Here is a 288,358-nt window from a genome sequence, read left to right on the forward strand (position 1 = left end):
AAGCGGCGAGTTAGTGAGTTTCAGAGGTGTGTGTATTGGGCAATCAACGAATAACATCGCTGAGTATAGCGCGTTGATAGAACTCCTCTCTGATACCATCACCCATGGTATACGCCGACTAATCGTCAGGCTAGACTCACAACTTGTAATACTACAACTCAATGGTATATATTCGGTCCGCAATCCAGCTATTTATCGAATGTTTCTAAGGGTTAAGATTTTGGAAAGACAGTTTGATTCAATTCAATACCAGCATATTTCCAGGAACTTAAACACATTAACCGATTCGTTAGCAAACTATGTATTAGATAGACATTTACGACATTTATAAAAAGAAATGCATCAGTGCTGTGCAAGTGGATCACAAAATCAACCAGAATAAACCTCGAAAATCAAAATATATAAAGCTGTTTATAGTTTGTACATAATGTTCTGTAACCAAGACAAAAATTGGTCATATGACCCAAAAACTCAAAAGTGCTAGGGGGCACCCTAGCCTAATGGTGCTCATGATAGCACGTCACGGCCTGTGCAATCATGCGCAAGAGACGAGTCCATCGTCTAGGTACGCCAGTAGTATGCCGCTGCAACTGTAAAGGTAACTCATCGATCCGTACATCCGGAATACCGAGAGTAAGGCTCTCCACCTGCTCCTGCACAGCTGTAAGGGTCTCAGTGTCGTCAAGATCGTGAAGAATAACTCTCCTAGCAGGCTCCGCTGCCGGGGCAGCAACGGGCGATCGCGGACGAACTGCTGGACGAACAGGACCAACATCTGCATGCACCCGAGAGTTTGATTAAAAGTCTTGATAGAATAAAGCACAGCAACATTATGAATAAAAACAGTAAACGGTGATATGGTCAAAGATTTTACCAATAGCGCCCCACTGTTCTCCATCCGGTAACACCAAGTCCGGATCACCTCGGAAATCCATACCCACATATGGATACTCGGAGAAGACCATCTCCTGGCGCTCGAACCACATAAAGAAGGCATCAGTAAAAGTAATATGAGGTTGACCAGCGTGCCTAGACATGTGATCAACCCACCTCTGCATGTGTGGCTCGGTCGGAGAAGGCAAGTCGAGTATGATATACTGAGGCTGCATCAGTGGGATTTTCTCCAAGGCGAAGGCAGTCAGAATAGAACCAAATCCAAAGTTCTTCAGCTTCCCGTCCTTCACCTTGGTCAACTGACTTTTCATCTGAACAAGTACTGCATCACACCAGTTGAATACTTTCGGTTGGAGACACTCCAAGGCGTGCTGCACATAAGACCTGTTGGCAACATGTAGAGATGCGCTACCGGCCATCCTACCAATGGTATACAGAATGGACCTGAGAGCCCTATCAGTAATCTCACGGATAACAACCTTGCCGTCTCTGCTCGGCTGGGAACCTTCCCTACAGTACTGACGAACATAGTCTCTCACGGAGTCATTCCCCCGGGCCGAACCTGACAAAGAAATGGGGGCACCCCGCCTTGACAACCCAATCAAGAAGTAAATGTCTACTATGGTCAAGGGGATGATTTTTTCCCTAATCTGGAACACTTGGTTAATAGGATCCCAAGCATCAAGCATGTACTGCAGCAAAGTGATCTGTGCTCTCATGCTAGAGATACGGAAAAACTTCAGCAGGCCACAGTTCCGCAGCGCGTTCACCGTGACTGGGTCATGGAGAGCAATCATATCTTCTTCTTCATGTTCTCGTTCTCGCCATGTAAGGGACATTTTCTCAAAGGTTCCTGCAAAACAACCAAGAGAATGAGTAAGATCCTGAATTTGATGAGTAACTGGCGAAAATTCATCAAAAAATATGCCAAAAACACAGTTTTTTGAGATCAACGCAGGCAGAGAGTCTCCTACCTGCGTTGAAGGTCAGGCTGCCTTAAGGCAGCTTGACATTCAACGTAGGTTTCGAATGGGGAACCTGCGCTGAAGCTAGGGCGCCCTGGAAAAACCCCCGAGGCTCAGAAGAATGGGAAAACAAGCACAAAACAGGAAAAGGAAACCATGAAAAGAAAGAGCTAGTGTTTAGCTCCTACCTGGTCCAGACGGCGCCGAGAATTGTCCACAGAATCTCCCGAAATCAGCTGGTGAAAATCAAGGGGAAAGAGGCACCTCCAGAGCTCCAACAAACAAAATGCAAATGAAATGGTAAAATGAGAGGTAAAAACTCTTTTTCATGACTTTTTACGTAGTTCAAAGCAAAATATTAGGGTTTTCATCTCATGTTTATGTATTTCTAACTAATTTTGTTGCAGCAATTGAAAATGCAGTACTATATTTGAAAAGAGAAAAGCTAGTAATGGTAAAAAATCAAAATTTGACCATATAATCGAGCAGTTTTAGCATAAAGTTCATGCTCGTTAAAAAATAAACGCAAGATCCGAGCAGTTTTAACGCAGTCTTCATGCTCGTTAAAAAATAAATAAAAGCAGTGAGCAATGTTTCCCCCAGAGTTTAAGCTCATTTTTAAATAAAAAATGAACCTATTTTCGGTAAATAAACATTGTGATCGTAAATTCATCAGCCATAAAAAGCCTTGGTCGTGTTTGCACCTGTCACCTCCACCGTCGTTTGGCCGATCGTTCACCTCCATATGATTGTTTACCCATTTTGAGGAACAACTGCGAAGAGTGATTTCACCTAGCCATCCTTGTGACACTGCCATGATTGGAAAATTCCAACCTGTACCTGGAATCTGCTGCTATCCCTGTTTATCACTTGTTCCTCAAAAGACGAGTCTTCTTTGAGCTCTTTTCATCTGACTCGTAAAATATGAAAAGTTTGCCGAGTTTTGGCCTTCCAGCTCGTTAAACGACCGGAAGAGCTATCCCTCCTCTAGATTTTAATCTTTTTTGGACCTGAGGGATTATTGCACAAAAAGATCGAGTGCTTGTTTTGTTCGGCTCGTTAAAAGTACCGAAAACTCATCCCTTCTGTATTGTTTTATACTTTTTCGGACTTAAGGGATTAGATGACGAAAAAGGAATTTTGGAGTTAACTTTCTGTACCTTTTCAGACTCTCTAAAAATGAAAAGGACCGAGTTTTCCTTGTCGTTAGACTCGTTAAAATGATTAAATAGCGACAAACTTGTCTTTAGACGAGAACGAGTTTCCCAATCGCTAGGCTCGTTAAAACATAGCGATGGGCTTGCCCGAAGGGCAGGTTATAGAACAAGCATATGTTATCCTCCTCAAGCTTGACAAAAATAAAGAGGTACTGGTCAGAAATGACTGGGGAAAAATTGGGAGAACCTCAAAGCTTTAATGGTAGCAAGTCACTCTTGAACATGACACTTTTCCTCCGTACCACATCGGGTTGGGTTGTTTCATTCACCGGTCTCATCACCATGGTCTTCGCCAAACCATCCACATTTGGGGTAATGCTACCGATCCATCACATCAGTGTCGTTATATGTTCAAGAGATGTCGTTCAGAAAGAGTCAACCGTGTCCCATCCACTGCCATACATTATCCTTCATCCATCCATGATCACCACCCTGAATCATACGTCACAGATTGTTTTCACCTCCACTAAAATCATTAGCTCCATTCCGTGTCACTGATGTGGGATTCATTAAGGCCCTCCTTTGACGCATCGCTTCTTGTCGACTTCAGCTCATTATCCAAGAAGTTGATCTAGGAACAACCCCCTCAGTACTTTGAAGCTTGCATGCCTCAATGGCAAGTTTCTCACTTTCGGCGACAGGTATACATCAATGACCTTCGACCAGAAGATTTTGCGTGGTGTTCGACGCCAAGTCCTTTATTCACACCATGTGAATTGTACTGCAGTACCTTGAGGGTCATTATCATTATCGGTGATTCCTCTCGCGCTTGTTAACGGTTTACATCATTGACCGGTAATCAAGCGATGTCTTTCCATGTTCGACTCCAGCGCAATTCTCACATGGATCGACTTGTACTTAGAGTGAAGATCGAACGAGTTTGAAGACCCCGGATCTAGTTTCATCCATCCGGGTTGCGATATATATTCAGGAAATATAAAGACATTTGTCATGTACATCATTACAGCAGATGATCATCCTATTCAAAGGATGATAATTTCAGCAGAGAATTATCAGTCTACCATCAGACGATCGTCTGTTCTATGTACCAAAATGAATTTATAAAGCTGAGCATGGGAATGCCCGCCTCAGCTAGATCATGAAAGCAGAATGAAAAATAATGTATTGTATTGTATTTTATTACAGGTCACCTCTCAGCGATTGAATGAACTTCGGATCCTCCGGATAAAGCATTTCACCCGATAAACTACCTCATACTTTAGGGGGCAACTGTTATAGACATTTTTGTGCCTTACAGCATGAAGCATGAAATGTCCATAATCTAAGGGATCCAAAGTCCCTAAACATGTTGTTCCTACCCCTAGAGGAACAAGGTCAGCAAACCACAGCACTGAAAATCAGTTCTCCACCTGAAAACACTCAAAAACAAGCAATTTCTGGATCATTTCAACTGCTCCACTGAGCATCTGTGCTGAATGTCAACTGCCCCTCTCTGTACCTGCGTTGAATGTCAAATCCAACAAAGGCTACCTGCGCTGAGCGAGATTGGACAAGTGGCACAGTCATTCTTCAAGGTGTCAATGCCCAGGAAGCTTCCAAAATGACACTTGGATCAGGGAATTCGCCTAGTGATGAGTAAGAGGTTCTTAAACTCCAAGTGGAAGCAAGGATCTCCAAGTGGACTCAAGAACTGAAGTATAACTGAAGTGGGAGAGGACACTACTCAGCTCTCAAGCTGACTCATCCTTTCTCCAAAACTCCTATATATAGAGCTCTCTCATGAGGTCTAAGGAGGCTGGAATTTTGTGAATGTAAGGAAGTGTTGTTGGTTTGAGTTTAGAGCTATTGGGTGATTGCTTTGAAGGAGGTGAAGAGGAGATTTCTTTCTGCTGGGAGGTGTTGCTGGATTGGGCCTCTTATGGTTGTAACACTCCTTGAACTTTACTTCTTCCATTAATAAAGCATTTGAGGTTCTTCTATATGCATGTGTCTCAATGGTGTATTGTTATACTTGTGTATTTGATTTATTCTAATCCTTGAATCAATTATGAATGTATGCTTCTTGTAGTTTCCCTCTCTTGCCTTTTTGCAGGATCTTTGTGTAGCTGGGCCAGTGAAAGAGCAAGGAGCTGGGAGCAAGCAGCAAGCAGCAAGGAGAGAAGATTGGATCAATCATTAGCGAAAGACATCGGTTAGCGGATCCCTTTCTCCCCTATTTTACTTTCATAAAGAAGAAATCTTAGATAGCTTTGCTTCGGTTGTTGCTGAGGTACTATCACCCTTAGAGTGGGATAGGTTCATTCCGTATTGGATACTTTTCCCTACAACAAGGTCGAGTTCGCAATGAATGAACCTGTAGTAGGCATGGCGCCAAACGCCCAAATAGGGTTATGGTAAAGTGATGAGGCACTAGGTGTACCTGAAACCAATTGTGCCAAGGATACATAATTAGGTGGTAATTCCTAATACACACTAATGGGAATACTTCCTGTATAGGGGAAACCTTCAGGAGGAAAAGGATGTTCTTCTTCCTCGACAGTTTGTGGAGTAGAAACTTCTTACTCATCCTAAGAGGTGACTGGAGCATCGCCTTCGGGTTCTATAGTTGGGAGCAAACGACTGTGAATGACTGAAGAGGTACGAGAGGATAATTCCAAAGGAACACCCAGATGATCGTACAAATTGTACGGATGCTGAAGTGATAACACAACAGGGACGAACAAAGGATTTAGAGGATAGATAACCAGTCCAAGCTGACCGTAAGTGGTCGGCGAACTCTCAGGAGTTTGAACGGGATTATTCGAAGATTCCAAGCCAAAATCAATAGATGACCTAGTATCTAAAGTATGTGGAGGACACGATAACAAGGGTTGAATGCTCAGAACGATTCTAAGTTCAAAACCTTGGTCCTTGAGTGACTCTGGTAATTTAGGAAAATGATCCTCAGACAATCTTTCAGACGGAGGAGTGGAAGAGGAACTAGGTGAACCAAATGATTCATCCACGATGACCTTGTCTTAGTTAATAGGAAAAGAGAGAGATAAACTTCAAGGCTTTAAAATGTTCTTTAGGGGAACTCACGATTTGGTCTAGAAAATACTAACAGGATGTTATAAGATCATGGGCAATCAATTTATTAAGACACATAAATAGACCAGTGCTCTTTCATGTTTTAAGAGTCGAGAAAGAAACAAAGAGGACTCTATCGCTTTCAATCGGAAATGAGCTCGAAAGGACAAGCACTTGAATGATATTTTAAATTTAATGAGTCAAAAAGATCAAATGACTACTCTGGATGATCTAGGTAAAAAGGATTACCAGGAAACCGTGAACTACAGAATACCTCCCGACGAACCGAGAAGTACGAGCAGGCAATCTCCCCGAATGTTGTGTTCGGTGTATCATGTTTGCAAGGCGACCGACTCAACTTCCTATGGATAAATGATTTCATCCTAGAGGGGTCACCCGTTATATACTCAATGGTACAGGGAGCACAAATCCATACTAGTGATGTCTAGTGTTGAAGCGAATGACAACTGCTAGGTTTAAAGACGCGGAACAAGTCTTTAGCCTAGACCTTCTAGATGTGATCGTTAGATTTCAAATGCGCCTTAGGTTAATTGAGTTCATTTTAAAGTTGATCTTGAGTTATGTCTCAGTTTTCAGGGCTTAGCGATGTGACTCAAAAAACCCTAAATTCAGCGAAATGAGACAAGACCCTTTCAATTCGATGAATTGTCTACACTAGAGAGGGTAGAAAACGCACAATCAAATGCAAACAACCAAGCAACTGAAGGCAAAATGTTTTTTCACTACTTCGCTTTTTGAGAAAATAAACTAATGAAAAATACATTCCAATTCCTAATTTCCTAACAAATACATTTCTAATAGTCCTTTCAAAGCAAACAGAGTTCTTCTTCTTTTCACATGCCAATGCAATCCTAGTCTTCAATGATGCTAACTACCATAGCATACTGATGCAACAAACTAGAATTTTATACTTTTCGTCAAATGGCGAAATGAATTTTCTTACAAAACACTTCAATGGAAAAGTTTTTGAAACAATTATCTCTCAAGCAAATGAAAAACATGAAAAAGAATCTCTTTCAAACTAATGAAACAACGAATTTACCAAAAACAAGACAAGAAATGTGATCCATGCCGAAAAATAAATGTTTGGACAAGCAAACGAAAACTTTTCAAACTTGTGTAATGGAGGTCAAAGTTTTAGAAGGACCGTAACGAAATGCGAGTAAATGCACCAACAACTCGACTCACTAAGTTTAGAACCAGCTGAATGGATGACAATCTAGATTCCCTAGTGCCACTAACCATCCAATGACCCAAGAAATCAAGCGGGAAAATGACAAATCAACAAGCAAACAAATCAAATGAAAAGCAACTTTCTAGTCAAGGAGAAGATGGTCTAAAAGGCTTACAGGGTCGAAATCATGAGAGAAAAACACACTGGCCAATATTTGGGGCAAACCCTAATCTTCACATACAGGCATCAGCGCCACTGCCTAACTGATAGCAAGCGCCAGAAGGGGGTCGGCGTGATTGTTTCTCAGCACATTGCGATGATCAGTGCAACTGTCAGCAAATTAAGCATGTTGAGCATGGATGCTAAGAAAAAAACAAAAATTTTAAAAGTTGGGACCAAACTTGCTACTATGAATTTCAAACCCAGACCAGTAATCAAAGGAAAACAAACAGAACTAAAAGGAAATGGCGAAACTAGAAAAGTTCACACAAAACCATGAAATTCCAAGAAAACAAACAGAAGGGTTAGATCCCCAGTGGAGTTGCCAATTTGTAGTGAAGTAAAATTATGAGTGCAACACAAACAATTCCTCTTGCGCAATAATGGGTCTAGCCACAACCGATACATTCTATGGAATATTTCCTTAGGTTAGAACCAATTAAGAGGGCATACCTCTTAGTACGCTTATCCCTTTTGATGATGAACTTGCTCGCTCACTCCAGCTATCTCTTGTTTCCTTCTTCAAACACCTAAAACAAGTAAACAACAGCAAACAACAACTGTGATAATAGACAAATTGTAATTCAACCTACTTAACAAGTCAAGAAGCATTAAGCCATAAACATGTAAGATGACACATTATGTAGGAAATCAATTGATAGTTGCATATATATTGAATCAAGAATAGATTACAACCATTGTCTTGATGTTGTTGTTCTCCTCCAACAAAACCAGGTTCCCACACACTTCCGTTAGCATTCCATGATGGCCTCAACAATGATAGTTTTAAGACTCTTCCCTTTAGGCTTCACACTAAACCAAATTCACACTTCTCCCTCACACAACTAGAGAGCTACAACTATGAATAGCTTGTTGTTTACTCCAAACTTAATTAGCACTAGCACGCCAACATTGACACTAGCTTGTGCTTGGGGAAAAATGGAGGTTTATATAGCATGAATGGATGGGAGATGGTTCCTCTTCTCATGGGAGAAGTTCTTATCTCTTGAGGTAGTTCCATCCTTATAGGGGAAAGGAGCCTAAACTGACATCCTCGACTCCATCTAGCTCAACCATTTACCAGAATTCCATTATGAAGCTTCTACAGTTGGAAGCTTCGGCTCCTTATTTAAAAAACTTCCCATAAGAGGATTGGCACGACTGGAACAAAGCTCAATCGCTCCGGTCGGCACCAGGGATAATGTTAATCCCTGCATATTGGCGCGAGGAGGACAAGGGTCATTAGCGCCGGTCTTATAAATTGGGAAAAACAGAAGATTTTGGGGAAATGGTGCAAAAGGGAATTGTTCTACTCATGAAGAGGGACATAATGGCAGTTTCTTCATGAAGGGAAAGCATGTAGGGTTCATTGTAGAGGTCCTCTGGGGAGTACAGGGACACTGACAAAATGTTGTGCAACAATATGATTTTCTTTTTATTACTTAGTTTCATTTTTTAGCCTGAAATGTATATATGTAAATATGCAAGAATATATAAATATACAAATATACAATATTATATTTATTAATAATATTTGGATTGTTTTAGTTTTTATTTTGTAGATATTAATGTATTCATTCTAAAATTTATATTCTTAAAAATATACATGGATACATATTTTACATTGGTATTTATATTTATATTATTATTATTATTTTATTTAATTTGGCCATTTTCTTTTACTATTCATTTATGTTGACCTAGGTTGTCATTGATGTCAATATGGAAATATTTTGGATACTAGAGGATGACATGAAGCCAAGGGGAAGCCGAGAAAATCCATGAAGAGACAAGAGGAACCATATATGCAAGGAGGTCTTTGAAAGACACTGCCAAGCCAGAGGAGCAGATGGATACAAGAGGAGCTAACAGAGCACAAAGCACCACCATCGGAGCCATATCGAAAGAGCGCTGCATGTAATACATGCCCACAAAGAACCTACAGGAGTAGCCATACACATATATATATATAATATATATGCCAAAACAGAGTTAGCGGAGCTACAGGAGAAAACAGAGCAAGCAGAACAGAGCATATATATATGCCATATATATGCCAAAGAAGAGGAGCAAACAGAGCATATCGAAGAAAGAGGAGCCATCGGAGGAGCAATGGATGCATTTACCACCAGCGGAGCCATACATATATATATATGCCATATATATGTCAATGAAGAGGAGCACACAGCTATCGGGAGCCTATCGGGAGCCATATATCCATGGGACGTAGCAATCATAGCTATCGAAGCAACAGTGCCAAAGGAATACTCTATCGGAGGGGTAAAGCTATCGCATATCGCATAGGGAAAGAGTAAGGTTCATAAGCGAGATATATATATATATATATATATATATATATATATATATATATATATATATATATATATATATATATATATATATATATATATATATAAAAAAAACAATGGAACAATATATATTTGCATGCAATAAACACTATTGGAGGCGGAGCAGTATATAATATCAGAGAAATCATATCGGTGGGCTTTATTAAGTGTCACCCCCGAAACCTTCGATTGCGATAATGTACGCGGACTCGATGCAGGATTGTGTTATGATTAAATGTTTATTGCATCCGCCCATCGCAAAGCTACACATAGGGTTTTCCAACTAGAAGCGCCGATAGCGATATGCATGCGGACCCGACTACACTAGTGCAATATAATTTAATATGCTATCGCATCCATGTAACTCCATCGCATCAGGCATGTGTGGTGTTCCCATATTGCATCACATTACAAAGGAAAGCAGACGCAAAGGATTATAAAGGTTGCTTTGAAGTGATATTGGGTCCGGCGGATATTGCATCGCTTACGGGAAGCGACGTCCAACCACTGCGACTGGCGATCGCCGATTGGCATCGCATCGGGCCATCGGAGCGGAACACATATATATATTAAAAAGGGACATTGCGAACTGCCGATAGCGATAGTGATATCGCATTGGGACTATGGAAAGCGCCGATAGTTGGAAGCCCGCATTGCCAACCGCCGATACCGCGATTAGATCATGACCGTCCGATCGGTTAGATCCTGATCTGCGTATATAACCCCATATATGCGTTAAAAGGCATAGAAAATGTTGTTTTCAACAGTAATGAAAGTTTTGGGTCTCGAAAGGGATTAAAGAGCCAATTTTCCAGTTTAAAAGGGTTTTCGGTCCCAATATTTAAGAGAGGTGATTGTGGGTCAAAGATCCCTTGTGGGCCTTATTTAAATCCATTGTTGCCCCCCTTAGCCTTTTGGACTATTTGTATCACATTCTCTGTGTAATTAAATACTTGTATATATTGCTTTGGCGGGGTTTGGAGACAGAGATGCGTTAAGGAATGCTCCCGATAGCTCAGAAGACGAGAATCAGCGATAGGATGTGGCAGGTCTGTTAAATGTAATAAGTATTTTCTGTGTATGCAGCCTCTCTTTCTCCTGAACGTGTCCTGTGAATATTGGAACGTTCGGATAAGATAGAGGAAATGTAAATTCGGGAAGCCAAAGAAGCAAGCAAGCGAGGAGGTAACTGACAGGATAAGCGAGCGTTGAGGAAGCCGAAGAACCTGCGGAGAAAGGAAGCCAAAGAGCCAGCGAGAAAGAGGAAACGAATGGATAGAGGCATGGAATGCACAAAAACAGCGAAAACAGAGGACTACGAAGACTGTTGGTGTTGTGAAGAACCAAAATGTGTGGTAGCAAAAGCAGCAGAGGTAGTTAAGCGTTGTATGAAGTTGTTGGTGATTGCTAGTGAAGGTTGTTGCAGCTGTTGAACACTGTTGAAATAGTTGGAGAAAACAAAAGAATAGAAAGAGGGTCCCGCAAAACAAAAAGAGGTTTGAAGGACCAACAGGACAGGAGACATTCGGAGGGTACCAACAGAGAATTAGTCTTGCTGAAAAATTCACCGTGACATTAGAACATATGCTTGAACTGAAAGCAGGTTCTTATGCAGAGTTTTAGTGCAGTTGTAGTGGACTCACTAAAGCAGTGTGGAGATATGATTAGAGGTCAGTTATCGGAGACTCTGTGTGAATGGTAGGAAGAGTTGTAAAAGACTCCTTTAAGAGAACATTGGTTTTCATTGATGTTGTAGCTTGGAGACTACAAAGAAACTATAACCAGACAGAACTCAGCAGAGAAGAGTTTTGAGAGTAGAACATTATCATCAAAAGTGCCTTGACAATATTGGGGTTGGTGCCTCAGCAGCAAAAAGGATAGGAGTCCTTGGGGCTAGTGCCTCAGAAGTGAGAAGGATTGGATTCCTTGGGGTTGATGCCTCAGAAGTGAGAAGGATTGGAGTCCTTGGGGTTGATGCCTCAGAAGTAGGAAGGATTGAAGTCCTTGGGAGTTTGTGTTCCTAAGTCCAAGATTGGTGTCTTGGTGAAATAGAGTTGGTGCTCTGGAGGTTGGAACCTCGCCAAAGTCCAAGTTGGAGCTTGGCAACTGATTGTAACCATCTATATATTGTATTTATTTTAATGCACCTTTTATATTAATAAAATCATTTATTCTTGTTGTTCATCCTGTGTTATGAATATATATGTTTTAACTGGTAAAACAATAGTGGGAAAAAAAATATGGATTCACCCCCCCCCCCCCTCAGTATTTCCAATAATTGGTATCAGAGCAGGTTCCTTCATGCAAAGCTTAACAAGCTTGAAGGTTTACCCTTAGAACACAAATGGCGAGGTCAAGGAAGAAAGTCTCCAATCCTCCTAAGGATGTGTCTCCCTCTACTACTAAAATATAAGACAATCAATTTGAGGAGGCTCCAAGGCTCAATGGGGAACTTTAATATATGGGAAGAAAGAATGAGGAATTTCCTACAGACTCAAGGCATTGAAATATGGAAATCAATGATTGCTGATAGCAGGATGGATAAGGAATCCAAGGAGTACAATGCAAAAGCAATGAAGGCAATCTTGAATGGGCTACCTGATTTTGTAAAGAACAATCTAGGAAAATATTCATCAGCAAAGGATATATGGGACAAACTTCATGACCTTCACTCAAAAGGAGCAATGACCATGGCCATCAATCTAGAAGGAAATCCAGAACCCATCATAGAAGCTGAAAATGAGAATGATGACATCAAGGCTAAAGCAGACCTAGAAGATGAAGAGAATGAAAAAGACTTTGTAGAAGAACTTCTCGCTCAACTGATTACTTCCATGGAAGAGATTAACAATATGAAAAAGGAAAATGAGGCACTTAAGAAGATAGCTCCAGTTGGTGACCAAGATCAAAAAAAAAAATTGACCTCATCAAGCTTCAAGTACAAGAAAGGAATGAAGAGCTTGCCAAGCTTAAGAAGGAATATCATCAAAGCAAAAGAAAGCATCATGAAGAAGTCATATCCATGACAAATCAATTGGATAAAGCAAAGAAGAAGGAAGATATCTTTTCAAGGCAACTTGAACAAAGGCACAAGAGCTTGAACAAACTTGAAGAAGAGATTGGTCAGTACAAGGTAGAGGTCTCCTCCCTTAAGTCTCAATTGCAAGAAGACAGGAAATAGGCACAAGGAGATGAGAAGAGAATGGAGAGAATTCAAGCAAAGAATGAAGAAATCTTCAAAATGAAATAAGATATCATCTCCCTTAAAATAGTAGCAGCTGAAGCTACTCGTAGCAAGGAAAAAACTGAGGAACAACTTGCAAAGAAGAATAGTGAGTGTGAAAGATTGGAAGAAGAGATTGTCCTCCTCAGAAAAAAGGTTGAAGGGATGAACAAAATCTTGAAAATCTCTCGAGCCTTGGATGACATGCTCAGTTATCACAGATGTCCATCTGATAAATCAGGTCTCGAGTATGCAGGTGAACCCTCAAACAAGAATGAAAATGCTTTAAACAAAAGAGATGTGAAGAAGTCAAAAAGAAATGGTGATGCTCCCAGCTCCAGCAAAGGCAAAGGGAAAAATCAAGGCTACAATAGAAGAAATCCTGCTCCAAGAAGAAAGGTAGATGATGTCAAAGATGCGAGAGGAAATGGTTATCATCAAAGCATCTCAAGACAGAAAGGCTTCAGAAGTACGTCCAGGAAACCTCCATCTCCCAGGTACTAAAGTTCATTTTTTGGTTATGGTTATTCTTGCTCAAACTTTGGTCACATGGCAAAAGACTGTAAAGCATATCATAAAGATAGATGTTATGGTCCCAACCATCTCATAGAGATAGATGTTGTAGTCTCTAACAACCTCCAAGAAACAATTTTGTAGGAAGAAATCATGAATTATTATTCATGAACAATGTAGAATGCTTCAAGTGTCATAACATTGGTAATATGGCACGTGATTGTAAATTAACATGGGCTCTTACACAAGCTAGAACCATGCAAAAGAAGAAAGTTACACAAGTATGGAGAAGGAAGGAAATACAATCCGAAAGTCCCTTGAGTTCTTCAGCCAACAGCATATGTCATTGGCCTAAATTTTTGAGAATCTAAGCATTTTATAAGAAGACTTTGCCAAAAGGAGACGATGCATACAGTTAGGGGGAGCCTGTAATTCTTGCTCATTATCGCTGAAGCTATTAGTAAAAGGGTCCTTATGAAATCCTTGCTAAACTATATTAACAGTCATTCTTTGATGAAGATCATGTCTCAGGAGCACTCCATTGAAGCATATGATCCTATAACCATTCTTTGGACTGTTGTTAAAGAAATAGGGCAAACAACCATGGTGTTGTTATCATAGAAGTTTATGTATTAACTCGGGAATTAAATGTGAGAACAGATAAATTCTAGACACTGATAGAGGTAGTCTTCAAACAAAAAGATACATCTGGAATGAAGTCTGAAGTAAGAGCAGCTGGCAGCATATAACAAACTGAAGCATTGCAAAAAGATGCAGATCATCAATTTTATTTAAAAGACAATCACAAATTAGATATTTGAATCTGTAGAGATATGTACAAGAACACAAGGAAAAGATGGCTCATAGGAAGGAGAATGTTGTGTAGTCAAGCATAACTTAAGCTGATACAGATCACTTAAGAAATATAGCAACAGTAAGGCACAACCCCTCACATTTTTGTCCAAATGTAATGATGATTGAATACTAGATGGCAGTAACTTAAGAAGAAGCACAGAGGCACAAAGGAACTTAGATCTAAAGAAAGATAGCAAGAAAGACAATCTCAAGGGAATTTTCTCTTGATTCGGACTATGAAGGTCTCTCAATTCTGCCTATGGAGACATCAATATGGATTGAAGCATGAAAGCCTGGACTTGGACACTTGGTGTATGGCCGTTTGCAATCTAAATGAAAGCATTAAAGTAGAGCATCCTTAAGCATTGTTGAAGCCATGATAAAGCAGTTCTGAGACATGAAGAGGGAATAATGTGCAAATTGATGATAAAACATCAATCCTTCTATCTTGAGTAAAAAGAAGAAGAGCACTATGACAGGGGGAGTCACAGACCCGTGAAGATCTACCATTCATGAAGAACAGAAGCAGTTTGATAGGGAAAGTCCCAGAGCACTCCTTTTCCATTGATGTCAAAGGGGGAGAGAAGAAGAATATTGCCATCAATAACAAAGGGGGAGATTGTTGACCTAGGTTGTCATTGATGTCAATATGGCAATATTCTGGATACTAGAGGATGACATGAAGCCAAGGGGAAGCCGAGAAAATCCATGAAGAGACAAGAGGAACCATATCTGCAAGGAGGTCTTTGAAAGACACTACCAAGCTAGAGGAGCAGACGGAGACGAGAGGAGCTAACAGAGCACGAAGCACCACCATCGAAGCCATATCAGAAGAGCGTTGTATGTAATACATGCCCACGAAGAACCTACAGGAGTAGCCACACGCACACACACACACACACACACACACACACACATATATATATATGTATATATATATATATATGTATGTATATATATATATGTATGTATGTATATATATATATATATATATATATATATATATATATATATATATATATATATATATATATATATATATATATATATGTATATGTATATGTATAATATATATGCCAAAACAGAGTTAGCGGAGCTATAGGAGCAAACAGAGCATATATATATGCCATATGTATGCCAAAGAAGAGGAGCAAACGGAGCATATCGGAGAAAGAGGAGCCATCAAGTGAGCAATGGATGCATTTATCACTAGCAGAGCCATACATATATATGTCAATGAAGAGGAGCACACAGCTATCGGGAGCCTATCGGGAGCCATATATCCATGGGACGCAGCAATCACAGCTATCGGAGCAACAATGCAAAATGAATACTCTATCGGAGGGGTAGAGCTATCGCATATCGCATAGGGCAAGAGTAAGGTTCATAAGCGGAGCAATATATATATATATATATATATATATATATATATATATATATATAAACAAAGAAATAAACAAAATAATGGAACAATATATATTTGCATGCAATAAACACTATCGGAGGCGGAGCAGTATATAATATCGGAGAAATCATATCGGCGGGCTTTATTAAGTGTCACCCCCGAAACCTCCAATTGCGATAATGTACGCGAACCCGATGCGGGATTGTGTTATGGTTGAATGTTTATTGCATCTGCCCATCGCAATGCTACACAGAGGGTTGTCCAACTAGAAGCGCCGATAGCGATATGCATACGGACCTGACTACACCAGTGCAATATAATTTAATATGCTATCGCATCCGTGTAACCCCATCACATCGGGCCTATGTGGTGTTCCCATTTGCATCATGTTACAAAGGAAAGCGGACGCGAAGGATTATAAAGGTTGCTTTGAAGTGATATCGGGTCCGGCGGATATTGCATCGCTTACGGGAAGCGACGTCCAACCACTTCGACTAGAGATCGCCGATTGGCATCGCATCGGGCCATCGAAGAGGAACACATATATATATTAAATAGGGACATTGCGAACTGCAGATAGTGATAACGATATCGCATCGGGATTGTGGAAAGCGCCGATAGTTGGAGCCCGCATTGCTGACCACTGATACCGCGATTGGATCATGACCGTCCGATCAATTAGATCCTGATCTGTGTATATAACCCCATATATGCGTTAAAAGGCATAGAAAACGTTGTTTTCAACAATAATGAAAGTTTTGGGTCCTGAAAGGGATTAAAGAGCTTATTTGCCAGTTTAAAAGGGTTTTTGGTCCCGATATTTAAAACAGGTGATTGTGGGTCAGAGATCCCTTGTGGGCCTTATTTAAATCCATTGCTGCCACCCCTTAGTCTTTTGGACTATTTGTATCACATTCTCTGTGTAATTAAATACTTGTATATATTTCTTGCGCAAGGTTTGGAGACAGAGATGCGTTAAGGAATGCTCCCGATAGCTTAGAAGACGAGAATCAGCAATAGGATGTGGCAGGTCTGTTAAATGTAATAAGTATTCTCTGTGTATGCAACCTCTCTTTCTCCTGAATGTGTCCTGTGAATATTGGAACGTTCGGATAAGACAGAGGAACTTAAATTCGGGAAGCCGAAGAAGTAAGCAAGCGAGGAGGTAACTGACAGGATAAGCGAGCGTTGAGGAAGCCGAAGAGCCTACGGAGAAAGGAAGCCAAAGAGCCAGCGAGAAAGAGGAAACGAATGGAAAGAGGCATGGAATGCATAAAAACATCAAAAACAGAGGACTGCAGAGACTATTAGTGTTGTGAAGAACCAGAATGTGTGGTAGCAGAAGCAGAAGAGGTGGTTAAGCGTTGTATGAAGTTGTTGGTGAACGCTGGTGAAGGCTGCTGCAGCTGTTGAACACTGTTGAAATAGTTGGAGAAAACAACAGAACAGAAAGAGGGTCCAGCAGAACAAAAAGAGGGCTGAAGGACCAATAGGACAGGAGACATTCGGAGGGTAGAAGTTGCTAGCAGAGAAGCAGTCTTGCTGAAACATTCACCGTGACATTAGAACATATGCTTGAACTGAAAGCAGGTTCTTATGCAAAGTTTTAGTGCAGTTGTAGTGGACTCACTAAAGCAGTGTGGAGATATGATCAAAGGTCAGCTATTGGAGACTCTGTGTGAATGGTAGGAAGAGTTGTAAATGACTCCTTTAAGAGAACAATGGTTGTCATTGATGCTGTAGCTTGGAGGCTACAGAGAAACTATAACCAGACAGAACTCAGCAGAGAAGAGTTTTTAGAGTAGAAAATTATCATCAAAAGTGCCTTGACAATATTGGGGTTGGTGCCTCAATAGCAAAAAGGATATGAGTCCTTGGGGCTGGTGCCTCAGAAGTGAGAAGGATTGGAGTCCTTGGGGTTGATGCCTCAGAAGTGAGAAGGATTGGAGTCCTTGGGGTTGATGCCTCAGAAGTAGGAAGGATTGAAGTCCTTGGGAGTTTGTGTTCCTAAGTCCAAGATTGGTGTCTTGGCGAAATAGAGTTGGTGCTCTGGAGGTTGGAGCCTCACCAAAGTCCAACTTGGAGCTTGGCAACTAATTGTAACCATCTGTATATTGTATTTATTTTACTGCACAGTTTATATTAATAAAAGCATTTATTCTTGTTGTTCATCATGTGTTCTGAATATATATGTTTTAACTAGTAAAACAATAGTGGGAAAAAGAAATATTGATTCCCCCCCCCCTCTCAGTATTTCCAACAATTTATTTTATTTGAAATTATATTTAATATATATAAATTTTGATAATTTTTATTCCTTTTCTTATATATTTCATTTAATAAAATAATTTGTAGGTATGTTATTAATTGATTCATTTTTTATAGTTAAAAATTGATCGTTGTAATTATTTTTCCACCCTTGCATCTCTACACTATTTAGTTGATGGCATACATTAGACTTTCCATATGAGTCCTGATGATGAACCACATTGGGTGGTTCAAAATTCATTGACCACACAACTATCTATGTAATATTAACATTTATACTCCAAATAATAAAGAAACATTACTAATTTAAATAATATGCTTCACAGGAATAATAAAAATAATATTGACCCCCCCTTAATAATACTAATATCGATATTTCTATTAAGAAATCTTCTCATCATAATAATATCAATAATTTGACTAATATTAATTACCACCCCCCCAATAATAATAATAATTGTAATATTTTTTATAACATTACCTCACCTACTAATAATAATTCCTTCTCTAATGCTTATCCTGAACCCTTAACTACACCCCCATCCTTTTCTTGGCCCTCTTCCATTGTCAATATTTCATCCCATAAACTTGATTCCTCAACTCTTCACCTCCTAGAACAAGGATTGATTTTTTCCCTTGCCCCTCATCAGATCCCTAAGGAAGACATTCTTCGCTCTATCGAATCAGTCCCTTAAAACCTCCCACTCACATTGTTGAAGAAATTAGGCAAGATTGTAGCATAATTCTCTGTCACGTTAAGCCCCCCAAGCCTAATTTATCTAAAGAAGAAACCCTGGCCATCAAACAACTTAATGATAACCTCCACATCCTTATCCTTAAGGAAATGCTACCATTGTAATGAACACTGAAGATTATGAATCCAAATTACTTGATCTTCTTTCCTCCTCCTCCTATAAAATCCTTCCCAAGAATCCCATTAACTCCATTACTCAACGTGTCACTAAGGCTATAAAATCCTCTTCTATTGATTCTAATATTCAACAACATCTCATCCCTCATACCCCCAAACCCATAAAATCTATGGTTAACCCAAAATTCACAAACCAGGGGTCCCCCTTAGGCCTATTGTCAGTGCCATTGGAGCCCCAACCCACGCGCTTGGTCAATATTTAGTGACAAACATTCAACAATTTGTGGGCTCCACCCCCTCTTATATCAAAGATTCTATTGATTTCATTTCTAAAACCAAAAACATCCATGTTGATGAACATGACATTTTGGTTAGTTTTGATGTGGTCTCCCTGTTCACAAAAATCTCTGGTCCCTGAAGCCTTAAATATTATCTCTAAGCTGGTTGACAATGAAACCATCAACCTAATCAATATTTTCCTCTCCTCCACTTTATTTTCTTTCAAATGTATCATCTATGAGCAGATCGAAGGGACAACCATGGGTTCTTCCCTATCTCCGGTCATGGCTAATATCTTCATGGAAATTTTCGAAACCAAAGCCCTTAACTCGTGGCATCACAAGCCTAAGTCTCGGTATATATATTTTTATGACACTTTTGTTGTCTGACAACATGACCTGTTAACCCTTAATTCCTTTCTTCCCCATCTGAATAACATTTCCCTCCATATTCAATTCAGTATCGAAATTGAATCTAATAAGTCCCTTGATTTTCTTGTTGTCCTTAGCACTCGACTTCCTAATGACTCTATTTCCCACCAAGTTTACAAAAAAAAGACCCACGCTTTCCATTATCTTCATGCCCATTCTCACCACTACCCTTCTCAAAATTTGGTGTCCTAAAAACTGTTATCTCATGGGCCCTTAAAATCTCTGCTCCTTAGTTCCTTTCCTTGAAAAACTCCCACCTAATCCAAGCTTTCAAAGCCAATGGATACTCTACCTCTCAAATTGGTAAATCATTCCAGGGAACCTCTCACCAAAATCCAACCTCTCTAATCCCTACCCTCCCATTGGCCAAATCTCGCTCCCTTACATAAAAGGAATCACCGATATCAATGCCAATATTTTGACCAAGAACAATATAAAGACAGTTTTCAAATCCCATAAAACCCTCAAACAATTATTCTAGTCAACCAAAGATAAGTTTCATCCCTTGCAAGGATCAAGTGTCTACCAAATTCCTTGTTCACGTAGAAAGTCTTACATTGGACAAACAACCCGACCGATCACAACCCGCATTAGGGAGCACATTGCAGATTAAAACGATCATTGAGTGACCAAATATGCCATCACTAGCACTCCTTCAACACCAAGCACCTTATCTATTTTGACCACACCCAAATCCTTGCTTGCATTCCTTTTCATAATACTCGAATCATTAGGGAATCTTTAGATAACGAAAAGCACCCCAATAACTTCAACAGGGAAGATGAATATAAACTCAACCATTCATGGAAACCAATAATCCATCAACTTACTCTATAATATTCCACTAACAATGCCTCCTCCCCCTTCCGCCCCCTCCTTTTTTCATTTCCTTTTACCCTCCCTTACCCTTTTGTATCCCTCCTCCCTCTTGGTTTCATTATTCTTTTTTATCATCTCTCTTCTCTGTTAGTTTTCTTTTTTGTCCTCTTCTACCCTTCCCCCACTTTATGTTCCCCCCTTTTAAAATGCTCTTTAATTGCATCAAGAGGCGCTCTACAACCTAGTATAGGGGTGACGTGTAGGTGTAATGTAAGAAAGTTTGTCAACATTTTTACATGTCGGCTTAATTTGTTGAATTAATATTAATATGTATAATTTATAATACGTAAATTAAAGATTTACATGTTGGTTAAAAGTGATATAGAGCCCAGTATGGGAGATGTTGTAGTGTCCATAAAAAGTTAAAAGTAATGAAAATAATAAAATTCAATCTGTTACATTGTATAAAAATATATTTTCCGGAAGCAATCACATACAAATTTTTAAGTTAACGAGTTTCAAACCACTTACTGTGTCATCAGGACATTGTTGGATAGTTGAACTAGAGAATAAACATATACTAGAGATGCAACTTATATTTTATTATTTTATATATTATTTAATCATAAATATGCAATGGTTAACCACAATAGTCACAATATTTTAATAAATTATTTATTCATTTATCTATAAATTATCAAAGAAACGTTAGAACTAAAAGATAAAAATAAAAGAAAAGCCCTTAAAAATAGGGACATATTGAAAACTAAGGACAATAAATAAAAGAAATTAAACAAAAGTCAAGTTTTGCACTCAGAAAAGAGGTAAGCGCTTTGAGGGATTTTCCAAAGTTAAGATGGATCTACGCTGGTAATTTTTGAATATATTATAAATTCATTTATTGTATAATATAATATTATTACAATATTAAAAATTACAAATCACCTATGATTAATTCATTTAATATATACTATAACATATTACAATAATAATAATTAAAAAATCATGAATTTTAAATCATGTATGATTAAGTCATTTAATATATAATATAATATATAACAATATGATAGATTATCTATCATATAATAATATTTAATATAACATATCTAATATGTATGAATTAATAATATAATATACAATATATATGCATACATCTATTAATAATATAATATAATATATCATATATATTTTCCTCTCGAAAAATCGTAATTTTCTATTATAAATGGAAAATTACATGTTGTAGATGTTGGTGGCATATGTTGTATGTGTGACCGTAGCCATCAAAATATATAGGTTTGTACATAAGTACCCACTAAGGGTATACCTTCAAAGTTCAGTAAATATTTATACAAAAATTTCAAAATTTCTTTGCAAAATTTCTGAGATATGTTAAGGATCATAAAAACTATGTAATTAGGGCATGTCAGCCCTCTGTTGTATTCGGTCTATATATGGCCTGTGATAAAATTGGAAGATCTCTTCCTCCCTTTGTTCCTGGATCAACCATTCACCCCTAGGGTGATGTGCTACCTCTTTTGAAAGTTGATCTACAACCTAGTTGTTCTCCCTGTAAATGTGGAGACATGTAATCTATTCAAATTGTGATTTTAAATGCAATGCATCATCCAAAATGTTCATAAGAGAATGTACATGACAAGCAGATGTGCAATTGAACCAATTGATGACAATCTCTGGATCAACCATTCACCCCTAGGTTGATGTGCTACCTCTTTTGAAAGTTGATCTACAACCTAGTTGTTCTCCCTGTAAATGTGGAGACATGTAATCTATTCAAATTGTGATTTTAAATGCAATGCATCATCCAAAATGTTCATAAGAGAATGTACATGACAAGCAGATGTGCAATTGAACCAATTGATGACAATCTTAGAATCCCCAAAGATTTGAATGTGTCTACAGTTATGATACAATGCAAAGTATAATAAATGGCGAAGTGTGATGAGCTCGACAAAGTTGTTAGTGCCAGCACCAAGCCCCATGCGGATTTGGAAGGAGTGACTGTCGGATCCCAGAGATTTGAATGTGTCTACAGTTATGACACAATGCAAAGTATAATAAATGGCGAAGTGTGATGAACTCGACAAAGTTGTTAGTGCCAGCACCAAGCCCCATGCGGATTTGGAAGGAGTGACTGTCGGATAGGTGTAGCAGGATACCCCCCACACTTCTAGTCTTGGGGAGAACCGTCAAAATAAGCCCATGGATGGTCGTGGTCAGTAACTAATATATATATATATATATATATATATATATATATCATTTCTTTATTCATCTAACAAACCCTCCCTTTCTTATTAATTTCCTCCCTCTTCTTTTGACCATTTTAATTCAATTAATATTGTAATAATCCTTTTGAGTGCTTAGTAACTATTTATTAATTTAATAATCTTTTGATTTTTTAACCTTTGTTTTTTAATGTTACTTCGATGCCTTGCCCAATCTCTCTATTTAAGGTCTGATCAACATCACTATTATCATAGGTTTGCTTTGTAGTCTCTAATGATGGGTGGAGTTTCCACGCGAAACATCAGGCATGGTAAACATCTACATAGTTTTTTTCGAAACGTTTTGACAATATGAACCACTGTGGAAATCTCCACTCTCAAATTACTAGCCTCTACGGAGAGGCTTACCTTAAGGATATATGGTTTTTCGAAAAGTTATGCTCAAAATTGCAAAAACATGTTGCCAATATGATCTTTCTCAAACATTGCCAAGACTCCAAAATTCTGCCTTCATTTATCAAGAACAATTTTCCTCAGATGTGCAAACATTTATCATGAATCCTCAACAAAATTAGTACAATGATCCTTCGTGCCAAGATCCATTTTTCTAGGTTTAAGCTAAATAAATGATCTTGCCAAGTATATTCATTACACCTCCAAATTTCTTCTCTCATTTGTTTTTTTCCCAAGGAAAAAAGCATAATTTTATTAGTGAAAACAAAATTACATGTTACATTTTACAAAAATCAAAGTAATATACACTTGGGAGGAAAATCTAGGCTTTTCTCCCTTTATTTTTTTCCACCTTGCGCCATTCCCCTTGGGATGGCGAAGAAGAGACAAGTGCAAGTTGATTGCCAAGTCCAAGTCCTGCATTGTCCTTGTCTAAATCTAAATTGTCTGATGTATGGGTACGTTTATACCCACTAGTTTCCATAGCATCTGGCATGTTTGTTGTTTGTACTTGATTGTCATAAATTCCATTGGGTTCCTAAGTGAAATCCCCCTATTTTTCTGGTACCTGTGATGTCTGGTTGATCTCGGTTTGTGTGGTTTCCTCCCCAGCTTCTTCTTCCTCCTCATCCTGTTGGGGTGGAGGGAAATTCCATCCTTTGGGTTGCTTCCCATTCTTCTTCCTTCTGCCGATGTCTTTTTTGGCTTCAGGGCATATATTTTGAAGATGCCCTGTTTGTCTGCAGATTCTACATCTGAAGGCTGTGTTTTCATAGTCTAGAGTCTGAGTCCAGTTCATCTGCTTATGGATTAGTTGTATGCGGTCTGGAAAACCTTTGCTTAGGTCTACTTCCACACATATCCGAGCATGTGTGTAGATCCTTTCTTCCAATCTTTGGGTATCTATCTTGATATATTTCCCAATGATGTTTTTGATCCCTGTATGTATTCTCTCCTCCCATAAATGAAGAGGGATATTGTGCAGTTGAATCCACACTGGCATTCTGGTGATGACCATGGTGTTTGCATCAAATTTTGGGAACCAAGGAGTGATGAACAGTCCTGTTGAACCCCAGAACCATGGTCCATCCTGTATAATAGTGTCTCTGGCCTCTGATGAAGTGAATTTTATGATGAAAAATTTGTTTGAGCATAGATGTATTTCACAATCCAGTGACCAATTGGTCAAAATCCAATGTAAAAGTTCCACAGGTTTTGGCAAGAAACAATTAAAATGACAAATAATAGCTTGTCATTTGAAATTGGCACAATGCTTATCTGCTTCTGTATCATCTATATTAAGTTCTGGGATTGAGTTCAGTAGCTTTAAGTTCTGGGATTGAGTTCAGTAGCTCCACTATGTATGGGCTGGAGGATGTGCCCTCCTGTTTTTTTTGTTTTGTCGCTGTTCTTTTCCCTTACAAGAGATTCTTAAAGGAATGTCCTCCATTCATTTGCTTCAGATTGACTTCCGGGTTTTTCGAAGTAGAGCTCCCGAAGCTATTACCTGCGTTGAAATGTTTTTTAGATGACCTAACCACCCCCCAAATCTCAGGTTTGAGGGTGATGCCTGACCCAACCACCCCCCAATCTCAGGTTGAGGGTGATGGTGGAGGCAGTCTGAATATGGTAACCCTGCAAAGATTGGATATCCTGCAATGCTCTGCCTCCATATATCAGATTTTGCATATGTGCAGGATATCCAACCTTATGCATGATGGACTGCTTCAGTCGATTCACACAGTCTGTTTGATTAACCCATATTAATAAGGAAAAAACAACTGGAGTTTTAATAAAAAATTGAAAGCGGGTGGAGGTTACCAGGTACCGAGAGCCAACCTCATGCTTGCCTAAATGTCGCACAGCAAAGGAAGGCGCAAGAGCCACAGAGGGACAGATGGAATGATTGATGGCGAATGGAATAAGCGGGTCCATCGCATCAGAGGCCAATAAACACGCTCTGGCTAGCTGAGACATGGGGGAGATTGAGATGGAGGGATACAACATCGATATGGGGTTGTAATACAGTCCATCTGCCGCCTCTGTTTTTTCTTAAGCTCTAGACGCCAGGATGTTGGTTTGTTCATCGCCCAAGTTGACTAAAAGCCATATAAACCAAAGTTGTCTATCTGCACCCTTCTTCGTGCCAATAGACCCACTGAGCTCCCATATCTTGACATTCGGGAGAGTGCCCTATTCGATAACTGATGCAAGCACTAGACAGAGATCATCGTAGGTCGCAACCCATGATTGTCTAGCACCCACAGTTCGATGCGGCGTGTATATAGTAGCCAACTCTAGCCGCAGGTACACCCACCTCGGCCACTTCAACGGATGCCAGAGAGCCCACAGCAACCCGAACGACCTGTGTGAACAAACCCCCAAGGGCCCATGGAGCAAACGAAGCCAAGGGAGACAGGGCGAGGTCGATAAAGACTCTCGCTGCAAAGCCCTCCAACGCCTAGATGAACCTTGTCTACCATTCGAGCCATCCAGCGAACAAAGCCAGGCAGCCACTCCCAAAAACTCGATTTTGCGTACAGTAACCCTAACTCCAGTTTGTTCCATTTTTTTCTCCAATTTCAATTAGCAATGCTCATCTCTCATTTGTTTTGATTTTTGAGATGTTATTGAACTCCGATCTTTTATTTCTTCTTCTGCTACATTTGAATCTGCATCTAAAACTCAAATTCATAAATTTTATAGAATATATTAAAAGTATATTAGGACTTCTACTCACTCGTTCTCACATTACAATGTTAATTCCCCAATTCCAACCAATTTATTTGCTAGCATTGAGACTTGCTCTCATCCTAGTTTCAATTGATTTCTTGATTTGATATCAAATTCCCCCCAAAACCCCCCCTCCCCCATCGCTAAGCATGTTCATGGTGCCTCAATCCCATGGCTATAAAACACTTCAAATTTTTCATTTACCTCATCCATTCACTCCCTCTATGGGACACCTTTCCAAGCCTAGACTAAAACTCAAAAATTCTCCTCTGAAATCTTACTTCAACACCTTTCATCTTTAAATTCTTATGTTAATGGTGCTAGACCCGCCAACATGTCAGGGGATCTCCCTGGTAAGAAGTCTCAACTAGACCTCGCACTGCTTAGTGTAGGAGTCACAGCAGTGGGTAGCACGGTATCGCCTTGACCGTGGTTGCGTGCTGAGGTGAGTAAGATTTCCTTGTTGGATAGCAAGGGTGTGACATATGTAGCAAGTCAAGGAAGGTGCATGTGAGGCTCTAACACACATAACATGGGGTATGAGTGCGCCCTTTAGAAACCTGTGACAGCACACAGCTTGAAAGGGAACACACAAGAGAGATATGTTGAAAATAGCAACAAGAAATGCTAAATATAAAAGTGCTAAATTTAGCACTGCTATAAATAACATTTCGGGATACCTTCCTATTTTAGTTAGTCCTTGAACTAAAATAGAGAAGTAAAAATTCGAATTTGATCCTAGCAATTGTTTGTAAAATAATTAATTCATTCATCTTCAGCTAGTTAGTTGTAGAAAATCAAACATGAAGTCTATGTGGGGACATGCAACAGTTTCTCCATTGATTGAGGAATTTATCCATCAGTTAAAGAGATAAGGATGAGTTGTAATTAGTTGGCTCAGTTAACTGAGTTAAGTCCAGTTAGATTAGTTCAAATAGTTTGTTGGAGTAATTGTGAGTTCAGTTAGTTAATGCATGCATGCATGTAACTGCGGCACTTCAGATAATTGAATATTCTCTCATAAATAACTCATACATGCAGTTCAGACAGAGGCCCAGTTGAAATCAAATGGAGAGACATTGTACTATCAGTTGCAGGAATATTCCATTATGAATATCTCTTGCATGCAGAAGGAATTCATTCCGTAGAGATTCCGCAATTACTTCTTCAATTTAGTGAGTGTATGATGAGGCCAATCACACAGGTGGCATCATTGGACCCCAAGAAAAATTGCGCAAGGAAATAGGAGGCTTGGAGGGATGAGGGAAGGCATATCTAGTGTCTATTCAATCTATGAGTTGTATTGTTTTGATTGCAGAGAGAGAAGAATAGCTTGTGAGCTGATTCTTTTTGTAATTTGAACATATTTCCACTTGTATGATAATACAAAGATTGGGGTTTTAGGCTGAAGCTTTCCCCAGGTTATTCTTCTGTGTTCATGTGTGATTGATTTCTCATTCTCAGTTATATGTGTTCTATTTGATCTTGCTCATATTCGATTAAGCTTCCGTAAATTTGTTGTAGAAGTAGATCTTGTATTTTGTTTTAGTATATTTCATAATCTGTTGATCTACAATGGAAATTTTTACATGGTATCGGAGCAAAGGTGATCAAAATGAAGAACAGTATACAAGAAGGGAGAAGTTCGAAGTTTGAGGTTCCTGAATATAAAAATCAAGTTCTTATCACATCTCAATTTCACCAATGGCGTTCAATGGTTTAAGACTAGAGTATGCCCTTGATGGCAGCTCGAATTATATAGCCTAGAAGGATCGCATGGAAGCAGTATTAGAGGATAACGGTCTAAAGGACTTCATTGATCAAGAAGTCCCCAAGCCGGCAGTGGTTGATGCTACAAAATTGGTGGAATGGAAGAAATGTGTGGCTAGAGCAAGGAGAATCCTCGTAGAGAGAGTTTGAGACCACATTGTCTCAAGCCTCCATAGGAAGGAGACAGTTTTCGATGTGGAAAACATTGAAAGATTTATATCAAAACAGCAGCAATCAGATGAAGCTAGCGCTGAAAGACAAGCTTAGGAAAATCAAGTGTGAAAAGGGCGACACGATCTCTACATATCTGAACAAGCTCACCACCTTCGGGGATGAGCTTGGAAGTGTAGGGATCATGAATACTGATGATGAAATGGTGAGTCTTGCACTCCTCGATCTTCCTAAGCGTTGGCATAGCTATCAAGACTCGGTTAATGGAAGATAAAAACTATCAGATTGGGAACGACTTTGGTCGGATCTGATGCAGGAGGAGATAAGAAGAAGCACCAGAGATGGATCCTCATCAAATCAAGATGATAAGGAAAATCTAGCCTTAGCGAGTAAGACGAGGAAAGGGAAAGGGAATGCATCCCATCCCAAATCCGGTTCTTCCCATGGTGGGAAGAAGTTTGACAAATAGAAAGTGTGATGCTTTCCTTGTCATGAAGTGGGCCATTATGCTACGAATTGTCCACAGAAGAAATCCAAGAAGGGATCCTCGAAGGGATCTGATGGTGAAGCACTGGCCTCATAGTTTGAGTTGGATTTCTCTCTTATCGCATGCATGGTTTCATCCATGGTGGGATGTGTGTGGTACCTAGACAGTGGAGCTTCATTCCACATGTCAGGTGACAAGAATCTTTTCAGTACCTTGGAGGAGAAGGATCTCCAGATGCGGATCGAGATGGACGATGATGGAAAGTATCGTGTTTCAAGTGAAGGTATGGTTGTGTTTCAGAGCGAGCATGGAGCTCCTCTCACCTTGACTGATGTAAAGTATGTACCAGGTCTGAAGAATAATCTTATATCCGTTGCTATGCTAGAAGATAAAGGCTATGATGTAGTCATTAATAAAGGAAAGGTATTCCTGAGGCATATCGGCACTGGACAGACCAAGCAAATTGGGATTCGAGTAAAGAATCTTTACAAGCTGGAGGTAGACAACTGTGTTACATTGAGTTCCAAAGCTGAGATGGTGCAGAGCCAAGATGTTGGTGAGCTATGGCATAGAAGACTGGGCCACTTGCACCATGGAGCCCTGAAGATCATGCAGCAAATTTCTACCGGACTTCCCAAGTGAAAACTGGAGCAGACGAATACATGCAAAGGTTGTACCTTGGGTAAGTATGTGAAATCTTCCTTTCCGGATCGAGACAACAGAGCTAGAGAAATCCTGGAGCGAGTTCACTCAGATGTTTGTGGACCCTTCTCTACAGCCTCCACCGCTAAACAAAGGTACTATGTTATTTTTATTGATGATTTTTCTTGTAGATGCTGGATCTACTTTATGCAAAAGAAGAACCAGACCTTTTTAAGGTTTTGTGAGTTTAAAGCCTTGGCAAATAAAGAATCTGGAAAGAAAATAAAAGCCTTGTGTAGCGACAATGGTGGAGATATGTCTCCCAACAGTTTAAAGACTTCTGTGTTGCAAAAGAAATTAAACGGGAATTGACGGCACCCCATAACCCACAGCAGAATGGGGTGGTCAAAAAGAAGAACAGATCGATTGTGGGAGCAACTCGATCGATGTCGCATGACCAAAGCCTACCACTGCATTTGTGGGTTGAGGCATGCAATACATCAGTATACTTGCAGAATAGAAGCCTGCACCATACACTGGGCATGAAGACACCTATGGAGGCCTTTTCCAAGAAGCGACCAAATGTGAGTCACTTCCAAAACTTTGGATCATCAGTTTACTATCATGTGACCAAAGATGCATGGAAGAAGCTAGATCCAACAGCTGAGTGGGGAATACTTGTGGGGTACATGGATACACCCCACAACTATCGGGTGTACCTGCCTACCAATCAGAGGACAGTGGTACACAGGGATCTGAAGTTCGACGAGCAGAAAGCCATGTGAGTATCACTTGAGTGGGAGCTCAAGTTGCATGCAGAAGAGGAACTTTTAGTTCCTAAGGAGGAGGAGCTTCATATTGATGCGGAGCAGCCGCATGCAGAGGATCCAGGAGTGGAGACATCCACTCATGCTGAGACTTCCAGAGATGGGCGGAAACGCTCAAGGGAAGCTGACAGGTTGATGTTGGATGCGCGGGAGAATGTGGGACAACCATCTTCTCAGCGCAGACAGAGGAGGTCGCCCGAGCGGTACACTAGGTACATGGCCCTGGTTGGGGAGTGTGTAGATACCGAACCTTCTTCATTCGAGGAGGCAGTGCAGCAACCAGTCTGGGTTGATGCAATGGTAGAGGAGTACGACTCTATCATTCGGAACAATGTGTGGGATGTTGTCCCAAGACCTCAGGGAAAGTGAGTGGTGAGTTCCAGATGGCTTTACAAAGTAAAGAAGGCAGCTGATGGTAGTGTTGAGAAACATAAGGCAAGGTTTGTTGCCCGAGGTTTCTCATAGGTTAAGGGGATCGACTACGATGAGACCTTTGCTCCAGTGGCAAGGTACTCATCTATCAGATCGATGTTGGCACTATCAGCGTAGATGGGCTGGAAGATCCATTAGATGGACGTGAAGACAACATTCCTCAATGGGAAGATTGAGGAGGAGGCGTACATTGAGCAGCCAGCGGTTTTTGAGACCTTCAATCGTGAGTCACATGTGTACCGACTCAAGAGGGTTTTGTATGGGCTGAAGCAAGCACCCCATGCTTGGTACACCAGGATCGACAGCTATTTCACTGGGTTGGGATTCACCAAGAGTGAAGCAGATGTGAATCTTTACCACATCATGGTAGAAGGTAAGCCATGATCATTGTTATTTATGTTGATGATCTGATTTTGACAGGTGATGATCAGCTCATCTAGTTTTGAAAGGATGACCTTGCAAGAGAGTTTGAAATGAAAGACATGGGTCTTATGCACTACTTTCTAGGCATGGAGGTGTGGCAGAAATAGTGGTGAAGTATTTGTGTCTCAAAGCAAGTATGTTAATGACATACTCAGGCGTTTTCACATGGAGAAGTGCAAGCCCATGCAAACTCCTCTAGCTGGGAACTGGAGGAAGGAGGATGCTACTTCAAGTGAGGTAGTAGTTGCTATTGTTTATTGACAACTGGTGGGTTCACTTATGTATCTAGTGAACACATAACCCGACTTATGCTTTGTGGTGAACCAGCTGAGTCAAGCTATGGTTCAGCCTACCAAGTTGTTTTGGAAGGCAGCGAAGCATGCGCTGAGATACCTCAGAGGCACATCTCAGTTTGGATTGTGGTACAGACGGACAGAGGGAGTGAAGCTTCAAGGCTTCACAGATGCAGATTGGGCAGGGAGTCCATCAGACCAAAAGAGCACTTCTGGAGGAATATTCAACCTTGGTTCAACTGCAGTTTCCTGGTACAACAGGAAACAGAGGTCAGTTGCACTTAGCTCAGCAGAGGCTGAATACATGCTACTAGTTAGGCTGCATGTGAGGCCATTTGGATGCGAAGATTCTAGTGGGATTATTTGGTCAGATGATGGATCCAACTGTGATCTACTGCGATAATCAGAGTTGTATCAAACTCTCTGAGAATCCAGTTTTTTATGACAAGTCCACGCACATTGATATCCGGTATCACCATCTTTGAGATTGCGTGGTCAAGAGGATCATGTTGTTGTTGTATGTTTCGACCGAGGAATAGGATGCAGATATTTTGACGAAGGCATTGTCAAAATGCAAGTTCGAGTTCCACATAGACAGGATTGGGGTCATTGATAATCCCTTTCTTGTTGAAAGGGAGTGATGAAAATAGCAAGAAGAAATGTTAAATATAGAAGTGTTAAATTTAGCACTGTTATAAATAGAATTTCGGGATACCTTCCTATTTTAGTTAGTCCCTGAACTAAAATAGAGAAGTAAATATTCAAATTTGATCTTAGCAACTATTTGTAAAATAATTAATTAATTCATCTTGAGTTAATTAGTTGTAGAAAATCAAACATTAATTTTATGTGGGGACATGCAATAGTTTCTCCATTGATTGAGGAATTTATCCATCAGTTAAAGAGATAAGGATGAGTTGTAATTAGTTGGCTCAGTTAACTGAGTCAAGTCCAATTAGATTAGTTCAAATAGTTTGTTGAACTAATTGTGAGTTCAATTAGTTAATGCATGCATGCATGTAACTGCTGCTTCAAATAACTAAATATTCTCTCATAAATAACTCATGCATGTCAATTCAAACAGAGACCCAGTTGAGATCAGATGGAGGGATAGTGTACTATTATTTGTAGGAATATTTCATTGTGAATATTTCTTGCATGTAGAAGGAATTCATTCCTTAGAAATTGCACAGTTACTTCTTCAATTTAGTGAGTGTGTGATGAGGCCAATCACACAGGGGGCATCATTGGACCCCAAGAAAAATTGTGCAAGGAAACAGGAGGCTTGGAGGGCTGAGGGAAGGCATACCTAGTGTTTATTCAGTCTATGAGATGTATTGTTTTGATCGCAGAGAGAGCAGGATAGCTTGTGAGCTTATTCTTTTTGTACTTCGAACATATTTCCACTTGTATGATTTATGATGAGTCTTTCCCCGAGTTATTCTTTTGTGTTCATGTGGTTGATTTCTCATTCTCAGTTATATGTGTTCTATTTGATCTTGCTCATATTCGATTAAGTTTCTGCAAGTTTGTTGTAGAAGTAGATCTTGTATTTTGCTTTAGTATATTGCATAATTTGTTGATCTACAGTGAGAATTTCTACAAGATACATCACAATCTGGAAATATGGTTAGTCAATAATCCAAAGTGATGGTTAAACCAACAACACATCTAGATAAGATTCATACAAACATATATAGAAAATTCCATACGTAGATGCGTAAACAACAACTACATATATCATTAGAGTAACCAAGCTAACTGAAATACAATAACAACATATGCATGAAATGTGTGGGCTTTGTTATATTAAGAAAGTGAAAGATCCAATCATACATACAACTATGACCAACCATTAGTCCTGACAATGGAATGTTACAGTAACTGTCACCTGCACCTCCAAAGAGATATACTAGCTCTGCATTGTGGAGAAGCCAAGGCTCGTTACAATACATTCTAAGCTTTCTCTAAGATACACCTATAGGAAGCTTGGCTCCCAAAATCCTGTACAATGAGTTATGAGGTTCTATAAATAGCAAAGCTTGGGGTGACCCTTGACATTCCCCTTTGTGAATCTTCACCTACCCGCATGACTCTTCAACTACTACATGATTGTTACATTCTACTATCGACACTTTGTCTTTCACTTTTACACGTTATATTACAATCTACACATGTACCCATGTGAGACAAAATAGGTTTGACCAAACCATGAAAGTTATCAATAAGACTCAGACAATTGTGGGAAGACCAACTCTTCGACATCCTCGCGATGATCAACAGTGGCGAACTGATGCCAAGCTTGGTAGTCTGTGATGGTGTCTGTGTGCTCAATGGTGACATCTTGCTGAAATCGAACTCTTGCCTCCGTTGCATCAAGGTACACTGATTTAGCACCTCTGTCCAACTCATCTGATAACACATGCACATCATAGTCTTGAGTGCAGTCGAACTAGCAACATACTTATGCATAGTGTCTGTGCTGATTTCCAAGTCTGTGTTGGTGGCTACGCGCATCAATTCATCAAAATACATGTCAAGCTCCAGTTAAACTTGGTTCATTGTATTCGCCTAGGTGAGTGTGCCAACTACCAAAATATAGACCATTCCCAAGGTGCATGGACTTATAACATGGTTTCAAAGCATCGGCTTGGAAAGAAGAGTAATTGAATCCAAGATATGCATAGGTGTCAGCTCTAGGAGGGAGTTGTGAGAATGTTGTAGGAAGCAACAATGTTGCCAAGATAGTTGGTTAAGTATGCCTTGTGAGAGGAGTTGTGGATTATTGCAGCTTGGGGTGGCGAGATGGGAGTTTTGGTGGATTGGTGGAGATCACAATGCACAGCAATATGTTGTGTCAGGTTGTCAATGTCATTGATAAAATTTTGTTGACTTGTCAAACTAAATTGCGACAACTCATGTTCCTCGGCAAGGAGTGCTTTGGCATGGACAAGGTAGCTTCATATGGATAGCAGTTTGATGAGTTTTGTAAGATAGTATGTTCATTGCCTTGTGGAGTTGTACATCTAGCAATGGAGAGATGTGCATATGAGGTGTTTGACCTAAGAAGATGAGGAAACTTCCATAGATGAGTTGCGATAGTCTAGAGTGGACTACGCCAAGTTTTCAGTCACAACTCAGGATTGACCTTGAAAGGGCACGAGTATAGCTACAACATGTGCATAGGTTTTCATGAGGTTACTTCCTGGGTTCAAGACGGATAGTCAGCTGCCCAGGGGAACTCTGACCTTCTGGTTCAAGCAAGAGAGTGGAGTCTTCTGGGCCAAGCAAGGAAAGTCACGGACAATGCAAGAAAGTCATGGTGAGTGGAAGGAAATTCATGGTGAGTGCAAGGAAGTCATGGTGCATGCAAGGAAATTCATGACCATGCAAGAAAATTCATGGCACATGCAAGGAAGTCATGGTCATGTAAAGAAAATTATAAATCATGGAGCTAGAGATTTCTAGGAACAAGGAAAGTCATGGTTAAGATGGCCATTCAAGATGCTCTGAAGCGGGAGACTTTTAGAAGCATGGTGTCTTCAAAGATCTAGGTCTTTCATAAGAATGTGGTTGCGGATCAGATTCGGAGGAAAGGTCAATTCTTGGTAGTGGTGGAAATAACTTCTTCACAAAGAGGCAGTGTTGAGATATGGTAGCTCGGAAAGTATTTCTAGTTATAAAATCCCTTGAGCTTTATGGTTTGGTTAATGGGCTTTGCACCCAAGGTGTGGATGTTTGATGGGGTTTTGCACCCAAGAAAAAGCATTTACTATTTTTTATATCAAGCTAGGATGAGTTACCTTAATAAATGGAAGGTCGACTGAAGCATATGAAGGGTTTGATGGGAGCCAAAGAGTCATGATAATTCAAGAGTCGCACCCCTTCGCGTGGCCTTGTAAAAACTATAAATACACCATTGTGTTGAACGAATCCAGTCGAGACTTAAGGTCTATTTCAGGGTTGTGGCAAGGTGAGCCACCAAGGAAAAGGTGTGGAGCTCTAAGGTAGGAGCATATCGTGGCCTAAAGGACAAGGTCGAAGGCGCGCAAGTCTGTGGCTAGCTGCAGGACTGCGTGAAGGGCCACAACGCTATTTAGAGGAGACCACAGTAAAGGTACAGGTCATAGGGACAAAGGACAATTATGTGGCAAATTGTTGGCCAACTACTAAGAATGAAAGGTTATAACAAGCTACAAAAACATAGGCCACAAGTTAAGGGTCGAAGGAGAAGCATGTTGTGGTATTTGGAAGGGCCATGAAAGCCCTAAGGTGATAGAAGAAAGTTGTTGGGTTGCTATAGGATTTTTGTGGTAAAGGATAGCCACAAGAAGATTGGTTATTGGATAGTGAGGACTTGAAGACTAACCCTCAACTGAAGGAAATTGATAAGGTACAAGTGTGGGTTGTGACAACCCTACTTTTGTGCACTGTAGGCATAAAGGGGTCTTGTAGGTGCAATCGCAGGCAAGAAGGGAGCCCACTAGGGTTGTTGTGTGTGTTGAAGGTTGCCAAATGGGCAGAGAGCTTATCATTGAGTTGATTGTGAACCTAAATGGTTAGGAGGTGGTTCTTAGCAGTTTAAGGCCTCGTTAGGGCCTGGTTAGGAACAACACTATAACAGGGAGTTGCAAGTTGGATTATGACCTGCTTGGATGTCCTAAGGTTGACTGTTGGAACTGCTAAAGGAATCACAGTCATTACATGTTTAAATGGAAGCCTAAAAGGAGCTAGGTAGCTAAGGAAGGAGGACCATTGGGCCTAGGTAAGGTGCCAAAGTGACCTAGCAAAGGGCTAACATGTGCAAGGTGTGCAAGGGGCCCTAAGACAACAATTTGAAGACAGGACAATTATAAGTTCTTTTTGTATTTGGCCTTTATGAAGGATTGTAAAGAGATACTTTCCCTGGTACGCAAGCCAAAAGTTTTCTTATTGAAGGACTAATAAGAAATGAGTTTTGGGCATTAATAATGTCTTGTGTTCATTGATCTAATTGTTGGTATATTCCATTGTGCAAAAGTTTTTGAAGTTAGGCATTTTCAATGTGTTTGTGTTTTCTGTTGTGTGAAACTACCAAAACATATATCCAATGAGGATGGATAAAGGTGAGTGATACAAGGTCTCTTAATTGGGGTATAGTATCGTCAAATCCTAGAAGGCCTAAATAATTTATGCCAAAGATTAGGCACTCTATTTCAGAAACAATTAACCATAGGTATCTTGAAAAAATAAAGGAGAAATTTAATAAAGAAGAACGTTGACTTTGTGACTAGTGTATTGTCCTCTATGAACGTGATGTAATCTTTTAGGGCAATGATCAATGAGAACAACCTTGTTGGAGTAAGAGGGGATGATTAGGACATCTACTTTAAACCCTAGTGATTTTCCTTGCGAGGGGAGATTTTAAATTTAAGGGATGCATACTCGAAGTTCCCTTAAAGGTTTCTAGGAAAATAATTTTGCATGTCATAGAGGAGCAAGATTTCATGATAAATTTAGCAATTATATCATGGGACAATTAGAAACCCTACTACACAAATACAATATGCAAAATATAGAAAATATGCATTAAACTTACTAAATTTTCTAACATAAATACTTCAAACAATCCTAGGAAAACATATCCAAGCAAAAACCATCTCCAAGAGAACTCACACCATGAGAAGATCACATTTCAGCACAAAATTGAGACGAGACTAATTCACACTCTTTAGTAAGAGAAGAGTGATGAACGTATGACAAAAATGGTTGTGGAGCGAAAAAGATTCCATAGCAAGTGACATAGCCATGTAACCAACTAATGGGGGTCCAACATCTTGAGTGTATAGATGTAAGGAGGGAGCAACTGTGGAGGCATGAGTTACCCTTTTCCTCAACGTACTTTTTCTACCCCTTAGGTGTGTCGTTTACTTTTTATGATTTGTCTGTATTAGGTGCATAGCTTGGGAGCACAAGCTTGTTTTCCAAATTTTCCATTTCCCATTTAAAATGAATCAATTTCTCACTCATCAAGGTTGAGACTTACAAGAATTTTTTCTTTAGATGAAGCATCAAATGCTCGAGGAACTAAGTGATCGCTAATTGGGGGGATAGAGTTCATGCTAGGCTTTTTCTCACGCACTAAATTACATCCCATCAATCTTTTGCATTTTACATTTGTCATTGTGCCTTTCTATGCTTTGACCTTTCTTTTAGTTGCATCATGTCCTAGGGCCAACTTTCCAAACCTAGACTCAAGAATGTGAATGAAAGGTGTCAATCCCAAAGACCAATGACCACTAGATGAATGGCGATGAATAATTGGGAGAAATTAAAAGTGATAAGTATGGATTCCTTTGGGCATGCTACATCAATTAGTGTCTCTCCATGTTGAAATATAGTACTAGGTTCGGCCTTCATAATGGCATATGTAATCATGATTTTATGTATTTAATGAAAAGAAATAAATTTATTATTGTTATTCTTGAAGCATGGGTTTCATGCTCAAGGGGAATTTATTTTTAGGTCAAGCACCCATTGAGTGCTTCTAGGTTTGTGATAAAGTCAATTAAGTCATTGTTATGTATTGAAGACCCATTTGGGCATGTTACATATTGTAAAGAAAAAATTTATTTGAGTCAAATAGAGTCAAAGACCCTCCAAGACCATGTCAAGTGTGTAAACTTCAAGTTGGTCTCATCAAACGACAAGTCAGCCTAGGGACAGTGACAAGTCAGCTCATAAGCCATGTCTGGAAGCCTATATATAGAAGAGCTTCACCTCATTTGTAGATACATCAATCAAGCTCGAACTAGAAGAAAGAAGCTTCGGTATATCAACAAAAGAAGCAAGTATCTAAGGAGAAGGAAACTAAAGGTCAGAAGGATTGTTTTTGGGTTATCATTTCACACATGTAAGACAATAAGGGCCACTTTCTGTGGCAACAAAAGTCAAAATTAGAGTCATCTCCGAAAGTCGAGGAATAAAGGTATCAAGATCAATTAATAGAGCCAAGTTGTTAAGGAAGGAAGATCATCCACAACGAAGTCAATCATCCACAACGAAGAAGTGGAGTCTTATAAATCAGTCCTATTCAATCCACACGTGTCGAATTTCATAGATCACAAGTAGACCAAAATTGCAAACCTGTGATAGGCGCTGAAAAAGTGAAGAGTTGAAGTCTATAGTGGTGCACTCAGTTTGACAATTGTCGACTATATGGAAGAAGTGCTAATTGGAATAAGTATTTTGACTTGGTCTTGGAGGGGTTCTTGGTCAAGGGTCTAGGCCTTGGAATTCGTCAATTGAAGATTCTATAAGAAGAAGAATTCTTGTGGGTTTTCCTCTCACTGGGAGAGGTTTTGGCCCCGGCTGATCGCCTCTATCTTGGATCCTCTTGTCTCATTGTTCTTTATGTTTTGGTAATTGTTTGATGAAAGGAACACAATAATAATCAAGTTGAAGATAAATCTAACAAAGAGAAGTTAAAAGTCATCACAAGCAATTATCAAGGAAAGAGAAATCACTCATATTGCCAACCCTAGATTTCTCAACACCCCAATAGTTTCCTTCTTAAACCCTAAGGCTTCAAAGGAGGTCCCATTTGACTAGAGTGAAAGACTAACCTCCCCAGTGAAGGGAACAATAATATAGTCAAGATCGGTCAATCAAGTTTGCCCCATGGTTCATATTAGTACGCCCATAAGATTAAGTGAGTGCATATGATTACAAAAATGGTCAAAATACTTGCCGATGGATGACCCATCTTCTGTCAAAAATGAATGCCAGATGGAAGAGAAAATCTGATTGAAGCAATAATTGGAAAAGCATGGCACAATGTTATGTGTCAATCAGATAGCTCGGATGGCTAGCTGGCTGCACAAAGAGGAGAAATTTTCTCTTATGGATTACCCTCTTTTTGGTGGGTAACAAGTACTTTTGATTTTTGTTTCTTACTGCTATAATGTAAATTTCTTTTACTCAACTTGTTTTATTAGTTACAATTCCATGTAGACAATTTATATTGTCTTTTTGCTGCTTAGCTATATTTCCATGTAGGCAGTTCCATAGTGTTTTCTGCTAAGCAAGGTAAATCCAAATTAGAAAGCAGAATCACAATGGTACAGATCATTATGAAAACGCTCGACCATCACCCAAAAATTTAAAATAGAAAAGCTGGTATAACTAATGAAAGATATTCTGTCCAAAATTTTACTATATGTTACGTCAGCTGTTCATAATTGTGAGCCAGAGATACATATTATACATTTAATAAGCTCAAAAAACAATGAAGAATGGTCTAAATGCCGTGATTGAAAAAAAAAAAACATGAGAATGACTCATTCATATAAATTTGAATTCAGCAGACTCCTATTAAAACTATTGATATTACAAAGGAATATGAAAGAACATGTTGCCCCCTTTTTTAACATGAATAGAATGGTACAGGATACACGACTTGAACCTGAAAAGAGAACAACAAATCATCCACTAAATAAACATAGACAACACTCTAGAATGGCATTAAATACGTTTTCTGAATTGAATGCCTCTACCACGCCTTTTATTTTACCATGCAGTAGGCTGCAATATGTCCCTAGAGTTCTAATTTCTCTATCAATGAATCTAGCCATTTGGATTGACATATGTAACTCTATCTACTAATGAGCTAACTCCCATAGGAATAGGACCTGTCATCTGGTTGGTGCAGAAAGAGAAGATAATTTGGATCATTCCCTGACTCACCAAGACCATCATTATTACACAAAGCTGCAACAGATGTCCCAAGCCCGGAGAATGTGGGCCCAAAATCTGACCCGCTTAAAATCGAGAAAAAAAATTACATTGTACATCAAGAATGACCAAATATATGGACATCAATACAATATAACCCATTGCACTTGCTTTTAGTTTTTCAGCTTTTGACACAACAATAAAGTCCCATACATCCAAGGTGCTTGATTTCAAACTTCTGGAACTGGATTCAAGCTGCTAAAAGATCTTTCAGATAGATGAACATGAAAAATGACATGGTCTCCCAGAGGGATCGATATGCATCAATGACTGAACTCAATTATAGGTAATTGTGGAGGCTCACAGGAAACACAATTTGCCCACAAATTTGCCAGAGGAAGGAAATAATACTGGCCACTCCAGTCTGCTATCTTAAAACCTGCTTCAATCACGCAAGATTGGAATTAATTCCATGTAGTTAAAACAAAATTTTGCAGTCAGATCCTGAATCTTCATGTAAAACAAATTATATTTAAAGGATTAAGAGAAAAAAAAAGGTTAAAACATAGAAAACCAGGCAAAACTTTTCTGAGAAAAGAGAAACTTCGATGATCTGAAAAAAGGCTGTTAACGTTATACCTACCTTCAAAAATATTTGATGGTAGTAATGATAGTCTACAAACGTGCTGATTCTCTCTACTAGCACTGAATAGTGCATTAGCAAGATGCATCTGTTCCATTGATTCAACTCCCTTCAATATGTCATCAATGTTTTTCAAGGCTGTTGAAGAAAGTGGATTCTCAACATTATAGTTAGCAAGACTGTTGCACACAGCTTCTTTTAAGCCAGATTCAACCCAAGTAGCCATGCAGTTTGTCAAATTGAGAGAAATATATTTTTCCTGGTCTGGATTTAACAACATCCATGGTCTGTAAAGCTTCACTGATGATCTAAGTATCTCTGAGACTCTGAAAACCTCTATTAGTGAAGCGAAGTAACTCTTTCCTGTGAAAATGGCAGGATTAAACTTTAAATACTTCTAAAACGCACATAAATTTGCATTAAGACAATAAAAGATGAAGAAAACAAGTGAATCCATGGCTGTAATCATCAGCAGTGTCTCAATAATAACTCTGCATAAAAATGAAAAACAGAACACCAGGATTGACCGATCATGATTCATAACCACTTTAAATGGATATTAAAATCTACACATTACTGACCTTGAGGATGAGTTAAAATATCCATGTTAACATTTGCATCTAAAGCTCGACTCCACACATTAAAACCATGTTGGAGCTCAGTGGCACAGACAGATATCATGGTAGCCCAGACATTTAAATAAGCAGACTGGTCTTTGACTGATGTGGAAATCAAAATGAGTACAAAAACTGTATGTATATAGAGATCTACCGCTGTTCTTAGATCCTCCTTTGCCTGAACCACAAGAATTTTCTCAAAAAAAGTCAACATTGTTATACAAATTTAAACGGCAAAATCTACTTTAGTGTTTTTAGATGCCCGCAATTGCTATAAAATATCATAGTTAATCACTGAAATGGACTTTAATGTGGCATCTAAACTTTAAAGTCTCTCCGAGACATTGGAATGTTACTATGCAATTATACTGATGAGGATTATGAAAGGCACTGAAAATTTTCAGACATATAATTATTCGACCTCTAGTTATGTTACTGTGAGTAATCCTTAGATTCCTAATCAAATTATTTGCTTAGAAAACTCCTTGCAAAACAGCAGATGCAGTAGATGTCAAATTATCCAGAATTGTCACATATCATATGCTTCTGTTTAAGTACATGATCATTTTTACCTCCAAGAAGGATAGAGAAAAAAGTGTAGTCCAGTCTAGGAATGTTAATATTGAATAATACTGTTGAGGATTATTCTAGGCACTGAAAATTTTCAGACTCAAATATAAATATTCAACCTCTAATTACGTTACTGTGAATAATCCTTTAAACTCCTAATCAAATTATTTGCTTGGATAACGATTTGCAGAGCAACATATGTGGTATATGTCAAATTATCCAAATTTGTCATATACTTATGTTTTCCTCAAGTCCATGATCCCTCTTACCTCCAAGACGGACAGAACAAAAGGCATAATTAACAGAAATAGAACAAACTCAGGCTGATAAGATGGCAATATGAGAATAACTGTATTCCCTATTTCATCTGTAAACCACCTTGGATATTCCATGCTCGAGCATGCAATTATTTTTCTTATATTTACTGATTTTACAACAAAAAAAGACACGCCATATGGATTCTCAAGCAACTACAGAATAAAAACAGAAAGTGGCAAAGACATATAATAGAAAAGCCATGAACACAATATTTACTTTGGAGAAACCTTGTACAGGTAAAAAGTTAAAACTCAAACTGAAGGATTGTTGTTATGAATAAAATATATAAAATTAATATAACTAAATAATAATTAATTAGTGAAGAGGCATGTCTCTAAAGGACATGATTGTTCGTGAAAGGGCACCTGCCTAGATATATAAGCGGGCACTCATTTGTAACAATTTCATCGTCTCATCTCTTTTGTATTCACACACACACACACACACACACACACACACACATATATATATATATATTATCCTATGATGGATACTTTTATATTTCAGATAGTTTGAATCTTTCTGTGTATACGAACTTTATTCGTTACATTGGTTTCAGAGCCACGTTCTCCGATCACCAGCCTTTGGCCATTAACCTATTGTCAACTTCGTTGTCATCGTGATTCAAGCGTTTCACTACACAAGTTTCGGAGTTTCTCCGTTTCGTCAGTTTCGTCTTTCAGGACCTTTGGCCATTAAAAAAAAAGAAAGAAAAAAAAATTATATAGAAAATAGGGAAAAAAAGAGTCAAAATATATATTTAAAATAATAATAATAAAGAAATAAAAAGTTAAAAGAAAAAGAAAGCAGCGGCGTGATGACCACACAGCCTCCATTTGCAGGACAGTGGCCGCATGCAACTCCCACATCGCCTACCGCATCACCACCATTGCCCAAGTTTGCCGCTGTTTGACACCAATGTAGTCGTTGTGCATACATTTCACCACCATAGTGTTGAAAAAAATGTGTAACTAGGTTTGATCTTCACAAGTATGAAATGTACTCTTGTAAATATAAAATGAAAAAGAAATTATTATTATTATTGGAGCATGGGTTTCATGCTCAAGTTCTTTTATTTTATAGGTCAAGCACCCATTGAGTGCTTCTACAGTTTTTCCTAGGTATACGAGTCATTGTCATTTATTGAAGACCCTATGGGCACATTGTAAATTGTAAAGAAAAAATTATTTTGTCTTTAAAGTGTCAAAATACCTCCAAGATCAAGTCAGCCTACATGAAGAGCTCGTCCACCCTTGAAGAAGCCTATATAAGAGGAACTCGTCCTCCATTTGGATCACTCAATCTCTCATCTCTTATGCGAAGAAGGAGAATTTGAAGAAGGAAGCGCGAAGAAGAAGTCAAAGTATTTATGGGCCTTATCTATTCTTCTAGAAGATCTAAGTTAGGGTTTCTGCGCTGGATCTTCTAGGGTTCGATTTTGGAAGCACAAGAGAAGGAAAGGCAAGCGAAGGTCTCTTAGGGAATCTTACTAGCCCTAGGACTCAATTCAAGGCAAGCGAAATCAAAAGGAACGTGATTAGAGGGAGATCGAAATATCCTAGAGAAGCAGCAGTTGTTGGGGAGCAGAATTTCGAATCTACATGGAGGTCGAAGATATTGTAGCAGGACATCGTGGTAGACTTGATCTTGGAGGGTATTTGTCTGAGTCCAAGTCATGGTATTCGTAAATTGAAATATCTAAAAGATAAGGAAGAGATTTACGGGTTTTCCCCTCAAGAGGAGGGGTTTTGGCTTTGGCTTGCAGCCTATATACTGTCACTGTTCTTACTGTTTTGGTAGTTGTTTGATGTATTGCACATTGGAATAATAGCGAACAAAGCTAATAAGTAAAAGGTATAACACAAACAGTTATCAAGTTAAGAGAATTAACATATTCATTGCCCTATTGAATTCTCAACATTGTATCAGAGCTTTGGTTCTCTAAGGGCATCATGAAGATCTCCTCAACAATGAAGAAGTTCATCAAGAAAATTGCAAGCCATCTCACGAAAGGTATCAAGGAAGCATGGAGTTTCTTATTCTCTGCAAAGAAGGTATCATTCAAAGAAAGGGATGAAGCTATCTTCTCGGCTTTCTCTAGTATATTCCAAGACAAAGACATTTAGATAATTGATAGTGGTGCATCAAGGCACATGACTGGCCACTCCCACCAATTGAAGACCTTATCAAAAGGAAAATCCGCTTGCTCTGTGGAACTTGGAGACAACAAGTGATATCCTGTGAAGGGCATTGGATCAACTTCCATAAAACTTGAAGATGGAAGCAACATCCACCTCAACAACATTCTATTTGTTCCAGGTTTGCACAAAAATTTACTTTCTATTTCAAGTTTAGAAGACAAAGGAGATAGAGTAGCCTTCATTGATGGAAAAGTAGTTGTTTGGGGAAAAGACTCAAGCATAGATCAAGCAAAAGTTATTGGTATCCGAGAAGGAAGGCTTTACAGATTAATATCTCTCGTAAACCAAGCCCTAGTTCACACTGAGATGAGTCCATGTGAACTTTGGCATCGAAGGTTTGGTCATCTAAATTTCAAAATACTTCCAACTTCAAATTCCATAGTAGATGGAATACCAAATTTGAAGGAGGATCATGAAGGTGTCTACAATGGATGTGCATTGGGCAACAATACCAAGAGACCATTTGGAAGCAGTGCTTTGCGGTCGAAAGAAATCTTGGATCTCATTCACTCTGACGTGTGTAGCCCTATGACTCCAAAATCTCTTGGAGGCCATCTATACTATGTCACGTCCATAGATGATCATTCAAGAAAAACCTGAGTTTACTTAATGAAAACCAAGGTTGAAGTATTTACAAAATTTCAAGAATTCAAGGCTGAAGTGGAGAACTTACAGAAAGAAGAATCAAGATACTGAGATCTGATTATAGCATTCTGTAAGGAGTCTGGGATTAAGAGGGAGATGATAGTCCCATACAATCCCGAACAAAATGGAGTCGCAGAAAGAAAGAACAGATCCATTGAAGTGTAAAAGAAATGTTACACGATCAAGATCTACCTAATTTTCTGTGGGGAGAGGCAACAAAGACAGCGGTCTACATTCAAAATCAATGTCCTCATAGATCTCTAGATAACAAGACTACGAAAGAAGCCATTTGTAGAACATCTCCGAATCTTTGGGTGTCCTGTGTATATTCATATACCAAAGAACAAAAGAAAGAAGTTGGATCCTTACAATATGAAGGGAATATTTGTTGGGTATAGTAACGCATCAAAGGCCTATAGAATCTATACAAAAGATGGACATCACATTGAAGTTAGTCATGATGTCATATTTGATGAGAGTATAGCATTCAAGAAGTCAAAAGAACTTTCCATAGATTCTGATGACAAAGAACTTCCGATATTTGAGGAGGAAGTTGACAAGGAAGGAGAAGGATCACACCATGAAGAAGAAGGGCCAAGTGAACCTGTTCAACCCGTGGTCATTCCAGAAACAAGGAAAAGACCTAATTGGTTGAAATCTACACTACTTGATGCAGAAGGTCATGGGGCAGCACAAGGATCATTTAGAGAAAGTAAGAGACCCAAGAAATATTTTGGGTATGTTGCATACATGACAAAATTAATAGAAGCAGAACCATCCACCTTTGAAGAAGTTGTAGAACATCGAGAATGGAAGGATGACATGAATGAAGAGTATCAATCTATAATGAAGAATGGGGTCTGGGAGATTGTATCTTAGGCCTGAAGACAAATCTGTGGTTACTTCCAAGTGGATCTATAAGATCAAGCATGTAGTTGATGGAAGTATAGATAACTATAAAGCAAGATTTGTGGCTAGAGGTTTCTCTCAACTTGAAGGCATCGACTATGAAGAAACATTTGCTCCAACAACAAGATATACAATGACGATCATTAGTCAGTCTCTCATCCAACATCGATAGAATGGAACATCCACCAAATGGATGTCAAGACTTCGTTTCTGAATGGCACCATAGATGAAGAAGTCTATATAGAACAACCATTGGGATTTGATATCAAAGATAGAAAGGCATATGTTTGCAGATTGAAGAAAGCATTATATGGCGTCAAGCAAGCACCAAGGTGATGGTATGCTAGAATGGATGCATATCTCCAAAGAATAGGCTTCACAAAATGTTATGCTGACTTGAACCTTTATATTAAGGTTGAAAATAATGAACCTGTAATTATTCTTCTGTATGTAGATGATCTTCTCTTGACAGGTGTAGAAGGTCGAATTGAAGAATGTAAGAAGCAACTACCAGTAGAATTTGACATGAAGGATCTTGGGCTGATGCATTACTATTTGGAACTAGAAGTCTGTAAAGGACCGAATGAAATCTATTTGGGTCAAGGAAAGTATGTGATTGAGATTCTAAAGATTTTCGACATGATGGACTATAAACCTATGACCACTTTGATGATCACAAACTTGAAAAGGCTGGGTTCTGAATCAAGCCTTGTGGATCCTTCCAGATATAGGCAACTTGTTGGCTCATTGATGTACTTGGTGAATACTCCACTAGATATGTTTCGCAGTAAATGTACTTAATCAATTCCAAGTGGAGCCGAAGCATGATCATTGGATAGTAGCAAAGCATATTCTGAGATATTTGCAAGAAACCATCAACTACTATCTGAAATATGATATGAGGAAAGATGTCCAATTGATTGGTTATACAAATTCTGACTGGGGAGGCAGTGAACAGGATGGAAGAAGTACTACAAGAGGATGTTTCAGTTTAGGATCCTCCACAATCTCATGGATGAGTAGAAAGCAAGACATTGTTGCTTTGAGTAGTGTTGAGGTTGAATATGTTGCACCATGTGAAGTAAGCAAAGAAGCAACATGGTTAAGGAAGTTGTTATCCGACTTGTTTGAAGGACCGATGTACCCTACAGTGATACTTTGTGATAACACCAATTGTATTCGTTTGTCTGAGAATCCAGTGTTTCATGGAAAGACAAAGCACATCAACAACAAGTATCACTATATTCGAGAGCTAGTACAAAATGGTGTGTTGCAACTACGATATGTCTCCACTGATGAACAGCTAGTTGACATATTGACGAAATCACTTCTGAAGAAGAAGCTTGTATACTTAAGGGACAAGCTTGGTTCGGTGGATATGTCCTCCCTAATTGAGAGGGAGAGATGGACACTACATTCTTGTCTTTAGTTGGGAAGAAAGAATGGAAGATTGGGTAACCATCTGGCATTCGATACTCTTTGAGAATGTGGTAGGGCATTCAAGACAAGAGTAGTCGTGGACCGATATTCTGAGGATTAGCTACCCAAGATAAGAATAGTTCAATGGGACGTCATACTCTGTGAACACCCGGGTGGAGTATGTACCTTGGGAAACAATGATGATGGTGTCTATACATCATTGGTCTCGCCAGCATTGTACTCTGATCTTGTGGAGAGATAAAGTTGTTAGTCAAGGCCTTGCTATGTGATAATCTTGGTTAATATGATGCTAGACAGATGGGTTACCAATCTAAGTCTTCTTACGAGATCTCTTCAGATTGAGAATGACCATGTGTAACTAGGTTCGGCCTTTATAGGTATGAAATATACTCTTGTAAATATAAAATGAAAAAGAAATTATTATTATTGGAGCATGGGTTTCATGTTGCAGTTCTTTTATTTTGTAGGTCAAGCACCCATTGACTGCTTTTAGGATTTGTCCTAGGTATAAGAGTCATTGTCATATATTGAAGACCCTATGGGCACATTGTAAATTGTAAAGAAAAATTTAGTTTGTCTTTAAAGTGTCAAAATACCTCCAAGATCAAGTCAGCCTAATAAGTTGTCAAGTCAACCTACATGAAGAGCGACATCCACCCTTGAAGAAGCATGTATATAAGAGGAACTCGTACTCCATTTGGATCACTCACTCTCTCATCTCTTATGCAAAGAAGTAGAAGAAGGAGAAGTCGAAGAAGGAAGTGTGAAGAAGTCGAAGTATTTCTGCGCCTTATCTATTCTTCTGGAAAATCGAAGATACAGTTTCTGCGCTGGATCTTCTGGGGTTCGATTTTGGAAGCACAACGAAAGGCAATCGAAGGCCTCTTAGGGCATCTTACTAGCCCTAGGACTCAAGTCAAGCAAACGAAGTCAAAAGGAAGACTATTAGAAGGAGATCGAAGTCTCCTAGAGAAGCAGCAGCAGTTATAGCAGTTGTTTGGGAGCAGAATTTCGGATCTACTGGGAGGTCAAAGATATTGCAACAGGAGGTCATGGTAAACTTGATCTTGGCGGGTATTTGTTTGAGTCTAGGTCATGGTATTCATCAATTGAAAGATTTGAAAGATAAAGAAGAGATTTATAGATTTTCCCCTCGAGGAGGGGTTTTGGCCCTTGCTTGCAGCCCATATACTGTGTCACTATTTTTATTGTTTTGGTAGTTGTTTGATGTATTGCACATTGGAAAAATAACAAACAAAGCTAATAAGTAAAAGGTAACACAAACAATTATCAAGTTAAGAGAATTAGCATATTCATTGCCCTAATGAATTCTCAACACATGATCCGATAGCAAAGCCACTACTCCTTGCCAGAGCCACCCTTGCTCAACTGCCATGTTTGTTGGTTGTTGCCTCCGTCCACACTGAACGACCCGTCGAAACCTCTGAAAGTTGTCGCGAGCCAAATAATCACAGTTTCTACATCGTTGTTACAGGCCACAATTGCCATCGTTGTCCATACAAATTCCTATACATTGTACACTGCAACAGTTCATGTGTCTGGTAACGGCCGCAATATAGTTCTCCACACAACCACCATCAGTTCGGGTCTGATGGTTTTATCCATTGTTCACTTTCATCAGAGTTAGTCGAGCAGATTTGTTGCCACTGTTCCTACCTATTGACACGACTCCTCATAACACATATCAAAAAAATTAGTTAATTAATCCAACCATTGGACAAAGAAAATTCACCAAGGTTAATCGATTTAAATTATATTGTTAAAGTGTATAAGAAAAGCACCCAACAAGCAAAAGCGTCCAAGAATAATATTGATATTTGAAAAACTATTAAAATATTAAGTGTGGGGAAGGTCTTATTATAAAAGAGGAGGTAATAATTGACCAAAGTGGAATAAAAAATTATTGGTATAAAACGAAACATAAAAATGTATATTCTTTGATAAAAGAATATATAAAAGAGTATAATAAGTATTTAATTGTTGGAAGTACAAAAATAATTATAAAAAAATATATTAAAAGGGTCAGTTATCGTCAATGTTAAAATATTGTTTGACATAAAATTATCGACAAGCAAAATCGAGTCTAATTTGAAAATGAATGAAAGAACTATGGATTCCAAATATCATTCTACATTTTGGATTAGATGTTTGCCTTGTCAAACAGAATTTGAGGATTTGTTGGTATTTAAAAATAGCACAATCTTTTGCCCAATATGTCAGAAACTATTTACTTTGGAAGAATATCAAGGTAATCCACATACACAAATTAAAAGATTAAAAGAACAACTCGTAGAACTTCAACAAAAAAATGAGGCATCAGAAAAGAAATATAAAGATCTCAAAGATCAGTGATACGAAGCATCAATGGAAAATAACGGAGGAATCTTGCGTCTAAGGGACCATAATCAAAAATTACTTATAAAGATTAAGAAGGCCAAAGCTACAAAGCAAAAATTAGAACAAGAAAATGAATGTCTCGAGAAGAAATTCAATGAGAATCTATCGGAGAAGGAAGAAGAAAATTTGTACTTAAAAACCCTTAATCAAAGGTTAATAGAACAAATCAAAGATTTAAAAAATGAAAAGTTTGAATGTCAAAACTATGAAAAAAAGGTTGATGAATCAGAAACTAAAGAACTTGTATGTCTTAGAAATCACAATCAAAATCTACTCACTTAAATTAAGAAACTTAAGGATGATACAAAGTCACTAAAAGTGTTATGTAAAAATTATTTATTATTTAAATTTTAGGTTTATTATTTAATTTTAGGTTAATTATACGAAAGGGCACAATCATAAGATCATGCCCTTTTCCCAAAGGGTGCCCATGGCGGTATATAAGCCAAGAACCCCCACTGTAAACAATCATCATCGGTCAATTAATTATTATATATATATATATATATATATATATATATATATATATATATATATATATATCTACGTATCAAAGAAGTTTTCACTTCATTTGGTATCAGAGCTCGTCCGCTCCTCGGACTCTATTGATCCACTGTCTTCTGCGCTACCTGCCCACTTTGTTGCGGTCGTCCGATTGCCAATTCTGTCACCCCTATCCGTGCCCATTCGTTCATCTGTGTCCATCCATAGTCCGTTGTCCACAGCCGTCAGCTGTGCGTCTGCTGTCCAGCCATTCGCTTGCCCAGTCCTCCGCCCTCCTTCACGTTCACACCGCAATGCCATTCCACTGTGGGTTGCATCACTGCCAACTACCTGCACCGGTTTTTCGCCCTTCCCCACTCGTCATTCTGCTTGTCGGTCGTCCGCTGTACGCTAGCCTCTGCACGTTCATTTAAATTCGGTCGTGTCGTTTCACTTCATTTGGCTCTCGATCGTACCATTTCAGTCCGATTAATATTCTAATTTTTTATTATATAAGTTATAACATATATAACTAAACTATATTAAATAGTATATTATATAGCATATATTATTTATAAAATATATATAATTTAGTTATATATAAAAATATTATATATTATATATGATATATATAATTTATTTATATATATAAATATTATATAGTTTAAACTATATATATATAATTAAATTAATTTAATAAAGAAAAAAAATAAAAATAAAAATAAAATTTAAGCTGGCAGATAAATACACACCCCCACAAACTCGCTCAATGTCGACAATGACAATGGCTAATTTCAATAAAAGATTCGTTGACGCGGAAAATAAGATGAATAACAACACCGATGAGGTCAATAAAAAATTAGCTGATTTCCAGAACAAGTTCAATGGGCAGGCTGACGATATCAAGAGGCTTCAGGATACCACAAATCGAATAGAAATATAGATGGAGCATCACCATGTCCAATCAAACGTGAATCAAAAAGAGACATTAACATTGCTGAACCTCGTGCATAAAAAGATGAATATTACACCCGCACAACTACTACAAGAAAATGAAGAAAATCAAGAGCACAGCTCATCAGATTCGACAAAATCAACAGACTTTCAAGAAAAAGCTGAATCCCCAAAAAAATCAGCGACACCCCACCAAGAAATGAGTAATGCAACTCTTACAAATAAGCAACTCTGGGATACCTTTACCAATCAACACCCCTTTTCGCTCAAACATTAGCAACATACCAGCGAAGGGCAAAAGTCGAGATGCCTAAATTCGATGGAAATGAAAAAAACAATGTTGCATGGATAAATAAAGCAGAAGAATACTTTGAGATATATGACATCAATGATGATGACGAAAAGCTCAGGCACGCATCCATGAAAATGGAAGGGGAAGCATATAATTGGTATATGTGGTGGAAAAAGACAACACACGTCATTAGTTGGAGAAAATTTAAGGATGCATTCTTTAAAAGATTCCAAGGTGTAAAGGAAGAAGAGTTCTTTTCAAAACTCATCAAATTACGACAAAAAGGAAGTGTGGACGAATACACTCAAGAATGGGAGACCTTAGTAACACGAGTACCTGGGTTATCAGAGTCTCGTCTAATTCAATCATATGTCTCAGGGCTTAAAACCCATTTACAAGTAAAACTTGAGATGCATGACATTACATCAATAGAAGTAGCAAGACGAAAAGCAAAAACGGCCAAAAAGAAATTCGAACAAATATTTTGGTCAAAATCGGAAAAAAAACATATTCAAGACGAAGAATACCCCAGTATGTGGACTCAAACAATACATGTTCCACCACATCGTAGTGAAGATGAAAAATCTAATGTGGAAATGCAAAGGATAAAAGAAGGTAAATGCAAACACTATGGTGAGAAGTGGGACCCCAAACATAGATGTGCTAAAGGAAAACAACCAAAGAACCTATATAATTGCGAAGCAACTAATGATTCAAACAGTGAAGATTCTGACATAGAAGAAACAGAAGATGCCCTAGAATTCTCACCAGAATTAGATGACAGAGTATTCCGCAAGTGTCGCTATCAGCTATGACAGGTATATCACAACCTCAGACGTTAAAGTTGAAAGGACATATAAAGAAGAACAACGTAGTGGTTCTCATTGAGTTTGGCAACGCACAATTTTTTAGATGCAACTGTGGCAAAGAGACTCAATTATTTTTCATTTCCCTTACCAAACATGAAAGTGATGGTAGCTGATAGTAAGAAGATTGAAAAGGTAGGGAAATTCCATAAGGTTAAATTGCAGATTCAAGACTTTAATTTAGAGTCTTTGTTCTTCACGGTACCATAAGGAAGAGTCGATGTAGTCTTAGGTATCCAATGGCTACGAACTTTAGGTACTTATGCTGCTAATCATCAAGTACAATTTATAAAATTCAAATGGGGAGGTTAAAAGTACAAATTACATGGATTCCAAGCACCAAAGAATCAAATTGTATCATCATCTCAGATGATGAAGATGATTCGAAAAGGAGCACCTGCTTATGTAGTACAATGTCACCAATTGGAAATGTTAGTTGCAAATATGTCCAACGAAGAGTCACCAGAGATACAAAATCTAATTCAGAAACATGAAAAGTATTTCAAGACATACCTATGAAGATGCCACCTAATAGGGAAATTGAGCATATAATAGAAGTCAAGGCAGGGTTAGACCCCGTCAACATCAATCCATATCGATATCCACATCACCAAAAGACGAAAATTGAGAGATTAATCCAAGACCTTTTAAAGTGTGGGATCATCTCGAAAAGTAAAAGTCCTTATGCTGCTCTAGTGGTATTGGTAAGGAAGAAGGATGGTTCATTCAAATCAGAATCAGATTGGAAGACATACCAAAAACAGCATTCCGAACACACAAAGGTCACTATGAATTTAAAGTAATGTCGTTTGGATTAACCAATGCACCAGCAACGTTTCAAGCAACTATGAACGAATTATTTCATCCACATCTTAGGAAGTTTGTATTAGTATTCTTTGACGATATTTTAATTTACAGTAAAACTTGGAAAGAGCACTTGCAACATCAGGACAAAGTTCTTACACTACTAAAAGAGCATCAATTTTATGCAAAAAAATCCAAATGCACCTTCAGAAAGGAAGAAGTAGAATACCTTGGACACATTATATCCCATGAAGGCGTAAAGGTGGACCCTAATAAAATCAAAGCTATAAAAGAATGGACCAAACCTGTTAATGTATCCAAGCTAAGAGGATTCTTAGGTTTGACTTGATACTACCGAAGGTTTATTAAAAACTATGCACATATAACTGCGCCTCTGACAAACCTTTTAAAAAAGAATTCATTTCTATGGGATGAGGAAGCAAGTGTTTTGAAAAATTAAAGGAAGTTATGTCTAATGCCCCCGTATTGGCAACACCAGATTTTTCTAAACCATTTATCATTGAGTGTGATGCTTCCGGATTCGATATAGGTGCAGTATTAATGCAAGAAGGGCATCCAATAGCTTTTGAAAGTAGGAAGCTCAACAAAAGAGAATGCCTCAAATCCACATACAACAAAGAGATGCTTGCTATTATGCATCCACTAGCTAAGTGGAGGCAATATCTTTTGGGAAGTAAGTTTTCCATTCGAACAGACCATAACAATGTCCAACACCTCCTTCAACAAAAAACACTTTCCGAAGAACAACAAAAATGGATTGAAAAAATTGTCGCCTTTGACTTGGAAGTACTACATAAAAGAGGAAAAGACAATGTAGTAGCAGATGCCTTATCCAGGAAAGACGAAGAATCAACACTACTTGCAATCTCGGTTGTTGTTTCTGAATGGCTTAACGAAATTCGGAGTGAATATGCCAAGGATCCAGAAATAACGGCAATAATCAATAATCTTCCCAACAACCCAAAATTTGAGTGGAAGAATGATATTCTATGGTACAAGGAAAGAATCTATCTAAATGCAAATGCCAAGTTTAAATTTAAGATACTCAAGGAGTCACACGACTCACCATCAACTCGACATGTAGGATTCTTTAAGACTTACTACAATGCACGTCAATCCTTCTTTTGGAAGGGAATGAGTCGCAATATTCAGAAGTATGTAGCAGAATGTGACACATGTCAAAGGAATAAAAGTGAAAATATTACGACACCGGAATTACTTCACCCTTTAAACATTCCAAATCAGAAATGGGAAGAAATTTCGATGGACTTTATCGAAGGATTACCAGAATCTAAAGTCAAGGAAAAGAATTTTGTAGTAGTCGACAGACTCACCAAATATGCTCACTTTATGGCAATAAAGAAATCATACTCAGCAAAAGAAATCGCTGAAATATTTTGCAAAAATATATATAAGTTACACGGTTTTCCGAAAGTCATTGTGAGTGATAGAGATGCCAAATTCAAGGGTAATTTCTGGAAGGAGTTGTTCAACCACATAGGAACCTACCTAAATATGAGTTCTGCTTATCACCCTCAAACAGATGGCCAAACAGAGGTTCTCAATAAATGTTTGGAGGCCTACCTACATTGCTACGCTACAGAAAAACAAAATAAGTGGGCTCAATGGTCACATCTCGCTCAGTGGTGGTATAATTCTACTTATCATACGTCAGCAAAAATGACGCCATTTCAAACTTTATATGGGTATGAACCCCCAAAATGGAAGGATCTAGCTGTTGTCCAGACAAATCTACCTGCCTTTAAAGATCAACTAGAAGAAACCCAAAAAATCGTCCAAATATTAAAAGAAAACTTGAATAATGCAAGGAATCGTATGAAGCAACAAGTAGACCGAAACAGAACCGAAAGAGAGTTTGAAGTCGAAGAATGGGTGTTTGTCAAGCTCCAACCATACAAACAATTATCCTTAAAACAGAAAGGAAAAAACAAATTGGCACCAAAGTTTTATGGGGCTTATCAGATCAACAAAAAGATTAGCCAAGCTGCGTATGGTTTAAGCCTTCTAGACACAAGTCGTGTTCACAACGTCTTCCATGTATCCTGCCTTAAAAGGGCACTAGGCAACAATCAATCAGCCCAAACAACGCTTCCATCTCTGGATGATGAGGGAAGGGTCATTCTAGAACCAGAAGGTATTTTATCTACTAAAGAAAGAAAGCTTCGACATCGTACAATCAAGGGATATCTGATCAAGTGGAAGGACTTACCCGAAGAAGATGCTTCCTGGGAGAATGAATCATTTTGTCAACAACATCCGTCGTTACGTATGCTTTGAGGACAAAGCTCGTCCGACGCTAGGAATTAGACAATGGATTTGGTATAGGGAGAATGAAGCTAGTTTGTGGGAGGTTTTGATAATCATGGTAACCTTATGGCCAGCCCTAATGGTGATCAAACCCGAAATGAATGCAAACTTATCTGTAAGGCAGGAGACAAAAGTTAGAATTATGGTTTTGCATGGGAATGTCGCCACCTTGAGCAATATGGACACAAGATAGGACAATACCAAAAATTTGAACCTTTTTTGAAGCATTTTAAGAACAAACAGAGCCAATCTCTAGATTTACCTAGTCAATTGCATTCTCAATGATGATACTAAGTCTTACCTGATCTTTGTCCTCCTTTATGGCATTTCTCTATTTGTAGCGCCAAAACCACTACCTCATAAACACTTTGTTAGCTAGGAGAGATCTACATTTTAAATTGGAATTGGGGTGGCGAAGATTGGTAGACTTTGAGGGCTCCCACCAAGATTCAACGAGTGGCAGCAAGCTACTGTTTTTGTGTGCTTCGTCTAGGGCTCAACCATCAGCATTTAAGTCTCTTGTATCTTTGTTTTGGGCATTGTAACTCTCTTGTTTTTGGTTTGGATAGTAGTTGGTCTAGTCTTATTATTTAAACTCAGTGTTGGCCCTCTCGAGGGATTTCTCGCTCCTCTGTGTCAACTTGTCCTAATGATCTAGACCCTATGTTGTGTCTCTCTACTAGGCCATATCAATTTCTTTTAGTGATTAGGGAATTCTCTCTTGGCTTGATATACACAACTCTCCAAAGCTTTCACCTGGGAATAATCTTTGGACTTGCATATTTCAAACCATTATGTTAAGGGTAGCGGTGGACTTATTATGTGATCAAGGTGAAAACAACAAAGGAGTCTTTGGCAACATCCAATTTCTTTGTGTTAATAGTAGTAAAGAGGCACTCAAGAGCCAGTGGAACCAAAAAAACCGAACTGGCCAAATCTCAATGAACCGGTTTTTAAAAAAATACATGAAATAATTAATTTTTATTGATAAATAAATAATAAATAAAAAACTATTTTTTAAATTTAAGACCATGATTCCAAACCAATAGAGACAAAATATGCAAAGTTTGCTCATCTATATACTATGTCAAGGTGAATATATCAAAATGGCACCAAGTGCAATACATATCAGCAACAAAGTACATAATCAATGAGGCTTTAAATGGCCTCTATAGTCCAAAAGCAATGCTACAAGCTATGGGGCCACTGGCCTACTACAAGTCTACATATCAGTTATCAACATGACCACTCCTCATTACCATATTCGCCAAAATTTTGAGAAGAGTAATATAAAATCATTAGAAATTTGAATATTTTAACCAAAAAATCACCAAATATTTCATAGTTTGCATATTAATGACTAGTAAGATTCAACAAGGTTTCTAAACTTTAAGATAAATTTCCCCAGAACCTCATATCAATGAGGACAATGAGGACACCAAGGACCACCCCCACTTCTACAAGACCCTAATGACATGGCCAATCCTGGTCCCATCTCCAATAATGTTAAGTGGAGGCACAAGGAATGAAGGCACCAGTAAAAAAATCAATTTAAAATGATATCTCATGTATTTTATGTAAAAATATCATCCACTGTCACTTATTGACCCTTTCAAATTATCCATTTCATTACTTCAAAAATATTCATCTTACCTTTAACATTTTATGGTAGGAATTCCAAGTTAATGCAATGTTTTTCATTTATACTAATATTATATAGACTTGGTTATTCCTTATTTAAATCAATTTAAGACTCATATAATGGTGTATATGATCAATTCCTAACTTAAAAAAAACTTCACCAATCCTTCCACAATCACAATGCACTTGTTCCTTAGAATGGTAGCACTCAACCAACAACCTATGACCATTGATGAATTTTAATAAACTTATTCTAATTTCTTAGCAAGCATTCAAGGATTGATTAAATAGTTCATTGTCGTTGATTTTCTAATTATTGTTACGAATGATGGTCAATAAGAACAAGCAAACATGCATGAGCAAACCATCAAATGTGACCCATCCCATCAACCTTTGAATCCCTTTTCCTCGACAATTCCCAACATGCCCTTCAACCCAAGTCAACCAGGGCTACATATACTTATCCCTTCTCAAGAGATAGTGTTTCAAAAACAATTTTAGGACATGTCATCTAAGATGTCTCTCATGGACATCCTTATTAGACCCACATTTCTTTATGATTCAAAGGGTTTGGAGACATTGTTTGCTAAACTTTGATCCGGCCTGAACAAAGATTGTAGAAATCCTCCTCCTTCAACACATCATCAAATACAAACAAGCAATCCCTCAGCACATTGTCCTTGCATAATTTACCACCCAACCCTTTGAGCCTGAGACTGTGTTCAACCATCTCTCACCCCTGCATCACATTCAAAGTTTCATTGACTCAATGAAAGAACGAAAGCAATATCATACTTAGCATGCCATTAATTGAAGTCAATTGTCTTAGCTAGCCCTCCAAGACACACTAGTTCATGATATGTAGGGGTCTTAGACCTTTTGGAGATTGTAGGTGTTGAATGGACCAACTTCATGTTGATGTTTGTAGCTCAAGAAGGTACTTTTGCATAGGCTTAGGTGTCTAGGCGTGCCTAAGTTGCCCATGATCTCCTTAGCACATTTACTCTAGTGTGAACAAGTTCTTTTGTAACTTAGCCTAAGCTGTTTTTAAGAAAACCACATGAGTATTATGTTGGCTTATTGAGCTAAAGTAAACTTGGGAAAAGTAAAGTAAACTACTTTAGTGAGTTTGTTTTAAACTTAGTTGTTGATCTCAAGTGAAGTGGGATCTACTCTTGGTTGTTAATCACTTTGGAGATTAGGTTATGGATTTAACTCAATGTAAAGTTAAAAAAGCAAGACTAGGGAGAGGGAGAAGACATACAACAATAACACAAGATTGAGAGAGGCATCTCAGTGACTAGTGTGTTAGATCTGAGGAAGGGAAAAGAAGCTAGAGATCTAGATCTGCAGAGAAGATCGAGGACTGATCCAAGGCAAATTTGTTGGATCAAATCCAGGTTTATTTTGTATTTTGTATTTTCTCAATGGGAGCCATTATCCCCGGACAAAAGCCCAAGCAAGTTTAGATTCTTAATGAAAAAATGTGATTGGGCGGGATATGTTGTGTCATTGTGATTGAGATCAATATATTTGCTTCCACAAGTCATACAATGCAGTGTGGAAAAAGTATACAAAAAATCGGGATTAAATCCTAAAATTGCGATTTTTTCAACAAAAAGATTTAATCCTTCGATTTTTTGCAGACTTTTTTCAGAAACGAAAAAATCGCGATTTATTCGTTATATGCCCGATTTTATCGGGAGTCGACCCAAAAAGTCTGTTGTCTTGAGAGTTGAGACTCAGACAAGACTCAAGATTCAGGAGTTGATTCACTATTTTGTTATGTGATGTAGCACTAGACTTCATATACATATTATATATTAGCTTTATTTACATGTTTATGTGGAAATGCATTTATTTGATGTTGTGGATACTCTAGATGTTAAAGAAATTAAAAAATATGAATATTTTTGTGTTTTTTTTTTTAATTTTGTCGACTTTTTACCGACTCTTTCAAAAAACTCTCGACTTTAACGAGTTTTTCAACTTTTGGACCCTTGTCAAATTAATCCCGACTTCAACTTTTTCCACATTGATACAATGTACAACACGATCGGCTAAAGAAAAAATAAAGGGGAAAGGAATTGTGGTCAAGGCCGACAAGGCTATTAGGCCACAGCTGCTAGAGTATAGCCACACAAGGAAGGGGTGGCAAGGGTAGCCGACAAGACTGCCATCCACTCAATCATTGGTCAGCAAGGTTGGATTTGTCGCTGCAAGCAGCTGCCAACGCCACCTAGAAAAAGGTTGTGAAGCAGCCCGCAACCACTAGACAGCCATCAATAGAGATTTCTATCAGGTTGTGTGTGTAAGAAAAGTCACAGGATGCAGAGTTGAAGCCACTGAGATCACAATCCATAATCACCAGCCAATAGCCCTATTAGAGAATCTAGGACAAAATAGTGTTGTGATGATTCTCCGTGACTTGATAACAATTTGTGAAGTCATTTTACTTTTTCTTAGTTAGCTTATACTTCTTCTTCTTATCATTAGTACACATGTGTGTGCTTCATCAAACTGCTACCAAAACAAAATAATAAGTACACAAAATTTGGCTCTCTGCCAAGGACAAACCCTCTCCACTCTTGACAGGATAACACTTTGTAAGGTTTCTCTTATTGAAGCTTCTTATTTGAACAGCTATCAAACCCTAGACCCTTAACTAGGATGTCTTCCAAGGATGAGTCAAATCCTTCCTCTTTTTGCACTGTCACTTCTGGCACTTCTTCCGGCACTTTGTCTTTCAAGTTGGAAACCCTAGAATATTAGGGCTCTTCTACTTCGCTATAAGGAGGACCTTCTTGCTGATCTTGGAGACCTTGTAGACCTTTTTCTATATCCAAATGATGACCCTCAATATGTTGCCTTTAAACTGATGTCAATCTGCAACAACCCACCTCTGAAATCCTCGCACTTGTGGACAGCAAAACCCTAAAATAGTCCTATTTGTTGTCTTATCCTTCTTTCCTCATTGATAGAGAGGCCTTGTAGGCCTAATTTGCACCAAAAACCGTGAGATATAAGGACCCGCACCTTATTGTTGTTGTAGCCACAGTCAACCCTCTGTTGACCTCACACGTGTGACTAGTTTTACCTTAGAAACAGTCCCTTCTTCCTTCACTTGTGAGGCTCCTTCAACGCTGGAGTGGGATACCTTTGTTGACCGAATAGCTAGCCCAAACAATAAAGAATATACCCCTGTTGATCTGGCTGCAGACAGTCCTTAGTTTCTTTGCACGTGTGGCTGCAGAAACCCTAGAAAGCGGCCCCTTAACTTCGTTGTTCTTCCTTCTTGTAACATTGTCCTTGTAGACCCTCTTTCTTGTCTTTTCTTCATCCTTTTTGGCTTCCTCTTCTATGCGGATTTTAGAGTGATTGTTGTGTCCAAATGAGGAGTGGACAAACTCTATAGATAGAGGTTTGTCCCTCCTCTATCAAGCTGACATGACTGTCCATTAGGCCGACTTGACAGTTGCATTATATTTCATATCTATTCATCGTTTTTGTTGCTTGAAGGCTTCATTGGTGCTAGGAGAGGATTTGACCATGCTTGGAGTTATTTCCTTGACCTTGTATGATGACTTACATGATGTGGCATGCCCTCAAAGGGTCTTTTCATAATTATATTTTGACTTTGACATTGATGTATATTCAGAATGGGATATGTACTTGATAGATTTTGAGATTTGATGGATTTGCTTCCTCCTTCAAAGCTTGACGGCTTGTCTTCCCTGGATCTTGATGTCCTTCAAGTTGTCTTCTCCAAGTGGACTTGCTTGGTGATGAGGTGTGCTTGAGGACTTGTAGCTTGACGTAGATTTGTTTCTTCTTTTATATAAGGATCTCCTTCTAGCTTGGTAGCCCTCCTTGATGAATGATGGATTGTAGACCCTTCTTGTCCTTGAAGTGGTTGAGACTTCTAGGCTTGATGCGCAACTTTGTAGATGCTTGAGTGTTCTTGAGTTGCCCTTTCCTTGATGTGTCACCTATCCCTCTAATACCATGTTAGAGAATCTAGGGCAAAGTAGTGTTGTTACGATTCTTTGAGACTTGATAACAATTTGTGAAGTCTTTTTACTTTTTCTTAGTTAGCTTATACTTCTTCTTATTAGTGCATATGTGTGTGCTTCGTCAAACCACTGCCAAAACAAAATAACAAGAACACAAAATTTGGCTCTCAACAAGGGACAAACCCTCTCCACTCTCGAGAGGGAAACCCTTTGTAAGATTTCTCTTATTGAATCTTCTTGAACAACTATCAAACCCTAGACCCTTGACTAGGATGTCTTCCAAGCACGAGTCAAATCCTTCCTCTTTTTGCATTGTCACTTCCGGCACTTTGTCTTTCAAGTTGGGAAACCCTAGAATATTAGGGATCTTCTACTTCGCTATAAGGAGGACCTTCTTGCTGATCTTGGAGACCTTGTAGACCTTTTCTATATCGAAATGATGCCCCTCAATATGATGCCTTTAAACTGTTGTCATCCTGCAACAACTAACCTCTGAAATCCTCACACGTGTGGACAACAAAACCCTAAAACAGTCCTTTTATTCGTTGTCTTATCCTTCTTTCCTTTCTGATGAGAGAGGCCTTGTAGGCCTAATTTGCACCCAAAACCGTGAAATATAAGGAGCTGCACCTTACTATTGTTGTAACCGCAGTCAACCCTCCGTTGACCTTACATGTGTGACTGGGTTTACCTTAAAAACAATCCCTTCTTCCTTCGCTTGTGAGGCTGCCTTCAACGCTGGAGTGGGAGACCTTTGTTGACTGAATAGCTAGCCCAAACCATAAAGAATATACCCTGTTGATCTGGCAATAGACTATCCTTAGTTTCTTTGCACGTGTGACTGCAAAAACCCTAGAAAGCAACCCCTTAACTTTGTTGTTCTTCCTTCTTGTAACGTTGTCCTTGTAGACTCTCTTTCTTGTCTTTTCTTCATCCTTTTTGGCTTCCTCTTCTATGCAGATTTCAGAGTGATTGTTGTGTGTCTAAATGAGGAGTGGACAACCTCTATAAATAGAGGTATGTCCCTCCTCTCTCAAGCCTACATGACTGTCCATTAGGCCAACTTGACTATCTTCTAGGCCGACTTGACAGTTGCATTATATTTCACATTTATTCATCATTTTTGTTGCTTGAAGGCTTCGTTGGTGCTAGGCGAGGATTTGACCATGCTTGGAGTTATTTCCTTGACCTTGTATGATGACTTACATGATGTAACATGCCCTCAAAGGGTCTTTTCATAATTACATTTTGACTTTGACTCTTTAGAAGCACTTTAAAATGTGCTTAACCTATTTTCAATGAGCAAGAAACTCACTGAAAAATAATACAAAAATAATCTCTTTTTCTTGAATAAGTACAAATATCAAAATTACAATTATGAAGACCAAACCTAGTTACATTTTCTCCAACAAACCCATCTAGGAAATCACAGGATTTGTCCCAGAGATCATGAAAATATTTGATGGAGCCAAGCCGCCATGGGAACCTGCTATCATTCGCAGGTGCATGGAGACTAGTTGAAAAACACACAAGGTGGGTCGCAAGGATTAGCAGTTGAGCAGCTATTAAGAAGAAGCCAATTGCAATCCTGTCAAAGCAGCCAACAACAGGTGAGCCTTGCACAAGAGTCGGGAACATTGCCAAGATCCAACAACTGCAGGAAGATATGTCAATGGAATAAGCACGCAGATAGGATGCAGCGAGGCGGGAGGTTTTGATGCCTAGTGGCCAATAGCCACCCAGTCTCCAACCAGCAACGGTGTGAAAGACTATCAGTAGGGTCAAGGGACCATGACAGATCCAACAACCAAAGGCACAGGTGACAAAGGTCAGTCGCAATAGAGGCCACAAGGCGAGGGGGCCATGTGAGGAGGAGCAAGTGCAAGGAGGCGCCGTGTGAAAAAATCAACTATAGGGCACAACGTGAAGAAAAGCGGCTAGCATAGCCACCAATGAATGTGGCACAGTGGGTGATGTAGTTGGGTAGATTGGCCAACAATGCCAAAATTCCAAGGCAAACAAACCACGACAGTAAGCCGATAGTCACAGCAGCTGAAGGGAATCAAGATGGGCAAGGGATGTTGGTTGAGAGCGTGGTGCTACGCGTGGTGCATGGCCAGTAGCCACGCACCAGCCAAACAACTGCAAGAAGTGGAAAAATTGGAAAGATCAAGAATGGACGCAAGTAGGCATGGTCGAGTGGAAGTCAAGTTGGATGTCAACGAGTGTTAGAGTCACTAGAGGAACTAGTCAAGTTGTGGGTAAAGCATAGCACACATACTGCAGTGTGCAGAAGCAACTGGGCGTGTGGGTGCATCTACATATAGTCGCCAAATGTCTAGGCAGGTAGAAGAGAATAGTCCACAAACAACCAAGGAGCAATTATAGCAAGTGGTGCCACAAAGCAGTGTGGAGGATCGTGCTACAGCAAAGTGTTGCATTGGGCATGATCGAGTAGCTGTAGAATGTTGAGGCCAGTAAGAGGTCATTGGCTACGAGATCTGTCACGACAAGCATGAGCCAGCAATTGCTGACAGAGCTGGTAGTAGTTAGCAACATGTAGGAAGGACAGTGCCAATAGCCAACAGGATTGGTGGAGGTTAGTCCTCAATGGGAGAGGGAGACTGTAACAGTAAGGGGATTAGCAACAGATTTTGTGGGTGTCTCAAAGGACCGAAACAAACTACAGCAATGCTAGAAGGACTTAGCATTGTGGCTATGGCAACAAACTAGAGGGTTGGGAGAAAAGGCATGGTGTTATGAGTGTCGAAACTCAGGGGAGTTTTCTCTCAATCTCAATGATCGAGAAGAAAGGGTCTGGTGTAGCATTCCATGATGATTAGGCATTGATCATACCAAGGGGATCTAACCCAAATAGTGGCCACGTCATTGGAGTTAGAGAGAACAAGTTGTTAGGCCAAAGGGATAACCTATACAAGCGATGGCACCAAGCAGAGTAGTGACAGTGAACAAGGAGCAAGCAACTTGGAAGGTTGAGCAACTCAAAGGGAGTCAGCCTTCGTGTTCAAGAGGGTAGGAGCAGTCAACAAAGTCTTCCCAATTTATCAAGAAGGTTTCTTGGTACGAGATGACCTTACAGTATATTCAAGAGTATGCAGCTCCTAGGAACAAGTTCACAGTGAAGTCTTCCAATTTAGAGGGAGCAGCAATGGCAGCAGATGTCGATCCAGAATCAAAACCAGTTCCAGGTAGCAGAACTACCTCTCTTGCTACTTCTGCACAAGCCTAAGTGTGTAGGCGTGCAGAAGTCGCCCATGATCTCCTTAGCACACTTGCTCTAGTGTGAGCAAATTGTTTTGTAACTTAGCCTAAGTTAGACTTAGGAAAAGCACATAAGTATTATGTTGTCTTGTTGAGCTAAAGTAATCTATGAGTATCCAATTAAACATATTGTTTAATTCTTACACAGTATTGAAAATAACCTTGTTAGGATGTTGGGGAGACTGATATTCATCCCTGCCCTTCCCAATGTCCTACATTATCTCAAAGATATGTAGAAATAGGTAATGAAAATCATTGGAAAACTCTCACAAATACATAAATGTCGCATATATGGAAACCATAATCTTTTGATTATATTGAAGAAGAAAGTATTACAGCAGTATCACCCAAAAATATGCTCTAGGTATCAACCCTTCTTACTTCAAATTATCAAGTATATATAGAGTTCTTACAAAATATCTAATCTATTACAGATTTTACAATAAAATATAAGTCTTTATCCAAGATAATTTGGACAATCCTAATCAAATGACTCAAAATAGAGATCCTTGAACTAATTTAATGACTTTGCACTCTATTTGAGGTTTTAGTTTCCAACTTCTTGCTCGGAATTAGTTTCCTCCTTGATCTGTCTATTGCTATATCATGTAGTCTAAGCCGACTAATGGCAATTCATCTACATATGGGATAATAGGAGCCATAGGGTTTTCAGTCTGCAATTTTCCCTTCCTTTTTTGATTGCTCATTTTGAAATTTTAACAAATAGTGAAGGAAATTGGAATACCAGAGAAAGTTGAAGATGTTGAGTGGACTACTTTTGAACTCTGAAATTCCTCTGTCGATCAGTTTTCTCACAATGTCGTGGACACTGAGAATGTTCGGTCAAAAAATTGAGAACGAAATTTGTCTTTAGGAGAGATTTACTATTTGTTGGCAGCTTAAATGATCGGATCTCAAACAAGTATTTGAACGTTGACAGGAATTAAATGCAAGGATTTGGTGGTTAGCTAATTGACAATTGGTGAACAAGATAGTTGTGGATAAATTGGCGGCGGAATAATGGCGGGTTATTTTAACAGAACAATGGATATGTCGGAAGGAGGAGGGGGGGTGAGGCGATAAGTGGTTTCAAGCAAGGGGTGGTGCGCAATTAATGAGCATGTACCATATCATAGTCGATGGTTTTCCACAACGAAGTATTCCGGAACCCCCCCCCCCCCCCCCGGTTAAATGTCAAGAGTGCAGGGGGTCCTGCAATTGCATATTGCCCGTTGGTAGGGGCGGACACGATCACAACTGTTGAAAAGTGCACGAATGATATTGCGGTGTTGTAGAACCATTTATTTACATAAATAATAAAAATAAATAAATAAAAGCACATAAATAGAGCTAACGTGTTTTATTACAAAGAGCATGAATTAAAACATTTTTTCATTTTTTAAAATCAAAACTTCAAAATTTGGCTATAACAAGAAATTGTTACAACATGACCAGTATCCATATTCTAGCGTATTGTTCATCGAAGTCCATTTCCTCATCTAGTTCTTCAAGTCACACTCATTACTAGTATGCAAGAGTCTCAAATCTTTTGGGTCCTGTTGATATTGCGACGGAAAACCATCCTCTATTTAGATACTCCCTTGATGGCATAGCCCCCTGTTACTTACCAGACAAGAGATCCACAAGATCGTCAAAGATGATATTTCCAAGTAGTTTGTGTATATCACTTGTTTAAACACTCAAGGCAAGTTATGTCTGAAGATGGCCTTCTACATTAAGTACTCCAGGGATATGAGGGACAAACTCATTGTTCAGTTGCATTACACACTTCACCATTAGATGTATGCCCTTCATATCCTCCTATTTCAATTCAAAATACGCTCAAATAGACTTCAAGTCGAGATGAACCATTGTATTAATCAATCATACACGATCTAGCAAATTGCCATCTTCAAGAGTTTGAGATTGAGGAGCACTTTATTTGTTTCTCAATTTACTACAAGATCCAAGAATGATTTGACTATCTTTTCAGGAAACTCTAGACTCTTGCCAACTTCTTTCGGTGCCCTAGCGAGAGATGTTTGACCTTATATACACAAGGGGCCCTCCATCTCCACTTGTTCATCCTCCAATGATAGCCATATCCATATCTAGGATTAGCTTCCACCCAACAAATCACTTCCTTTTTTATAGTGCTCCCATCCACTAGGGGGATTGAGAGGCAAGAAGATAGTAGTCTCCTCCTCGACCCTAGATTAATGCGAACCAAGCCACAACAACACATTTTCTCTTCCAAGTAGCAACATAGTACATAGTACAACTCCTATACCAGTGCTTCCTCCAAACAAATATCTATTTTGAGCTTTATCCATTCAGCCTTGATGTTACGAGAAATTGTTCCACGAGACACGATAGGCTTGCTCCATTTTATCATAGATCCTAGACCCACTCACCTTGTACATCTCTCTACTGAACCATCTTTCCATCTTCGAAGTTGGATTTCCATAATTTAGATAAGATAAATTTATTAATGTCCAACAAATGACCACAACTCTAGGTCAACAAGATTGTTGGATACAATGACATAATTACAAAGGAGCATCAAAATGGCAATTATAAAAGCAAGAAGGCAAAAATAAAGTACCAATCTAAGCTAAGGACTGCAAACCCCTACAATTTGAAAGTAAGTTGCCACTTTAGGACAAGAACAGTGGGGATGGATGCAAGAACTAAATTTCTAATAACAATATAAGTGAGTCATAGTTCGCAAGATCCATTTCTCCTAACATCCAAGGTCAAAAGAAGAAAACTCAATATGAAGGGATGTCCAAACAAAGAGTTGGAGGATCTAGCGTATGCAAGATGTAGTTGTCTAAAGGAGGACAACTGCGTTGAGGCATAGACGATCTCACCTTGTTGGTGCATGATCTAGAATGGCAATGTCGCTAAAGTCTTTAGGAAATAGGGATGGTCCATAAAATCTGCATTGAACTAATATAAATGGTAATGCTATTATAAGTCGGTCTCTTCGTGCCCTTAACTGATGCAAGCACTATAAAAAAGGAAGCAATATTTTGTGCTAGAAAAAGTCTAGGAGGAGGTCGTAGATCTTGGGAGCGGAGTCTAAGGGCCTCCTACACATAGTCACCAAGTATTGCAAATTTCTAGGATGAAATTGATATCATTCAACTTCAAAGTTGTTGTTGTTTGAAACTCGGGCATGTGCTTTTGCACAAGCCTAAGTGTCTAAGCATGTAGAAGTCACCCAAAGTCTCTGTAGGACACTTGCTCAAGTGTAAGCAAGTTGCTATTGTAACTTAGCCTAATTCTAACTTAGAAAAAGCATATAATTAACTATGTTGATTAATTGAGCTAAAGAAACTGAGGAAAATTAAGTATTTACTTTAGTAATTATGTTTTAATCTCAACCATTGATCTCAAATTAGGCGAGATCTAATCTTGGCCATCCATCACTTGGAGAGTAGGACTATGAATTTAACTCGATGTAAAGTTATAAAAGCAAGGCTAAGGGAAGGAGAAAGACATGTTGTACAACAACACAAGGCATTGAAAGAGTCATCTCAATGGTGACTAGAGAAGGAATTCCACTCTAGAGTGTCGTGTCTATGGAAAGTGCAAAAGTACAACATTGGAGATCCAAATCAGCCAAGGAGATCTAGGACAGATCTAGGACAGATGTAAGATCAGATCCAAGGTATGTTGTATTTTGTTCGTTTGGGCCATTATCCCAAGATAGGAGTCCGTGTAGGTTATGAGTTATTAATGTACTATTGTGTTGTAAGTTTAATAGCTTTGGGTATAGTGGAAATAATTTTATTATTTAATTATGCAGTTGAAATTTGAAAGAAAAAAATTATTAAACAAGTGTATATTCTACCCTTTCTACTCGCAATTAACCCTTGTGAAACTTCAAGAGCACATCATTGAGGTCATTTTTTATTAATGGTTGAAAAGATATATCTGGGGGCCCTCAATGCTCGACAATTAATGGAGGGGGGCAAGGGGGTTTGAAATCATGCTCGAGCAGTATACCATTGGGACACACGTCACTCAATGATAAGAAGAAAACTGAACCAAATAGATGAAAATTGATGCCTTGGAGCAAAGTATTGTTAGACTGGGGATAGACCCAAAGGATTCTTCTTCCATATAGGCACTAATCAAGTCTAGGGACACAGGCATTCAAGTGTTAAGAAGAAAACTAAAATGCCAACTATTAAACATGTCCACACACCTAAAATGGAAGTTGCACAAAAAGATAAGGAACAATTATTGTCACGAATAATTGAGCAAAATAATTAGATTGAAAATTATGTGCAACAAATTGAAATCATGACAAAAGAAAACACTGAACATGTTTGTCCATCAACTTCCTTAGCACCATCAACCTAGTTGATCCTTCTGAGAAGTTGAATTACACAATCTCAGCATTTAGTATAAAAGATCTTGAATTTTAAAATCTCAAGAAAATAATTGTGGTGAATAATTCATAGATTAATAATTGCAAAGATGAAATCGCTAACAGAAATGCAACATTCTATACAGATCAGGACCTAAAAGCAAGATTACAGAAGGAATTGGATCAGTTGAGGAACCAACAAGTGGGAACACAGCCTTTGGTTGAAGCAACAAAAATTCTTTAGGTAGAAATAGCGACAAGAATTTCAAAAATGTGTGGATCGATCAAAGATCATTGGGGATGAATCAGACTTGGGCTACAACACTGAACAGGCATTGACAGAATTCAAGCAGAGTTAGGAGGCAAATGTTAGATTGCCTCCAAAATAGTGAAATTCCACAACTCTAGGAATCGAGAATAGCTAAGAACTTTGGGTGTTGAAGACAAAACTCATGTTATAATGGAGGTTAATAAAGTTTCAACTAAAAGAAATTTTGTTCAACAAGCACAAGACAAATGCAAACTAGTCAAAAAGGAGGTAGACTTATTCAGTTCAAGATTTAATGTTCTAAAAGAAATGGGTATGCCCTCTTATTGGGATCAAAATAGCAGGTTGACGTCTCTAGATGCATATAAAGAAGCTTTGTTAAGAACCATAGGAAATTCAAAAAAGTTTTCAGACATGAATGGAACATTGAAGAGACCAACTATAGTGGACAAATTGATGGATGATTTTTACATTCGCTATCAACTTAAAATTGTTAGGATATTCCGACACATAGGAAATAGTTAAGTACAACTTGGTCTAGTATAGAGTTAGGTATAGAGTTAGGTAGTGTGTTTCTTTACCTTGTACATTTTGTAACTTACAATCCGACGGTCACGATATGTAGTGATCCGACGGTTCATTCTCTCCTCAGTATTACCGACACTTGATCCGTGGCTTGACACCCGATTGGTCCATGATTTCTATTTAAAGCGCATGGAGGGTCATTTGTAGGGTAATCCGTCTATGAGAGAAGCTCATGTAAATTTTCATTCTTTTATTAATAAATTGCCTGAAGTGGCCGCGTTGGCTCAGGCCGTGGACTGTTTCCCTCTTTGAGGGTTTTAACCGCGTCAAAAATACTAGTGTATTGATCTGCGATCTGGTTGTGAGCGGTGTCCTTTGGTGTTCTGTTTGAGGAACTTACCCTGTAAATTCCTACATGGTATCAGAGCTATTTGAGGGCCGCGTCTGTTGGTGATCCAAATCTGAAACCGGTAGAACTTCCGACACATAGGAAATAGTTAAGTATAACTTGGTCTCGTATAGAGTTAGGTAAAGTGTGTTTCTTTACTATGTACATTTTGTAACTTACAATCTGACGGTCACGATATGTAGTGATCTGACGGTTCATTCTCTCCTCGGTATTACCAACACTTGATCCGTGGCTTAACACCCGATTGGTACATGATCTCTATTTAAAGAGCATGGAGGGTCATTTGTAGGGTAACTGTTCATGAGAGAAGCTTATGTAAATTTTCATTCTTTTATTAATATATTGCCTGAAGTGGCCGCGTTGGCTCAGGCTGTGGACTGTTTCCCTCTTTGAGGGTTTTAACCACGTCAAAAACACTGGTGTATTGATCTGCGATCTGGTTGTGGGCGGTGCCCTTTGGTGTTCCGTCTGAGGAACTTACCCTTTAAATTCCTACAAAAATGTTATTCTCAACTACTTCAACTTATCAGAAGTATACAGATTTGGATAGCGCCTACATGAAGATGATATCGTACAGGTATCTGTTGATTTTTAAAGTGAAATTAAAAAAGCACAAATATTATGCCAGATAATTACTTCCAATGAGACAATTACTTCTTTAGCACATTTCAGACCATAACGCATTTACACTCAAGAAAATTTCAACCATAAATGCAGTAGGGCAGTAGAGATCACAGTAAAATAAAAATGCACAAGAGACACAAAAAAATTACCTTGGGAAAACCCAACAACCTTTTCTGAGGAGAAATTGTCCAATTAAATCAATATGTACATTTGATGTTTTCAGTCAAAATACCAAACCATTGACCAAACTAAATTCCAAGTCAAACCAATCAAAGGAGAGAGAAAAAGTCAAACTTTGCTCACAAGTCAAATTTGGTCAAGGAGGCCAAAATTCGGCCTGCAACTGCTTCTAGTCAACTGAGGTCAAGGGGCCGAAATTAGGCCCAACTGCTCCACAAAAAAATCAGTCAAACTGCCTAGTTTGACCTGCGATCAAAGCCAGTCAACAAGTGCAGCCAACATCCAGTCTTTTGCCTTCAAAGATTCAATCAATGTCAAGTCAAAGATGCCCAAAATATTTGTCCTTCAATCAGTCAAAGATTCCAAGTCCAAGCAGCCAGAAATTGCCATGGTCAAAGCTCGCTAGTCAAACTTCAGCTTCTACCTCCTTCGCACGTGTGAATAGAAGATCAGACTTGCTTGAGAGAAGTCAAATTGATGGTGCCAAATGAGGAAGTCTCTTTGTAATTTTATGTGTCTAATCAAGAGGGCTTTTGACCAAGGGCCAAACCCCTTCAGAACAATGTTTTAAAACTCCAACTCTAACTCCGACTCCAACTCGGCCGAGGGTTGACTCCAACTCCGACTCAACTCGGTCAACTCGATTTCAATGACTCGGTCGTTGTAAAAAATACATTAAATATTTATTTTTTAATAAAAAAACATAATTTTAAAGATTTTCATTCATATTTCTGAAGCGAACAAAGTTCCTTCTATAAATTAGTTACTCCAAAAGACTTGGAATATGAAATTATCCATTGAGGAAATAAATATTATATTAAACATGTGAATGAGAATAAGAATGATTTACAATGAGAACAAGAGGTTTGCTTATATATCAAGCAAGTATCTCTTCATGAAGAGTCATATCCTATTAGACATGCCTCTTCAGCCTAATTACTAGCTTAACTAATCATTATTTATGATTATTATTGTTTACAATTATTTTACATTATTTATATATATTTTATTCGTTACATTGCCTCCTTCCTCAAAAAGCTTTGTCCTCAAAGCTTGTCGATGACAGAAGGCTTGATCTCTTTTTCGGCTTTGAACGTCTTTCTGTCTTGCAACAATCATCTTCGTTGATACAAGCTGATATGATCTTCTTAGTGACAAACAAAATTGTCGCACTGAGAAGGAATCAGACCATCCCATATTTATCTTCTACATAGTATTTTGATCACCGGAATTTTGTAACGACTTGTCAGCATAAGGCTGGATTGAGATTACATCACTATTATCCGAAACATCAATTCGTTGTTTCGGTTCTGAATGGCAAATATGTAGCATGGTTGATTCGTCTGTTCTTATGATTGGGATGCCGATATGGAACTTTTTTGGTTTGATTTCTCCTTACTGGGCATGTGGCAATTTTTATGTTTTCTTCTGGCAAAGATGTTGTTGAGTTGGTTATGAAACATTCACTTGGGATGTTCATTGTCTGAACTGCAACATCTACGTGTGTCGTTTCTTCAACTGACTTGTCTTCTTGAGTTCTCATATTCACTGGATCGGTATTTGTTGTTTTGTCATCAACTTGAATTCCTACATTTGATACTTCTTTCTCGATAAATTGTTGTACCTTGTTTTCTAATGACTTTTTATCCATCTTAAGTTTCTTAATTTGCGTCAATAATTTTTCACTATGGTTTTTAAGACGAGAAACTTCTTCATTTTTGTCAATAGTGATTTTGTCAATTTCATTTTTCATATTTTGTAATACTTTTTTACCTTCTTGAGAAATTACTTTTGAAATATCCGATATAGCTTCTAGCGTTACTGAATTAGGTTTCAATGTAATATCTTGGAGTGTTATTTTCTTCTTCTTGTAAGAAAATGTTAAAAACTTTTTCTTAGTATTTAGAATAAAGGAACCTAGAGTTTTCATCCATGGTGATCCCAAAACAATGTCACTATCGTTAAAAGATAAGGTTTTCACGGTGAATTGTGAGGTAAAAGTATAATCTCCAATATTTAGGTGTAGATTGCTTATATCGTATTGTTTGCCAAAAATATTTGTTTCAACTATATTTGATTCAGGAATCACCAATTGATTAGCACATTTAGGACTAACATAATTACTTCTTTCAGTAAGACTGATAGAGATTATGATGTCTCTTCCTGCGAGTCATCCTTTAATTTTAAATAGTGTGTAAACAAATGTACTATGGGTTTCAAGAAACCTTTCTATTACTAGTCTCCATTTTTTCCTTGATGTTTTTACGTAAACAATATGTCAACTGGAGCTATTTTTATTATAAAATATCACTCATTTCTTCTATATATATTTTTCAAATATTCTCCTTTAATGTGGATTGTTAAAACTTGAATACCCTTTTATTTAAAAAAATACTCCTTTATATTGTTGCCCTATATATATGTATGTATTTCTTTATATTAAGACCCCTTTCCAAAATAACTTTATTATCTTATAATAATAATAGTTTCACTTCTTTTTTATAATAAATTGGTCCCTTTTTTTATGTACTTAATTACTTCCTTGATAAATTTTTAATGTCACCCCACTTAATAAATATAAAGGTCACGTCTTTTCATATGACACGGTCACGATGTTAAAATACCATGGGCTATTACCATAGGTTGTTTTTAAAACCACCGGCTTCTTCACATAAAAAGTTTTAACCCTCTTATCTTTATCATGCACTTATTTTATTTTATTTTGAATTTGATTTTTTTTCTATATTTTTTTAATCTCTTTTTTTTAAATAATCTTTATTATTATTTTTGTTATCTATATATATATAGCTAGCCAAAGGCCTGGTAGCGAGACGGAGAAACCCCAAATATTTAGCGAAACGCTTGAACTGCAACAGCAATAAATTTGACAAAGAGTCGATAGCCAAAGACTTGGATCGGAGAACGAGCTTTGTGCACCGGTTAAACAACCTAGAGGACCGAACTGCTCTGATACCAAATGAAGCGAACAAAGTTCCTTCTATAAATTAATTACTCCAAAAGACTTGGAATATGAAATTATTCATTGAGGATATAAATGTTATATTAAATATGTGAATAAGAATAAGAATGATTTACAATGAGAACGAGAGGCTTGCTTATATATTAGGAAAGTATCTCTTCATGAAGAGTCATGTCCTATTAGACATGCCTCTTCAGCTTAACTAATTATTATTTATGATTATTATTGTTTACAATTATTTTACATTATTTATATATATTTTATTCGTTACAGTTTCCAAACACACAGCATTAGCTTTGCTCAACATGTAAGCCCTAGCATCTTGTTATCAATGCTCAAATACTGCTATCAACAATTCCGTTGTTTTGCCTCATCATCTCAACCTGTAGAACAAATCCTACTCAAAGTTTAAACCGTAGTTGTAGCATAATATACCTTCACTGTCATATCCTTCAATGCAAACTTCAAGACAATCTAAGTATCCAACCATTGTTGATGTATCCTTAGATGTGCAATCAACTACCAAGTTGCTATAGTCATAAAATTTCAACAATCTAATTAGATACACCAAGGTGACTGTCATATAACAAGGTGACTGTCATATATGGGGTTATTGTTATCACTATCAAGTCAAAGGGACAAGCCATTCATTGTTGTCATATCATTTCAAGATTACATAGAGATGACTGTCATATACTAGGTCACTGCTATATGTCTAGGGCACTGTCATATCAAGAGCACAGCCATATATCAAGGCGACTACCATTACATTTCATTTTCAAGTCTAATCACACAATATTGTCATACTTGTCATTACATAGCATACAAATTACTGCCAAGATTACTGTCATATCACAAGGTTGTTGCTATATCACAAGATTTATGTTACATACAAGATTATTGCCCTATGTATCATTGTCAGGCCAACTCATGGATGACTGACCTACTACTAAGTTTCAAGGACACTCAATCATGTGTCAAGGTCATTGCTATGTCAACAAGGTCAATGTCATATCAATTTGTATGATGTATCATACCTCAAAAGAGAAACATGACTATCATACCTCAACCTTTGCATTACAGTCACTGCCCAAGCATCACTTCCATGGATCACTGACCATGCATCACTTTTATATTGCTGTCAAGCAATATTGTCATAAATATCACTTTTATACTGTTGTCTCCAACCCGGCCGAGTAGGCTGAGACTCGGTCGAGCCAGTCAGGTTATTACCGATCCGATAACCTGGCCGGCCGAACCGGTTCACAGGCCGAGTCGACCCGGTGAGGCCTTGACTCGGTCCAACTCGGCCGAGTCAGTTCCGAGCCGGCCGAATCTTAAAACAATGCTTCAGAAGCAAACTAATCAGGACCTGGTATACCCCCACAATTTCCTTTCAAGGCCTTAAGATAGTTTCGAAGGTGGGATCGACCTATCAAACTGGGGACGACTTGAATAGCAAATAATAATAATTTTTCTTTTGATTTGTTGACTTCAAATACCAACAGCAACTACATATTTTCAACACTATCTAGTCGGGTCAGATTGGGAGTGGTTGGCTAAATTTGCTTCATAAATCTTTTTTTATTCCAACAACATAATTTAGCTGGAGAACTAGAAAAGTGGACAAAGAATATTGATATTTGTAAATTATTTCTAATTTATTAGTTCTTAAAAAGTTCCTTTTGCAACAAAAATCTGTTGTAATAATTTTATATAAAAACTCAAGAAGAGGGTTTGGATTCTGAGTAAGAAATTGTATTATTGTTTATAAGGACAATTTTACTATAATTTTTAATCAAAAGATTCTTCTTTTAGTGATTGGCAGTGTATACTCTTTTGTTATAGCTTTCTCTCGTAAGTTATGCATCCCCATTTCATCTATGCAACTATTTAAAGTTATATGAGATATCTTAAGTGGTTAAATTGAGGATCAATTTCCCTATCTTCTAGCAATGTTATGTTATACATAGAGATTTATGATAGAATTTGCTTGCTATTATCATGCTTTCGATTAAATGGTTAGATTATTGTCCAATATTTCATATAATTAAAGTTTTTCTCTGTAATGGAACCATTGGAATATTATTCATGTGTGTTTTCTTCGGCGACAAACAAATAATCATTGAATGCTATAAAGTTTGTCACTCTTTCCTCTATTCTTCTATAAACACAATCAGCCAAATTAGTTGTCTACCATGCCTTGGATGGAAGCTAGCCTGTTGATCAGACATCTGAACGATATTGTCTTATAGTCCATTAGACAAAAATTAAATTAAATCAGGATAGAACCTTTCTTTAGAAAACTTTCATTGGTGCTTTGGCATTGTTTTCTAGCCAAAAACTATCTCAAGGATACATGTTGATTGGGCAGAATCTGTTTGTCACTTGTGATTGAGATTGGTGTAATTTTACTTTCGCTAATTGTGTTAAGAACCTAGGTGTGCATTTATTCAGTAGATCTGTAATTTGCTCGGTTAATAAAGTGTCGGTTGCTAGGTTCACAAAAATTTAACATGTTATCAAAGAGTAAAACTCTTAAGAAGCGATCTTTGAATCATGCAAGGTGCCAACTTCATATAGGTCTTGTAGGGGCCAATTCGGTCTCAACGTTATGTGGAAGCAAAAGGAAAAAATTTAGGTTTAAGGTCATATGTCATACAGCAACCAAGGTGAAAGGAACCAACAGAAAGTCATATGTCGTATGGATGCAAGTTGTTGCCTAGAAAGTATAATAATTTAATAAATAAAGTCAAGTGGGCCACCAACCAGTAGTGGCCGATAGCCAAGGGGCTACCAAACTCCGCCATTCAGGTTGCAATCACCACTAAGATCATAGCATGGAATGATGGTGTGGCCGCAACAAGGTGAAATCGGGTTGCCGCCATAGAAATCCAAAGCACATGGACCAACTACGAGTAGGTCGACTGATAGAAGACAAGGCCTAACGAGCCAATAGGTCACACGAGGCAGTGGTCACAAGTGGCAGCTCAAGGCTGAACCAGGACAGATCTTGTGAACAAAGCTATCGCGGGTCAATACCTTTGCAAAACAGCAGCACATGGAGTTGTGGTCGGCAGTAGCTCTACTAGCCGACCATGGTACAATTGTATCACGTAGGAAAACAAGTTGAAACAAGGACTAGGTTTTGTGACCAGTAGCAGGAGCGTCAGCCAAAGATTCAAAGCATAAGAGCCTCACAAATGTGGATGGAAAAATTATGAACAATTGACACCACCAACCAGCACAACAGGCTGTCACGAGGGCTACAGACACAAGTTGCTCGAGTTGTCGAGAACAGTGTCATCACACGAGTGGTGAAGTCCAATGGGGGTCAAGTGAAGCCTAGGGAATGTGCAACAACAGATACAATTGCAGCAAACAAGGTTTACAGACAACCAGGAAACGGTTAGTCAACAAAGTGAAGCAGCAACAAAGGAAGTCGTCAAAGGTCATAGCCAGTGACCAGAGAAAAGGAGCCAACAACCCATGAGAAGAAGCTACTACAATTGGGATAGCCACCAACCATCGAGCATGAGCACAATACGAGGAGTTAGGGGCGATGGAGGCAAATCCAAATAAACTAGAGACAAGAAAGCTATGGACAACAATAGCTATAGATCCGAGCAACTACCAAAGGTGTGGTCGGGGCCCACAAGAATTTGATAGGCTAGCAGAAGAAACAATAGTACTAGCACGATAGGTGGAGGTCAACGTTGAAAGGGAGATAGGGTGACCATACCAATCAGGGGTGTGATGGCAAATTTGGGTGCCTAAAGGATCACGCAGAACCTTCCAGTTAAGTTTCTAATTTGGAGATGGTTGCAACCAATTAGAGCTTTGATTGAGAACATGGTTTCACTAATTCTCATAAAGAGTTGCATATGAGAATTTGTTATCACCAAACTCACCCCAAGAACAGATGTTGCAAATACTTCCATCCACAATCAAAAGGATGTGAAATGCAAAAGAATTATCTCGGATGTGGTGAAGGGCCATGTGATTCCTCACCTATTCGAGAATAATATAGCAAGGGAGATGTGGGAGGCTCCAATGAAATTATACTAGAGCTATAATGCCAACAAGAAGATCGTGTTGAGAGAAAAGCTCAAGAAAACCAAGATGACCAAATCAGATACGATGAATACTTATCTCACTACATCACACAAGTTCGTCATGGGTTGGTTGTGGTTGGGAAGAAAGTGATAGATGTAGAGATGGTAAGGACGACCATGAATGGCTTCACCAAGCCATGGGTTCCTTTCATCAAGGGCATTGTGACACGAGAGAAACATTATGATTGGGATATACTGTGGGATGATTTCATCCAAGAGGAGATGCGAGAGGAATCTATATCAAGAGGCCAACACAAGAGTGATGATGAGAATATTGTTCTTGCCAATTAGGCAAGGAGGAGAAAAGGAAAAGGTTCGAGCATTAGAAGTGAGGAGTCAACCTCATAACTAAAGAAGAAGAACTTGACTAAGGTCAAGTGTTTTTCCTGTCATAAGATGGGACATTATGCTTCACAGTGTCCATAGAGGAAGAAAGGCGAAAAGGGTATGTCGTGAACTATAGTTGCATCGTCGGAAGCTTAGGAAGAGTTTTCCAAGAAGTTTGAAACTGAGTTCATAGTTGTTTACTACCTTCCTTAGGCATCTTAACAGTTGGTGTGTGGCTAATAGATAGTGGAGCCACACAACATATAACAAGGGAATGAGAGTTATTTGACATCCTAATAGAGTGGGACACAAAATTGCATGTGGAGTTTGGTGTTGATACCAAACTTGCAATGAAGGGGGTTGGAACAGTTACATTTTAGCTCAAGTTAGGAGGCATGTTGGAAGTGAAGGATGTGTTATGGGTATCAGAACTTAAGTGCAGTTTTTTCTCAGTCTCTATGATAGAGAAGGAGGGGTTTTGTGTAGCATTCTAGGATATACAACCATTAACTCTGACAAGGGCCATGTCATTGGAGTTAAGAGAGAGTAGGCTAAAGAACTAGCCTATTCGAGCAATGTCAAGAAGCAGAGAAATGATAGAGAACAAGGAGCGAATAGCTCTAAAGGTTGAGCAATTCAAAGGGAATCGACCCTCAGGTTTAGGTGGGGAGGAACAGTGAGCAGATCCTTCCAAATTTGTCAAGGACTCTTGGTGTGAGATGACCCAGGGTGTTCAAGAGTAGAAATCTTCAAGGATATTTCCAAACTAGGTGACAAGGAAGGCTTCCAGTTCAGAGGGAGTGGCCATGGCAGCAGATGTACTTCCAAGATTGAAACCAATTCGGGGGGTAGAAGTACCTCCCTCGCTAAGAGGGAGAGTGTTGATGTTTGTAGCTCGGGCATGGACTTTTGCACAGGCCTAAGTGTCTAGGCGTACAAAAGTCGCTCAAAGTCTCCTTGGGACACTCAATCAAGTGTGAACAAGTTATTATCAATATTCAACCAAGACTTCGATGTGGGAAAACACAAAAGGGGTACGTGTGGGAGTACCCTCAAATTTTAGGGAATTTTCGGGGGTGTGGGGGGATGTCAAGGTATATAATTTTTAGTTATATATATATATATATATATAATTCAAGTTCATATTCAATAATGAAGCATAAATAGACTAATAGTAATAGTAAATACATTGATCCACACATAAAATTTAAATTCATAATTTCAATTAAATAATGGCATACATTGATCCATCCTCGTCATTCATTTTGATACATACATCATTCATATGACATTCTCATCATTCATCCATACCATGATATTCGATAATAAAATTCAATTATGAAATATTCAAATACATTGATCCATATCATTCATCATTCTATAATCTACATTGATTTAAAAATTAAATTCATCATTCTAGAATCTAAATTAAAAGCAAAACAGACTAGTATATTACTATATACTATATACTAGATACTGAAGTTTGAACACTAAAATAGTAAATTACTAAATTCAAAATTCATATAACTCAAAGTATCAAACTCAAAAATAGTTAAGAGTGAGGAGTCAATAATCAATCTGAGGTCATCAATATCTAGTGTCACAACTCAAAAGTTAAAACTGAAAAGTAAAAATGGACATTGAGGAATTTTCAAATTAATACGTGAATTTTCAATTTTTTTATATTAAATGTTATTAGACAAATTCGAGGGGGGACGTGTCTCCCCTCAAAAGGAGATGCACAGAAGCACCCCTTTTAGGGAGTCGCGTCCCCCACACTGGGGAAACGCATCCCCTGCGTCTCCCCACACACCCCGAGAAGTCTCCCCGTCCCGAGTGAGTGGGGTGCGTGCACCCAACCCTAGGGGACACGCCCCCGTGGAACACTGGTTATTATTGTAACTTAGTCTAAGTCTAACTTAGGAAAAGCAAATAGTTAATTATGTTGGCTAATTCAACTAAAAAAACTTAGGAAAAGTAAAGTATTTACTTCAATGATTATGTTTTAATCTCTATTGTTGATCTCAAATGAGGCAAGATCTAATCTCAACCATCTATCATTTTGGAGATAGAGTTAGGGATTTAGCTCAATGTAAAGTTATAAAGGCAAGGCTAAGGAGAGGAAAAAGACACATACAATAGCACAAGACATTGAAAGAGGCATCTCATCGATGAGTGGAGAACTTCCACTCTAATGTGTCAGGTCCAAGGAAAGTGCAAAAGGGCGACACTGGAGATCCAAATCAGCCAAGGAGATTGAGGACATATTTAGGGCCTGGTCTACTAGATCAAATCCAAAGTATGTTGTCATTGTATTTTCTTCAGTTGGGTTACCATCTCAGGACAAGAGCCCAAGTAGGTTCTAAGTTAATAATGAAGAATTGTTGATTGGAAAGAAAATGTTTGTTAAGAACCTAATTGTGCATTTATTCAATAGATCTGTAATCTACTATGTTAATAAAGTGTCAGGTACTAGGTTCACGAAAATTTGATAAAAGAAAAGTTCCATAAAATCATTGAGATTCGATTAACTTCAAGCAAATTTAAAGTCCAATTTTAATTCAAATAAAGCCATAACCAAATTCACCTTAATTTGTTGAGGTTTGTTGACATTCGACTGAAGTTCATTTTTTAAGGGTTAATTTTTTTTAAAACATAGCATTCCTCCTCCCTACATGTAGCATTCCTCTATTGTGGCATCTTGTAGCACCCTTCATGTTAGAAAATCAGAAAGGCAAAAAGATTTTCTTATGTTGATAATTACTTGTGATATTCTTATAGTTTTATTATCTTTTCTTATGTTCTTTTATCTTAATTTCATCAAGCAATCATTAAAACAAAGCATGAAGATCAACAACACCATATGTAGGCACTCAGCGCTAAAACCCCTCTATAGGGGAAAACCCAGTCAAACTCTTCCACTAGTAAATCAAATTGAAATAGACCAAGACCTTAGACCCAAAAGACCTTCCTCCTCCACCAAGTCATCCTTCCAATATGATTCAGGAAACTTCAGTAGTCTCTTCTTGTCTAGCAGCTACAGTCCAGCAACAACCCAGAATTTCGACCCCCAGCAACTTCAACATTTCGGCCCAACCACAATCCAGAACTTCAACGCCAGCAACTTCAGAATTTTGGCCTAGCTACAATCCAGAAACTTCGCACGTGTGAGAGATAGATTGCCCAATAACATGATTTTGGTCTTCCAGTTTCTTTGATCCTTCTCCCACAACTTCGTTATCTTTTTCTACCTCCATCAACTACAGATCGAACTTGTTGAGTGTGTGTGCTCCAAATGAGTCGAATTGTTGCATTTATATAGTGTTTGTGTGAGGTCGAATTCCCTTGATGAGACAAACTTGCTGGAGGAGACCTAAAATACCTATTTTACATTAAAATAAATTTCTTTCTTGATAGATGAAGCCCAAGAAGGGTCTTTTACATTATGACATGGACAAGGACACTTGACATAAACCCTAAAAGCCTACAATGGAGGCTTTGACCTAAGAACCATTGACCCAAACATGAAACCCATGCTTTAATAAGTCAATTTCTTTTATAATAAAATTTATTTTTCTTTCTTTTGACAAATACATTACATTATGACTCAAATACAATTATGAAGACCAACACTAGTTACATTCTTCAACACTCCCTCTTAACTAGGGAGGTATTCATAATTACATATATACAAAGGTACATAGAATATCACAAATGATATATTCTATGAAGAGTCATTTCACACGCACTACTACAGATTAGACCCTTGACCAAAGTACTCTAATCGGGTGGGACTAAGGTGGACTCAAGCCTTAGCCACTATAGGTACCATCAGGCTTTTAAGCTCTACCACCATCCCAGGGATCTACGTGTGTATCCAAGATCGGAGCTCCATGACCAATGCCACCCTCCCTACATCGGGAATCTAGACATCAACACATATGTTGGCCAAATGCCCTCCCAAGCATATTGCCATAAGATGCTTCATCTCTCCTAATCAACTAAATCATATATATCCACCAATCCAAGCATGCTTCAAACATTCAACCTTTTATGGAGAGATCCTACATAATCACAACCTCAATCAATAATAAACCTTCAAATGTGTGTATAAGTAAACACAAACCTTTGGGGTCCTCAATCATTCTAATGCTACTTATATCAACATCAAGTCATCCAAATATAACTTGTCAAAAGCTTTCTTCTTTCATTTCTTTGGTAGCACCAAATACAACCTCAGTACTTCTCAAGTCTTTTCTTTAATACAACCTCAGTGCTTCTCAAGTCTTTTCTTTACAATTTCATGAACATTTATCTGTAGTACTTAGATTTCATTCTTTCTTCAAAGTATTCATTGTCATAATATGGCCTCCCTCTCAACTAAGGAGATATACCCTTTCTTCTATCCAGGCTCCCTCTCAACTAAGGAGATATACCCTTTCTTCTATCCAGGCTCCCTCTCAACTTAGGGAGTCCAATTGCTTCATAACATTGGAGAAAATTCTTTTATGGCATCAAGGTTATGTTAATCACCATCATTCTTATAGCTTCCTTCAGCATGCTCATCATTATTATTGTCTTCAATTACGAACATCTTCAACATCTTGAAGATTATGTACCTGCAAAATTTTAAGTAAAACCAAAATACATATACATAGGCATGAAGTTAACTATATCAAAGACATGTCATTATAATGTAAGTATCAAAACATTCAAACTTCAGACATCAAATACCTAACATAGTTAGGTTCATAATCAATAAGAGACACATCTTCTACATACTAGACTTCAACTTCTTGCTCGAGTTTTGTCATAAACCCTTGATTCCATCTTCGAGGCAAAGTCTTAGATATCAGCAATTAAATCAAATAACAATCCAACCATAATATTATACACCTAAGGTTTCAACGATATGCTTTTAGAATTTACATGTCAGACTCTACTAAGGTTTGTAGCAAACCATAGATTTTATAATCAAAACTAAATCATATCAACAATATCATCATGCCCTAGAATATCAATCTCCACTAGGGTTTTGTTCTATACCCTAGATACAACTAAAACATCAATATATATCTATCTAGGGTTTCCTAATCATTCCTAAGCATTTCACAACAATATCTACTAGGTAAACTCAAGACACAAACATCAATACATCAAAGTTAGATATACAATAATTTCATTCAGACTAGGGTTTTGATCATACGGACGAATATACACCTAGGGTTTTATTCCTAGGATCTTACTATAGTTTTTATAAGGGTTTTGTTTATAAACCCTAATTTACCAAACCCTAAAAATTAGGGTTTCGACTTATAACATATACATTAATAGCAAACCCTCAAGCACAAGGGTTTTTATCATAACATTATCAAAACCCTAAAATCAAAAGAATAGGACTTATAGACTTTATCAACAACCCCTAAGTAGACTAGGGTTTCATTATTTAACATTGACATACCCTTAGCAACAAGAGGCTAGGGTTTTATAGTGAACCCTAAAGGTTAGGGTTTCACATGAATGATCAAATAATAGTATAACAAAGGTAGATTCAATCTAATGATTAGTCAGCCTAACAAGAATCTTTAAGATTCAAAACCCTAGATATAACGATGTCAATAATGTAAAACAAATTTCTAAAGAGAATGAACATACCTTTTTGTCTAAAGAGAATCTTGTGACAAAACTTGTAGTTTAAGACATACCTTGAGTTGTTCTTTAACAAACCTTGTAGGACATCAATTCTTGAAAGGCTTCCTTTGCAACAAAACTTTTTCCATGCTTCAAGTCTATCCTTTGAAGTCTCCTCCATAACCTTTGTGTATTAGGCAATCTTTCCTTCCAAGGAAAACACAAAGAAAAGGTTATTAGCATATAATACAAACAGATCTTTATATGAGAGGGAAGCCAAACATAAAAGAGGAAACAAAAAACAAGATATTTATCTTTTAATAAAATTGTGAAGGCTCCCTCTTAATTTAATCTTGAGGGATACCTACAACTTATCAAAATAGTTCAAAAATGTTCTAACAAGACATGTTAGACCTACAAACTCTAGAAATAAAAACATAAAGGAAAACAATACAAGAATTAAGAAGGATATGTAAAAGAGGACTTAGTAGTATAATTTTTTGACTTCTGATTCTTTAGCCTTGTTCTTCTTAGGTGGAGCTTCATCGGTAACATTTACTTGTTCACTATCTCTCTTCTTATTCCTTGGATTCTCAAGACATTGATTTTTGTAATGACCCATCTTATGACAATTGTAACATTCAAGCTTGGATAGGTCAACTTTCTTCTTTGGTCCTTTAAACTTCTTGAAGGTTCCCTTCTTCTTGTGATGAGCAGAATAGGCATTAGAGGTGTTTTCAACTTCATCCTCCTTGTTGTTTACTAATGATATTTGGGCTTCTTCTTGACTGCCCACATTCCACATTTGTTCGAATGGTGGAGTATCCTTCCAACTGCTAATTCTTGATGCAAAAGCACTCCAAGATTTTGGCAGTCTTAAAAGAGCAGCAATTACAAGCTCCTTTTCTAGTACAACTTCATCTACTGCTTGGAGTTCATATCTTACTCTAGATATCCTTACAAAGTATGATAATACAGTATCGTCTTGTGTCATCCTTATTGTCCTTAGTTCATTCTCGAGGCTTGCTATTTGACCAATGTTCTTGATGGTGAATAATTTGGAGAGAGCCTCATCCATTGCTTTAGCAGATTCTATATTAGAAATGTAAGGGATGAGATTGTCCTTCACTCCAACTACAATTAAATTCATGGCCAAGATATTGGTTTCCTTGTATTTTTCTTTTCCTGCTTCATTTGTTGGTTCCTTGACTTTTCCTTGAACAAAATCCAACACTTTATACCTTGCGAGAATAAGATCCATTCTCTTCTTCCATGCCCTATAGTTGGAGACTCCTTCTAGCTTGTTTTTTGACTTCATTGAGTTTGTCATACTGTTATCTTCTACTCCTTGTGACCTTTCTTGAAACCCTTTTCTTATATCTCTCCTTCCAATATATCTTCAATCTGCCTTTTTCCTTCTTCACCTTAGCTCTGATACCATGTTAGAAAATCAGAAAGGCAAAAAGATTTTTTTATATTGATAATTAGTTGTGATATTCTTATAGTTTTATTATCTTTTCTTATGTTCTTCTTTTATCTTAGTTCCATCAAGCAATCATCAAAACAAAGCATGAAGATCAACAACACCATATGTAGGCACTCAACCAAGGCTAAAACCCCTCTAATGGGGAAAACCCAGTCAAACTCTTCCAATTGTAAATCAAATTGAGATAGAACAAGACCTTAGACCCAAAATACCTTCCTCCTCCACCAAGTCAGCCTTCTAATATGATTCAGCAAACTTCAATATTATGTTCTTGTCTAGCAGCTAAAATCCAACAACAACCCAGAATTTTGACCCCCGGCAACTTCATTGCCCAAGAACTTGATTTTGGTCTTTCAGCTTCTTTGATCCTTCTCCAGCGACTTCGCTATCTTTTTTTGCCTCCAGCAACTGCAGATCGAACTTTTTGAGTGTGTGTGCTCCAAATGAGTCGAATTGTTGCCTTTATATAGTGTTTGTGTGAGGTTGAATTCCCTCAATAAGGCTGACTTGTCCTTCTTGAGGCCGACTTGGTGGAGGAGACCTAAAATACCTATTTTACAATAAAATAAATTTCTTTCTTGATAGATGAAGCCCAAGAAGGGTATTTTACATTATGACATGGGCAAGGACACTTGACATAAACCCTAGAAGCGTACAATGGAAGCTTTAACCTAAGAACCATTGAGCCAAGTATGAAACACATGCTTTAATAAGTCAATTTCTTTCATAATAAAATTTATTTTTCTTTCTTTTGACAAATACATTACATTATGACTCAAATATAATTATGAAGACCGACACTAGTTACATCCTTCAACACTCCATACCATTCTCCGAGGTGAGTAGTTCCTCAAGGCTCACACAAATACAATCATCTCGTCCCCTTCACAGGCTCAATGTCGAGGGTATATATCTATAGGGTTAGGGTTCAATGGTGGCATACACTAACACCTACACGTTAGTCATCATTGGTATCGGGTGGAGGGAAATAGGTGCATTGATGTTTGTCCAACCACACACTCCAGCATTTTGATCCATTAACACTTTTCGAAAATGGTTCTCAAACAATATTTGAAGTATATTGGAACTTGTTATCAACTCTTGGGAATCGAAGACAAGCATTGAGTACCGGGATTAACACCTGGCAATGACTACCGGCATTGAGTACCAGAATCGGGTGCATCACTACCTGGGATCAACTCTTGGATCTCCTATCAACTATCGGCATCAATGATTGTCTCCAGCTAGCAATGCCACCTCCCCTTCTAGGAATGAGGGCTCTCGTCGACCACAGGCTATTGATCAACTCAGCTATGTGAGGTGCTTCCGTCGACAGGGCTATGTTTGACTGTCATATGAACTTCAACCAGTGTTGAATTCATTTTTGGATTCACTTTTGTTTCCATAACAAACCACACTCCATTTGTGTGGAAGTTAAGAAAACTAGTCAAATGGGAAATTGAGACAAGAGGCATCATGTTATTTTCATTATTACATATATGTGAAATCAGCCTTTTAATTTGATTACTTACATCTTTTTGAATTTTTTAATTTTATACTCCCTCGAACTTAATGTCAAATTTTATCACCTATATTTACATTGTTGAATTTTGTCAAACTTCAAGGTCATTGAATTCAAACCAGGTGACTTAGCTCCTACATATACAAGGCCAAGCATCTCTAGTTAAGGTACCTGAAGGTGGAGAGGGTCTATGGACCTCTAAAAAGACAATGGAACTTCCCTTGGATCTCATATTATATGGAATAACAGAAGATAAAGTGTTCATCTCAATCTCTCGAAGATGGCACAACTGGAAAATCCTATCTACCCAATGAATTTGGTAATCCGCCTCCACAGAAACTCTGTGAGAACTCACTCAAAAATTGCCAAAGGGGAATATTAAAGGCATGTGCCCAATGGTAGAGAGTGTACAAGGTTTTAACAAGTCCATCTTGCACCTCCATGAAGTGCTTAGCATGGAAAGCCATGTTTGGATGTACTCCACTGTATGGATTGGTCAAAGTTATCTACATGAACTATCTGTAAATGGCATCAAAGATAATTTTGTTTAGCTCCTGCCTAGTAGGTAAGAGATGTCTCGGAGCACCCAGATGTTGAAAATTGGTAACTCTGGTCAATATTTCCATTGGCAAATCAAAGGAGGAAATTCAGATTTTTCATGTTGACCATGTCGACCTAAATTGCACAAATCAGCCCCATATGATGAATGGGTTTGACCCCAAGGTCAAAACCCTCATCTTAAACCACATAAATAGAAGTTTGTTGGAGCTCATTTGGCATTAACACACATGGCATCATTCGATATGAAATAGCAAGGAGAAGTTCACATGTGCGAAGGAGACAAGGAGAATTTATGTTCTGCGTTGACCAGCCTTATATTCTTTTGTTTGACCAGCGTTGACTTGAGATAGTTTGCTTCTATTTGACCAAGACTTTGACTAATCTGAAATGCTAAGTTTGACTGTGGTTTTTTGACTCTTGTTTGACCAAATTTTTGTTTTGTTTCTAGGTCGTTTACCGCAGGTCAACTCTGTGTTTTCACTGAGACTTTTGATTGGTTCGTTAACTGGGGTTTTGACCGAATTTTGGCTCTCCTGTTCTGAGCTACCTCGATCTGAAATTCAGTCCTTCTGTTGCAGATGTGACTTTGACCAACATTGACTGTATTCTCTCCTTTGACTGGTTTGACTTGGCATTTGTTGAGTTTAAGAAAATTAGAATCTTGTTGGAATATTCTTATGTACATTTTGATGAATTGAATTCTCTCATAAGGAAATATTGTTGGGTTTTCCCCTTGTGGGTTTTGCCTTGGCTGCTAGCTTAAATATTGGTGTCTCTTATCTCTTGTTTCATTGTTTACTGTGATCTCCATTGCTTTATTGAAGAAAGTGCATGGTTGAAATTTTTCATGTATAGCTACTTAATGATTGAAATGCTATAAGAGGACTATTTGTATCATTGGAAGTAGTTATCAATTTTAAAAATTGTATTAGTCTTGATTGCACTAGAAAATCAACATGGAATCAGAGCTTTGGTGAAGGGAAAGAGCATTGAGATCTCCTTGAAGAGCATTAAGAAGCACTTTGAAGAGTTTTAGGATTCTACTTTATGTTTTGGTTAGACATCTTCATCATGAATTCCTTCATGAAGACCGAGAACAAGCTTGAAGAAGCTACAAATTATAGGGCATGGAAGGCTAAGATTGACCTAATGCTTGCAAGGCACAAGGTCTTGGGTATTGTGTTGGGAAAAGCCTTTGAACCAGCGAACCAAGCAAGAAAAGACAAATTTCAAGAAGATGACATCTTGGCAAGGAGCATCACTGTGGAGTCTGTTAGGGATCATCTAATTCCCTATATTGATGATCACCAAACTTCCAAGGAGATGTATGATGCCCTCACTGGATTGGACACTATCCACAACATCAACCAATCTATAAGTCTAAGGGGTCAACTTTGTAATATCAAGAATACAAATAATGATATTATGGCATTGTACTTCATATGAGTTTCACAAATAAGAGATCAACTCAAGGCTATTAATGAAGTATCTGACAAAGAATTGGTATCCTTTTGCAACAAGTATTAGTAGCAAAGAAATGGGTGGTTTGCCTAAATCTTGGTATCCTTTTTGCAGCAAGTATTAGTGGCAAAGAAAATGCACCTTCTTTTGACAAGCTTTGGGCTACTTGCACTCAAGAAGAATCAAGGCTCCTACCCAGAGGCAAGATTTCAAATCCAGGTGAAGACTCTCAACCTTTTGCAGCCCACTCAAAGAGTAACAAAAGAAGGCCTAATTTTGGAAGTTTTGAAAGAAGTTCAAGAAGAAGACCTAACTCAAGACCTGCTCCAAGAAGGGAACCTACTCCTCAAAGAAGACCTCCTCCTCCCTCTCGTGATAGAAGAGATAGAAGAGCTATAACAAATGTTAAATGCTTTCGTTGCAAAGCATATGGTCACTATCAAAATAATTGCCCTCAAAGGAATGATTCTCGAAGGGATGATTATCAAAGGAATGATGATCGAAAGAGGAAAGGGAAGCATCATGCCTCTGCAACTAACCTTGATGAATCTTCACATAAGAGGAGGCCTAGAAAGAGACATTATGATGATGAATACTCATTTTATTCTGCTTTTACAAGTTCCATTGCAGGTCATGATGAAATATGGTTGGTGGACAATGGTGCCTCTAGGCACATGACTGGAAGTCATGAACATCTCTCTGAATTGGTCGAAAAGAAGATAGCTCAAAGGGTTGAGCTTGGAGATAATGGCAAATACGAAGTCAAGGGCATTGGTTTGTCATCCTTCCAATTGGAATCAGGAGGTAATGTATCTATTAACAATATTCTATATGTTCCTAGTTTGAAGAAGAATTTGTTGTCCATTTCATCTCTTGAAGACAAAGGATATAGAATTGCTTTTGTGGATGGAAAACTTCTAGTATGGAAGTGTTGAGAAATCCATTAGGGCAGCATTAGGGCAACTTATTCTTGATTTCTCTTACTTGACATTTACCTGTGATATATATTTTTCTTGTGTTGATTATATTAGTGCTATTAACATCAAATAAATGCCAAAAACATGAAGATCACAACCATACAAGATGAACACAAGATGTAGGCACTCAGTCAGGGCAAAACCCCTCTTTATGGGCAAAACCCGGAAATTCTTCTTCTCTTCTTTAGAATCAAATCAAATGAGACAACCTAGACCTTTTGATAAAAAAACATAAACTCCCTCCATCCACCAAGTTAGCCCTCAACATAAATCATTTGAAGTCATCTAGAATCTTGGCTCTTCTTCCCTGCAACTTCTACAACTCGGCCAGTGCCTTCAGTCTCTGCAATTAGCTTCAAATCCCTCACACGTGTGGCAGGAAATACAGAAATTTCGGTCCCTTTTTTACTGATAAGATTCTCTTCCTTCTTCACTTGATTTGTCTTCTCTTTCATTGGTCTTCGCACCCTTTTCTTGACACCTTCAATAGCAAATCAAGTTCTTCCTTGGATAATGGATGCAATAGGTCGAATACATGGGTATATATAGTCTTCTTTTGGATGGATGAATCCTTTCATGAGGCCGACTTGGTGGAGGAGGTATGAATGTCAGCTCTGACTTGACTACAAATTTCTTTTTTGACATACAAGGCCCAATAAGGGTCTAATACAAGACGACATGGACAAAGACTCAAGACATGAATCCTAGAAGCCTTCAATAGAGGCTTTGACCTAAAAACAAAATAAACAAAGCATAAAACCCATGCTTATAATATTTTTTTATTCTTTCCTTTCTATTTGACAAATACATTGCATCATGACTCTAGTACAATTATGAAGACCGATACTAGTTACATTCTTCAACACTCCCTCTTAACTAGGGAGGTATTCCTAATTGTTCAACCAGTACAAGGTTGACCTCAATTTGAAATGTTCCAAGAAGAATACAAAGGTATACCCTCACTGCCAAGGTATCCTCCCAACAGGGACTAAGGTGTCATCTAGGCATTTTCCACTATATGTACCATCAGGCTTTAGCCCTGGTACCCATCAAATAGGATATAGATACCATCTAAGCCTCCATGCCCTGACACCAACCTTTACAAGGATCCAGGTATCAGCACTAAATTGTAGCTCCAATCGATACCCTCCCTCTGGGATCGAGACATCAACTGAGATCTCAATGCAAACCAGGCCACGATGTCCTCCCAAGTACCATCATACAGGCAGTTTTATGGTACTTCATCTCTTCCTCTCAACCAAATCAGAGACATTTATCAATACACCAACTTTTCAGGAATAAATCAACACATTGACCAATTTGAGCATGCTCCTAAAACTAAATTCTTGATGGGAAGAGGATACCTTCACGACCCCAACCAGTATAAACTTCCAATGTATATGTTCTTGTATGCTAGCATGAAATTTCGTTGTCTTTAACTATTTTGACACTGCTTAGGTTATCACAATATCCAAACACATCTCGATGAAAGCTTCCTTCTTCAACTTCTCCAACAACACCAAACTCAACCTCAACACTTTTCTCAAAACATCTAAGTCTTCTTCACAACTTCATCAATCACGAATAACTATCTGTAGTGCTTTAGCCATTCTCCAATCACAATCTTTTCTTCAAGGTCTTCATTATAGTTGTCACAATATGTCCTCCCTCTCAACTAGGGAGATATACACTTTCCTTTATCCAAGCTTTTATTAGGGGACAAATCCATCACCAACTTCAACCACACAGGCTCTTTCTTTCGTATCATCATATCCTTGAAGAACTGGAACATCATTCATTATATATTGACATAGCATCAAGGTTATCTATTTAATCAACAATGTACTATTCAATACCACTAATATTCTTACAGCTCCCTTTTTCCATCATCCTCAACATCATCATAAAGTCATTATCAAGTATGAGGTACGTAAACAACTTGAAGACTATTTACCTGCAAATCTTCAACAAGCACAACCAAGCACAAGTATATATGTACAAGAGCACGAAATCAATTTTATCAATATATGTCATCATAATGGGAGCATAATAAATCAAACTTTAGATATCAAAACCTAGACCTAGTTAGGTTTACAATCAATAAGGGTTACACCTTTTATGTCTTAGATTTTCACAATAATTTTGCTATGGCTTTGTTACAAACCCTAGATTCCTTTATCAAAACTAAACTTTAGACATCAGTGACTAAAAGTATTTTACATCTAAGGTTTCTAAAAACAATTTCTACTAGGGTTTTGTCGTAAACCCTAGACACAAACATCAAACCTTCAATGTTAGATATACAACAGCTCGAACAAGCTAGGGTTTGAATCAAACGGAAGCATATACACATATGGTTCCATTCATAGGATCTTTCTTTAACTATTGCAAGGGTTTTGTCATAAACCCTAATTCATCAAACCTAAAAGTCTAGGATTTATTCTTATATTATCAACAACAAACCCTAAAAGGCTAGGGTTTCATTATCAAACCCCAAACATCAAAAGGTTAAGGATTTTATAGTGAACCCTAAAGATTAGTGTTTTACTAAATTGAACAAAGGATAGATAGTACAACAGAGGTTGATCAATCAACCTAACAAATAGGAATGATTTTATAGCACAAATCTAGACTTGAGAGAGTTAGTAATGTAAGACAATATGATCGTACCTTCTTGATGTAAATCTTTATACATACCTAGAATTTCTCTTACAAAACTTGTAGGGTTTCCTATTGAAGGACTCCTGAAACTTCTTACAAATCTTCTTTTGAAGACTCCCTCTGAATCCAGTCTTTACTCTTTAGAATATACCTGCAAGTTTTCTTTCAAACAAAAATACACGAAAGAAAAAGGATAACATTAATTAAGCTAAAGAAATCAAAAATATAATACTTATATTTTATGCTAAGGGTTTCCTTTTGCATAAGATCAACATAGTTTTATGTTCCTCCAATAATTTTCTTGACAAGTACCATAAAAAGTATACAAATACAAGACTATGATCTAGGGATTTTCACGAACATAATTCAATTCCATTCTAGCAAAGTTTTGCTATATACCTTGGACTACTCACAGACCTTAGATATTATGAGATAGGATTTCTAAAAGGAAACAAGTGAATGATGTTATATGTACTATCTAGGGTATACAATCCCTAGATATTAACAATCTTCATCACAATGAAAACTTGTTAACCCTAGAACATTTCAAGATAGACTCCTAAATGAATATGCTATACATATCTCAAGATTACGTACCTTAGACTCCTATGATTGAAAGATTAATGTTCCATTGAGCTTGTTGCTCTCCTAGCAAACTGAAGACATAATGTAAGATGACTAAAACATAAAGGGCAATAATAATACTTACTTGAATTTGATGAAGACTTAAAGTTGGTTTGCTTTCCAAAATATGTAGACTAGGTTCATTTTAACAATCTTCAAATTCTGAAGTTGACCCTTTGAATAGGGCTTCAGCAATCACTGATTATATAGGCTTGTTATATCTTCACAAATACTATGATTCTTAGTTTATAAGTGTGCTCAGAATGACTCAAAAGAACTGCTCTGGACGTTAAAGAATATCACTGAAGGGAGGCTTTGAATGTCCACCAAGAAGTCAGCTTTTACATCACTGTTCAGGTTTGGAATTCTTATATATGTAGTCCATAGGTTTGTGACCTCTATTCCAAGTGTCTCGACTTCTATATAGAGACTGTAGTTTGGTGAAATGCCTTCCCAAATAGGCCTAAAGCATCTTCAAGTAGTTCGATCTCAGTCTTTTAACAAGGGCTTATCAAACTTAATTCAAATACCCTGTCTTTATGCTCAGATTTTGAATTTCGAACCTTTTGATATGACACCAAATTTCGGATTTCTTGTGATGATTTCAGACCTTAATAATTGTACACATAACTCGATCTCTCTTTCAAAGGGCTCGGTTTTTTCTAGGCTAGATACCTACCCTTTTGGTACTCAAAAGTGGTGCCTTTTGACTCATAGATAGCTCATTCATCTAGCCCAGGCCTGCAGCCTAATTGCAGAAGTATCCAAAAAAGTGCTCTTTTTTATTTCAATTTTTCTTCCTAGAAACTCGGCCTTGAGGAATAATGCAAGTAGTCTCGTTGTGATCTTCTAGCTGCCTTTTTATACCTCTGTCCTAAGCTCTAATAACATCTTGAGAAATCCATCAGGGCAACTTATTCTTGAATTCTCTTACTTGACACTTACCCATGATCTTATATTTTTCTTTTGTTGATTATATCACTGTTCTTATCATCAAATAAATGCCACAAACATGAAGATCACAACCATACAAGATGAACACAAGATGTGGGCACTCAACCAAGGAAAAAACCTTCATCTAGGGGAAAACCCAAAATTATTCTTCTCTTCTTTAAAATCAAATCAAATGAGACAACCTGGACCTTTTGACCAAAAACATAGACTCCCTCCATCCACCAAGTTAGCCCTCAACATAAATCATTTGAAGTCATCTAGAATCTCGACTCTTCTTCCTGCAATTTTTTTTAGGCACTCAACTAGGGCAAAACCCCTCTTCTAGGGGAAAACCCACAAATTATTCTTCTCTTCTTTAGAATCAAATCAAATGAGACAACCTAGACCTTTTGACCAAAGCATAGACTCCCTCCATCCACCAAGTCAGCCTTCAACATAAATCATTTGAAGTCATCTAGAATTTTGGCTCTTCGTCCCTGCAACTTCTACAATTCGGCATGTACCTTCGGTCCCTACCATTAGCTTCAAATCCATCGCGCGTGTGGTAGAAAATATAGAAATTTCAGTCCCTTTTTTATTGATAAGATTCTCTTCCTTCTTCACTTGACTTGTGTTCTCTTTCATTAGCCTTCACACCCTTTTCTTGACACCTTCAATAGCAAATCGAGTTTTTCCTTGGATAATGGATGCAATACGTTGAATACATGACTATATATAGTCTTCTTCTAGATGGTCAAATCCTTTCATGAGGCTGACTTGATGGTTTCTTGAGGCCGACTTGGTGGAGAAGGTATGAATGACTCCTAGAAGCCTTTAATGGGGGCACTAACCTAAAAACAAAATAAACAAACCACGAAACTCATGCTTATAAATAATTTTTTCCTTTTATAAATAATTTTTCTTTTCCTTCTTTTTGACAAATACATTACATCATGACTCAAGTACAATTATGAAGACCGATACTAGTTACATTCTGTTGAGAAATCTAGGGAATCAAGATTAGGTGATTTCTCCATTAATGATAACTGCTTGTGAATGCTTTTTACTTCAATAGATTAGGATATTCTCTTTCGTTAGATTATTATAGTGTTGTTCTTCATCAAACAGCTACCAAATCATAAACAATAAAGAGACAAGAGACATAGAATGTAGGCTATCAGCCAAGGCCAAAACCTCTCCCACTTGAGAGGAAAACCCAAACGAATTCTTCTTATAGAGACTTCAATTGACGAATACCAAGACCAAGACCAAGACCCTTGACACAACAACCTCTCCAAGACCAAGTCACAAATCCCTTCTCCACTGCTTCTTCTTCTTGCCCAAGTCAAATAGCTTGCCTTCCTTGGTATTTTGGATACCCTTATCATTTCGGCCTTCCTCAACAGACCTGCAGTACTTGATTGCCTAAGATTTTTGCAAGATCACACGTGTGAGCAGAATCATGGACTTCTATGGTGTCTTCCTTCTTCGCTTAACTTGAGAACCTTCACTTGTAACTTCGGCTAACAAAAACGGATGGTAGAGAGACCTTTTACTTGTCTTTGTATGGGTTGATGTCAACCTGCAGAAACCTAGTTCCTACAACACGTGCAAGGAAATTCACCCAAGAAACAGTACCAAAACTCTTCGACATTCCCTTCCTTCTTCTCGCTGGTTAGAGGCTCCTCGTAATTTATTGCAGATTGTCTCTTGGCCGAAATTTTATCTCTCAAAAGAGGTCGAGTTGCCCTATTTATAGGGGTCTGCCCATCCAAAATAAGTCTACTTGAATAGGTGCCTAGGATGACATGTCATTTGGAGTAGCATCATTATTTCATTTAAGGCCAACTTGATGGAGATGCTTGAGCTTGATCTTGGAGGGTCTCTTTGACTCTTTCAATGACACATATATTTGTAATATGCCCAAGAATGGTCCTTCATAAATAACATTGACTCAATTTGACTTTATGACCAATCCTAACAGCTCACAGTGGGATCCATAACTAAAAATAGAATTCCATGCTCATGAAACCCATGAAACAAGCATTAATAATAATTTTATTTTCTTCTTTGCATCAATTGCATAAAATCATGTTTACATGTCTCATTCTGAAGATCGAACCTAGTTACACTTTTCAACACTCTCTCTTAACTAGGGAGGTATTCATAATCCATACAAGATACTTGGATATTCTCAATCTGAAGAATTCTCATAAGAAGAGTCAGATTGGTAACCCATCTGTATAGCATCATATCAACCAGCATTGTCACATAGCAAGGCCTTGATTAACAGCTCTATCTCTCCACAAGATCTAAGCTCAATGCTGGCGAGACCAATGATATATAGACACCCTCATCATTGTCTCCCTCAGAACATACCCCACGCGGGTTCTCTCAAGGTATGCTCCACCAAGACTATTCTTATCTTAGATTCCCAGTTCTCAAAGAATATCGTTCCTCTACGACTACTCCTATCTTGGATGCCCTAACTCATCGTCAAAGAGAATCAGATACCAGATGTTTACACAATCCTCCATTTTCCCAAGTGAAGATAAGAATGATGTGTCTATCTCTCCCTCTCAACTTAGGGAGGATATACCTATTCCAATGAAGGAATGTACTCATTCCTACGGAAGGAATGTACCTAAGCTCCCTCTTGGCTTAGGAATTTGATTCCAAGTTTCTACCAGGTTAGAAACTTGTTTTCAGGCTCCCTCTTAATTAGGGACCAACAACAGCTCTTTAGGTGGAAATGATGGGACAACCAGCTGCTTGAAGAACACCTCCTCACAATGCCATGAACTTATTTCCTTTGTTCAAGAGTCTTCATGTTTTGGGACTTCTTTGTAGGGCACAGACCATCCATCACTTCATCCATGAGTCAGTCATGTCATTATCCATTTCAACGGAAATTGATCCATCAGTTCCATATTTGATCGTCCTTCATGTCATGTTGCCCTCTTCATGCCATGTTTCCTTAAGGATCTTTCATCCTACTACATGGACATCAGTGGTGGAAGATATCCACAACTCTTCCCTTGGCATCCCTACATAAGCCCATCCAAATATTATTCAATAATAAGGAATGAACATTAAATCAAAATTACCTTTGTGATGGTCTTTCATCATGACATCTTCTTGTTCGCATCAATATCCTGCATACATATTAACACATCTCCAAAAGATATGTACTATCAAGGGTCTCTTTCTTTTTCAGACTTCATCAAAGTCTTGATATCTTTCATGGAGATATCCTAGTCAAATCTCTCAGTCCTCGGATGTTGATTGCCTTTTCCATAGTAGCATACTTCATTATTTCTTCCTTTCTTTCTTCACACATTTCCTTCTAGGAACTTTCAGTCATAGTTCCTCCAATTTTGTCAACCACCTCATATTTCATATGAGGACATATTATGTTGATTTCATCTAGACAACATGTGACCCATGGCTTCCTTTTGATCGTGCTTTCGAGATAGAGCATTTATCCATGTTACGTGCAACCATGTGACATGACTCTACAATATCGAATACGAGCATACATACCTCATTTTCCTTTAGGTCATCTAGACTTCCTTCAGCAGCTTCCTTGATTGAAAGAACTTCAATCCCTTGATCTGCTTCACCTCTTTTGTCATCATACCATCATCCCATGAATTCCACAAGTTGGAATTCTCGATGAAACCCTTGCTTCCTTTTGATTGACGAACCTTCCAACGAAGATTCTAATAGAGGATATCCTCATCCAACAAATGTTTCCTTTTCACTGATGTATGTTGAGCTTCGTACTAGATGACTTTTTCTTCTTTTTCCCATAAGTACCACTTATGGTTCTAATGAGATTACCAAGAGCTATATCATAGACTTCAACTATCTTTCATGCTTCTCTATGATGATGTCACAAGCTCTTGCTTTCAATGCCTCTATGATGCTATGATGCATCTTATCATTTTCCTTAGTGATTCATTATAGCCATATCTAACAACAAAAAACTTGAGAACTAGGTGAGGAACACTATCTCAATCATAGTAGAGATCTCTTACTTCCTCTTTCTTGAACTTCTTCTTTTTAGCGTCCTCCACTTCTTCAGTGATATGGGCTTCTTCTCTACCTCTTTTATTATTGTCCCTGAGCTTAGGGCAATCTCTTTTCTAATGCCCATATTCTTGACATCCATAGCATTGAATCTTAGCCATGTTCCTTTTCTTTTTCTGAGGACCGAATTTCCCAAATTTTCCTCCTCTTTGCCATAGAAGCATATGCTTGATTTTGTTCACTTGATCCCACATCAATTTTAGCCTTCATCCTGGTTTCTTCAATCTTGCATAATGACCATAGACCCTGGAATGGAGTAGCTTATTTCTTCCCATAGATGCTTGAAGTAAAGTTACCCCATTCATCTAGTAGTGCATTTAGTATTACAGTGGTCATCTCCTTTTCAGACATTACTTCTCCTAGATCTTGAAGTTGATCCCTTATTTCGGATATCCTCATAATGTATGAGGTTATTCCTTCTTTCGATATCATTAGGTTGTAGAGTTCTTGCCTTAGAGAGATAACTTCTCCTACAGCGCTTATAGAAAACAACTCTACCAATTTGACATATATTTCTTTTGAGGTGTCGAGTTTAGATACGTATGGAATGAGGGGATCCTTGATGGATTCTATGAGAATCCTTTGAGCCCTCACTTCCCCCTTCATAAACTTTGCAAGTGCTTGAGCATCTTCTTTCGTTGGTTTGGTGATAGATCCTTTGACATGATCTGTAACCTCATTTTCAATGAGATTCAAATTTGTCTTCTTCTTCCATGCAAGATAGTTTGAAGCCCCAACCAATTTGTTGCTTTCCTTGCAAAAAAGCATTTTGACATATTCAGACATAAATATACTTACTTGTGAAGATTCTTCTTCCACTTGCTACCTCCTTGAATTTGATGATAATATAGGTGATAGAGAACTCCTTGATGAAGATAGATCTCTTCAAGAGTGATCCTTGACTCCACAAAGAAGGAGATCACTTCAAATCCTTTGATGGTGATGTCCTTGTTGATGATGATCAATGATCACTTCTTGATGATATCTTCATGCTTCTTGGATGATCTTCTTCAAGGATGAAATCCTTACTTCAATAAGAGGAAATTGTCATAGAACTTCTGAAGCTGATAACAACGTCCTTGATCTTGCTTCTCTAGAAAAAAACTTGATTTTTATAAGTCCTTCAACTTGAATAGGGTTTTTGTGGACTCTTGAGATGACTTGAGGATTCCAAGACTTCTTGTTGGTGTAGACTTCTTCTTCGATCTAGGGTTTTGACACTTATTGACTTCACTTCGATATCCTACAAGATTTGATCCTTGAGTGTCCCTTGATAAGATGCCCTTCCTTGACTTTGTCACCTTAGCTTTGATACCACGTTGAGAAAACTAGGGCATCAAGATTAGGTGATTTCCCCATTAATTATAATTGTTTGTGAATGCTTTTTACTTCAATAGATTAGGATATTCTCTTTCGTTAGATTATTATAGTGTTCTTCTTCATCAAACAACTACCAAAGCATAAACAATAAAGAGACGAGACACAGAATGTAAGCTATCAGCCCAGGCCAAAACCTCTCCCACTTGAGAGGAAAACCCAAACGAATTCTTCTTCTTATAGAGACTTCAATTGATGAATACCAAGACCAAGACCAAGACCCTTGACACAACAACCTCTCTAAGACCAAGTCACAAATCCCTTCTCCACTGCTTCTTCTTCTTGCCTGAGTCAAACTACTTGCCTTCCTTGGTATGTTAGATACTCTTAAGATTTATGCCTTCCTCAACAGACCTGCAGTACTTGGTTGCCTGAGATTTCTACAAGATCACACGAGTGAGCAGAATCATGGACTTCTATGGTGTCTTTCTTCTTTGCTTGACTTGAGAACCTTCACTTGTAACTTTGGCTAGCAAAAACGGATGGTAGAGAGACCTTTTACTTGTCTTTTGTATTGGCTAATGTCACATTGCAGAAACCTAGTTTCTGCCACACGTGCGAGGAAATTCACCCAAGAAACAGTACCAAAACTCTTCAACCTTCCCTTCCTTCTTCTTGTTGGTTAGAGGCTCCTTCTCGTACTTTAACGCAGACTTGGCTCTTGACCGTTATTGCCTCTCAAATGAGGCCGAGTTGCCCTATTTATAGTGGTCTGCCCATCCAAAATAAGTAGACTTTTGTCAAACACATACATGGTGGAGGAAAAGTGTGAATGAGAAGCAATGAATTGCATTTCTATTGACAGAGATATACATTTATATTACATTCATATGACCCTTGGTTTTGTATTCCAAGGTCTCTTGGACTTCCTTAGACTATTCAGCTTTCACACCAACCCTTAGAGGATTAAGTGTCCAACATTCGCCCCCTTTAATCCGAAGGGGTATGTATGAGTCCAAGAAGAGAGTTGTAATACAAAATGTGCAAAAATGCATGGCAGCACTAGGTTGAATGTGCTCTCTGAAATAGTGGTATAAGGGAGGTGGTTTAAGGATGACCACCAACACTAGAACGCTTAGTGCAGTTCCCAGAACTCTTCCAAATCTAGCAAGAAGTTGAGGTCTTCTGCTAGAGGAAGTGCCCCTGATGTTTTGAAGAGGGAAACCTTCAACCTTGAAAGGGAGGTCTCGCCCCACATAAAAAGGGAGAACCTCAACCTGAAAAGGGAGGTCTCAACCTGTGATGGTTTAAGGATGACCAACAACTCTTGTACTTCCTTAGACTATTCAGCTTTCACACCAACCCTTAGAGGATTAAGTGTCCAACATTCCCCCCCCCCAATCCGAAGGGGTATGTACGAGTCCAATAAGAGAGTTGTAATACAAAATGTGTAAAAATGCATGGCAGCACTAGGTTGAATGTGCTCTCTGAAATAGTGGTATAAGGGAGGTGGTTTAAGGATGACCACCAACACTAGAACGCTTAGTGCAATTCCCAAAACTCTTCTAGGTCTGGCAAGAAGTTGAGGTCTTCTGCTAGAGGAAGTGCTCCTGATGTTTTGAAGAGGGAAACTTTCAACCTTGAAAGGGAGGTCTCACCCCACATAAAAAGGGAGAACCTCAACCTGAAAAGGGAGGTCTCACCCTGTGATGGTTTAAGGATGACCAACAACTCTGGAATGCTTAATGCAATTATTGGAACTCTTCCAAAATTGGCAAGAAGCTAAAGTCTTCTGCTAGAGGAAGTGTCCCCAATTCTTTGAAGAGGCATCACCAACTGAAGGCATGCTCAGGGGCATCTTTGTTTCTAGCTACAACTCTGAATCTGGTATGGCATGTTGTGGCTCAAGCTCACTTGATGTGGCTTTGAAGCTTGTAGATGACCATCACTTCCCCCCCTGTCAGATACAAAGTGAGATGATGGAGAAAACTCAACTGCAACACTGTTCAATACTCTAAAACAAGTTCAGACATATGCCTAAAATATCTTCTTGGTTGTTGATGCTCATTGCCAAGAAGTGATCCATCCAAGATGAATCTTTGTTCTTGCAGGAGGTTTGTTTTTTAAGCATCTGTTTGAAGCATGACTGGTTTTATGATAGTGCTTACATGGATGAAGATCAAAACAATGATCTTTCATATGGCCAACTCTGTCACAATGTTGGCATTTAACAATCTATTGTGGCAACTGTGGAAGAGGACCAGAATCTGAAAAAATTGAAGGTGAACTGTCATGAAGGAATCCAACACTTTGAAATTGAATGGGCTTGGAATAGTCTGGAATATGAAAAGACAATTCCTTGTCATATCCAAGACCAGTTTTATGCTTGTTATGGACAAGCTCTTCCCAAGGTCTGATGATTGGATTGGGAAATGTTGGATGGCTTTTTGCTTCTGCATGTAAATCTGTTGCTTCATTGGCCACTGGATTTGAATCAACTGTAACATTATTGACTTGCTGCTTATGGGAGTCTATTTCAATGTTCTGAACGGAAACAAGTTTAGAATGATGTCTTTTCTGTTGTAACTCCTCTTGTTGTAGCTTTGTCTCAAGCTGCAAAAACTCAATATTCTCCTGTGCATTTTGCAAACACATTTTATTATTGGAAAGAGAGGTTTTGTTGATCTTAACCATCTCATCAACAGTGGAATGTATTAAATTATTCAGTAATTTCAATACATCATCCATTCGATCCATTTCAAACCAATATAATCAAAAAAATGATATTATCTTCAACTACAAATTGACCTATAAAATGATAAATAGTTGCAACTAGTAGCACGATACCAATATCACCAAGTCACTATAACAGATAGCGCAGTAACAATTTCAACACAGCAAATGACCCGCTGCTTCAATGTACTTACTTCTCAAATTATTCAAACTACTCACACTATGAAAAAAGGAGATTCAATCTTCGACTTTCTTTGCAAATGAAATTTGTCGACAGTTCTAGAGCCTAGTTACAAAACATCTTTTCGTTCCAAATTCACAAATGGAATCATCTTCCAGAGTCTTGACATACAAATTGGTGAATTTTTTTTATCGACAGAAGATCTAATCCTATCATTCCTTTTAATGAACTTTCCCACATATACTTTCTTGCCCTCTAACAGCATCCCATTAAAATTCTCAATGGTTACGTTTGCAGCTTCCTCCATTTCAAAATGAAGATTATGGGGAGACAGTATTTTGCAGAGTATGCAGGTGGGACAAAAGTGGCTTTGAGAAGGGAGAACGACAACAAATTTTCATCGGTAGAGAATCATGAGATTGGCAAGGGTAAAGTGCATGCTCTGGAGAATGGGGTTTATGTTCAGAGTCCAAAGGTAGGTTTAGATGCTGAGAATAGGGATGAAGTCGCTAATGGACATGCCAAGTCTCAAAATAATGGTCAAGATTACGGGACCAAGGTAGAGCACTTGCAGCTGTGGAACAAGGGGTTTTGGTGTTCTAGAATCCTCCAAGGTTATGCTGCAAATATCAGGAGAAGCTTGTTTCATATGAAAGAGAGATTAATGGAAAAGTTGGTTGTCGTTCCCATACCAGCAAAAGCCTTAGATAATGCACGACAATCGATTGAGACGGTCATAAAAGACATGACCCATACAGCTCAGGGAACGACTAAGGATGTTATGCGACGAATTAAGGGTCGGCTTGTAGAAATATTACTATCTCTTTGCTTCATGACCCCAGCTGACATGGTTCAAAACCTTGCTAACAATTTAGCTCAGGACCATATAATCAAGTCCAGGGGCAGTGCAAATTTCAATCCACGCAATTCGATCAAATAAGGGAATCTTAAAATATTTTACCATAATACCATCTCATACCCCTTCCACATACGTTCTTGAATATTCTTGTATTTTTGTTGTCTATCCCGATCTTGGGCTCCGGCACGTGGTCGGTGACAAGGCACAGAAGAGAGTGTGAGAAGTTCTTGACCGGGTTGGTTGTAATTCTCAGGCTTTTCGTGGGGATTTGTTGTGCTATGAGTGCGACTCTTGCAAGGTCGGAGTTCTGGTGAGTCTAAAGAACGAATGGCGCAAGGTGGCGGCTCTCAATATCATCGCCTTGAGTTTCCTCGTTGTTGTCTATTCGGTGGGGTGTTGCGCTTTTAGAAACAACCGAAGTTCCCGCTCAATACCATCTTTCCCCTTATGCCTTGACAAACATGGAATATTTGCAAAGCTTGAATTTATTTTCTGAGACTTCCCCCAATTCTGAGAAATCAAGATACAGTAAAGATTCTGCTTCGGTCCAGAAGCTCTTCAACAAGAGCCACTACTTCGGCAGCAACAGCCTCGGTGTCGACTTCGGCTTTACCACTACAGGTATGGAGTCTGAGAATTTTTTGGTGAGTCCAAGGGCTGTGATTGAATCCCCGGACGACATTTCTTCTCTGCATAAATTCTTGCCCTCCAACAACGAAGAAGAGGCTTCTTGGCCTGTCGTGGACGCGTATTCTTGCGACGAATTCCGAATGTATGAGTTCAAAGTTCGCCGATGCATGCACGATCGGTCACATGACTGGACAAAGTGCCCGCTCACGCATCCCAGAGAAAAGGCTCGTCGCAGAGACCCTAAGCGTTTTCATTAATCTGACACTGGTTGTCCAGGTTTCAGAAAAGGAAGCTACAGGCATGGAGATGCCTGCGAACGTGCTCACGGAGTCTTCGAATATGCCAGCAGCATAAAGGTCAGCACGCAAAGAGGATTAGCTAAAGGACAATATGTTACAACAAGAATCGACGGAGGAGAGGCAACGAATTCTTGACCGTCAGTAAATTAATGGAGTGTTACAGACAGTGAGCAGAAATGACAATGCGTAGAATGACATAACTAACATGTGCATAACACACTATTTCAACGCTCCATCCCAGTAACGTTTAGCATGTAGAACACAATGCACATTCAACACAATTCTATGCATACATCCCACATATTATGCACAGACTTCGATCTATCCAACTTATGCAATATACATATCAAGAGCAACAACCCTTTCAATGAAGAAACAACCCATAGATGGCGCCATTGAAACCATAGTCAAGAAGCGCACAGCTAGATAGAGCATATAGAAAAGCCACAAAACCAGGTGGCTTAGATATGGGCAAGGCAAGATATTGCCCGCTCTGTTACCATGTCAAACACATACATGGCAGAGGCAAAGTGTGAATGATAAGCAATGAATTGCATTTCTATTGACAGAGATATACATTTATATTACATTCATATGACCCTTTGTTTCGTATTCCAAGGTCTCTTGGACTTCCTTAGACTATTCAACTTTCACACCAACCCTTAGAGGATTAGGTGTCCAACAACTTGAATAGCTGCCTAGGCCAACATGTCATTTGGAGTAGTATCATTATTTCATTTAAGGTCGACTTGATGGAGATGCTTGAGCTTGGTCTTGGAGGGTCTCTTTGACTCTTTGAATGACACATATATTTGTAACATGCCCAAGAAGGGTCCTTTATACATAACATTGACTCAATTTGACTTTATGACCAATCCTAAGGCCTCACAGTGGGAGACATAACTAGAAATAAAATTCCTTGTTCATGAAACCCATGAGACAAGCATTAATAATAATTTTATTTTCTTCTTTACATCAATTACATAAAATCATATTTACACATGTCATTATGAAGATTGGGCCTAGTTACACTTTTCAACACATTCTTCAACAGGGGGAAGTATGCCTCCTTTAAATTTACTAAAATCATTGGTGTATGAATTGGAGGCCTATATCATCTCCTTGGTCGCTCAATTCGAGCCCTAATTTAGAACACATCTAATCTTTGTGAACCATGGCATCGAAAGTACGCTCATGTTCATTATAAAGCATTGTCTAGAATAATAGATTTTGTTAAAGTTGTACCTGAAATTAAGATTTAGCATGATGGAGTTTGCAAGGGATGTGCCCTTGGGAAGAATGTTAAAGGAAGATGTACTAGCAATGATACTAGATCCAAAGGAATCTTGTGCACTCTGATGTTTGTGGGCCTATGTCTAATAAATCCTTGGGTGGTCATTTGCACTGTCTCTTTCATTGATAATATTCTCGGAAAACATGGATCTATTTCTTGAAATACAGAGATTAAGTATTTGAAAAGTTTTGAGCATACAAGGCAGAGGTTGAAAATGCTACAGGAAGAAGGATCAAGACTTTAAGTTCTAACAATGAAAGAGAATATGTATCCAAGGAATTGATTGCTTTCTGCAGGGATGCTGGAATTAAAACAGAGTTGATAGTCCCCTACTATCCTCAACAAAATGGAATTGTCAAAAGAAAGAATAGGATTGTAATGGAAGATGCCAAAGCCATGCTTCATGATCAAGAGTTGCCAATGTTTCTTTGGGTAGAAGCTACAAGGACAGTTGTTTATGTTCAAAATAGATGCCCTCACCGAATATTGGATTATAACAAACCTGAAGAAGTCTTCACAAGTGAGAGACCCAATGTTGAACATTTAAGAATCTTTGGTTGTCATGTTTATGTTCATCTGCCCAAGGAGAAGAGGACAAAGTTGGAACCTTCCAGAAGGGAAGGAGCTTTTATTGGCTACAATAAAAATTCAAATGCCTCCAGAGTCTATGTACCAGGACAACATTCTAATGAAACTTGCAAGGATGTTATATTTGATGAGGATGCTACTTTCTGGAAGTCCAATGGTTCACACTTGGACTCCAATGATGAGATGAAGGTGAATTGAAATCTAAAGAACTTGACCCGATGGAACAAGATCCTCATGAAGAAACTAATGAACTTGAACTTGTTGATTCTCCAAGATCCATTATAACTGAGACTAGAAAAAGATATGCCTGGCTTGAAAGAACATTAAAGGAAGTTGAAGGACATGTTGCACCTTGTGGGACCCTCAAGGAAAGCAAGAGGTCAATGAAGTATTTCAGTTATGCAGCAATGATGTGTAAGATCATTGAGCCTGAGCCATCCACATATGAAGAAGCAGTTGAGCATCAAGTTTGGAAAGATGCGATGATTGAAGAGTACCAGTCTATATTGAAGAATATTGTTTGGGAAATCTTGCCAAGCCCTGAAGGGAAATTTGTTGTGTCTTCCAAATGGATCTACAAAATCAAGCATGCAGTTGATGGAAGTGTATAAAAGTACAAGGCAAGATTTGTGGCTCGAGGATTCTCCTAGAAAGAGGGAAAGGATTATGAAGACATGTTTGCTCCAATTTCCAAGTATGCTTCTATTAGATTTGCCATTGCTCTTGCTTCTATTACAGGTTGGAAATTGCATCAAATCGATGTTAAGACTGCTTTTCTCAATAGAGCCATTGAAGAGGAAATCCATATTGATCAACCTCAAGGCTTTGAGATCCATGATAGAAAGTCACATGTTAGCAAATTGAAGAAAGCCTTGTTTGGGCTGAAGCAGGCTCCTCGTGCATGGTACTCCCATAATGATGCTTATTTGTTGAGTCTTGGTCTCAAGAAGAGTGATGTTGATCCAAATTTGCACTTTAAAGTTGTTGAAGGCGAGCTCTTGATTTTGTTGCTATATGTAGATGACTTGTTTCTGACAAGGGCTAAGGTTCTCATTATCCAGTGTAAGAGGAAATCGATTTCTAAATTTGAGATGAAGGATCTTGGTCTTATGCACTATTATCTGGGATTGGAAATTTGGCAAAAGCCTGATGGAATATTTGTTGGACAAGGCAAATACACTATTAAAATCCTTCAAAGATTTGACGTGATGAACTGCAAGTCCATGGACACTCCTATGGTGACGAATTTGAAGAAGATATGTGACTATGATTTTGATATGATTGATCCCTATATGTATCGCAAATTGATTGGCTAGTTAAACTATCTTGTGAACACTAGATCTAATATTTGTTATGTCGTGAACACATTGAGCCAATTCTTCGTTACGCCCCGACATATGCATTGGGTTACAACGAAACATCTATTGAGAAATTTGCACGGCACCATTAACTTTGCTCTGAGATAAGTTTCTAATGGAAAATAGCAGTTGCTTGGTTTCACTGATGTTGATTGGGCTAGAAAATATGAAGATAGAAAGAGCACTTCCGAGTTTTGTTTTAGCTTGGGCTCTGCTATGATTTCATTGTCTAGTAGAAAGCAAACCTTTGTTGCTCTGAGTACGGCTGAAGCTGAGTATATAGTTTCAAGTTCAACCTGTTGTGAAGTTGTGTGGCTTCGAAAGTTGTTTGTTGGTTTGTTTGATCAAGTGTTGGAATCGACCATTATATATTGTGATAATCAAAGTTGTGTAAAGCTTTCTAAGAACCCAATTTTTCATGACAGGTCGAAACACATTGAGATCAAGTATCATTACATTTGGAATATTGTCCAGATGGGAAGTTGTGAAGCTCGAATATGTCCCTACTGATGAGCAGGTTGTTGATGTTTTGACAAAGCCATTGTCCCAGATGAAGTTTGCTTATTTCAGAGAACAACTTGGAGTTGTTGAGAATCCCTCTCTGGGAGAGAGGGAGCATTGATTGTATAGCATCATGTGATTGACAATCTTCCTTGGGCTGTAGCTGAGAGGCCATAGATTATGGTCGAGAAGATTGTCCCTCCCTTTCAGTTGACCGAGAGGCCAGTGAGTTTGGTTGGGGAGCTAAGTTCTAAGGCATGTAGTGATCCCTTGGGTCATGATGACTGAGAGGCCAGTTTGGTTGGGGACACTAATACATCATGTTTGGAGTTTCGCTAATACAGCTAAGGGGCATAACCAATATCCATACTCAGCCTATCGTTCATCTAAGTCCATTGCAATAACTAGTCCTTTGACTTGATCTCAATGTTGGTATGCCATAGTCTTGGATCTCATTACTTCGATTGTTATTATGATGGACTAGCTTCTCCCATTGAGATACTCCATGTATGCGCCTAACCATCTCTTACCAACCAAACAGAAGATGAATCTACAAGAAATATGTACAAGTTACTTGGATAATCCATCAAGGTGGGTTATGTCCAAAGATGGCTTTCTATATTGAGCACTTCATGGTGATGAGGGATGGACTCATTGTTTGACCCCATTACACACTTCACCATTGGATGTATTCCCTTTGAATACCATTGGGACAATTCAAAGTCAGCTCTCATAGATCACGCATTGAAGACTGACCAATCAAACAAGATCTTCCAATTGTGTCATCTCTAAGAGATTGAGACTGAGCGCATTACATCTTTTGTTGCCCCATTTATTATGAGATTCATGAGAGATTTCATTACCTATTTAGGGGGATCCAGACCTTATCCGGTTTCTTTTGATACCTAGACTAGAGATGTTTATCCCTTAACATAAAAGAGGCTCTCAAAGTTTGTGCCCACATTATCCAGCCTCCTATTAGACTAGATCTTGTTTAGCGGACTACATCCCTTACGGTGTTCCCATTAACTAGGGACACCAAGAGACAAACTAATAGCAACATCACTTCAACCTCCAAATTGGTGGAAACCCAACGGTCTATTCCCCTTCCCCAAAGACCTCAAAGACATCGACAACCAAAATCTCTTACCAACAGGCAATCGAGGTCCCCTAGACATTAGTTGTGGATTATTTCTTCCCGAAAGCAACAAAGTAGAGGATTCATATCTTCCCCCCATCTCTCATTTGATGCATCATTCTATCTTGAGTTTTATTCATTCGACCTTGAGTGTTAGGAGAGATAGATCTAGCAAACCATGACCTAGTCCCTGAATCCTTTTTACGGCCACCCACCCTCAAATTCAAAGGTTTTCCATGTTTTAGCATTTAGACATATGTATTATTTTATCTCTTGTTCTTTATATAGCAAACTTTTTTTTTAGTCCTACTTGTATCAACATATCATTGTACTCAACAGTCCCACTGACCTACTTTTGTGGTCATTTGTTGGACAATAATATAATTATCTTATCTTACCTCATCTAGGAGCAACCTCTGTGCTCTCACTTTGTATTTCACATTGTCATACTTAGCAATCCCATTAACCTATTTGTGGTCATTTGTTGAATACAAATAAATTATCGTATCTTGTCTTATCTTATAGTCATACTTAGGGCATGGTTGCAACCTTTCATTACTCAAAGTTAAAAATTGGACAAGGTTCTCACAAAATTTCTTCAAAGAGCAAGTTACACTCATGCTTGTACACAATATGACAAAGTTCTTCAAATTAACAAGTTTCCCATGCTTTCATAAGACATCATGAATCTAAATTCCTCTTCTAACTTTACATCTCATCTCACTACTATCTTCCTCTAGATTGGTATATAGATCCTATAAGCCTTTAAAGTCTCATTGTAACATACAAATAAACCCTTCCTGCTAGAGGACTCCAACTTGGGTTAGCCCTCTAGGTGGGGTATGCCCAAAGATGGCCTTCTATGTTGAGCATTTTTAGGAACTATAAGACAGACTCACTTTTCAACTACAATACACCCTTTAGCATTGGATGCATGCTCTTTGCATCCCTCTAGGCTAGTGTCAGAGCAGACCCTCATAGGCTTCAAGTAGATAAGATAAGATATTATCAATGTCCAACATATGACCACTAAAGTAGGCCAAAGGGTTGTTGGGTACAATGATGTCAATACAAAGTGGGAGCACTGAAGCATCTCTTGTAGAAATAGAATGCAAAAAAAAAAAAAAGAGAGATCAGACAACTTATGCCAGCCCTGCCACCATCTGGAAGTAGAGATTGAGAATCACTTTACCTTTTGCTGCCCCATTTACTTATTCCATTGCTTATTCAAAGGGTCCCAGACTCTCTAATTTCTTCAAATTCCCAGATCGGAGATGTTTGGCCTTTTATACACAGGAGACCTTCTATCTCTGTTATAGTTCTATCCAATTTCCTTCCACACCATCCTCCACTTCTACTGAAGGCACCAAGAGACAAACAAGCAATGGCTTGGACCCCAACTGTAGATCAGTAGGTTCTAAGATGACTACCCACAATTCACAAAGGCCTTAGCAACTTATCCAGTCTAGACCTCACATCACCAGTGAACGACAATCATCCTAACTCCAAAGGCACACCTCCTCCAAACAACATAGCACATTATCCAACACTTCTATGCAATCCTCTATCATGAGCTTCCTCCATTTAGCCTCAAATGCCAGGAGAAATAATCCAGATCCAACAAATTGCGAGACACATTTCTCATTGCCTATTTAATTTTCATATCTCGAATTTACCTATATTGTACATCTTTCTCTCTGTGTGACCTCCAACTATGGATTTTGGATATTCTTTCCACATGCTTTAGATTAAATTTGCATTTTTGCTTTTGGTATTCCATTTTTATAGGAATTTCTTCAACGCTCCCACTTTAATTGACATCATTGTATACAACAACCCCTTTGACCTACTTTAGTGGTCATTTATTGGACATTAATAATATTATCTTATCTTATCTATCAGTACATGGATGTAAATTGGACAATCAAAGATGTGAACATAACTCACCTCTGGCTTCAGATTAATGAATGCTTCATCTGGGGTCTTTCCTCCAAGATCCTATGAGGACACCGATTCTGAAGGTAAATTGTTGTGTTGCATGCCTCTACCCAAAGAATCATCTACAAATTTTGGTCATGTATCATGGTCGTAGTAGCCCCCATGATGAATCAATTATTTCACTTTCCAACCCCATTCTATTGTAGGTTGTATGGAATAGCCAACGCCTTTTTGATTCATGCATCCTTGCAAAAACCCTCACACTCTTTGGAAGTATACTCTCCCCCATTGTCTGATCTAAAGACCTTGATCTTCTTCCCTATCTGATTTTCAACTAGAGCTTTGAACTCCAAAAATCCACTAAAAAACTCATCCTTGATCTTTAAGAAATAGATCTCAGTCTTGTAAGATCCAAAGATCTAAATCTTGTGAGATCCAACTCTAAATTGGCCTAGGGAGATTAGAAGAGCATGCATCCAGTGGCGAAGTGTATAATGGGGTCGAATAATGAGTCTATCCCTTATAATCATGAACTGCTCAGCATAGAAGGCCATCTTCGAACGCAACAAACACTAAGGGTTTATGCAAGTGACCCACACAAACTTTCTATAGATATCCTCTCTGATTATTTTGTTCATCTCCAATGTTGTAGGTAAGAGGTGGCCAAATGTGTTAAGGGAATATTTGAATGAATGGAGTCAATCACTCGCAATACCAACAAATGTTAATAGATCCAAGACCCCAATGTCCCAGCATTGAGAACTAACCAAAGAACTAGTGGATGTAATGCACTCCCATGAGCGGTAGGCCAAGTAGGAATACCAATCTTTTCCCTATGTTGCATCAGCAAAACTCTAAATGCAGTGCAGGAGTGACACAACAAAACATTGTCTCAGGACGAAAGGGTTAAGCACCATACTTTGCAAGAATGATGGCCTGAGGGCTATCTACTTGCACTGGATGTTGTAGGGAAGGACGACGATCTATACTCTCTATGTTGAAAACCAATCAAACTCTATTAGACCAAGTCCCCACACTTAAAAGCCATATAAAACTTCGGATCAAACAAGAGAATTCATTAGCAACATTTGAGATGATATGTCCTTAAAAAGGTTCTGAAAACACTACCACTCCAGAAGTGCTAGCGAACTGTAGCCCTTGTTGACTTGGGGTTAAAGTGCATGTTGCAAACTAAAGCAAAGCCTTGTGAAAAGTACTCAAATAAGTATATGGGCAAGTGATCTCAATCTCCTCTTCTTTGAAAAAGAATGGTGATCAAGGAGCATCTTCTTTGACCTATCGAAGATCATGATCTTGGTTTTACCCAAGTTGACTATCAATTGTCAAAGGTCATAAAAGAAGGCCAAGGTATCCAACTATCTCTGTAACCCTTTTGGGGTTGAGGCTAAAAGGATCACATCCTCTACAAAAAGCAGGATAGAAATTGGGACATGGCGGATAAGTGTTAAAATTGGCAATTAGGGCCGAACTCCATGTGGGTCACCTTATTTATGGCAGTTGATATTTTTCTTCGATTCCTCTAACGACCATCCGATTCCCACATGTATTAATGGAGATATGAATTTATTTGTATTCTTGACAATTTGTCAAGGTCAGCCAGTAAACAAAACAATGTTTTTCACCCCCAGCTTATCCTCAACATGGCATATAAAAGGTTGAGACCTTGTGGCATTATTCCACTCATCTCATCATCTCATTCTTCTCTTTCCTAGTCTAATTGGGTATGCGTAGGAGGAGCAAGTCTCTCACATGCGGGAAGGACACAGTTTTGTTTTGGCAGCGTTGACTTGGGTTGACCGAGGTGTAGGAAGACTGTTTCAGTAGAGTTGACCAGTGTGAGGGAATCTTTGACTACGGATTATTGTGGGGAGCCTCTTCCAAGCAAGCCGCATTTTTGGACAGCAAGTGCTGACCTCTGTTTGACCACCCAATGACTAGCGCTGACTGTCAACGGTTGACTGCAGACTTGCACTTTTGTTGACTGCTATTTGACCACCATTTTCGGATTGTTTTGGGTTGTCTATCATTGCTGTTGGAGGCCAAGTTGACTAAGGTTGACTTGAGGTCAATTCTGACCTGTTTGACCAACTTTGACTTTGTTGGTTAGGGTTTTGTTGCAATTGTCATAAAATTACAGATTGTGTAATTGTACTATCTCTCTCTCTCTGCTGAATTATTGAAGAATATAAGAAGAATTGATCAAGGGTTTCCCCACATTGGGGTTTGTCCCTGGCTGGTGCCACATCTTGTGTCTCTTGTCTTGGCTTGTCTTCTACTGTTTACATTTATGTTCTATCTGCATTTTACTATCATGCTGATGTGATTGTTATTCTGGAAATTGATATTGGGCTAATAAGAAAATTTGAAGTAAACTGCTCTTAAGCATAGAACATACCATAATTTAACATGGTTTCAGAGCTGAGGTTTAGACAAAGCCCAAGCATGAGTGAAAGAGCAATCACCAAAGACAATTGGAAAGGTCAAAAGGCTTCATGGGTTCCTCATACCACTTCCCGGCCAAAGACAAGCTCCGTGAGAAGTCTGACTATCACGGATGGAAGATGTCTCTTGATCTGACATCGGAAAAGCAAGAAGTGTTGAACTATGTGAGGGGTAAAATTCTAGAACCTCCATCAAATGCACCGGTTGCTACAAAGAACAAGTACACTAAGGGTGAAGTCAAAGCGAAGAAGATTATCCGAGACTCAATTGACAAGCTTCTGGTGGCCTACATTTCCGAGTTGAACACCTCCAAGTAGATCTACGACATATTAGTAAGCCTATTTAAAGTTAGTGATGCAAATCAAGTTTTGTTCCTCAAAAATAAGTTGAAGGATATTAAGAAGGGCAAGGACGAGGATATTCAATCCTACTTCTTAAGGATCACTGAGACCAAGAATGATCTCCGATCGATTGGAGAATTCATTCTTGACAGGGAACTAACTATCACTACCCTTGGAGGGCTCCCATCCGAATGGTATATATTTAGAACCATTCTTCTCAACAATGATCGAATTCCGGGATTTGAAGAATTGATGTTGAGATGCATTCAAGAAGAGACAAGGATAGTGGAGCAAGAAATACCTTCAAGCAAAGGCAACCCCACTGCTTTCTTCTCTCATGCCAAAAGGAGAAATAATTCTGGGTCTAAAGGTCATTCAAAGGAAAGCCCAGATCGAAGGGTGGAAGGAAGGGAAGATGCTTCATTTGCAATAAATTTGGCCACTATGCGAGGGTGTGTCCAAATAGAAAGGACACATCACATGATGATGATCAAAATCACTCCAAAGGCAACTCCAACAACAATCAAAGGAATGGCAAGTTCAATGGCATAGGAAAGAGGAATGCAGGAAATCAAGGAAATGGTCAACCCTCCAAAAAAGCAAGGAACTCCAGGGATGAATCAAATGTTGTTAATAATAAGCAAGATGATTATTATCTAATATCGGCCCTCTACACTACCTCTCCTCCGGACTCGTTGGGCAATTGGCTTATTGACAATGGTGCCTCAAGGCACTTCACAAGGAAGCTCTCTCTAATCTGATAGAGAAAGAGACAAACTTGGAGATTATTCTTGGAGACAATTCCACCTATCCCGTAAAGGGTGTAGGGAATGTTACTCTTCAATTAAATCAAGCTAACACGATCCATTTGCAAGAAGTCTTATATGTACCTGATCTCAAGAAGAACATGTGTCCATTTTGACAATGGAAGACAAAGGCTACAAAGTAGCATTCATCGATGGCAAGGTACATGTTTGGAAAAAGAATTTTAAAGATGCTTTCACTCTTGGGTTCCGAGTTGACTCTTTATATCAAGTTGGAGGAAGTTCATTGGGAGTCATGTCTTGCGACACATCTCTTCAGTCTGAACTATGGCACTTGAGGTTTGTCCACCTTCATTATAAGGCACTACCTGATGTGAGACGGATGGTGATAAGGATGCCCAAGCTTAAAGTAGAGCATGAAGGTGTATGTCCGGGATGTACCGAAGGAAAGTTCAAAAGGGGAACATTCCCCTCAAGCCATATCAACACCTCCGACATTTTGCAGTTGGTTCTGCATAAACTCTGGTATGATGCCCGAAACTCTTTGGGAGTATATCTATATTATCTCACTTTTATAGATGATTATTCTCACAAGACTTGGATATACTTCTTGAAAAAGAAGGATGAAGTGTTCACCTGGTTCCGTCACTCCAAAGCCTTGATTGAGAATCAAACCGAGAAGAGGATCAAGATTTTAAGGACTGATAATGGGACCGAGTATGAATCCAATGAGTTCCATGACTTTTGAATGGTGTGGCTGAAAGGAAGAATTGTACAATTGTGGAAGTTGTTCGTGCCATGCTCCATGATCAAAGGCTTCCGAAGTTTCTATGGGTCGAAGTTGCGAATACCGCCATATATGTTCAAAACCGATGCCATTATCAAGCATTAGATTCCAAGACTCTCGAAGAAATTTTCACTAGTAAGAAACCCGATGTCTCTCATTTTAGAATTTTTGAAAGTCTCGTATATTTTCATGTGTCGAAAGAGAAAAGAAGCAAATTGGGTGCATCTGGAAAGAAGGGAATCTTTGTGGGCTATAGCGAAAATTCTAAGGGCTATAGAATCTATGTGGCTAGTCAAAGGGAAGTCGAGATAAGTCATGATGTCACCTTTGATGAAGATATGGCTCTTAGCAAGGTTGACAATCTTACTATTCTAAGGAAAGATAAAGAAGCTGACACCAAGAAGCCGAATGAAAAGGAAGATGAATCAATGCCCGTTGTTGAAGAACCTATGGATCCTATTGATCCCCCTCCACAAGAGCCTTCCTCCTCTAGGAAGAGGCCCTCATGGCTTAGGGGGACTCTTGAAGATGCCGAGAGACATATTGCACCCAAAGGGACTTTCCATGAAAGCAAGAAGTCGACCATGTATCAAGGATACTTGACCATTATGAGCCACATCATTCAAAATGAGCCTACATCGTTCGAAGAAGTCGTAAAGCATCAAGTATGGAAGGATGCTATGAATGAAGAATACGATTCCATCATGAAGAATGATGTACGGGATGTGGTTCCCAGACCCCGGGACAAAACAATTGTCACCTCGAAATGTCTTTACAAAATCAAGCATGGAGTTGATGGGAGTGTTGAAAAGCACAAGGCTCACTTTGTTGTCCGAGACTTCTCTCAAAAGGAAGGTGTGGATTATGATGAGATATTTGCACCTGTTGCCCGATAAACCACCATCCCCTCGATCATAGACTTTGCTGCTTTGCAAGGATGGAACCTACATCAAATGGATGTCAAGGCTGTGTTCTTGCATGGTTCAATTAAAGAGGAAGTCTATGTGGAACAACCCGAGGGGTTTGAGATTCATAATAGGGAATCTCACGTATGCAGGTTGAACAAAGCTCTTTATGGGTTGAAGCAAGCACCCCGAGCTTGGTATGAGAGGATCGATAGCTCTTTGATGAAGTTGGGATTCAGTAAGAGTGAAGCCGATCCGAACCTTTACTTTAAGGTTGAAGATGATAAGCCTCTCATACTAGTGTTGTATGTTGATGACCTCTTTCTGACAGGTGCAAACCCTCTCATTCACAAAAGCAAGAGGGAGTTGGCTTCCGAATTTGAGATGAAGGACCTAGGACTGATGCACTATTTCCTAGGGCCGGAGGTCTAGCAAAAGCTAGGAGAAATTTTCCTATCTCAAGCAAAATACATAGTGAAGATATTGGAGAGACTTGGTATGGTGGACTGCAAACCCGTAACTACCCCGATGGAGCTTAACTTCAAGAAGTTATGTGGTAGCGTGCCAGACCTGTATTGGGAAATGCTTCTGAGTATCGTCAACTCATAGGAGCATTGATGTTATTGGTGAACTCCCGTCTGAATATATGTTTTGCAATCAACACGTTGAGCCAATATATGGTTGAGCCTCATCACTCTCATTGGATTGGTGCCAAGAATCTTCTGAGATATCTTTGGGGCACAATCACTCATGGACTGAGATACACTGACGAAGATGTGAGGTTGCATGGTTATTCCGATGTTGATTGGGCAAGCAGTGTGGTGGACCAAAAGAGCAGTTTGAGGTGTTGTTTCTCTTTGAGTTCTGCTTCGATATCCTAAATGAGCAGGAAGCGGAAGTCGGTGGCTGTGAGCACCGCTGAGGCCAAATACATTGCTGCGAGTATGGCCTCTTGTGAATCCATCTGGTTGCGGAAGCTCTTTAGTGAGTTGTTTGGTCATACGCTAGATACTACCGTGATCCTTTGTGACAACCAGAGTGTGATTCGTTTATCAGAGACTCTCGTATTTCATGATCACTCCAAGCACATTGATATCAGGTACCACTTTATCGAGGATATGGTACAACGAGGAGCAATAAGGCTCCATCATATTGGGACTAATGAGTAGGTCGCTGACATTTTGACGAAGCCCCTAGGAAAGGTCAAATCCTGACCTTCCGAGAACGACTAGAAGTCATGGAGAGACCCTCTTATGAGGGTCCTGTATGATATATACATTAAGCTCTGGGAGCTCCAGGGGGCTTGGGGTACTTCTTGGAGCGATGAGCAACCATAGGGTGAGTGGTTCAACCTTCCCCTAGTGGTTTACTATGTACAGGGTGAGTGGTTCAGCCTTCCCCTGTGATACCCCATGGCGACATGTAGGCAGGAAGAGCAGTTCATCCTTCTCCTACTAAGACATCCTACCCATGCAGGCTGGGACTCATGGGAAGTACCCTTGATATTGCCAATGAGTAGGGAAATGAGGATAGGGACCATAGTAGTACCGATGGACGCATCGTGTAACTACCATACTCCCTATGTTAGGATGATATTGATCTAGGATCAATTAGAACTGACTACAGGTCAGTAAGAGTGCCATTAGACACTCTCTTTTATCTGGGACTGACTTCAGGTCAGTAGATGATGGTATTATACATTCTCGATCACTTCTTCTTCTTCATAGTTCAGTAGTGCAGGGCAGTGTAGTGATGGCAGAGATAGTACTGAAAAATAGATGGATTAGCAGATGGAGTTCTCCCTAGTTAAGAGGGAGTGTTAAAATTGGCAACTAGGGCCAAACTCCATGTGGGTCACCTTATTTATGGCAACTGATACTTTTCTTCGATTCCTCTCATCGAGAGATGTAGGATTGATCTAACGATCATCCGATTCCGACATACATTCATGGAGATATGAATTTATTCGTATTCTTGACAATTTGTCAAGGTTGGCCAGCAAGCAAAATAGTGTTTTTCACCCCCAACTTGTCCTCAACATGGCATATAAAAGGAGGAGCCCTTGTGGCATTATTCCACTCATCTCATCATCTCATTCTCTCTCCTAGTCTGATTGGGTATGCGTAGGAGCAGGTCTCTCACACATGGGAAGGAGGAGGACGCAGTTTTGTTTTCGCAACGTTGACTTGGGTTGACCGAGGTGAAGGAGGACTGTTTCAGCAGCGTTGACCAGTGTGAGGGTATCTTTGACTACGAATTAGTGTGGGGAGCCTCTTCCAAGCAAGCCGCAGTTCTGGACAATAAGTGTTGACCTCTGTTTGCCCACCCTTTGACCAACTTTGACTTTGTTGGTTAGCGTTTTGTTGTAGTTGTCATAAAATTACAGATTTGTGTAATTGTACTATCTCTCTCTCTCTGTGCTGAATTAGTGAAAAATACAAGAAGAATTGATCAAGTGTTTCCCCGTATTGGGGTTTGTCCATGGCTGGTGCCACATCTTGTGTCTCTTGTCTTGCCTTGTCTTCTACTGTTTACATTTATGTTCTATCCGCCTTTTACTATCATGCTAATGTGATTGCTATTCTGGAAATTGATATTGGGCTAATAAGAAAATTTGATGTAAACTGCTCTTAAGCATAGAACATACCATAATTTAACAATAAGGTACCCATCTCCATCCTAGATGTCACCATGAAAGGACTCCAACTCATCCATGTAGGTCCCAAACAATGTAGGGGGAGGGGATGACCTTATTTAATCCCAATGGTACTCCTAATAAAATATGATATTCCCTAAGGTGTTAGTACACAACCAAGAACTAACCCATAAAGATGCATGATGGTAGTCAATAATGTACCAAAAATTTGAACATCTCTAAATCTCTAAAACAAATCCTCCTAGGGGACATAGCCAAAAACATTTCAAAAGCCCATTAAGCAATAGTAAACTTTTGAAAATCAATGTTGCTCCTCCTCAATGATGGCCCAAAGTGTAAGGATGTGGTAAATGAACTAGTTCTCAAGTTAAAATCCAACCTATCCTCTGGCTCTAAGTTTCCTCCTCTCAAGTTGTTGGTTTTTCGAGTGCAAAACATATGAGCACTTAAATCTGAAACTTGATAATTACTTCCAATGATGTAGATGATTATTTAGCACTTCAATGTATCATTAAGTAATTACACATTCAAAAATTCAACCATAAGAACAATGAAGCAATAGAGATCACAATGCACAAGAGAGATACATGATTTTTACCCTAGGAAAACCCAGCAACCTTCTTCTTAGAGAAATATTCAATTCAACAAGAGATACATCAAAGTCATAAGTAAACTTACTAGCATAGTAGCAAGATGACCATTCACCAAGTGCCAAGCCAACCCTCCAAGATCCAAGACAAAATACCCTTCAATTTTGTCCAAAAAAGGTCTGCAATAAGATATGTCATAGGTCTTCAAGAGGGCTAAAATTCGTCCTCTATCTCAGCCTCAGAATTCGGATGATGCCATAGAATTAGTGCCTCAGAACTTCATATCGACCACAAAAACCTGTGCCACAGACAGTTCATATTAACCACAAAAAATATGCCTCAAACCTCCGAACAAAACTCAGCTTCATTAGTTCATAAGAGCGAGGTATAGAAGATGAGATATATGCTTCTATTTTCGGCCTCCAAGTGTCCTTGACTTCTTTGCATAGAACAGAGATGATAATATGATTCGATGTGTTCCTTGAGGGATATGAATAGGCTACTTATAGCCTTCCAATCATGTGAATGGGTGTCTCTCATGGGCAGGCCAACATGTCCCTTGGAGGATCGACTTGGTCATCTTGGGGACACAAAATTTACTCTTTAAAAATTATATTTCCTTCTTTTGCAAAGGCTATGAAGAACATGCCTTTCATATTTTTCTTTTGACAAAACAATAAATAAATTTTCTTTTATCACAAGCATGAAGAACATGCTAAATATAATTTTTCTTTTGTCACAAAATATAATTTATATTTTACAAGTACAAATTATACATTATGAAGACCGACCATAGCTACAAAATTCAACACAAGCTCCCCGAAATGCTTCAAATGGAGGTTTGTAGCATAGAGCTTAGACAATGTGTGGCCCACCGTGATCATCCTGTAGTTGTTGGGATTTCTACTAGAGCTTGATTTGTGAATTGGATGAATAATGTGATGTAACCAAGATTATGAAAATCCCATGCAAACCACATGGTTGAACGAGTCAAGTAGGTGGTTATGCATCACATGAAACACTTGCTCATCTATTGTTTTACTAGTATTCATCATCCAAACAACCTCACGGTTATCTCGGTGTGAGAATAAATGGCAACAATAGAGAGGAGAGGTAACCTAGAGTGAGGGTTGTACATGACCATCACACAAGGAGGATGTATGGTTAAACATGGATTTTGGATCTAGAAGAAGAGGATAGTGGCGAGGGAAGAAAGTGTTCCAAAAATTTTTAAGGGAAAGAATAAGGGAAACACTCAACTCATGTCTCTATGGGAAATGAAAAGGTGCCTATTATGGTGAAGCAAGCGTCAGTAGTAATCTTTAGGATGGGTGTAGGATGTGTGAATATGGGTGAAGATAGGCCAAAGTTAACTACAATCATTGTCATACCACTTATTCATGAGATAAGATCTAGTTTTCAGGAAAGGTGAGGTGGATTTGGTGTAATGGGAGTAGGACCGAAGAGTAACTTCCCAAAAGGTGGATGAAAGATAGGTGTATTTAGCATCTCTAGAAATGAGGTGTGAAAATATGGAATAAAAAGAAAGCCTTTGGTGAAGATGGGAAGTAAAGATGTCGAAATCACCCTGATTAAAGAAAAAGGTGGTCCGAGGCTGGGTCGCTGGCCAACAAGGGGGTCTCGGCATGAAGGGAGAAAAATAAAAGAGCATAGTCAACTAACATCATGGGAGTCAACAAGAAGTGGTGGATGAAGAAGAGTAAAGTCTAATTGGACAAGACATAATCGGCTACATTTGTACCTCCATCGTGAGTTTGACAAGTGAAAAAAAAAAGATTATGGAAAGCAAGGAAGATCATTAAGGATCAATAGCATATGGGATCCACCAAAGCTGCAACAAGTGCCTGCCTGTTGATGCCTCAAAAATCGCTACAACATGGGGGATAACCACCCGGTCCAGACCTTAAAGCAACTCCTCTTCCGTTTGGGGTAGTGGCTCTGACTGGATATAATGTGACAAGTTTCCCAATGAAAGGTGATAAAATGAATAAGAAATGCTTATAATGGGATGGAAAAGATAGATTTGGAATGACTTATGACTAAAACATATGAAAATAATCTACTTATTACCCGAGCTATTTCTTAACAGTTTGATTGTGATCTATAATGATTTTCCTTAATAGATGAGTAAGAAATTAATCATTTACTTCAGAATTGAAGAATGATTTAAATTAATTCTTTTAATTAAGAAATTAATTAAAATAACTATAATAAGCTTATATCACAATCAAAATATTATTAACTGTATTTGATACATGTCGTTAAAATATTTCAGCACTTAAACATATTCAGAAATGAATTTATGCTAATGTTGTTTTACAAAAATGCATATAACACAAAACAGAGAGAAACTGCGAACAATAAAAGAAAAACAGAATCGTTTTAAAATATTGATAGAAATACGCGTATCCAAAAACGCTTCCTTTCAGAAATATTAGCAGTCTCAGCCTTTTCTCCTTTGCTCCAATGCTTTAAAGTAATACAGAAATGCAACAATACTCAAGCTTGTTTTTGCAAAAATAAAAGAGGCCATGATCTGAAAATTTTATTCAAGGAAATATTCAAGAAGAAATGCAGAAATGTGAATTCTTCCTAAGAATTTCTTTGTCAAATTCTGGACCTTTAAATCGATCCACCACGTCTGCTTAAATAATAATACAAATTGTCTAAAAATAGCAAGCCTACGCACAACACTGAAAAATTTAAATGAAGTTCCTTGAATCATGAAAAATAAAAACAGTATGCCATTTCTGGCTTATTATCCTTGACTTTCGATCACATTATCTTCGCCTTCTGTAGATTCTAAGGAACGAATCTGCCTTTTGCTCCGCGTAGTTATCTCTTCCTCGTTGTTGAGCTCTGTGTATACCTGGAAAGATAAGCCATGGATAAGTAAATCATAAATCAAGACTAGTATTTTCAGATAAAATTAAATAAACAAGCGGGCCGTTTTGATTAAATCGCAATCGCTTTGCAATCGGGAATTTATAATTGAAAAGGGGAGCGTTTTAATGCAATAAGCGAAATCCAAATCGCAATCGCTTGAGAATCGGGGCAAAACCCAAAATAATCGCAAACGCTTGGAGACCAAGAGGGGATGGATTATCTGTTGGAATTTCTAAGTCTAACCCATTAGAAACCCTTCATGTTCTTTCTTAATTAACAAGTTATTTACCATGTAAATACTGGAAATAAATACAAGTACATGCTCAACACATTACAGATCATCAATTGAAGGAAACAAAACAAGCACACAAGTGACACCATTGTTTTTGGACCAATGTCCCCCGAAAAACCCAATGTGGGAAAATCGGCGCAGCTATCTGAGGGCTTTATTATTATGCAGTTTTTGAATACAATCTAGGTGCCAAAAATGGCTCACCCAACAGAGAATAATCTCGCAGTAGTACCTCTCCTTCAGAGACAGATGCTCCGGCTGAAACCCCGTATAAACACTCCGACAGCTCCTCAACTCCAATCTGCCCCACGAAAAACACCAGTGTCAGCCTCTTATGCCCTTTGCGTCAACTTTCCCAACAGTTCCGAAAGTTCCCGGCAGTTCCGACTTCTGCCCTCTGCGTCAGCTTTCCCGACAGTTCCGACCTCTGCCCTCTGCATCAACTTTCCTGGCAATTCCAGTTGTTCCCAGCAATTCAAGCTTCTGCCCTCCGCATCAGCTTTCCCGGCTGTTGCGCTGATCCTCCCAGCACTATCTCTGCCTCTCTGCTTCTGTATTCACTACCCCTCAGCTGTAACTCTTGATCACTCTCTCAACTTTCTCAGCAAATCTAGCCCTAGAGAGTCAAAATCTTGATCTCTTCGTGTATTCTCCAAGTGACCTTCAAGCCTCCTCTTATACTTTTCTCATTAACAAACCAACGGCCGAGATTAAGTCCCTAATCAATAACTAAGATTAGATCTGGCTTGATCCATGACTTTTGGACCATTCTAACACAGTTTTATATTAATTCACATTAATATTTTAATTTCCCTAAGTTTAGACTCAGGGACTCCATTAAAAATATTAATTATTTTAATATCTCCCAAACTATTTAGAATCTGCCCAAACCCTTTCTGAGTATTGGAGATCTCATGTGTCTTAGCCTCTCCACCAAATTTCGTGGCTAGAGCACATCTGATGCTACCCCAAATCAACATTATCATCATATTTTGAGCAGGGAGAATCCCTATCGAAATAGACGAAAATCCGAATTATATCAATCGAGACTAGATCGCAATCAGAATGGAATGGGCAGAGGAGGAATGGCTTAAGTCCCGTGGCTTTTGTGGTTGTGATATCGCAATCACGATAACAGAGCGATTGGGTACCAATAATCCCGAAATATTTGCGATTTGCGATCTGGGGATGACATAAGGGATGACGTCATGGTGACGTGGAAATGACATGGAGGTGACATGGATTTGACGTCACTATTGACGTTAGATCACAATCGCATTTGGCATGTGTCAGGAGGCATGACCCTTGGAAACTTGTGATTGCGTGAACAAGGGGGATTTATGGACTGGCATGCATAATCTCGTCGGGTCTGGTTTATATCACATATTGCATTCGTTGGTGCGTAGGAGTATGGACTTAAGCCTTTGGAACTTTTGTGATCTGTGAATGCGAGGGATTTATAGACTTGTATTAATTATGTCGTCGGGTCCAGGGCTTATAATCGCAATCGCATAAGGGATAGGTCACGGGACTTGGGCTATGGTTTTTTGTGATCTTCGCGGATGCGATATTTTTATAGGGTGAAGTTCATGACCCTGTCGGGTCCTGCCTTATCAAACCACAATCGCATTTGGTCATAGGGCATCAACCATGGAACTTTTTATTATGTTGATTTGCGATGTGGGGGTATGGCAAAGTTATAAAGATTTTAACCTTTGGGAATTTGAAAAACTCCGATTATTTTGTTTTTAATTTAAATAACCCATGTTTTAATACTTAGGGATTAAAAAAGCCTAAGAATGAGTCTTGGTCTCAGGGGCTATTTGGAAATATTTTCAATAATCAAAGTTTAATACTTGGGTTTTAATTAAAAAAGCTAAGCATTAAACTTTGGTTATGGGATTTTATTAAAGGTTTTTTGTATTGATTTTCTATTTTTTTATTTTTTATTTTTTTATTTTTTTTTTTAAGAAATAAAATCAAAGGCTTTTTAAAACTAAAGGGTCCCTATTTTAATATAATAAATTTCATAGGAAATTTATAATATATTAAAATGGGGGTTGTTGAACAATAGAACACTGCCATAACCTATAAGAGGCCCAAAGACATCATTTGATTCCTATTAGAGTCCTATTAGATCTAGATTTGTTCCCTAAATGCAAAACACATCCTATCAACAATAATTGAGAGAGTTTTGAAGAGCTTAAGTATTGGCATTGAAATTGCCTAGTAAGATGGCATCCCCCGTCATCGAATATTGAATAGTGCTAAGGGTCTCCCTCTAAGTCACTGTGAATAGCACACTAGGATGACATTGGGGGGAAGTAACAAACTACCACATAGATTGTTGAAATTTGGTACCGGAGGACAGGTGGTTCCCTTAGGCTTTGATCTTTGGCCTAGGGAAAAGTGTCCAAAAGAATTTAATTTTTCTCCTAAAGTGACTTTATAATTTTATAAAGTTAAATCTAATTTAAAAGTGACTTTAAGTGATAAAGTTACTAAATCTAATTTTAAAGTAACTTTTATAAAGTAAATGAAAAATTAGAAAGGAAAAGTGACTTTGGAAATAAATGACTAAGTGGGTCTTTATTAAAGTGGGGTGAATTAAAAAATAGAAAGTGAGATTTAAATGAGCATTTAATCTCAGCCATTGATCTAAATCTATTTCAGCCATTAGATTTAGAGATCACCCAAAAGTCACTTGGAGTTATATTAAAGGAGGAAAATGAGGAAAAGGTCATTCATTCTTTCATGAGCAGATTGGGAGAAGGAGAGCAAGAGAGCAAGAGAGATTTCTGAGTAGGGAGGAGAAGGAGACAGCAACTTGGCACACATTCCAAGGCAGCAGTTGAGCAGATTTGTACAGCTGATTCAGCACATAGTGTAAGGCAGATTTTTGCACAAAAATCGAGGAGCAGTTTGCTGATTTTTCTGCACACAAAACGAAGACCGTACAGCATTTATTGCTGTCCTGTTTGCTGTAATTTCCAGATTGCTGTGAGGCACGGGAAAGGAGATAAGTTGTAAATTTGCTTGCTGATTTTTTGCTGAATAATTCTCACTGTAAAAAGGCAATTTTCAGAAATAAAGAAGAGCTCTCAAACTGGATTTCCCCAAGAGTTGTAGGGGGTTTTTCCAGGGTCAAGTTGACCAAAAATATCAGTGTTTTAATGTGTTTTAATGGCTGTTTTTATTGCTGATTTTTAATTCTGCAATTTCCAGCATTCTGAAAATTTTCCAGAATTTGTGTTTTCAGCAATATTTATTTTTTTCAGTCTGTTAAATGTATGGTTATGGGAATGGGCATTTAACTACATGGGAGAAATAAGGAGAGACTGAAAACCGGGGTGGGAAAACAGAAATTTCTACATGGTATCAGAGCTTGAGTGCTGAAGGGCAGTTTGGGACAGCAAAAGGAAAAATTACAGTTGCTGATTTTTCACTCAGAAAATTCCAGCACGCTGATTTTTTCATAAACAGCAGTTTTATCTTTACTACAGCAGTGCTATTTTTCAGTTTTAGGACAGCAGGATGTCATTGGGATTGAGGGTGGAGGATAGGTTGGATGGGCATACAAATTACAGTGTTTGGAAGGAGAGAATGCAGAGTATCTTTGAGGAGGCAGAAGTCTGGGATATCATGGTGCATACCGCACAGAACCCTGTTGTTGTGCCCACTGATGTTACTCAGTTGGCTGAGTATAAAAAGAAGAACAATAAGGGTAAGAGGCTGATTCTAGACGGAATCAAAGACCATTGCATTCCTCATGTGAGAGGAAAGAGCAATGCTCATGAGATGTGGACAGCATTGTCCAATCTCTACCAGAGTACCAATGAGAACCGGAAGATGGTCCTGAAAGAGAAGCTGAAGAACATTAAGATGGGTAATGATAGTGTAGCTGGATATCTCACGAAGATTACTAATGTGAGAGATGAGTTGGCAGCGATTGGAGAGGCCATTCCACCCACTGAGTTGGTGCAGATTGCAGTGAATGGCCTCCCCCGTTCATGGTTGAACTTTGCTGATGGGGTTTGTGCACGTGAGACCCTTCCCACATGGGAGAGGTTTTGGGATGATTGCATTTAGACAGAGATCAGGAAAGGTCAGCTTGGGGCAGCCAAGCCAGTTGAGCAGGATGAGGATGTAGCACTGGTGGCAAGAGGCAAGAAAGGCAAAGGGAAGAAGCAGGCCTCCACAAGCAGTGGTGGGGGCAAAGGCAAAGGTAAAGGTAAACAGAGTAACTCACAGAAGGACTATTCCAAAGTGAAGTGTTGGAATTGTCAGAAGATGGGACACTATGCAGTTGTGTGTCCGGAGAAGAAGAAGAAGAAGGGGAAGAACCAGGATGTGGCAGCTTCAGCTGAGATTGAGGACTTTACAGGTCGTTTTGACCGGGAGTTTGCATTCACTACATGTGAGTCCTCTAGTGCAGGATCACCTGCCACACAGGTTCAGAGGGAGCATGCTTTTCCCTCGATTAGCGAAGCATCTACAGGTATCTGGTATGTGGACAGTGGGGCTTCACGTCACATGACAGGAGTCCGGGAGTACTTCTCAGAGCTTTCAGAGAGTGGCACTAATATTGAGGTAGTACTCGGTGATGACAGAGTTGTTAGAGCAGTCGGGATGGGTACACTGACATTTCAGAGGGAGTCCAGACCTCCCTTGAAAGTGTCAGATGTTCTTTATGTGCCAGGGATGAGGAAGAACCTCATATCCGTCTCAGCTTTGGAGGACAGAGGATATGAGGTACTGTTCAGGGGAGGACAGGTGTTGATGTATCCCAGGGGCACTCCAGCTGATTCAGCTAGAGTGATAGGTGTACGCCATGCAAAGGTGTACAAGTTTGCATTCCAGCCCCTTTTGGGATTGAGCAGTAGTACCGACAGCAGAGCTAGCAGTTCTGAGCTGTGTGAGATTTGGCACCGCAGGATGGGACATATGTATCATGGAGCCTTGAGGACATTGCGGGAGATCACTACAGGTGTGCCAGATTTCAGTACTGATCACTTTGATACTTGCAGAGGTTGTGCGATGGGCAAGTTTGCCAAATCCCCTTTTCCCAGCAGTGACAGCAGAGCGACTGGGATACTTGATTTGATTCATTCCGATGTGAGCGGTCGGATGTCTCATGTTTCCTTGAGTGGATATGAGTACTATGTCTTATTCATTGATGATCACTCTAGGAGGACCTGGATTTATTTCTTGAAGACCAAGAGTGAGGTCTTCAAGCGGTTTCAGGAGTTCAGAGCTCTTGTGGAGACTCAAACAGGTCGAAAGATCAAGTCCCTGAGGTTGGACAATGGAGGAGAGTACACCCTTGGAGAGTTTGTTGACTATTATGCGGAGGCAGGCATTAGGAGGGAGTTCACTGTTCCTTACAACCCCCAGCAGAACGGGGTTGCGGAGAGGAAGAACAGATCCATCATAGAGGCTGCCAAAGCCATATTACATGATCAGGGGTTGCCATTGTTCTTGTGGGCAGAGGCCTGCAACACAGCTGTTTACTTGCAGAACAGGAGTCCGCATCGTGCCTTGGGGCACATGACTCCGGAGGAGGCTTTCTCTGGGAAGAAGCCTGATATTGGTCATCTTCATATCTTTGGATGCATTACATACTCCTATATACCCAAGGAGAAGAGGACCAAACTAGAGCCCACCGCAGAGAAGGGTATCTTTGTGGGCTACAATGAGACCTCAAAGGCCTTTCGGATTTACATTCCTGCACAGAGGAGAGTTGTTGTCAGACGGGATGTGAAGTTCGAGGAGGACAGGGCCTTTAGGAGGTCACGGGAGTTAGAGTATCTGGATCAGCCAGACCCTCAGCAGCAGTTGAGTCAGTCGCAGGGATCCAGTGGGCAGGGATCAGGAGGATCAGGAGGTACATCTATGAGGATGTCAGGTCCGTCAGTGAGCAGTGGCTCATCGAGCCAGAGGGGTGGTGCTCCGGGCAGCATGCAGAGCAGTTCACAGAGCGGTTCACTAGGGAGTCCACTGATGGACAGTTCACACGGTACCTCAGCTTCTACAGGTTCAGGTGCAGGAAGGAGGACAGCAGACAGACAGTCAGGAGTTCAGGTTACTGATGATGATGAGGAGGAGGAGTTTCATTCTCCGGTGGGAGAAGTGCGCTTAGGGAAGAGGAAGCCCAAGTGGCTTCAGGACACCTTGAGAGATGCCACATCTGTTGCTGAGCCAAAGAGGTCGGTCAGAGAGAGTAGACCACCGGAGAGGTTCTGTAGTTATATGGCGATGGTTACCAGCAACCTTGACTCTGAGCCTTCTAGCTATGAGGAGGCAGCTAGCCAGCAGGTCTGGAGAGAGGCCATGCAGGAGGAGTATTCTTCTATCATGAAGAATGATGTTTGGGAGGTGGTGCCGAGGCCTGAGGGCAAATCCGTGGTTACTTCCAGATGGCTTTACAAGGTAAAGCATGCTGCAGATGGCAGCATTGAGAAATTCAAAGCGAGGTTTGTGGCTAGAGGGTTCTTCCAGGTAGAGGGAGTTGATTATGAGGAGACCTTCGCTCCCGTGGCTCGATATACTTCGATCCGCTCCATTATATCGATAGCAGCAGAGATGGGTTGGAAGATCCACCAGATGGATGTGAAGACCGCATTTCTCAACGGCTTCATACAGGAGGAGGTGTACATTGAGCAGCCACAGGGCTTTGAGGTGCATGGGAAGGAGTCCCATGTGTGCAGACTGAAGAAGGCCCTTTATGGCCTGAAGCAAGCTCCCAGAGCTTGGTACTCCAGGATAGATACATATTTGCAGGGGATGGGTTTCACAAAGAGTGAGGCAGATCCGAACCTTTACTTTATTGTGATTGGTGAGGAGCCTCTCATTCCGGTGCTGTATGTGGATGACTTGATCATTACAGGTGCAGAGAGACTCATAGAGCACTGCAAGAGAGATCTTGCGGCGGAGTTTGAGATGAAGGACATCGGCTTGATGCATTACTTTTTGGGTTTGGAGGTGTGGCAAGAGGAGGGGCATTTCTTCCTGGGGCAGGGGAAGTATATTGTGGACATCCTTAGCAGATTCCACATGGAGGATTGTAGACCCATGTCGACACCGATGATCACCAACTGGAAGAAGCTTCATGCTTCGAATTTCGAATTGGTGGATCCCACATTGTACAGGCAGCTGATTGGTTCCTTGATGTATTTGGTCAACACTAGACCAGATATCTGTTTTGCAGTCAACACGATGAGTCAGTTTATGAGTGAGCCTAGGAAGGTTCACTGGGTGGCTGCAAAACACATTTTGCGGTACTTGCAGGGGACAGTGGATTATGGTCTAGACTACAGGCAGGGAGATGGAGTGAGATTGGCAAGATACACTGATTCTGATTGGGCAGGTTGTGCTTCTGATAGGAAGAGCACTTCAGGGTGCTGTTTTGGGTTGGGTTCAGCAGTAGTGTCATGGTTCAGCCGGAAGCAGCAGTCAGTAGCACTGAGTTCAGCGGAAGCAGAGTATATGGCAGCCAGTCTAGCCGTTGTGAGGCTATCTGGCTTCGCAAGATGTTGTTTGGCTTATTTGGTCAGCCGTTGAGACCTTCAGTGATTTACTGTGATAATCAGAGTTGCATTAAACTCACGGAGAATCCAGTAATTCATGACAGGTCAAAGCATATCGGGATCAGATATCATTTCATCAGAGACTATGTTCAGAAGGGAGCTGTGAAGCTTGAGTATATTTCCACTGATGAGCAGGTTGCAGATATCCTTACCAAAGCCTTACCACGGGGCAAGCATGTCTACTTCAGGGACAAGATGGGTGTGGTGAGGAACACCTTCCTCGGTAAGAGGGAGTGTTGAAATTTGGTACCGGAGGACAGGTGGTTCCCTTAGGCTTTGATCTTTGGCCTAGGGAAAAGTGTCCAAAAGAATTTAATTTTTCTCCTAAAGTGACTTTATAATTTTATAAAGTTAAATCTAATTTAAAAGTGACTTTAAGTGATAAAGTTACTAAGTCTAATTTTAAAGTAACTTTTATAAAGTAAATGAAAAATTAGAAAGGAAAAGTGACTTTGGAAATAAATGACTAAGTGGGTCTTTATTAAAGTGGGGTGAATTAAAAAATAGAAAGTGAGATTTAAATGAGCATTTAATCTCAACCATTGATCTAAATCTATTTCAGCCATTGGATTTAGAGATCACCCAAAAGTCACTTGGATCACCCAAAAGTCACTTGGAGTTATATTAAAGAAGGAAAAGGTCATTCATTCTTTCATGAGCAGATTGGGAGAAGGAGAGCAAGAGAGATTTCTGAGCAGGGAGGAGAAGGAGACAGCAGCTTGGCACACATTCCAAGGCAGCAGTTGAACAGATTTGTACAGCTGATTCAGCACATAGTGAAAGGCAGATTTTTGCACAAAAATCGAGGAGCAGTTTGCTGATTTTTCTGCACACAAAACGGAGGTCGTACAGCATTTATTGTTGTCCTGTTTGCTGTAATTTCCAGATTGCTGTGAAGCACGGGAAAGGAGATAAGTTGTAAATTTGCTTGCTGATTTTTTGCTGAATAATTCTCACTGTAAAAAGGCAATTTTCAGAAATAAAGAAGAGCTCTCAAACTGGTTTTCCCCAAGAGTTGTAGGGGGTTTTTCCAGGGTCAAGTTGACCAAAAATATCAGTGTTTTAATGTGTTTTAATGGTTGTTTTTTATTGCTGATTTTTAATTCTGCAATTTCCAGCATTCTGAAAAATTTCCAGAATTTGTGTTTTCAGCAATATTTATTTTTTTCAGTCTGTTACATGTATGGTTATGGGAATGGGCATTTAACTACATGGAAGAAATAAGGAGAAACTGAAAACCGGGGTGGGAAAATAGAAATTTCTACATAGATGTCTCTAGGGGGGGTTGAACCCACTAAGTCAAATCCAAATGAACCTAGCAAATTCGTTTGAAGCCGCGAGAGAAACTCCGCTTGAACCTGTAACCCCACCTAAAGATATGGTCTCCTATCAGCAAGTCGAAAACCAATGATACTATGCTATGTCTAGGAATGGTCAAGCAAGGCCCACATGAGTCTTGGTAATAAAAATAATATTGATTGTACCAAGAGTATCAAAGACCATGCCCGAAGATGACTACAAAGATTCGTTGTCGTTCTAGCAAACCTACTGAGATACCCAAGCTTTATCACCTCCCCCAATGAGACCTTCATTCAAAGACCCCTAGCCAAGAGTATCCGTGGGGAGGGGAATCTTGGATGATTGCCCTAAGGTTACGAATGACTTCCCAATTCCCTGCATGCCATACTAATGCATCCAACTCTCTCAAGTGTTTCAATTCTACAACTTGGGATTGGGTGAGATCCTCATCTAAAAATATCTTGTTATGAAGGGAGAATAGTTGACCTTAATCATATCAATAGAGTGGAATCAACTCCAAACCAAACACTCTCAAGATAAGATAAGATTATTTTATTGATGTCCAACTAATGACAACAAAATTAGGTTAAAGGGCTTGTTGAGTACAATGATGCCATTACGAAGTAGGAGAATCAAAAGATTTCATATAGAAGGCAAGATGCGAAAAGTAAAGCAAGGTAGAATAGAGAGTGAGATCTATGCTAAGGCACGAACAACCCTTTACCCCAAGCCCAAAAACTCGCTCTAAGGTGGAGATATATAGAGAGAGAAGATCCACGAACAAGAACCAAGGTCCAAAAGTAAGGAGGTAGGCCTATCATGGAGTAATCTCATCTCTCCCCTTGTCACCTAAAACAATGAAACGAGACACGGAGAAAGCAGAAATATGAGTGTTAGATACAAGACATAGCAATCACGAAAATAAGACATAGAGGACACTATATAGGTAACGAATTAACAGGTACTAAATAGATAACAAATTAGAGAACTACACATACAAAAATGAAATGTAGACAAAGATTCAAATTTGTTTAGAATTTAGAAACTAAAACATTTACATAATCATGATACAAATTCAATCATACAAATAGTACTACATCAATGATGATAAAATGACAAACACACAAGCAATTAGACCCATAAATATATTTTCTGCATTATGTCACTAGAATCAAAATGTATTACAAAGATATTGACTCATTGCTACTATAGGTGGGAACGCTAATGGAAAATACAAAATAGGGTAGATACTAGAACCATAGATGTCATAATATCAAAGCTTGTGACTATCAATAGTCTTCCATGTCGTCACCATCAAAATCACCATGACGACCATTTTTCTCTACATCTATTGGTGTGGAGGATGACCCCTCCAAAGGATCACCATCATCAAAAGTGACCAGCTCTAGCACTAGTTCATTAAGATCCAAGTTGGCCAATGGTAAGTCAACACTACTATCCAAACTCATATCATCGGGAAACACATAACACATGTGTCTTTCCCTTCAACCACTCCTACCCATAAATAAGCTAAAGGTTGGTGTGCACATACACCATTGTCTCTGCCCTGGGCTACTCAAGCCTACTCTTCATCAAACTATACAAATTCCCATAAGTGTTTCATTTCTTCTCACAACAAAACGATGAGGAACTTAAGAGAGGAAAGTCATGGCTAACTGTGTAGAAGAGGGTGTGTTGCCCCATGACTTGCCCACCAAGAATAAGGCTTCTTAGTCCCTGTGTCTCTAAGCACAAAAACTTCGCAATCTCCCAATGCCAATGAAAAACTCTACAAATCCCTCCTCCACTTCATCAAGGGATGCCCTATCTTGATATATCTATCTAAATGCATCTTTCATTCCCTATGAAACTTCACCATCCATTTGAGGAGGGAATTTGTGTGAAGGCCCACCATTGAGCCAATCATTGTTGCAGTATTTTGGATTTAATTAGTGAACCAAGCAATGCAAAGGTGTCTAATTCTTATCCCACTTGCTAACAAGAATATCCTATATGGTTGTGTAAAAGATCTCTACTGGTGTCCTATACCTAGGGCACTCACTTTATAAAATAATGGCCTTCATGGACTCAAACATGGAATCTATTATGAACCTTGCAACTTAAAAATGATAAGAAACCAATAATTACAATCCACTTTGAAGGGAAAACCTCCTTTTACAATGAATACAATGTATAAGACAAGATTTGATGATCCTAAGACTAGGTCTCCTTAGTGTATATATAGGAGACAAAGGGTACGATTATAATAAAATGGGACCATGAAAAGTTCTAGCCTACATAACAATATAACAATAGAAATGTAATCACTCAAAAACTAGGGCTTCATAAGGTGTTACATGGGGCTTATATAGGGTTTAATGGAACCCCACCCGTCACATCCCTCTTCTAGGATGGGCTAGTCCATGTTTACAAACAACAAGAAGATGATAAGGTCCACGATCTTAATGGTAAGACCTACCGTCTCCTGCGAACTATCCTCTTGTTGGAAAAATGCAGCATGGCACCTATTAATTCCAATTTTCCTTATCCTTAATAATTGCTTGGGAACTTTGTTTATCTTCTTAAGTTTCCTTATTAGATCTTCTTCATCAAACAACTATCAAGAGCAAAACAATAAAAACAACGGACACAAATATTAGGCTCTAGGCCAAAGCAAAACCCCTCCAAGGGGAAAACCCAACAAAACTCTTCTCTTCTCATAGAATCTACTTCAAAGGAGAGAATCAAGACCCAAACCCTAGACCAAGTCCTCCTCCAAGTACCAAGTCAACCCTTCAAATTATCACTGCTCAATCTTGCATCAACCAGCTTCTAGCTGCAACTTCGACCCTACAATTTTGTCCTACAACTTCATCCTTGAAGCTATTACAAAAACCCTAATCTAGCTTCTTCAAGAGACCTTTCTTGAGCAAGACAAATCCTCCCAAGGTCAAGACAAAATATTCTCTCTTCCAGCAAGTTGATATTACAACTCGCTCTCGTGTAATTTGGACTTGCAGTTTCGGCCTTCTTTGTAGTTTCAAAAACCCTAGAACTTCGCATGTGTGAGAGAGATAAAGCCCAAAAACAAGTTTATCTTTGATTTCTTGGATTCCTTTAGCTTGCTAGACCTCCGCTCCTCCTTTCTTGCCTTTCTTAACCTTAGATCGAACCTTTTCTTGGAAGAACGAACTTGTTGGTGATTGAGTGCCAAATGAGGTCGAATTTGCTCCTTTATAAAGCCTTTCCCAGGGGTCGAATTCCCTTCTTTAGGCCGACTTGAAGTTGTCAGGGCTAACCTGTACTTTGGAGGTTTCTAGGACTATCTAGACTCGAAATAAATTCTTTTACAATAAATATTTGCCCGGAAAGGTCTTATAAACATGATGTTGACTCTCTTGACTCATGACAATAAATCTTATGACCCAACAAACCCTAGAAGAATGAGGAACATGATTTTACCTAGAAGACCATCAATAAAGAGCATGAAACCCATGCTTTAAAATAATAACTTTTTCTTTTCTTCTTTTGTTTGTAACATAAGATACATTTTGAAATGAGTATTACAATTATGAAGATTGAAACTAGTTACATTTTCAAGACTCCTCTTAACTAGAGAGGTATTCTTAATTGCACAACCAGTACAACATCATTTTCAAACTAAAGAGTTATCGTAAGAAGAGTCGGATTGATAAGTCAGCTGTAAGCATCATCATTATGACCAGCACTGTCTTTGAGTGCCTAGCTAGACAAGGTCAACTTTATTCGAGAGCATTATGCTAGGAGGCTTTACGTGTGATACTGCACTACCTCTATCAAGCACATACCCCATCTGGGTGTTCACAAGGTATGTCCTTTTAGGACTATTCTTATCTTCGATTTCCATTCTTGAATCCTCAAAGAATATTGTCCTCTTCGACAACTCTTATATTGGATACTTTTCCCATCCTCAAACAGTGTCGGTGCCTTTCCTTTCTTGGATTCTTTATCCTCAAGGAGACCACAAATGCTTATCCAATCCTACACCATTCTCTCTCCATGACCTTCACTTAGACTTACGGTTGTTAGTCTTGGTCAAGTGTATGACACATGAAGAAGAGAATGCACATGTGGTGTCCAGCATCACTCACTTTCAACCAGAGAGGATAGCCCTATTCTCCTTTTGATTATAGAATAGATCCTTGCACCTATTTAAGGAGACTCCTTTGCTCCTCTCAAAACCAGAGGAGATTCCAAACTTCCTTCCAGTTTTGGAAGTCAACACCACAAGCCTTGTAGCTTGTCTTTATAAGAGTATCAGCGACTTGTTCTTCATAGCTACATGGCTTCCTCTTTTCTTCGCATCTCTTGTATTGAGCTTGCTTCCTTCCAAGGTAATCATGGACCATCTTCACTCTTCAATCTTGTGACAAGATACAGGTCACCTCTCTTGTTCATCACTTTCATCTTGTCATCATAGATGAAGGCATTATATTGAGCCTCTCCAAGCGCCTCTCCAAACTTCAAATTGATTATAGCTTCTGTGATAACGTAGGTACTGTCTTCTTTTGAGCAACTAAGATAAAACCATAGATTAGAGAGGAAACAGTTGCATTCATTATACTGTTTCAAATGACGGAAAACATAAATGAAATGAGATTACCGAGAGGAACAAGTTTCACATTAATCATGCTTGGAATCAACAGGGAAATGCCATTTATCTTAAAGGGTCCAAATAACCAGTCCATACATTCAGCGAGATATCAGTGAAGCCCCCATTAAAAACAAATTGAACCAAAATGGCTTGGTTCAATAAGCCTTCACTGAGGTAGTTTCAAGCCAACACATGGATCCAAGTACTGGGGGTATATTGGGGCAATCTCAAAGAGAAATGGCCTCTTCTTCTGGTGGCCGACACACAACAATGAGATAGCTTAAACTGAAGTTGTAGAAATGGTGGAGAGTTGGAAAGGAAGGAGGGAAAAAGTTGCATAGGGCTGTAACTACCTAAGCAGCAATGTTCTAGCAAAAATATGGAATTCATTGTATAGAGTTGTAAACAACACAAAATCCTAAGCAAAGATTTTCCAATAGAAATATGGAAGAGAGAGGTGGACTAGTAGAAACAGAGGGGTGCAAAAGAAGTTTTCAGACCAAACATGACATGGGTATCATTCTTTGAAAAAAGCTAACCTAGGTCTTACCGGTTAATCAAATATACAAGTAAATCCGCAATTTTACAGGTACTGCAATGCTAGTGAATAACACACGTAGGTCTGTGATAACACAGGCACTGTCTTCTATTGAGCAGCTAAGATAAATCCATAGATTAGAGTGGAACCCACTGCATTCATTATACTATTTCAAAAGAGGAAAAACATAAATGAAATGAGATTACCATTAATCATGCTTGGAATCAACAGGGCAATGCCATTTATCTCAAAGGGTCCAAATAACCAATCCATACATTCAGCACAATATCAGTGAAGCCCCCATGAAAAACAAATTGAACCAAAATGGCTTCATGTTCTTTCTTAATTAACAAGTTATTTACCATGTAAATACTGGAAATAAATACAAGTACATGCTCAACACATTACAGATCATCAATTGAAGGAAACAAAACAAGCACACAAGTGACACCATTGTTTTTGGACCAATGCCCTCCTTGTGTGATTTTGAATTTACTCAAAGATTTGAAAACCTACTCAAGGAAATTCTAGATCAATATAAACCAACTGATGACAAAATTCTTGATAGGTATGGGTGATCTTTCCCCGTGCATTTGACATATGCCCTTAGAGGCAAAGGGCCTAAATCCTTTATGGAGATAAAAGCCTTAGTTGTTGAAGTTGAGCCATACTTGAATGCTACCAAGATTGATTTGTTCACCTATCCTAGGGATCGAGTTGAACCTAAAGCTAAGTCTAGTGCCCAAGTGGATCCTGTCTTGCAAGCATTTGCCCGAAAATTTGACAAAGTTACCAACAAGTTGATGCAAGGACAGATTTCAATGAAGAACAAAATGGCTATGTTGTGAACAAAAAGGGGATCTCGTCAAACCATAATTTAACAAAGAGAGACCTCTCAAGAAGAAGTCCCATGAAGGAAACCGTGCTACCCAACAAAGTGTTCCAATTACCCTTGTCCCAACCAATTTGGTGGGACATGAAGAGTCTCCCTGGTGCCAGCCTTGTGATGAACATCACACCCAAGAAGAGTGTCCACACAATCAAGTAGAGAAGGAAGAAGCCCATGAGCACCTCATTGTCACCAATGATGATGCTTTGTTCAATATCTTTCTTGGTGATTCTTATTTCCATCCAAAGCCTAATCAAGTCCATACTAATGATACTAACGATCAAGTTGAGCCAATTATGGTTGTGGAAAACAATGGAAGGTTTAAAGGTTTGCAATATTCTAGAAGGAATGTTGATAAAGGCCAAGCAAATTCAAGCTTTGGTATGACATCCCAAAAGGACGAGTGTTAAAATTGGCAACTAGGGCCAAATTCCACCTTGGGACAGCTCATTTTATGGAGATGATGATTGCATTGGATTCCTCTTTTCGAGAGGTCCAAGATTGATATAAATATCATCTCATTCGGACAAGCAGAAGTGTGAATTTGAATTTATTCCCTCACATGTGCAAATTGTTCAGGTCGGCCTTAGCTTAATGTAGGCTCAAAAAGCCCAATGGATGTGTCTCTTCCCCCACAATGAAGTGTATAAATACAAGAGACGTCACACCTCATTTGGATATCATTCACTCACACATTCTTCTCTTTTCATCAAATTGGTTCATACAGCTTTGGCAACTTCTCTCTCTCTCACACGTGTGGCAAGGAGGACAATTTTCTAGGCAGAAAATTACAAGCCAAATGTCAGACTCCCGGAGCAAGTTTGACCAGCGTTGACCAAGGGGCATTTGACTAAATGACTTTGGTTTTTGGGCCAAAAACTCTATTTTCTCACGCTGCATTGTTGGGCACAAAAATCAAGGAATTATGGGTTGGTTAACTTGCGTTGACTTCAGGTTTCATTGTTTTTTGACCACAGAAAATTACAATAGTCTTCTCTCTCCATAAACCAAATTTGACCATGTTGTTTCAGGCTGAATTTATCCTCCTGATCAAGCCAAGTTTGACCAAGGAAGACTAAGCTACTTCAAGGAAGTATTTCTGTTGTTTTGACCAGTGTTGACTTTCGAGTTAGGGTTGAAGTTTGACTGCAATTGACTGCAGAATTAGACAGGGTTGATTTGACTTTGTATTAGGCTAATCTATTTGACTTTTGTACTCTCCCTCTCTCTGCTGAACTATTGAATAATAATAAGAAGATTTGATCAAAGGGTTTCCCCACATTGGGGTTTTTCCCTGGCATCCGCCAAATCTGGTGTCCTCTTGCCTTGGCTTGCCTTATGATCTTCTTTTTCTTGTTCTATTTGCATTTATTGTCAATGTGATTAATGGTTAATGCGATTATTACTAGAAATAATTGGAAATTGTTATTGGGTTGTTAAAAGAACATTGAAGTAAATTGTGCTAAGCATAGAACATAACATTGTTATCTAAAATTAACATGGTATCAGAGCTCAAGTGAAGACAAATCCCAAGCAAAAGTGAGAAAAGCAATCACTAAGGGAAGTTGTTGAACAAGAATTTGGAGCTAGCCTCAATGACGACTACATCATACTTCAAATCCGAGGACAAGCGTAAGGACAAATCCGACTATCATGCATGGAAGATGTCTCTAGATTTGACGTTGGAGGAATGATGCTATGGACTATGTCAAAGGAAGAGTGGTGGAGCTCCTTCAAATGCACCTGCTGCTGCAAAAACAAAATACAAGAAAGATGAGGTCAAAGCTAAGAAAATTATTGTTGATTCCATTCGCAAGCCTTTGGTTGTCTATATTTCTGATTTGGAAACATCTAAGGAGATGTATGATAAGTTGTTTGGGATGTTCAAAGTAAATAATGCAAATCAAGTCCTCTTTCTCAAGAAGTTGAAAAACATCAAGATGGAGAGAGGAGAGTACATTCAATCCTACTTCATGAGGATTACCAAAATCAAGAATGATCTCCTATCTATTGGAGAAGTTGTTGGTGACAGGGAGCTCACTCTTATTGCACTTGGAGGTCTTACAAGAGAATGGGATGTGTTTAACACCACCATCCTCAACAATGACAGGATTTCGGGTTTTGATGAATTATTGGCTAGATGCACTCAAGAAGAAATAAGGATGATGGAAAGAGATAAGCCCTCAAATGGAAATAATCCTACCGCTTTCTCCGCTCATGCTAAAAGGAAGAACAATGTTGGTCCAAGATAACAAGGTCAAGGGTTTAAGTCGGGATTCAAAAAAGGAAGAAAAGGAAGAAGCTTCAGTTGCAGCAGGGTTGGCCACTTTGCTAGAGAGTGTCCTCACAAGAAGGATACTCCAAGGGATGATGACAACAACAACCACAACAATTACAAAGGCAATGGCAATCAAAAGAACAACAAGTTCAACAACAAATGAAAGAGGAATGCTCCCGTTGCTCGATATGGAAATGGCCATCCTCCCAAAAGGTCGAGAAACTCCAGGTATCAAGGAACTAATGTTGTAGATAAGCAAAAAGAATTTTATCTTATTTCTACCCTCACCATTACCTCTCCTCCGGATACATTGGATCATCGATTAATTGATAGTGGTGCCTCAAGGCACTTCACTGGGTACAAGGAGGCCCTCTCAAACTCGGTTGAAAAGAAAACAAATTTGGAGATCATACTTGGGGACAATGCCACCTACCCCGTGAAAGGGATTGGGACTGTTACTCTTCACTTAAATCAAGGTCAAAACCTTCATTTACAAGAAGTATTATATGTACCTGATTTGAAAAAGAACTTGGTATCTATTTCCGCCAAGGTTGCACGAAACGGGGAAAAGGGTACGAGTTCCCGAAACAGGAAGCGATACGAAACGCGACCTCCCAAAATTTTGGAAACGGGGAAACGCGAATATATATATATATATATTAGGACATTTAAGAAATATGTGCAATCATAAAGCATATATGATACATTCTAATTTATTACATTATGATAAAACTGTCAATTGTCAATGCATAAACTATAAGTATCTAAATTTGCATCACATTTACTCATGAATAATCACATAATGAAAATAGAAATATCCAAAATCAGCCACGAGAAATTTCTAATTTCTTGTCTCGTGCTTGATTGGGAGTCTCTCTCTTCCTACATAGTCGAACGACCTTAATGCTCTTGATTAAATACAAGTTTCATACCCTAGTACCCTACATTCTCTTGATTATTGGGAGTCTCCCCTGCATAGAGGGCTTGGTTCTCTTGATTAAATACAAGTTCCATACCCTAGTACATGATAAAATCCAATGGAATCATTGCAATCCCCCAAATCCTGAAATCCTGAAAAACAAATAAGTCTGCTGGATTTTGAGTGAGATCTAAAATTCTACTTTCTCCATATGAAATCCAATGAGGGTGAAACCACTCCCAAACATCCTGAGTCATTTCATGGTAATGTTAAAAATTTAAGTAAAAGGATGAAAATGAAAAATAAAGGAGAATATCACTTTTACTTTAAGAATTTAACATTACCATGAACTGCATATCAACACTAGGGCAAAAGTTCACTTTTATAACTTTAGACAGGCATCTGGAAGCAACTAGAAGTCATTAGGCTAACGTAAGAATAGATTAGAAAACAAATAAAAAAAAAAATAAAAAATAAAAACACAAGTAAATGCTGAAACGTGGGTCGTACGGCCCTGAAACGCGTTTCAGGGCCGTACCAAACGCGTTTCAGCGTTTCGTACCCGTTTCCCTACGGAAACGCCCTTCTGCCCCACGTTTCCTGCAACATAGATTTCCGCAATCGAAGACAAAGGTTTCAAAGTGACATTCGTTGATGGGAAGGTTCGTGTTTGGCAAAGGAACCCAAAAGATGCATTCACACTTGGATTTAGGGTTGAAGGTCTCTATCAGATTGGAGGAATTCCTTTGGGAGCTATGACTTGTGATACTTCTTTTCAATCTGAATTATGGCACCGAATATTTGCTCACCTTCATTACAAAGCCTTACCTGATGTAAGGAAGATGGTCATAGGTATGCCTGAATTCAACATAGATCATGAAGGAGTTTGTCAAGGTTGTGCAGCTGGAAAACATACAAGGGGACCATTCCCTTCAAGTGAAAGTCAAACTACCGATATTCTTCAATTGGTCCATTCTGATCTATCAGGTATGTTGCTCGTAACATATTTAGGGGGATACTTGTACTATGCAATTTTTGTGGATGACTTCTCTCGCAAAACATGGATTTTCTTGAAGAAGGACGAAGTGTTCAAAAAGTTCCGCTCTTTCAAAGCCTTGTTCGAAAATCAAGCAGGGAAGAAGATCAAAATATTGAGGACCAATAATGGAACTGAATATGAGTCAAATGAATTCAATGACTATTGTAGAGAGTTGGCATTAAGAGGGAGACCACTTCTGCATATACTCTTGAGCAAAATAGAGTTGTCGAAAGGAAGAATCGAACAGTCATAGAAGCTACCCATGCTATGCTTCGTGACCAAGCCTACCGAAGTTCTCATGGGGAGAAGCTGCCAACACCGTTGTATATGTTCAAAATAGGTGCTTGCATCAAGCATTGGACTTCAACATACCCGAAGAAGTTTTCACCAGTAAGAAACCTGATGTTTCTCATTTTAGAATTTTTTATTGTCTCGTATATTTTCATGTGCCAAAAGAGAAAAGAAACAAGCTAGATGCATCCCAGAAGAAAGGAACTTTTGTGGGCTACAGTGAAACTTCGAAGGCATATAGAAGATTCTACCCTTGGGAAAGTCAGAGATCTTCCTATCCCTAGGAAGGACAATGATGATGATGCAAGAAATAAGGATGAATCTCCAATAGATGATTCGATGCCCGATGTTGAAGGCCTGATGGATCCCATTGATCCACCTCCTGGTAAGCTCTCTACCTCAAGGAAAAGACCTTTGTGGCTCAAAGATATTCTTGAAGATGTTGAAAGACATGTTGCAACAAGGGGAACATTTCGTGAAAGCAAGAAGTCGAACAAGTACCAAGGGTTACTTAGTTGCTATGAGTACCATTGTTCAATCTGAGCCATGTAGGTTCGAAGAAGCCATGAAGCACCAAGTTTGGAAGGGTGCGATGAATGAGGAATATGAATCGATCATGAAGAATGATGTCTGGGATGTGTTCCTAGACCCGAGGACAAGTCAGTGGTCACTTCAAAATGGCTTTACAAAATCAAACCTGGAGCTGATGGGAGTGCTGAAAAGTTCAAGGCTAGGTTCGTTGCTCGAGGCTTCTCTCAAAAGGAAGGAGTTGACTATGATGAGATATTTGCACGGTTGCTCGATACACCACTATTTGATCCCTCATTGCTCTTGTTGCCTCTCAAGGATGGAGCCTACACCAAATGGATGTCAAAACTACCTTCTTGCATGGCTCGCTTAAGGAGGAAGTCTATGTAGAGCAACCTGAGGGGTTTGAAGTTCAAGACCAAAAGACAGATGTATGCAGGCTAAAGAAAGACCTCTATGGGTTGAAGCAAGCTTCTAGGGCTTGGTATGAGAGGATTGATAGCTATCTTTTGAAGCTGGATTTTACAAGGGGTGACGCTGACCCGAAACTATACTTCAAAGTTGAAAAGGACAGGCCTCTCATTTGTGAAAATTCCTAGATCTAACAATCTCAGGAATCATACTGTAACCAGTTGAATCTACTTCATCTAGATTGTAAATTACATTACAAGCTTATTTCAGATTTCTTCTTGAAACATTGAAGTAAATTACTGAAGCAGCCTACACCAAATTAAATAAGATTATGAAACATAGAAATTGAGCAAGGAAAATAGAAACGCATAAGACACCGTTATTTTTGGACAATAGTCCCCGGAAAAATCCAATGTGGGAAAACCAATGTAGCAACATTGGAGTTTTATTATTATGCAGGAGAAAATCTGAGTATAATTCTAGGATGCTCAACTAGCAATCCAATACAGAGAGAATAGTGAACAAAACACTAGTGAAATGACCTCACCTTGTCACTGGGAGAATCAGTGACTGGTCCTACTAAACTGGAGGCTCTTTGTCACCCTCTGCGTGGCCTCTATGCAGAACTGCATCACTCCTAGCAGTTTTTGTGTCCCCCCTGCTGGGTATTACGTTTCCCCTCTTCTGAATCCTCTATTAGCTGAAAAAATCGATCTTTTGCCTCTCGGACTCACACCCCGGCTTCCGACAACTGAAACTCAACTTCCCTTAGCAGGAAACTCTACTTCCCCCCAGGGACTGTGTTGCCTTCGCGTCAGCACAAAGTGGGCCAACGTCAACATTCCTCTGGACATCTTTCTGTCCTCTCTCTGCCTCGTACTCTCCGGAAATTCCTTCTTCCGGATTCTCACTGCCCCTCTGCTGCAAGAAATCTCCTCAATCGATTTTTCCTCCTAAGAACTTCTCACTTCAGAAAATCAATTTTCTTGATCTCTCAGTATGTGTTTTCCAAATGACCCTCAAGCCCCTTCTTATATCTTCCTGTTGGACAACCAAAAGACTAGATTAACTCCAAACCAAAGGCTCAAATCGTTTTGACTTGATCTCCGTCTTTATCTAGAAGATTCACCAATAATTAGATTAATACCCATTAATATTTTAATTTTCCTAAGTTTAGACTTAGGAACCCCATTAAAAAAAATTTATTATAATCGTTTGTGAGTGGAATTTTCCAAAACGGTTTCTAGGTTCTTTGGAATGCATGTGCCCAAGCCTCCATGCAAAATTTGAGGCCTAGAGCACATTCGATGCTACCCCAAATCAACATCATTCTAGTCCTTTATGTGGATGATCTTTTTCCAACAGCTGCAAACCCTCTCATTTATGAATGCAAGAGGGAGTTGGCTTCTGAATTTGAAATGAAGGACCTAGGTTTGATGCATTACTTCCTAGGCTTGGAGGTCTGGCAAAAGCCAGGTGAGATCTTTCTTTCTCAAGGAAAATATATTGTGAAGCTACTCGAGAGATGTGGGATGGTGGAATGCAAGTTTGTGTCTACTCCGATGGAACTCAACTACAAGAAGCTATGTGGAAGTGTTGTTGGGCCCGCATTGGCAAATCATTCCGAGTATCGACAACTTGTGGGGACCCTGATGTTCTTGGTAAACTCGCTTCCTAACATATGATTCGTTGTGAATACGTTGAGTCAATTTATGGTTGAGCCTCATCACATTCATTGGATTGCTGCTAAGAATCTCTTGAGATATCTTCGGGGCACAATCCACCATGGTTTGAGATACAATGTCGGGAATTTGAGGTTACATGGATACACTGATGTTGACTGGGTTGGCAGTGTAGTGGATTGTAAGAGCACGTTTGGGTGTTGCTTCTCTTTGAGGTTTGCTTCAATATCTTGGATGAGCAAGAAGCAGAAATCGATTGCACTAAGCACCGCCAAGGCTGAATACATTACTGTTAGTATGGCCAATTGTGAAGTTGTTTAGTTGAGGAAGCTCTTCAATGAGCTATTTGAGCATGTGTTGGATACCACCATGATCTTCTGCAACAACCAGAGTGGGATTCTCCTTTCAGAAAATTTTGTGTTCCATGACCACTCCAAGCACATTGATATCAAGTACCACTTTATCCGGGATATGGTACAACGAGAAGCAATAAGGCTCCAACACATCAAGATGGATGAACAAGTCGCAGACATTCTCACAAAGCCCTTAGGGAAGGTCAAATTCTTAGCCTTCTGAGAGAGACTTGGAGTCATGAAAAGACCCTCCTATGAGGGTCCCGCATGAGTTGGACACTAAGCTCTTGGAGCTCCGGGGGGCTTCGGGTACTTCTTGGAGCTAAGAGCAACCATAGGGTGAGTGGTTCACCTTCCCCTAGTGGTGTGCTATGTACAAGGTGAGTGGTTCACCTTCCCCTAGTGGTGCGCTATGTACAGGGTGAGTGGTTCACCTTCCCCTGTGATACCCCATGATGGTTGACATCTGTGTAGGGTGACTGGTTCACCTTCCCTACGATTGCAGACACATGTATGCAAGGTGAGTGGTTCACCTTCCCCTACGATTGACATATGCATAGGATGAGTGGTTCACCTTCTCCTATGGCATATGAGCAGGATGAGTGGTTCACCTTCTGCTGTCAATGCTCCAGCATACATCCTACCCATGGAGTTTGAGACTCATGGGAAGTACCTCTCATCTGGCCAATGAGTTGGGAAAAGTGGTTAGGGATCATAGCACTACCAATGGACGCATCATGTACTGTCGTACTCCCTATGACTAAGATGCATGGTGTTCAACAACTTGATCTGGGATCATTTGAGGTTCTACCTCTGGACTGACTTCTATCAGTGGAGAGTGGTAAGGTCTTGTGACTCACTCTCGACCACTTTTTCATTATTACTTCATGGTTCAGCAGAGCAGAGCAAAGATGGCAGAGATGGTACATGACGACAAGATGGCATGATTATGACAAATGGATTGGCAAGTGGAATTCTCCCTAATTGAGAGGGAGTGTTAAAATTGGCAACTATGGCCAAATTCCACCTTGGGACATCTAATTTGATGGAGATGATGATTGCATTTGATTCCACTTTTCAAGAGGTCCAAGATTGATATAAAGATCATCTCATTCGGACAAGCAGAAGTGTGATTTTGAATTTATTCCCTCACATGTGTAAATTGTTTAAGTCAACCTAAGTTTGATGTAGGCTCAAGAAGCCCAATGGATGTGTCTCTTCACCCACAACGAAGTGTATAAATAGAAGAGACTTCACACCTCATTTGGATATCATTCACTCACACATTCTTCTCTTTTCATCAAATTGATTCGTACAGCTTTGGGCAACTTATCTCTCTCTCACACGTGTGGCAAGGAGGACGATTTTCTGGGCAGAAAATTACAAGCCGAATGTCAAACTCCAGGAGCAGGTTTGACCAGCGTTGACCAAGGGGCATTTGACTGAACGACTTTGGTTTTTGGGCCAAATTTCGATTTTCTCAAGCTGCATTGTTGGGCACAAAAATCAAGGAATTATGGGTTGGTTAACTTGTGTTGACTTCAGGTTTGACTATTTTTTTACCACAAAAAATTACAGCAATCTTTTCTTTCCTTTAACCAAATTTGACCAAGTTGTTTCAGGCTGAATTTATCCTCCTGATCAAGCCAAGTTTGACTAGGGAAGACTACGCTACTTCAAGGAAGTATTTTTATTGTTTTGACCAGTGTTGACTTTCGAGTTAGGGTTGAAGTTTGACTACAGAATTTGACAAGGCTAATATGAATTTGTATTAGGCTAATCTATTTGACTTTTATACTCTCTCTCTCTCTCTTTGGTGTCCTCTTGCCTTGGCCTGTCTTCTGCATTTGTTTTATGTTCTATCTGCATTTACTATCAATGTGATTAATGGTTAATGTGATTATTACTGGAAATAATTGGAAATTTTTATTGGGCTACTAAAAGCACATTGAAATAAATTGTGCTAAGCGTAGAACATACCATTGTTATCAAAAATTAACAACAAGCCGCAGGTACAATCTCAAATAGGCCTAAGCCAAAACCCGAAGACTCTGATGTTGCTTTGGATGTTGATATGACGAATGTTTTAGCTAAAGTAAATGTACAAGTCCCTCTTTTGCAAATGGCAAAGCTTGGGCCTCAAAGGAGGCAAACTTGGAAGGTTTTCATCTTTGAAGAAGAGCCTGAGGATCCTCAAGTCATCTTGCAAAACATGTATATCGATAAGAAGAATGGAGAACATGAACTATTTGTGTTGTCCTTAGCGACCAACAATCTCATTTTGCATAATTATATGCTTGATTTTGGTGCTTTTGCAAAAGTAATACCTTTGAGAGTCATGCATCAATTAAAGATGGATATTAATAGGCCTTACAAAAATATTTGTGGTTTTGATTCCAAATCCATACTTGTTTATGGCCTTATCAAAGATGTAAAGGTGTCTTTGGCAGTTAATAAGAATATATTTGTGCTAATGGATATTGTAGTCATTGATGTGCCTAATGCCTGGGCTATGTTGTTTCCAAGAAAGTGGTGTGCCTCAATTGGAAGGCAATTACAAATGGACTTATCATATGCCACCATATCCACTTGTGATGGAAAACCATTTATCTTGTATAGGGAACCACAAATCCCTGATCATGTAGAGGATATGGAACCTTTCCCGTTCCCTAGACCCATTGAAAAGGCCATAAAGAATCAAAATAGTGTGCAGTCAAGACCATTCCAAAATAGTTTGTAGTCAAGACCATTCCAAAGGGGCACCAACCTCCCCTTTCCCAAGATGTCTATCATGAACCATAAATGTCTGATCATGTAGAAGATATGGAACCTCTCTCGTTCCCTAGACCCATTGAAAAGGCCATAAAGAATCAAAAGAGTGTGAGTCAAGACCATTCCAAAGGGGCCCCAAAGTTGGGTAAGCCTTTCCTTTCCCACAATGTCTATCATATTAAAAGTTCCAACAAAAGGAAAACAACTGCCAAGAAACAATGGGCCCAAAGACAAAAAAGATAATACCAAGTAGGTGATCTTGTTTTGATTGATAAGGACCCCATCCCCGTTAGGATCCATGAAAAAGTGGGTATATACTTTTTATATATTGCTAGACTTGGTGGTAAACTTTTATCCTCGCCAGTAAAGGGGAGCCGCCTTACTTTGTTTGATGGAAACTAACTTAACAATGCATATTAGTTAATTGCATTGCATATTGTATGAGCATTCTAACATTCGTATTCTCATGTTGTTGTGTTTCATTATATATCATATTGCATTTAGATAGATTTTATTTTTTGTATGGATTTTATCTTTATCATCATATAAAATATGGGTGATAACCTACACCCAATGCACATGCTCCCAAAGAAGTTGACTTGGATGTGCACGTTACAGGTCTTCGAGCCCAGGGGTCACTGGAATTCTCATGAAATCCCCATTCAAGCATATGGATCATGTGCTCTACAGTGAGCTCATGTTCCCAAGCTAGAGCCAGATGTCTTCAATTGACAGCCAACCAACCAGCAGCTCCTAACACCCACTATCTGACAATGATGTGCCATATGCCTCCACCATTTGCAATACCCATGTGCCTCTCACCATCCAGCATTTACACTTCAATGAAGGTAGGTTGTTATTCAAAAGGTACTTTGATCATTTTGCAATCAAGTACTTATACTTGTTTATTTTGGGCATTTACTATGGATAAAGGGGTTACCTAGAAGATTAACCGATCTTGACTATAAATATGTTCTCTCACCTTACCAGGGTGGCTAATCTTTAGACCTAGTCCAATAAGACCTCCCTTAAGGCCTTAGGATCGTAGGAGGGGAACTACTTGGAAAACTCGTATTGAAATAACATGCTCATTTCCCCTACACCATACTTGACACACTACATGTCCCATATCTCACCTCCATTCTTCGAGTCTAACTTGTCATTGGTCCTTTGCGATTTGGCACCAATATGTTCATACTTCTTGAATAAGGCCGAAAAACTATCACCCTAGAGGTTGAAGCAACTAAAAGAATGGAAAAGCACATCATGGCCACAACAAAAGAAAAAGAAGAAAATCAAAAGGCAAAAGATGGTCGAGGCATAAGATTAGCACATGAGCAAAACACCGGCATGAGCTCTACCCTCCTCATTGGCCATCATCGAGTTCCTAAGCACATGATGCTCCTTCACATCAAAAGGAACCCTTGCATGTCCCAACCCTGATGAGTGATAAATTGTCTCATCTTAACGGGTAATAAAAATGCTACATCATAAAGAGAAAACCCTAACCCTTGAGTTATATGCGGTAATACAAAGCATTATCAAGAAGTAAAAGGTGCAGAAGACGGGTGGAAAAATCAGGCCAAGGAAGGTAACTCATGCCTCCATGATTGCTCCCTCCTTTTTACATTCACACTCAGGATATGGATACCCTATCAGCTAGTCCCTTTGACCATGGCACTTAGCCATGGAGCCTTTCCCATTCATTCTCATGCATTTACACTAACACCTATTAATTGATGGGTTGACCTTAGAACTGTCACTTCCCCTTGAGGGTTGGAAGCACCTAAAGCACATCATGGCCACAACAAAAGAAAAAGAAGAAAATCAAAAGGCAAAAGATGGTCGAAGCATAAGATTAGCACGTGAGCAAAACATTGGCATTAGCTCTACCCTCCTCATTGGCCATCATCGAGTTCCTAAGCACATGATGCTCCTTCACATCAAAAGGAACCCTTCCATGTCCCAACCCTGATGAATGATAAATTGTCTCATCTTAACGGGTAATAAAAATGCTACATCATAAAGAGAAAACTCTAACCGTTGGGTTATATGCAGTAATACAAAGCATTATGAAGAAATTAAAGGTGCAAAAGAGGGGTGGAAAAATCAGGCCAAGGAAGGTAACTCATGCCTCCACGATTGCTCCCTCCTTTTTACATTCACACTCAGGATATGGATACCCTATTAGCTAATCCCTTTGACCATGGCACTTAGCCATGAAGCCTTTCCCATTCATTCTCATGCATTTACACTAACACCTATTGATTGAGGGGTTGACCTTAGAACTGTCACTTCCCCTTGAGGGTTGGAAGCACCTAATAGGGTTGACCATTAGCCACCTCTAACAAGGTAGGAACACCTTTTGGGGACTTGTTCTAGTTTGATATCGAAAGGTGATCCTTGTCTGAAGTATTAACATGCCCTTCACATTCAAGTTTAGTCCACTGATATACATAGATGATCTTAGTCTTTGATAGATGGTTGCTTTCACTTGAATTCATGAATTATTTTTCAGGTGGTCCACAATAGCCCAAGCCTTGAGGGCACCCACTCCACAGTTACTCGAGCCTTTACAAAGAGATAGATGACTTAGCGGATGCAGCGTTGACAGAGTTGAGCCTCCTAACAGCACGAGTAGATGTTACATTTCCTCAAGAGGGCCCAAGACGTTGGTCTACTTTGGCCTAGCCCAAAGGATTCTTTATGATGACACCAGTGGACCCAATGTGCCCCCAAACTAGCTTTGACGCAACCTGATGGGCAAGACCTGATTCAAAGCTCAGATGAGGATGGTTTCCCATTAAGAGACTAGGAAGGGCTTGTTGCACCTCGAGAAGACCTAACACTGAAGAGAGGAGGCCTTATTTGAACAATTGGAGACCACATGATGGCACCCCATCTGCACTTAGGACCCCAGAGGAGGATTTGAGATGGATTTGAGACATTCCCTCAAATTTTGGATGATCCAAGCACTTTGACACTTGTTAACACCTCAACACACCTTGGCATGACATTTCAAGCCATAAAAGGGCATGATGTCAGCATTATTTGAGGCTATGGCTCACACGTGTGGGCATTTATGATCTATTTTTTCATTTAGCTAGTGGGTTGGCTTGTAAGCCAAGTTTATCTTGTGTCAAACTTGTTTCATTAGTCTAAAATTAATTGAGGTAGACATCATATAAATAGAGGTCACCTCATTTTCATTTTGATCATCACTTGTGGATCAATTCAACCTCCTTAGAGGATTTCGGCCTAGCTAAAATTGACTTGTATCTTGTGGAGATGTGATCTTTTGTGGAGTATTTGTTTATGGAGCTTTTCTCTTGCTTTGGAAATGTCATTTGGAACAATAAAGGATTGGTTCATACATTTTTCTTGTAAGTATTCTATGTATTTTAATATCGTTGTGGCTACTGCATGGAATGGATATTGTTAGGGTTTCTATGTGCTAGTTTTTATTGAAACTTTTTCTATGAAATCTTGGCAATGGTATTGAATGCATTACCCTTTTAAGATAGTGTGACAATCCCTTGAATGATCTTTCATGTTAAGCTCTCCTCAATGACTTTGTTCCCTTGTAAAATGGTAGCTAGGGTATGATTCTAGGGTTTTCATATTCCCTTACTCCATTCTAGGGTTGAATTTCTTCTAAGTAGATCTCCCTCTAGACTCCATCACCCAATATCAAGGACTAGGCTTCCCACATTGTTGATCACACCATTAATTTCGTATAAAATTAATTCTCTCCTCTTTCTAATTTTTCGACCATTTAAGAAAAGTTGCTAGGTTAGGGTTAGGGTTAAAATTCAACTAGGGTGCATGCGTTGGCTTGTGGAAGGATTCAACACGTGGTTGATAAGACATTGCCTTAAAATCATCCTTTTCCCATGGATAATTCTTCCATTTTAAGGTTGATATCATAAGCCCTAGCTAAACCCTAATATAGCCCTAAGCTTCAACTTGGGCTTGTTGAAGGCTTATTCTTCCTAACGCTAAGCATATTCATCTATTCAAGCCTTTTATTGGCCTTATGTACCTAGGTAAGCCTATTAACCTTTCCTATTCACAAACCCTAGGTCACTTGTGCCCTAAATAGGTCTTTTTGGACTGTACATTTTGCCTTGTCTAAGCTAGTATGAGCCTTGTCCTTGAGTACCTATCCTAAGCCTATCCTTGTCACCTCCAAGCCTTAGACTTGATATATCAATTAGGTGACCTAAGTAGGGAAGCCTCCCTTGCGTTAAGGGTCCACTTAAGAGCACAACGTAGTGGTTGTGGTGACAATGGACCACACCTCATAGTGTTGTCACTTGGTCTAACTCTTGCCTTGTAAGCTCCCCTCACAAGACCTGCTACATTTTGAGGCAACATGGCCAAGGTAGGATATTCTATATTTCTAATTTTGTGGCACAAAATTGAGCATGGAATGAAGTAATGGCATGCAAACAATTCACTATGGAAGGGGTCCTTAGAGTGTACATTGCCCCTATGAAGTATTCCTCGTGATTGGCATGTAGTTTAATTGTCATGCTTGGCCATCCCTTCTAAAAAAAAGGCTTTAAAAAGGGTTATATATGTTCACAAACCTAACATCATGCTTCAGCAAGAACTATGTCTGATGGGGGCAAAATTGTTGGTGACCTTAATTAGTTGTTTGGGGATTGGGAATTTAAATCTATTGATGTTAGAGGTAGATCTGGGGGCCTTACTACTAGTTGGAATTACAAAACCTTAGCTTACACCTATTGTTGGTCATTTGACTCAATTGTGGGGTGGTTGTTGAATTTTCTACAAGGTACACAGTAGAATTCTATCTTTTGCCAAATAATTACTTCCTAGTGATTTTACACACAGTATTATTATGCCATTGATATCATTAAGGAATTACACTTCAAAAAATATCAATAGTAAGTGCAATGGAAACAGTAAAGATCATAGAAAGATAGCCATACTCAATAGAGAAAATATTTTTACCTTGGGAAACCCAACCTTAGGAGAAAACTTTTTCTAAGGAGAAATTATTCTTCAACAATGTTTACAAATCCAATTTGTCTAGAAATATGTGCCAATGTCCAAGTCAAAATACTAATCAAACTTGGTCAAAATCAGCAACATTATAACATTTGTCAACTCTAGTCAAACTTTAGCCTGGTCAAATTCGACGATCAAAATCAACATTCAATGTCTTGCAGCCCTACGTCCTGCGGCCCTCTAACTCGGCCTCCTTCATTCTCGGCTCCTTACTGCCCTCTTCCATACAAGAATAGTCCTTGCTCTTCGTTCAGTTCTCCAAAAGACCTCAGAAAAATGAAGAAGAAACTCGCTTGATTGTCAAAATGAAATGTCACATCACATATATATACTTGTCAAATGGGGTAAAATTACCCAAGGGATGCACCCTTTCAGCCCCTAAGCCCACTTGACTTCCTGGGTTGACTTGGAGACCTCAAAAATAAATTTATTTAATCTTTTCTAAGCATACAAGAATACCTCCCCATGCTACAAAAAATCAACACTCCCTCTTAACGAGGGAGTTATTCTCCTTGGATACAAATTACAATAGATTTCCCCTTAGCTGAAATTTCTCCTCCACAAGAATAGCTCATGAGCTCGCTATGTTGGTGCATGTCTATATATCACTCCATCCGAGAGAAGGAAATGTGAGTATCATGGGCCATTTACTCCTGGCCAAAGCCCTTTATGGCTCTTCAAGTAAATATATCAATCTCCTCTAGTCAAATTAGCATGACCTAGCCAAGTCTGTATGGCTTCTCAGGAGAGAATTTTCCCTTTGACCATTCACTCGTGGGCAAATCAACATGGCCCAGCCAATTCTTTCAAGCTTCCTAGTTGAATTTGATCTATCTCCTCTAGTCAAATCAGCACGACCCAGCCAAGTCCTTCTAGCTTCTCAGGAAAAGATTTGTCCAATCTACAGTTGCCCTGGGCCATTCACCCTTGGTCAAATGACCCATCCAATACTTCTAGCTTCTTAGGTGAATGTATCCATCTCCCCTAGTCAAATCAATATGATCTAGAGAAGTCCTTCTAGCTTCCAAGGGATGGTCTTCCCAATCCTACTAAGACATCAACACTCCCTCTCAACGGGGGAGACATTTTGCATCATGCCAAGCTTGTCTTTGAAGCATACAAAATTTACTCTAGATAGAGGCTTGGTGACACTGTCTGCAATATGCTCATCTGTAGACGTACTAGAACTTCATTGCTCCCTTTTGCACCATGTCTTGGATGAATTGACTTGATCAGAGAGTCCTGCAAGAAGCTTCCAAACCCACACTATTTCACGACTTGCAACATTGGTTGTGATACTCCAACTTTGTTGTTCCGAGTGTGACAGAAGTCTACTTCTTGCTAAAGTAGGAAATCATGGCTAATCCCAACAGAAGCAACAACTCGAGGTGCTCATTTTTTCCTCGACACTCCTAGCCCAATCTGAATCAATATATCCCTGCAATCTTACTTCACCATCTGAGACATATCCAACTGTACCACGCAGTTACCTCAACACATGCTTTGCTACATGTCTTGGCTCAACCATAAGTTGACTAGCTTCCTTCACTGACTCATCACCACAATTGCTTTCTGGTCACCCTAACTGAGTGCTCCCTTTGACAATGAAGTAGATCCTCCTGCAGCAATCCTAACTACTCCCTTTGTCATGTAAACAAATCCTCCTGCCATAGTTTCTCCCTATATCACTGAAGCATACTCTGTTGTCTGGCACAGTCTCCTCATAGAAGGCATATTGCTCCTAGATATCTCCCATCTCTGAGCATCTAGTCTGACAATCTCAACCCATGACATCCTCTTGGAAGGTTGCTCCTTCCATTCTACCTGATTGTCTGCTTCCTTGGAACTGGAAGCTCTTTTGGTCATCTAACATAGTCCTAGATGTTTGTACAATCCTCCCTCTCAAACATCAATCACTCTTGCTGAGTCTATGCTCAAGCTCTTAGGCCATACAAGAACTTGACCATTTGGCAACTGGAGCAAAAATCTCCTCATAGTCCACTCCCTCTTTCTGGGAGAACTCTCTAGCCACAAACTTTGATTTGTACTTTTCGATGTTGCCATCTACTGCATGAATCATTACATTAGCAATCTCCACAATTTTTCCTTTCTGCAAAACTCCACTTAGGATGCCATGGAAGAAAAATTTGTAACCAAGAAAAATACAAGGACACGAGGCTAACCAAAAAACAAAAATTATAATAATCAATAATAATATGAAGTACTTATCACTTATTAAAGAAATAACTGTTAAGGATTGTCAACTCCCTCTTTGACAAATCTGTGAGAGAAACTTAGAAACCTGTCATGTGCCTAGAGGCACAACTATCCATAAACATTACTAGTGTAGATCCTAAAGGAAGAATTCCTTTGACTTCTTTTGAAGTGGATGCTCATCATCGCCATCATCAACATTGATTGTTGATGCATGTTTTTTTTCCTTCCTTTTCTCTTAGGACATTGGGAGGCAGTGTCCAAAATCATGACAAATGAAGCACTTGATCTTTGACGTATCCTTCTTCTTCTTTTCCTTGGGCACCAATGCCTGGGCTGGTTGTCCTAAAAATCTATATGGTCCTCCCTCTTAGTCAGATAGGTGAGAGAATTTTGAAAGCCCGTCATATGTCTAGAAGCACCATTGTCCACCAACCAAATATCACTAATTGTAATGAAATCTGAAAGAGAAAAAACAAGGACTTTCTCCTCAGCTCCCTCTAACTCTAGAATAACTTCCTTCTAAAGACTTGTAAGTTGTAACACAATCCAACCTGTCTTTCATTCTGAGACCTGGCACCATTTGGTAACAGATCTAAAATCCAGTCAAGCTATTGAACACTTGTCTCTTAGGCTGACTTCAACAAAGCTCTGATACCATGTTGAATTTTCTACAAGGTACACAATATTCTTATGCCACTGATATCATTAAGCAATTACTCTTCAGAAAATAACAACAGTAAATGCAGTGGAAGCAGCAAAGATTATAGTAAGACAGTCATGCACAATAGAGACTATTTTTACCCTGGGAAACCCAAACTTGGGAGAAAACCCAGCAACTTTTCTTTAGAAGAAATTATTCTTCAGCAAGGTTTACAAATCCAATTTGTCTAGAAATATGTAACAGTGTCCAAGTCAAAATATAAGTCAAACCTGGTCAAAATCAGCAACAAGATAACATTGGTGAAAACCAGTCAAACCAGTCAACTCTGGTCAAACTTTGGCCTTGTCAAAGTCAGCAGTCAATGTCCTGTGGCCCTGCCCTCTAACTCAGCCTCCTTCATGCTCAGCTTCTTGCTGCCCTCTTCCACACGAGAATAGTCCTTGCTCTTCATTCGGTTGTCCAAAAGACCTCAGAAAAATGAAGAAGAAACTCACTTGCTTGATCGTCAAAATGAAATGTCACAACACATATGTATACTTGTCGAATGGGGATAAAATTACCCAAGGGACACACCCTTTCACCCCCTGAGCCGACTTGACTCCCTAGGCCAACTTGGAGACCTCAAAAATAAATTTATTTAATTTTTTCTAGGCCATACGGGAATACCACCTGATGCTACAAAAAATCAACACTCATACTTCCAGGAGCTGAGGCTGGAAGTCCTAGGAGCTGAGGCTACTAATTTTGACTCTTGAGGAGAAAACTAAGGAAAGGGTGGATCATTTTAAATCCTGCTTCAAAGCAGATGATAAAGCCTCTATAGCGAAAGTGATTAATATGACATCATATTTTCCCTGATTTATGGAATTGGGGAACAACCTTAATTTGCTGGTGGAGGTTCCTCGGGAAGAGCTGTAGTGTGTCCACAATTTTCAAAAAAAAAAATCCTGGCCTAGATGGGTGGACACTTGAATTACATCTTAGGTTCTATAACATGTTGAAAGAGTTATTAAGGTTTATTGAGCAATCGAGGTCATCAGGGAGGATGCTCGCTGCATTTAATACAACCTTTATTGCTGTCATTCCAAGATCAGATAATCCTGTTTCTTTTAGGCAATACAGATCAATTTCTGTCTGCAATTGCATATACAAGATAATTGTCAAAAACATATCCAAGGGTTAAAAGTTTGTTCTGCAAGCCTACTTCTTGTGAGCAATTTGGGTCTTTGGAAGGGAGACAATTTCATGAGGCCATTGGGGTGACCCAAGAAGGCCTCCATCTCATCAAAACAAGAAATATTAGAGGTATGGTTTTAAAAGCTGGCCTCTCAAAGGCCATGACAGAGTTAATTGGTTGTACATTAGAATGATGCTTCTTTATTTGGGTTTCTGACATCTGTATACATTTGGTTAACTTAGTTGTGAGCTGCTTGACCTCTGTGCCTATCACAGTGTTGACCAATGGTTCTGCATCTCCTTTCCTTAGGCCTGAAACGGGGCTCAGGCAAGGTTGACCTCTCTCCCCACTTCTGTTCTTGATTGTTGCTGAAGGGCTTAGTAGGGCTATAATGGAGGCTAAGAGGCATGATTTATTTAAAGACATAAAAAATGGTGAGGGGTTATATCTTTCTACAATTTGTGGATGACGTTCTCATCTTCTGTAATATTGGTGGAGTTCATTATGAGGAATTCCATCTTACAGACTATTAGATGGACTGTTTAAGGATGATGTCATGCTGGCTCGTGGGGATTGGATTATTCAAGAACGTGCTGGATGGCATATTTATAGAATTTGCACATCCCCCATTTATATAGTTGGGTTTCTTTACTCATTGCAGGATTTCTTTACTCTGATTAAATTGGGAAGACTGTCCTTGTGGACTTTTCTGAGCACTTCTAGTGAGCAATTTGGGTCTTTGGATGGGAGGCAATTTCATGAGGCCAGTGGGGTGGCCCAAGAAGGCCTTCATCCCATCAAAACAAGAAATATTAGAGGTATGGTTTTAAAAGTTGACCTCTCAAAGGCATATGACAGATTTAATTGGTTGTACATTAGACTGATGCTTCTTTATTTGGGTTTCTGTATACATTTGGTTAACTCGGTTATGAGCCGCTTGACCTCTGTGTCTATCACAGTGTCAACCAACGGTTCTTCATCTCCTTTCCTTAGGACTCAAAGGAGGCTCAGGCAAGGTTGCCCTTTCTCCCCACTTCTGTTCTTGATTGTTGCTGAAGGGCTTAGTAGGGCTATAACGGAGGCTAAGAGGCATGATTTATTTAAAGACATAAAAACTGGAGAGGGGTTATATCTTTCTCACCTACAATTTGTGGATGACATTCTCATCTCCTGTAATATTGCAGGAGTTCATTATGAGGAATTTCATCTTACAGACTGTTAGATGGACTGTTTAAGGATGATGTCCTGCTGGCTCGTGGGAATTGGATTACTCAAGAACATGCTGGATGGCATATTTATAGAATTTGCACATCCCCCATTTAAATAGTTGGGTTTCTTTACTCATTACAGGATTTCTTTACTCTGATTAAATTGGGAAGACTGACCTTGTGGACTTTTGTGATGAACTGTTGATTCTGCTGTCAGCCTACATGGAACATATCTTTGCTTTCTGTTGGATCTCTTTGCGAAGTTTACGATGATGTAATTTGTCTTCTGATGATACACAATTGATGCTACTAAGGATACACTCTATTACAGAGGTGGACCTACTACAAATCCTTGATAAGGCTTTTGGAATGCTAGCAGCTATTCAGCATCTATGGAATGTAATTTTGTTTGTCTTTAATAAAATTACAATGTTTCTTGCATGGAAAAATAATAATAATAATAATAACAATTAATGACTTTTTATTCTAACAACCTAAGAAAAGGGGATCAGCTATGAAAGAATCATAGATCAGCAAAGCTGGAAAATGTATTATTTTTTGGGTATCTACAATTTTCAAAAAGAGTGATTAGCTGACTTACTGAAGATATCAGCACTGACAGGTTGAATACTGACTCAAAGGCATGCAACGATGAATGTGGAAGGTATTCAAGCATTGCCTCTATTGAAGCATATTTGAACTGATGCTCCTCTATCTTACACTGTTTCAATAAATCATTTGCCTCCCTGAGCTTTTTCTTGGCTGACTGAAACCAATAGGGAAAGAAATTAGTATAACCTTTCAGTATCAATTATTAACATCACAAAATAAAATGGATGCCCGCTCCTGCAGACTGCGACCAAGTAACATCATGTACCTATAACCATATTCTTTTATATATCTATGGTTTAACTCCATGTGCATAGATTAATGTTAAAGAATGCAATCCTGAGACTGCATGTTTTAGAATGATAGAAGTACAACATAAGCACATTATAACGAAATATTGTGTTTATCAAGATCCAACAATATTATAAAAATCAGGAATCTAGGAACATCAGATCATTGAAATGCCTTGGGCCTTTTTGAGAATATAAACTTTAATGGAGTTCAAACTTTGATTTTAAAGCCGATGTACAGGGCAGCGTATGAAAATATAGGATCTATAGAAAAACTTATATGTTGAACTACCAGCTGTAGCCAAGATACAAACAAAAAGTTAGAATTGCACCAGACTTACAGCCTGCTATTAACAAAATAAAGGATTTGAAAATATGTTAGATTATGAATGCAGCCCTGGTCCAAGAACATTGATGTAAAGGAAAAATGTTCCAGTTTCTGGTACTTTTGGTTCAACATTGCAAAGTCGTGTTTTCTGATTTCAGGACAAGAAATCTACCTAACTGAAAAGGATCTACAGTTGGAATTATGGCAATACTTTTTTGGCAAGTTCACAAGAAAAGAGGTATAGCAGAATGGAAACGTTAACAGAATAAAGACACCAATGCCTAACTTTAATAATGCAACGACAGAAGGAATGCTTTTCTCGTGCAGATTGTTTGTTCAAATTAAATTGGTTAGATACCAAATAATACTTTTAATTTTTCTAGAACGATTCTCCTATAACAAGCCGTCTGATTTTATAGCAACTCTCCCTTTTTGTCTTGCAATATGATCTGGAATTCTGATTAAATTTTAGTAGCCCTTTTTTATTTTGCAAATTGATGGAAGTCTGCAGAAAAAAAATCACATTTTAAATTTTGATTAATTTATCTGATATTTTGGATCTATATGGAAACAGAAAACTCATAATACATCAATATACTATCCATAATACTTTTGAGCGATTAGAAGGACAAAACTTTTCAACCATGTGTTCATTTATCTAGCAAATGAGGGAGTTCATTTGAATGCGGGGATGCCATGTATAAATGGTATACAATGTACACATCTAATCATTCATTCTATGATATATAGGCATTGACACTGCGAGCATATGAATTTAAAGGACAAGTGGTCCATTACATTATGGTTGACGAGACAATGATTTGTACTAGCATGCCCTCTCGTACTCTTCCTACACTCCATGGCATTTGGCAGAAGAGGAGGGCATTTAATCTTGATGAGATGGAGCTTGACTGTAAAGGTGGGATTAAAGCTTGGATGAGCTTCAGCAAATTTAGGTATGTTTTGGTGGAATTGTTGGGTTTCAGGGCCCTCCTTTGGCCACTAACTATTTATCTAGCTTAGGCTTAGCCCTTTGGCTCTGATCGACTATGCTCGGAGGATAGGGTTTTCATGTGTGAGTTATGGTGCAGAGATCAAAAAAATACCTGAATTTCATTTGTGATCGTTGCTGCCTCCCCAACATTGTTAGATTTTGATGCAGCTAGTAGGGATTCCTGCAATAAATCATCCGAAGAGTCCCGTGATTAGATCATGGCCTTAACAAGAAAAATTGCATTGCTTAAACAAATAACATTTGGACAAGAAACTACACCTCTAGTGAAGAAAGATGTGTGAGTGCAAATAGATGTGACTCTGCTCCTAGTTTAGTATAAAACACGGCCAGTTCTTTCAGTTTGTCATCACTTGCTTCTAAAGAAACAGTGAAATGATCTTATTGATCCAATACATGCCTACCGTTGATGCCAAAATCATGACCAGAGGGCTTAGAATTAGGTTCAGAAAACGCATCCTTGAACTCCCAACCAGAAGAACCGAAGTCGTCATCATTATTGCCAAATAGATTGGTATTTAATGGAACACTATCATAAGTCATCTCCGTTGCACTTAACATGTCACCTATGTTATTGCTATCAGCAACTGAACACTCTTGTCTGCAGGAAATCCTACTGACCTTTTTACCATGATGTTGCGAAAAGGCATCTTTGAATTCCCAAACAGATGACTCAAGGTCTTGGTCATCATTCCCAAATAACTCAGTATTCAACTGCACGCTATGGGAACTAATCCCCTTGACACTTAATGTGTCAACTAGGTTATTGGCATCAACAACTGGGGACTCTAATTTTCCCGAAGCTGTATTGACACATTCCCCAGTATCCTTAAGTATAGAACCTTTTTCGTTGCTACTTGGGATTGGAAAGTCATATTTTTCAGCTTGCTTGTATAGAGTTGCAATGAAATCATTGAACTGAAGACCAGTTGTAAAGGGTACAGGGGGGGGAACTACGGGAGCCCGACTGCTATCAAATTTCTGCCGAAATTTTGCGCGATTTGCAAACAGATCAACCTCACTATTTTGTTCAAAATCAGCTTTGTCATCACCAAACAATGACAATGGCAAGGGTTTTAATACATCATCTGGACGGGCTGCATGGTTTTGCCTGTGGGCATTTTTCTGGCCATTTGTACTTTGAAAGGCAACAGCAGAATCAGAATTAGAATTCGCCACTGGTACAGCAATACCAGGCACCCCATCAGATATCCTCTCATCGAAAACAGCAGTACCTGAGTCTTTCAGAGAATGCAAATTCCTAAAAGGATCGAAAACATCATTGTTGCCTTTGCCATTATATTTAACTTCACGTGTATTTCCGAAAGGGTCAAAAACATCATCGCTGTCGTTTTCATTAGCTCTAATCGCAGGAGTCGTATCAAACCAAAGATTCAACAAACCACTAAAGCCCCCGGAACCAATCGAGCTTTCTTCAAAGGCACGGAATCCATGTACTTGGACATTATTTTCCTGCCTGAATTCCTTAACTGGAGTTTGGACAAAGTCTCCCCATTCGTCATCGATACCAATTTCCGTTCCCGCATCTGCTCCGTTAGACTTAACGGAAGCCCCAATGTTCGCTGGGGATCGATCCAACGGCACAGAATTACTCTGACCCGGCGTTTCTACGGGCCGTGCAGAGGTGTTCCGATCCGTGGTTTGATCAGGCCGCTCGTCACCATGACGATCTAGGGTTTGTGTTTGACGGGTCGAAGAGAAAGGAAAATCCGTAACATCCTGAATACCAAACAAGCCAGAGGAGGCTTCAAAATTCATTTGGAAGTCTCGGGATCCAGCATAAGTAAAGGGAAACCCTCTTACTTGTTCAATAGGGGACGACGTGCTGCAAGCAGCAGAAGCACGAGAGAGTGGGGCGGACTGCAAATCAGACAGCCGGGCGGCGCCACTGTGAACATCCACTTCCACATGGGCGCTAGTATTGGGCAGTTGCGCAGGAACGGATTTGAAGTCTCCAAATTCATCACCGTCGCCATCACCATTTTGAATTTGAGTGGAAGGATTTGGTGGAAGATCGTCCAGCCTAAAATTACTTTTGATAGGCTGAGTACGCTGAAACGCTGTTGGACAAAAGTTGTGCGTAAAGATTGCATTGCTCTTACTGGTGACAGGGTCGGCTTCGATCTGGGGCACAACTTCCATTGACGAAGACGAATCAATTCATTCATTCCTTTAAGTTCGTTTTTGGCACATGGACCTGTACGCTCACACCTTGCATTGCTTTGCTGGTTTGTCTTATGAAACCAAAATGAATATCTCTGTGTAATCTCACGTGGAATATGAGCTGAACAGACAATTCACATTGGATAAGTCATGATTTGTACCTGCAGTGAGTTGCGTTGTGATATAGGATTTCGCGCAACTACGTTACAACAAAAATGGTGGAGCTTTGAAATAAGTTAATGTGTATTTTTATTTTTACAATAAAATATTAACAAAATCATTTTTATTTTCACAATAAAATATTAACAAAATCATTTTTATTTTCACAATAAAATATTAGCAAAATCATGGAGCTTTATTTTAAATAATTTGATTATATTTCTCTCACGCTTAATTTCACATTATTCCTTCGATTAAATTAATATGCAAAAAAAACTCAATAAAGTCACCATTCGAGCATACATCAAAGTGGGAGTTGAGAGTTAGGGTTTTAACGGTTTGCAGTGTTTATGGTGGCTTTTGACGTAGGGTGACCTTGGAATGAGGGTTTGTAGAGTGTGGGGTTCATTAACTTTTGTTTCATGATTTTCGAAGATATTGATGTCCTTGGGTTTTATGTCGCACTTTTGCCTCATTTGAACTTTTTTTTCAATTGTTTTGTATTTTTGTTAGGCTCCTTGTGGGGTTCATTTATACAGGGTGGTTCTATTTTCCATCCTTGCCACTTGTTCTTTTATGGGCATGCCTTGTCAGAAATCTCTATTGAATATTCTTCTCTCCAGTTTCTAATAGTTTCTGGTTCTGTCAGCTCCCTAAGTCACACTTTTCAATTGAGGGTCCTCGTTTATGACGCCTATTATGTCAGATTGATTTTCGGGTGGGGCTCCAAGTAGCCAACAAATGACATCTACATGTGATGAAGAGTTTTGTTTGGATTTGATGTCATATGCCTCCCTATCTTCACGGGAGTCCTTTCGGGGGTCAAAACATGCATCGAAAGCATTGGGGGTGTGAAATGCTAACCCATCTCTCACCTTGGGGGATGATTTTGATTTGAGTAGGGTTTTTAGTCTTTCGGCTCATGCCCTTATGGGTAAATTATTCTAAATCTCACTCAGCAAGGCATTGGATCCTTAAGCTCAGAGAGAGGATGATTTCCTTAAAAAAATGGCATAGTTATGGTCTCATGTATCAATCAATTGGAAACCCTTGTTGGGGTAAACGCTTACTATTAGTCTGCTCATGAACAACTCGTTACATTTTCACTTCTTCGTTGAAGGTGATCTTCACCTGATAAGGAAGAAATCCTAGGTTCTATGTCGTGGGTATTTGTGGCTACAGAGGTGGCATGTGGGCCTCAACCCTATATCAGAGAAACCCATGTCATGTTATTTATGGGTCAAGTTGAATGCCTTTCCCTTGGAGCTATGGGACCAAGATATTATCACGCAAGTAGCTAACAGTATTAGCACGTTTATTTACTTTGACAACAAATCTCTGGTGGCCTTTGACAAGAGAATATTGTGGGGTTTGGTGGAGCTGGACACATCTCAAGGTCTTCCAGTTAAGCTCGAGATTTCCCACAGTGGTCGTTCATTCTGCTAATGACTGGACTCCTGGAAAGTCCCATTCAGAAGCGTCCTTTGTTGCAACTTGAGACACCTAAAGGAGAATTGCGACACATCTGCAGAGTTAGGGTTCCTAACCCTCGATTGGTTGACAAAGGCACTCAATCTACTAGTTGCAATCTCTCTATTGTATGTGGCCTCTTGAAGCATGTGGCTCCTAGAATCCCATAGGAGCCCCACCCAAAAAGTATTTCCTCCTGTCTGTTGAGTTTTGAGGGTCTTGAACATTGCATGCCTCATGGGAACTCTAAGGATACATTGTTCTAGAATGAAGTATCTAAGAAGGTTACTTCTTCTGAGAGGGCTCCGACAACTGTTGATTTTTCTCAGACTTAGTTGGACTCTATTGGGGAAGGTTGCACTTTAGTCTGGATTATAGAGGGAGAGCAAAAGTTGATATCGGAAAGACAAAACAGACATTGGAGGTTGCAACTGGAGAGACTTGTCCTTTGATTGTTGTTGGAGCTTCCTCTTCACTTCTTGGTGCGCACTCTGGTAAGCCATATCAGTCCTTATCTGCATAAGACATTGTCTTACTTGACAATCTTGTCGTTAATGATCTTGTATATAACAATATTAATTCCACCCACCTGGGGGTTATAAACCTAGCCACAGATCACCAAACATAATCTCCCCTCTTAATGGTCCTTTTGCACAACACCAATCTATCTTCAAACCCTAACCTTTGTGTCAACGTTGTCCTATAGTCTGGCGGTTCCCCTTGTTCTTCTTTGTTCTTAGCTGGGTTTTGCAATAGCCTTGTTCCCTTTGCTTCTATAGATCCATGTCAGTCATATGGAACTCTACCCTTGTCTGGATCTCAACCGAGTTTGGATCCCCCGACGGGGGTTTCCTCTGGTTCTAACCCCCCTCATTGTACCCATCATATAAAGACTCACTCAATCTATCTCCCATCCCCTCTTTCCCCTCTTCTCAACCTGGTAATGAACTATTTGCGGAGCCCTCTTTTTCATTTCAAAATGTTATGGTTTGTTATAAGAAGCAGAATAAAAAAAGAGATGGCTCGTGAAGGAGCTGGCCTAGGTTGTACTTTTAAGGAGATCTCTAATGTTTCCTCTTCTCCAAGGTCCCTTAGAGTTGAGCATCCCTCCTTCAAAGGTTCTCCATCATCATATTGTCTTTAACCATTTGGGGAGTGGGAGGCCTCCTAAAATTCGTGCCCTTCACAAACTGATTGACACTCATAGTCCCCTTGTCCTTTGTATTCAAGAGAATATGGTATCAGGGGACAAGGCTAGGGAGGTTTTGCATAAAGTCTGTCTTGATTGGTATATCTGCACAACAAATGCAGTGGGTTGTTGGGGGGTCTCGCGATTATGTGTAACCCCCAGGATGTAGCTCTAAGACCTTGTAGCTCCAAAGTTGGGATTATTATGGATGATTTTCTCAGGGTTCTGGACTGCTCCATTTTTTTAGTCAATTGTTATGGCCCTTATGACAATAGAGAGGCCTTTTGGGAGCAACTCCACCTCGGTGACTTGCTTCGAGAACACTCCCTTATCCTTACAAGTGACTTAAACTTCATTGTTTCGGTTAGTGAGGTATGGGGGACCAATTCCAAAACTAATCCTTTCGCCCCTATCATCTCTCATATCCTATAGGACTCCAATCCCATTGATGTGTGTCCTATCCCACTTGCAACTACTTGGAGAAATGGGAGATCGGGTGATCCAGGTGGCTCTAGAGACACACAAGACAAAGAGGGTTATGGAAGCTCAAAAATCAAAGTGATTAGAATGCTTTCGAACCAAGACCAAAGCGTAGATCTTGTCATCCTTTTCACAATGATGCGAACGGTTCATGAATCCGAGCTCGTATGGCGGAGAATGAGCCAGTCAAAGTTTTGGTCAAAGTTGGACTGTGGGCTAGGTTTAAGTGTCCTACAATTTGACCGACTCCGGGGCCTGAAACCTAGCTCCCAAAAGTGGGTGAATTTGTTGGATCGTTAATTTATCTAATATCCACTATATTAGACAAATTCAAAAAAATATTTATTATTAATAAAATCAAAAAATATATATATATATATATATAAATGAGGTGGTGGGCCACCACCCCCGCCACCCCAAACTATATTACAAATTTGATTATTAAAAGGGCGATGATTCATGACCCCACCAACCCAACCGCATCAAATAACAAAAGGAACTGATGGGCCATGACCCCCGTCGGTCCACCCAACACCAAACAACACATTAAACGTAATGTATGGGGGTGGGCAAGCCACCTCCAGTGGACCTGACTCACACCCCAACCACCCACTATTAAAACATGCCATGAATTAAATGTGAGGTTGGTGTGGATTAAACCCGCCCGACCCATGTGGGTCAGCCCCATGAACCAATTAATACAACAAACCCAACACATCAACGCGCCCCCGTTTAGTTATCAAACGGTTATGTAATGTAAAAAGAGAGGGGCGGGATTTGATCCCCCAACCCCTCCTCAACCATTTACTTTCTTTACCAACGCGCCAACGGCCAATGTTGGTAACTCCGCCCGAAATTTTATATATAAACCTATCATTTGTTTAGTGCACTGGGGGAGGTCGGATGGGAACGGAACGGAGCCACGTGATGCAAAACGGAACGGAGGTCAAAGGTTGGCATGTTTTTTGAGACAACCATTTTTTAATTATTTTGCAAGTGGAACCATGATTCTAGAAAAAAAACACAGGCGGAACCATGATTGAGCGAAATTCTCAGGAGGGCGAAATTTTTTATGTGTCCAAATTGGACAAATTTTATGTCGATCTTACACCTCTCCACAACACAAATCTAATGGCGTAGTCAGAATTTCGATCTGAGCAACAAATCTTGAGACGACCCGGAGGAGGGAATCTTTGAGGAATCTAAGGGGAATCTAAAAGATTCCCTAAGCCCTAGATTTTCACTTTCTCTTAATTCATAAATTTGACAATCGATTTTGCAATTCAATGCCACAAATCTGATGGTGCAATCAAATTCTCCATTTGGTCATTCTATTTTTCGGCCACTTTTCAAAGTGGAGTGTAGGTGTCAGCATTCAATGTGCGAGCAGTGATTCCATGAGATTCGACGCCGCGAGATTGATGGAAAGACCAGCTACAACAGTTTGACATCCTTTTCTTCAGATGGCCCCAGGATGTGAGGTATATGCAGTATGTTCATGTACTTCTTTTTGTTATGAGATGCATGGTGCTACATAGATCCGTGTTTGATGTTTGATGTGGGATCTTGTTTTCTTACTTGTTTCATGATTCCTACTTGATGTGATGCGGCATCACATCAACATGATGTTCTTGTTGTCATGATTTGTCATGTTTTGTTTGAGATCCCTTTATTGTTATGTTGATGGGATACTCATGTGTCGCCATGTATGTTTGCATTGAGATCCCTTTTATGCCATGTTGGCGGGATGCTCATTATCATCATGCATGAGTTTAGGTCATAATGATAGGAGTCCTTTTTGAATGAGATTTCCTATAGCGGAACATCTCTTGGAGCCACTCCTGCGTGAGGGCATTTTCCTTGTATGATAGCGACTTCACCAGCGATGTACATCATCACTATTGACAACACTTAATGCAGCAGCCTACACCATCTTGACACCGGGGCTCGGAGATGTAGTCCCTCCTGGACAAACTCCGTTATCAACGTCTCATGTTTTATGTTGTTGATTCTTGTCATGTTCTTCTTCTTTACAGCATGCACATGTGTTCAATTATGCTATTTTAAATGCAATTCTAATCACATCACGAAAGTAAAAGATCTTGGTTAAATCCGGGAGCAGAGTCAACTCGGATCATCGGGTGAACAAGGAATCATGAAACATCTAGATCGGTTTTTTATTGTCAATTATTTGGCCACGTGTTTGGGTAGATATTGGTCCTAGATTTGTCATAATGTTATTTCCTACCAATTCCCCATCTTTCTTCAATTATACTTCTAGTCTACACCCTCCAAATTCCCTTTTAACTTTAATCACAACTAGATTAAGGAGGATTCCTTCACCGCCATGGTCCATTCATGTTGGAAATGCTTTCAGACGGATTCACCCATGTCCGCTATGGAAACCTGGGTGCATAAAATGTCTCTTTTCAAACAATATGTTAAACGATGCGCTAGGTCACATATACTTGATCAAAGGTGGGAACTGATTGAAATCGAATCGACCATAAATATAACTCAAAATTATTTTTTATCCTTAGGTTTTCTAGGCCCCATAAAGCAACAAATTGTTACTTTGGTAGAGAGGAAAGCTCAACTCCTTAAAGTTGAGGAAGAACGTTGGTGATTGAAGAGCAAGTCTATGTGGTTTAAAGAAGGACATGGTAACTCCAAGTTCTTTCACAACTTCACTAATCATCGAAGGATTAGAAACTTCATCTCGGACATTCAACACGATGTTGGTGATTTTGTTTGCTCTCAGAAGGATTTGGAAACGTTGCAAAGGGTCATTTTCACCAACTCTTCAAAGACCCTGGAAACAGCCATATTCAAGCTCAACTTAATGTTATAAAGCATTTTCCCATATTCTTCTTGGCAAACGACTTTGCGATGATGGGTGGTCCATTCACATTAGATGAAATTAAATCGGTCCTCAAATATTTTTCCAAGGAAAAAAGTTCTGGACCAGATGGATGGACTGTTGAACTCTATCTAGAATCTTTTGATTAAATGGGGAATGACATTCTTCAGGTTGTGGAGGAAGCCAAAACAAAGGGATCAATTTTTGGGGCAATTAATGCCACATTTAAAGCCCTTTTTTCCAAAATATTCAAGGCTTATCACTTTCAATGATTTCAAGTCGATATCCTTGTGCAACCTCATATACAAGGTTATAGCGAAGGTCATATCTAATCAGGTCAAGCAAAAACATTCTAGCTCGCTTACCTCCTAACAATTTTGTTTCCTTCCAGGATGTTTGATTCATGATATGATTGGAGTAGCATAAGAAGCTATGCATTCCATCAAGACAAAGAAGCTCAACTCTATGATCTCAAATTGGACTTGGTCAAAGCATATGACCGAGTCAATTGGGACTTCCACAAGTTGTTACTTCTGCAAATTGGGCTTGATTTGAAGATGAAAAGGCAAGGTTCCCTTGCTTTAGGGGTCTGAGGCAAGGTTGTCTCTTATCCCCTCTTATTTTCTTGCTTATCATTGAGGGTCTTAGTCTAATTATTAACCAGGCCAAGGAAGAAGACACATCAAAGGGATTAAGATTGCTAAGTCACTTATTGTAACACATGTACTATTTGTGGATGATGTGTTAATCTTTGGAAAAAGCTTTGTATATGAATGGGACTCTTATCATCGCATGTTTCTTTCCTTCTATTCTATGGTTGAGATGAAAATTAGCAATCATAAGTCCTCCTTTTTATAGTACAACGCTCTAGATCATATTATTTTAGAAGTTGTCGCATTCCTCCCATTTAAGGTGGCCTCCCTCAATAATGGCTTCACCTATTTGGGCTTTCCCCCCAAGTAGAATTGTTACCATCCACAATATTGGTCATCGCTCATAAAGAGGATTGAAAAAAGGATTAGTAATTGGTGTTATAGATGGCTCTCACTGGGGGGGCATAATGATCTTGGTTAAATACATAATAGAGAGCACATTGGTTTACTGGTTCATTCTCTCCAAAATTTCAAAATATATCATAAACAGAGTCTGTCAAGTTATGTTCAATTATCTTTAGATGGGGAAAAAGACAAGAGTTGGCATACACTTAGAAAAATGGGATTTGTTATCCCTTCCCAAGCATTCTGATGGAGTGGATGCATATACATAATAATGAGAAATATGTTGAAGAATGTAACTAGTGTTGGTCTTCATAACTATATCTGAGTCATGATGTTTTGTATTTATCAAAAGAAAATTGTATTGTTAAATAAATTGATTTATTAAATTGTGGGTTTCATGCTTGGGTCAATGGTTTATAGGTCAAGCATCCATTGAAGGTTTTTAGGTTTGTGTCATATGTCAAAGATCAACGCCATGATGTATAAGACCCTTGTTGGGTTCATTGTATTAAAGAAATAAAATTATTTAAGTCATGTTAACTCCTCCACCATCAAGTTGGCCTTAAGCTCGTTGAATTTGGCTCCAACTTCATCTTCTTCAAGTCGACTCCTTCTACTAGTCATGTCGGCTCAATTTATAGGCAGAAACAATTATATATACCCTAGTGAAGTTGACCCAATGAACAACAAGTTAAGAAGTTCAGTTGGATTACAGATAAAAAAGTTATTGCAAATAGAAAAGTTTGGGTTATTAAGATGATTTGGATCACATATAGAACAATGAAGTATTGGATAAATAAAGGATTGAAAAATGACATGAATACAGGACCGAAGTTCTCCACAATTACGGGGCCGAAGTTATATATCAATTACAAAGACAAAGTTATATATCAATTACAAAACCGAAGTTCTATATTATTACAAGGTTGAAGTCTTCTATATCATTACAACATTGAAGTTATCTATAATTGTAGGATCATAGTTTCTTTCTATAATTGCAAGAGCTAAAGTTGTTTTATGGTTGAAGAAGGATTGAAACTTGGAAGAAGACTACATCTACAAAGAGGCTGACTTGATGGATGGAGAGAGGTTTAGGTCAAGTGTCTAGGATGATCTCAATTTGATTTTGATTCTACCAAGGAAGATTTTGGCTGGTTTTCCCCTCCTTAGGGATTTTTCCCTGGCTGAACGCCTACATCTTGTTCCTAGGTTGTGATATTCATTGTTTGGCGTTTGTCTTGATGAAAAATACATAATAATTGAAAGGAGAACTAATAAAAGGAAAAGAACTATCACAAGAAAATGTCAAAGTCTAAGAGAAATCTACTTAAAGAATCTAATCTATATGATGCCCTTGATTTCTCAACCAAATCTTCATTTAGGTCCATATCATGGAGGGGTTTGATGGCATCCCTTCCATGGGTCATTAAATGGCTTACCTGGAAGGTTGGAAATGGTTAACAAAATATTATTAGGAAGAGTTATTTCGTGGGGGGGTCTACAAGCTTATTCTTCTCACTTGAACTCATCACTTCCCTGCATGTAAAAGCAGTTGTCAGACTTTGTCATGCCTCTATGTATTGCCCAAAGGCTTAGCGTACCTATGCCTAGAAAAATACCCTGGATTTGGGCCTACAGGGGTCTATGGCCACAAAATGGGACTCTTTTATCAAAGGTGTCACATCAAATGGGTTTTTCTTATCTAGCAATGAAGACACAATGGTTTGGTGCCAAAATTTGGTCTTTGGCCATATTATAGCCAAGTTGGCCTATGAATCCATCATCAATTTGTCTTCATCTCACACATATATATGGTGGTATAAAAAACTTTGGCATTGACCTCTTCTACACAAACTTAAGTGCTTTGTATGGCTTTTCCTAGAAAATCACATTCTCACATGGGACAACTTGTTATGTAGGGGCTTTCATGGCTTGAATATATGTATTTATGTCTAAAGGGGTTTGAGACAATTGATCACCTCTTCTTCCAGTGTACTTTCTCCAAGTCTTTATGGTTGGATGTTTTATCTTCTCTTCATTTGTTGTATTTTGGTCCCTTTTCCTCATTTTCTTCTTGTATGCAGTGGTGAGATCATATGATGGGACCTTACAAATCACAACATGTCTTCATTACTTGTGGCACATGAAAGGTAAGGAACAAAAGAATTTTTGATAATCTCTCCATTAATCCCCACTTCTTCCTTCCATAGGTTATTGGGTTCTTCTAAGATTATTTGAGAACCCCTTTGCACAAATATTCCTGTACATTTTATTTTCCTCAGAGTCACAGTTTTTATCTAGTTGGATTTTTAGATTTTGCATCCCAATATTACCATTACGGTGGAGGCGCTTATATTATTCAACAGGGGTCATCTTCTTTCCATATATAGACAAGCTTTGGTCACAGAACTAACACTAAGGCTGAGATCTTTGCATGGTGTTCCCTTCTTTATTTTGTAGCCTATATGCATCTTGCAACTCTAAGTTGACTAATGAGATAGGAGGATAAGAATAAGATACATAGTCTATTCATGACCAGGTTCTATAAGTGAAATCTTTTACGCGTTAGGCCATGATCATAAAGGTCAAAAATTCCCACTTGCTGCATGAGTCCCAGGCGCTATGCTTGTTCAGGATGCAGGCAAGGGCCTCTCAGAGGGGTAAACTATATAGAAGGGTATGGTCACATACATAAAAAAGCCAATTTCTCTTAACAATGAGGGAATGTGTTAGGCCCCTATAATACTAGTGATTCCCCCATTACTATTGTCATTGTATCCCTTATTGTTATTATTGTGCCCTTATGTTATTATTGTTATGTCGGCTTGATTATATTATGACCCTTTAGACTCCTATATATAGAAGGGAGGTTCAGTCATTTGTATCATCCAAGAATTGTTCATTTGTGTAATGTAAAGGAGGTTTCCCCTTCTAAGAGACTGAATTCTAAGGCGTTGATCTATCTTTTCTATCTTTTTGTGAGCTGGTTTCCTATCATTTGGTATTAAATCTTTGGATTCTAGGGTTTCGCTACTCCAAACAGGTCGGCGTGGAATTTTCGCTATAACTTTTTTCTGTGACGTTTCAGAAGCTACAAAAAAAACCCATTTGAGCCGAGATCATTCTGAACTTCGGGTCCGAATTTTAGAGCTTGTCTAACTATATTTGCGGAGATATGATCTGAGGAAGTTAGGGTTTTTGCAGACTCTCAACTTACATTCCAAATATGTGACCAGGGGAAAATTGTCATAACTTTTATTTTGAGCATCAGATTGAAATTTCGTAAGAAGTTTCAGAAATATGGTGGCCTGTAGTTTTCTTTGTATTAGTTTTAGGTACTAAGGTCGAAACAGTGACACGTGGCACGTCGTACAAGTTCGCTCTACTGAACTAGTCTATAATCAAGTCACCGTGGGAGATTTGGCATAACTCTTCCTTGGAGAATCTAATCTTGATCAGACTTGTGTTAGAAAGAGGACTCAAAGGGCTATCACAGGACGAGATTTCAGATATTCGAGATCTGCAGTTACAGAGATACAACAGATTCAATATCGAGCTCTTACAAAGTGAAAAAAAGGTGTGTAGTTTTTTTTTAAATTTTGCATAAGATTGGTTTGAAAATTTAGTTTGAAGGAATTCAAAGGGAATAGTGAAGAATTATTAGCATTAATTAACTCCTTGAAGAAAGAAAATGGAAACACCTAGTAAGCAACCTGAAAGCTCTAGCATGATTCGTGAAGAAGAGGAAGAAATGCAATATGATATATCAAAATTACAAGACCAAGTACAACAAATTTCACTCTCACTAAAGGTAAATGAAGCCAAGATGAATGGCATGGAAGCTAATATGAATGGCATGCAAGTTAAGATGGATGGCGTGGAAGCTAAGATGGTTGGCATGGAAGCTAAAATGATGGAAGCTAAGATGTTTGGCATGGAAGCTAAAATGAATGGCATGGATGCTAAGATGAATGGCTTGGATGATAAGATGGAAGAATTGAAGATAAATTTGAATAAGTTGATACAAGAAATGGTCACCAATGGTGAAAGGGTAGTAAAGGTAACTCACGATGAGAACAAAAGAAATTTTAACCATGATTTCATAGACTCTAATGTTGGATTGAAGACCCACCATGTTCCAAAAATCGATATGAGGAAGTTTGATGGCAAGGATCCCAGAACATGGATACTACAGATGGAGCAATTTTTCGATATCCATAATGTGAAAAACCCACAAAAGGTACGTATTGCAACTTTATATTTGGAACCAAATCAGTTTGTATGGTATCGATGGGTTTGCTCTGATAAACAAATTGTCACTTGGGTAATATTTTTTTTTTAACATAGTCGGTTGCTGATTATATTCCAAAAAGATTTTGGAGACTAAGCTCCTGAATTACATGATTGAGGCTCATAGGCTGAGCTTGGAGGAGGATTGAGTTACAAAATTCTCCTAAGCTATTGTCATTTCTGACTTGTAGGAAACAAATGCAAGTGTAGAGTTTGAAAAACTGAGATAAAAGAAGACAGAATTTGCAGTACATCCTAGTCTATATTGATGCGGTTAATCTGGCAAGCCATTGACTCATCCGATTTACTTTCCACTTCGGCGTTCTTGAAGCTGGATGAGCTATTGCTGGGTGCATTACGTTTCTCCAGCATGTATTTAAGTATTTCAATTGACTCTTGAGTGTGGGCGCACTGATTGGATAGATCGTTGAACTGCTCCTGGAGGGAAGAGACCCTATAGAGAAAAAGATTGAGATCAACTTAGCTGGATTTGGTTCTTCAACTTGTCATGACGATAAACCACACTAGTTGGTTCGAAACGCGTCGAAAAATGATAGATCTTGTGATTTACGCCGAAAAATCTCTCATAAACCTTCATATTTTCGCTGGTCATTCGAGCATTTGAGTCGATTTTCGCATCCAGGATTTTTTGGTGCGCTCTAATCTATTCCAACTCCGCCTGGAGGTCTGCACAATGTAAACAATCTTCACTTCGAGCCATCTTTGGTTCCTTAGAACTGTCTTGTTGCTGAGTGTAGAGCAGGGGCCTGCTACGATGAGAAGGGACTGCTCCTGCAGTTAAAACATAGATGGAACCGGGACTACAGTCAAGCAGAGAAACAGGGAAGAGGGAGAGGTAAACTTTCAGGGGAGAGAGAGGAGTGCTAGGAGGACTGTCACTGTAGGGGGCACGAATAGAGGGAGCTGAAGAGCAGCTGGAGAAAAGGGAGATAGCAAAGGCAATAGAGAACTTTCTACTGGACAGAAGACAAAAATTAAGCGCAGGAGTTCTGGACCTCAACTACTGATTTCTGAAATGCAAAAGGGGGAGCGGTATAATGAAAAGCGGATTGATGAATAGCAGAATAGAAAGAAGTGACCAACTACGTAAAGGAGGAGCAGAATTCACAATTAGAGCGTAGATGGGATCGAGACAAACAATGATCAGTAAAACAAGGAGGCAGAGGTAACCTTTCAGAGATGAAGAGTGAGAGCGAGGGGGTCTGGCGCTATAGGAGGCACTAAAAGGAAGAGCCGAGGAGTAGCTGTGGAAGAGAAAGATCGCAGGGGCGACATAGAATTTTCTATTGAACAAGAGAGCAGGGGAATGAGGCCTAAGCATCCAGATACTAAGATGCGAGAAGGGAAGAGGATTTATGGAGAGCGAGCCACAAAAGGGAAAGGACAAGATCACGCGAAGAAGGAGGGAAAGGTCACGGAGGTCACAAGGGCAACCAGAAATCGAGAGGGCAGAGGGGGCAGCAGGTTTAAGGGGCAAGAAATTTGATGGCAGAGAATTGACAACGTTGGGATTGTATTGGATCCTGTCAGGATACTCCTTGAGGTTGCTGCAGGGGTCAGATTTGGGAGGACTGTCACAAGTCATGAGAAAATTCAAGGAAGATGATGATGGTGTTCCACATTGTTGCAAAGGATATTCCCTTTGGATCTGTTGCACGCTTGGTTGGCAAATTTATCGGCTTCTTTGTTGAAGGCGTGGAGAACATGGAAGAATCGAAGGTCCCAATTTTGGCGGATTAAGGCTTGGCATCTGCTTATAGTTTGTTGGATGAAAATATTGGAAGCTTTACACTTGCTGATCATAAGGCTAATAATGGCAGCAGAATCTCCGAAAACCAACGTGTTCCTGATACCAAGTTCTTGGAGCTGGATAAGACCTTGATAAAGAGCAAGTGCTTCTGCTCTGTTATTAGATAGAATTCCCAGTCCCCACTCAAAGGATGCTATGAGATCTCCATTGGGGTTATAAATAACACCCCCTGCCCCTGCCACTCTCGGATTGGATTTGGAAGCTCCATCAAAGAAGAGGGAGTGGGAATTGCTGTTCCGAAGCCATTATGAGAATTCATCCTGTTTAACTCTGATTTTCCAACTGTGACTGGGAATGCTGAAATGGTGGTTGTAGATGTTTGTTGTTTGTAGGCCCCTGTTGTTGTCTATTAAGTTGCTGATAAAGTCTCTTTCTTCTACACAAAGGCTAGCTGTATCAATTTTCTTTGTGTTCTTAGCAGCAATGGTTTCTAATGCCAGACTTTTGGCTTTGCTGCATAATTGCCTAGTGATGGTCTCCTGATCTCTAAAAATCTTGCGATTCCTAGCGAGCCAAATTTTCCATAGGAGGGCATAGGGGAGAGCATCCCACACCCTTTTAGCTATGTTGTTTTTCTTATGCTGCCAGGGGTAGCTCTTCTTCCATTTGTTTAGGATCTCACCAATGGAATGCTGAGGGTTCCAAGTGAGGGGGCCAGAAGGGGAGATACCATTCCAACAAGAGATTGCAAAGGGGCATGAAATGAATAGGTGCTGGATAGTTTCTTCTGCCCCTTGGCAATTTGGGCATCGGGAGGGCCCAACGATACCCCTCTTTTGCAAATTGTCTGAGGTGAGGATTTTCCCTTTTAGGAGGGTCCATATGAAAAATTTTACTTTGGGGATGGCCTCAGATTTCCAGATGGTTTTCTAGTACATCCAAGGAGGAACAGGATAGTCCCTACTGCACAAATAGTGATGGCTAGCTTGAATTGTGTAACTAGAACCTGTGGGGTCCCATCGAAAGCCATCAATGCCATTTTTAATGATTGGAGCAATATTGTGAAGATGAACCTGAAGACTGTCAATGCTCTCTTTGAGGTTTCTAGGGATGGGAGGGAAGCTCCATCCCTTCCAGGCTTGTGTATTAATGTCCCATTGTGAAATTTGATCCAAATGATGTATTCCTTTGTTGTGAAGGAAAAGGAGAATTTGGTCCGTGCCTGGCTGACTGCTGATTGGCTGGCTTCCCATAATCTTGTCTGCTCCAATGTTGATTTTGCTGCCACCTTTGGGAACCTTAGAGATATTTTGTGCCATGAAGGGGATAAATTTTTTGCAAAGTTTCCAAACTTTCGTGCTGCTTCTGGCGGGTATTTCGCTTTCTAGAATTTGTTATCTTGGACAGTTGAGATATTTGGCTTCAAGAACCCTTTTCCAACAAGCTTGTTGTTCATCAATTAATCTCCATACTATCTTGCCTCCAAAGGCTAAGTTTGTAAGTTTAGGAGATCTGATTCCAAGTCCTCCGCTTTCCTGGCGTTGGATAACTTGCTTCCAGCTAACCAAGTTAAATTTTTTCTTTTCATTTTTCCCTCCTTGCCAGAGGAAATGCCTGAGGATACTTTCCATTTTGTGGTGAAAAGTGCTGGAGCCTGTATAAGAGTGAACTGATAAAGTGGGAGAGAAGAGAGACCAGATTTGAGGAGAACCAATCGACCTGCCGGATTAAGCCAAGTGGATCCCCATTGCTGAACTTTTCTTTTTAATTTATCAAGTGTTGTATCCCAGATTTCAACTCTTGTGGGTCCTATACTCACTGGCATTCCCAAATAGTTGAAATGATCCCAATTTAGTTTGCAAGGCACCCCAAAGATGTTGGCTATGTTTTGAAGAGTTTGGGCTGAGGCATGCCAGCCATATATGCAGCTTTTTAGATGATTTATCATGCCTCCAGAATATCTCATGTATTTATCCAGAAGAGCTTTGAATCTTCGAGCAATAATTGCAGACGCTCCTCCTATTAACAAGGTGTCATCAAAATTGGGAATGGTTGATGTTTTTGACTCCATCTTCATATTTTATGCCAGTAATGAGACCAGCCCGCCGCTTGTGGTCAAGGGCGCAACTAAAGGATTCAACCATCAGGATAAACAGGTAGGGGGAAAGAGGACAACCTTGCCTCAGTCCTCTTGAAGATTGAAAAGATGGTCCGGGCCTGCCATTAACAAGGGGGGCTATCCAAGGTCCAGTGATACAAGCTCTAATGAGATCAAGAAATGGAGTAGCAAAGCCCATTTTTTGAAGAACGACAATCAGAAATGAATGTCTAACCCTATTAAAGGCATTTGCCAAATCTAACTTTAGGATGAATCCCTTTTCATTTCTAGTATGGCTAGAGTGAATTGCTTCTTGCACAAGGAGGATGGAGTCTGAAATTTGCCTATTTGCCATGAAACCACCTTGATTTTCAGATATGACCATTGACAGCAAGGGCTTAAGGCGGGCTGCTAGGATTTTAGTAAAGATTTTATATGAGGAGTTGCAAAGGGATATGGGACAGAAACGGGAGAAGCTGGTGGGTCGGTTCTCCTTGGGTATGAGGGCTAGATGGGTTGAGTTTGTGTATCCTCCCATTTTTTTTTGCGTTGAATCCATTTCACTAATTTGATGAGGTCTTTTTTAACAGTTTCCCAATGCTCTCTATAGAAGCAAATTGGGAAGCCATCTGGTCCTGGTGCTTTGTCTGACTGAAGGGCCTAGATGGCTCCTTTGATTTCTTCTTCCTCTATCTCTTTGTTCAGGCTTTCATTTATTTCAGCAGTGATCTTTTTTGGCAGATGTTGTAAAAGGTTTGCATAATCTTCTTCTTCTCCTTTTTCAGTTAGGAGTTCTTTATAGTGTTTTGAAGCGGCTTGTTTGATGTTAGCTTGGTTGATTTGCTAGTTGCCTTTACTATCTGTAATGGATGTTATGCTATTTCTGATTTTTCGAACTGTGGCTTGCTTGTGGAAAAAAGCCGTGTTTCTGTCCCCGCCCTTCAACCATAGCTGTCTCGATTTAATCCGCCATTTCTGTTCCTCTTCTCTTCTGATGCTATAAAGCTGGTTGTAGAGGTTATCTTCCTGATTTTTGTCTACCTGTTGGTATTCTTGCTTTTCCATTGTGTTATGGAGTTCTTCTAGCTTAGCTTTTGCTTCTCTTTTCTTCGTTTCTGGTTCTTTGTAGTGGGTTTTTGCCCAATCCTTAAGAGCATGTTTTACATTTTTGAGTTTACTTTCCCAAATGAAACTTGGAGAACCTTCAATGTGCTATCGCCAGGTTTGCTAAATAAGATCTTTGGCTGCTGCATTGTCATTCCATAGAGAACTGTATTTGAAGGGAAGAGGGCCCAGAGGGCAATGGGATTCGAGGGTCAATGTGGTCGGGTAATGGTTAGAGGTTGCAAAAGGTAGAATGGAGGCATGAACAACAGAGAAGGTGGATAGAAGGGTTACATTCACCAGAATTCGATCTAATCTTTCCATGATATTATTTTTCCCCAACCTACGATTATTCCAGGTGAATTTGCGGTTCTTTGGAATTACATCTACAAGATCACCATACTGCATTATATTCTCCAGCTGATTTCTAGAAGGATCTGGGGAGAAGCTGCCTCCTCGATTTTCATTAGCATGCAAAATGAGGTTTAAATCTCCCCCCAGAATAATGTTGCTATTATCTTCTTCCGCTATATTTGTGCTGAGAGAATCCCAACATTGCTCCTTGTCTCTATAATGATTTGGAGCATAGACATTGTAAATAACTAGCTGTTGGTTGCTCGAGTTGTTCTTCAAGACAATCTTTATCCAATGCTGATTTACTATTTTTGCTGTGTTGCTCTAATTAGTTTGATGCCAGAGTGTAGAAATTCCCCCAAAGGCTCCTCTAGAATCACAAACACTTCCTTTATACTTCTTATGTTGTACGATAATTTTGTTTCTAGTTGCCCCTGCTTTGCTTCTTGAATTAAAACAATATCTTGTTTCTCTTGATTTGTTAGGTCTTTTAGGGCATTTGCTTTGGAGGGGTGCCCTAGTCCCCTAATATTCCATGAGAGGACTTTCATCATTTCAAATGAGGGTTGCGAGGAGTTGCTCTCCCTCCCTGGTCCTTATTTACTAATTCCTTGTCTATTTGTCCTAAGATATAGGACTCTATAGGGTTCTGGATACCCATTGCTATATCTTTCTGGGCATTTTCATCTTTGTGCTGTTTTGCTGACTTCCTTCCAGGCTTCTTTTGATTGTCAAGAGTAGCACCATGCTCCTTAGAATTGCTTCTGGTGATTCTAGGCAGAGGTGGATCAGGTGGGAAGGAGGAAGCGATGATCAGAGGGAGAGGGGATTTTGAAGGATTGGATTGGATCACGGGAGTAGGAGTATCTTCAGGAGGGGAGAGGATGTGGAAGGGGTTGGAGGAAGGAAAGGAGGGATGAGGATCAGGCTGGTGATTAGGGTTAAGAGAAGGGAGGGATGAGGAGGATGAAGTATTGGGGGGAGGACGAGAAGAAGGACCAGCTTTAGGATATGGATTGGGTTTGGGGTTAAGGGCAATTTTTTTTTTTTTTTTTTTTTTTTTTTTTTTTTTTTTTTTTACAGTTTCCCATTGCTATTCTTGCGGAGTGTTTTCTACATCAAGTAGTTTAGTACAACGACTAGCAAAATGGCCATATTCATGACATACCTTGGACTTGAATGGAATCTTCTCGTAATCTAGTAGCTAGATGTGAGTCCAATCGTCTACCTTGAGCTTGATGGCTTCTGACATTCCTTTGCCCAGATCTACTTCTACACAGATGCGAGCATAAGCCTGCATATTGTCCTTAGGTTCACTTTGATTAATGTATTTTCCTACAGCATTTCCAATAACACGAACTGATTCATCTCCCCAGTAGTGAAGGGGAAGGTGAGGTAGCCGAACCCAAACAGGAACAACACTGGGTATGTCCAACTCTGGATCAAAGTCCAGAGTCCATTTGTTGAGATATAATCCTCTTGAATCCATGAAATAGGGCCCATTTTGGAAGATTAAGTCCTTATCTTCTTTTGTTTCAAAATGAAAAGTGAAATACCCTTTCCCACAAAATCTAATGGAGATTTTCCCTTGTGTTTTGTTAGACCAGTTCCTTTCCACCCATCTCTGCACTGTTTTTGGTGATGGCCAAAGGCCAGTAAATTGCCCAATGAGTCCTCGTTCTGCTAATGCAAGGGCAGCCATGCGAGGCAAGGTTGGAGGTAAGTTTACTTCCTGCAAACCATCAAGTTTTTTCACAAATTTAGAGACTGAAGGGCGAGGTCTTTGAGGCGGCAATGATCGGACCAAGGCAGAAAAAGCATGCTGAAGAGCGGCCTCCTCCAGTGGAGCCTCAAGAGGGGCCATGCCAAGGGGCTGAAGGTCGTAGAGAAAACGCACTCAGAGGAAACCTAGTAGGGCACGTGTGCGGGGTCTTCTAGTGTCTTCACTTGGGCAATTTTTACGAAAGAAATGATATCACATTATGAGGATACAAAAAGTAACACCTTTTTTAGCCAATTGATAAATCTCAAACAAAAGGGTTCAATGATGGAGCACATTGAGGACTTCCAAAAATTGAACATAAGGTTAAAAGATATTCTAGAGGAGCATAGGATTGATGTGTTCATAGGGACTTTAAAGGATAATATCCAACATGAGGTTCGCCTTTGGGAACCTGATTCATTGGAGAAGGCATTCAGGTTAGCAAGAAAAATGGAAAGCAAAATTATGGAAACTAGGAAGCCTACCACTCACAACTATAAAGATGGAAGTGTTGTTGCCCCTAGCCTTCCACAACCTACAAGGTTGACACCACAACGATTGGAAGAAAAAAGAGCAAAAGGGCTTTGTTACAGTTGTGATAGCAAATACATTAAAGGTCATATGTGTGTTGAGAAGAAATTATTCTACATAGATTGTGAAGAGGAGGAAAAAAAGGAACAAGAAATGTCAAAAGAAGAGGATATACTCCAGGAACAAACCCTAGATAAAGAAGAAATGAATCCGACCATATCTTGTAATGCATTAGCTGAAATTACCACTCCTCAAACTATCAAGATAGAAGGACATATCAAGAAGAAATAGGTAATAATGTTGATTGATTCGAGAAGTACCCATAATTTTATTTATTGTAAGATAGCAAAGGAATTGAATCGCTTCTTGTATCCAACACCAGAGTTTCAAGTGATGGTTGCAAGTGGAGGAACCATAAATTGCTCTGGAAAGTGCCATAATATCAAGCTATCCATGGGAGAATATGTATTGAATAGCCCAATGCTTTCCATTCCAATGGGTGGTGCTGATGTTGTACTAGGAGTCCAATGGCTACAATCCTTGGGTACAATAGCTTTTAATTTTCAGGATCTTTTCATGAAATTTTGTACGGAAGGAAAGGAAGTTGAATTAAGGGGTATTGCAGGGAAACCGGGAAAGATAATCAGCTCTAACGGTATGACAAAGCTTCTAAAGAAGGAACAACAAGGTGTAATTGCACAATTATGTTTGCTAGAGGTTCCCACATCGAAATCATCTATTTCTCCAGATCTCCAAAAAGTCTTGGACAATCATTCCAAGGTATTTGAGACTCTCAAAGGTCTCCTACTTATTCGTGATCATAATCATGTTATTCATTTGATTCTAGGAAGTGTTCCTCCAAACATCAGGCCATACAGATATCCCTATGCCTAAAAGAGTGAAATTGAATGTATGGTTGCAGAATTGCTAGAGGCTAGTATAATTCAACCTTGTCAAAGTTCTTTCTCTGCCCCAGTAGTATTGGTGCACAAGAAGGATGGATCATGGTGCATGTGTCCAGATTATAGGGAGCTCAACAAGCTCACTATTAAATACAAATTTCCCATTCATGTCATTAATGAATTATTGGATGAATTGCATGGATCAATTTACTTCACCAAGTTGGATCTTCGTTCAGGATATCATCAAATCAGAATGAAGATTGAAGACATTCCGAAAATAACGTTTAGAACTCATGAGGTTCATTATGAATTTTTTGCCATGCCTTTTGGCCTTACCAATGCACCTTCTACATTTCAAGGTTTGATGATTTCCATTTTCAAACCCTTCCTTAGAAAATTTGTGTTAGTATTTTTTGATGATATACTAATCTACAACAAGTCTTGGAAGGATCATGTTGAACATGTTGACAGGGTGCTCAAACTATTGGAAGAGAAACAATTATATGCAAAAAGCTCCAAATGTTTCTTTGGAGTATTAGAGGTGGAATATCTGGGTCATATTGTATCTCATGAAGGTGTTAAGGTAGACCCTAGCAAAATTAAATCCATTAAGGAATGGAAAATTCCCACATCCATAAAGAATTTGCAAGGATTTCTCAGGTTGACAGGGTATTATCACAAGTTTGTTAAGAATTATGGGAGAATAGCAGCACCTCTAACAACATTATTGAAGAAAGATGCATTTTCATGGACTCCTGAAGCAACAAATGCCTTCGAACATCTTAAAGAGGAAATATGCCAAGCACCGGTCTTAGCTACGCTCGACTTCACAAAAAGCTTTATTATGGAATTTGATGGTTCAGGAAATGGAATTGGTGTTGTTTTAATGCAAGATGAAAGACCCATTACTTTCGAAAGTCATCCAATCAAGGGAAAGTATTTACACAAAGCTATTTATGAGAAGGAAATGTTGGCAATACTACGTGCACTTAAGAAATGATGACCCTACCTAATGGGAAGACACTTCAAGGTAAAAATGGATCATGATAGTCTTAAATACTTTTTAGAACAAAGATTATCCTCCTAAGAGCAACAAAAATGGGTCACAAAGATGTTGGGTTATGACTTTGAAATCATCTATAGAAAATGGAAGCAAAATGTTGTGGCAGATGCACTCTTAAGAAAGGATGAGTATGTGGAAGCATTGTTGTGCACCATTTCTATTATCCAAGCAGATTGGATAAACAAAGCAAGGGAGGAATGGAAGAACGACGAAGAAGTGTGGGCACTCATTCGAAAGATACAACAAGATCCCAGTACATCTGATACATGTAGCTGGAAAAATGATTCGTTACGGTACAAATATCGCTTATACCTATGTAAGAATTCCCTAACTCAGCGGCTCGTGTGTAGACCATCCGTGCGGTCAGGGTTTGGGTAGGGTTTTCATAACCTTACGGGCCCTGTTTTCATTCAGCACTTTCCATAGCTACATTTCGATGCTGGTCTCTCTCCGTTACAGCTGCCTGTACATCCGCCGTTCGATGCTGCCGTTCTGCTGCCGTTTGGTTCTTACCTTCAGGGCTGCCGATTACCTTGAGGTCGCTCGCAGTCAGGGAGCATAACACCATTGCAGATCAACTCTCCAAAGAGGCTGCGCACAGAATAGGAGAAGACTGGTGGATATAGGAGGATACAGACGGCACATATTACCAGTACTATCATCGCCCTTTTGAAGAACAACATGAGTGATGGGCTATATTGCCCATTTATATGCTGATAGTTTTTGATAGTTTTTGTTTATTTACAGTTTCTGTAGATAAAGACTTTACTGTACATCTTCTGATATATATAGTATATATATGCTCTCTGCGAAGAGCAGGACATCAAATTTTGCTACTTTTTTCACTGTTATAACATGCTCCCTGCGTGGAGATATAAACAGCAATAGTGAACTCGACAGGCATACTGCCTGCATTTGAATATGCCTCGGCATCTGCAGAATGTAATTTTCTTAAACACTAATGGAAATTACGACTTTTTCCCAGGGGAAAAAAAAAAAAGAATTCCCTAACTCAAACAAAAGATTCTTATGGAATTGCACACTTATCCCTTAGGAGGGCACTCAGTATTTTTAAAAACTTACCACAGGGTTAAGAAGGATTTTTTTTGGGATGGCCTTAAATCGGATATTCAAAAGTTTGTGGCAGAATATTTGGTTTGCCAACAAAATAAAGTTGAAACAATTAAGACCCTGTTGTGGCCAGCAACAACCCCCCTTCTTATTTAGTGTTATTCCTAATACTAAACAAGTGGGGACCCTTAGTTAAAAATTTAAAAAATCAAAGTAGTGCTTAAATTTCCTTTTCGAATAAGCTTACCATCATAAGTTTAGGAAGACCCCCTTGGAAAATCTAAAAATCTAAGTTTTATGATAAGGTAAGACAAAATCTTTCCTTAGGAAATATCGCATCGCAAAAAGATGACAACGTACCACCTTACAAACCAAATTCCAACATTGCGAGAACGTGATATGTGATAATAAACAAATATCGCATCGCATACATCAAGCACAATTTACATTGAAACACTTTAATTTGCCGATATGCGATGACGCCGATCACAAATCGCATTTCGCAGAAAATAGAATAACAAAGATTGCCATATATCACGTTCCTGTGATCTGTGATATTGCGATATTGCGATTTCGCGATACAATGACAATGCGATAATGCGATGTCACGAGCGATCAACTTTGTGATGTTACGATTCTGCGACGTTATCATTTCGCGATATTGCGATCTGCGATATTGCGAAGCAAATCGCAAAATCGCTTCATCGCAGATCTTTCGGGCTCGTTATTCAAAAAAGTATTTTCCATAAACTGACACCTGGTTATGCGCTTTAATGCTAATAAATGAATTAGTTGCCAGTTATTAATGGAATATGGTTTCGTGCTTATCGAAAAATCATCTCACGTAAGGTGGTATACTTTATGCATCTTCAGCATTTAAAACTTTCCCATCACCCTTCCTTGTCATTATTTTCACTTCACTTGTGAATTGCAGGAACGGAGAATAGAGAACGATACAAAGCAATACGCAGGATAAAATGGGAAAGAAAAGCAAAGCTTCGAGCTCTGAAGAAAATAAATGGCACCCTTATATACAGACATGGCCTGTAACAGAGACGCAGGAATTGCTACATGGGAAGGCATGTATAATCTGCTTGAAGAGGAGAATCCCAGAGTAATGGAAGTTGCCGCTACTGCGGGCTCAAATAGTTCTTTTGAGGCATCCATCACAGAGCTAGCTTGCTCATTCTTACACCGGATAGCAGAAAGACCCAAAATTCTCCCATACGTAGACATGGTCAAATGGATACTGGACAACATTGATATCAGAAATAGACAGTTTAAAAATCAGGGTCAAGGACTTATTGGCTCATTCGCTGTGCAGGATTTAAAGCTCATGTATCATCTACCGGAGCCACAGGCAACTTATAAGAAGTAATTTATGGAGAAATTTGCAAAAGAAAATCAAGATCTGGCAGAAACCACTAAGGACTGGTCAAGGAGGGACGAACCGCTCAAGAAAGATAAACATGGTATGTACAATACTGGTTCTCTCACCTCCCCATATTGCTTTGCTGCTGCCATGCTCTGTAGACTGTTTAGAATGCCAGATATTAACAAATTTTCATATGAATGGTTATCTTTATTGGATGCCGCCACGAATGCCACTATTGTAGATTGGGCTAAAATTTTGTCTGATAACCTAGTCACAACCATTGTAAATTACCGGTCCAAAAGAACTATTGCTCAGAGAATTTATCCCCCTTTTTACCTATCTGCGTATGTAATGGATGCGATATGTTATGTTTCTAAGTTTCTTGTTATGGGTTGGAAGTGGACAACTCAAGACCCCTTACCCATCCATGTCTATCATAAAGAATTGTGGGACTCTAAGTTCGCTCCACACTTCTACCAGATTTGTCATGGAATCATGCTGCCCTTGTACAGAATGTTGTATGATAAAGATGCTCCAAGATGTTCTCCTAAAGCAGAGGTGGACATACTCCCTGTCGTGAGATGGTTTGGAGAGGAATTGTTTACTTATGTCAGGGTATTTGGAAGTTCTGCTTCCCCTCACGTCCTACCTTTGTATGTCCCTGATAAACTCCTGGCTCGAGAGATTGCTTATCAAACCTGTGGAGAAGGTGGTTTGACTAAAGATTTGAAGGACAAAAAGAAGGCTATATGGCCACAGTTTCCTGTAGCCTGTGGGGCCTTTTCGCTATTTGATGTAGGCCATGCATTCACAGAAGTAAAAAATATAACGTGTTTACAGTTATTCAAATTTTCAGGAAGACCATTCGACCCTCATGATGTTGCTAAGAATTTCACTACTGCAGTCAAGATAAAGGTGTTTTCTGGAGAAGATGATTTATTCGATGACATATTCCAACAGAAAAGCACACTTGAAGAAATTCTGCATGCAGCCCAAATGCAATTCTCTCCAGAAGAATTTCAAAAGTTCAAAATATACAGGGAAAGAAGGTTAGCCAGTATTCCTTTGGAGAAACTACGCCTAAAACCCGCAAGGGAACCAACTCCAAGTGTTAGTCTTAGTGGAAGTTCAGGCACAAACGGATCTAAATCCAAGTCTGGAAAAGAAACATCTGAACATTCTAAAAGATCCGAAAGTGAACAGGATAAGAGTGAAGGGTCAGTAAAAGATATTGCCCAGTCAATGGAACTTCTACAACAATAGGTTTTTACCTCCCCGCAAAGAGATCCTCCCCCTCTCGTCGTTCAGCAGCCATCAGTCACAACCGAACTAGATAAAGAATGGGAAACCTTCAATGACTTGATCAATCTTGAAGGACAAACCATAAAAACACCTGTGAGCAATGCACAGGTAACAAAAGAAGTAGTCACAAGAACAGTTAGCAATGTCTCAGATATGGAGCATATTCCTATTGCCCCATCCTCTGAGCTTATGCTCAAAATAGAATAAATTCCTCCTCTTGATGTATTTTATAGCCCACAACACAAAGCAGTAGTGAGAAGACAGAGGAAGAAAAGGAAATTGGAAAACGTGCTCTCTCAAGACGCAGAACAATTAGACGTCCTGTGGCAAGATCCCACTAGCAATCCCACTGAGAATCTCACCAAACTATCTCAGATCGCAGGAGCATATGCCTCTGCGACTATTGATAAAGCATCTGAGGTACAACAACTGCTAAAAGAAAAGGAAGACCAAATACAAGTTTTGCAACAACAGTTGCAACAAGCCAACACCAACAATGAAGCACAGAAACAGCTTGAAAGGTTACAACAGGACTTCCAACAAATGCAGATAGGCTACCAGAAAAGTTTGGATGAGAAAGGAAAGCAGTTACAAGATCTACAGGAAATGCACAAGGACAATCCTAAACTCACAGAATTTATCACAAAATCCATTTCCTTGAATGAACAATTACTACAGCAGCAGGAAGCGTTGGGCCAAAAAATATCACAGTGGAACTATTATTGTGAAATAAGTGATAAAACCACTAATCAAGTTGTAGATTTACGAAGTGACTATGATTTAATTGATAAACGGGTGACTGAATATTTGGATTGGCAAGAAACAGACGAGGGAAAAAGAGCAGGTGCACCAAGGATCAATGAAAATCACAAAGAAATGCTCTTTAACAAATGGGACGAACAAAACAGGGAGGCAGAGCAAGCAGCAGAAGGAGCAACCATGGAAGCAAAAAGTATTATTGATTGTGTAAATGAAAATCTGCACAGGGAAAATTTGATCGCAGAGACCACTCCAGGGAATTTACCTAACGTACAGCAATTACAAACAGATTGGAAGTAGAAGGCCCAAGAAAAGGCACAAGCAATCCAAGGGTTAACCAAGTTGAACTGGGATTATTACTGGGCATACTTGGTAAAGCCACATAGCCAGTGGATGACTCTTAAGTGTATCATCAATTCGGCCGAAAAGATGGCGCCAGCTCTTGTCGATTCTATTTTCTCAGCTCAACTAAAATCGGAAGTCGGCGAGCCGACTCTTCTCAAACAGATGCTGCATGCATGCGATTTTAAGGAGTAGATACATAAGTAGTTTGAATTTTACATTCAATTTTAGTTTTAATTTTGTTTTATTTTCCTGAAATAAGGACGGTCATTTAAACCACATCCTACATTTTTGTAATAATTTATTTTTAGATTTAGTTAGTAGTATTTAAACCCTTCTCATGCATTTAGAGAAGGGTCCTGAAATTTATCAAAAACTTATCCCCAGAACATGCACTTCTGAACCCTCTGAGGAGGTTTTGATGAATGAATGGAACAAGATTTATTGATGTTTGCATTTGATATCTGCTACTGATGTTGCACTTTTGTACTCTTAGTGGATGTTAGATCAAGAAGAGATAAATCATTATCGCTTGAAGCTCATGAATAGGACTAGTTATAAATGGTATTTCTATCTCTTAACTATTTCTGCCCTTGTGTTAAAGTGATTTTCATGTTCAGTTATTTATATATTGATGTATGAATGTCTGTGTTATCATTTGGCACTTTTGTACGGTGATATCTATTTATTTATGCTTGATGTATGAGTAGCTTAGTTGATTTGTTGTACTTCAAGAAACAAAGGATTAATATAAATTTTAAAATTTCCTCTCGTTTGTAGAAGAGAAAAGGGATCCTTGGGATTAACTTCAAGCTGATCAATTTCAGAAGTTGATGGCTTGCTTTAAGAAGAATTTGTTGCTTTAGTTTCTGACTCGAGGATATGAAAAGATTCAAGATGCTTAACTAATAAAGCAGTTTGAAGATCTACTCCTTTTTTACTAAGATTTGATACTATTGGGGATAAACCAATAGTCTTAGGTTTTTCTTTAGAACTCTTTGGTTGAGAGGATGACTCTAGAGGAGCACATGATGTAGATTCAAGCCTATGCCTAATGAAAGCTTGTCTGATCAACTTTTCATGATTTGATAAAGCTGTTTCAAGATCTAGATTGGATCTAGTATATTTACGAGGAGCTAGATTTCTAACTAGTGGAGTACGTTGGGTGAATGATCTTAGCCGACAAACCTCTTGTTCACCATCGATGAGGTAAGCTCAATCATTGTCTGAGGGAAAAATAACTTCAAATTCTCATTCCTCGACAACAACACCAGTTTGATGTTGTCCTTTGTTGATAATTCCTGGCTAAAGAACTATGTTAAAGCATCTATGTAAAGGATGTGCTTTAAAAATTGTTGGTTCAAGGATAAAACCTGTGCTTATGCAAATAATCCTTATTCTTTTAAAGATCAATGAAAGTGTTGACTTCCAATAACAACAACATATAATCTTTTAAGAGTATTAATAGAAGAATGAAATATACATTAGATAACTGATAGGTACCCAAATTGAATACTTAATAATATGATGAGAACAAAAAGCGTATAGAAAGATATACCATAACTAACATTAATACATATAGGAATTGTACAAAAGGAAATAATCTACAAATTACAGAGTAACTAAAACAAACAAACAATTTGCTTAATTAACCTAGTATTGAACATAACTTTGCGGGGGGATGTTAAAGAGGCTAATACTCGTCCCAACATTTCCCAATTAATTATATTGAAGAAAAATATAATGTAACGGTAGAAACACTCACAAGTGGCATAATGTTGTTATAAGTTGAAAATAGGACTTCTTGTTAAGTATTAAAGAAATATCCAAAACTTTAGTCCATATATATATATGTGTGTGTGTGTGTGTGTGTGTGTGTGTGTATGTATATACACACATATAGACACACACACACACACACATATACACACACACACACACACACACATGTGTGTGTATATATATGTGTATATATATGTGTGTGTAGATATATATATATATGTGTGTGTGTGTGTGTGTGTGTATCCACATATATATATATATATACACACACACACACACATATATACATATATATATTTTACAAAATTATACCTTCTAAAGAGTACAATGAAAATAGTTTTTATCCAAAGTATAACTTGGATAATATCAATAAAACTTCGACCAAAATAGAAAATCTTCTACTTGATTGTCTTCAACTGCCCTTGATTTCTGAATTTGGTCCCAAAATATTTGAGTCTACTTTGATTTTTCTCTTTTGAATCTAGATCTTCCTTGATTATCTACCAAAACATAGCCTGCTTGCGAGATATTACCTTTGATTTTGAGAATTAAGATAAGAGTGTAACAATTTGTTCCCATTCATCTCCCACTGGATAAGTTAACACAATCATCTTTCTATAGGCTTCATCTATTTTAGTATATTTTTGAAAGGATGGTTTAACTATGAAAAAAAATTGATCTCATAACAAATAAATAAATAATCAGCTAATTTTCAAGAAGACTTTGACTACTCAAAGCCCCTTTTACTCTAGCAAACTTTGACTTATCCAATGCAACCATGTTAAGTAATCTTTGATATTCTTCTTTAACTACCATTTTCCCTTTAAATTTTTAAATGAAGGTAAACCTATTTTTTGTAGAGCAACGAACTTCCTAATGAACTTATTAATTTGAATCTGCATTAAATTACACTTCTCCTCCATTTGCATCATCAAGTTTTTCTTAGCCAAAACCTTTTTGGTTTGTATAATCGAATGAGTTATGTCAACAATATCCCTTTCTTCCAATTCTTGCTTTGTCTTTGAATTTGAAGACTTTGTGATTTCACTAGCTTGACTAGGTTTATTTCCAAGTTCATTCTTGATTTCATTTATGGATCTTTTTGCTCATTCCAACAACTCCTCTTGTTCTACTATAATCTCAATTAATGTCCAAACATCAGATACTACAGAGATGATCTTTGCCCAAATCCTTTCTTTAGCTTGAATAAGACATTGAAAATTGTTAGCTTGACCTTGATGACATTCAAGATATTTTTGTAACATGGAAATCCTTTTGAAGATCAAAAACCAAAGCGTTATCTGATCTAAGTTTCTCTTGCTCAATTTTTTCTAAAGCTTTATTTAGTTTATCAATTTCTTCATTCTTTAAACTTAAAGATGATAATGCTTTTATTAAATCCTCTATTGCATCATTTCTTACTTGGGATGTAGAAGACATTGTACCTCATGTTTCTTTTCTTTCCTTCAGTATATGTTCCATATGTGTTTCCATTCTCTGAATCTGCGAATTCTGCTCAATCATCATTAATAAGAGAAATTCCTTTTCTTTTTATAGCTCTCCAACTTCCCGTGTTTGTGGATGTTCAGTAGTTGGTAGCTTTAATCTCTTGCAAAGAGCTTGGATGTCTACATTTCTATTCTTTATGATTTTTTGAGTAACGTTAATATCATGAGGATATAGTCTGATTTTGATAATTATATCCTCCAATGATTTAATCCTGGTATCTTTAGCCAGAGAGGAAATTATATCCATCTTTAACTCGTAGATTGTATTATTCAATGAAATTTATAACTTTGAAAAATTAAATGAAAAACTAGTTAAAGTGGAATGAATCATCTCCCTTGTTTGGATATGGAGATCAATCTAATCAATTGGATGGATTTTTTTTGTGTTAAAAGAAAATACAAAGGTCTTAAACTCTTTTGCAGCTTTAGCCCTTGGGACTTTTGGTTCCAGAAAGGCTAATTAAAACTGTCCCGTCACAACATCCAACGCTGAGAGTAGCTTATTCTTTGTAGAAGAAGTTTGCTTCTAGAAATGAGTGTAGGCAATTGACTTCAAAGCTTCATTCTTATTTTTAATCTCCATGAATTTAGAATAGATACCATGATTGACATAAGGAGGAGTTGAAGAAGATTGTCCTGCTATTATTTCCATTTGCTATAAATTGAATACAGGCTTGCTTGAGAGAATGAGTATAGAAGGTGCAGATATATTTGTAGACCCAATCTTTGACATAAATTATTTTGTTTCCCTTACTTTATGCCTTTTGTAGACTCTCAATTCTATTCATTTTGATTTTGAAGTGGAATGTGGAACATTTTCAATTACTCTTTTTAGTTCTTTTTCCCTTTGCTAAGGAGTTGTTAAGACATTAAGTCTTGCCAGCTACTCTACCTCTTGTTCTTTTGATAACTCTATTAGGGTACCTTCTTCCCATATTTCTTTGTTGTCATATATTTCAATCTTTCGTTTTGGTGCATGGATATAGGAAGTAGAACCGTGTTGAACTCTAATAAATGTAATATTTCCAACTAGATCATAAGACCAACGATTCCCTTTATGGATTTCATTTGTGCTAACGAAAATTCAACTTCCTTATCATCTGCCCTAGTATTTACAACAAAGGGACCTGTGCTTTGAGTTTGAAGACAACCTCTTTCATTCTTGGTAGGAAATGCATGTGATCCACATTAAGAATCTATCTAATGAATTGAAGAGAAAAAATTCCGACTAGGAGAAAAACTAGGAAACGATATGGAGGGAGTTTACATCCATACATTCTTATATCAGTATTTTTTTTATACAAATACCAGTCACCTAACTTAGTTTGTTCGCTGAGATACAAATTACGCTTTACCTCTAGTAGAATTCTTGGAACTTTATCACTATTTAACAAACTGAAACATACTGATAGAAATTGGTCTATAAAAATTGCAAAAGAGAATTCTTCATAGTGTTTTCTAACTAAAGAAGTCCAATGGAAGACTAACCATTGAATCCCCAACAAATCTTGTTTTTGCAACTGTATTTGAAAGAACTTTTCTGACTGATGGGACAAGAATAGATAGACTAAAACTAATTGATGTTTAAATGACCTTTCAATTCCAAACTTCAAAAACTGCTCATGAATGATATCTGAGAGAAACTGACTGAAACCGAATAAAATTGAAGGCTTCTTTCTTGGTGAAAGAGTTGACAAAAAACCTAACACCACTTCATCACTTTCATACCCTTATAGACAACATAACATGGATATGATTTGTCTAGAGTTCTCAAGGAAGATGTTTGAAAGGTAAGGAGGGTTTTGTTGGGGAATCTTGGTTCGTTCTGGAAAAAAATATTGAAATATGGATGTCCTTTGCTGAGAGTTTAACTTCTCATAGATTTCCAACAAAAAATCATTGGAGAATGGATGAAGAGAATTGGTAACAACAACTTGTAGGGCATGTAGAATGGATTCATAGGTAATAAAAAGTAAAGGCTCTTCATTCTTGGCAATAATGGATCTTTCACTTGGTAAGTATGTATTTGAACACCATATAACAAACTCAGGAAAATAGGGGTCTATGGAAATAGAAATTGAGGAAGGAATGATTCCCAACGAGAGAACTCATCACAATTATCTTGGAACTTTTGAAATGGCCAATTTTGTAGTTCATAAAGGTCAAATTTGCACTTTGTTTCCATAATCTTAGTATCTAGATCAATTGACAACATTTCAATGAATTTTAAAGACACAAAAGGAGGTGGAATTTTAGAGTGAGTTTTTGATGACTTTATGCGTACTCACTCTTTCAATATGAAATGAGGATAAGAAATAGGATTATCATGAAAAAATAGTTCTCAGAGATGAGATAACTTGCAGATGATTTCTTTGAATGTCTCAGAGATAGCGTTGTTCCTAATTTGTTGTAACTTCTTTTGACAAAGGGTAAAAAGAAGCAATACCTTCGATAAAACAATTGGGAGTGATAACAGTAATATTCAACGACAATGGGAATTAATGAAAATAATGGCTGGAAACAATCAGATTTGGCGATAGATAAAATGGTGGCAATAAAAAAGATAATCGGCGACAATGATATTTTGGCGGAAACAAGAGTCGAATTTATGGGGGGAGGGTTTGTTATTAATCGTAGGCCGCAATGTAATTAAAGATGGTTTTAGGAAAATTGTCAATTGCGGACCCCCCTTCTGTTAAATGTTGAGTAAGCGGGTAGGGGGGATTTGTTATTGAATTACGACCATTGATATTTTCAGATTATATTGTCGCCGCACAAAATTGCAGGCACTTTATATGAGCACTTTATTCCAAAAATTTATTAAATTATAACCCAACACACACACACACACACACATGGCGTTTATATAAAATGCACACATATATTTATATACAAAGAGCATACAAACTAATTTTTTTTTGAATATTTTCTTTGAAAAATCTCATGACAAGAAAATGTTCGCGTTCCCTCCCTAAAATAAGAAATGTTCAATAAAGCGTGGTATCATTCAAGTATACATCAAAGTATAAGAAGATTGACATAATAGAAATTTCCATGTAATAGTAAACTATGGTTCCCTCCCCTTAAACAATATATATTCTATAAATCATTTTATATATTCAAAATAAGAAGTGTTAATTAAGCCGATAGGCTTTTTATGGCGAGGTTCCTCCTCACGACACTGTAGCAAATTCGTCGGCCTTCAAAGAAGATACCATTTCGACGTTGAGATTGATTGTGGGACTCTGATCTGTGATTTTCTTTGCCTGAGGTTCTTTGACATGGTTATGGAACCACAACACATGCATGGGACCACATCACACACAATTGGCCCTTTATAATATCACTGAATCACAATCAATGATTCCACTATGTAGCGCTTGGTTGTAGTCCCAAATATTGCGACCTCCGATGAGTGACATGGCTTGATCGATGTGGAGAGGAAATGAGTGAAGCCCCAAATCGGAGCACTCTCTACCGAAAATTTCCAATCGAAGGTGTAACCTTGGTGCACGACATGTCAATTCGCCGATTGCCGATCACCTTCTGCATTTGGGCCTTAGACCTCTGGCTCTTTCTGTGACTGCAGTATTTATCAGTACAATCACACTAATACAAAGACAGAGAGATAGATCTCTAGCTCATTATAATCGTTCGACTCAAAACTGTTTAGAGATGAAGCGCCAAACAATGCTTATTGGAGCCCTCCTATCAGCGATTTCCAATGGGAGGTGTAACCTTGGTCTACGCTATGTCAATTCGTCGATTGGTGATCACCGATCACCTTCTACGTTTGGGCCTTGGTCCTATGGCTCTTCACGTGACCGCAATCTAGCCCTCATATCGAAGCCCTCCCATCGGGGGTTATGAATCAGAGGTTTCACTTCGATTTTTCAAATCGCCTCAACCTCCAATCGCTGATCTCCCATACATGACAATGTTGGAAATGCAACAAGATGATGGAGCTTAGTGAAAAGAATTCACCTTCACTAAGTGAGCCCACAAGCTATTTTTGGCGCAAAGTCTATTTTTAGACATATGGATCATGGTCTATGAGTTGCAGGATGCTATTTATGGATGATTGGTCATGTTGGTAAAAATAGATGGACTTATATTTTTAGACATATGGGCGGAGTCTATTTTTAGACTGCCAGTCTAAAAATAGAACAATCAAATATTATTAGCTCTTAATAATATTTGGACTATAAACATTATCTTATCCTCTTGCAGCACTTCAGTTCGAGCTACGGATGTGGCACATGCAACTGCCAGAAGGAAATACACTTTTCCTATGGGTTAGTTGAGCTATTGCATGATAGACTTCAGTTAGAACTCAAGTGATTGAGTTTGGTGGAGTTGATTGAGGAGTTGATGGAGTTGTGTTCAGTTTGACTTAGTTGAACTAGTTGTAGTTAGTGTAACTGCCAAATACACTAGTGATGAGTGATGTGAATTAATTATTAATTAATTCACTAATTATTAACTCATAAATCAACTAAATAATACATCATTTAACTCAGTGCATGGAAATTTGAGTGGAGACAAGTGTTAGAGGTGGGTGAAAGGGTAAGATTACTATCATATGTGACTATAGTTGTGCATGAGATTTGCACAATCATTGATGGAGATTCCAAATGAGGATTGCGCGGTACAGGCCAAGGGAATTCAAGCTTGGATAGATCTATTCTCATTTTGGATTGCGCAATAGAGGCAGGCAAACAGCGGAGGAGATTTGAACCTGTGACTTGATTCAGATCTAAGCTAGTTTGTGTGTAGCAGGTGGAGATAGTACTGTGTACTTGTGAGGAGTATTGTACTGTGTATTGTTACATGTTCTATATCATTATCATATACAGATAGTTGGGGGTTTTTAGCTGTATGCCTTCCCCATTACACACTGTGTTGATATGTGTGATTGATGTTTCAATGTGTGCATGCGATTGTTTTTAATTCCGCAAATTGATGATCAATGGTAGAGGAGGTTATGTATTATGCATGCATTCCACAAATAGTGTATAATCAGGATAATCTCTGTGAATAAGTGTTATATTATTCAAAATTTCTACAGACAACATCACTACCACGTATCTACAACGTGTTATCTTTTGAATAATGTCACATGTCACCCTTTTTTGGCCTGTTGTGAGCCTTGAAATTGTCGAATCATCTTGCCATGTATCAGGTAGATTAATTACTGCTTGATGTCTATTTTTATTCATTAATTACACTGGTTAGCTGATTATGTGCATTTACTGTCTTTTTATTCTCCCTCATATGAATATTTAATGTTTTATGCCCTTGTACACAAGAAAAATAATATAATCAATCAGCCCTTTTTCCCCACAAATTTCCAAAATATTTCTTCTATTGTGAAGGTTTCAATGATCGAAAACTCCCATATATATTTAATTAATATGCCACGTTTTTTTAACGATTGCAGCTTAAAACCTCTACACGCGCCTTGGTCTCGACAGCTACTCTATTCATTAATCTAATTAATGGATCGAGCATGTGTGTTTACTTTCGCTTTATTCTCACTCGCATGAAATTGATATGTTTTATGGCCTAGACACTTTATTATATTTGTTTATTCAAATGAGAAACATGATATTCTAGAGCGGACTTTCGACTTGCAAGCTTTCGAAAAGGATTCTTCTCATGTCAAATTTTCAAAATCCCAAAACTCCCATGTATATCTAATCAATATGTGACATTTTCCTTTGATTAAGGTTTGAAACTTATCCACACATCTTGACATCGAGGACTGTTCTATTCAATAATCTAATTAATGGCCTGCCAATGTGAATTTATTCTCACTTTAATCTCTCTTAGACGAGCATCTATGTCATTGTCTCTGTCATTGGTAACCCCGCAACCTTTGCCACATGTCCTGACTCTAATTTATTGGTCCCTCTACTTAGTTGGTAGATGGGCGTGTGCTCTATTTAGCCTCTTCACATCGCACTATTCCACTGATTTTTCGAGTTGCCTTTTTTTGTTGTTGTTGTTGTGCTATTGCTGGTCTCTTTCTGTTTCTATTGCACGTTGTGCTGCTGTCTTCAACCGGATAACTACCCCGAAATTTCAATGACGAACAAGAGAGAATCGATAACCTGCTAACCATATCGCCTTCTGCACTCAAATGGAAAGTATCAATGTTTTCATACTATGTGTATAACTTAGAATACTATGTGCTTTGTCACGACGTGCAACACACCCACCTGTAGAGTTTCTAAACGCCATATATAGATGACCAACTTTCTATGTTTAAACATTTAATTTTTCCTTTACCTTTTCCTTTGAATATTAGCAACAATCTAAATTGTAAATCTTTCATCTTTTATTTGGCTCCAAGTATGCCAATCCTGTGAATGACCGCGCTTGCTGCTTTATTTTCGCTTCTCTTCCAATGTTCACAACATTTTACGGGCTTTCACCTTTTGGGACAACTCCTTTCTTCACCATCATGGAAGTTTCCTTGACAGTGAATGCCATCACTTTGTTGCTCTATGGCTCTATAGTGATCCAACCATCCCTCCAAATCATTGAACTTGACCTTCTTGCTTACACAAAGACACCGTCCCAATGCTACTGCTTTTCTCTCTCCGATGATACCTCTCAACACATAACTTTTCGTATGTCTACTTACAATGCCCATGTCGTCTCTGGTGCTGTGGTGAAGTAAAATTATAAGTACGGACACGAACGAATTCCTCTAGCTTGATAATGGGTCTAGTCACAACAGATACATTTTATGGAAGATTTCCTTAGGCTAGAATCAATCAAGAGGGCCTACCTCTTGGTCGCTCATCCTGTTTGATGATGTCCTCGCTTGCTCGCTCTAGCAATATCTCGCTTCCTCCTTCAAACTCCTGAAGCAAGTAAACAACAACAACAACACACAAACATAATAATAGACAAATTGCAATTCAACCTACTTAATGAGTCAAGAAGCATCAAGACACAAATATGTAATATTATAAAACATGTAGGAAATCAATCGATAGTTGCATATATTAATATTCAAAGAGAGATTACAACCATTCATCTTGATGTCATAGTCTTCCTCTGACAAGACCAGGTTCCCACACACTTCTGATAGCACTTCATGATGGATTCAAACAAAAATAGTTTAAAGACTCTTCCCTTTAGGATTCACTCCAAACCAAACAAACTTCTCCCTCACACAACTAGATGGCTACAACTAGTAATAGCTTGCCTGTCTAGTATATTCACACTCAACCAAAGCTCTAACTTTGATTTTCACACTAGTCTGTGCTTGGGAAGAAGGGAGGTTTATATAGGAAAGATGGATGGGAGATGGATCATCTTCTCATGGGAGAAGGACTTATCCCTTGAGGTAGTTCCATCATTATAGGGGAAAGGAGCCCAAACTATCATCCTCGACCCCATCCGACCAAACCATTTACCAGATTTCCATTACGGAGCTTCTAGAGATGGAAGCTTCAACTCTAATTTAAAAAACTTTCCATAACAAGACCGACATGACTGGAACATAGCTCAGTCGCACCGATCGGCGCAGGGAATAATGCTAATCTCTGCACATCGGCATGGGGGAGACAAAGGTCATTAGCGCCGGTCTTGTAAATTGGGAAAAAGAGAAGTTTCAGGGGAAATGTTGCAAAAGGGAAATGCTCTGCTCATGAAGAGGGACATAATGGGAGTTTCTCCATGAAGGCAAAGCATGCAGGGTTCACTGTAGAGGTCCACCAGGATCAAGGAACGGGGAGTATAGGGACAGTGACAAAATGATGTGTAACAGATGCCCCCTAAAGCGTGAAGGCCGAGCTGGAGTGAGGGATGAAATGCTTTATAAATCAGTGCAGGGAACCGGTCTGCCGTCGGAAAACCTGCAAGCAAGTATAGATACATATACATAAACTGAGATCTTTATCAAATGATACATGAATTGTGGCATGGATGCAACCATCCAGAGAATGATCATGTAAATGGATCTAGGTATGGGCGCAACCATCCTTCAAATAGGATCATAATGAAAGCAAGGTACTGTTGCAACCATCCAATAATGAGAAGGATCACATATGATAAGTCATGGTCTGGTCATAGCCAGCCATTTGAAGGAGACATGCATATCATCATAACCATGTCACATTGCTTCATAACCTGGACTTTTTGTAGTATGAATCCAGGGTATTGCGCTCCAACACGACCCGATAAAAGTACATATCCTAGCATGCGAATAGATGTGTTGACATCAAACATGCTAGAAAGTCACTTGATTACGAGTCAATGATGTAAACTGTTAACAAGCGTGAGAGAAACTGTCAATAATGACAATGGCCCTCAAGGTACTGTCAGCACAATTCATGGAATGTGAATACATGAACTGAAGTCGAACACCCGTGAAATCACTTGATCGAAAGCTAATGATGTGAACTTGTCATCAAGTGCAAAGAACTTGCCATTGAGGCATGCAAGCTCTAAGGTACTGGAAGGGAGTCTCGTGATCAACTTCCCAGATAATGAGTTGATGTCGATGGAAAGCGACCATGTTGAAGGAGGGCTATAATGAATCCCACATCATCAACGCGAGATGAGAGGATGAAAAATGATTTTGGATGATATAGAGAATCAGAGGTAAATGTAATTGCAGAAGGACAACTCTTGAACATATCGGCGGAACAACTGTAAGTTTGGCAGATTTTGGATCCATAGGATCGGTGGTCATGATGACGTGGCAGAGATAAAATGGAAGGAAAAAATGAAAGGCCCAAACCCAGGAAGGTCAATGACACAAAGGAGGATATCCCAACCTGACGCGAAGCAAAGAGTGTCATGTTCAAGAGTTAGCTACCGACACGACTCGATAGATTTCCAATTTTTCCCCCACCATTTCTAGCGAGTACCCCAATTATTTTTTAATCACAAGTTTGAAGGGGATAACATATGCTTGCACTGTAAGTTCATCTTCAGACGAATCCAACCTAGTAAGTTTAACGAGCCCTAGGAAGGAGAAGCTCATGTTCGTCAAGGTGACGAATCTGATGTCGTTTAATAGTTTAACGAGTCTAACAAAGGTGTAACTCGGTATCTTTTTCATGTTTAGAGAGTTTGAAAAAGACACGAAAAATAAAACCCCACATGGTCCCTTTTCGTACATTTGTGTCTCTCGAGCCTGTTAGCCTCCTGCTGTAGCAGGTATTCATCTTTCATGATTGACATTTTTACATGCCAAATATGTCATACTTTGCAAGCTGCAGTGTTCCATATTTCCACAAGAAGCAATGGAAGTGTGCTGGTCCAAATGCCACTGTTGTATTCCATTTTTGATGAGTTTTTCAGTTAAGGGAAGGCCAAACAGCTACATCTCGGCCTCCCTAGGTTTCAATTTCCTATTTTAGAATATAGAGAATGATATCTGTCCAAACAGTTTAATATTGGCAGATTTTCTAGATAGGTAGAGAATCAAAGGGACCCAACTGTTTAATCTGGGCCCTGGCAGAAATAAGTGTAGATTTAGATAGGAAATGTTCAAAAGAAAATTGTAAATCTGGGTTTGCAAGCTTAAGTGCACCCAATTAAAAAGAAGAAAAATGTTAGGAAAGTAGGCTGGGTAGGTAGCTGTAGTTGCAGAATGGTGATGCATGATCAATTTTGTGTTTCAAACTGTTTTATCTTTTCAGATCAGTGCAAGCAGTTTGATTCAGGAGAGCTCAGAACTGGACATTACTAACTTCCCCTTCTTCTAATTCCCCAAGTCACTTACTAACTCCCCAAGGAGGTCAAGATCTACTTGAGCCTCTTAGTCTCATCATCATCCATATCAGTTGCCTTGGTGAAGATTTGCTTCACTCAAGGAGTTCATTTCTCTACAAAGTTCTTTTCCCCAAATTCAGCCTAAGGTCCCTGACCTTAGCGCTTGATTATCACTTTCATATTAACTACTAACAATATTGTATAGCTCCCTATTAGTTTTCCCCTTTCCCCTATTAAAACTTTGTATATATAATTCCCCTATGTGAATAGTCCCTCCCTGGCAATATAGCCATATTTTTATAAGTCCGGGAAAAAGTGGTCCATCCGGGGCTGTTTTTAGCCTATCCGTGTCTTAGCAGGGATTAATCTGACACCTGGTCAGACTAATAACCTCTTCCCTAACCCACAAAAACCCACTTTTTGCCCCCAACCCAAAGTTTTGGCATCAAATATTAAACCCCGCCACATAAAACCCCCGTAAACCCGCATAAACCATTGTTTAAACCCACCCGCGCGCTATATTTAAATGGGAATATTCCCACGAATATCCCCGCCCACTAACCCGCCATCTCCTCGCGTCTACTGCCAACCGTTGGATCGCCCGCCCCACAGATCAACGGTGGGCGGGCCGTCCCATCCCTGAGCTGCCCGAGCTTTAGCGTCCGGGAGATGGGCGGTATTGCCGCCGTACTCCCGCCACGCGTCAGCCCCTGGGCTGTGGCGGAGGCCCCCCTCGCGAAACCACCATCCCCAAAAAGCGGTGCGCCACAATACCGCTTACCGCCCTCCCCTGTGATGTAAACCCCACATCACATGTACAGTCATTGCTCACGTCACCCCCCCTGCCCAGTCACATGTCGACTCACCAGTCTGCGTGGCCCCCTGCCACGTGTCATGCCACGTCACCGTCCATACATGATGATGTCATGCTGACATCATCTTGCCACATCATCATGCTGACGTCATCTCTGACGTCACCCACCGTACAACGTCACGTCATGCTGACGTCATCAGCACTTTTTTCGCGCGAAGGGCAAAAATCGCACTTCGGAGCCCCGGAATCCAATTCTGAGGCAGTTTCTCATCGCATGATTTTTTAGGCCGAAATGGAGAATCTTCGGGGAATCTTCAGGGAATCTTTTCATCATACGGCCCCAGGAAAACAACGGCCATTAAATTGTGAAAAAGACCCACAACACGCCAGAACAACATCAATTTATTGCCAAAGAGTATCGGCCGAAGATTTTTTGGAGGCTCGAAGCACCTGAACATTGATGAGCCCCCCAGAAAGTCAAATCAAGAAGAGTAAGCCCGTCCTAGCTCTCAAGTCACAGTCAGAAGCATTCAATGCCGCCGAACAGCAAGGGTGCAAAGACCAATGCACAATTATGAGAGATGAACAACACACAGCCACCAGGACAGACTTTAACTCATCTTGTTACAGCTGCCCCCAACATAGCTCAAAGATATTTTCTGGCATTTCTTTCTAGATAAGATTAGGTTAAAAGTAATCAGTTTTCTGTCAGACCTGTTAGGTCTGCTGTAAAAGATAAATTTTGGAAAAAATCTTCCCTATATATGCCACCCTCTGTATTGTTTAAAGGGTCGGTTGGTCGATAGTCTTCAGTGGAGACTCACACTGTATACCTGATATGTTTTCTGTAATCAAAGACTGCTGAAAGGCTTGGAGGAAAGACTGTCTGCTCTGTGTCTAATGGTTTTGAAGAAGTGAATTTGGAATTCTTGTGCTGCAACATGACTCAATAAGTTTTCCTACCTCTGTTTTTCCATTTGATATACCGTCTAAAATAGTAGAAAGAAAGAATAGTCTAGAATTGGTTTAAACACCCTCTATGCTCATTTTCTGCTATTTCTTTATGTTTTCATCTGGGTTAGTAATGAATATGAATTCCATATGGCTCATGTTTCCCCTAATCCCTTCATCTTTGACAGTTGTCTAGGAATTCTTAATTGCTCCTAGACAGAGCTCATTCGCTTTCCCCCTTTTAAGCCGAGTGAGAGATTCTTTATTGCCTCTCATTCCTTATCCCTCATTCCATCCTTTTAAGCTTTAAGTGTTGTTTCATGAGCAGCTACCTTGCTCCCTATTTCTCTTGTGACGAAGAAAACGCACCAGCAGTCCCACTCCTTGACTCCACGCCCAATGGTTTGAAACTTACCAGACTATGTTTTGCCTCTCTACTTGAGACATCTTCCTTCCCACCAAAAACAAAACAAAAACCCCTGAACTCAATAACTAGCCTAAAATCATTTTAAAACAAAGCTAAACTTGAAAGAGAGAGTCCTCTCTGATTGTAGGTTGGCTAGAACCTGCAGTCCAAAGTTGGTCTGTGGTTACCTTGGCCGTATCCTTTTCCGGAGCTTAAGGACAACCTGATTGATAACAGAGCCCGAAAAGATAGAAAACAATACTTGAGAGAACCGCTTGACCATTTCAATCAAGGAGTACCTTTTTTGTAAATAGTGCCTCCCAGCTCGAAAAAGGGGTAAATTTATACTGGGCACACGACGTTTCACATCCATTAACGAGTTCGAAATGACAAGGGCTTGGCCATCTTTTCGGTTTTAAAGGGTCAAAAAAGAGCTGAAAGTGGACCGCCCGTTTTTATTCTCTTTAACTAGTCAAAAAGGGAAAAAGTACTCGGCAATCTTTTCATATGAGTTTAACGAGTCGAGAAAAGAGCTAAAATGCGATTCATCGCCATCGTCGAACATCCATCGCATGTCGCTACACAAGTAAGGCAAAGTGTATTATCTAGTCCTCAAGGCAAAATAGGTCAAAAATATTTACAAAACCTGATATTTTCATGAAAAATGAATAAAAAGGGGAAAAGTAAATATATTTTTACCATTTACCATTTTACCTTTGCAATGAAGACTTTTTACCACTTTTGCCCTAGTTTTTCCAGAGTAGATTGCGGAAGATTTGGGAGGTCAATCGACGAGCCGTCAGTTCCAGGTATTAGCCGAAGCCCTGAGATCCATTTTCATGCTATTCATTTCTATTTTTAGCCATTTTTTTGGATTTTTGGGGAGGTTTTTGAGAAAAAAATTTGCCCTCAACCGGTGCGATTTCCAGGCACGAGACCATGCCGGCCGAGGGTGATTTACACACCTGGCTGCACCGACTAGTGTGACTATTTCTTAAACAAGCGTGTCGGCACCGTGAAAGGGGAAAAATCAATTTTCCTTGAGAACTGACCGTTGAAATTTGGATTTTATGTGCCAAAATCGATCACTAACTTAGATAAATGACCTTTGCATGAGAGAAATTGTCGAAAATGGTGGATTGGAAGGAAAGAGAACACGAAGACGTGAACACGCAGGCAATGAATGATCCAAATTGCCTGGAAGCTTTGAGGGCTTGTAGGCTCCTCAAATTTTTCCTTACACCAAGGATGCGGGCCCAACCCAAATTTCTTCGATACTTGATAAGCCTTTGGGACATCAATCATGAGATTTTTGTCATTAGGGACCAGGAGCTGGAGTTGACAACTTTAGACATCTACTTGATCACTGGGTTGTCCCGCAGAGGTGAAACAATGAACTTGTATGGGTCACGTCCGATCGAGGCAAGCATATCTTCCCCACTTTCCGAGTATTGTCTTGAGGCCCTGAAATCCAAAAGTGGGAAGATCGACATTTCCAGTATGCAGGATTTGAGACTAAGGGTGCTTCTATTGACCATCAACAGAGTGGCGGGGTCCCAGGCGAAACATGAGCCTAATAAGTCGAAGTTCCTTTAAGCTATTGACTGCACAACTCCTACGATCTTCAACTGGGAAGAGGCTATGAAGATGAACATCAAGTGCTAGTTGTCCAAGGCCAAGGCGGGAAATCCGAAACAATTTGGCTTCAGATCAGTACTTGTGACCTTTTTCCTAGAACGAGTGCCATTGTTCTAATATCATTTGACTGAGTTTGATCCTCCTGTGCCACGCGATCTGTGGATGGCCCGCTGGAGTCGTTTGATGCCCAGGACCACTAGGGGTCAGCAGATGTCCTACCGACCAGCATTCTTTTCATGGCTACGACGACATAAAATCGCCATGGAGGACAGGCCATATAGCGACACTGATTTCTATGGAGATCCAGATATGCCCTTGACAGATGGGGAGGAATTTGATGACGGAGGTAAAAACCAAGTCAAATTTTTGATTTTGATGTTTTTCAAATTGTTTTTGGTATATGCATGCTTATAACATTTCTCTTGTGTATGCAGATGTTGGACCAGAGTGGCCAGTCGGGATGTCCCCGATAGCCAGGCGTTATCCCCGTCCGATTGTTGTTGTCGCCCATTATGAGGAAGGGAGCGATAATGAGGAGGAGATTGTGAGGAACCTTGAGGGGTTGACTCATGGTATCCCAGAGTATGCTCGGAGAGGAGACATGCTTCAACGGTTCCAGAGGCACACAGTGGGAGTCTTAGATTGGATCCGTCGATTACTTAGTTATGTCGTACGAGCTGTCTCGTGCTATCATGACCACCACGCTAAGTAGTTCGTAGGTCTAGTACTTACATATTTTTTGAAGCTTGTGTGCCACAGATGTATGAGGCCTGCGAGTCGTCGATTTTATTATGGAAATACATATTATTTTTCGGAGTTTTGATGTATCAAACACACACACACACACACATATGTTGTATTTTCTTGTTTATTATGGTATAAATGGTTTGTCTTTATCTTTTACATGTTTTGCAAATGTCTATCCAACACGTAATTAGCTAATGCATCTGTTAATGTATTCATGCGTATAGGAATATGATGATATGTAATATAATAAAAATCTCTTTCCAACAAATGGATACGAAGATACATTCATAATATTTGAGGGTTCCTGACGGAATATTGCCCGTTGAGTTGAAGGACGACAAGCTATGAATCCAGGTCGAAAACCAATTCTCTGATGTCCAGAGCGATGGCTTTTGACAATAGTTCAATGACCGTACTGTATTCAACAATGTTGTTGGTTGTATGACCCAGGCAGATACTCTAAACATCAATCAACTCACCATTAGGGTTATAGATAGCCCATGCCGGATTATAGGTTCTGGGTACTTTGGCAAGCACCATCGGCGAAACCGACGTGAGGAGCTGCAGACATCTGTAAAGCAAGAAAAGCATAGTAAACAGGAGGGTTGTTTGAAAATTTCACACAAAACCATGCTATACAGAAATGAATCACACACTAATGTACATAAGTAACCATGCAAGATGACCTAAGCATAGTACTTTTTGAGGTGAGAATCCATGCTGGGACTCGGGTAATCAATCAACACAGAAGGACACTGGAGTGTTACCATTGTCATGACGAGTAAGCATCAAATCAGCCAAATAATGAGGTAGAACTCATATAAGGTTATGCCCCCATGCCCCCTGGGTGAAGGAGGGTTACGAGTCAGAGGACAATCGGTGAAAACTCGGGGGGGGGGGTGAAAAATCCTGAATTCATGAAGGGATAAAGGTGCCCTCAGTTTAAAGATATTGATTATGTCAGGATAAACTAACACATCAATGAACAACAACTAAGAGGACTCTTCAAAAGCGGTAGACATGACGTCGGGCGAGGCAGGAACGAGGAGCGATGATGAGTATCGATCCGGGGTGGTTCCTCGAGAGACATGATTTCCATGATACCTTCATCAGCGAGGAAGGTCTCGGCTAAGGGATCAGATAATTCCAAAGTGCCAAGCCAGGGGGATTGAGAGTACATATTGAGAGAAGTCTTTGACATATGAGAATCAAAGGATGCAGAGTGCACAGCCGGAACAATTTCCACGTAATTGAATTCGGTGGGACTAAACGGAATGACGTCGCCCCAAGCATCAACCAGATCTGGTGCAAGTATGACCCAAGGATTAGATTTGATCGAGATCATGTTGATGGAGGCAACTTGAGGAGGTGGGAGTGGAAAAATACCCATTAAGGCAGAAACTTTTAAGCTACCTTCCCCCCCACTCTCAAATGGAGCAAAAAAGTTCTTGACATGCAAAACATTGCCATCAGACGAGGAAGAGTCAAAGAAAGACAACTGATCAATGGTGACAATCCTCCCTTGATGGGGAAAATGGATCACATGAAAAAAAGAGGAGGCCATGACATGCATGGCATGGGTCCAACTTTGGTCAAGTAGAAGATTATAATTGAGATTGGTGTCAACAATCTCTACTTCGACTTGCACTATCTTGCCTCCCAAGGTGATGGAAAGGTTGGGTAAGAAACCAAAGGGTCATGAATCGTGCCAATCGAAAGCTTCCAATGTGTTCAGAGACTGGTTCAGTGCAGGGGAACCAATAGCCTTCCAGAACACAGTTGACATGATGTAGGTAGAAGCACCTTCATCGATGATAGTGTGGTGGATGGTCTTTTCATTAATGATTACCTGAATAAGAAAGGAAATCTGATGAGGGAGTCTCGAAACATGGTTCTCTAGATCGAAATAGATCAAATTAGAATCGGTGGGATCAATGCCCCCGATAACTGATAACAAAGATTTCCGCTGTGATGGGTAGCTTTGGAGTACCTCGAGAGCCGACATAGCCGAAGGCGCCTGAGCCAAATATTCAACAATGTTGTAATGCTGAGTGGCTCGGGCGTTGGGATTATACAGGGATTTCTGTAGCACACCTCGAGAGGGTGGCCATGTAGCGGAATTAGGATTAGGGCGCTCGATTTGCAAAGGGCCAGAACTCGGGGTAGAAGAAGAAGGTGGAGCTTCTTTTTCTTTCCCTACTGTGGGAGCTGGAGTTTGATAATCCTTCAATCGGGTAGCCACATTAATGGGCATGCTCATCATGAACACTTGAGATCCAGAGGAAGCAGATCGAGGTTGGTATACCATCTAAGTCTGTTGAGATGGAAAAGGCTCTTTGAAGACAGCAGGGGTCCCTTTGAGCAAACAAATAACTTTGGATCGTCGTGGACAATCCTTACTGTAGTGATCCTCTTCACAAATGAGATAGGGATACTTGGGTTTCCGTTGAGAGGATTTACCAGCAGACAATTTGGGAGGACCTTGTTTTAGGGCATCGACTTTAGCTTTGCCTTTGCCTTTCTTTTTTCCTTTTGAGGATTTGTCCGTTGCAGTAGACTGGACAACGTTTACCTTTGAGGTTTTACCAGGGCCTGAAGGGTTTTGAGATGAACTGTTGGGAGCAGTATTTGAGACCGACTTCTGTTTGGAAGAAGTTTTGGCAGGGGCCTGGGATAATGAACCAATAACTCCATCAACAAGAGGAACAATGAGCGACTTCGATGTTGTGGGATCAGATGATGGTCGCGGAGCATTGGGTAATAATTCGTATAAGGTGCCAGACTAAGAGTAGACTAGGTCCAAGTACTGGGCATGAGTGATGGCTTGCTCTTCTATGACGCATCGACCCATGGCTATATCATGAGCAATTGGGGCTACGAACGATTTGGTAAACCATTCAGTGAGCAACTGATCAGCTATCTCGAACTTGATCAATCGACGTCTACGTCTCCATTCATGGATATGATTAGAGATGTGCGTCACAGTGTCTTGCTTAAGCGATGTGAGAAGATAGGTGCCCATTTCATAACGAACCGACAGCTGAAAATGCATGAGAAAGGCCATGGCTAATGAATTGAAGTCATGAAAAGTACTTTGAGGTAGCTCGATGTACCATTTGCTGCGGCACCTGTGAGGGTTCGTTGGAAAAGACGAAGACGAATGGAATCGTCCACGTATGAGTTCGATGAGCACCAGAGGTGATATGTCATCACATGGGCTTGAGGATCTTCTTTAGCTTTTCCATCGAAGTTTGGGCAATCACTTGGTATCTTGGACGACACTGGAGGCTAGTACGACGAATGGAGAATCTGATCATTTGTAAGACTCGATACTTCTGGCAACTCAAGTGTAGCCAAGAAAGGTAATTGAGTGTTTAAAGGCATGGGAGGTCAATAAGTGGGCCCATAAGGAGGAGCCCATCCCTGCTGGTGTTTCAGGGAAAACTAGTGTCGATTCGAACTACTAGTCCCACTAAGACGGGTAGCTATCTTAGAAACAAACAATGAAAGCTTTTTAAGAGTTCCTTTAAGTGTAATAGATGGAAGAGAAGAAGAGAGGACCAACCTGGATCTTTCGCTTTGATCCTAGCTTGATTTCTCCTTTCCTTGATAGAATTTGCCACTCCTCTCCTACTTGTCTCGCTTCAAAGAGTACCTGTAGAGTCAAAGTAACAACAAACTATCAAAGCATCTCTATCTAAAACATCATAAACAATGCGGAATCAGAAGCACATTGACCATACAATTGCATTCATAAACAATAAGACTCACAAATACAAGATTATATGGAGGAAAACTCAAAGAACTTTATTAATAGTAATGTAAGAGAGAAATACAACCCAACTGTCTGATCCAGCATCATCCTCCCAGTTGTAGAAGCCCTCTTCACCTCATGAACAAGCAAATCACCCAACAATGCAATGTCTCTTCTCAAAAAACCAACAACAATTCCTTACAAAATACAAAATTCCAGCCTCTAGATCTCTTAGATGAGGGATCCATTTATAGATGTCTTGCAAGGGTGTGAGTCAGCTCCGAGTTTTTGATTAGTGTCATTCCACTGATAGTTCTTGGTTCCACTTGGAGATTTCATGATCTCTTACTCATCCCTGGGCGAATTCAGAGAGGCAAGTGTCACAGGAGAAGTTTTTGGAAGATTCCATGTTCATCCACCTTTGCAAACTATCTCTGCCATTTGTCTATTCTCGGTCATCGCACCCCATAGAAGGCCAATTGAGTATGCATCGCACATGGCTAGTTAGGCAGTCAGTATGCATTGCACCTTGCCCATGGTGCAGTCTGTATAGTCCAGTTTTGGCCAGTTCTGAGTAGTTTTTCAGGTGGAACTTATGGGAAATGATGTAATCAGTTGACCATGATCCTTTAGGCTATGTAACAACACTTTTAGGGACTTAAGGAGCCCTTAGTTTATGGACATATGAGTTTGGGGTTGCAGTTCTTAAATATGTCTATAACAGCTGCCCCCTAAAGCATGAGGTCGTAAATCTTTTGATGTCGGATGAAATGCTTTATTCATGAGGATCCGAGGTATTTGAACTGGAAGGTGACCTGTATAAGATACAATACAATACATCATCATCATATTATTATCATGATCTAGCTAAGGCGGGCATTCCCATGCTCAGCTTTATAAATTCATTCTCATGTACATAGGACAGACAATCGTCTGTTGTTGTAGACTGGTGATTCTTCGAATGAAGAGTCAGCTTCCCTGGTTTAGATGACTATCTGTGCAACTTATATGTACAATTGATGTCTTTATTTTCCTGAATATATCATAGGCTGGATGGATGAAACTAGATCTGGGGTCTTCAAAACTCGTCCAATCTTCGCCCGATGTACAAGTTGATCCATGTGAAAAGATGTTATGAAGTCAAACATGGAAAGACATCGCCTGATTACCAGCCAATGATGTAAGTTGTTAATAGACGTGAGAGGAGTCACCGATAATGATGATGGCCCTCAAGGTACTACAGTACAATTCACGTGGTGGGAATATATGAGCCGATGTCGAACACCACGCAAAGTCTTTCAGTCGAAGGTCATTTATATAAACCTGTCGCTGGAAGTGAGAAACTTGCCATTGAGGCATGCAAGCTTCAAAGTACTGAAAAGGTTGTTTCTAAGTCAACTTCTTGGATAATGAGCTGATGTCGACAAGAAGTGACCTGTTGTAGGAGGGCCTTGATGTATCCCACATCTACGACGCGAAACAGAGCAAATGATTTTTGTGGAGGTGAAAACGATCTGATGATATGAGGTTCAGGAATGGCGGTCATGAAAAATGAAGCGTGGATGTAATGTAGTGGATGAGGTGTTTGCTGGATGGTGAATTCTCTGAATGACTTCTCTTGAACATATTGGCGACATTGATATGGACTGGTAGCGTTAACCCCATGGATGGCACGGCGGACCAATGGTGATGGTGAACGGAAAAACCCAACCCAACTCAATCACGGTGATGGAGTGAAAGTGTCATGTTCAAGAGCGACTTGCTACTAATAGAGTTCTTCAAGTTTTCTTCCCATTTTTCCCTAGTTATTGCTGACCAGTACCTCTTTATTTTTGACAAGCTTGAGGAGGATAACATATGCTTGGTCTATAATTTGCCCTTCGAGCAAACCTGTCGCTTTGTGTTTAGCAAGCCTAGCGTCAGTGAGACTCGTTCTTGTCTGGGTGGAAAAGTTTGTCGCCATTGTTTTAACAAGTTTAACGACAAAGATAACTCGATCCTTTTCATGTTTAGAGAGTTTGAAAATGGACGAAAAGGAGACTCCAACAGTTCTTTTTCGTGGCATAATACCTTAAGTCCAAAAAAGTGTAAAATAATACGAAAGGGATGACTTTTTGATAATTTTAACGAGCCAATAAAGACAAGCACTCGATCTTTTTGTTTAATAATCCCTCAAATACAAAAAGATTAAAATATATGAGAGGGATAACATTCCCCTTACTTTAACAAGCTGGGAAGGCTAATAACTCCACAATCTTTTTATATTTAACGAGTCTAAAAAGAGTTTAAAAGAGGCTCGTTTTTTGAGGAATGAGTGATATTTTTGGGTAGTAGCTGGTGCCAGGTAAGTTTGGAACTTCTCAAAACATGGCAGTGTGAAGAGGGTGGCAATCAGAATCACTCGTCGCAGATGTTCCTCAAAAGGGTAAACAATCAAGTGGAAGTGTATGGTCGGCCGAATGAAATGGAGGTGACGGAAGGGACACAATCAAAGTTCACAAAGGGCAGACAACAAAGAGATCGCAAAGGTTATTTACCAAAAGCGAGTTTATTTTTTAATGAGCTTGAACCTTGTGCCAACATGTGCTCAGTGCAGGTTGATTTTTTTAACGAGCTTGAACCTTGCGGGAACATTGCTCTTACCAGTCTTTTGATAATGTCTATTGGTAGATTTATTTTTTAATGAGCTTGATCACTACTATAAGATGTGCTCGTGACCTTTTTATGTAAGCTAGAAATGACCGAGCTACGAGGTTAAAGGGTTAAGAACCTACAAACTAAGAAAATCAAAGGTCGCTTTTCACTTGCATGCAAAGGTTTGCATGCCCCCAGTTCTTTCAGTAAAAGGAGAGTTTCTAGGTTACTAAATGGAAGTTCCTATGGTTAGGCATGATTTTTTTGTCGACCAACAAAACTCTTCCTTTGCAATGTCCATCGAGATAGATGAAGGTGATTGTGGTGAGCCCCAATCACATAACGTACGAAGATGAATGCTCTGAGCTTCACAACCGTACAAAGGAAATAATCGCGTCAGACTGGTCACATAAACTATACGGGAATGTTATTCGGTCCAAGTATTATGACCTTTCAAGAAAATCTCTCTTTTCCTCTAGGTTCGCCTGCCGAAGCAGACTAGGGTGCATGCCCCCTAATCTTCATCACACTCACCGAACTACTTGCAGTAATTAGGTGGATGGGATGAAGATGGAAGAGACATTGTTGATGCAAAGAGACCATTTAGGGATGATGGTTGATTTATCGCTGTGTTTGAACCAGGAAATGAAAGCTGGTCGACAAGTTTCACCAATTTGCCTTCATGTGGAAAACACATCGCTCGAAAGAATGTGGAAACAATGGCTTCCATGCTATATATATAATCACGTCCAAGGAGTAGATTGTAATCTAGTGGACCTTGGACTACCACCACGTTCAAATAAACGGTTTTCTTTCTCAAAGTTATCGATAACTTTGGAAGGATCCCTAATGGTCGACTGGTTCATTTGTTGACGCCCGACAAATTTTGCTTTTGAGGCAAAAGCGATGGCGAACCAAGCGCTTTCCAAGCAGTTGAGGAAAGGATACTCACCGAAGCCCCTTCATCTATGATTGTGCCAGACACGATCATTTTGTAAACTTGTACTATGATTCAGAATGGTACATTAGATGGAAGGTGAGGTTTCGCTAGTTGATTCCAATCAAAGAAAATGACTAGACTGCTCGGAGGAGGTACCGAATAAATGTTTGGATAAGTTTCATGAACTGGGGGGGTCTCTTCCTGTCGTGAAGGAATGGGCGGATTTCCCCCAAGTTCCTTAGACTCTATATCGATAAAAATAATTCGAACGGTGTCGTTCTCATCCTCTTTGGAAACTATATCATCTGAAGGTGGATTTTCTGAAGGAAAGACTAGGTTGATTGCCATCTCGACCAGCTGACTTTGATCCGCTATGGACTCAGAAGGTTCACTTTCAATGATAGGTGATTTGATCGACAATTGAGTTATGTCAATCGGGTTTTCAACTAGCGAAGGATTTGGTAAGAGTTTCTTGTATCTAGGTGGAAGTTGCTGCGGTGAAGCAGGATGGTTATCCAAAATGCTTTTGGATTCGTCCAGAAAAGGACAACGATGAAGAACATGATCACCTTCACATAACCGACATGGAACTCTAACTTTTCCTTTTTGTCTGTTGACTTCGTTCTCACTAGTTGATGGTGTGTTGTCAACCTGACTGTCAGGGGTTGATGACACCGAATGGTGCAACCGGGGAGACCATTCCCTCAAGATCCGTGGGATGCAAGGGAAATCTCGATGGTAATGTCTCTCCTTGCAGATTACGCATGGAGTTTTTGGTTTGGAAACTTTAGTGTGCAGATTTTCGCCAGACGATGCATTGGTGTTCCCTTGTTTAGCTGGCTTCTTCTTCTTCTCCTTCCCTTTCTTTTTCTTCTTAGCTACTTGGTTTTTAGTGGCACTAGTTTCACCAAGCGAAGAGGACGAAGGGGAGGGAGAAACAAACGAAGTAGAAGGCGAAGGGGTAACTTCAGTATCATCTGGTTGCTGATTAGATTGTTGAGGAATTGCGGTGTTTTGAACAACAGAGGTTGAGAAAAGCCATATTGGTAGGCCGATTGTGATTCCTGGAAGGGACAATGTAGCCATATATGGAGAACCAATATCTCCCCAAGAGGATAAGGGAATAAGATTCCCTCCAAGGGGAATTCCTTGATTGGTAGACTCCATTATCTCAACCTCAGATCAACGTAGGAACAAGGATGTTATTTCGTTTAAAATAAATTTTAAGACGCTTTGACGCAACTTGCTTTTTCAATTTTTAAGAGTCAAGAAAAAGCTAAAGGTGACTCTAGTTGCCTTCGATTTTTAATGAGTCTGAAGTGACAAGTGCTCAGATGGACCTTTTCTTTTAAGGAGTCGAAAAGGAACGGAAGTGATTGCTCTGGAAGTCTAGACAGAGGGTTTACCAAATCGATCGTAAAACTGCAAAATACACCTTGGTGATAAATGATAGAGAAATTACCAAGGACTTATGTACGGTAGTCAATGTTCCTGAATGTCGTGTTTAGTGCATTACGATCGATAGGGTGGCAGACACAACTTCCTAAGGATAAGGATATCAACCTATTGTGGTCTCCCAATATATACTTGACGGTACGGGGAGCACAAGTCCGTGCTGGCACTTGTCGTATCAAAGAGGAGGAATGACCCAACCTTCAATGAAAATGATAGTTACCAAGTTTTACGACACCGGAACACATCTCGAGCCTAGTCTTCTAGATGTGTTGTGTTAGATTCCAAAGCGTTTTTATGTTCATTGAGGTTTATTTTAGAGTTGATCTTGCTTAGAAGTTTGTCTTTCAAGGTTCACCGCATGATGTAGATGTGAAATTCCTAAATATGCAATCTAAAATGATAAATAGTCGTTTATGTTCTTTTAGCAATGAAAATCCTAGCTACAAAGGAAAGAAGATAATGATTTTCTTTCAGTAGAGAGCATAGAGCACACACTAAATGCACTTTCCTAAATCAAATTTCAAAATGCAGATGCATATGCTTGTATTTTTTTTTATTTTTTTTTTGTTCGCTTTCTTAATGTGTGAATGACAAAAAGAAAGCTAAGTACAGATCTGAACTATTTTCTTTCAAAGCGACAGTACTAACAATTTTTCTTTTCAAAACGAAAGGAAGACTAAGATGACACTTTTCGATTTCGAATTGAAAACTGTTTTCGACACTTGAAATACTAATAATTTCAAAATCAAGTACAATGACAAAAGTACAATCAACTATCTAGAAGAGGAAGACTTTACGACACTCTTCTTTTGATTCAAAATGACAATTACAACACTTGCATAAAAAACGACAGTTCGATTAGGCTACTTTCGACAAAGGAAGATTGCAAATGATTAACAAATACACAAAAACATTTACAATTCCTAACTGATGGAGGCTAAAATAATGTGAAGGAAGATGGTTATAGCAAGAAGGTATTGATCATGAACAACAAAACTACTAAATAAAGCTGAAAACAAAAAGGAAAAACCAAAATTTAGAGAAGAAAAATAGTTCACTCAATCATCGCACCTGCAACACAGGGAAACAGGGATGCATCTCACCTGCAACACACGAGAGGTGCGATGCATCTAGGTTGCATAGTTACAAACAGTGCGATGGGCCAGGGAGCAAAACTGAGCTTGGTTTTTTCTCAAAACTTGCAGCTAAGTTCAGTGATTTAGGCTGAGTAATGATGGACAGTAAACACAAAGCATAAGGGTAGGATATGATGAGGTTCTGAGCTACCACAAGGGCACTTAGGATGCTTTGTAAGTCAGATGTTCAGTTCATAAACCAACTCGGAGATTGACTGAAGCAACATTTATCTACTTCGCAATTGCATAGCAAAGGCGTTTCGAAGGCTAGTTGGCTAACTTCAGGCTCCGTCTGTAGTTTATAAAGCAAACAATAAACAAACAAAACAAACTATTCGTTCCCCAGCGGAGTCGCCATTTTGTTTCAGGGAAAACTAGTGTCAATTTGAACTGCTAGTCCCACTAAGATGGGTAGCTATCTTAGAAACAAACAATGAAAGCTTTTTAAGAGTTCCTTTAAGTGTAATAGATGGAAGAGAAGAAGAGACGACCAACCTGGATCTTCGGCTTTGATCCTAGCTTGATTTCTCCTTTCCTTGATAGAATTTGCCACTGCTCTCCTACTTGTCCCACTTCAAAGAGTACCTGTAGAGTCAAAGTAACAGCAAAATATCAAAGCATCTCTATCTAAAACATCATAAACAATGTGGAATCATAAACACATTGACCATACAATTGCATTCATAAACAATAATATTCACAAATACAATATTATATGGAGGAAAACTCAAAGAACTTTATTAATAGTAATGTAATAGAGGATTACAACCCATCTGTCTGATCCAGCATCATCCTCCCAGTTGAGAAACCCTCTTCACCTCATGAACAAGCAAATAACCCAACAATGCAATGTCTCTTCTCAACAAACCAACAACACTTCCTTACAAAATACAAAATTCCAGCCTCTAGATCTCTCGGATGAGGGATCGATTTATAGATGTATTACAAGGGTGTGAGTCAGCTCTGGGTTTTTGATTAGTGTCATTCCACTGATAGTTCTTGGTTCCACTTGGAGATTTCATGATCTCTTACTCATCCCTGGGCAAATTCAGAGAGACAAATGTCACAGGAGAAGTTTCTGGAAGATTCCATGATCATCCACCTTGCAAACTGTCTCTGGCATTTGTTTATTCTCGCTCATCGCACCCCACAGAAGGCCATTTGAGTATGCATTGCACCTGGCCAGTTAGGCAGTCAGTATGCATCACACCTTACCCATGGAGCAGTCTGTATGGTCCAGTTTTTGCCAGTTCTGAGTAGTTTTTTAGGTGGAACTTCTGGGAAATGATGTAATCAGTCGACCATGACCTTTAGGGTGTGGAACAACTTTTTTAGGGACTTAAGGAGCCCTTAGTTTATGGACATATGAGTTTGGGGTTGCAGTGCCCAAATATGTCTATAACAACTGGTAAGGATTTTGACCCCACAATGGGTGATTTTGGCCATATGGCATCTGAGGCTGCCCCCATTGCGGATTACCTTGAACAAAGGGAGGATTCAGACCTTGAATACCTTGAAACTATCCATGCACAAGTTGCTGATAGGCAACATATGGGTTAAAAGGCTGTTGAGCCCTTTGACCATGGACATATGGTTATGGGATCTGTTGTCCTGGAACATAGGGTTGTTGGGCCTGTTTTCCCTCAACAAGAGGGTTATCGACCTATAGTCCTTGGGCATAAGGTTGATACGCTTGTTGCCCTTGGATGTAGGGATTTTGTACCTGGTGCCCTTGGCCGACAGGATTCTGAACCTGTTGACCCTGGACAAGAGGATTCTGCACCTGCTGCTGCAGGATTTGACCTTGACCCTATACCTGAAAGGGTTGACCTTGTGGATATGTATACAACAGTTGTTGCTACCTGGGTTGGTTTTGCTGTTGTAAGGGCTGACCTTGCGGTTGAAAAATTTGTCCCTGGGGCTGCAGAGGTTGGTGTTAGGCCCCTATACTACTAGTGTAACCCCCTATTGTTGTTAGTATAACCCACTTATTATATTGATGTACCCATGTAGTGCCCATATTGTTACTATTGTGCCACATAGAAGCCCACTATTGTTATTATTGTGCCCTTACATTATTATTGTTATGTCGGCTCTGATTATGTTATAACCCCTTAGACTCCTATATATAGAAAGGAGGTCTTTTCATTTGTATCATCGAAGAATTGTTCATTTATGTAATGTAAAGGAGGTTGCCCCCTCGAAGAGGCTGAATTCTAAGGCGTTGACCTATCTTTTCTATCTTTTCTTGAGCTGGTTTCATAACATTTGGTATCAGAGCTTTGGATTCTAGGGTTTCGCTGCTCCAAACAGGTCATCGTGGCGTTTTCACTATAACTTTTTTTCTGTGACGTTTCAAAAGTCGCAAAAAAAACCCATTTGAGAAGAAATCGTGCTGAACCTTGGGTCTGAATTTCAGAGCTTTTCGCGTTATATTTGCGGAGATATGATCTGAGGAAGTTGGTCTTTTTGCAGACTCCTGAATTACATTCAAAACAAGTGACTTGGGGAAAATCGTCATAACTTTCTCTCTGGGGATCGGATTGAAGTTTCGTAAAAAGGTACAGAAAGAGGACGGACTGTAGTTTCTTGTGGGTGTTTTTCAGATCCAAAGGTCGAAACAGTGACTCATGTCACGTCGTACAAGTTCGCTCTACTGAACTAGTCTATAATCAAGTCACTGTGGGAGATTTCGCATAACTCTTCCTTGGAGAATCCAATTTGGGTCAGACTTGTGGCATTGGAAAGAGGACACAGAGGGCTACTGCAGATCACAAATTCAGAACTAGGTGATTGAAAAGTGTAGAGTTACAGTCGTTTCAAGGTCGAGCTCCTAAAATAAAGAAAAAGCAAGATGAGGAAGTTTGATGGCAAGGATCCGGTAAATTGGATACTTCAAATGGAGCAATATTTTGATCTACATGGTGTACAATTGTTACAAAAGGTATGCATTGCATCTTCATATTTAGAACCAGATCAATTTTTATGGTATGAAGGGCTTTGTTCTCGTAAAAAACTTGTTACGTGGTCAATTTTCATGGAGGAAATGATAGCACATTATGAGGATACAAAGAGCAACACCTTCTTTAGAGAAACACCACAACAATTGGAAAGAGTAAAAGGGCTTTGTGACATAATGGAAAGAAAAATTATGGAAACCAGGAAGCATACCCCTCACAACTATAAAGATGGAAGTGTTGTTTCTCCCAACCTTCCAAAATCTACAAGGGTTACACCACAACAATTGGAAGAAAAAAGAGAAAAAGGGCTTTGTTAAAATTGTGATAGCAAATGCACTAAAGGTCATAGGTGTGTTGAGAAGAAATTATTTTACATAGAATATGAAGAGGAGGAAGAAAAGGATCAAGAAACATCAAAAGAAGAGGATATATGCCAGGACACCACCCCAGAGAAAGAAGAAATGAATCAGACCATATCTTGTAAAGCATTGGAAAGAATTACCACTCCTCAAACTCTCAAGATAGAAGGACATATCAAGAAGAAAAAGGTGCAAGTAGTGAAAGATCACATCGAGAAAGAAGAAATGAATCCAACCATATCTTGTAATTCAATGGACGAAATTACCACTCCTCAAACTATCAAGATAGAAGGACACATCAAGAAGAAAAATGTTCAAGAAGTGAAAGATCACATTGAGCATCAAGAAATGAATCCGACCATATCTTGTAAAGGACGGGAAGAAATTACCACTCCTCAAAAGATAGAAGGACATATCAAGAAGAAAAAGGTTCAAGCAAAGAAAGATCAAATCGAGCATCAACAGCAAGTTCTCCAACTTTTAAAGGATAACGCCACTTCGGTGCAAAATCAAACGAAACAACAGGTAGATCAACATCGTAGTGAAAAATGTTTTGATGTAGGTGATTGGGTATTTTTACTGCTACATCTCAAGCAAGCTATTTATGAGAAGGAAATGTTGGCAATACTACATGCACTTAAAAAATGGCGACATTACCGAATGAGAATACTCTTCAAGGATGAGGATGTGGAAGCATTGTTTTTTGCTATTTATATTATCCAACCAAATTGGATAAACGAAGCAAGGGATGAATGGAAGAAGGATGAAGAAGTATGGCCACTTATTCAAAAGTTGCAAAAGATCCCAATTCACGCAATATTGTCAGAAATTGGAGAGGAAGGAAAAACCATATTGGAACCTGGAGCAGTCACAGAAACAAGAACCCGACAGCTACGAAATCGATCAATTTCAGAGTATTTCATCAAGTGGAAGAACTTACCCGCTGAATATTCCACATGGGAGGACAAGAATTTTATACAGAAGCATCAAGAACTACTCAAGCGTTGAGGACAACGCTTTTTGAAGGAGAGGGGCATGTTAGGCCCCTATACTACTAGTGTAACCCCCTATTGTTGTTAGTATAACCCACTTATTATATTTATGTACCCATGTAGTGCCCATATTGTTACTATTGTGCCACATAGAAGCCCACTATTGTTATTATTGTGCCCTTACATTATTATTGTTATGTCGGCTCTGATTATGTTATAACCCCTTAGACTCCTATATATAGAAAGGAGGTCTTTTCATTTGTATCATCGAAGAATTGTTCATTTATGTAATGTAAAGGAGGTTTCCCCCTCGAAGAGGCTGAATTCTAAGGCGTTGATCTATCTTTTATATCTTTTCTTGAGCTGGTTTCATAACAGTTTGCCTTGCGAGGGTATGGGTTGAGAGGTATGCAGAGCATATTGCATCTACTGATGCGTGCCTTACTGCAATTGTTGAAGGACTGACCTTGCGCTTGTTGTAGGTGACCTTGCATGGAAAGCCCTTGTTGCAACAAAGGTTTCTCTTGCGGTAACAAAGGCTGCCCTGGTTGGTGCAAAAGCTGTCCTTACTATTGCAAGTGTACTTGAACAGTGCCTGGGAAATTACCAATCTGAATTTGGCGGTAGCCAGGCTGGATGTACTGCCTAGGTTGGAGGGTGTAAGGTTGATTCACCAACCCTTGAGAACCATATGGAACATAAGGATTTTGGTATTGGACCTGAGCCCCATAGGGCTGCTGATTTTAAACATTGCTTGATCCAGACGGATTACCAGGATTCTGGACCTGTTGGTACTGGACATTGCTTGATCCAGTAGGGTCAATGGGGTTGTAAGTAATACTAGAAGAGGGTTGGTTTATACCAAGCATGTGAGCCACTCACATTAGTGGCACTTGACACCATAAAGACATTCAGGTTTTTCCCCCTAGGCGATGAAACAATATGGCCACTGACTAACGGGACAAAAGAATTGGCAGAGACAATCTTTGAAACCATTGGTTGAGATTGACGCGTAACTGGGATCGATGATACAAGAGTGTTCATGATGGTGGGTTTCACTGGGACTGAAGTAACAAATAGTTAAGAAGTCGTGTTCGTGACGAATGGACTTGACGTAGCCTTGAAGCTTGACACCCAAACATAATTATGGTAGAATAATGAGGCACTAGGTGTGCCTGAAACTAAGTGTCGCAAAGACACATAACTGAGTGGTAAGCTAGCCGAATACCTTCTAAATAAGGGAAACCCTCAGGAGGGAACTGCAACCACAATTCTTCCCCCTCAACAGTGTGTGGAGTTGAGACTTCAGACTCATCCGGAGAAGTGACTGGAGCACCGCCTTCAGGTTCCATGTCTGGAAACAAACGACGATAAACAACCGAACGTGTACCAGGGGATAGTTCCAAAGGAACACCCGGTTGATCGTACGGAATGTAAGGGAGCTATGGTGATATCTTAATAACGTCAAATAGAGGGTTCAGAGGATAAATAACCAGTCCAAGCTGATCGTCAATGGTCAGCGAGTTCTCTGTAGTTTGAACGGGATTATCCGGAGATTTCGGGTCAAGATCCGCAGATGATCGTGAATCGGAAGTAGGCGGAGGACGAGATGATAATGGTTGAACACTCAAAACAATTGCGAGTTCAACATTTTTGTCCTCAAATGGCTCTGATAACTCAAGAAGCAGCTCCTCAGACAATCTTTCAGATGAAGGAGAGGAATAGGAAATGGGTGAACTCGATGGTTCAGCCACGATGACCTTGTCTTAGTCGACAGAACAAATAACTTCAAGGCTTTAAAATGTCCTTTTAAGGGAACTCACGATTTGGTAAAAAATGTAACAGGATGTTTTGGATCGTGGGCCATCAATTATTTAAGATGCATAACATACTTATGTTCTTTCATTTTTTAAGAGTTGAGAAAGAAATAAATATGACTCTATCACTTTCGATTGGAAACAATCTCGAAAGGACAAGTGCCCAGATGATATTTTAAGTTTAATGAGTCAAAAAGATCAGATGACTACTCTAGATGATCTAGGTAAGCAGGATTACCAGGTAACCGTGAACTGCAGAATACCTCCTGGTGGACCAAGAAGTACGAGTAGGCAATCTCCCTGAATGTTGTGTTTGGTGTATCTCATTTGCAAGGAGGCCGACTCGGCTTCCTAAGGATAAAAGGATTGCAGCCTAGTTGGGTCTCGTGTTATATACGCGACGGTATGGGGAGCACAAATCTGTGTTAGCGTTGTCTAATGCTGGAACGCGTCTCTAGCCTAAACCTTCTAGATGTGATCGTTAATGTCAAATGTGCTTTAGGTTACTTGAATTCATTTTAGAGTTGATCTTGAGTTAAGTTTCAATTTTTAGGTCTTAGAGATGATACTCGAAAAACCTAAAATGCAACTAAATGGGACAAGACCCTTTCAATTCAATGAAATGCCTACATTAGAGAGGGTAGAAACTACTCAATCAAATGCAAACAATCAAGCAGTCGAAAACGAAATGATCTTTCACTACACTTTTTCAAAAAAAATAAACTAATGAAAAATGCATTCCAATTCCTAATTTCCAGACAAGCACTTATCTATTAGTCCTTTCGAAATGAAAAAAATTTCTCTTCCTTTTCAAATGTTGATGCAATTCTAGTTTTTAAGAGATGTGAATCATAATGACGCAACAAGCTATAATTTTACACTTTCTCATGAAACAATGAAACAAACTTTTCGCATACAATATTTCAATGAAAAAGTTTTCGAGACGATGAGCTCTTCAAGCATATGAAAACATGAAAAGAGAAGTTCATTCAGTTCAATGAAACACCGACTTTACCAAACACAAGACCGATAATGTAATCTTTGCCGAAAAAAGACATTCAAACTAGTAAACAAAACTTTTTCAAACTTGTGCAAAAAGAGGTCAAAATTGTAGAGAAGACCAAAAACAAATGCAGGGAGTAGACACACCTACAGCCGGACTCGATGGGTCCTTAAGCTACCGAATGGATGACTAGCTAAATGTCCTAATGTTGCTGGCCACTCAATGGCTCAATCAATAAAATAACAGGATGACAAACCTACAAGAAAGCAAAAACCAAATGAAAAGTAGTTCTCTAATCAGGGAGAAAACAATCAAAAGGCTCACAGGGTCAAAAACACAAGAGTAGAACACACTGGCTAAGATTGGGGTCTATCCCTAATATTCACTTACAAGGATTGGCGCAACTACCTAATTGACAACAAGCGCTAGAGGCGGGTCATCGTGACTGTTCCTCTGCAATTTGTGCTAATCGGCGTGACTATCAACCGATTAAACGCGCAGTCTGAGGGAACTAAGGAAAAATAAAAAAAAATTCAAAACAGGAACTAGATCTGCTACTATGGATTTTAGACTTAGGCCAGTAAGTAGGAGAAAAGCAACATAACAAAAGGTAAAATGTGAAAATAGAAAAGTTCTCACGAAATCATGAAATCCAAAACAAACAAAAGGATAGGTTCTCCTCAGCAGAGTCACCAATTTGTGGTGAAGTAAAATTATAAGTGCAGACACGAACGAATTCCTCTAGCCCAATAATGGGTCTAGCTACAATAGATACATTCTATGGAAGATTTCCTTAGGTTAGAATCAATCAAGAGGGCCTACCTCTTGGTCTCTCATCCTGTTTGATGATGTTCTCGCTTGCTCGCTTCAGTAATCCCTTGCTTCCTTCTTCAAACTCCTAAAACAAGTAAATAACAACAACACACAAACATAATAATAGACAAATTGCAATTCAACTTACTTAATGAGTCAAGAAGCATCAAGACACAAATATGTAATATTACAAAACATGTAGGAAATCAATCGATAGTTGCATATATTAATATTCAAAGAGGGATTACAACCATTCATCTTGACGTCATAGTCTTCCTCTGACAAGACCAGGTTCCCACAACTTTTGCTAGAACTTCATGATGGATTCAAACAACAATAGTTTAAAGACTCTTCCCTTTAGGCTTCACTCCAAACCAAACACACTTCTCCCTCACACAACTAGATGGCTACAACTAGTAATAGCTTGCCTGTCTAGTATATTCACACTCAGCCAAAACTCTAACTCTGATTTTTCACACTAGTCTGTGCTTGGGAAGAAGGAAGGTTTATATAGGAAAGATGGATGGGAGATGGATCCTCTTCTCATGGGAGAAGGACTTATCCCTTGAGGTAGTTCCATAATTATAAGGGAAAGGAGCCCAAACTGTCATCCTCGACCCCATCCGGCCAAACCATTTACCAGACTTCTATTACAAAGATTCTAGAGATGGAAGCTTCAACTTTAATTTAAAAAACTTTCCATAACAGGACCAATGCGACTGGAACACAGCTCAGTTGCACAGATCGGCACAAGGAATAGTTCTAATCTCTGCACATTGGCGTGGGGGAGACAAAGGTCATTAGCGTTGGTCTTGTAAATTGTGTAAAACAGAAGTTTCAGGGGAAATGGTACAAAAGGGAAATGATATGCTCATGAAGAGGGACATAATGGGAGTTTCTCCATGAAGGCAAAGCATGCGGGGTTCACTGTAGAGGTCCACCAGGATCAAGGAACGGGGAGTAGAGGGATAGTGACAAAATGTTGTGTAACAGGTGCCCTCCAGTTGGGCTTAATTATCATTCTCAAAGAATTTAGTTGCACTTTTTTGCAAAACTATGCATATGTTCACTCTTCACCATATTCTTGATGTTTTCCTACTCCTTCCCTCTCTCTGCCACTCTCACCTGACTAATGCCATGTTGCTTTTCTCTTTGTTTCCTTCTTTTCAGGAGTTTGCAAATTATTTAACTGGAATTTCTCGAACGTCATGCAACTTTTATTGGGGGTGTCGACCTCCTTCAAATTGTTCAAACGTTGACATACCAACTAACCTCTTCAATGTCACATGCCCCTGCGTCATCTACTGCTGCTTCGACAGAGTATTCTCCGTCATCATCAACTCAATTGTCCTCTGCTCTCCCTGCTTCCATTCTATTCATGGCACTAAGACCCTAATGTAAACAATGGTCGATCCAGGGTAGGGTGCTTGGAAAAACATCTGTTTGCTCCTACAACAATGCTCGATGGTCCTGAAAGGTCTTTGGATTTGACCTCGTTGATTCTGCCAATGATATAATTCATCTCTCTGCCTTCGGTGATCTCGCAGATTCCTTGCATGACCTTGTCCAAATTGGAAATCTTTACATGGTTTCAAATGGAACTACGAAACCAACAAACACAAATTATAACCATTTGGATAGAAAATGGGAAGTCTACCTCTCCGCAACTTCCACTATTGAACCTTCCTTAGATTATGTTTCGACAATTCCTTTCCACTGTTTCCATTTTAATCTATAGATGAAATCAGATCAAACAAACCTCAGCTTAATTGTCGACATCATTGGTATTGTCAGGTCCACTTCTCCAACTTCCACCATTCGTTGAAGAGATGGCTCTAAAACACCTAGGGAAATTGTCAGCCTAGAAGACATATTTGGTTATAGTATTGACATCACTCTATGGGGGGAGAATTGCCACACCTTGGGTAAGCAACTTGTTGAACTCGCCTTTTCTGGTGCTTTGACCATGCTTGCAATCAAGGGGGCTCGCATAGCCGAATTTAATGGAAGAACTGTTGGGAATATCTCGACCACTAACTTCGTTCTATATCCCGCCATTCTAGAGACTGAACAACTCCAATCATGGTTTCATCAATGAGACCACTTGGCCTCTTCACGATTGTTAAGTAGAAAATTCTCAGGAACTTCCAAGTGGGGCTACCCACACATACAATTGTCGACCTCATAGACTCGCATCATGGCGGAAAACCAACATGGTTCTCTGTTCGTGGAACCATCACCTCTATTGACATTCAAGATTTTTACTTCCTTGCATGCCCTCTCTCATTTGATGGCATGCAATGCATGAAAAATGTTGTCAACCACTCAAACGGAATGTGGCACTACACAAAATGTGGTGGGGCCTTCTTGAAATGTGACTATTGGTATGTGCTAAAACTTGAAATGCATGACCGCATAGGCACACTGGAAAATGTCATCGCATTTGATAATGCTACAACTAAACTCATAGGTTTCCAAGCAAAAGATGTTTTCATACTCTCCAGTAATCCTGGTGCTATCCACGAGCTTCGTGCAAGGGTTTCATGTCGTCCTTTCCTCTTCACATTGTGTGTGAAAACATATATCTTCAATGGTGTGGACCGTTTGAAGTTTGTACTAATCAATTCAGAGGAAATCACCTATAGTTCTGCATGTTCCGTTCTCCTCCAGGAAATCAAAAAAATGTCTACTGCTCCAGTTGTTCGGCGTCTTTGAAATTTGATTTATTTTCCCCATGCCACCGTGAAGTGTAAACAATAACTTCTATATGATTTTCCGTTCATTGTCATTTCATCGCTTCTCACCCCCTTATTTTTATTCACTTCATCATTTTACTTCTCTTCTTTATGTATATACACCTATGATACATGTTGCAGCTTCCACCTTTGTATATTTCTCCATATTTTACTTTTACATATAGTATATATGTTTTTTTTCTTCCTTCTAAACAAAATATAATATTTACATCCTTTTATATTATTCTTTGTGCACCTAAATACAAACACTTGATTCTTACAAAGGGTTGTCGTTTGGTTACCTTAAATATACTTGGTAAATGAATGATAAATAGTTATCCATCGCCACCAAAATACTTCGCTGAAATAAGTTTGATTCTAATCTTGTTCTACGCTACAAAGATAGCTTTGACAGAGTTCCAACAACAAAATTTGAATCACATGACATTAGTACATAATATCAAAGAACCATAAACTCTATTATAAAAAAGGCCTCTCTGGCGAGTATAATTCAGCTACTTTGTCAAAAGACACATCTACTTTATAAGCTAGAAGGCACTACTTCAAAAATATACCCACTAATGAATTTATTGCTTTTTCGGGCTATGTACTCGATCTTTGCACTTAAGACAACTCTTTGTGGTCTCCTATAATCACTTGAACTTGTCTCCCCATGTTTGTATCAGGATGGACATGCCAACATCTTCTGCAAACCACTTAAGAAATTCTAAGAAGAGACTCCTTTATGTACAAAATAAAGACAAGTCCAACAAACAAAGACACCTCAAATATAAATATAATTTAAACAACCAAACCTTTCCAGTTATACCCTCGTCTAATGTTTCTCTTCCCCAACATCCCAAAGCTTCACTTGCAAACCCATCTCCTTCAACATTCCCTGATTTGACTGTACCAACCCTTCAACTTCCTCCATTCACTGCCACTTCTTACCCATGTACCTCACACACCCCACCATCGACTCATCCTCCTTCACCCTCCCATCCCCATATTTTGGTCAACCCTGGCCTTAAGCATGCACACCAATGATTTCATGAAAGGATAGATGACCTCTCTTCCTTGCATATCTGCTCCATATGCAAATAATCATACCCAAATATGAAAACACAATTCTTACATGGTAACCTCTATTGCTCTCGGTGTGCAACTACAAAATCCACCCATCGCTTCTGCCTTGCAAACAACATGGATCCTGAAAACCAACCGCTTGTCTTTTATGATCTAACATAAATATGAAGAAATGCTTATATCACATGTTAGCCCAATACTGCAAGTCACCCATGCACAAGGTGGAAAATACAAATACATTGGTCATACTACTTGTTTCCCACAAGACATCACTGTCGTCGCCAACATTTTACTGCGCTTGGCTTCCGAATTGGACATCGTCGTTGTTAGTAGGCATGGTTGTGACCACAAAACATGTGATTTCATTGTTAGCAGGACACGTGTTCTTGGGGCTTTAAAGTACAAACTAGCCCATGATCCCTAATGCAAGGATGTCCAACTGGACCAAGCTGCAATATTTTCCTTGCTGAATCACCCTACCGATATGTCTTCTGTCATTCGTCGCATCTCCCCCTCCTCTCCTGAAGCACGACATGACTTCCCTACTTTCAATGATAACATTCATGCACACCCCACTCCAAAAAACCTCCAACCATCCTCTTTTACATCAACACTCCCTAATTTCCATGCTAAGATTGAAGAAATACGCAACTTCCTGTAGTCTCCCCATCCTAATTCCACTACTTCACTTTCGCAGCCCTTTGTTTCACCCTCGGTTATCAATGAATATACCATAAAGGCCTCCTTGCTATGGTGTTTCCCACACTCTTCCCCACAGGAGTTGCTATTATTAGTCAGCCATGTCTTAGAAAAGTTGAAATGCAAGAATATGATGTTCACCTCATACAATACTATGATAACCGTTCTGGCAAGCTTCCAAGATTATGGTATTACTTGTACATACATATGTTGCAGCGTCGTAGTCAAGCAAGTGCTGCTATTTTCGTGAAGATAAACCTTGAATAGGGATTTCCAATGACCATTGCAAACCTTCGTGCATGCCTTCATGGCATGCCTGATACCATGCTTCATTATTATGCACTTCAGATCAGGCCTTAGAGGGACACGCTCATTCTAGAACAAATTCAGAGGTGAACTCACTAATATGATTATACAAATAGGTAGCCCTACTCTCTTCTTCACCCTAAGTGCAAATGACACCAAATGGCATGGCATGCACATGGTCATGCCTGACAGACCCTCCCCAGGATTCATCCGAGATGTATCGATGGAAATTCAAGAATATAATCAACAATCCACATCTTGCAGTGCAATACATTCATTGTAAATTCACAATCTTCCTCGAAGAGGTCTTGCAAAATGGTTTACATGTAAAGGAATTCTGGTGCAGGTATTTCCCTGACCATCCTTCTCCTTTTTGGTTCTTTGTCTCGATGTGCAGGTGCCTCACAAAATTTCTTTTTTCATATTTGAAGGCATGAGTGGCAATACAGGGGCTCCACACACATACATGGGTTCCTTTGGCTCGAAAACACACTTGATATGGACAACCTCGATTGGGATGACCAAGTCGCGATGGATAGAGGTAGGTGTTTTTTTTATGAACACATTTCTGCTTAGAATCCTTGCGCTCTTGAACAACGTGGACCTTATGTACACATCTACAAAGAATGACCCATGCATCCTCTCATTGCCACTGATATTTGCATCCTCTCGCCCCCAGGACTACAATAATATTCTTAATTGCATTCAACGACATACAAAAAGCCACCCATCTTCATGTCTTCGCAAAAAATGTCCTACTCTTGTTTGCCGCTATGGAGTTCCATGGGATTTGAATCCCACCTCCTCTGTGATCATTGATGATAGTGGACGAAATAAATATGTCCCTGCTTGTAATGATGACAGGTTAAATGTACACAACTCTGACATGCTATACATCTGGAGAGAAAACATCAATTGCCAGTCCGTTTTGTCTGAACATGTTATTCTACGCTACATCGCGAAATATGCTTCGAAACTAGAAACACAATTATAAAGTTATCGGCAAATGTTGTCACGTGTCTCCGAGGATGTCCACCCCAAAACACCTGTTGTTAGTGCTGTTGGCGCACATGAAACATGCCACATGCTACAAAAACTTCCCCTTTCACTTTGTAGCCGCTCATTTGTTTCCATCAATGTTACTCAAACTATTTTTCGATGTGTTTCTCATGGTCTAGGTTTCCCCTTCCCAACACCAACCTTACATGAATAGACTCGCTTCGCTTGAAACACTAACTCTTCTTGAAGTTGCATGTTCCTGGTCCTTTTTTGCTCGCCAAAAACGTAACCAATGGAAACAAATAAATGCTTGCAAGATTGTTCATGTCCTCCCTTCCTATTCCTCGATCTCTTGTCTTGCTGATGCATCCTACGCTTCTTTCTGTTGGGGTGAACTACTTCTATACTTCCCTTTTCGCACACTCCCATAAGACATATGCTCCACTAAAGAAACAATCATTTCACACTCGGAACGAAAAATATATGTGTATGTTGCATGGCATGTTCATCGAGCCCTTGAAACCCCCCTTTCCCCTTGCTCTGATGACACCTCCACTAATGATATGTCAAACCCCCCTTAATCCATAGACATCGATGAATGGCAATTCCTTTCTCAGCTACACCCTATAAACACCATGGAAATAGATGATATTGACATGCTTGGACATCACGAATTTGATTATAACCACAATTAGGCCCATACTATGATCCCTCTCCCTTTGCAAGAGACAACCATACGTTTCATAGACTTTATTCGCCCATTCGCCCAAATCCATTCTACCTTGTCTCCAGTTCCCTGCTTACTCACCTCACTATCGCCCACCCAACAAGTTGCTTTCACCATTGTCCTCACCCAGTTTAGGACCACTTCCTCCATTCCTCCACTTAGAATGCTCATCCAAGGCACCACTGGCATGAGGAAGTCTCATTTAATCGATTTCCTAAAAGATACATTTCTTGCTGAATCTCTTCCCAATTCAAGTCCATTTCTCCTACTTGCTCCAATATTTGTTGTAACGTTTAACATAAAGATGCTTACAATCCGTTCTTCCCTTTTCATTCCTTTAGTGTCAATACATACGCTTGAGGGCCAACCACTTCTGCATCTCCAAGAAAAACTTTGTCACGTCAAATACATTTTAATTGTTGAAATGAGCTTTATTGGACCTAAACTTCTTTCACAAATAGATGATCACTTAAGGGAGGTATTTCTTTCGTATCAGAATGTGGCTTTTGGAAATTGATCTATCATACTTGTTGGTGATCTTGGGAAACGACCTCCTATGAAGGACATCCCCATTTATGTCGGCACATCACGTGGAAATGCCCTATGGCACAGCTTTGACACGGTCATCACACTATCTACCATCTTTCGTCAACAAGGGATGAACCCTCTTCAAATTGCATTCCAACAATTGCTCACGAATCTCAGAAATGAAACACCAACAATCAAAGACTGGAACCTTCTCATATCAAGGAAAAATACCTTTTTGTCAAAGGATGAGTAGTAGGAATTTGACAATGCAATCCACCTATATCCAACCAACCTAGCTGTCGAATTGCATAACAAACAAATGCTCAAAAAATTGAATATGCCAATTGCACGCTGCTACACAGAGAAAAGGAACCACCATCCTACTGATGCACATGAAGAAGCTGAACAATTGGATGCAAAAGTTCTTACTTGCAATGAACAATAAGTTTTCCTCACATGTGACTCATGGGTTGAAGTAGATATTGTAAACAGAGCACTTGGAAAAGTAATTTCCATTTTCTATGTAGCTGGATCAAAACCCCCTCAATTACCATCATTTGTTGTTGTTGACTTCTTCCAATACAAAGGTCTGCCATGGGACGCCTTCAACCAATCTTATGCTCCACTTGCCCCAATAACGCGAGGGTTTCATAGGAAAATTCCCCTTCGAATGGCATGGGGTTTGACAATACATAAATCGCAAGGAATGACATTACAAAAGGTGACAGTGGACATTGGCAACATAGATCGACAAGGCTTAACATTCACTTCTATCTCCAAAGTTCAAACATTGGCTAATCTTTGCATCTCTCCACCATTTTCCTTCAATCGCTGCTCCCACATGCAAGGCAATGTTTACACCAAGTGCAAGCAACAAGAGGAATCCATACTAGCATCAAAGTCTTTCTTGCCACCTCTAGTTTGATAGTTGTGTCTAGCCCCTTTTGATTCGCTTTCATTAAGCATACTTTGCATTCAATTTCACAATAGTTGCTTTATTTTACAGGTAATTTCTATGAAACTCAGATAAAATTCCATAGATTTTCCGCTTTCTACAAAATAACATATTGCGTGCATTCGTCTTTAAAAAAAACACTTTACAAGTTCACATTTCGATGATTAATATGAGCATACTTTTACAACTCTTATTCAAATCAAATGCTTTAAAAAACATTTGACAATGAAACAAAAACTAAAATATTTGTTCTTAGTTGTTGCCAAATCTCTTTTTAGCTCTCCAAGGAGTGACTTACCACAAAAGTTCGCAACATTTTTTCCAAACAACAAAAGGACTCAAAATGAACAAACTTTCCAAACTGTTGTGGTAAAAAAGACAACAATCCCAACTTTACTTTATTGTTATCATATTGGTAATGGGGACCCCTATGTATTTGTAACTGCCTTTTGGATCATTTGTTCTTCCACTTTTTATTATTATGTCGTTCTATTTTATTTTTCAATTTGACTTCATCTTTTTTTACAACTTGTTTTTTACGATTCATTAATTAAAATAAATGAAAAAAATAATCCCCGAGTCCAACACTTGTATTGTTGTGCCACTTTAGCCCTTTTATATTGAACTATCCCCTTCTGATTTCATTTCAATAAGCATACCTTGATTCAATTTTAAAATAGAAAAAAATCGACAAATTTTACAAGGTCGCATTTCGGTGATTGATATGAACATCATTTTACAACTCTAATTCAATTCAAATAATTTCAAAATGTTTGACAATGAAAAAGAAAAAGAAAAAAAGAAACTGCTCTCACTTACTCGCAAAAGTCTTTTCATCCTTAAAGGCGTCTGTTCCGAAATGTCATTGCCCCCAACCTCCAATATCAGACAACCTGTGAGATTAACATATTGCAATATTGAAATCCAACCCTTTATCGCATATCAGAGAGTGAGGATTTTGAATAGTGTCACATAACAAAAAACATCGATAGGGAATCTCAGATTTTCTAAAGCGAAGTCTAATATTCCATGTGGCCTCCTCCGATAGTTCTTATTATAATACACCAATTTTTTTAAAAGCATTATCACTTATGTGTTTCAAAGTTTAGATATTTTCTTATTATTATAAGAACCAATGTTATATGTATTAGAGTTTTACTATGAGATATTTCTAAAATAATTCCTCCAATGTCATACTTATGATATATCTCTATTATAAAAAGGTTCTTCCCACGAATAGACTACAAGCAATCTATGGCTTTCCTGCCATGTCATTCTGACCAATCACATGAGGGGAAATTTGGTTCCACCAATCAGAAGCCTCCCTTGACTAGGGTTTTGACCATGAAAAGGGTAAGGTTATCCCAAAATTTCCCTTAAGTTCATAGCCTCACTCTTATGCACCGTAACAAAGCCTTCTCTCTTATTCTTGTCATGATTGGGCCAATGGACCTTGCCTTTGCATCACGTAGTGTCTTAGCCGAAGAGCTCTAGAGCCTCCTCGGTTATAAGCTCTATTGTTGCAAAGGCTTACTTGACTCAGTCTTGTCGACTATGTCTTTATCTCAGAAATATCATACACTCCCAGATGTGCTTCAAGGTTTCATGATGATACCTTTGGTTACTTAGGATGATCTACATCGTTATCCCTCCTAACCTTGGGTGATATGTTCTCCAATGGATTCGTGGCTGGCAAGTCTTCCCTTCCCACTGGGAAGGAATCCTACCAAAGGCGGCATAGGCGCTCCTGCATCGCTTACCTACCATGGTTTTGGTATGGACTCCTAAGAGCTTCCTACCTCTCTTGCTACACGCTGATGGTGCTAGACCCTATGCCGAGCCTACAAGAAGCTCCATGGCGCTTGAAGAAACCTTCTGGTGCCTCGAAAACCATCCTAAGACGCCAATAATAGGTGTCCAACTTGCTAAGAAGGCCAGGTTGCATGCCATTTAGGAAAAGCTAGTGCCTCGTTTGATCCCAAGGAGTTACTCCCCTTGACATTAATCTAATGCTTCCCATGCAACACAACAACTTGTAACTTGGAAAACAAAAGGCATGCAAGTAGATAAAGACCCTACTATCTAGTGGGTCTGCCATGTAATCTTCATATTAATAAAAGGGTCTCAGAACCCACTATATTTAAAGTTTGATCCAACCTCTCATGGGGCGACCATGACATGTAATGAGTTATGTCTAATCCTTAATAAGTTATTACTCTTTGTTGTCATGTAGTTTATTAGAGCATGCAATTTCTTATGTTGCATAATCTTTGTTATCATGTGGTTTGTTATTGCATGCGATTTGTTATGCTTCTCAAGCATCAAACATTCTATGTTTATCTTTGGCAATCATTACACAAATCTTTGCTTTCAACTTTTACACACATGCATATCTATATATATATATATATATATAGGTCACCCTGACAAGGATGTACCACATTTGCAAACATAATCAACATAATGCAGTCCTTCAATCCAAAACCAGTAGTGGAATAAGAGGTTTACTCATAAGAACATTCAAAATGACACAACACAAAACATTTGCGATATGGGTACCTTCGATCTAGAATGGATGCGATAACATAATTAACTCATTTTAATAAGTGTATCGGGTCCATAATTTTGGAGATAATCGCAACATTCCACAATTTTCAAACTTGCGCTATAATAAAGCTTTAATATGGTGGACGTAAAATTACAATTAAATTCGTTTTAATATCAATATCGCGTCCATCTTGTCGGCCATTTTAGATGATGGAACATAACGAAAGTTCCGATAAACAGATGCGATCTTAGATTAAATCCAATTTTGTAATTATACCGGGTTTGCAAGTGAATTAATACACCATATCGGGTCCTCAAATCGAAGATTGGATAAAATTCGAGGTCGAAGATTATTACATATCACAACACACACCTTCAATAATATCAGCAAGATATGGATCTCGAAGGAAGAAATCTATCGCAAATCAGACATCAGGGGTTTCAAGTGCTATCATATAAAAAAAATACCGAATCCTCAACTGCGCATATATGATATCATTGTTCGTCTGTATACTTAACACATTTCGATTTAAACAAATCAATGGTGATACCAATATAATCACATTGAATAACATATATGACAAACTTGAATTAAAACAAACTTCAATTAAAACAATACTTTAACCCAAAAATATAGCATCAATGTAAAGATAATAGTACCCGATACACATTCACCCTGCTCATAAGTAAAATCGATGTGGTTATTCTTTCTATTAAGACTTGTTTACAACTACAGTAGTAAAAACCAAAATATTTCTCGCAAAATTTCAGAAGCCCATTTCTTCGTAATAATGAAGGGGATTTAAAGTTTAAAGTCGAAACCCAAATATAGAAAAGTCAATAAAATGTTGCAATGATCCAAACAAACCACACTTAAAATAAAAATACAAAATAATAGTACAGTCATGTTACAATAAGTTGATCAAGACTTAGACGAAGGTTGCTCTCACAATCGCTATTAAAGTTTCAATATATCTATCGTCGCCTTCAATTCAAGTGGATGTTCAGGCCTGTTATCACAAAATCACTACTGAGGGCTGCAACCAAGCAAGATTTCATGTAACTCTTTCAACCAGACTTTAGACCAAAGATTAGCCTCTTTGGTCAGAGAGGGCTCTCTCACAAACTCTTGATAAAAATCCTTCACTACAACAGATGGCTAACTCTTTACTCATTCATGAAAACAAAAGCTGGTTGGATACATATCAAACTGGTCCTCATTGGGCTATGGAGTCTCATACACTAAGTAAACAAGAAAAACATAGTCATTTCATGGAAGTCAAGGCTCTTTGCATTAAATGTTCAAACATACTCCATAAAAACCACAGCTTGCCAAACACACAGGAAGTCAGAGCATAAGATATGAATTCTGAGTGATTGTGCTATAACAAGGCTGTAAAAGAACATATAATATAAAACACCACCATTATATTTGAACACAATAATCCATCGAGAATCTTGAGAAGAAATCAACACTGTTTTACTATTACTGTAACAAGTCTTACAATGGCCCAAATAACTCTGTTTTTGTATAAAATGTCCAACCCTTTCTACATCCAACATTGATCCATATATAGGCAAGCAAACTTAACCACCTCGAGCTTCCTCCTCCAGCATGAGGGGAGCCTCGAAGGTGGCTATTGACTATCCCTATCTAGTGCATAACTAACTTATTAATTACATAATGGCTAAACTGAAATTACAAATGGTTTTCATTTAATCAAAATCCACAATCTTTGCTCCTCGTAGCATGATGCTTTTCTGGCTCTTGACACATGTCCTTTTGCTGCTTGGGTTGAGGTGTCTTGAAGGAGAGTACACTAAACGAGCTAGCTTTGGATTCTAGTTGGGTAGATGGCTCATTAATTGACCAAGAGAAATGCTCTATTTTAACGGTCTCTGTCTCCCAACATTCTCCGAAAGTGTAGCAACATGTTCCCAAATCTTTTAACAACCCCAGGTATGAAATACTACCATGTTTCTGAATGTGCTGTAGGTGGTATTGATAGACAGATGTCTCTCTTCCACAACTCCCGCTCACAGTATCACACTAGCTGCTCTGCGCTTTAAAATCATCACCTACAGCAGTTTCGTAGCGCGCTACGAAACTGCTGTGTGATTTCAAAAACACAGTCTTGTGATATGCATAATAAATTCTACTGTACTTTTAATGGTCCCTACTATTTGGCAAAGTGCTCTAATCTCACTGACATAAATTGCACAGCCTCTGACAACTCGAACAGCACCATGATATTCAGTTGCTGGAAGTAAGTTATGAAACATATCCCAATCTGTTTGTATGTATTTTCCTAGCAACAAGGTATTGTAAGCAACAGAGGAAATATATGCCTGAATTATAACTGCTGTTGGCTTCGCACTGTAAATCCCGTCATTATTGTGGCACATATGAACAATACAGCCATTATCAGGAAAATTGCGAACAATTGAAGCTTCTAATGCCTGAAGATATTGCCTTATAATAGACTCACGACCCTTATGACCATCACCTAAAGTTTCAATGATATTTTGAACATCAACTTTAATACCATCAACACCAGCCGATGTCAAATAGCTGTGTAACTCATTGCAGAAATTGTAAACCTTCTTCAAATGAACAAGGCCTAATCCATAAACTGAAAAAACTATTCAAAACAACATCTGGTTGATTGCCCAAAATAGCGAGGGAGGAATCATAATCCTCCATTCCAGCTGCAGCTGGTTTGACCCCACCCCAGTAACCAGCAAGGGCATGCCACACATAGACATATTTCACGTTATGGTGCTCCTTTGCATTTGCTAGTTCACTTATATTCTGTTGAACAGATGGTAAAGATGATATGAAGTCCTCCAAAGGCAAATTTGAGAGGTTGATAGATTTATCTGTTTGCTCAACTGAACTGAACTTGATAGACATGTCCAGGCTATGAATAACTTGATCCACAAATTCATCACCCTCAATATTGAAGGAGTCACTGTATCCATACCGAGCAATGCACCTGTAAACTCCTTTATATCCCAATCCTTCTACATGAAACCTTTCATGTGGTAATACAGTTTCAACAGGGACATACCTGATAGTTGTTAATATAATTACCTCATGCAAGGAACCTACATTTTTCACATAATGACCAACGATAAGAGGAACACCATGAATGATATGGATATAGAAGAAACACAATCCTGGCACCCGTTGAATTCCATTGTCAGAGAGAAGAGTAGTCAGGCTGCCGGAGTCTATGTTGTGGGTCACTTCATACTGAATTTTCTTCTGTCTTCCATGATTCCAACTAAACATTATAACAACAAGTACAATAGAAACTGCAAAAGGAAGCCAACCTCCATGTGGAACTTTAATGAGCATAGAAGAAACATATATGCCTTCCATGATAGAAAAGCAAGTGAAGAACAGAAGCACAACTGGTAAAGGAGTTCGCCAAACAACGATCATAACCAGTGCCAATAAGACAGTTGTAATCAGCATCACCATAATCACCACAACCCCGAAGGCATTCCCAATTTGATTTTCACTCCGAAAGCCAAGAATTACGGCCAAACAAAGAGACATGAGAATGTAGTTGATTTCAGGACAGTAAATTTGGCCTTCTTTATATTGTGATGTGTGAATCAGCTTGACACGGGGAAAATAATCCAGAGCCACAGATTGCTTGATCACAGAAAAGGAAGCTGATATTAATGCTTGACTTGCAACAATAGCTGCGAGCGTGGAAACGACAAACATGGGCCAGTACACAGCATTTGGTACGAATTTGTAAAATCCATCAGCATGATCATAAGGATTTTTGATAAGATATGCTGTTTGTCCGCCATAGGTGAGAATCAGGGAAGGATATACAGCGCATAAGAAGGCTATCTGAATAGAAGACTTGTTAAAATGTCCAAGATCTGCAAACATGGCTTCTGCGCCCTTGAAGTACCAAATCTTTGTACAATAAACAACGTGATTAGAGTGACGAATGACAGGGCTACAATTGCATTTTGACTGATAGAAGGACAAGCATTTCTTAGCCCCTGCACTGCTGAGAGCACTGATATAGCAGGAGTCAGTATGCCATCTCCAATTAACATACACATGTACAGAATGCTAGCCGGCTTAACAAAACTGTCGCCATTACTGAGCTTCTATTAGGTTCCCGTGATCCTCGTTACAATATCATGGACTGGTGCGAAGAGGTGCTGCGGCTTTGAAATCCACATCCGCAGATAACTATCTGAAACAACTGCAATAATTGCATTGTATTTATAACTCAGATCACCGCATGTTTCATTTTTTGGCGTGCTCTGGAATGCTTTAAATCTAGCTCCGTATACCTAGGAACATCATCCAAAACCGCATATGGATGTTTTGAACAAGAAACTCCATCATAAGGACGACTAGGCACATCCAAAAAACTATTCACCCTTTCCAGATGTCAGCTATATCCATCATTAGCTTTCATTACATAAGATTGCATGTTACCACGTGCTCTCTTAATGTTTTGATGCTGTCGAAGTTATAAATCCACCATTCGCCCGTTTGCACCAAGTGTAACTGCCGCAAGTGTTCAAGGATACTACAGGAAACATTAAAAAGGCGCCATATATGTCTGACTTCAAGACCCTTTTGAAAAGAGAAAGTTGAGATATCTTGTGTTGATATGCCTGCTGTCTATTACCCAGAATCTGGACGTCCATGTTCAGAAAGGGCGACATTGACCTTGCTTACGCGCTCCCAATGCACTTATGATATTTCCAAGTGCCAATAAACACTTGTTAATGTGAACACTTTCTTTGAAACAGAGGCCATCCGCACCTGTCTTCTTGGCTTGTAACGCAAACAATGTTTGTACTGCATTCAAGGGTGCGCAATCCTTCCCTTAATTTCACAGCCAGATATAATGTCCTGTACCATTCCAGCAACTTCCTCCAAGTAATGATTTGAATCCTTTACGTTACCAAGGCCGTCTTCAAAGGAGTTTTGTCTAGCGGTCTCTTCATGTTTCACTGAACCAGGAGCGCCATTTGTTGAACCTACCTTAGCAAACTTCCCATCAAATATCAAAAGAGCTAATCTCCAAAATGTTGGTACATGGTGCACAATGACAGATGTAAGCCTACGAATGAATCTTCCTCTGAAAACATCTGCTTCTTCACCAATCACTTCTTTAATATGAGATTCCCTTCTTATATCATTATCACCCAACAGAAAGGAATAAACTATTGAAGATTGCACAAACTCTTATTTGATTTACCCAGAAGATTAGCCACTAAACCATAGACATTGTTCTGCAACTGCTAATGAGAACATCAAACCAATACAAGTATACTTCAATTTTAACTATCAGCTTTATACACAATCAATCCACTCAAATTATTGTTTCGGTGCAGGGAGAAACAAAGGATCTGGATTTCTCTTGAACAATTTGGGCAATTTGGAGGGCAGCTTGCCAATGCCACATATACAGCGTTGTGTAGCGCTTCTAGAAGTTTCCCTTAAATATCTGTCATTTCCCAATTTCGCAGCGCAACCAATGCAAGGTCAATGTTTTCGCTACGAAATCACTAAAACAGATGGCGCTGCTAAACTGCTAACGAATTTATGCGCTGCGAAACTGCTAAAAAGAATTCAGACGCTGCGAAAACACCCGGTCTTTAAACTAGGCTAAAAATTTTTGGCAACAGCATTTTCAGTGATAACAAGGCCTAATGCGCATCCATCCAGTGAATAATGCATCATTGAGAGTTGGCAACACTTGACTGATTGTATTTTGAAGACACCTCAACATCAATCATTGCCCATGTGGTTTGAATAGGAAATGCCAATGGAATTCCAACTCAATCTTTGATAGAGCTTTTATCCGCTCAACCTTATTTAATGATTCTTGCCAAACTTTTGTCAATATTTTAACATCAGGCAATGTATCTTTTGGGCACTCCGAGATTAAATTTGCCTCCAAGAGTCTGTTTTTGATTGATCGAATCATGTTGTTAGATATGTCCCTGACACTATAGATTGCCATCTCTACATTTTTAAGCCTTATCTCATATTCTTGGAAGACAATCTCTTTATGAGATTCTTCTATCTTGGGAAGATTTGCTAATCGACCCTTAGAGCTATTCTGCCAGTCAATGAAATCAGAGATTTTCTCTTCAACTTCCTTGCCATATGTCCTCATATCAGATAGTTGATTCACAAGTGCATTAGCTGATTGGCACATCTCTTTGATAATGCCCAGGTTTTGGCAAAATAGAACCTGTTGATGAGAAAGTAGGTTATTTAGCTCCCCTGCTTCTTTCATGAATTATTCCATCTACAGATTAGCCTTTAATTGTTTAATCCTGTGCTCTAGCTCATGTATGTGGACATCCCGACTCATCATGTCAGATTCATATTGAATCTTCAGCCCATCGAAACTGGTTTGGCATTGTGAAAATTGAGCTTGCCATTGCTGGATGATTCCCTGCTTTTCATTTTCTAAATTCAAGGTGCCTTATTCTATCATCTTTCTCCCTTAGGAGTTGTCACACTTCTATGGCTTTGTCAATTGTTGCACTAGAATAAGCTCTTGCATATTGTGATAGTCTCCCAATATCTTCAGTCAGGGTCACTTGGGCATCTTTCCACAGTACTTAAAAAGAGGTATTGTTGGGTCCCTATAATACTAGTGATTACCCCATTACTATTGTAGTTATACCCCCTATTTAGATTGTTGTGCCCCTATTACCCCCATATTGTTATTTCTGTGCCCCATAGAATCCCTCTATTGTTATTTTTGTGGCTTTATATTATTATTGTTAGGTCAGTTGGATTATATTGTGACTCCTTAGACTCCTATATATAGAAAGGAGGTTTTGTCATTTGTATCATCCAAGAATTGTTCATTTATGTAATGTAAAGGAGGTTGCCCCCTTGAAGAGGCTGAATTCTAAGGCGTGGATCTCTCTTTTCTATCTTTTTGTGAGCTGGTTTCATAACATTTGGTATCAGAGCTTTGGATTCTAGGGTTTCGCTGCTCCAAATAGGCCATCGTGGAATTTTCGCTATAACTTTTTTTTCTGTGATGTTTCAGAAGTCGCAAAAAAAACCCATTTGAGAAGAAATCGCGCTGAACCTTGGGTCCAAATTTCAGAGCGTTTCGCGCGATATTTCTGGAGATATGATCTGAGGAAGTTGGTCTTTTTGCAGACTCCTGAATTACATTAAAAACATGTGACCTGGGGAAAATCGTCATAACTTTCTCTCTGGGGATCGGATTGAAATTTCGTAAGAAGGTACAGAAAGAGGACGAACTGTAGTTTCTTGTATGTGTGTTCCAAATTCAAAGGTTTAAACAGGGACTCATGGCATGTCGTACAATTTCGCTCTACTGAACCAGTCTAAAAGCAAGTCACTGTGGGAGATTTCACATAACTCTTCCTTGGAGAATCCAATTTGGCTCAGACTTGTGGCATTGGAAAGAGGACGCAGAAGGCTACTACAAGTAGCAATTTCAGAATTGGATGATCCGAAATTACAGAGATACATCAGATTCAATATCAGGCTTCTATAAAGTGAAAAAAGGTGTGTAGTTTTTTTTTAATTTTTGTGTAAGCTTGGTTTAACGGAATTCAAAGGGCATAGTAAAGCATTATTATCGGTAACTGATGCCCCGAGGAAAGAAAATGCAAACACCTAGTAAGGAACCTGAAAGCTCTAGCATGACTCATGAAGAAGAGGAAGAAATGCTACATGATATATCAAAATTACAAGAACAAGTGCAACAAATGTCACGCTCACAAAAGCTAACAGAAGCTAAGGTAAATGGCATGGAATCTAAGATAAAGGGTATGGAAGCTAAGATCGAGGATTCGATGGAAAATTTGAAGATAGATTTGAAGACAGACATGGAAGAATTGAAGAATTTGCTACAAGAAAAGGTCACTAATGGTGAAAAGGTAGTAAAGGAAACTCATGATGAGAACAAAAGAAATGTTAATCATGATTCCATAGACTCTAATGTTGGATCGAAGACTCACCATGTTCCAAAAATCGATATGAGGAAGTTTGACGGCAAGGATCCCGCCACATGGATATTACAGATGGAGCAATTCTTCGATCTCAATAATGTGCAAAACACACAAAAGGTACGTATGGCAACTTTATATTTGGAACTAAATCAGTTTGTATGGTATCAATGGCTTTGTTCTCGTAAACAATTTATCACTTGGGCAATTTTTACGGAAGAATTGATAGCACATTATGAGGATACAAAAAGCAACACTTTTTTTAGCCAATTGATAAGTCTCAAACAAAAGGGTTCAATAATGGAGCACATTGAGGAGTTCCAAAAATTGAACATAAGGGTAAAAGATATTCCATAGGAGCATAGGATTGATGTGTTCATAGGGTCTTTAAAGGATAATATCCAACATGATGTGCGCCTTTGGGAACCTGATTCATTAGAGAAGGCATTCAGGTTAGCAAGAAAAATGGAAAGCAAAATTATGGCAAGTAGGAAGCATACCATTCACAACTATAAAGACAGAAGTGTTGTTGCCCATAGTCTTCCACAACCTACAAGGTTGACACCACAACAATTGGAAGAAAAAAGAGCAAAAGGGCTTTGTTACAATTGTGATAACAAATACACAAAAGGTCATAAGTGTGCTGAGAAGAAATTATTCTACATAGATTGTGAAGAGGAAGAAGAAAAGGAGCAAGAAAGGTCAAAAGAAGAGGATATATTCCAGGAACAAAGCCTAGATGAAGAACAAATAAATCCGACCATATCTTGTAATGCATTGGCGGGAATTACCACTCCTCAAACCATCAAGATAGAAGGACAAATCAAGAAGAAAAAGGTAATAGTGTTGATTGATTCAGGAAGAACCCACAATTTTATTCATTGTAGGGTAGCAAAAGAATTGAATTGCTTCCTATATCCAGCACCAGAGTGTCAAGTGATGATTGCAAATGGAGGAACAATAAATTGTTCTGGAAAGTGCCATAATATCAAGCTATCCATGGGAGAATATGTATTGACTAGCCCAATGCTTTCCATTCCAATGGGAGGTGCTGATGTTGTACTAGGAGTCCAATGGCTACAATCCTTGGGTACAATAGCTTTTAATTTTCAAGAACTTTTCATGAAATTTTCTGTGGAAGGAAAGGAAGTTGAATTAAGGGGTATTGCAGGGAAACCAGGAAAGATAATCAGCTCTAATGGCATGACAAAGCTTCTAAAAAAGGAGCAAAGAGGTGTAATTGCACAATTATGTTCGCTAGATGTTTCCACATTGGAATCATCTATTTCTCCAGATCTCCAAAAAGTCCTGGACAATCATTCCAAGGTATTTGAGACTCCCAAAGGTCTCCCACCTATGCGTGATCATGATCATGCTATTCATCTGATTCCAGGAAGTGTTCCTCCAAACATCAGGCCGTACAGATATCCATATGTCCAAAAAAGTGAAATTGAACGTATGGTTGCAGAAATGCTAGAGGCTGGTATAATTCAACCGAGTCAAAGTTCTTTCTCAGCTCCAGTAGTATTGGTGCACAAGAAGGATGGATCATGGCGCATGTGTCCAGATTATAGGGAGCTCAACAAGCTCACTATTAAAGATAAGTTCCCCATTCCTGTTATTGATGAATTACTGGATGAATTGCATGGATCAATTTACTTCACCAAGTTGGATCTTCGTTCGGGATATCATCAAATTAGAATGAAGATTGAAGACATTCCGAAAACGACATTTAGAACTCATGAGGGTCATTATGAATTTTTGGTCATGCCTTTTGGCCTTACCAATGCACCTTCAACATTTCAAGGTTTGATGAATTCAATTTTCAAACCATTCCTTAGAAAATTTGTGTTAGTATTTTTTGATGATATACTAATCTACAACAAGTCTTGGAAGGATCATGTTGAACATGTTGACAAGGTGTTACAACTATTGGAGGAGAAACAATTATATGCAAAAAGATCCAAATGTTTCTTTGGAGTCCAGGAGGTGGAATATTTGGGTCATATTGTATCTCATGAAGGAGTTAAGGTAGACCCTAGCAAAATTAAAGCCATTAAGGAATGGAAAATCCCCACATCCATAAAGCATCTGCGGGGATTTCTTAGGTTGACAGGGTATTATCGCAAGTTTGTTAAGAATTATGGGAGAATAGCAGCACCTCTAACAACATTATTGAAGAAAGATTCATTTTCATGGACTTCGGAAGCAACAAAGGCCTTTGAAAATCTTAAAGAGGCAATGTGCCAAGCACCGGTCTTAGCTACGCCGGACTTCACAAAAACCTTTATTGTGGAATGTGATGCTTCAGGAAATGGAATTGGTGCTGTTTTAATGCAAGATGAAAGACCCATTGCTTTTGAAAGTCGTCCAATCAAGGGAAAGTTTTTAAGCAAAGCTATTTATGAGAAGGAAATGTTGGCAATACTCCATGCACTTAAGAAATGGCGACCCTACCTAATGGGAAGACACTTCAAGGTAAAAATGGATCATGATAGCCTTAAATACTTTTTAGAACAAAGATTATCCTCTGAAGAGCAACAAAAGTGGGTCACAAAGATGTTGAGTTATGACTTTGAAATCATTTACAAAAAAGGGAAGCAAAATGTGGTGGCAGATGCACTCTCAAGAAAGGATGAGGATGTGGAAGCATTGTTGTGTGCCATTTCTATTATCCAACCAGATTGGATAAACGAAGCAAGGGAGGAATGGAAGAACGACGAAGAAGTGTGGGCACTTATTCAAAAGCTACAACAAGATTCCAGTACTTCTGATACATTTAGCTGGCAAAATGATTCGTTATGGTACAAAGATCGCCTATACCTCTGTAAGAATTCCCAGCTAAAACAAAAGATTCTTATGGAATTGCACACTTCTCCCTTAGGAGGGCACTCAGGATTTTTAAAAACTTACCACAGGGTTAAGAAGGAATTTTTTTGGGATGGCCTTAAATCAGATATTCAAAAGTTTGTGGTGGAATGTTTGGTTTGCCAGCAAAATAAAGTTGAAACAATTAAGACACCAGGTCTATTACAACCTTTATCTATTCCAAGCCAACGTTGGGAGGAGTTTTCAATGGATTTTATCACAGGTTTACCCAAGTCTGAGGGAAAGAGTGTCATCATGGTGGTAGTTGACAGACTTACCAAGTATGCACACTTTTGTGCATTATCACATCCATTTAAAGCCAGTACAGTTTCTACTGCATTTATGGAAACAGTTCAAAAGCTACATGGAAACCCAAAGATTATTGTAAGTGACAGAGATCCCATTTTCACTGGAAATTTTTGGACAGAATTATTTTCTTGTCTTGGGACTCAGTTAGCTCATAGCGCATCTTATCATCCTCAATTTGATGGGCAAACTGAGATAGTAAACAAATGTTTGGAAGGATATCTTCGTTGCTTTGTATCTGATAAACAGACACAATGGGTCAAATGGTTGCCTCTGGCTGAATGGTGGTATAACACTTCCTTCCATACAGCAGCAAAAATGACCCCATTTATGGCACTTTATGGGTATCAACCACCATCCATCACATCATATTTAAGAGAAAATTCTAAGTTTCAGGCAGTGGAACATCACATCGAACATCAACAACAAGTCCTCCAACTCTTAAAGGATAACCTCGTGTTGGCACAAAATAGAATGAAACAACAGGCATATCAACATCGCAGTGAAAGAAGTTTTGATGTAGGTGATTGGGTATTCCTACGGCTACAACCATATAAGCAAATGTCCCTAAAGCAAGCTAAGAAGGATAATAAATTATCACCAAAGTATTATGGTCCGTACAAGGTGTTGGAAAAGATTGGTACTATGGCATACAAATTGGAGCTTCCTACAGCTTCTTGATTGCACCCAGTTTTCCATGTTTCATGTTTAAAGAAGGTTATAGGTGACAAGCTCCCAATTCAAACAATATTGCCAGAACTTGATGAGGAAGGAAAAATTATATTGGAACTGGAAGCAATCACAGAAACAAGAACTCGACAGCTACGAAATCGATCAATTTCAGAGTATCTTATCAAGTGGAAGAACTTATCCGCTGAAGATTCCACATGGGAGGATGAGAATTTTATGCAGAAGTATCCAGAACTGCTGAAGCGTTGAGGACAACACTTTTTTTGAAGGAGAGGGGCATGTTGGGTCCCTATAATACTAGTGATTACCCCATTACTATTGTAGTTATACCCCCTATTTATATCGTTGTGCCCCTATTACCCCCATATTGTTATTTCTGTGCCCCATAGAATCCCTCTATTGTTATTTTTGTGGCTTTATATTATTATTGTTAGGTCGGCTGGATTATATTGTGACTCCTTAGACTCCTATATATAGAAAGGAGGTTTTGTCATTTGTATCATCCAAGAATTGTTCATTTATGTAATGTAAAGGAGGTTGCCCCCTCGAAGAGGCTGAATTCTAAGGCGTGGATCTCTCTTTTCTATCTTTTTGTGAGCTGGTTTCATAACAGGTATTTGTAGGGACCAAAGCCTGTCTTTGTTCATTCCTTCTCCTCTTCCTCTACCTACTGACTACTGCTTTGTGTTTCGGACTGTAAAATACGTGTAGAGGAGGAATCTCCTCAATATTGAGAATGACCTCAGAGGTCAGAAAAGCTGGGATGATTTCCAAATCATCACTGTCGAAAGTTTCCTTAGAAGGCTCAACAATGAACAAGCTCTTCTTAGCGATGACAAAAGTCTAAGGAATATGTGTTTGCGATAAAATTTGTTGTTTTTTAGGGTCACTCTCTTTAATAAACTATTCCCAAATCCCATCCAGACTTTATTCTGTCGCTACCTTCTCTGCCTTTGATTCACTAGCTGCCATTGTTTTAGTTACATGAACTGCATCTTGGCTCTTAGATGTGGTCGCAATATGCTCACTCTTGTGTCTTATTTCGTGTTTTGGTGATTTAGATTCAAAATTTCACTAGGCAAATGGGAAATAATTTTAACCCTATATTGATGAAACTGCACTAATTCCTCGGGGCTGAGCCATCTTGTTGCTTCTATTTCAACCTCTGAATAATTTAATGTCAGTGGAAATAAATCATCAAATTTATCAGTCTTGTTTGTAAACTGCTTGATCTTTGCCTCTGTTGTACCATTTTTCATAGTATCTACTGGAACATATTGCTGATTTGGAATGGTTGGAAAGTTCATCAATTGGATTTCCTCCATCTCCTTAGTAGCATGTTTGAAATTATGTAAAGAATAGAATCCACATCGATACAGAAAAACATGCTACATTGTCTTTTTGATTTCTTTCATGACCTTAGACAGGCCATCCCCCATAGTTTGGTACGCTATTTCCCAGGCTAGGAGCTTATCAGGGACATACAAGGGCAAGACATGAGGTCGTGCAAGGCTACCAAAAACTTGAACATAGGTAAATGATTCCTCCACAAACCATTTTCCAATTGATTCTAGGGCACTTCTCATTGAAACTGGTAAATAGGAAGGACGATGCCATGGCTAATCTTATAAAAATGGGATTGGTGTTTTGACTCCCATAGAATATCATGGTAAATGTGAATAGGAAAAGGGTCTTCAATAGTCCATTTCCATCCCATGTATGGAAGATCTGAAGTGAAACAAATACAATCCATAACGTAGGCACTAATGTAGAATGGGATAGGAACAATTTTAGTAAACTTATGTTTTTTCCTATATTCTAGGATTACGTTGCTTAGGTTGTTGGACAAAATAGTTCCCCCCTCCATTACAAACCATCAAAAGCAGCTTCAATCAGAGGTGCGCATTGGTCTGAAAACTTCCGGGTATTCTCATAGCCAAACAATCTACACATCATTGCAGCAACAAAACAATAGGGTGCATTAATAGAGGCTATAACATACATACCCTTGTCCTCCCACTTATTCTTGCTAGCGTCTCTTATCCATCCTCAAATGGCCTTAGATTGGTGTTCATTTTTTTGCATGAACTTCTCAACGAACTATTTATCATATTTCTTCTAAGTTGCAGAGAGATGGTACATTGCAGACAAGCCTTTTGAAGTGAAAGAGCCGATGACTGTCCGTCTCTGGGTCATGAAGTTCCTATTTGCGATGTTCATATGATAAATGACCCACCTGATCATATCCATATAAGAAAAGATGCTTGGGCAAGCACCAATTCTATGGAGAAATGAATTGGCCACATCATTGTATGTAATTTTTGAAACATGAACCCTATCCTCTGTTGTAACTATTCTTTCTGTGAATTTTGGCCCTTCATCTTCAAAAAGCTTATACATGGCCTCCCAACTAGAGACCCTAGCATCAGGGGTGCATGTCGTGTCGGAAAATAGCCCAGGGATTTTTGTGACCTTAGGAGCAGGACCAACTAGTTGTTGTTGAATGAGAATTTTCCTTCTGGGTTTAGTCGGTCGAGACATTTCTCGTGAAGTCCGCTTATCAGGACTAGCCTACGAGGAAAAAACACAAGAATGACCAATGCCTGCACTTAGAGAAAATGACCAATTATGCATGAATCCAATACTTTTATGAGTGAAATCTTCAGGGATACTTAGTATTAATGAAAGCATTTACAATATCGAAAACCATAAATTCACTGCATTTCACCATTAATTGACAGAACATGCATCCACGTGGCCTTCAACACACGTACCACTTTAACGACCATTTTTATCAAAGAAATCACATTGTTTTCCTACCAAAACTTGCGATCTCCTCTGTCTCCGGAGCCGATTACTTTTATGAGAACATCTTTAATATAAAATCACATCTACCCTTCATCGCAACTTTTCAAATGAAACCTTCGCTTAGATCCATTGATCTTCGATTGTGATATGTCTTACTGTATGTGTCAACTTTACTGAAGATTTTAATTGGAAAAATAAGATGGTTGTTTAGGAAAAACTTGCGATCTCGTCTATCTATGGATCCAGTTTATTTTATTAAAAAATCTTTAATATAATATCACATCCACCCTTCATCGCAACTTTTGGAATGAAACCTTTGATTGCATCCATTGATCTCTGATTGCTATATGCCAATAGCCCTTGCCTCCTTTCAACCCTTTGTGACCATCATGCTGGCCCCCAAATCAGAGCCCTCTCTATCAGACATTTCTTTTCGGAGGTGTAACCTTCGTGGATGACATGTCAATTTGCCAATCACTAATCACCTTTTGCATTTGGCCCTTGGTCTTGTAGCTCTTCACGTGACCTCATTCTATCCCTGTATCGGAACCCTTAAATTAGAGGTTTCGCTTCGATGCACAATATGCCTCAAACTACAATATATGATCTCCCATACTTGACACCATCGCTGCCACGTATATGCCATTGTCACCTTGTGAGTAATGCCACATGTTACCCATTTTTGGGCTATTGTGAGCCTTGAAACTACTGAATCCAGCTGCCACGTATCAATTGTGTCGGCATGCCATTGTCGCCTGTCTCTTATCGGATCTAATCTTTTGCTACCACGTGTCCCTTCGGGAGGAGAAAGAAAACGCCCCAACTTCTTTTGTTTAGCACACAAATCCTTTGTTAATTTCTTATCGCCCATATCGACACATTGGCACTAGCAGCCCATTCCCAACAATTTCACTCTGCCTAATATCACATATTTGGGACGCATGTCATGTTAAAACATCTAATATGAAAACCTCCGATACCTAATAAGCTGTATTTTTGGCTCAAACACGGATGAACCCACGACCCGCATGTCCTATCGGCGCTGCTTTGCACGTCTTAGTGCAAATGATAGTTACATTATTGTTTGTTTATTTAAAATAAAAGTTTTCAATGCTAAAGAGTGTAGTTACACCTTTTATGTTTTAGTTTTTTCCTGAGTACATTTTTGCACCGAGAGGCACTCTCCAGCCCAGTATGGTAGAGATGTTGTAACTTAATGTATTGTTTAGAATTTTGACTAAGTCAAATTACATAAAAATGAAAATAAAAATTAAATTAAAATATTAATGTAATGTAATGTAAATATGTTAACTCAGTCAAAATAAAATAAAAGTAAAAATAACAAAATAAAAATAACCCTAAAAAATAAAATAATAATAAAAAAAATGACCCATGGTATTGACCCATGATATTCATGTGGAATATAGTCTATTTAAAGGGGGAAATTAAACCAACCTAGATCCATCTTAACTCCAGATCTACCAAGCGTCAAGAGGGATCAAATATCTTGAGATGCAAACCTCTTTTAGAGTGAAAAGAGATTTGATCCCTCTGGGCGCTTGGTAGATTCAGAGTTAAGATGGATCTAGACTGGTTTATTTAATTTTGTCTAAAATTCAATCAAATTTATTGGAACTGTAGATTTGAGTTGTTGAGTTTGTATAATTTTATTGCCTTAAAGAAATATCACGTGTTGAATCCATTTATGCATTCAAAAATGTGATTTAAGTAATGAAAAATTGTTATCTCACCAAGAATATTATTTCCAAATTCTAATGAAAAAGGACAGAACATATAATGGTTAAAGCACCAGAGATTTGATTCTTGTTCATTTCAATATAGCCATAGGAACATGGACAAATTACACCACGTTGGAGTTGTGTCATTTACACTAGTCATAGTAGTTGGAGCTACAACTTTGTATTGCAACATTGACTAAAGGTGAATAATTTTGGGAAACACAAAACCTAATTCAATCAAATACATCAACAACTAAAGTGAAAATCTTAAGGAAACACACAATCTATTCCAGCCACCTAATTTCACTGTCAAAAGGAGGAACTCTACTCCCTAAAGCATGGTTTAATCAACTAGTCCCCCTCAATTTCTCAAACCATGTTCAACATTATCAACTAGTCCACCTCAATTTCTCAAACCATCTTCAACACTCTCCACTTATGGTCACCGTTCTTCAACATATCCATCTACCTCTCATGCCTAATGACCTCATGTCTCTCTCAATCCACCAAGAAGAATAAGTGCCTATGAGCCTCTTAGCTAAGTAGTGTGGTGAGCAATGTAGGTTGTTTTCCCAAGACAATCAAAGAGACCAAACACCTAAACAACACTCAGGTTTCAATGCAATGGGTAGCTCCACCCACTGAGAGAACAAAATGAAATATGTTTTCCATAAGGTAGCCAACAACTATGTAAGCACAACAATCAAGGTTCATATCAAGCACAATCACATAGTAATTTACTAACAATAACATAATACTCCCGCAAATGAGTGTAACGGTATCCAACTAGTCTCTACTTATCTAGGTATCAAACCAATAACATGGCTATACTTTCTAGTTCAAAAGGAATTTATTACGAGGAGGATTGATATGATAATCACCCTATGAGTGACCTCAGTGAAGATTTATTAAACAAAAGGTATTACATACCCATGTGCTGGTGTGTGTTCTATGTTATTGAAACAACGGATCGATCAGATTGCCAATACACAGAAAATAAATGGAAAGACAACAGATAAATATAGTAAGCAACACAAAGACACAAACAATTTTTGATAAGGAGTTCACCCTATTCTCCAGGGCTACGTCTCTAGTCCAGCTTCAGTGGTGGCCTTATTTTATTATGTCTTTGAGCAGAGAAATTACAATACAGGGACTCAATATGAGTTCTCCTGAAGCAGATTTTGCTTGGCAGGGTGGTTCTTGGATTCCCCAAGCCACTCGAAGTACATAGACTCTTGTTCTTCCTACCAGCTCTATGACCCTCGGTCTACAGTGGAAATAGCCAACTGTGATGCTCAATCCGGACAGATTCCTCTATGGGAAGGCTTGATTCTTCAAGCTCTTTGGTGCTCGATGCTGCCTATGGTCAGCTCGACCCTCTGTCTCCTCTCCTTGGCTTTACTGCTCTCTATGCTCAGTCCTCCTCTCAGGGTTCACTGTTCACTGTCTCTGTTGGTCGCTTGGACTCTTCGATCTCAATCTCTCTTCTGATATCCCATTCACTGTCTCTGTTCGTGGCTTTAGCCATTCGACCTCCATGCCTGCTCGTTTCCTCTCCCGCCTGCGTTGATTTGCCTGTCGCCTGCGTTCTTGGAATTCCCTATTCGGCGTCAACATGAACGCTTGAGAAGTAGCCACGTGTCTCCATCGGAACTGCGCCAGCTCGCTCGTCGATTCGTTGCTTTCTCCACCATGGCGGTCAACGGATTCCAAATCCTCTTAAATCGCGGCTTAATCCCCTGTCAATTCCGCTTTGTCTATCGGACGCAATCTCAGCCGTTCGATCTGGGCCCCTCCAGATCCAACGTCATTCGCACGCTAAGTGCGGTTGACTTGCTCGACTGATAATGCGCGATCGCAACAGTTTTTCTCTCACCTCCGCTGCCACGTGTCGATCGTTGAGGGTGCTCGCTCCGTTTTCTCCAAAACCACTTACCATTCAAGGGCGCCCCAATCAAACCGCCGGTTTCTAGGTTGTGGGTCCCATCTCATACGATGGCGCTTTACCTTTCTCTGCCCACGGTCCTCTAGTTCCCAACGTGACCGAGTGCTTAAGCCCTACCATTTCAGCCCTATTTGTCGAGCGATGCGCGTAATGCGCATAAAAAATCAGCTCCTTTTCCCGATCCGGGATTCCCAGGGGCTATTTTGACCTCCTGCGCAATCTCCATGGTCCTCGATCAGCGCGCTTTGACCAAGGTCCTCGTCGTTCCATGCCGGCTGCCATGGCCATTGGTTTAGGGTGTTTTCAATTGCTGTTTTGGATTCTTCAAGGATTTGTTCGACTTGATTTAGTCACGGTTCTATGACAGTCGTTTATGGATCCGATTCAGATCACGGCCTCCCAACTGAAAAGCTTTTGGACCACCAAAAGTTGGTTTTTCTTCAAGCATCGACTAAGTGAGGAAACTGCTATCTCACTTGTCCAATCTCAATCCACTTTGCACTGCTCGGCTTCGAACCTTTAAGCCCAATTCTGAGGTATTCCACCTGTCCACTACGCGTCGTCCTTACCTTCCTGTCTAGCACTGTATCTTCCTGCAACTCATTAAGATATTCAGGTAGTAGGTCATCAACAGAAGGCAATTGACTCTGCTCTTCAGGGTCCTCAATCATTGAAGGCTCAAATAACCTCAAGCAATCTGCGTTCACGACTGAGTAGATGTGCATGTAAGCTGGCAGATCAAGGTGAAAAGCATTTTCACCAATCTTCTCAAGTATCCTGAAGGGTCCATACCTGATAGGTTTTAGCTTCTTACCTTCACCTTGCATCCTGTCCTTGCTGATATACAACCAGACTTGGTCTCCAACTTGAAAACTATGCTCCATCTGATGCTTATCATGCCTAGCCTTGTACTTGGCCTGGCTCTTTTCCAGCTGTTCCTGTACTGCCTGGTGGATCTCTTGGATCTGTTCAATGAATCTAGTTGCTTTGTCCACATCACTGTGTCCATCAACCATGGTATCTTTACCAAAGACAAAATCCAAGGGAGACCTTGGTATGAAACCAAAGCAGGTCTCAAAAGGAGATCTCTGTGTAGAAGAGTGTTTGGCTCTATTGTAAGCATGCTGCACATAGCACAAGTGCTCATCCCAAAGCTTAGGATGTTTGCTACAATATCCTCTCAGTAACTGGATCACTGTCCTATTAACTACTTCTATCTAGCCATCTGTTTGTGGATGAAAAGCTGTGCTTTTCTTTAATTTGGTGTCCATTAGTTCCCACAGACTGGACCAAAACTTCCCCACAAATCGGGTGTCTCGATCAGATATAATAGAAGTGGGTAATCCAAAATGAACCCATACATGTTCAAAGAATAATTTTGTAGTTTGTTCAGTTGTAATCTGTTTACTACAGGGTATCAAAATACACATTTTGCTGAACCTATCCACAACAACATATAGATAATCATGACCTTTCCTAGATTTGGGCAGTCCTCCAACAAAATCCATGGAAATGCTCTCCCAAGGGTGAGAAGGAACTGGAAATGGAGTGTACAAGCCTAGTTTTCTGTTGCTGGGTTTGCTTTTAGCACACATAGCACACCCCTTTACATATCTAGAAACTGTCTCACTCATTCTTGGCCAATAACAGAACCTTTAAAACTGTGCAACTGTTTTAATTACCCCAAAGTGACCTGATATCAGAGAAGTGTGTGCTTCCCTAATTATCTTTGCTCTCTTAGTTTGTGGAATGCACAGTTTCCCACAATGATATAAGAGTCGATCCTTCACATGATAGTCCAATTCTTCTACTCTTTTGCCTTGACTCAAAGTTGCATATACATCTTTAAAGTCCATATCCTGAGCATACTGTTCTATGTAGCTTTCATGTAGCACATAATTATGCTTAAGTATGGTAGATGCATTTATAATGGGTCTAGATAACACGTCTGCAACCTTGTTATGTATGCCCTTTTTATATCTGATGACTAAATGAAACTGTTGTAGAAAACCCATCCATCTGTAATGTCTTGATTGTTGAAACTTAGTTTGGGAGTGTAGATATTGAAGTGGATGATGATCAGTATGTATTACTGTTTCTTTACCCATTAAGTAATGTTTCCACTTTTTCACACTCTGAACTAATGCATACAATTACTTATCATATGTAGGATAGTTAACTACTTTAGGATTAAAAGTCTTAGAATGATAACATATGGGTTTACCGTGCTGTGTCAACACTGCTCCCATGGCATAGTCACTGGCATTAGTTTGGATCTCAAATGGTCTTTGTAGATCTGGCAGTGCTAGTATAGGTGTTGTACTAATTTTTTCTTTCAAGGAATCGAAGGCTTTCTGCTGTTTGCCTCCCCACTGAAACAACTTGTTCAATCCTGTCAAAGCATGTAAGGGAGCTGCAATTGAGGAAAAATTTGAAATGAACTTCCTCCAATATTGTGTTTCTCCTAAGAAGCTTCTCACTTCTGTAGAAAACTTGGGTTTAGGCCAGTTTACAATGACTACCACTTTAGAGGGATCTATTTTCAATTCACCTCCCCCTACTATATGACCCAAATAATTTAGAGAGGTTTTGCCAAATTCACATTTGGAGAGTTTAACATGAATTTTTTCTCTTTTCAAAACATATAATGTCTGCTTAACATGCTTTAAATGTTCTTCCCACGTTTTACTAAAAAACAGAATGTCATCCAGATACAAAATAACAAAATCATCAAGAAAAGGTCTGAGTACATCATTCATTAATCTCATGAAAGTAGCAGGGGCATTGGTCAAGCCAAAAGGCATAACCAGCCATTCATACAATCCCTGCTTTGTTTTGAAAGCAGTCTTCCATGCATCTTGCTCTGCAACTCTGACCTGATGGTATCCACTGTGCAAATCCAGCTTGGTGAAATAAACAGCTTCCTTCAATTGATCTAAAAGATCATCTATGCGAGGAAGGGGATAATGATTTTTGATCATTATTTTATTTAGTGCTCGGTAATCAATGCAAATTCTCCATGAGCCATCTTTCTTTCTCACCAAAACGATTGGTGACCCACATGGTGATGTGCTAGGCCTGATGAACCCTTTCTCGAGCAACTCCTGCACCTGCTTCTTGATTTCAGCATTCTCTAAAGCAGATAACCTTTTATACTTGTGGCTACAATGATTGTTTCATGTCTCGAGTCTGACCCCAAATCCTTCTGAATAGATGCAACAGTCGTCTTCTTCTTGCCCTCAGACTTCTTAGGTCTCAGATCTGGATGCAGAATCCAGCAGTGCTCATCATCATGCCCCTCCTTTTTACACTGGGTGCATGAGGCTTTGCCTTTTTGTGCAGTGTTAGCCTTCCTTGCTTTCCATTTCTACTTTCTTTTCTCCTTGCTCTTGCTTACAGTGGGTTGGGATGGTCCCCCAACTTCTGGATTTCCATTCTTTCCTCTAGCTTCTAGATGAGTAGCTTGTATAGATGCCTCATCTATACTAGTGGGATTAAACATGAGGATAGTGTGTCTCATGTAGCTGTGTAGACCCCCAATGTACTTCAAAAGATTTTCTGGTGAGTCTAATGAAATACCTAACATCAATGCTCTCTTTCGAAACTCTTGAGTATACCCTTGTACACTTTGCCCTTTCAACTGCCGAAGAGTTTGCCAACTCATCATGGCTTGTTGCATGTAGGCCAATGGATAGAACTTCATTTTGATTGTAGTAACAAATTCACTTCAGACAGAGATGGTCTTACCATGCTTCCTCATATCAGCTTGGGTTCTGCCTTCCCACCATACCAAGGCAGTGCCCCCTAGTCGAAGGCTTGCCAGTTGAATCTTGCTCTTGTCTGAGTCTATATTTTGTACTCTACAATACACATCAATTTCTCTTATACAATTGTCCAACTTTTTAGCATTTAGCTCTCCATCATATATAGGCAAATAAAATTTAACATCTAACTTAATCAAAGATGCTTTCTTATTATGCACAGGGCTACTAGGAGGTGTAGGGAAGCTTTCTTCTTTCCCCTTTCCTTTAGAGTGGTCATGGGAATGAGATTCATCTTCTTATTTATCTTGCTTAGAGCCAGATGAATCTTCACCCTTATGCTTTCTAAAGTCCCTATACATTTCTTCCACCATGGACTTTATAGCTAGGAAACTTTCTAGGAACTAAGAGTTTGGCCCTATAGAACCTTCTTCTGACATTGTCTTTCGAGAATAGACTCTTCCAATTTCAGGATTAGTTTCCACCAACTCTCCTTCTCCTAATTTGAGCTTTGATCTAGTGATCATTCACAGCTAAACCAATAGAAGCTTGTCTAACCTTACAGCCTAGAGCTCTAATGCCACTTGATCTGATAATCACCCTATGAGTGACCTCAGTGAAGATTTATTAAACAAAAGGTATTACAGACCCATGTGTTGGTGTGTGTTCTGTGTTATTGAAACAACGGATCGATCAGATTGCCAATACACAGAAAATAAATGGAAAGACAACAGAGAAATACAGTAAGCAACACAAAGACAAACAATTTTTAATAAGGAGTTCACCCTATTCTCCGGGGCTACATCTCCGGTCCAGCTTCAGTGGTGGCCTTGTTTTATTATGTCTTTGAGTAGAGAAATTACAATACAGGGACTCAATATGAGTTCTCCTCAAGCAGATTTTGCTTGGCAGGGTTGTTCTTGGATTCCCCAAGCCACTCGGAGTACACAGACTCTTGTTCTTCCTACCAGCCCTGTGACCCTCGGTCTACAGTGGAAAGAGCCAACTGTGATGCTCAATCCGGACAGATTCCTCTATGGGAAGGCTTGATTCTTCAAGCTCTTTGGTGCTCGATGCTGCCTATGGTTAGCTCGGCCCTCTGTCTCCTCCGCTTGGCTTTACTGCTATCTGTGCTCAGTCCTCCTCTCAGGGTTCACTGTTCACTGCCTCTCTTGGTTTCTTGGACTCTTCGATCTTAATCTCTCTTCTGATATCCCATTCACTGTCTCTGTTCGTGGCTTTAGCCATTCGACCTCCATGCCTGTTCATTTATTCTCCCGCCTGCGTCGATTCACCTGTCGCCTGCATGCTTGGAATTCCATGTTCGGCGTCAGCATGAACGCTCAAGAAGTAGCCACGTGTCTCCACCGGAACTGCACCAACCCGCTCGTCGATTCGTTGCTTTCTTCACCGTGGCGGTCAACGGATTCCAAATCCTCTTGAATCGCGACTTAATCCCCTGTCAATTCTGCTTTGTCTATCGGACGCAATCTCAGCCATCCAAACTGGGCTCCTCCAGATCCAACGGCATTCACACGCCAAGCGCGGTTGACTTGCTTGACCGATAACGCGCGATTGCGGCGGTTTTTCTCTCACCTCTGCTGCGACGCTTCGATCGCTGAGGGTGCTCGCTCCGTTTTCTCCAAAACCGCTTACCGTCCAAGGGCGCCCCGATCAAACCGCCGGTTTCCAGGTTGTGGGTCCCACCTTCATACAATGGCGCTTTACCTTTCTCCGCCCATGGTCCTTTGGCTCCCAACATGACCGAGTTCTTAAGCCCTACCATTTCAGCCTTATTTGCCCAGCGATGCGCGTTAGCACTAACGCGCATCGAAAATCAGCTCCTTTTCCCGATCCAGGGTTCCCAGGGGCTATTTTGACCTCCTGTGCAGTCTCCATGGGCCTCGGTCAGCGTGCTTTGACCGAGGTCCTCGTCGTTCCACACCGGCTGCCATGGCCACTGGTTCAGGGTGTTTTCGATTACTGTTTTGGATTCTTCAATGATTTGTTCGACTTGATTTAGTCACGGTTCTATGACAGTCATTCATGGATCCGATTCGGATCAAGGATAAGCCAAGTATAGGTTTTATTATAACTCCTCACTTACCGACCCAAGGTCTAGTGACATGGGGAACCTCAACTCTTGCTCCCAAGGGATATTTCTCTTGAAATCTCTTCTAGGGTTGTACTTGTAGTCTTAAGTTTAATAAAAGGGCTAGGGAGTATTTAAGGATTAACATAGGATTTTTCATAGGTTTTACTTAATTTTTCATCCTTAGCTTCTCACATCTTACTCAATAGGTTTTACTTAATTTTTCATCCTTAGCTTCTCACATCTTACTTGATATAGTGGTACTTGATCAAGTTTCAAGTTATAAGTAGATTAACTCTTCTAGGTCATGAGTGTTCCACAAAACAAGGTATTTCCAGACAATTCAAACACCTTAAGCAATCACTCACACAACGAGATCAAATATCAATATGCTAATGTTTTATGTTTAAAACCATCAAGAATGGAAACACTCTGTGGTCTTAGCTAGTGCAACCACTTAAGGCAATGTATTGTTGCAAAAGAAAAATATCAGACATAAGAGTGTCTCAAAATCGATCTTTAGGAAATTGATATCATGGATAAATCATGGGGACTTCATTGGATATATATATATATATATATATATATATATATATATATATATATATATATGTATGTATGTATGTATGTATGTATGTATGTATGTATGTATATATATGTATATATATACATATATATATATATACATACATATATATATGTATATATATATACATAGATATATACATATATACATATATATGTATATGTATATACATACATATACATACATATATACATATATATGTATATGTATATACATACATATACATACATATATACATATATATGTATATGTATGTATATATATACATATATATATGTGTGTGTGTGTATGTATATGTATGTACACACACACACACATATATATACATATATATATATATATATATATATATATATATATATATATATATATATATAGCACCTTCCCATACTATTTAGATAGATATAATGGATAAATCTCGAGGAATTCATTGGATGAACAATATCATAACACATATGTTCATATAACGGGTTAACAAAAGAGAAAAAGTGCAAAATAATATATTGTGTTGTATTGCAGGGTAGAAAGATTTTTTTTATTATACATAACAATATATTTTTTTGGAAGTCTAGATTTTCTATTAATTTATGTCAAAGGTAGATCATGAGAATCTCAAAAGAAAAAATATTATGGCCTCATTCCCATTGGACTTGTTGGCCATAATATAATAGCAAAAACACGTTGAAAACAACACAAGTAAATTAAGGGACCACATACAAATAGCCCAAAAATACCAAAATATCCCAAGAACCAAAATACATCTCACATTCATCCCTAATCTCAAAAGTTGCATAGACCTGAGATGTTTGGTCCATCTCTTGGGGATGGAGGAGGAAGAAAATCTTCATGAATGTGTCCTTCCATATGTTCCATCTTTCCTTCGAAACAGACCAACCTCTCATGAATACTTTTTTTTGGCTGCGAAGCAAAGATACCAATCGATCCATCATGTGTCACTAATTGTGTTGAAGGTCGCTCATAAAAGTAATAATTATGTTTCTTTCCTCATGTAGGTCGAGTGCAAGATGCTCCAGAATCGCGGTGACCTGTTGAATCGAAGTTTCCAAAGAAATAGATGTGGCAGTTCTATTCTTCTAGAAGAATGAGCAAGCTGCTGGTCCAATTCTTCCCCAAAATCTTGAATTTCCACATGGTTATCTATTCCATGGCACTAAACCCCTACAAGCACATCCTTGTTGGCACTGCATGGATCTCAAAATACCAACCTTATACCACCAAACCAAATCCCTACACTTTATGTGACAAATTCCTTGTAATTCCCAGTTTATTCAAGTGCTTACAAGTCCAATGCGAATAGGACAATGAGAATCACAGAGATACCAGCTAGTTATGGCTCATCCCCCTCCACCAACCTTCCTTGGATATAACAACTTTCACCCACACGAGACACATAACACAATAGGAGGCCCAACCTAATCTACTCCCCCCTTAGCTTCAAATTACTTGCATAACTAGTGAAGGAAGGAAAACCCCTGGGAGAAATGACCCAACCTTCCCAATTGTCCACAAGAATTATACTCCAATAAAGGAAAAATACACTAGCTAGAAGAGGGTCAAAACTAACTAAGAAAGGGCTACGTCAGTCATTACAAATTATTAAACGAAATGTTCCCCCAAGAAGGTCACTGCTCGATCCAACACTATTGACCTTGACAGTAGACACCAATGTGCATAGGGGCTCTTTCCCTCTATCCACTAAACTTCTATAACTACCAATGTCAGACTCAACCTCAATTTCCAGGAAGCATGCTACTACTCAAATGTAAATACTAGCAGACCATTAGTAGGAAAGAACTCGAGACAAGCTTGGAACTAAGAATGTGAATTTTACCAACCAGTTGGAATTTGAAGTGATCTCGTGTGAATTCACCTTGGCATCTAGGCCAAACTTTTGTCTTTCACTCTCAATCACAAATAGCCATCCCAATGTCTATGCAGGCCTTCACTAGACCGGGTCCCAAATCCTTTTATGTTGAACCGCCATCATGGAAGAGACAGAGCCTCCAGAGCCTAAAGCAACTCCCTTCCTCGTTGTTGTAGTTTGGATGACCAAGGATGGCGAAGACAAAGAGCCACCTTGCACTCTTAAAGAACTGTTTCCAACGAACTTCTTAACGCCCATTAGCATACACATCCAGCAATACAACACAATACATTATTTTGAACTTTTGCTCTACTTTTAACCTCGTATATGAATAGGAATGTTATGATATTGCCCATCCAATGAAGTCCCCATGATTTATCCATGATATCAATTTAAATATTATGGGGGGGTTCAAATTGGTCTAATGCATGGGAGGTATTCAAACTCTAGAAATCAAATGGCTTGATGGGTATTCATCAACTTTAGCGATAAGTTAAGAGGATTACCATTTTTTTTCATGTTTCCTATATTTTCAAACGAACGAGTGTTATTTTTACTATACATGAAAGTTCTAGTGGGGAGGGGGGGCTTCTCTGGCACATGTAGGGTCGGAGGGGGTTCAAATCAATTTGGAAATTGAGGATGCAATGGTCTTCCAACAATAGGATCATGACATCATCTTAATTTGATTTCATTTGTCCATCCACCATGAATCCACTATTTATTGTTCTTACAGGTGCAGATAAGGAAAATTGCTTACCTATCCTCTTATCTAGCGTTGTTATTTTAACTAGATTTCATAGACATTTGTAAAACTTCAAACTCTGGAAGACGAATAACTTCATGGGTATTCATTAACGTCGGTAACTAGTTATGAGAATTGGCATATTTCTTTTCATGTTTCCTATATTTTCACATGAAAAGTGCTATTTTTATTGTACATGAAAGATCCGGGCACTTGCTTTTAGTTTTAGGTCCATAACATGCATTCAACTAATATATCATGCCCCTCTTTAATAACCTAAAAGTCCTACATAGATTCATGGTGTAACACTAGACCAATAATCTATAAATGATAACATAACCATTTAAGGAGGCCCTTGAATATAGTGTAATAACTCTATAGGCAATTATTTGTAGCCATTCCTACTAATCGTCAATGATAACTATGAGTAATACTCTCAATATGTTGGATGAAAAGGACACTCAAGTCATTTAGACCATTGAGAATCATATGTTTAATAGATAGTTGCATGCATTTGAGTTGTAAGAGTTGGAGGGATGCCCACTTGATAATCATGAGTTCCAACTCCCAAGAGCATTCTTACTAACTCTCTCATTAATGGACAATTTGATGGTAATCTATTGGTGCATAATAACCCCATTCTCAACAACAATATCATTTATTTATTCGAATCCCCTAACATCCTATTGTTAATAAATTGTTGTAAATTCTCTCCTACACTGAGCTTTGTAGCAACCCGTCACACAATATCCACTTCTTCTCGAAATTCTATTTTAATGGGTTGTTGATAGTTTTTATTTAAAAAGGAGGTTCTTATTTATTCAACTCCTTGGTTTTAGGCTATAGGATAACACCTCTTAGCTATTTAACCGACATGTTAGCTTTAAACTAAGGCAAAAAATAATTAGGCTTCATAGTGGTGACAAAAGAATGGATGAAGAATTAAACAAACTCCATAGTATTCATTGAATACATTCATTTTTTGTTATAGTGGAAAACACATCAAAATAATATTCTAATATTTGTATAATAGAACAATAATTTTAATTAAATGAGATATTGACAACAATATAACCTTTAACATAGGTATGATAACCTATGATAAAAAGCAAACAACTTCAATCATAAATTTCCATGTTGAATATAACATTGCCAGTGACATAAGGGAAATTGATTCTCAATTAAACCTCTCAAGATATCTCAAATAATATAAATAATTGCTGAGACGAAAAGAACAATCACCAAAAATAACACTCTACCAATAGTTGTAAGAAGAATCCGTTGATTAAAAACTTTAACAATATTGTCCTCAGACACAAAAATCCAAATTCACTCTCAAAATTTGAACGCTTTTAATGAGTTCCTTTTGAATCTTTGTACAAAAATACTACAATAGTTTGTTCTTTCAAAAGCAACATTTTAAAAACAAACTAATTAAAATAGAAATAGTTTTCTATTAGTCCAATAACTTGTGACACTAATCTTTTTTTTGTTGAATTTTGTTGTTGATATCAAGAGAATTCATGGAGAAAACTTAGTCAACCATTCCCAATCTTTCCCAACTAGATAATTGTATGACGCCATCTTTATATAAGTAATATCTAATTATATGTAATTTTGATAGGTTGGCATATTGAAAAATAACATCCATAGTTGATAATGAATGTGAAAGTCATTCAATAGCATATCCACTATTGTTGACCCATTCAAAACTCCACTCATTTCTAAAAATTTATTGGAGTCAGCTTTGGTTATTAGTGAAATTTCCATGTATGCATCTAGTGATCTTAGTTTGTCATTTTGATCCTAGCGTGAAGGCATACCCATGTCCCTCAAAACATGAGTTGGAATTGAATATATCTGCCTCCATTATGACTACCATGCATTTGTCCTTTAATTGCTACATAAAATACCTCTTGGCGTTCACCTTATTAACTTCCATGATAATGTAGGTTATGTATTTACTACCATTTTTGCTCAACAATTCTCTACTACTTGAATTCATAAAATTAACTATACTTGTAGCAATCTGTGGGTTATCTCCTAATTCTACTTGAATCTTGTTGATAGCCAGTTCAGAAGTATGAAGTATATTTTCTTTTTCTCCAGTAATCACAAATGATTTCCACATTTCTGCAACACTAGTTACTATATCATTACAAAGTGATTGTTGGGCTAATTTATTGACTAAATTAACACAAGTATTTAATTATCAATCCGGGTTTGTAAAACTTGGAGGCAAATCCACTGTATATGGACATCAGATATAATCAAGTTTAGAAGATAAAATTTGAAGATTTAAAGAAGTACATATTACAAATATAAACCCATTTTAACAATTTCTAATTCATTTATGTAATATATGAGGGAAGAGCCTCCTAACTTAGGAGAACCAGGTTGTCCTTCCCTACAATACTACTTTCATGAAGATAAATCTAAGAGCACTAATTAACAATGGCTTATGATGCAGAAGATGTAAAAGAAGAGGCTCCTAACTAAGGAGGTCCATATTGTCCTTCTTCACAATCCTACTATATCACAATTACCATTGCTTCAAACCAGAAATGCATAAATAACTTCAAATAAGAAAAGGAGAATGAAATTTAGTTTTAGTTCAAGATCAAATAGGAGGGGAATTTAAATTAAATTCCTATGTGTTCCTTCATATGTAGATTAGAATTAAACCAATATTCATTCAACAATCATCACACATCTAAATACATTTGAAACAAAAACTAGTCTATGAAAACTATGAAAATTGAACCAAGAAGTGTACTTAGCTTGGTGTGGGGGCCCTCCACCCTTGCCTTGCACACTTGAATAAATATCAGCTACAAAAATTTTAGTAAATCAACCAAGCATGAACAACAAATTGAAATGAAATAGGTTCTTCAAATTAGCTCCCAACTCCAAAAATTTCCATTACAAAAGCCATCAAAGTCTTGGCTTTAAATAGAGGTTTAATGAAACAAACTGATCTATATTATCTCTAACACTCATATCTACTCATATCCACCTATCTAAGTCGAACTCATCCAATTCATCCCAAGAAATATGGTCAATCCCATAAAATCTCAAAACTGCCCTATTTCCTAGGGATTTTCTGGTGACTAGTCATGTTTGACCAGCCTTGACCGGGCATAATAAAGCTTGTTCTGGCCGAACCAAGTGGAGTTAGCTTAGTCCTAGTTCCCAAGCTATCCCTCAATGCATCAAAATCGAGCCAAGTGTCCTGCAAATATGTCATCCACATAGTTATTACGGGAATTTCTGATTGAGCGCAAAATTGCACTTGAAACTCAATTTTCATAAAAACTTCTAGAAATTGCAAAATTTAAATTAAACACCTGAATATGCATAAAATACATCAAAATGAGATGGATGTGATGGAAAATGGATGGAAAATATAAGGATTAAGTAGGTTTCCCTAAGCAAAAATAGACCAAAACTGAGGGCCAATAGTGATCTTCTTGCTTCAGTTAAAGCTTCTTTACTAATTAGTTAATTTTTTTGACCAATCTATTTCCCTTTATATGCTTGCTTTAAGATTTTGATTAATATGAATGGATACATTGCTTTCAGCGGATTCATCCTTGAGATTTTTTATCTCATAATTCTTTATGATGAGCAGTTTCTTTAGATTTTCAATTCACCTATCTTTAATACTTAAGCTTGACATTGTCTCAACCAACTTTTCTATGGAATCAACTTCTATTATTGTTGGTGCAACTGAAGTGTATGGAGAAACATGCTCATTCTTCTCCTTTATTAAGATCTCAATTTGCTTTTCCTGATTTTGAATTTGTTTGTTCTGCTTAACTAACAAAGATAACAGTTGTTATTTATATTTTTGAATACCTTCTAGTTTAGATAGTTGAACATGTTCTAGAGCTAGATCTTGAGCTTTTTTTTGAGCATCTGAATGTCTGTATCTTTTGATTTTATGAGAGCTTGGATTGTGGAAAAATCACTTGGGTCTGCACCCAACTTGATTATACATTATTCTGTATGTTGAATTCTAATTTGCTTTGCCCTCATTGCAATATTTTCTTGTTTTAATTTATTAGTCACTTTTTCCAACATTTTCTCTAGTTTTGAAGCATTAAGGGAAGAGTTTGTTAAGCTCCTACATAACGTGTCTCCTGTTTGATGATGTAAGTCCATTTGATTCACTATTTTTATCTTTTTTAGATCAATGGTGAACTTGGATGTTTTATAGTCCTTTGTAGTTTTGATAACATGAGTATTAGGTTCTAACATTGCCATCTTCAATTGTCCTTTTTCACAGTCCAAAGCTGAAAGTAGCCTTGTCTCCAATCTTGACCCTTTCTTCTAGAGTTCATAATAAATATCTTGCTTTAATTTTAGGTTCTTGATTTTAATGTCCATGAATCGTGAAAAAATTCTTTCCTATTTGCTGACTACAGAAGGTGACATACTAAAAGATGATGTCCCTTGTGTTATAGAGGTTCATGGTAAAAGTTCCATATTAAAAACATGATCACTTGATGTGACTTCTTCTATATTTAAACCATATGCTAAAACTTTCCTTTCCTCCAACCTTGATCTTTTCTACATTCTCCACTCTTCATCTTTTAATCCTGAAGTTGATATTGATTACTGTGTTTCTGTGAATGTTTTTTTAAGCTCATTATCCTTTTATTGTGGTGTTTCCAGAATAATGGGTTGTTAAGGTTTGCCTTTCTCTTTTCTATCTTCAATGAGTTGCATTAGGTCCTTCTCCGAAATATTATTATTGGATTTTTTTTTTCTATTTTCGGTTTAGATACATGTTTGAAGGGGCCTGAGTTTTGTTGCAATCTCCTATCTAATATAACACCATAAGGTTCATAATGCCACACTTCACCCTAATAAAACCCTATTTGTTTCAACATTTCTTCAACTTCCTGTAGTGTTTCTCTTGTTTTCACTACGTAAGGTCCAACTTCTTGTTTCAACTTGAATGTAGCAGGATGCTTCTTTGAGACAAACTGAATTTTATTAGAAATAAAACTCTACTTGATGTCTTCTATTGCAAAAGTTCTTATTGGAAAAAAGGTAGGAAGTTTGTAAGGGGTAACACATAGCCATAAACTCTGATTTTTGCAAAATCCTTAAAAGGATACCAATCCCGTACTTTAGTATAATCACTAAGTTGTAAAATATTCTTGATTTCTAGAAATATTCTGGGAGGAAGTTGATCATATGGTAAACTGAATAATACTGATAGAACTGATTTGCAAAACCAACAAAAGTAGAACTTGGAGAATGCCTTCTCACCATTGGATTCCAATGAATTACATAGATGACATTACCATTTTGATCTTGAGCATGCCACTATAGATTTGAAAACTTGTCCACTTGAAAATAAAGGAAGAGATAGACTAGAATTGACCGATACCTAAATGACTTAACAAGGCTATAGTTGGACATTAAGAATTTCTATGAAATACTGACTAAAATGGAACCTAATAAAGGGTTTTTTGGTTGGTGATAAGGAAAAAAATTTATATAGCCTCATCTACAATTTGATCATCATCATATCGCAGTAGACAATACATCATTGAAATAATTAGCCTTTTTTTTAAAGGAAAAATTGTTGAAGAAAAAAGAAGACTTGGGGTAATGGAGAGTTTAAGAGTAGAAAGGTCTCAAGGACAATGGATTTTTCTTTAAGGCTTGGTTCAGTGTAGGACTGACTTAAGAAATATCATTTAAAGGTTAGGTCTAATCAAGTATTACATTTTTTAACATTTCTTGAATGGATGAGGGAGTAATGTAGAATAGGATTGTTCCATTTCTTGACACAGTTGCATGTTTATTAGGTAAATAACATTTAGTTCATGCAAATTCAAGATGTGGGGTGACAAATTATGCTAAATAAGATTCCTACACAAAAGAAATATAACGTTGGTCCAAAAAACACTGAAATGCCACTCTATGAGCTCGTAGAGGTCAAATTCACAACGAGTCTCGTGTGAGTCAGTGTTACACAACATTTTGTCATTGTCCCTGTACTCCCTGTCCACGATCCCAAAGGACCTCTACAATGTTCCCAACATGCTTTCCTATCATGAAGAAACTCCCATTGTGTCCCTCTTCACGAGCAAGAAAATTCCCTTTTGCATCATTTCCCAAAAATATTCTATTTATCCCATTTTACAAGATCGACACTAATGACTCGTGTCCTCCTTGCCGATATGCAGGGATCACAACTGTCCCTAGCACTGATTGGATTGACTGGGCCCTTTCTCAGTCACACCGACTCTCCCATGAGAACTAATCCAAGATATAAGGCCTTCTCCCATGAGAAGATGAACCATCTCTCCTCCATCCTAGCTATATAAACCTCTCTTTTTCCCAAGCACAAGTTAGTTTGTAGTCCTAATTAAGTTTTGGCGGAAGTTTTGATTTTGGAGTAGTCAGCAAGCTACCCATAGTTTGTAGCTTTCTCGTTTGTGTTTAAGGGAGAATTGTGAGTTTGGTTTAGTGTGAAGACTAAAGGGAAGAGCCTTGAGACTACCTTTATTGAGGCTATCCATGAGATGCTAGCAGAAGTGTGTGGGAACCCGGATATGTCAGAGGAGAACAACAATGTCAAGACATCGGTTGTAATCTCTTATTGAACTAATATGGATGAAACTATCGATTGAATTCCTACATGAAATGCCATCTCACATATTTATGGCTTAATGTTTCTTGACCTGTTAAGTAGGCTGGATGCAATTTGTATGTTATCACATTTTTTGTTTGCTATTGTTTACCTGTTTCAGGTGTTCAAAAGAAGGAAACGAAAGATAGCTGGAGCGAGGAAGCAAGATTGTCACCAAGCAGAATATCATACTAAGAGGTAGGCCCTCTTATTTGGTTCTAGCCTAAGGAGATCTTCCATAGATTGTTTGTTTGTGGTTGGAGCCGCTCTCTCAGGCTAGAGGAATTGTTTATGTCCACACTTAGAATTTACCTGCACCATAAATTGGCTACTCCAATGGGGATAGAATCCTTCTTTTTACTTGTTTGTAATTCCATGGTTTTGTGTGAACTTTTCTAGTATCACCACTTCCCTTTAGTTCTATCTTCTTTGCTTTGTTTGCTGCTTTGGGTTTGAAATTTACAGTAGCAAGTCTGGTCTCGGCCTTTGAATTTTTTTATTTTTTTATTTTTATTTTTTCCTTGCATCCTCAACCAGCACACTTATTTCGCTGATAGTCGCGTCGATCAGCATGATATACTAAGAGACAGTCGCGTTGACCCCCTTCTGGCGCTTGTTGTTAGTTAGGCAGTCAAGTCGATGCCTGTAGGTGAAGATTGGGGTTCACCCCAGATCTCGACTAGTGTGTCTTTCTCTTTTGTTTTTTGCCTCTTAGTTTAATTTAGACTGTGTTCTCCCTAACTGGAAAGCTTCCTTTAGTTTGGTTTGTGTGCTTGCTTGGTTTAGCCCACCCTCTGAAGTGTTAAGTCGGGCCCTGTGTGAAGTTATTTTTTATTTTTTCTTTGAATCCATCAATCAACGCTAGTTGTCAGTTAGGCAGTTGCGTCGATCGGGCAATCAACACTAGTTGTAGTCTGGTCAGTCGTGCCTGTCATGTCGATCGACACTAGTTGTTAGTTAGGCAGTAGTGCCGGTCTCTGAGTTAAGAAAAAATCATAATTTCTCCCATTCCAGTGCCAGTGTATCTTGACCCTTAGACTCTCTTCTTCCACGCAAAAGTGACTAGGATGCTTTGCTTGCTTCATTTTCAAATGAATGAGTGAAAGATTCTCGTTTGTTCTCTTATTTTGAGTGTCTATTTTCTCTTTTTGAGCATAGATTACATTGTTTGGTTTGTCGATTAAAGCATTTATGTGTTTGGTTGGTTGGATTCAGGGAAGAAGTTTCTTTTAGTTTCATTTATCATGCTTTGGATTTGATTGATGCTTGTTTGTTTGGAACTATGAAATTTTCATTAAAGTGCTTTATGTGAAAGATTCATTTTGCATTTTATGAAAAGAAGAACATCATTCTAGTTTACTTAAGTAAAAATATTGCAATACTAGCGTTATTGAGAAGCTAGAATTGCATCATCATAGGCATGTAAATGAAATGAAACTTCTTTTGTTGATAGGAAGATTAAGTGCATTTAGGATATATATTAGTGAAAGATTTCATTCCTTGATTGTTGCATTGATTTTGTGTTCCCTATCTCTCAATTAGTGTCAATTTTCATTGAAGATAAAGATATCTTTTCTCATATAGCTGCATGTAGGAGTTTTGTCAAATGACAGTGATAGGGCCTTGTAACTGAAACCTAATTCAAGATCAATTGTTAAAATTTATTGAATTAACCTAAGGAAGCATTGAAACTTAACACTCACATTTAGTGGTCTAGGCTAGAGACGTGTTCCGACGTCTTTAAACTTAGCAATTGTTGTTCGCTTCGGCATTAGACAACACTAGTACGGACTTGTGTTCTGCGTACCGTCGTGTATATAAAGGAAGACCCCACTAGGTTTGCAATCCTTTATCTGTAGGAAGCCGAGTTTGTTGCCTTGTAAATGTGATATACCGAACACAGAATTCGGGGAGATTGTCTGCCTGTACTTCTCAGTTTGCCGGGAGGTATTCTGCAGTTGACGCTTACTTGGTAAACCGTTATGCCTAGAGTACCCTGAATAGTCATTTTTGATCTTTACTGACTCTTTAAATTTTAAAATATCATCAAGAACATGTCCTTTCGATCTTGTTAATTTTTAAAGTGACTAGAGTCACCTTTTTCCCTTTTCTCTACTCTTAAAACATGAAAAGGCAAAGTTTTGTTTCAGTGTTCTAAAATTAACTTCCCACAAAATATTTTTGGTTAAAGTTATCTTCCTTAGTGTTTCTTTAAAATTCAATTCCAATGGCAACATTTCCAGAATCTCCCAGTCAAGGATTCCCCTCGGATGGGAATCTTCGTCCTTTTCCTTCTTTCGGAAACACTGGTACTCCTTATATGGCGACGTTTTCCCTTCCTAGGTTAACAATTGGTTTACCTATCTGGTTATTTTCAACCTCGGTGGTCTCGAGTGTCCCGAATCCTGTGCAAACGTCTTCTTCATTTGAATCACATCACGTTGATTCTCAAGTTGACCTCCCACCTTCTTTCCCTATTTCTTCACCTTCCTCTTCTACTTCGCTTAGTGAAAGTTTCAAATCTAGTAACCATGAGGCTAAGAAGGAGAAGAAGACGAAGAAAAGGAAGTCAGATAAGCAAGAGTCCAACCGTGCAACTATTTCTCTAAATGCACTTCCCGTCGACAAACCTTCCGATCCTCTGGGGAAGGTCAAATTCCATTGCAAGTTGTGTAAGGGTGACGATATCCTTCGAGACTATCCTGACATTCCCAGAGTCTTAGAGGTATGGTCTCAAAATATGGATCGACCATTCCCATCAACCTCTAGATATCATGTTGATGCTGCGCCCTTGGTTAGCGATGGTAAGAAGAAAGGGAAGATTAGATTGTCCTGTAGGTTATGTGAAGGAGAACATCTTCTTCACCTTTGTCCTCTTATGGATAAAGATTCCAAAGTTTTGGAAAACCTTACAGCTCCTCAACCCCAACTTCCTATTGGTTATTTGAGGCTTTCTTCTAACCCTCTCCTAGTTGGTAAAGAGATTGACTTGGATTCATCTCTTTCCCATCCTGCTCTTCCTGAGGAAGACTTTATTTTGTCTGTTCCCGACCAACCATTGGTCGAAAAGAGTGTCGAATTGGCTCCGCCTTTAGCTGTTCACTCTATTCCCGAAGAGAGTGGTGATCATAATTCTCATGTTCTTCTTGTCTCCTCAGATTCTCATGAATCGAAGAGCGGCCCTCCCATCCCGATTGTTCAAGAGAGTCTTTATTCTATTCCTGCAGAGCATGGGGACAATCATATGATACCCCCACCAATTTTTTTTGTCGTCTCTTTTGATTGGACTCCATTGAATTCTTTCCACCTTCCATCTTATGTGCCTTTCCAAATCACATTACAAGCCTATAATATGGTAGTACATGGCATTATATTAGATGAAGGTGCATCTGTTAGCATCATGTCTTTTACTACTTCACAAGCTTTGGGCTCCCCACAGCTTGTGCTTGTCACTCAGAATTTGTTGGCTTTCCACACAGGAATCAGTCAACCTTTGGGGGTCCTTCTGAAGTTCCCTATTACTTTGGGAGGAAATACCGTCTATATAGATGTGATGATAGTCCAATGTCCCGTAGATTTCAATCTTCTCCTTCGACACAACTATGTTTATGTCATGAGAGCTCTTGTTTCTTCACTTTTCCATGTGGTTTGTTTTTCGCATGAAGGGAGAATAGTGACCATTGATCAATTGTCGTTCATTGGTCACCAGGCGCCTCTTTTGCAACCATCATCACCTATTGAGCTCTTGTTTTAAAGCAGTACCTTCCCCGCCATAGGTCAATTATGTGGCTACCTGTTCTGTCTCCGCATCTGCTGATGATCACATAAATGGTATTGTACATTGTGTATTGGGGGCATTGGAACCTGATCTGTCTTTGGTACCAAATGACATGTATTCCTCCTAGAGAAGGGTTTTTCCGTCAAGTGAAGACCTCTTGGGAGCCATGTTCTCTTATGGTTAATGAAATAAGGAGTTGTGAGCATGGTTCCTTGTCTTGTGTCAATCTCATTAAAAAATGAATCAAGGAGAACGAGGATAGTTCTTTTTCTGTGTCAACCTCGTTAAAAAATGAAACAACTCATGAGGGTTGTTCCTAGTATTGTGTGAACCTCGTTAAAAAATCAAACAAAGGTCATGACGATAGTTCCTGGTCTTGTGTCAACCTCGTTAAAAAATTAAACAAGGGTCACGAGGATAGTTCCTGGTCTTGTGTCAACCTCATTAAAAAATGAAACGAATGTCACGGAGCATAGTTCTTGGTCTTGTATCAAGCTCGTTAAAAAATGAATCAAGGAGTACGAGGATAGTTCTTTTCTTTATCAACCTCATTAAAGAATGAAATGGATCTCAAGGATAGTTATTTTACTGCGTCAACCTCATTAAAAAATGAAGCACCTCCCTTTTCCAAATCAAGTTTTTGATTAAAATCTCATAAAATCCTAGTCGAGTCTTTCCTGGATCTCGAAAGTGAACCTTCATTCCATCCACCTAGTTGACTGAAATGAAGCTTGGGGGGCATGCACCTCGATTGAGTCATTATGTCGGGGGAATGCAAACTTATCTCAAGGATAGTTTTTTGTTTCAAGCTTGTGTAAAAATGAAGCTAAATCCAAGTAGAGTTCTCCATGGTTCAAGCTTGTGTAAAAATGAACCCATGCCTGACTTACATCTCGTGATTTCTATTTTTATCAGCTGATTTCTACTAGATGAGCCTTGGTTGTTTTATTCCATCACCACCATCTCTTTGGCCGATTATATGCTCTCACTTGGTTGTTTTTTCCTTTCCTGAGGAACCACAACAATGAGTGGTTTTATTAGCTAGCATCTTGACCATTACATGTTTTGAGCAGTTTCTCCATTGCCGGAACCAATTTCTACCCTTTATACCACTCGTTCCTCCAGGACGAGTCACCTTTAAGCTCTTTTCTGACTCGTAAAAGATGAAAAGATTGCCGAGTATTTTTTCCCTTTTTTTGATTTATTAAAAAGAATAAATAACGGGGGGTTTGCTTTCAAGCTCTTTTCCGACTCTTTAAACATGAAAAGATTGTCGAGATCTTGTCATTTTGAACTCGTTAACATATGTGAAACGTCATTTGCCCAATATACGTTTACCCCTTTTTCGGGTTGGATGAACTATTTACGAAAAAGGTACTCCTTGACTGAAATGGTCAAGCAGTTCTCTTGAGTAACATTTTCTACCTTTTCGAGCTCAAGAGACACAAATGTACGACAAGGGACCATGTGGAGTTTTCTTTTCCATGTCTTTTTCAAACTCTCTAAACATGAAAAAGATACTGAGTTGCACCTTTGTCGGACTTTTTAAAACATTAAACGACATTGGATTCGTCGCCATAACAAACATGAGCTTCTCCTTCCTAGGGTTCATTGAACTTACTATGTTGGATTCTTTCGAAGGATGAATTTTCAGTGCAAGCATATGCTATCTCCTTCAAGCTTGTGATAAAAAATAATTAGGGTACCTTCTAGAAATGGTTGGGAAAAATTTGGAAATTCAATCAATCGTGTTGGCAACTCACTCTTGAACATGACACTCTCTTCTTAGTGTCAGGTTGGGATATCCTTACTTCATCATTGACTTTCCTGGGTTGGGCCGTTCATCTTTTGCCTTCCATTTTATCTCTGCCATGTCATCATGACCACCGGTCCTATGGATCCCAAAGCTGCCAAACTCCGGAATCATGTTGTCGATATGTTCAAGAGTTAGTCCCTCTGCAATTACACTTACTCCTGATTCTCTGTATCATCTGAAATCATTTGTATCCATTTGTCTCATGTCAATGATGTGGGATACATCATAGGCCTCCTTCAACACCTTCTCTTCTTGTCAAATTCAGCTCATTATCCAAGAAGGTGGCCGAGAGACTCCCTTTCTATACCTTAGAGCTTGCATGGCCTCATGGCAAGTTCTTCGCACTCGACGACAAGTTCACATCATTTGATGTCACGGGTGTTCGACATCAGTTCCTTTATTCACATTCTGTGAACTGTGCTACCAGTACCTTGAGAGCCATTGTCATTATTGGTGGTTTCTCTCGCGCTTATTAATTGTTCACATCATTGACCAATAATCAAGTGACTTCTTAGCATGTTCGACTTCAACACATTCATTCGCATGTTAGGATTTGTACTTTGATCAGGTCGTTTGGAGCGCAAGACCCTAGGCTAAGATTACATTAAGTCCAGGTTGCGAGGTGATGTGACATGATCATGTTGATATACATGTCTCTTTCAGATGGATGGTTGTGACCATACCTTGGTTTCATTATGATCCTTTTTGTTGGATGGCTACGCCCATGCCTTGGATCCATTTACATGATCATTCTCTGGATGGCTATGTCCATACCATGATTCATGTATTATTCAGGGTTTTTTCAGTGATGTATATGTATCTATGCTTGCTTGCAGGTTCTCCAATGATGGACTCCAATTCCGTGCACGCACTTGTAAAGCATTTCACTCCTCACTCTAGTTCAGACTTCATGCTTTAGGGGGCTTCTATTACACATAATTTTGTCACTGTCCGCGTACTCCCCATCCACGATCCTGGAGGACCTCTACAGTGTTCTCGACATGCTTTCCTATCATGAAGAAACTCCCATTGTTTCCCTCTTCATGAGCAGGACAATTCCCTTTTGCATCATTTCCCAAAAATCTTCTATTTATCCTAGTTTACAAGACCGATGCTAATGGCCCATTTCCTCCTTGTGTCTATATGTAGGGATTACAACTGTCCCTAGTGCCAACCTGATTGACTGAGCCCTTTCTTAGTTGCACCGATCCTCTTTTGAAAAAGTTTTTAAAATATGGAGCTGAAGCTTCCTGCTCTAGAAGCTTCGTAATGAAAGTATAGTAAATGGTTAGGCTGGATGGAGTCGAGGAGATCAGTTTGGGCTCCTTTCCCCTATTAGGATGGAACTAATCCAAGAGATAAGGTCTTCTCCCATGAGAAGAGGAACCATCTCTCCTAAATCCTAGCTATATAAACCTCTGCTACCCATAGTTTGTAGCTTTCTAGTTTGTGTTTAAGGGAGAATTGTGAGTTTGGTTTGGTGTGAAGACTAAAGGGAAGAACCTTGAGGCTACCTTTGTTGTGGTTATCCATGAGATGCTAGCATAAGTGCGTGGGAACTCGGATATGTCGGAGGAGAACAACACCGTCAAGACATCAGTTGTAATCTCTTCTTGAACTAATATAGATGCAATTATCGATTGATTTCCTACATGAAATGTCATCTCACATATTTATGGCTTAATGTTTCTTGACATATTAAGTAGGTTGAATGCAATTTGTAGGTTATCACATTTATTGTTTGTTGTTGTTTACCTATTTCAGGTGTTTGATGGAAGGAAATGGAAGATAGTTGGAGCGAGGAAGTAATATCATCTCCAAGCAGAATAACAAACTAAGAGGTAGGCCCTCTTATTTGATTCTAGCCTAAGGAGATCTTCCATAGATTGTTTGTTTGTGGCTAGAGATGCTCTCTAGGACTAGAGGAATTATTTGTGTCCGCACTTAGAATTTACCTACACCACAATCAGCGTCTTGTTCTATTAATGGTAGGTCCTCAAAGTTAATTGAGCGGGAGGATTGAAAAATCTAGGGTTTAGTTATCTCAATCTTCATTTTCAATGTAAAATTGAAGAGAGTATCACAAGGAGTTTACTTAGAAATATGCTGATGTTTGTCATGCACTATGTATAGGTTGTTGTACTTGCACTGGTTAAATAATAATTGTAAAATATTGTTGCAACCACTCCACAACCCAATACAACAATAATGAGACAAAATATATCTTCCTCCCTCTTAAAATTATTTCAAACCTTTGAGGACACATGGCTTCCTGTTACACAACATTTTGTCACTGTCCGTGTACTCCATATTCCTTGATCCAGGAGTACCTTTACAATGAACCTCGCATGCTTTGCCTTCATGAAGAAACTCCCATTATGTCCCTCTTCATGAGCAGATCATTTCCCTTTTGCACCATTTCCCCTGAAACTTCTGTTTTGCCTAGTTTACAAGACCGACGCTAATGGCCTTTGTCGCTCCCGCACCGATGTGCAAAGATTAGCACTAATCTTCACACCGACCAGAGTGATTGAGTTGTGTTTCAGTCACGCCGGTCCTGTTATGGAATTTTTTTTAAATTAGAGTCGAAGCTTCGAGGTCTAGAAGCTCCATAACGAAATTCTGGTAAATGGTTTGGCCGGATGGGGTCGAGGATGATAGTTTGGGCTCTTTTCCCCTATAATTATGGAACTACCTCAAGGGATAAGTCCTTCTCCCATGAGAAGAGGATCCATCTCCCATCCATATTTCCTATATAAACCTCCCTTCTTCCCAAGCACAAACTAGTCATAGTTGATAGTTTTGGCTGAGTGTGAGTGTTATAGTTGCAAAGTGTTGATGCTATTTTGGAGTAGACAAGCAAGCTATTACTAGTTGTAGCTATCTAGTTGTGTGAGGGAGAAGTGTGTTTTGGTTTGGAGTGAAGCCTAAAGGGAAGAGCTTTAAAACTATTGTTGTTTGAAGCCATTGTGGAATGCTAGCAGAAGTGTGTGGGAACCTGGTCTTGTCAGAGGAAGAGTGCAACATCAAGACGAATAGTTGTAATCTCTCTTTGATATTAATATATGCAACTATCGATTAATTTCCTACATGTTTTGTATTATTACATATTCATGTCTTAATGTTTCTTAACTTGTCAAGTAGGTTGAATTGCAATTTGTCTATTATTATGTTTGTATGCTGTTGTTGTTTACTTGTTACAGGAGCTTGAAGAAGGAAGCGAGAGATTGTTGGAGCGAGCAAGCGAGGGCATCATCAAGCAGGATAAGCGACCAATAGGTAGGCCCTCTTGATTGATTCTAACCTAAGGAAATATTCCATAGAATGTATCTGTTGTGGCTAGACCCATTATTGGGCTAGAGGAATTTGTTCGTGTCCGCACTTATAATTTTACTTCACCACAAATTGGCGACGCTGTTGTATAATGCCAAAGTTAACGGCAACTGCTAGGTTTAAAGACATCGGAACACATCTCTAGCCTAGACCACTAAATGTGAGTGTTAAGTTTCAATGCTTCCTTAGGTTAATTAAATAAATTTTAACGGTTTATCTTGAATTAGGTTTCAATTACAAGGCCCTACTACTGTCATCTAAAAACTCAGGGGTAAGAAAAAATTAGAATTTTTCCCATTCCAGTGCCAGTGTGTCTTGATCCTCAGACTCTCGTCTTCCTTCTAGAAGTGATTAGGATGCTTTGTTTTCAATTGAATGAGTGAAAGAGTCTCGTTTGTTCTCTTATTTCGAGTGTCTCTTTTCTCTTTCCAAGCATAGATTACATTGATTGGTTTGTCGATTGAAGCATTTATGTGTTTGGTTTGTTCAATTCAAGGAAGAAGTTCCTTTTATTTTCACTTATCATGATCTGGATTTGATTGATGCTTGTTTGTTCAAAATTGTGAAAATCTTCACTAGAGTGCTTTATGTGAGATTCGTTTTGCATTTAATGAAAAGGAGAACATAATTCTAGTTTACTTAAGCGGAAATATTGCATTAGAGCATTATTGAGAAGCTAGAATTGCATCATCATAAGCATTGGAAATGAAATGAAACTTATTTTGTTGTTATAGGAAGATTAAGTGAATTTAGGAGATTTATTAGTGCAATATTTCATTCTTCGATTGTTGCATTAATTTTGTGTTCTATATCTCTTGATTAGTGATAAATTTCATCGAAGACAAAGATCTCTTTTCTCATATAGATGCAGGTAGGAGATTTTGTTAGATGACAGTGGTAGGGACTTGTAAGTGAAACCTAATTCAAGATCAACCGTTAAAATTTATTGAATTAACCTAAGGAAGCATTGAAACTTAATGCTTATATTTAGATGTCTAGGCTAGAGACGTGTTCGACGTCTTAAAACCTAGCAGCTATCATTCGCTTCGGCACTAGACAATGTTAGTACGGATTTGTGCTCCCCATACCGTTGAGTATATAATGGGAGACCCCACTATGCTACAATCCTTTATCCATAGTAAGCCGAGTCGGCTGCCTTGCGAACGTGATACGCCGAACACAACATTCAGGGAGACTGTCTGCCCGTACTTCTCAGTTCGCCAGGAAGTATTCTGCAGTTCACGGTTACCTGGTAATCCTTTTGCCTAGAATACCCTGAGTAGTCATTTTTGATCTTTCCTGACTCTTTAAATTTGAAATATCATCGATCACTTGTCCTTTCGAGCTTGTTAATTCCGAAAGCGACTAGAGTCACCTTTCGTCCTTTTCTTGACTCTTAAAATATGAACAGGCAAAGTTTTGTTTAAGTGTCTTAAAATTAACTTTCCACGAAATATTCCTGGTTAAATTTATCTTTCTTAGTGTTTCTTTAGGGTCGTTTCCAATGGCAACATTTCCAGAGTCTACCAGTCAAGGGTTCCCCTGGGATGGGAATCTTGGTCTTTTTCCTGCTTTTGGAAATGCTGGTGCTCCTTATATGGTAATGTTGTCCCTCCCTGGGTTAACCATTGGTTTACCTATCTGGTTATTTTCGACCTCGGTGGTTCTAAGTGTCCTAACTCCTACCTCGTTGTCTCCTTCATTCGAATCACGTCACGATGATTCTAAGTTTGACCCCTCACCTTCTCCCCCCATTTCTTCACCCTCTTCTTCTACTTCGCTTGGTGAAAGTTTGAAATCCAGTAACTAGGAGGGTAAAAAGAAGAAGAATAAGATGAAGAAGAAGAAGTCAAAAAGGCTAGAGGCCAACCGTGCAACTATTACTCCAAATGCACCTCCCATAGACAAACCTTTTGATCCTCCATGAAAGGTAAAATTTCCTTGTAGGCTATGTAAGGGTGACCATCTCCTTTGAGACTGTCTTCGTATTTCCAGAGTCTTAGAGGCATGGTCTCAAAATCTGGACTGACCATCCCCATCGACCTCTGGAGATCATGTCAATGTTGCACCCTCGGTTAGCGATGGTAAGAAGAAAGGGAAGATTAGATTCCCCTATAAGTTTTTTTCCCCTTGGAAAAAACGTAATTTTCATTGATTGAGAAAATTACATATTGTATATGCAAAAGCATATGCTGTAAGAGGCAATGTCTGTCAGATAATTAAGGTTCCAGAAAAAGGTCAAATATTGATGCCTTTTGTCCACGCAGGGAGGCATCATTTTCTTGATGTGTTCATCATACTGTTTTATCAAAAATGAATAACTGTAGCCATATAGCGTGTCCATAGGTCTTGCTGAAAATGAGATAACATATGAATATTTACAGATGGTAATTTAAAACAAAAAATATTAACATGATCTAAGCTCCCTGTGAGTTTTCTAAAGCGTCTATGTCCATGAAAGGCTGATGGTAGTACTGGTAAAAAGTCCCCTCTCTATGTTCTTTGATCACCCAAGTGTTGGATGGCCTGTGCACAACTTCTTTGGATAATCTGTTAGCATCTTCATTTCACTCCCTATACCCATATGAACGTGGAAGGAATAAGAAGCAGTGAGGTGAAGTATGGACCCTCCCCCACATCCTTCCTCCTGGGTAGAACCCTTAAAATAAGACCAAGGCTTTGTATGGTTTATGGATTCGGGTATGATGGTTCGGGGTCGAGCCGACTCTTGGTCGTCTGGGATGATGGAGTAGTTGGAGATGACACAGGATGCAATGGAAGGCTAGTGTAACGTGGGGTTTAGGAAAATGAGATTATTGCGGGCGATCCAAAGTCCCCAGCATATGAGTAAGAGGAGATTCCTGAGCTTTTTTGGATCAATGCTTATCCACCAAGTCATCCAGGTCTCCTTCATAGTTGCACCTTGCCACCTTGTCGGGGATGGAATCATGGCTGATATCAATTGCCAAAGGCCTTGAGTGGCCTGACATTCAAAAATAGGTGTGAGACAGATTCGTTGTTACATTTACATGGGTGACACCAGAAAGGGCCATGATGAGCTTGCTTGAGTAGGTTGTCTCTAGTGGGGATTTTGTTTTTAAGTATGGTCTACATGAGTAGTCTGCTTCTGGGGGGGGGGGCTTAAGTTTCCACAGATGTTTCCACCATGAATCTAAGGCTTGTGGACGACGATCTTCAACTAAGGCAAGGTATCACGCGAAAATGGATTTGAGCTATAGTTTTGACCCTTTTCGTATCAAAATTGATTTCGCTCTTAGTAATTATGTGTTCTAAGATAATACCTTCTAACACACCAAAGATGCTCTTTTTGGGATTCAATGAAATCCCATACTTGTGACATCGCTTGAATTTCTACTTTAGATGATGCACATGGTCTGATATCTTCTTTGAAAATACAATTACATCATCCAAGTATACTACTACACTTTGTCCAATTAAGCCATGAATTGTGATGTATATAGCCCTTTGAAACAAAGCACCAAAATTGATAAGTATAAATGACATGCACGTAAAGGCAAAAGTCATCAACTTTGTCCTAAACATGGTATTTAGATGATTTGGTTATGCTACTAGCACTTGATTGTATCTAGAGAAGCCATCTAGTAGTGAGAACATCTCCAACCCAAATATCGTCTGGAGTATCTTCTCCATATATGGCATATGGTAGTTATCTTTATTTGATGCACAATTGAGGTTGTGAAAATCGACACATGGCATATCTCACCATACTTTTTTCTAACATAGACAAAGTTGGAAACTAAAATAGAATGTCTCACTTTGAATATGATTTGAGCATCCAACAACTTAACTCATTATGTATTATGGGATCAAGCATTGGATGAACTTTTCTCAGTTTTTGTTGAAACAATTTCACCCCTTCTTTGATAGGAATGATGTGGTGGATAATACATGTATCATATGTCTTTAAATCATTGTATGTCCATGCAAACACATTGTGGTCCTATTTGAAAATATAGATAAAAGGCTGTCGTTCTTGTGGAGAAAAAAATGTACCGAGGATTACATACTTCTTATCGTCTTTGGTTCCCAAGTTGACTTGTTCATGTGATAAATTTGATCTATGAGTCTTAATGTTAACTAGTCTTGCGAAACAATTTTGTAGGTCATAAAGTTCCTCTAGAGACACCACACCTTTAGGCATAATATTCCCTTTTGTTGCTTCAGTTTCTTCCTGCAAAGCCTTATCATACTCATCTTCTTCAATGACCGCATCTTTAAACACATCCGCATTGTCCATAAAATGTAGTATATGTTGGTCATCATTAAAAACATGAAAGTTAGTCACATTATTGGGCACAAATGTATTATAAATAATCTCTATAGAAAAACCATCTCTTAAAGATAACATCCTAATATCTACATTGGCTAATGTATCTGCGCGAACATTACAATCTCTAGGAACAAAAATAATATTAAACACTTTAAAATAAGTAATAAGTCACCATACCTCTTGATGGTAGTTTTTTAGATTTGGTGAAACATAGTGGATAGTGTTTGGTACCTGACAAATGAAAACCACTGAATCACCAATTACCTTAAGCAACTCCACCTTGAGGTACATGGCTTTCTTTAGTCCTAGAATGAGTGCTTCATATTCAACTGTGTTGTTCGTGCACTCAAACTCCAAGTGACATTATAAAATATACCTTTTGTTATGTAGGTCTATGAGCAGAAAACCAACTTTGGAACCATCCCGAGTCTTAGAACCATCAAAATACAATGCCAAAAAATTAGTATCTACTAAGCTAGTTACTATATACTACTATGTACATATATATTACAAGACTCATTTGCACCAGTTGGACTGCAAGGAAGGAGATCCAACTGTGTATCTAATGGGACGGGTGATGGTTGCACTTGATAACACCCATGGTCAACCTCTAAGAAACAATTCCCAAAAATAATGTCTGTAAAGGGCACAAGAGCATTAGGTCCTTCTAAAGGTGTAACAATTTATTTCATGTAGGGCTCGCTTTCTACTTGAATTTCAATGTTTTTTCCCTTATAAGGAAGCCATAAATGTGACCAATCTATTGAGAAAAAATCTTACAATTTACAAGACCAACCTCTACTCAGAAGCAACCCATAGGCTTCAAGGATGTCCACAATAACAATATTAATACATTGGTGAAATCTTTGGTTAGATGATAAGCTAATAATAACACTATTAAGTTCACCAACTGACTGGATCAAGGATCTATCTATTCCCATTTAGCATTGATTTTCTTATCAACAAATAATGGTACGAAATTCATGGATGTACCGGAATCAACGAGGTAATTAAGGACATTATAATTAAATATTTCAAAAGTTAACAGAAAAGCAGGGTAGAGAGTGTTAGTGTTCAAATTAACAACATTGACTACGTACTCAAAAATAACATGAGATTTACTAGATAAAACTTAAGAAGTGGAAACTTCCTTACTAGATTGAGATTGTCTAGAAAATGCTTGGATATGCAGTTCATGTTGTCCAATTATCTTTGCGAGCTCAAGGATTGCTTCATATCTTCATTAGTATTGTATTCAATACTTTCATTCCTAATAGGTAGTGCTGAAGTATCTGGTGGTGTATCCTTGTTAGAAGGCTCATGAGAGATGGATTTATTCTTATTATTCGTTGAAGTGCTTTTAGGAGTACACCCAAACTTGTTCTACAAAATCTGAGCAGAGTTAGTAGGTGGTACAATCCTCCTCAACAACTGTTTCTTAAACTCTTGCTCAGAATAGGTTAGTTTCTCCTTAAATTATATCACTGAGTTGTCTATTTCAGAGGAACATCACTTATTGGTGGCTCTTCAACATGTTGTTTATCAATGTTATATATGATACCAAATGTGTTAACTGCATGTCCAACACCTAAACTTTCCTCTCTTGGTACATTTATTTGTTTCTTCATTCTCCTCAGATTGTTGTTCTGTTAATAAAGTATCTACAAAATTGGTCATCATAGAATTCATGTTGTGATTCCATTGGGGACATGTCTTTTCTGAATGCTTTTCTTGATGGAAAGTGTAGTAGTTATCCATACCCCAATTTTCAACACACAACATTTGAACTTTGAGTATATTTCATTGGTTGATTACTATTAATCTTTTTGAAGAAGGATGGCTTGAGAGAATTTCTACTTGCAGATGCCTCATTTGACTTTCTCTTTAATTTTGATATTTCATTCATAAGAAACTCGAAAGATTTAGCCAAGATTTCCATACCAAAAGAATCTTTCTCTTTAGATTTGGTAGAAGAGGCTTGAGTCTTCTTAACAATGTCTTTGGAGTCATTAGAATCCTCTTGGTCAGTAATAGTTCCAATGGCACGCAAGTCCTTTTCTACGACAATGGATTCTGCAAAGTTCAAATCCAAAGTATCTTTTGCAACTCTATTGACAAATACATTATGTACTGGGGGCATTGGAACCTGATCTGTCTTTGGTACCAAATGACATGTATTCCTCCCAGAGAATGGTTCTTCCATCTAGTGAAGACCTCTTGGGAGCCATGTTTTCATATGGTTCATGAACAGATGTGTGAGGATAGTTCCTGGTCTTGTGTCATCCTCGTTAAAAAATGAAACAAAGGGTATGAGGATAGTTCCTGGTCTTGTGTCAACCTCGTTAAAAAATGAAACAAGGAGTCATGAGCATAATTTTTTGTCTTGTGTCAAGCTCGTTAAAAAATGAAAAAAGTGTCTCGAGGATAGTTCTTTTATTGTCTCAACCTTGTTTAAAAATGAAGCAGCTCCCTTTTCCAAATCGAGTCTTTGATCAAGATCTCGTAAAATCCAAGTCGAGTCTTTCCAGGATCTCGAAAGTGAACCTTCATTCCATCCACCTAGTTGATTGAAATGAAGCTTGGGGGGCATGTACCTCGATTGAGTCATTATGCGGGGTCATGTGAACTTATAGCAAGCATAGTTTTTCGTTTCAAGCTTGTGTAAACATGAAACTGAATCCAAGCAGAATTATCCATGGTTCAAGCTTGTGTAAAAATGAACCCATGCCCAATTTTAACCCTCGTGATCCCATTTTTATCAGCTAATTTCTGCTAGATGAGCCTTGGTTGTTTCATTCCATTGCCACCATCTCTTTGGCCGATCATATGATTTCACTTGGTTGTGTTTCGTTCCTAAGGGACCACAGCGTTGAGTGGTTTTATTAGCTAGCCTCTTTACCATTACATGTTTTGAGCGGTTCCACCATTACCGGAACCAGTTGCTTCCCTTTATACCACTCGTTCCTCCAGGATGAGTCACCTTTAAGCTCTTTTCTGACTCGTAAAAGATGAAAAGATTGCCGAGTATTTTTTTCCCTTTTTGACTCGTTAAAGAGAATAAAAACGAGGGGTCTGCTTTCAGCTCTTTTCCAACCCTTTAAAAGCGAAAAGATGGCCGAGCCCTTGTCACTTTGAACTCGTTAACAGATGCGAAACGTCATGCACCCAGTATAAGTTTATCCCTTTTTCGGGCTGGGAGGCACTACTTACGGAAAAAGGTACTCCTTGACTGAAATGGTCAAGAGATTCTCTCAAGTATTGTTTTTTACCTTTTCGGGCTTGAGAGACACAAATGTACGAAAAGGGACCATGTGGAGTTTTCTTTTACGTGTCTTTTTCAAACTCTCTAAACATGAAAAAGATACCGAGTTACACCTTTGTCGGAATCGTTAAACTATTAAACGACATTAGATTCATCACCATGACGAACATGAAGTTCTCCTTCCTAGGGTTCGTTAAACTTATTAGGTCAGATTTTTCCTAAGGATGAACTTACAGTGCAAACATATGGTATCCCCTTCAAGCTTGTGATTAAAACATAATTGGGGTACTCGCCAGAAATGGTGGGGGAAAAATTTGGAAATCTATCAGTTGTGTCGAAAACTCACTCTTGAACATGACACTCTTTGCTCCATGTTGGGTTGGGACATCCTCCTTTGTATCGTTGACCTTCCTGGGTTGGTCCGTTCATTTTTTCCTTCAAATTGATCTCTACCATGTCATCATGACCATCGATCCCATGGATCCAAAAGCTGCAAAACTTCCCGTTGTGTTGTTGATATGTTCAAGAGTTGTCCTTCTCCTGTTACACTTACCTTTGATTCTTTGTATCATCCAAAATCATTTTGTATCCTCTTGTCTCGCATTGATGACGTGGGATTCATTATGGACCTCCTTCGACACGGTCGCTTTCCGTCGACTTCAACTCATTATCCGGGAAGTTGACCGAGAGACTCCCTTCTTGTAACTTGGAGCTTGCATTCCCTAATGGAAAGTTCTTCACACTCAATGACAAGTTAACATCATTGGATTTCGATCGAGTGATTTCACAGGTGTTCGACTTCAGTTACTGTATTCACATTCCGCGAATTGCGCTGATAGTACCTTGAGGACCGTTGCCATTATTGGTGGTTTGTATCTTGCTTGTTAACAGTTTACATCATTGACTGGTAATCAAGCAACTTTCTAGCATGTTCGACGTCAACAAATCGATTCGCATGCTAGAATCTGTACTTGGATCGGGTCGTGTGGGAGTGCAAGAATCTGGACTCAGATCACAAAAAGTCCAGGTTGCGAAGTGATGTGACATGGTTATGATGATATGCATGTCTCTTTCAGATGGATGGTTGTGACCAGAGCATGAGTTATCATATGTGATCCTTCTCATTATTGGATGGTTGTGACCATACCTTGGTTTCATTATGATCCCCCTTGACGGATGGCTACGCCCATACCTGGATCCATTTACATGATCATTCTCTAGATGGCTGTGTCCATGCCATGAGTCATGTATCATTTGATAGAGATCTCAGTTTATGTATATGTATATGTACATGTATTTGCTTGTAGGTTTTCCGATGGCAGACCAGTTCCCCACACTGATTTATAAAGCATTTCATCCCTCACTCTAGTTCGACCTTCACACTTTAAGGGGCATCTGTTACACAACATTTTGTCACTGTCCCTGTACTCCCCGTTCCTTGATCCTGGAGGACCTCTATAGTGAACCCCGCATGCTTTGCCTTCATGAAGAAACTCCCATTATGTCCCTCTTCATGAGCAGATCATTTCCCTTTTGCACCATTTCCCCTTAAACTTCTATTTTGCCCAGTTTACAAGACCGGTGATAATGGCCCTTATCTCCCTCACGCCGATGTGCAGAGATTAGCACTACTCCTCACTTTGATTGGAGCGACTGAGCTGTGTCTCAGTCACACCAGTCCTATTATGGAAAGATTTTTAAATTAGAGCCGAAGCTTCCAGCTCTAGAAGCTCCGTAACGAAATTTGGGTAAACGGTTTGGCCGGATGGGGTCGAGGATGACAGTTTGGGCTCCTTTCCCCTATAACGATGGAACTACCTCAAGGGATAAGTCCTTATCCCTTGAGAAGAGGATCTGTCTCCCATCAATATTTCTATATGAACCTTCCTTCTTCCCAAGCGCAAACTAGTCAAAGTTGATAGTTTTGGCTGAGTGTGAGTGTTATAGTTGCAAAGTGTTGATGCTATTTTGAAGTAGAAAAGCAATCTATTACTAGTTGTAGCTATCTAGTTGTGTGAGGGAGAAGTGTGTTTTGGTTTGGAGTGAAGCCTAAAGGGAAGTGATTTAAAACTATTGTGTATTGAAACCATCGTGGAATGCTAGCAGAAGTGTGTGGGAACCTGGTCTTGTCAGAGGAAGACTGCAACGTCAAGACGAATTAATATATGCAACTATCGATTGATTTACTACATGTTTTTTAATATTACATATTCATGTGCTAATGTTTCTTGACTTGTTAAGTAGGTTGAATTGCAAATTTTCTATTATTATGTTTGTATGTTGTTGTTGTTTACTTGTTACAGGAGCTTGAAGAAGGAAGCGAGATATTGCTGGAGCGAGAAAGCGAGGGCATCATCTAGCAGGATAAGCGACCAAGAGGTAGGCCCTCTTGATTGATTCTAACCTAAGGAAATATTCCATAGAATGTATCTGTTGTGGCTAGACCCATTATCGGGCTAGAGGAATTCGTTCGTGTCTGCACTTATAATTTTACTTCACCACACTTCCTTTTATTGGACCTTTACCTTTATTTATGCTAACAAGAAATTTCTTGCTTATCCAATTTTTTTTGTCATCATGGTTATGGGGGTTACACATAAGTTGACCATTCTCTAATAGGGGCATGCCAATTGGATTTTTTGTTGGCTAATATGTATGCAAAAATGTCCAAGCCTTTAATTGTATGTTAGGTCCACCACCCACTATGTTAATTTTAGGTATGTTCTATGCTTAGAGCAATTTACTTTTCTTTCTTATTATTATTCATAGATTAGCAATCACATGTGCTTAAGTAAAGTGCAGATAGAACATTAAACGATCAACATAAAACAAGACAAGACAAGAGACACAAGATGTGGCGGCTAGGCAAGGACAAACCCCACAATGTGTGGGTAAACCCTTTGATCAAATCTTCTTTTATCTTCAATAATTCAGCAGAGAGAAATAGTACAATAAATCTGATTTATATCAGTAGTAGCAAACCCTAGATCAGCGGTATCAACATTAGCAGCTTCATCATCAAAACTAGGGCAGTCGATATCTCGCAAACCGACCATCGGATCGGCTTGATTCCACCACCAAAAAATGCGGCCTTCAGAGTGTTATTGGGAAAACTAGTGTCTATTCAGAACTGCTAGTCCCACTAAGACGGGTAGCTATCTTAGAAACAAACAAACTAAAGTCACTTGTGCTTTCCTTTACGAGAGATAGATGAGAAAGAAGCAGAGAGTACCAACCTCAGTATTTTGCTTAGATCCTTGCTTGTTTCCTTTCCCGTTTGACAGAATCTCGCCACCGCTTCCTTACTTGTCCTGCTTCAAAGAGCACCTATAGAATTGCAGCAACATAATACCATCAAAGAATAGAGATCTATCACTGTAAACAATAGAGGATCAGATATATATTGACCATACAAATGCATATATCAACACAATATTCAGAGATACACAAGAATATGGAGGA

General features: G+C 39.0%; 2 protein-coding genes across 2 annotated transcripts; one reads left to right on the top strand and one right to left on the bottom strand.

Annotated features, from left to right (window-relative positions):
• Positions 1-39,389: 39,389 nt before the first annotated feature.
• LOC149238792 (uncharacterized) lies at positions 39,390-160,601 on the bottom strand. Its single transcript, XM_089373193.1, has 6 exons — positions 160,483-160,601; positions 160,316-160,384; positions 158,584-158,748; positions 40,946-41,159; positions 40,365-40,727; positions 39,390-40,160 (listed from the first exon to the last, which is right to left on the bottom strand). The coding sequence occupies exons 3-6, from the start codon at positions 158,656-158,658 to the stop codon at positions 40,045-40,047; spliced, it is 768 nt and encodes a 255-aa protein (XP_089229319.1). The 5' UTR covers positions 158,659-158,748; positions 160,316-160,384; positions 160,483-160,601; the 3' UTR covers positions 39,390-40,044.
• LOC149238793 (uncharacterized) lies at positions 102,477-103,094 on the top strand. Its single transcript, XM_089461006.1, has one exon. It carries the CDS (start codon positions 102,477-102,479, stop codon positions 103,092-103,094), a length of 618 nt encoding a protein of 205 aa, XP_089317132.1.
• Positions 160,602-288,358: the final 127,757 nt, after the last annotated feature.

Source organism: Pinus tabuliformis, chromosome 8 (assembly GCF_031772625.1).
Source record: "Pinus tabuliformis cultivar Carrire ecotype Pingquan chromosome 8, CPIR1, whole genome shotgun sequence".
Taxonomy (NCBI): Eukaryota; Viridiplantae; Streptophyta; class Pinopsida; order Pinales; family Pinaceae; genus Pinus; species Pinus tabuliformis.

Excerpts from the sequence above, each read along its gene's own strand:
- LOC149238792 (XM_089373193.1), bottom strand. The coding sequence starts at position 158,658 with ATGCTTGAATACCTTCCACATTCATCGTTGCATGCCTTTGAGTCAGTA. Across the intron at positions 41,160-158,583 it reads TGTCAGTGCTGATATCTTCA|GCAAAGGAGGATCTAAGAAC; the intron begins GTAAGTCAGCTA and ends CTTGTGGTTCAG. Across the intron at positions 40,728-40,945 it reads TATTTTAACTCATCCTCAAG|GAAAGAGTTACTTCGCTTCA; the intron begins GTCAGTAATGTG and ends CCATTTTCACAG.
- LOC149238793 (XM_089461006.1), top strand. The coding sequence starts at position 102,477 with ATGGGGAGACAGTATTTTGCAGAGTATGCAGGTGGGACAAAAGTGGCT.